At 38.7% G+C, this 268862-nt stretch overlaps 11 protein-coding genes and 1 pseudogene across 17 annotated transcripts; 3 read left to right on the top strand and 9 right to left on the bottom strand.

Moving 5' to 3' along the window:
* Nucleotides 1-75449: 75449 nt before the first annotated feature.
* On the bottom strand, nt 75450-85164 carry LOC127425266 (thyrotroph embryonic factor-like). Its single transcript, XM_051671013.1, has 4 exons — nt 84142-85164; nt 81402-81833; nt 79452-79696; nt 75450-78595 (listed from the first exon to the last, which is right to left on the bottom strand). The coding sequence occupies exons 1-4, from the start codon at nt 84329-84331 to the stop codon at nt 78380-78382; spliced, it is 1083 nt and encodes a 360-aa protein (XP_051526973.1). The 5' UTR covers nt 84332-85164; the 3' UTR covers nt 75450-78379.
* A 2457-nt stretch (nt 85165-87621) lies between these two features.
* LOC127425079 (uncharacterized) lies at nt 87622-100060 on the bottom strand. The gene is made up of 3 exons (XM_051670717.1): nt 99657-100060; nt 99243-99359; nt 87622-94269 (listed from the first exon to the last, which is right to left on the bottom strand). Exon 3 carries the CDS (start codon nt 93466-93468, stop codon nt 88933-88935), a length of 4536 nt encoding a protein of 1511 aa, XP_051526677.1. The 5' UTR covers nt 93469-94269; nt 99243-99359; nt 99657-100060; the 3' UTR covers nt 87622-88932.
* Nucleotides 100061-101398: 1338 nt separating this feature from the next.
* Nucleotides 101399-122438, bottom strand: LOC127425559 (protein shisa-6-like). Of its 2 annotated transcripts, XM_051671673.1 has the most exons (6): nt 121677-122438; nt 112551-115825; nt 111673-111830; nt 109234-109290; nt 106638-106823; nt 101399-104835 (listed from the first exon to the last, which is right to left on the bottom strand). In XM_051671673.1, exons 2-6 carry the CDS (start codon nt 113234-113236, stop codon nt 104006-104008), a joined length of 1917 nt encoding a protein of 638 aa, XP_051527633.1. In that variant the 5' UTR covers nt 113237-115825; nt 121677-122438; the 3' UTR covers nt 101399-104005. The 2 variants fall into 2 exon arrangements, with proteins under 2 accessions (XP_051527633.1, XP_051527634.1); XM_051671674.1 differs by lacking the exon at nt 109234-109290.
* A 9266-nt stretch (nt 122439-131704) lies between these two features.
* Nucleotides 131705-158970, bottom strand: cnot3b (CCR4-NOT transcription complex, subunit 3b). Its single transcript, XM_051671147.1, has 18 exons — nt 158827-158970; nt 151879-151939; nt 151580-151647; nt 150466-150540; nt 150038-150127; nt 148371-148499; nt 148114-148209; nt 147599-147818; nt 147394-147518; nt 143279-143332; nt 142310-143201; nt 141495-141600; nt 140592-140727; nt 139730-139826; nt 139326-139524; nt 137006-137138; nt 136639-136764; nt 131705-133110 (listed from the first exon to the last, which is right to left on the bottom strand). Exons 2-18 carry the CDS (start codon nt 151901-151903, stop codon nt 133012-133014), a joined length of 2670 nt encoding a protein of 889 aa, XP_051527107.1. The 5' UTR covers nt 151904-151939; nt 158827-158970; the 3' UTR covers nt 131705-133011.
* A 1033-nt stretch (nt 158971-160003) lies between these two features.
* Nucleotides 160004-172777, bottom strand: u2af2b (U2 small nuclear RNA auxiliary factor 2b). The gene is made up of 13 exons (XM_051671047.1): nt 172309-172777; nt 170388-170408; nt 169933-170065; nt 169694-169723; nt 168990-169093; nt 168639-168790; nt 166883-166999; nt 166074-166212; nt 165007-165086; nt 164545-164667; nt 164367-164453; nt 161436-161687; nt 160004-161230 (listed from the first exon to the last, which is right to left on the bottom strand). Exons 1-13 carry the CDS (start codon nt 172355-172357, stop codon nt 161096-161098), a joined length of 1422 nt encoding a protein of 473 aa, XP_051527007.1. The 5' UTR covers nt 172358-172777; the 3' UTR covers nt 160004-161095.
* A 1309-nt stretch (nt 172778-174086) lies between these two features.
* On the bottom strand, nt 174087-183121 carry LOC127425532 (coiled-coil domain-containing protein 106-like). Of its 3 annotated transcripts, XM_051671627.1 has the most exons (8): nt 181910-182099; nt 181625-181791; nt 179432-179508; nt 179172-179270; nt 178839-179033; nt 178555-178701; nt 178164-178373; nt 174087-176049 (listed from the first exon to the last, which is right to left on the bottom strand). In XM_051671627.1, exons 2-8 carry the CDS (start codon nt 181633-181635, stop codon nt 175733-175735), a joined length of 1056 nt encoding a protein of 351 aa, XP_051527587.1. In that variant the 5' UTR covers nt 181636-181791; nt 181910-182099; the 3' UTR covers nt 174087-175732. The 3 variants fall into 3 exon arrangements, with proteins under 3 accessions (XP_051527587.1, XP_051527589.1, XP_051527588.1); XM_051671629.1 differs by lacking the exons at nt 181625-181791; nt 181910-182099 and adding an exon at nt 182980-183121; XM_051671628.1 differs by lacking the exon at nt 181910-182099 and having other exon boundaries at nt 181625-181816.
* A 2030-nt stretch (nt 183122-185151) lies between these two features.
* On the top strand, nt 185152-186752 carry tmem238a (transmembrane protein 238a). The gene is made up of 2 exons (XM_051671630.1): nt 185152-185201; nt 185654-186752. The coding sequence occupies exons 1-2, from the start codon at nt 185168-185170 to the stop codon at nt 185977-185979; spliced, it is 360 nt and encodes a 119-aa protein (XP_051527590.1). The 5' UTR covers nt 185152-185167; the 3' UTR covers nt 185980-186752.
* Nucleotides 186753-197401: 10649 nt separating this feature from the next.
* LOC127425085 (visinin-like) lies at nt 197402-220743 on the top strand. Its single transcript, XM_051670726.1, has 4 exons — nt 197402-197462; nt 201408-201790; nt 218479-218590; nt 220014-220743. Exons 1-4 carry the CDS (start codon nt 197423-197425, stop codon nt 220163-220165), a joined length of 687 nt encoding a protein of 228 aa, XP_051526686.1. The 5' UTR covers nt 197402-197422; the 3' UTR covers nt 220166-220743.
* Nucleotides 220744-222247: 1504 nt separating this feature from the next.
* On the bottom strand, nt 222248-234820 carry si:ch211-232m10.6 (uncharacterized protein LOC572203 homolog). 2 transcript variants are annotated; one of them, XM_051670725.1, is made up of 7 exons: nt 234735-234820; nt 231764-231986; nt 230627-230827; nt 229331-229378; nt 229074-229232; nt 228873-228984; nt 222248-223308 (listed from the first exon to the last, which is right to left on the bottom strand). In XM_051670725.1, the coding sequence occupies exons 2-7, from the start codon at nt 231957-231959 to the stop codon at nt 222900-222902; spliced, it is 1125 nt and encodes a 374-aa protein (XP_051526685.1). In that variant the 5' UTR covers nt 231960-231986; nt 234735-234820; the 3' UTR covers nt 222248-222899. The 2 variants fall into 2 exon arrangements, with proteins under 2 accessions (XP_051526685.1, XP_051526684.1); XM_051670724.1 differs by lacking the exon at nt 234735-234820 and adding an exon at nt 232780-232888.
* Nucleotides 234821-235706: 886 nt separating this feature from the next.
* Nucleotides 235707-254602, bottom strand: epn1b (epsin 1b). 3 transcript variants are annotated; one of them, XM_051671690.1, is made up of 10 exons: nt 254540-254602; nt 253799-253876; nt 253355-253450; nt 252855-253010; nt 248598-248726; nt 248369-248489; nt 243594-243766; nt 243043-243484; nt 240464-240601; nt 235707-239759 (listed from the first exon to the last, which is right to left on the bottom strand). In XM_051671690.1, the coding sequence occupies exons 3-10, from the start codon at nt 253421-253423 to the stop codon at nt 239587-239589; spliced, it is 1401 nt and encodes a 466-aa protein (XP_051527650.1). In that variant the 5' UTR covers nt 253424-253450; nt 253799-253876; nt 254540-254602; the 3' UTR covers nt 235707-239586. The 3 variants fall into 3 exon arrangements, with proteins under 3 accessions (XP_051527650.1, XP_051527649.1, XP_051527651.1); XM_051671689.1 differs by having other exon boundaries at nt 253799-253904; nt 254540-254590; XM_051671691.1 differs by lacking the exon at nt 253799-253876 and having other exon boundaries at nt 254540-254596.
* A 1155-nt stretch (nt 254603-255757) lies between these two features.
* LOC127425088 (adaptin ear-binding coat-associated protein 1-like) lies at nt 255758-261549 on the top strand. Its single transcript, XM_051670730.1, has 8 exons — nt 255758-256027; nt 258407-258507; nt 259463-259567; nt 259700-259781; nt 259963-260071; nt 260218-260371; nt 260579-260672; nt 260831-261549. The coding sequence occupies exons 1-8, from the start codon at nt 255933-255935 to the stop codon at nt 260889-260891; spliced, it is 801 nt and encodes a 266-aa protein (XP_051526690.1). The 5' UTR covers nt 255758-255932; the 3' UTR covers nt 260892-261549.
* Nucleotides 261550-267206: 5657 nt separating this feature from the next.
* LOC127425488 (serine/threonine-protein kinase SBK1-like) overlaps nt 267207-268862 on the bottom strand; it is a 6132-nt pseudogene continuing 4476 nt past the window's right edge.

The raw sequence follows: 268862 nt of genomic DNA, 5'->3' as shown, positions 1-268862 counted from the left end.
AGTGAGAGAGAAATCAGGAGATGGCAATAACGGCCCGCCTCAAAGTACAGCTTTCACCCACATGAACGCCTGCTGACAGAGCTCCGTCCACTGGACCAGATCTAGTGCCCCCTTTTTAGTCAGATCAGTCAGCAAGTTGGTGATGGTGAAAGGTGGTCTCAACAAGTTCTTCATGCATGAATTTACGAATCATATTCTTTAGGGTCTGATTAAATAGTTCATCCAAGCCATCCGTTTGGGGGTGGTAAACGCTGGTCTGAATCGATTTAATCCCCAATAACTCATACAGTTTGCGTAGTGTGTGTGACATAAACGTAGTGCCCTGATCAGTGAGGATTTCTTTCAGAAGAGTGCCTCTGCAACACTTTGCCCTGAAATGTTGTGCAGAGGCACTGCTTCCAGATATAGCGTTGCGTAGTCCACCAGAACCAACACAAAGTGATGCCTGCGTGCCGTCCACTCTAATGGCCCGATGAGGTCCATACCAATTCTTTCGAAGGGGACCTCGATCAACGAAGTGGGCACAATGGCGCTCTTGGAGTGGCCGGCGGATTTTCCAGCTGACATTCACGGCATGCTGCACACCACCTGCGAACATCCTCGTTAGAATAGAATTGGGCCATTAGATGGTTCAGTGTTTTTTCCTGCCCCAAGTGGCCCACCATCAGATTATAATGAGCCATCTGGAATAACATTTCCCGATGGCTCTTAAGTATTAATAATTGCGTTGTATACTCCTTTGTCTGAGTGTCCTGTGTCACTGGATACAAACGATCCTGGTTAATCTAAAAATATGGGTATGAGAGTGCAATGTCCAGCTACAGGCACTGACCATCAATCATTCTCACTTGGTCGAAGGCATGCCTAAGGGTCTCGTCTCATGTCTGCTCCAGAGGGAAATCCCCTACAGGGAATCCTCTAAGGGCTGGGGAAGCCGAGACTTCCCCCTCCCCTACGTCCCCCTGATGTGGAGCTGACGTAGATGGCCCTGGCACCACCTCCCCAGCCAGCGAATCACACACTACACACCGATACATTTTGTTGCAGGACCCATCCACACATATTCCCCTCAATAAAGTTGTAAATGCCGTCCAATTCATACCCAAGATTAGTGGATGGGAGAGGCGGGGACTAACCGCAGCCTCGACACTATGCTTTTGTCCCCAAAATTGAATGATGACCGTCACTAAGGGTAATTTTGAACATCCCCATGCACAAACCTTACCTTTACCCTCTGGCCTGTATCCAGAGCCTCGGATTGAACCAAGCTTTTGTGAATGGAGGTTTGGTTACAATCTGAATCCACCAAGGCATGGTATGTACCCCTCTTAATACTCACAGGTGTCTGGTATGCTCCTGCTCGATCGGGGGTGGCCTGTGGCACGTCCCATCTTCACCAGTGTGACGCGGGCATAGGTGGGTCCACGGTCGCAGCTGAAAACCCCTCCTGGTGTATCAAGCTCCATAGCACCTGCCGGTCCTCCGCTTGAGCACGGAAGATTGCCTGGAACCGCTGCTACTGTTCCACACGCAGCTCTAGCAGAGTCTGATGTTGGGCTTGGTGAATGCCGGCAAGGGTCTTGATTACTTCGGCCAGCGGTGAGGACTGGTGGTTTTCTTCCTCCTAATACTAGGTTTTGGCTCCACTTTCCCACAATCAATCCTTACCGCTCTTCCTCTCCCGGCCTCGCTCTCAACAGACATTGCTCGACCATGCTCCCATCACCACAAGTGGTTTCTTTTAGCTTTAGTACAATATAAAAGCCAATTATTTAATTTAGCAAACAACACGTTGTCTTTATAATATCAGGTTTACTATTTTTCTCACACCATTTTAATGGGTCTTTATACATGAAAATATATAACTGCCTTTATATTTTAGGAAGGGGGTCCATCGCAAGGGAATCATCATATTTGGGGGTCAATGGCATCAAAAAGTTTGAAAAACCCTGCTCTATAGTTTCACATGAGATCTCTACAATGTCTGCACTCAAAAGTCAAACACATTTCAATTTGAACCCAAATTTTGATCTAATTCTACCAAAACAAATTACTGTATCTGGGCTATGCTATCTACATTAATGTAATTTGTCTATATCTTCTAACTGTATGACAGCAATTTACTCATTTGTGTCTATTTTTATTTCTCCTAAGGAATTTTAGGAGAAACATCTGAGACAAAGTTGTTACTTAAAACTGAGAACTGAGAACCAAGCAATAAAATCTTCCTCTGGGAGGACAAAAAAAAAAAAAAGAGAGAGAGAAAGAGGAAAAATTACCCAGTGCAGAGGAAATTACTACATGCTGAATTTGAGAAAAGTAAGTTTTAAATTTTAAATTTTTAGGTAATGGATGTGATCAAGAGCATAATACCCATAAATGCACAACAGAAGAATTCCACAAAGGTGGTTGTAAAATTAAAAGCACAAGGCATGAAGCCTAAAGGTGATGTAATTGATTTAAGATAAGCATTTGCCACATGAGGACACATCATTGTAATCTCCGAGGCTGCAGTCAATCATGGAGAATGTGGAGAATCCGATTTTTCGGCCTATCTGACTGAAATTAATTTAGGTTTTGTAGTCTGAACAGGACAAAAACACATGAAATCTGATTTTACAAGCGTGATCATAATTGGTTTGAAATTGATTTGTTAATGCGTCTGAATGGTCAGGGGTGCGTTTCACTGCTTAAAGGAATAGTTCACACCTAAAATGAAAATTCTCTCATCATTTACTCACCCTCATGCCATCCCAGATGTGTACGACTTACTTTCTTCTGCAGAACACAAATGAAGATTTTTTAGAAGAATATCTCAGCTCTGTAGGTCCATACAATGCAAGTGAATGGGTGCCAAAATTTCGATGTTCCAAAAAGCACATAGAGGCAGCATAAATGTAATCCATAATACTCCAGTGTTTAAATCCATATCTTCAGAAGTGATATGTGGGTGAGAAACCGATCAATATTAAAGTAAATTTTTGCTAGAAATTCTCCTCCCTGCCCAGTAGGGGGTGTATGCATTAAGAATGTGAATCATCAAAAACACAAGTAGAAGAATGTGAAAGTGAAAGTTTAAGTGGATATTGACTGAGCATGTGTGATGAGGCGTGTTGGTAAAAACTCTCTGCACAAGAATGATGGCTTAGCCACAGTAGCATGTTAGTGCAAGGATGTTTATTTACAGTGTCCGTTTTTCCCAATCTGTCCACAAAAGTATTTACAAAAATACATGCACAGCTCTTGGCTGGATTTCCTTCTACACAAAGGATCACAAACACACTACTCGGAAAAATGGCACCACTCTTGCACATCTTACTCCTCTCAAAAAGAACCCCAAGGTGAGAGAGAGCCGTGCTTATAAAGCGGAGGCTCCGTCCACTGGGGACAAACCATTGTATGGTAAGTATTAGGTAAGTATCAGCAGATCAACCTTCTACAAAAAAGGTAAGTTTACCCCATCATATGCATATACATAGACATCTACATTTAAGCATATTTTATGCATATAATATGAACATACAATTTATTAATCACATTTTCCATAGTTCTATATATTAACTAAAAGGAGTTCCCCCCCAGACACATAACAATTAAGCCCGTCCAGTCGCCAGTGGGATCGCTCAGTCGTGGTGCGGGAAATCCCCGATTTAAGGACTTGCGAACCACCAGCTGTGTTTAGCCCCTCGCTCTTGCCGTACCCTTGGTGGACTGAACCCAGAAGACGCTACAAGACGGACAATCCACAACACAAAGACATAGACTAACAAATATACAGATGAGTAAATAAAGATGTTGTGATTCACTTATCTGGTGTGTGCATGTGGTTATTGGGATGGCAAATTAGCGGGGAAAAGTGATGTATAATGGGAGTGTATGCATGTATGAAAATAGAGTGGTAGCGCAGTTCCAAGTGTGCACCCGAGGGAAAGGCTAAACAACTGTAAGTGTGTGAGGAGATGATGTGTAGATAACTAGATGGGGCCGGGATTGTTAGTGCTGTCCCAGCCGGTGACAGAGGCCTCTGTCACAGCATGGAAGAGAATTTATAGTAAAAATTGACTAAAATATTGATCTGTTTCTCACCCCCACCAATCAAATTGCTTATGAAGACATTGATTTAACCACTGGAGTCATATGGATTACTTTTATGCGGACCTATGTGATTTTTGGAGCATCAAAATGTTGGCAACCTTTCACTTGCATTGTATGGAACTACAGAGCTGAGATATTCTTCAAAAAATCTTCATTTGTGTTCTGCTGAAGAAAGAAAGTCATACACATCCGGGATGACATATGGGGTGAGTAAATGATGAGAGAATTTTCATTTTTGGGTGAACTATTCCTTTAACCACCATAGTACGATGCATTGTTGGAGAAATTAACTAGCTAGTCACAACTGTTTCACAAAACCTTAGTAGCTACAGTTGCAATCAAAATTATTCAACCCCCCTGACCAGCAATACATTCTGGTGATGTGAATTAAAACACATCAACTAAAACCTCAGTAAACAGTCAAAGTAAATTTTTAATACACATTTGAGTGATTTTGAGAACAAAGAGTTCAGATTACCCAAATTTTAAAATAAAAAAATAACTAATTCTCTCCACAAATGTCATGTCAAAAATATTCAACCCCCAAAGTCAATCATTTGTGGAGCATCCTTTATCCTTAATAACAGCAAATAAATGTTTCAGGTAAGTGTTCTCAGGCTTCAGACACCTCTCTATTAGAATTTTTACACATTTCTCATGAGCAAAAGCTTCCAGCTCATTGACATTCTTTGGTTTCTGTGCTGCCACTGCTTCCTTGAAATCCCAACAATGGTTTGCAATGGGATTTTAATGATGGACTGAAAAGGCCATTTAAGGACATTCCATGACCTATCCCTGAACCAGATTTTGGACAACTTGGTGTTATTGTCTTGCTGGAAAGTCCAGTGATCACTGAGCTTCAATTTACACACTGAAGGCATCATATTTTTCATGCCAAAATGGCCTGATACCTGAAAGAATCCATGGTGTCAGTCACATAGTCAGGATAACCATTTCCTGCAGCCGCAAAACACCCCCATAACAGGACTGACCCACCTCCATGCTTGACTGTGGGGATGGTGTCGTTCTTGTCATCAACTTGTCATCTTACTCCAGACGTACTGCTGACCCATGGGTCTAAAAACTTATTTTCAGTTTAGTGTCATACATCTATAAAACCTTCTTCCGGGACTCCACAGGTCTTTCCTAATTCTTGAATATTCAAGTCAACATTTCCCTTGAAGTTTTGCTTTCTTCTACACCCCAAGAAGGTTGCTGTTGTACCATATTAAAAAAAATGTATGAATGGTGCTGCCAACTTTGTCTATTGGAAATTGAAGTGCCTTGGAAATGTACTTTTAGCCATGACCTTTCTTGTGTAATGAAATAATCTCCTCTATTAGCTTTTGAGACAGCTTATTTTTAATTGCATTTTTTGCAATTTTTCCCCCCTTCCAAAACCTTTGCAAGATGGGAGAAAGGTGTCTCGAGTTGTTCCTGGCAGGCTACTCAGCATTATTGGCTCCATTTGGTTAGAAATAGGGTGGAGGTGGGGTCATGGCACCTGCTGCCTGTCTGGAACAAGCTCAGGCACCTTTATACAATGGGCGAAATTTCACTCATGTTTTTCCCCACTTTCTTTGACTAATTGGGATATATACATTTTCAGGAGGTACACACTCGACACGACTACACATCCAAGCACAGAAACCAATTGTGTGGAGCAGTGCATGTTTCGTCACACACGACGCATGTCCAGGGCATTACAAACACGAGAGCGGATTTACTGCACGGAGAATGGAGGCTTTGCATGAACCAGACATAACGGGCAAGCTGCTGTTTCTCTTCGCATCGCCTGTAAGTGTGCAACTGCTGTCGTCTGACAAGTTTCAAAAGCGGAACCGCGAAAGAGAGACTGTGCGCATGATCATGTTGCCGTTCAGCAAGCTGCAGACCGGTATACTAGACTGAAAAGCATCCAGAGAAAATAATAATTTTGAGATTTTAAACTTCAGCAAATTAACCTTCAATGTTTTATTTCTGTATACTGTATATAGTGTCTAATATTGCATTGGCAATGAACAGTACACTTAAGTTTATCTTGCCATTAAAGCTTGATATGAAATGAATAAATGATGACTAACCAATTTCTTGCGAGTTCATTAAGACAAAGTATAAATTAAATATATTTATTAATTACAGAAAATTGTGCGATTACTTAGTTAAAAAATGTAATCATTCCCAGCCTTAAATATATATATATATATATATATATATATATATATATACAGCTCTGGAAAAAGAGACCACTGCAAAATTGTTTATAGATAAGTTTTTAAGTAAAATTAACATTTTGTTTTATTCTATAAAGTACTGACAACATTTCTCCCACATTCCAAATAAAAATATTGTCATTTAGAGCATTTATTTGCAGAAAATGACAACTGGTCAAAATAATAAAAAAGTGTTTTCAGACCTTAAATAATGCAGTTCATATTCATTTTTAAACAACACAATGCTAATGTTTTAACTTAGGAAGAGTTCAGAAATCAATATTTGGTGGAATAACCCTGATTTTTAATCAGCTTTCATGTGTCTTGGCATGCTCTCTACCAGTCTTTCACACTGCTGTTGGGTGACTTTATGCCACTCTTGGTGCAAAAATTCAAGCAGCTCAGCTTTGTTTGATGACTTGTGGCCATCCATCTTCCTCTTGATCACATTCCAGAGGTTTTCAATGTGGTTCAGGTCTGGAAACTGGGCTGGCCATGACAGGGTCTTGATCTGGTGGTCCTCCATCCACACTTTGATTGACCTGGCTGTGTGGTATGGAGCATTGTCCTGCTGGAAAAACTAATCCACAGATTTGGGGAACATTGTCAGAGCAGAAAGAAAAAGTTTTCTTCCAGGATAACCTTGAATGTGGCTTGATTTATGCATCCTTCACAAAGACGAATCTGCCTGATTCCAGCCTTGCTGAAGCACCCCCAGATCATCAACGATCCTCCACCTGGTCGTCTAATGGTTAGACAGAGACCTGGAGAGGCCTCCAAGCCACAGTGTCTGGCACCCAATGAGAGATTTGGTGGAGGATCGTGATGATCTGGGAGTGCTTCATCAAATCAAATCAAATCCCTTTATTGTCACTCAACCATATACACAAGTGCAACAGTGGGTGAAAGACTTGGGTGCGGTTCCAAGCAACATAGCAGTATGACAATTACAATAAACATCTGATTTACGTATAACACAATTTACACATCTTGTTACATAACACAATATATAATATACACCTAATAATATACAATATACAGTTTACACAAAATAAGAAGACTGCATACAATAAAAAAAAACACTGTATGAATGACGCACGAATCAAGCCACGTAAAAGGTTATCCTGGAAGAAAACTTGCTTCCTTCTGCTCTGACAATGTTCCCCAACTCTGAGGATTGGTTTGTCCAGCAGGACAATGCTCCATTCCACACAGCCAGGTCAATCAAAGTGTGGATGGAGGACCACTGGATCAAGACCCTGTCATGGCCAGCCCAATCTCCAGACCTGAACCCCATTAAAACCTCTGGAATGTGATTAAGAGGAAGATGTTAAAACATAAGATAAAGATAAGTTAAAACACTAGTAATGTGTTGTTTAAAAATTTAGATGAACTTGTTTTCTTTGCATTATTTGAGGTCTGAAAAGATATTTTTTGTTATTTTGACCAGTTGTCTTTTTCTGCAAATAAATGCTCTAAATGACAATATTTTTATTTGGAATTTGGGAGAAATTTTGTCAGTACTTTATAGAATAAAACAAAAATGTTCATTTTACTCAAACACAGCCCTATAAATAGTAAATCCAGAGAAACTGATAGTTTTGCACTGGTCTCTTAATTTTTTCCAGAGCGCTATATATATATATATATATATATATATATATATAATATGTATATATATATAATATGTATACATATACACACACATACACACACACACACTTTATTAGGAACGCTATGATCACTACTATTGTACAGAGTGGTTATCTGAGTTATTGTAGCCTTTCGGTCAGTTCGAACCAGTCTGGCCTTTCTCTGTTGACCTCTCATATATTGGAGTTTAGTTAGGCTTATTAAGGTGGTAGCTTCTTGTTTGTCAGACTTATTTTGTTTTATGTAGGTTAAACAGCAGAATACATGTTTGTGTTAGATTCCCCACTGTTGTGTTATGAACAGATCTGTTGTCATCATTTGGACTCCTAATGAGCACTGTATTAACTTTTAAATGTATCACAATATGTCACTTAAATACTATTTTAAAACTATGTCTAATCTGTTATCTATACTGCTACTGCCTTGCTCTTCACTAATAATATTAACTTATAAATGCAAAATATATGCTTTATAAATAACTATGACTGCTTCATTAATAAATTATACCCAGTGATGTGGGTTTGCAGATAGAGTACAGCTAGAGATGCCAATGCATCTAGAACAGTGCCATTAATGAGTGTAATATCTTTGTTATGTTAGGATATACCACTAAGTTTACTAACGGCCTGCCAGTATACAATCTCAGTCCACACAGGCGACCTGAAGCGATAACTTTCCCAACATCAGTGGAGCGGATCGACTCGTTCGCTGATGCTCAGACAGCTGCTCACCTAGAATCCCAACAAATTGAGATTTGCACATACTGAGAAATAACCAATCAAGATTCAGGAAGGGTAACAACATAGCAAGGGAAAAAAAAAGAGTCAAATATTGCCAAAATATATTCAGATTAACCAGAAATATCTGTAGGGTCAGCTAAAAGAGTTTCTTGACCTTATCCATTATCCATGCCTATGGGGTCACAGAGCATATGCTACACGGACATTAAAAATCAGGAAGACAGTATTCAGCACAAACAGTGTGCACCCTTGTGTCTTTACACAAAAGTGAATTTCTGGACTTTTGTGATTGATGTGCTGATTCCTCTACACCAAGCCTTGATTGACTGATGGCATTTGCGAAAGAAATACATGTCAAGTTATTAAAGCCAACATGGGTCACACTCTAAAAAAATCATCTACAGTTTCTAAAGTTTCTTCCAACTTCACTCTGGCTGTTGATCTACTATGCTTAACCTTAAATTCAACCTTCATCCTATTCACTATTTTCATCCTGCAATCACACTTGTTTCCCTGAAGTCTGCTACCGTATCTTGTCTCGACCTTTAGACCCTGACTCTAAAAATGCATATGGACAGTTTTAATGGAGATATTGTACATCTACTAAAAACAACTCAATATTCCAGGCACTCACAGTTTGTCATGATATATCTGTCCCTGCCCAGACTTTAGATAGCATTCCCAGAATCTGAGATAACATTCAGGAATTAAAAAAAAATAAATAAAAAAATGCACACAAAAGACAGGTTCCGGCCACGTCATGAACAGTGAGGTTGCATGATGCACTTAAATGAAGATGGCGAGTAATGGACTGGAACATCAGGTTGTGATGCTCTACTTTGAGAGCATTGTTCCAGCTAGGGGCATTGTTAGTGTGAAGAGGAGTAAAGTAATAAAATGAAGGATGATACATGATAAACAGAAAAGCATTGACAACACAACTGAAGGCTTATTTCATTACACAAGGACCCTACACTTTATTAGATCTAATGAGAAACAATCCCTGGGTGAGTGTTACAGTTGAACGCTTCATAGTTCCACTCGTATCATCATTTGATACTGATGTCATTGGATTTATTTGTCAAATAAATGGTTTCTTCATCTTCAAAACAATCACTTTAAGTATGGATCTGACAAGTAAATCTGACTGTTTTCTGCATGCAAGCCTGCCATTTGTTCCAAGCTATATCAGGTTTAGACAGTGAACGAAGTGAAAAATAAAATAAAAAATTAGGTGCCAGTACACCCATATTTGAATATTGGTGATTGTGTTCTTCAACTTCAGGCACTTTTACCACTGTGGACTTCTAGAAAGTAAAGTCTCATTAAACATTTTTCATTTATGGCATTTTTGGCATTTTTTTCTAAAAGTCATGAATATATATATATATATATATATATATATATATATATATATATGACACCACAACTGTGGGATATTTCACTCTTTGTTTAGATTATCCGTTTTAAAAATGTAATAATTTGTCATTTTGGATTTTGAATAATGGATTTTCATTGTATAATATTGAAAGTCTAGGTCTGGGACAAGGCTCAAACAATTAAATGTGACCTTAATTTAACCAAAAAAATTAAATCTGAAAGAAAAAAATCCCTGGGACATGAAAGTGCCAGAAGGAAACAACCATATATATCTATAACAAGTTTTACAGAATAATTTGTTGCACAGAGCAGCTCAGTACTTTCCCATATTATAAATTAGGGCTTTCAATATACAATTCCTAAATATATATATACACTACTGGTCAAAACTTTTTAAACACTTGACTGGAATGTTTCTCATGATGTTAAAAATCTTTTGATCTGAAGGCGTATGCTTAAATGTTTGAAATTAGTTTTGCAGACAAAAATATAATTGTTCCACCATATTAATTTATTTTATTACAAAACTAAAATTTAATTTTAAAAAAAGTTTTTGAAATTGATGACTTGGACCAATTAATAAAGAAAAGCAGCCAATAAGTGCCCAACATAGATGGGAACTCCTTCAATACTGATTAAAAAGCATCCCAGGGTGATACCTCAAGAAGTTGGTTAAGAAAATGTCAAGAGTACATGTCTGCAAATTCTAGGCAAAGAGTGACTACTTTGAAGATGCTAAAATATAACACAGTTTTGATTTATTTTGGATATTGTTTAGTCACAACATAATTCCCATAGTTATTCCATAGTTTTGATGACTTTACTATTATTCTAAAATGTGAAGAAAATAATTATAATAAAGAATAAGTGTTTCAAAACTTTTGACCGGTAGTGTGTATATATATATATATATATATATATATATATATATATATATATATATATATATATATATATATACACACACACACAGTTGAAGTCATAATTCCCTATCTGTCACTCACTCAACGTTGTGTCGATGTAGTGACACTAGGGGTCATTCTTGGGAGCTCCAAACACCTCTGCTTTTTGAAAAAAGGCCAATGGGAATTGGCGAGTGGAATTTGCATGCCACGCCCCTGGACATACGGGTATAAAAGGAGCTGGTATGCAACCACTCATTCAGATTTTCTCTTCGGAGCCAAGTGGTTGTGTTCAGTGAGCTCAATTACTCTGCCAATTCATTCACCTCGAAAAGCTGTTGGATTTACGGTGCACTACAGCGGCTTCTCCCCCTCTTGCACTGGTGAAGTGCAGAGAACACTCCTGGGTGCTTCAGCAGCTAAAAGAGTATATTTTTCATACTAAAAGAGTATATTTTCCCTTCTTTAAAGAGTGGCATTAACAGAGAGCGTCTTTTTAAAGATCCCTCTCCGTTTGTGTATTTCCTGGTTGTGGTCATTACCTCTCCGCTTCCGATGGCCACGATCGCGGTCTTACGTGCTTGGGCACTGCCCATGCGGAGACAGCATTCGTGGACGGGTCATGTTCTCACTGCGAGAGCGTGTCCATGGCAACCTTGCGGTCACGTTTTTTCCTTCATTAGAAGGAAAGACCACCCCAGCGGCTCACCGCCTCGGTCCTTCTACCTACGGGTTTGAGGCCGCATCGGTTAGCACTGGGGGTAATTTGGGGACCCCAACGTGTAACTCCCCACGGACCTCCCTTTCCCCAGTACGCTCGTTTGCTTGAGGACTCTACTGGGCTCCCACCTTCGGGTGTGGTCGCCCAGTCGCAGCCTGACGCGCAGCTGGCAGCCATGCTTGCCCAGGCGGCTGCGTGTGTCGGGCTGGAGTGGAACCCTCCACCCCCCCTGAACCCTCTCAGCCTGACGATTGGTTCCTGGGCCCGGAGAGCAGCTCACGGCCGCACCCCGCCCCGGTCCCTTTCTTCCTGGAGATGCATGAGGAGCTCACGAGGTCATGGCAGGCACCTTTCACTGCCTGGACCCGGTCTCTGAGCTCCTCCGCTCTCACTACCCTTGATGGTGGGGCTGCCGGGGGTACTCGGCGATCCCCCAGGTGGATAAGGCGGTTAAAGTGCACCTGTGCCCGCAAAATGCCACCACCTGGCGGGGCCCCCTGAGACCCCCGTCCAGCGCCTGTAAGGTTATGTCGTCTCTGGTGACTAAGGCCTGGGGTTCTGCTGGACAGGCCGCCTCAGCTCTGCACGCCAAGGCTCTCCTGCAAATGCACCAAGCCAAGGCGCTAAGAGAACTGCACGAGGGTAGTTCTGACCCGGGATTGATGCAGGAGCTGCGCTCGGCGACCAACCTCGCTCTCCAGGCGACGGTCACGGCGCGGTCTCTCGGGCAGGCGATGTCCACCCTGGTGGTCCAGGAGCGCCACCTATGGCTCAACCTGGTCGAGATGAGAGAGGCTGACAAGGCACGGTTCCTTGACGCCCCCATTTCCCAGATCAGCCTGTTCGGCGACACCGTCGAGGACTTTGCCCAGCAGTTCTCGGCGGTGAAGAAGCAGACGGAGGCTATACAGTACATCCTGCCGCATCCCGTCTGCTCGTCGCCAAGGGCGTCCTCCTGCAGTAACAGTACCGGCTCTACCGTCTCACGGCTGGCCGCCAAGAACCCTAGGAAGGCTTCAAAGCGCCCCTGAGATGGGTGACCCAGTGACGAGGAGATCCACTTCTATGGAGCTGATAGACTGACCACTCCATCCCCCGGTGGAGGGCCGGGAGGAGAATCTTTTGTTTAATTTTTCGCTGCATGCCCAAGAGGCTGCGGTACCCAAAACTTCAACAAAAGAGTGGTTTCCTTGTTCTCTGGGTCACATGTCAGGTGCGCACGGCCGTCATCACGACCGCCTTCCACCATCACATTTCGGCATGTTTGGCACTCAAGCGGCGGACCCCCCCGCTCCTGCGTGCCCAGCTGTGGCACAAACACGCCCACACCGGGTTGGCTCTGACGGACTGCGGGGACGATGTTCCTCCTCCCCCCTCCTCGACCAATCTTATGATGGGTATCAGGAGCCAGGTAAGTGCTTCGATGTCCCTGGACTCAGCATGGCCACGGGCTCGAGCCCCCGCGATGTGGCGCCTCAAGCTCTGCCCCGCCGCGAGGCCCCACCCGCCGGTATGTCTGACGTGATTATCCCCTTGGTCCCCTTCGCCCGGAGTTTGGACGCGTAGCTTGCGCTTTCCAACCCGTCGCGATGGCTGACCCGGACCGTCCGACTCGGCTACACGATTCAGTTCACCAGGTGCCCGCCCAGGTTCAGCAGCATCCACTTTACCTCGGTGAAGGGCGAGAGTGCCGCTACCTTGCGTGCGGAGATCACGACTCTTCTGTGCAAGGGCGCGATAGAGCCTGTCCCTCCAGCCGAGATGAAGAAAGGGTTTTACAGCCCTTAATTCATCGTACCAAAGAAAGGCGGTGGGTTGCGAGTTCTGAACCAGGCCTTGCACAGACTCCCGTTCAAGATGCTGACGCAAAAACGCATTGTAGTGAGCGTCCGGCATCAAGATTGGTTCGCGCCGGCAGACCTGAAGGACGCATACTTTCACGTCTCGGTTTTACCTCGACACAGACCCTTCCTGCGGTTTGCTTTTGAGGGCCGGGCATACCAGTACAAGGTCCTCCCCTTCAACCTGTCCTTGTCCCCTCGCGTATTCACGAAGGTCGCAGAGGCAAGGAAGTGGGCGTCCGCATACTCTACCTCGACGACTGGCTGATCCTAGCTCACTCTCGAGAGTTACTGTGCACACACAGGGACCTGGTGCTCAGGCACCTCAGCTGTCTAGGGCTTCGGGTCAACTGGGAAAAGAGCAAGCTCTCCCCGGTTCAGAGCATCTCTTTTCTCGGCTTGGAGTTGGACTCGGTCTCGATGACGGCGCGCCTCATGAACGAGCACGCACAGTCGGTGCTGAACTGTCTGAAGGCATTCAGACAGAAGACAGCGGTTCCACTGAAACTTTTTCAGAGGCTCCTGGGGCATATGGAATCCTCTGCAGTTGCCACACCGCTCGGGTTGATGCATATGAGACCGCTTCAGCACTGGCTACAGACTCGAGTCCCGAGATTGGCATGGCGCCGCGGGACACATCGCATGGTCATCACGCCGATCTGTCGCAGCCTCTTCAGCCCTTGGACCGACCTTGCATTTCTACGGGCAGGGGTTCCCCTAGAGCAGGTCTCCAGGCACGTCATGGTTACGACAGATGCCTCCAAGATGGACTGGGGCACCATATGCAATGGGCACACAACCGCAGGCTCCTGGACTGGCCTGTGGCTCCGTTGGCACATCAACTGCCTCGAGTTGCTGGCAGTACTGCTCGCCCTGCAGAGGTTCCGGCCGTTGATCCAGGACAAGCACGTGTTGGTCCGGACGGACAACATGGCGACGGTAGCGTACATCAACCATCAAGGCAGTCTACGCTCCCGCTGCATGTCACAACTCGCCTGCCGTCTCCTCCTCTGGAGTCAGCAATGCCTCGAGTTGCTACAAGCCACTCACATCCTGGGTGACCTCAAGGAGGTTGAATCCCTCCAGACCGTGTCTCATCCCCTCATGGGACCTCTCTGTAGTCCTTCGGGCTCTACGGGGAGCCCCCTAGAGCCCCTGGAGTCAGCTGAGCTTAAGGCACTCTCTTTGAAGACTGCCCTCCTGACTGTGCTCACTTCCATCAAGCGGGTAGGGGAACTGCAGGCATTCTTTGTCAGCGAAACGTGCCTGGAGTTCAGTCCGGGCTACTCTCACGTGATCCTGAGACCCCGACCGGGCTATGTGCCCAAGGTTCCCACGACCTCATTTAGGGATCAGGTGGTGAACCTACAAGCGCTGCCCCAGGAGGAGGCAGACCCAGCTTTGGAGTTGCTGTGTCTGGTGCATGCTTTACGCATCTATTTGGATCGCACGCAGTGCTTTAGAAGCTCTGAGCAGCTCTTTGTCTGCTTTGGTGGACAGCGGAAAGGAAGTGCTGTCTCCAAACAGAGGATCGCCCACTGGGTTATTGACGCCATCGTGATGGCATATCACGCTCAGGATGTGCCGCTCCCCATGGCGCTACGAGCCCACTCTACTAGGAGTGTAGCGGCCTCCTGGGCCCTGACCAGTGGTGCCTCTTTGCAGACATCTGCAGAGCAGTGGGCTGGGCGACACCCAACACCTTTGTGAGGTTCTATAATCTCCGGGTTGAGCCGGTTTCGTCCCGTGTGTTGTCAGGTCCGAACAGGTAAGTTCCGGGACAGCTGGCCGGGTGTACTGCTTGCGTATAGCGCCTTTCCCCTCCTATGAGGTGAATATGTGCGCCTTTGACTCCCAGTCGTGTTCACAAGTTGTGATCCCTGGATGACTTTCCTCCTTAGCCCTGTGGCAGACGAGTTTGTGGAGAAGCTGGTTCCCCATAGGTGACCCCATGTGATATATCTTCCGCTAAATCGTTTCCCTGTCGGTAAACTGCGTCTTCCTTGGGCAGAGGCCCCTCTGCCCCCGGTCACCATGCTTGTAGAAAAACCTCCCCCCTCGGGTAGGACCTACCATGCGACTTCTCCACATGACATACTTCCAACAAGACTCGGTAAGACCATGTGACGTATTTCCACTCAATCCCCCCCCCCCCCCACCACCCCTCTCTGGGCAGGGTGTGATCTCTGCGGTCTCTTCCCCTTAGGAGTGACACCCCCCTGACGTAGACATTTATGGCCCCCAGTTGGTTAACAAATTCCACTCTTTTTGGGCAGAAAAAAGAGGAAAAGAGGCCACGGCTGGGCTAGCCTGTCCCAATTTGTTGGGAAGTTGACTTGTTCCCGAAGGACCATTTGACACTCATAAGAGCATTGGGGGAGGTTCAGCTAGTTGTGGCGTTTTGTATAGGGACCCCTAGTGTCACTACATCGACACAACATCGAGTGAGTGACAGATAGGTAATGTCCTGGTTACTTTCGCAACCTCCGTTCCCTGATGGAGGGAACGAGATGTTGTGTCCCTCTTGCCACAACGCTGAACTACCCGCTGAAATGGCCGGGACCTTGTCTCGGCTCCTCAGCACAAAACCTGAATGAGTGGTTGCATACCAGCTCCTTTTATACCCGTATGTCCGGGGGAGTGGCATGCAAATTGCACTCGCCAATTCCCATTGGCCTTTTTTCAAAAAGAAGGGGTGTTTGGGGCTCCCAAGAGTGACCCCTAGTGTCACTACATCGACACAATGTCTCATTCCCTGCATCAGGGAACGGAGGTTACGAAAGTAACCAGGACGGTTTACATACACCTTATCCAAATACAATTTAACTCAGTTTTTCACAGTCGCTGCCATTTAATCATAGAAAACATTCCCTGTCTTAGGTCAGTTAAGATCACTACTTTATTTTAAGAATGTGAAATGTCACAATAACAGTAGAGAGAATGATTTATTTCAGCTTTTATTTCTTTCATCACATTCCCAGTGGGTCAGAAGTTTACATACACTTTGTTAGTTTTTGGTAGCATTGCCTTTAAATTGTTTAACTTGGGTCAAACATTTTTGGTAGCCTTCCACAAGATCCTCACAATAAGTTGCTGGAATTTTGGCCCATTCGTCCAGACAGAAGTGGTGTATCTGAATCAGGTTTGTAGGCCTCCTTGCTCGCACACGCTTTTTCAGTTCTGCCCACAAATTTTCTATCGGAATGAGGTCAGGGCTTTATGATGGCCACTCTAATAGCTTGACTTTGTTGTCCTTAAGCCATTTTTCCACAACTTTGGAGGTATTCTTGGGGTCACTGTCCAATTGGAAGACCCATTTGTGAAGAGCTTTAACTTCCTGGCTGATATCTTGAGATGTTGCTTAATATATCCACATAATTTTCCTTCCTCATGATGCCATCTATTTTGTGAAATGCACCAGTCCCTCCTGCAGCAAAGCACCCCCACAACATGATGCTGCCACCTCCATGCTTCACGGTTGGGATGGTGGTCTTTGGCTTGCAAGCCTCACCCTTTTTCCTTCAAAAATAACAATGGTCATTATGGCCAAACAGTTCAATTTTTGTTTCATCAGACCAGAGGACATTTCCCAAAAAGTAAGATCTTTGTCCCCATGTGCACTTACAAACTGCAGTCTGGCTTTTTTATGGCAGTTTTGGGGCAGTGGCTTCTTCCTTGCTGACAGCCTTTCAGTTTATATCGATATAGGACTTGTTTAACTGTGGAAATAGATACTTGTCTATTTCTGTTGTTCTTGGATTGATTTGCACTTTTCGCACCAAACTACATTCATCTCTAGGAGGCAGAATGTGTCTCCTTCCTGAGCATTATGATGGCTGCGTGGTCCCATGGTGTTTATACTTGTGTACTGTTGTTTGTACAGATGAACGTGGTACCTTCAGGCATTTGGAAATTGCTCCAAAGGATGAACCAGACTTGTGGTGGTTCACAATTTTTTCTGAGGTCTTGGCTGATTTCTTTTGATGTTCCCATGATGTCAAGCAAAGAGGCACTGTGTTTGAAGGTAGGCTTTAAAATACATCCACAGGTACACCTCCAATTCAGTACACCTCCTATCAGAAGCTAATTGGCTAATTGTCTAAAGGCTTGACATCATTTTATGGAATTTTCCAAGCTGCTTAAAGGCACAGTTAACTTAGTGTATGTAAACTTCTGACCCACTGGAATTGTGATATAGTCAATTAAAAGTGAAACAATCTGTCTGTAAACAAATGTTGGAAAAATTACTTGTGTCATGCACAAAGTAGATTTCCTAAATTACTTGCCAAAACTATAGTTTGCTAATATTAAATCTGTGGAGTGGTTAAAAAATTAGTTTAAATGACTTCAACCTAAGTGTATGTAAACTTCTGACTTCAACTGTATATATACAGTGTCTTGCAAAAGTATTCAGACCCCTGACCAATTATTTCATATTACTGAATTACAAATGGTGCAATGAAATTTCATTCTTTTTTATATTTTATTTTTAAACACTGGAACTCAAAATCAATTATTGTTAGGTGACATTGGTTTTATGTTGGGAAATATAAAAAACAAATTACAACTGAAATATCTTGCTTGCATAATTATTCAACCCCTGTGCTGTGGAAGCTGCCAGGTTGAACCGATGAAAGAAATTGCCCTAACGAGGACACAATTACTTTACCATTGGCATCCACCTGTGAATCATTAAAGTTGCAATCACATTTTCTGGATAAAAAAGCCCAATGTTGAAGGATCATTGGCCAGGCTGTGAATCTGAAGGAAAATGAAAACCAAAGAGCATTCCACAGAAGTTAGAGATAAAGTAATAAAAAAATGCATAGATTAGGGAAAGGGTACAAAATAATATCCAAATGTTTGGATATCCTAGTGAGCACAGTTGGATCAATAAACAGGAAGTGGAAGCTGCACCACACCACCCAGGCACTGCCAAGAAAAGACCGTCCCTCAAACTCAGTGCTCTAACAAAAAGGAGACTTGTGAGAGAAGCCACAGAGAGGCTAACAATTACTTTGAAGGATCTACAGAGTGCAGTGGCTGGGAGTGGAGTAATGGTGCACCAGTCAACCATATCAAGAGCACTGCATAACGCTGGCCTGTATGGGAGGGTGGCAAGAAAGAAGCAGTTACTCAAAAAGTACCATCTGAAAGCATGTCTGGAGTTTGCCAGAAAGCATGTGAGTGACCCAGCTGCGATGTGGGAGAAGGTTTTGTGGTCAGATGAGACCAAGATAGAGCTTTTTGGCCAAAACTCAAAGCGATATATGTGGTGCAAACTTAACACTTCCTATGCCTCAAGACACACCATCCCTACAGTGAAGTATGGTGGTGGCAGCATCATGCTGTGGGGATGCTTCTCATCAGCAGGGACTGGGCATCTTGTTGGAATTGAAGGAAGAATGTATGGAGCAAAATATAGGGAAATACTGCAAGAGAACCTCCTTCAGTCCGTTAAAAAAACTGAAGCTTGGGAGGTAATTCACCTTTCAGCATGACAATGATCCCAAGCACAAGGCCAAAGCAACATTGGAGTGGCTCAAGAACAAAAAGATAAATGTCCTACAGTGGCCCAGTGGAAGTCCTGATCTCAAGCCTATTAAGAATCTGTGGCACTATTTGAAAATTGCAGTCCACAAGCGTCACACAACGAACCTGAACAACCTGGAGGAAATCTGCCGAGAAGAATATGTACCCCAAAAGACTTAAAGCAGATATTGCAGCAAAAAGGTGGCTCGACCAAATATTAATGTGTGGGGGTTGAATACTTGATATTTCAGTTTTTTATTTTTCATAAAAAATATTTCCCAACAAAAAAACAAGGTCACCTTACAATAATTGATTTTGAGTTTTAGTTTTTTTAAATAAAATATCAATCAGATTGAAATTTCAGTGTACCATTTGTAATTCGGTAATATGAGAGAATTGGTCAGGGGTCTGAATACTTTTACAAGGCCCTGTATATATATGAACTGTATATTGAAAGCCCTAATTTATAATATGTGAATGTACTGAGGTGCTCTGGGCAACACATTATTCTGTAAAACTTCTTGCTATTTTCTGTGGCATCAAAAAGATATAATTTTGAGACAGTTTGCATGTCTTCTGAACTTTGATGCATGGCAATCTATAACTGTGGTATCATCACATTCAGATTTACCTGCCCCTAAATGTCACGAAAAAACAAGCAAACTGTGATTGGTTGTTGTACATGTTGGTCAGACTGCCCCATGTTCTTGACCAGAATAAGCTTCCTTAACCAGACTTAATGCTGAATATTAACAGTCTGGTTTGTGAGACAAACTCTTTGTCTAGTGAGAGCAAAAGGACATACTGTCTTGTCAAGCAAGGACAGCAGAGAATAACGGCAGTTTATAAGAGCTGCCGTTACATAATAATAATTCCTGTTACTGCAAACCACATAATGCAGAATTGTAGGTATAGCATAACAGTGAGTACTGGCCAACTTCGAGCACTCTTCGACTAAAAGCCTGTAAGAAACAAAAAAAAGAGCTTTCTTTAATATCTCAGTTGTTTCCCCTAGAAAGCAATGGGATTAAATGGAAAGCAAATTGAGGCTTTTGCTGAATGCGTCTCAAATTTTTCTCATGAGAAAGTGATCCCAGTAATCTCACAAACATGTCTCTTCTAGAGCTTCAGAAGACATTTGAACAATGTCACAGTCTGTGCTCAGATATGCCAAGATACCTAAGTCTGAGATTTCAATATGACCTCAAACATTCCTCATCAAATTTTTCAAAGCCAAATTACCAAATTATCAATTAACATCATACAAAGTCCAGTAAACATTAAAGGGCTAAATCAATATTTGGTGTGACCACCTTTGCCTTTGAAACAGCATAATTTCTCCTAGGTACATCTGGACGCTTTCTTGATTGTTGGGAGATAAGATGTTCCAAGCATCTTGGAGAATTCGCCATAGTTCTTCTATCTATTTAGGCTGTCACAGTTGTGGCTTTTCATGTAATCCCAGACAGGGGGGGTGGAGACATTAATTAATCCACTGGAGACGTATAGATTACTTTTTGTATCTTAAAAAATTTGCCACCCATTCACTTGCATTGTGTGAACCTAGAGAGCTGAAATATTCTTCCAAAAATCTTTGTTTGTGTTCTGCTGAAAAAAGACAGTCATACAAATCTGAGATGGCATGATAGTAATTCCACATGTTGCAGGGCTCCCTGTTCTTCTATTCTATTCTATTTTATCTGCAAAAGGAATGTTTGGGAGTCTAAAATTTATATTCCCGATTGACACACTAAACTTGAAGATCTAACATCTTAAGAATTTTGCACAGTTCAGTATCTGAGACAAACATGATACTTAAATGAAACTGAAATCTCCATTAAGTCTCATGACCTATGAAGAGCAACATCAGAACAATAAAATATTTTTGGGTGGACAAAAGAAAGAGAAAGAAAAACAATATTCCAGTCCAGAGGAAATTACTTCAGTATATGCCAAATTTGAGACAAGTGTGCATGCACAATTTTGGCTATCAACAGCTATGAAAGCTATGATTGAGCAACCTAGGAGTGTCCTTCTTTGGTTGTACCTCAGTAAACTGAAAATCCACAATAAATTAATGTCTCCTCCATGAGGTACAAAAGGAAATGAGAGAGAAAAAAAACATGTATCTCATCAAACACAGAGCCGTATCCCACTCAAGGAAAAAGTAAAAAACTCGCAAAGGTGAGGAGCTTAATTTGAATCATACCTCTAAGCCCAGTGGGAGAGAGGAGAGATAGAAGCACCAAAGAGTAAAAGTGACAGTGGCAGCAACAAGCCATATTGCCCTGCACTGAAAATTACATCTGTAGAGACCCCTGAGATTTAATTTCAGATGCTCGCAGGGAGCTGGCTTCTGTCTCTCGCCCAGAAGAAAATGAAGGAGGGAATCCCTACAAACCCCACCCCCATCCTCCCGCCCCTACAAGACTTTGTTGAATTAATTCGAACCCAGGATGAGGTTGGCGAGGTTTATTTTCAGTGCTTAGGATGTGCTTCACTGCTCAAAGTGCGAACTTCTTCAAGCCCAAGTGCGCATATGAAGCACCGGTTTACATTGCAAAGAGGGATTTACAATTAATGGCCTGAGTAAGAAAAAAAAATGCCTTTCTGATAAGCAAGCCATAATTTGTTGGGTGATTTCAAGCCCGATGTTAACAGAGTGCGAAACAGAGTTTCGCCCTTGTTCCCTTTAGATGAGCAATCAAGCCCTGCAGTCAAAAGACAAAGACATCATTCCACCACATATCACTTGAGACTGTGAAAAGCTACTTGGGCAAAAAGCAAAAAATTAGGGACAAAATCAATGGGCATCAAGTTCATACAAAGCCATTGCATACGGGTAATGCACCTACTAGAATCAAACAAAAAATTTTAGCCAGACTGATCTCATGAAAATTATGTGATTGTGGCAATATAATTGGGCAATATACAGTAAATGTCCATTCTGTGGCGCTAAAAGTGAGTTAAATGTTCTCCCAAACAGATGAGGGTTTTAAGGTTAATGCTCTATCGAGTTTTAAATAAACAAAACCGACATGGCTACCCTAAACCTTACGCCAGTTTCACATATGCTCCGTGAGTGGGGCGTGAGCAGTGCGTTTTTGTTTTTCGGTGCCCATATTAACAGAATACACCCTTCACATTGCAAGCGTAAGTCGCAATGTGAAGTGTCCCAGAAGTGTTCCAGACATGGCAATGAGCAGATAGTTTCGGTGCCGAGCCTATTTTTGCTACACGGCTCACGCTGAAATCAGCGGCTCTGGGTGCAGTAAAACTAAAATAATTAGGAGATTTTAGAAAAGACGCAAAAACAAATAAACAATATTTAAACCGAACTAACTATAAAATACATTTTATATGTCTGCATCTTGACCAACCTTTTTGGAAATTTCAGTCTTTCCCCATTCAAGTAGATAGGAGCTGTAATTTTATGTTGCTTGTTTACAAAGAAAATAGCTGCCCAGCCTGCCTGAGAGTGTTCCAAAGATGACCACAGAGTGGACTGACTTGCCTTGAAAGGCACTTTGATATATTAACCAATCACGACCAAGTATGCTGATAAACAAGTGCATGTGACTGGCCGCCGTTGCCGTAAGAACCTAGAAAAGAGACACGGCCAATGTGAAAGCCCAAACGCAATGCATTGCTCACGAATGGCCAACATTCACTTGCATTGTATGGACGTATAGAGCTGAGATATCTTTTAAAATCTTTATTTGTGTTCTGCAGAAGAAAGAAAGTCATGATGAGTAAATGATGAGAGAATTTTCATTTTTGGGTGAACTATCCCTTTAATATTTATCGCTTTACAAGTCATGTGCTAAAGTAAAAGTGTTTTGATGTCAAAAGGTAGCATAGTGTGAGAAACAGGGCAAGAAGTGTTTATGAACTGATAATCTGCCATGATAATCTGCCTCGTGATTTGTGTGACAATGAATAAAGTCATTGCCATTGTAGTGCCTCTAGTGTTTATTTTACCAGGAAACTGCCGCAATACATACAGTACAATGGCCTTTTAATTCAAATTGGCTAAAGTGTAGGTATAGTAACGTGATTCTATGAGACCAGGGCCTGGTTTCTTCAGCATTATAATACAATTTTAACTAAGGGTCTTCTTAATTTAAGGGATTTCGTGCAACTGGGCCTACTGTAGGTTGACTGTAGTAGATAAATAAACACATCTGGGGAGTCTCTGTTGGTATTAAATAAAAAGAAGTGTAGGGTTATTAATTCACAGTGATCTGAGTGCATCTGGCTTGGGTGCGATTCTTCAGCAGCGTGGGGGGAAAGACCAGTGGGTGAAAGTGTGCAGAATTATGCTGGCTGCCAGGCAGCCTAGTGCAGGGCCATTAGACAGAAAATGTCTGTTGTGTGTTGGGAGAGATTATGTTTAAATATTATATAACTTTGTCAAGGCATACAGTAGCCGGTCTCTGTGTTTTTATTTCCAAATAAAGAAAAAACAGAATATAGAAAAACTATCCTCACTTAGCACTTTATTAAGTACACCTACTTATTCATGCGATTATCTAAACAGCCAATCATGTGGCAGCAGTGCAATGCATAAAATCATTCAGATACAAGTCAGGAGCTTCAGTAAATGTTCACATCAACCACCAGAATAGTGAAAAAAATTTATCTCAGTGATTTTGACTGTGGCATGATTGTTGGTGCCAGACAGGCTGGTTTGAGTATTTCTGTAACTGCTGATCTCTTGGAATTTTCACGCACAACAGTCTCTAGAGTTTACTGAGAATGGTGCCAAAAACAAAAAACATCCAGTGAGCGGCAGTTTTGCAGACGGAAACACTTTGTTGATGAGAGAAGTCAACGTTAATGAGAATGGTCAAACAGGTTCGAGCTGACAGAAATGCTACGGTATCTCAGATAACCACTCTGTACAATAGTAATTGCAGAATAGCATCTCAGAATGCACAGCATGTCGAACCTTGAGGCGGATGGGCTACAACAGCAGGACTTTATTAGAACTAGTGTTTCAAATAGTGCACAGTGAATATATAAGAAGAACAAGTAGTCAAAGTAGAGGCTGTCATTGCTTCCTCAGAAATTTTAAAAAGGATGAAACTGTTAAAAGGTGATACATTGAAATTCTGTAATAATTTACTCTCCCTCATGTTGTTCCAAACCCATGTGAATTTCTTTCTTTGGTGGAACACAAAAGCAATTTCTGCATCACTTTCATTGCATCTTTTGTCCATACAATTAAAATTTGTGACTGAAGTTGTCATACTATCTAACATCGCCTGTTTGTTTTGTTGTTTTTCACGGAAGTATGGGTTTAGAACAACATGAATGTATGTAAATAATGACAAATTTTTCCTTTTTGCACTTTTTGTTTAAACGCAAATATGTTTAAATGCTGGCAATCAGAATGGTGTCACTGAGTGTGAAAAATAAAATGATGGGAGGCTAAAGGTATTTGGGACTGTAGCTTCACTGCACCATTGACTTCCTGTCGCATGCCTTTGAGGTCGACTTTGCAGATGAGTCTAAACCCTGCTTTGACATAAAGTTGGATCAAAAGTTGAATCCATTGTTTTCGGGAGAGTATCCTGGGAGTGTGAGCAGCACTGTAATTGTCTGGGGACAGGAGTTTATAAGCAAAAGGAGAAAAAAAAAGGTAAGGTGAAACCATGCTTAAAATTGTCATTGAGGCAATGGTTCCCATTATTTAAACCCAACACATTTAAAATCTACACAATTACTCTTTTGGAGGGCTTCCAAAAGAGTTTGGTACATCATGTTGTAGTACATAATACCTCTGACTTAACTAAATCTATTCTCTTTAGCCGCAAGTGGATGATGTCTGCTCTGCTTGATGCAAATTTTTTTCAAATCCTATACATGGACTTCACAGAGGACGAACTGCTGCCAACTCCAGCCATACAACAAGGGATACTTCACTGGCCACTACACCTTGGGATGGACTTCACCGAAAATGAACTGCCACAAGCTTCCAGCCAGACTGCGAGGCACACCTCACTGACCTCTGCTTGCATCATCTTGGTCATAGGATGGGCCACACTCTCTTAAAATGGAGTACATGGACAATATATTAATGCCAACTATAACCTTCATCAGCCAAATAAAAAAGGATACTGCATCACTTCCACAGTCAATTTGGGATGGACTTCAAAGACACTTAATCATTAATCGTACACTTCAATCCATATTCTTTCATTTTAAACTGTCCACCAACATCTACTCAGTTTACTCAATAAATACATGACTTGTATTACACATAGATAACTAATATTTGGCATTATATTCATGCTGTATAGCCAGAGGGAAACAGGCTCCTCCAGCTGAGCCTAGTTTCTCCCAAGGGTTTTTTTTTCTCCATTATAGCAATGGGTCACCCAAATATTCTCTCATCATTTACTCACTCACATGCCATCCCAGATGTGTATGACTGTCTTTCTTGAGTAGAACACAAACAAAGATTTTTAGAAGAATATCTCAGTTCTGCAAGTCCATACAATGCAAGTGAATGGGTGCCACATTTTTTAAGCTCCAAAAAGCACATATAGCCACCATAAAAGTAATCCATACGACTCCAGTGGATTAATTAATGTCTTCTGAAGCTAAACGCTAGATGTGTGTAAGAAATAGATCAATATTTAAAAAATGTTTACTAAAAAAATTTCGCTTCCGGCCAGCTTGTTGACGAGGGTTGAGTTCAAACTGCCTCTCATGTGATATAAGCGTGTAAACCTCCTCTGCATAGATATTCATACGTAGATGCCATATTAGCAGCTGTTCCTTTGGACTGCAATATTGTTTCCACACAAAAGCAGTTTATGCAGCGGTCTGAGCAAGGAGCTCGGTCTGAGGCATCTTCTCCATTCATTTGCATTCAAACAGCTCTTCTTGTTGACCGTTCCAAGATGGTGCCACAGTTGACGTATCCAACCCAGTCAAATGAGGCATCTGTTGTAAACAACACTGCGTTTCCATATTTTTAGAAAGAAAGCTTTAAATATTGATGTATTTCTGACACACACCTAGCTTTTCACTTCAGAAGACATTAATTAATCCACTGGAGACATATAGATTACTTTTTGTAGCTTAAACAATTTGCCACCCATTGACTTGCATTGTGTGAACCTAGAGAGCTGAAATATTCTTCCAAAAATCTTTGTTTGTGTTCTGCTGAAAAAAGACAGTCATACAAATCTGAGATGGCATAATAGTAAATTATTAAAGAATTTTAGTTTTTGGGTGAACTATTCCTTTAACTAACATCTTATGGAGTTTTGGGTTCCTTGCCACAGGTGTTTTTAGCTTGCTCACTGGGAGTCTAAGGACAAATACATTTTAAAGAATGATTTTCAATCACATTTTAATTTGAACTGCACAATGAGGACTTTGAGGCATTACAGACATTACAGCATAATTTCTGTTAGAGCATAATTTTCTGTAAATCTGCTTTGAAACAATGTGTGAAAAGCACTACACAAATAAAAATGATTTGACAGTGAAGGAAAGACAGATCTATTCAATTTTGCAGTGTGCCTTGATATCTAGGCAAAAATATATCACAGAAATACTACTGTCTCAGACGGTAAGTATATGCCTTTACATGCTTCAAAGCCACCAGTTTTGCTGTCTCAGCATCTTCCGCAGTAGAACACATATAGCAAAGAGTTTTTAAAAGTATACTGTTTGCTATTTTCAGATGCAACCAGCGTCTGAGACATTCCACCGAGCAGTGAGAAGACAACATCAACAGACGTACCATTGAGGAGAGGAACAGTAAAAAGCAGGATGCAGAGCTGCTGAAGATCATTAGAACTCTCGTTCTCCAAGAAGCTACACTGTCAAGATTTTAAGTCTCACTTTGCATAGTGATGTTGACAAATCCTATGCTACCCTGCGAAAGTGAAACTGGCTGCTACCATCCTCTTCATTTAGATTCAGTTCCAGTTTTCTATCCCTATGAGCTTCAGACAGCAAGAACAGAAAGCTATAGGTGTTATTTAAAGGTGTCATGGTGAAACCATGGTCTGACTATTAAATGGGACACATTCCTTGGATTTTTCAAACCCTTAAAGTTTCTGCTGATTACAATCATTTGCCAGTCTTATCTCACTGGTTTAATAAAGGATATTGAAATAACCAGAGTCTCTGTGGATTTGAGCGCCCATTTTTGGGCACCTGTTGAGGCATGCTTTGGAATATATAGAGGCTAATTGCTCCTATATCTCTTTTTGACATTTAATTAAATCTAAAGGGCAAGGTAAGTTCTTCTAGGTTTTTTGTGGTATAACTAACATCTATTGTGACCAATATTAACATACTACAGACTAGAGGCCAATACTGGTGCACTCTGACTAAGAGGCCTTGAAAAGCGTATCCATGCCCTAATTGCAAAATAGTCTCATGACTACTTGTATTCAAGTCAATTCAAGTCATTTTTATTTGTATAGCACCTTTCACAACACACATCGTTTCAAAGCAGCTTTACAGAGAATCATGCATTAACAGAAAATGAAACTGTAATATCTATAATGTCTTAGAGTCATCATTGTGTATTTTGATAAAATACGATTGTGAATTGTGTTTAAAAATAAGTAATTACAAAATAATTGTATTTAGAACCCCAGTGAGCAAGCCGAAGGCGACTGTGGTATGGTATGACTTAGAGACCAACAAATCAAAAAACAGAATTTCAAACTGATACAATAAAGGAATTAAATTTTCACTAGCCTCCTATCCAACACTTTATTTTATTTTTTTCAAACTAAATGTCTGTGAACATATTTGACTACTTAATCCATCTTTATTTTTGCAATACAAATGACTGATGTATGTAATTAATTTGTCTCATTCGTTTTAGGTTTGATTTAGGAGTTAAAGGTATAGTTCAAAGTGGAAACTTTAGAATAAAAAAGCACTCAAATATTGGTCTGTTTTTCACCCACACTTATCACTTATGAAGATATGGATTTAACCACTGGAGTCTTATGGATTACTTTTATGCTGCCTTTATGTGCTTTTTGGAGCTACAAAGGTCTGGTTACCATTCACTTGCACTGCATGGACCAACAGAGCTGAGATATTCTTCTAAAAATCTTTGTTTGTGTTCTGCAGAAGAAATAAAGTCATACACATCTGGGAAGGCATAAGGGTGAATAAATGATGAGAGAATTTTAATTTTGGGGTAAACAATCCCTTTAAAGTTGCTGTAAGCAATTTTTTTCATGAAAAGGTATGCAAACAGTTTCATACTCCCTGAAAGATATTAGTGAAATAAGTGTCGTGAGATATCTCACCTGTCTCTGTGACAGCTCTAGACTTTGCAAACAGCAAACAAATATGCTTCTGCTGGCCAGCGGTCAATTACGCTTTCTGCCAGTCAATTATTTTGCGTGTTCTCATAAGATTGTAGTTGCAGCGAATTATTGAGGCGTAATGCCATTTTTATGCCAATTTGTACATTACAGTTGTCAGTTGAGGGCGCTATTTTGCTGCTGTGGTTTTTACAACCGTTTCTGCTCGATGTTGTTCTCAATAAAGCTAATTTGGTATCTTTGGAGTGTGGGGTGTTTTTGATTGGTACATTTTCTATATGGGAGTATAGTCATATGTTTTTGTATGAACCAACTCGGACGATCTCTTACGATTTATTACGACTTGTCATGAGACCAGGTTGCCTAATTCAGCAGTGGCGTGGCAAAGCAAGTTCATTTGTTTAGTATAAAATTATTTTGAATTAACTGTTCAAAATGTCAAAATGTTTAATACTGGACTGGACCTATTTATTCCCATTTAGTACAGGCTGCATTTCAGAACTTGATATTGTTTTCGCACAAACAATTCAGTGAGTGCTACATTATGTTATATATTGTACTCAATATTCAACTGCTCTGAAGTCTTGTAAAAAATATCAGTCAGTCTCTCTGGTTTATCGGGTGATGTAACACAGCTCTGATGCATAGACATAACAGGGTTGGACGTAGGAGGTGGCTCCTCAGCTGGGGTCTGGCTAGCATCGAATCCCATGGGGAGGGGGCTTGAAAAGGCAAGGGGAAAACGGGACGCAATTTGGCTACTCTCTTCCCTTCTCCCTGGGATGCGCCTTTTCAAGACCTCTAGGCTAGCTTCCTATTGGGCTGCCATCCCAAAATGCCCTCAATCTGTGCTGCTTCAACTGTAGCAAGTGAGTTTTTCTTTTTATTTGTGTATGTGTGTGTTTGCGTGGTGGGGGGTTATGTACTCTGACTCAACAGCTGTAACCTCGGGACTTTGAAGCAGCAGCAGCAATCTGGGAGACAGCCCAAGTGCAACCCCTCCTCTGTACTGCCACCACTGCCTTCCTGCCACCTTCAAACCTGTCAGACGAGCATTTAGGTGGCTCCTGCATAAGCCGGCTTTCCCATGGGAACTTATGGGAACTCTAATGTCTCAGACAGGTCACCACTACAACTTCAACATTTGGGGAAGGGATGGGGGTGGTTTGGAGAAGCGCTGTCAGATACACTGTTTAGCCTACCCTAAATTAAACTCGAACATAGAGATCTGGGTGTTTCAGATGCAAGCACAGTGAGAGAAGCAAGTTGAATGCCGGCCACACCAAAAGTAGTTGAACCAACGACACGAATATAGCATCATGACATTCACGACATTCAAAGCATTCCGATATTTGCAGCAATGTTAAAGCCCACTGAACAATCAAAGTCAGCTCAATCCTCTTAATAAGCCTGTGACATGCAGATTCCTTGGATCTTGATTGCCCAGTAACAAGTGGCACACAAAAGGAGGCAATCTGAGCTGCAAGAAAAAAGGCACCTCAATTACTAAACTCACTGCACTAGCACTCAGACTAAAGACAATTTAAATTCATATTACTGTATATAAAATTCATAACATTTGAGCCATACATTTTTTGCTATGAAACAATATGTGACCTGTTTGAATAAGCTGTCAATACAAACTGTAGGCTAAACCTTTTAGTTTCGGCAAGAGCATAATTTTTATGTATTATATATGAACGGTTCGAAACCTGCGTATTTTTGCATTTGCTGCTACACACAACATGACGAAAACTGATTAATCATTTGTTCTCAACTCAAAAACACAATGGAGAAACGAATGACTCCATAAAAAAATGCATTGTTTCAATCTGTTTTATATATATAAATATACATATATCGCTATTTATATCAAGTCTGTCAGTGAAATTCGGGCGACCACTTGTCACACATACATGTCTCAGAATACGGAATGGCTGTACATACGTGTTCTCCCCGTGGACTGCTGCTCTCTCTCCCTGAGAAAGCATACTAGGCTCTACCCTTGTCAGTGATGTAAAGTTGAGACCCACAGAGACACTATTTGTGAGAGTCACTACTATCCTATGTGTGTTTAGGGTGTCTAGGTGGTAGCCAGGGAAGAGAGAGAGCGCGAGAGACCTTGCATTATGTGCACGCGCATCAATGACAGAGGGGTCAAACCCCTCGCGCACCGGCCGGTTGTCTCCTATTCATCAAAGTGGATATCCGCACGAGACGCACGAGTGTTCTAACTGTCGCTGACGCAGACGCGTCTCTCGCGCTTGCCTCCTTTTTCCATTTGAAGGGCAAAAATCCGTTGAGGACTTCAGCAAACACCCCATAAGAAAGACAGAAATCGTCCTACTCACTGTTTTTCAGGATCCTGATACTCTGGTTCTCCCTGCGGCACTTCGTCCCCTGTACGTGTACATCCATTCCACAGCTGCCCATTTCCACGACGTTTCCTCACGGTGTGTTTCTCTATAATACAAAATATTGTACGGACACACAGTCTGGACCTCTCTTTACTCAGCCTGCCTACATGTTGCTGACTTGCTCTCTCTCTCTCTCTCTCTCTCTCTCTCTCTCTCTCTCTCTCTCTCTCTCTCTCTCTCTCTAGTTATTTTGTTAAAATTCAGTATATACGCCCCGTCACCTAGCAACCTCTCTCTCTCTCTCTCTCTCTCTCCATCACTCGAGCGACACGTGTTGAATGCTAAACTTGTCGCTGTGGACGGTTGCTGGAATATTTTTAAAAGCGGCTGTACACTGGCCGGCTCGGTGGCGTATCACTATTCAATCAAGATAGTTATTATAACCTCGCTTCCTCAGTCACCTCCTCCCGTCCTATAACCCCAAACTGGAACGCTCCCGCATCCTATTTTCCTTACAGACCCCGGAAACATAACTTAGCATCTAGCCTCCTAAAAGAAGAAACAATATATATATATATATATATATATATATATATATATATATATATATATATATATATATATATATATATATATATAGCTATGTTGTTTCTTCTTTTAAGAGGCTATATATTCAAAAACCCGCGTTATTACGTCAAGGCATGTCTTATTTTGTTCTCTAACCTCAGCATTTCGTTGAATTTCACAGATTTGTGCTGTCCACTCCCATTCATGGACACTTTCTTTCATAAAATACTATAAAAGTCATGTTAGAAATGGTTAATTATGATCAATCCAAAATGAGGTTTTGTCCGGTGCAAAGAGAAAATGTGAGCTATTTTGAAGAATGTAGTATGTTTTGGAGGATTTTTGTCTGTTGTAGGCTTCTCCCCACCAGCTGGTCCATGTTGTCCTCTACTGGACATCAGGTGAGAACGTGAGTGCTCAGCACTGCTGTCCTATCCAAAGGTAATCATTTTCTGCTGTATATGTGCATGTGTAAGTGCGTACGTTTTAGAGGCAGAGAGACAAATGTGTGTGTGTGTGTGTGTATGTGTGTGTGTGTGTGATTGATAGAATCGGTTGATATAGTTAGAAAGTGTGTATGTGGAATAGAAATATATATAGAGAGAGAGAATAGGTGTTTCTGTGTGTGTATGTGTCTGACACTGTTCGAATGTGTGTGTGAGTTTGTGTCTACCAAAAAGCTGCATACGATCATATTTTCACCTATTTGTCCATAAATTCCCAGCAGCCTTCAGTTTCCTTCAAATATTAAAAACAGCCCTAATTAATTTAAAAGCACAGGACTCGCATTCATTTGTTTTTGGTCTAGCCGATAATTGGAGGACAGGGCAGTGACCTCTCATGGCAGTAGCGATTGAAAATATTTTTATACAGTAGAGACAGAGCCCAATCTGTGTCACCACACGGATACATAAATCAGTGAACACGGAATCTGAGCCAGTCCTATACACAGTTTTGAGAAGAAGTCCCTTGTGCAGCTGCAGAAAAAGGGACTGTGCAGAAAGAACGGTGCAAAACTAATGTGAACATTTTGGATGTAAAGCTTTTCTAAGAGTCTCCCTGCTGCAATATTTTGGTTTGAGACAAGTTAATATTTTAACAAAACATCAAGCAAGCAGGGTCTCTGAAATCGTTATGAATTGTGCCATGATCATTCTCTATAGATGACATGGCACTTGCTTTATTTTTTAGTTATACTGACTATTGAATACATGCGACCCTGCGAACACATGCGTTGGCGTTGTTTTTTGGCTTCGCTATATGAAATGCATAATTTCATTTAATTTAATCTGATTTACTGATCTCAGTTCAGGAGACCCTGGGGTTTCAGTAAAGGGTTCAACTTTCAATGTACAGAGTCATGTGACAAAACAACTTGGCGCCTATCAAAGCAGAGTTTGTCTTTGGGAGAAACACCAACAAAACTAAATCTGGTAAGAAACCTAATTACGTTTTTACACTAGAACCTGTTTGAGTCAAAAGATTAAAGTTTCTAGTTTTATCTGATATGCCATTTTTAAAATGTAAGCAGTTTATCGCTAAATGATACCCTGCTAAGCACAATGTACACTAATGTGTACAACAGCACAAGGTTGTCATTAGAAATCCTATATTTTTTGTGCATTTTCACATTGAAAAAGAAAATGTTGTTTTCAGAGGCTTTATATGGAGTTAGGGTGAAAATAAGGTGCATTTCGAACTGTTTTGAGACCAGTGCAGACAGACAGCACACTGGAGGTTAAGTTATTCACTTTATAGAAATCAAGTAAGAAAATCTTATAGCTTTCATATGAAGCCAAGTGTATTCAATCCAAACTTCCCATCAAAAGTTCAGTTTCATGCTGCAGATGGTGTTTGGAACACTCAACATGTTTGGCAGACATGGGACAATGGCAATCAGTACGTAGATTCAGAATTTATAATGTATAATTTTATTTTATCATGGTTGGCAGTGACTGGATAATGCTGGCCATTACTTGTGTCAGAATGAATTATGGTAATTTCTGATTGGTAAAATGCTTCAGCACTGGCCATCACTTGTTTGTTTGACAGTGCAAAGAGAGAACATTGAGATTCTGTTGACATAGTAGAAAACATTGGAACATAAAAGTCAAATCAAGTCAAATAATCTTTATTTGTATAGTTTTTTTAATTTGTGCTTTTCCCAACACACATTGTTCCAAAGCAGCTTTACAGAAAATCAGCTGTAATGTCTGTAACATCTCAAAAACATGAACAAACCAACACTCCTGGAAATATAATAAACAATTTCTATAGCTTGGTATTATTTAAAATTTCACAACTTAGTCCCGCTGTCCACATACTGTACAGGGTTCCCATTGATCCTTGAAAAGTTTTAAATTCAGTTTTCCAAAATTTAAGGTAATAAAAAGTCTTAAATATCTTAAATGATAAAATAAAAGTCTTAATTTTTATTTAAAGAGGTCTTAAATTTGGGGGCGGAAAGACAGGAATCGTGATATGACCTAATGTAATTATCAGATTTCAAAAGAATACGATCTAATTAAATAAATGCATGCACTGCATCCTTAAGGGTGAAAACGCGGCACTGTTGTATTTTCTCCAAGCACGCGGGGGCTTGAGTGTGTATTCAGCTGTTGTACAGCAGTTCACAGTCATTAAGCCATATCAGAAATTTATGACAAGCAATCACTAATGATCAACTGTTGATGATGATGATGTAGTGTTGATGAAATATGACAATGTTTACTTTTAATTGTTTATATTATAATATGTTGTAGATTATTGTAGGAGTGCACACTTTTTATCCCTTATTTGTCTGAATGAGCAGCTTGAAGCAGTGAAGCGCAAACATTTCAAAATAAAGAGTCCCCGGTGCCTTTAAAGTTAAAAGTTCCACGCTATGAATAAAAAATAATATAGGCTACCAATTTTAAAAAACTATTGGCAGATTAACTGGCTTTCTTTCAACACATTATCAAATCAGCACAATTTAATATCAGTCGATCTCTAATTTGTATTTATTTATATAATGGTGCATAAACCAATTTTAATGTGATATATATATATATATATATATATATATATATATATATATATATATATATATATATATATATGTGTGTGGAAAACATGTCTTGAGTATTTTAAACTTGCATATATCATACTCTGTTTTACTGATAAGCAATGTTAAGGCCATGTTGAATGTGTGTCCCTGCCTGTATAAGTAAGAATCTGTGATACATTATTTATTTTTAGATTGTGTTGGTATGGGGATACGTTATTTATTTTATTTATTCAGGTTTTGAAAAAGGTCTTAAAAAGTCTTAAATTTGATTTTAAAATCTCTGCAGCAACCCTGATGTATGTGGACATAAATTTTTAGGAAAACTATTTGCTCTAGAAATATTTTTTTGCATATTTATTGGGTGCTACTAGTTACAAATCAAAAAGGTAAATGGAAAATGCACACAGCAGTCACGCTCGTGTCTCAGGAGGTTAAAGTCATTACTTCAAGTTCGACAGCAAAATCAACAACTTTCTTAGATTACAGTGGTGAACAATCTTATCAACAGTCTCACATTATAGCGCAGACTGAGAGTGCTGTTTCTGAAGTATAATACAGTCACTATATGTGTACAGACGAAAAACACTTAATCCCAAATTAGCACTTGTCTCTTGAAACATGCAGTCTTCAGAGGATGTGCATAGGAATTAGGGAAGCCCCAAAGTGAAAATTGTTGGCCAATACTGATACCAATTTTAACAAAAAACTATAGGCAGATAACAATATTTTGGCACTTACCTTATTTTGTCAACAGATCACTGTTTTGCTTAGGAATTATACTTTAAAAATGTAAAACGAGGTACAAAAGCTGTTTTATTGTTCTAACAATAGGCTAAATAATTTCCATTGAACATAAATTGGATATGTTGCAAACATACAGTAACAGCCATGAAAGTTATACACAAGATAAAAAATAAATAAAACTATTTAAAAAAAATATTTTTTAAAAAATATGAAAACATGATCATTGATGTGGGGAAGAAAAGTTTATTTTGCACTTCTAAAACATTTTTGTACTTTTGTAGAACACACATTTTACATATTGGGAAAGAACATTACAAATTCATGTTAAGCATATCTCTCGACATGCATAATTTGTTCGGATTTCATTCATTTTTGTAGGCATTTCCCAGCAGTTTTTCACATCGTCATTTTCATGTTTATCCTCCTGAGACCCCCCCCCCACACACACACACATTTTCCATTTCCCTTTTTGATTTGTAAGTAGAGGCACCTAATAAACAAGCAAAATAATAATAATAATAGAGCAAAACATTTTCCTAAAAATTAATGTCCACATATGTGGACAGCAAGACTGCATTGTGTTTTCTGTATATAAGTAATGTCCAGCATCATCCAATCAATTCCAACCATGTTAAAATAATATTATACATGATAAATTCTGAATCTATGTATTGTTTACCATTGTCCCATGTCTGCCAAACTTTGTTGAGTTGTTCAAACATCATCTGCAGCCTGAAACTGAACGTTTTAGGATTGAATGCACTTAGCTGCATAGAAAGCTATAGGATGCTCCCTTGCTCTTTATTTAGTGAATGACTTAAGCTTCAGTGTGCTGTCTGTCTTCACTGGTTTGAAATGCACCTTATTTTCATCCTAACTCCATAAAGCCTCTGAAAGCAAAATTTTTCAGCTTTTGGATGAACCCATTAATTCTCAGTGTGAAAATACACCGAAAATGTGTAGGAATGCATAATGTTAATGAATAGAATTTTATTGCACAGTGATAACATAATTAAACATAACAAAATGTATATTACAATGAAGCAAAATGACCCACAGATGTGTTAGAGTTGAAAGTTACTCAAAATAATTAACATGTTTTTCTACTTTTGAGAAACTCTTTAAATGACAATCTAAAGTCTTGTGAACAGTATTCAGTCAGTTTTTATTCATTTAAGTTATGTGTTGCATATAGCGGAGCCAAAATATAATGTACATGCGTGTGTACACGGGGTTGCACGAGGTGAAGACCGATATGCTGATGATTTTAATTTGGTCAATAATTTGCCAATAAATATTGGTGCCAGATACAATAGTGCATCCCTAATAGGAATAGAAAAAAAATTGAGTTGTATAGTATATTAATTCAAATGTGGCATGCATAATATTTTTCCTTTTTGGATGTATGAAAAAGAGCAGCTTGGACATTCCAACCCTATCTCATGACAAGTCATAATAATTAGTACAAGATGGGGAAATTGTAAGAAGTCTTACGAGTTGGCCCGTACAAAAACACACAACTTTTACTCCCATAGAGAAAAATAAACAAACCACCAAACAATGTTATCATGATTTACAGAAAGTGTAACTCCTTCCCCAAATCTAAAATCATGATTTTAAATCAGAATAACACCACATACCATGGAAGAAAGAGAAACATCTGGGTTTTGAAGGAGCATTCTTATGATTTTTTTCCAAGTTTAACCCCAAACCTAAACCTAACCATGATTTTAATAACTTTTGTGTACCACAAAAGAAAGGGATTTGAATGAGACAAGGAAAGCGTAGTACAGGTTATTGACATATATCAGTCATTTGTATTGCATACAGTAAATAAAGATGGAATGAGTAGCCTAACATAATGTGTTTACTGACATTTATTTTATTAAAAATATATTGTTGGATAGGAGGCTTGCTACAGTTTGATGCATGTATTGTATCAATTTGAAATTCAGTTTGTTGAATGGTCGAACTGAGAATAAAAGTCATATTAGTCGTAAGATTGCGAGGCGATCGTTTGTGTTCAGCGACTGCTATCGGGTCCGTATAACATGCGAGTAAGGGCAGCCGGTAGAGTTTCTGGTGCCCCCCTAGGTTAAGCTGGTGCCCCCCTAGGGAGTTGGTGCCCTACGCAGACTGTGTAATATGCGTATAGGGAGCAGCAGCACTATGCTTATGTGTCAAAGGTGCATGTTAATACTCAATAGAAAACAGTGACATTCTCAAATGTGTATTGACATTCCTTCAGACTACTTGTACCTTAAAATTTAGCTTTATTATTTTACATGCTAAGACAGGAATTAAGTGATTGAGTTATAACCTCACAGCCCGTTTATTAGTTTTGTCATCTTTTATTAGAAGAAACAGCAGAAATATCTTTTCAAGGTAATTGATTTACACAATTACAAACAGCTAGGGGGTTTGGGGGCTTTGCACTAATATTGTGCATATTATTTAGTTTACAGCGATTATATTATTTATGAACTGTGGGATTGCGGTCACAGAAAGAGTTCCCAGAATAGGATTTCAGCTGGATATTGCAGCAGCAGCTGGCAAGTGTGTTCATATCATTGATCAAACTTTAAGTGTATTTAGAGCTCTAAGGCAATGTTCTATATTTATTGCTGTTTTTACATTCTTATGGTATTTAGAATATCTTAGTATGTTTATATAATCCTGTCATTCAGCCATAGGTTTTTTAAACACCCAGTTTCTTCAGTCTTTCTAACTATTCCTCCAGCAAACATTCTCCTCACTAACTCCCATTATTATCTGTATATTGTTTCTGAGAGGATCTCCAGATTGTCAAGTTTCATGCTCAAGTCCCTCTATTATAGACAGCAAATCAAAGCTGGCTATCCTTTTCCACATTCCACATTGCATGAATACATGAACTCATGATAAATCCTAGTGGTTAAAAGTCAAAAAGTGAAATCAGAACTGACTAAAATTGCCTATTTACTGTATTAATACACATACCTGTTCTTATTGTGCATGATTCTTCCATGCACGTTATTCCAAATAAAATAAAATGTTTGTCTTTGCAATCTTTTATCTTCCCCTGAAATTAATTTCTATTTTGAGTGATGTCACAACATCTGGGGAAAACATTCACCTCCATTCTGATATGTAACATTCATCCACGCCCTACTTTTGTCTTTTGAATATGTGTTCAACTGTTCATCTATCTGTATCAATGGCTCGATTATCTCTGAGGCTTAAAGTCATTAGTTTAAGCCCGAAAGCAAAATCAGCACCTTTCCAGGATTATAGTGGTGAATCATCTTAGCAGTAGTCTAGGAAAGCAAAGAATGAGAGTGCTGTTTCTAAATTTGTTTTCCCCCAGTATAATACAGTCACGATATAAGTTAAGAAGAAAAAACGTTCATAACAAATCAGCTTGTCTCTTGAAACATTCAGCCTTTGAGGTTGTGCATAGGAATAGACAAAAAAAGATTGAAGTTTTGAGATTTGAACATGTCCCAACTACACTCAAATAAGGATTTTTGTTGCTTGTTCAATTTACTTAATTAAAATTAACTAAAGCAACACAATTCTAGAACATTTGGTCACAACTTGATTTCATTGCATTCTATCCATTTAAATTTGTAAAATGGAAGTTTACTTTATCCATCTGAGTTGGGACTACATGAATACTTTTTATGGTGTTAATGTAGCGTTGATGAAACTTGGCAGGGGATTTTCTTTTACCAGCATGCTTTGCATGGGATTCAATAGGGAGAGTAAATGTTCAAATTAAGTCATTTTATGTGTTTTTGTGCAAGATGAATATAAAGGGTGATACTTGTTAGTGTTTAATGTTTTGAGTGGAGTGGAGTTTGAGCTAACGGTTAGGACAGGTAGCTTTTGTACATGAAATTGATTGCTCGCTTCAGTGAGCAATTGCTGTGCTAACCACAGCATAATTTTAAATTACACTCTGTAGTGCTTCCAACCAGCATGTACAGTATTTTGCATGCTAACATTCACTCTCACTTGTTAGTACATAAAGAAATAAAAGAGATTTATTTGAGATACATTGACACGTCTAATTTTGCTGGGTTAACCTAATTAAACTTTCTTTCTGCAAAAAGTGTATGTGTTGAGATTACATAGTAATTTTAAGATTCAGCCAAAGAGCTAATTTTTTTAGTGTACACAACACAAAAAACATTTGAGTTGCTTGCACATGTTCAAGCCTACCACATCATGATCTGTCAAGGGATGTGAAAACCAATAACGTTTGATGTAATTGACGTTGAATATCCCATTTCACTCAGAAGTACGTAAAATTTATGGAAGTAAAATTGGAAAAATTTACGCATAGCATTTCTTATTGACTTTAGGGTTGATATCGGAATCATAGATGACAGTAGAGCATAAGGTTCACTTAAACCAAAAATCCTTAAACCAAAGGTGTTGTGTTTCTTTATGGATTAAGGTATATTATCACACAGAAAACATCAACTGAACCCAAAGCCATATAATGGCTTCATTTACTGATAAGACTTATTTTAATATGTTCTCCATATTATGTTTCAGTTCATTTACACATACACACAAGCACAGACACTTTACACATATTTAATTGAGATAATTATCTGTGAAAGTTCTGCCTCTACATTTTTAAGTAATACAGTGTCATGGATGCATCTTTATTTGAATTACAAAATATTGCATAACACCATTCACATATTTGTTACCTCTTTTGCATGTGTGATGGATTTTACAAGTGTGTGTTTCTAAAAGAAAAGCTGTTTTTATACAGAGTTCTAGTTAAGCAAATACTAAAAATAGATATATATTTTTCTTTGCAGATCCAGACATATCCCAGGAAATACTCTGACTTGTCCCCATCCTTGTTCTAATTATCAGTCGTCACATTTGAGCTCGGAAAAGGAGCAATCAAGTGCTCTGGTGTAATGAAATTCGGCACAGCAGAAAGTGATTTGACCTGATAATTTGTTTTACGAAATCAACACCAAGCTAGGCAGCCATACTCGTCAAAGCAGCTCACAACTTTATGTATCAGAGGCAGTCCCAAAGGTCTTGAACCTGTAACTGTATGCTGTAATAGCCCTGATGGGCTTCATGATTAACCCATGGAGCTGAAGACCCGGGCTTGCTCCCTAAGGGAATACGGCTTGATCTCCCCCACCCCGTCTGTTTTCTCTCTCACTCTATCTCTCCCGCTGAGTAGGGCTCATCTTTTTAATGCTGTCTTGTGGTTTCTGTTAGGAGAGTGCTCATTTAAGTTCATGAGCGAAACCATCAGATAAATATATTCTAAAGAGAAGTTTGGCAAAGAAAACTTAAACTGAAAAATCTGACAGGTGACTTAGAGAATTTGATTCCCTTAAAAGGGGCCATATTCTAAACTTTTGTAGCATTTTTCCCCCAGAATTCCATTATGTTAGTCAATGTTTCTTGCACCCAAAATTTTGCACCCTCTCCCTGACACTTAAACATACCATTTTTGCTACTGCACATTTAAGACTTCTACATTATTTGCCCTCTGTTTTAATTGGTTAAACTCTTTGCAAGTGAAAACACCATTATTCATCAGGGTTGGCTAAGTTGCTGAATACAGAATAGGCATTAATATGTAAACATTTACAAGTACATCAAAATCTTAATTCCAAATAGCAAGAACAAGCCAGTTTTCTATTATATGTCCTCTATAAATCAGTACACCACTTAAAGGTGTGGAACTGCTGACCATACACTGTAGTAGAAAACAGTTGCACTATAAAACAGAAATTTCTGCCATTGAAATGGTGCCATTACAAGAATACTTTGCCATCAGATATCTAGTTGCCACTCCAATGTGTTTTGTCAACCCATATTCAATTCATTATATTGATTACAGTGCTTAGGGGAGTGCCAGTTAGTGCCAGAATGCCTAAATGAAATAATTCATATTCAAAGCAACACACCTTCCCTCAGCTCACCCCTTCAGTGAGAAGTCATTTTCCTCAGAGTCCATTTTAGCATCTGCCTGTGATAAAAAAAATACACGTATACAATTTCTGTGAGGCCAATCTAAAATTGGATTTTCAAATCTAATCAGCTCTCCCAGGCCTTCACCAATCACTGTTTCAGTCAAGTTCAACTCAACTTTTCACTGTGTTGCACTGTAAACTTTGGTAAGTTTCCAAGTTTTGCAGTTTTAACAGTGACAGTTTTCAAGTATTTGCTGGAATCTTTTCAGATTTGCTAAATTTGACAGTGAACGAAAATAAATGCACAAAGAAATGTGCATTTCATCCATCCACCTGATATTTGTTTCCCACATAGGTTTATCGTAAAGGAATATTCCGGGTTCAATACAAGTTAAGCTCAACCGACAGCATTTGTGGCGTAATGTTGATTACCACAAAAATTAATTTGACTTGTCCCTCCTTTTCTTTAAAACAAGCTAAAAATCTGTTACAGTAAGGCACTTAAAATGGAAGTGAGTGGGGCTAATTCATTACTGTTAAAATACTCACTGTTTCAAAAGTATAGCCAAAAGTGAACATGATTTCAGTGTGATAAAATTGCTTACTAACCTTTTCTGTGTAAAGTTATATCCACTTTTACAGCTTTGTTGTCATGACGATGTAACACCATAAACGCTGTAATCCCGCAAAAACAACCATTTAAACAATTTAACAGCTTAAATTATACACAAGTTTTAACAGAAGATTTAATGTAAATACGTTTATAAAATAATAAGCTTCAAATTTCTGCCTTTAAACCCTTCAAAAACTGGCCCATTCACTTCCATTGTAACAGCATTACTGTAACCTTGATTTTTGCTTTTTTTAAAGAAAAGGAGGGACGAGTCAAATATAATGTTGTGGTAATCAACATTATGCCACAAATGCCCTTGACTAAGCTTAACTTGTTTCACTACTTTAAACATTGCCCAGAATGGCCATATTTTAAAGCCTGGCAAACAGCTCTACAATGTCTTTTTTTTATTTTTTATTTTTACACTTATTTACAGTCAGTGTAAACTACGTACCACAACCTCCTTCTTTTAACTACGTGGTTGTTCACATGATTTTTCTATGTTGGACACTGTTTGCTCCCAGGCCTTTTCTCCTCATTATTCTTAATTAACATCAAGCTGGAACAGATTCATTAGCATCTACCTCCATGCACCTGCGATTCAAGTACGTCTCCATCTCCTCGCAGAGCCGACTGGCCATAGCTGCGTGAGGGTACTGGAACAGAGCAGAACATAATCATGCATGTGTCACCTCCATCCCTCATCTCACAGTCCCCGAGAATGTTTCCCCCCCTCCCACTCTCTCTCACTGAGTCTTCCTCTCTGACAGTTGCTGGAGGCATCCTAGCTTTGATTGATGGACCGATATCCTTTGTCATTATCAGATAACAGCACAGAAATCTTGTGAAGAGAGTACAGTGATGGTTTGATGGGGGATTCCGTCACCCTCGCAGGCATCTGTGCGCTTTTCCATGGGCTTATTGACAACATTTTACATTTTTTGTACATACTAGTGCTTATTTGCAAATATCATGCCTTGTTTATCTGTTCAGGGGCTGACTCTGTGATCAATATCTTATCTTCTCTCTATTAAAATGTAATCTTTAAAGTGGGTCAATTGGTTGAGTTTTTGTTTTTAAATAAAGCTAAGGAACACATTGTAGCAATCAGACTGCAGACTTTACGTTTTGTAGATGTAAAAAAAAGTGTCAAATGGAGCAGCTATTCAAAAAAAAACTTTTTCATGACTCACAATGCTCCATACAACCAAATCTGTGTCTCGCTTACGAGACCATTTCCCTGGAATTTCTTCTGCCGTCTGTGGGGAACTGACCTGTTCAGATGTTTAACAACCTCATACAGTTGCTTATGTATGGCTAGAGGGAATTTCACCTATGTGGCTTCATTTCCTACCATGAAATCGCAGTACTATCATATCATCAGTGAGGTAACTCATCCAGCACTGGAAAGGTGGTGCAGTATTTAGAATATATACCATCACCAATACCAGCTTTTGAATGGAGTTAAGCATAATCACACTGCAAATACCATGTAATGTCACACTAATTTAATTGCAAATAAAACACGCTCACTTAATCTATTACAGTTTTCTTTGTCAGAGCAGCACTGATTCCATTCAATTATAGTAGCTTTTGAATTATTCAAATCTACAGTGTAATCACAGAGGCTTAGTAGTTCTTTCCTCCAGTGTGATACAAATTCTTACTTCCAACGATCATAAAATATTATTGCCTTGAATTTCCCACAGAGTCCTTCCAAACTGCTAAGTATCAAATTACTGTATATTGTTGAGTTTGCACCATATAGGGCCAAACAGCTGCAATGCAGCAAATACACTGTAAACATGCTGAATGAATTGCATTAACTGAAAATCAATACATGTGGCCATCATTGGAGAGGGTCTCTGCTATTTTACGGTCTTTCTTTTAGATCACCCAGGGTGTGATTCTGAGCTGTACTAAATGCAAGTGTACCAGATTATGAAATATTATTACAAGATAGATAAACCCTGCTCTGTTCTGCCGATAACAAAGAGTTTAAATTGTAAGTGCAAAGATATTCAAAACAATACCGTGTACTGGGGGTTGTGATTGTTTAATGTGTTGTCTGACATATTATAATTTAAAAATGATCACAATAAAACAACCCTCCAACACAGATTAAACTTGCAAGAATTGCATACAATGCCCAGAGATGTTCAGTTTGTTCTTCAGTATTGCTGTTGCTCTAGAGAACATTAAGTGCTGAGTCACACCTTATCATCTAAGTATTTGCCATTTAGCACTACGTTTTGCTTATAAAGCTTGTGCTAATGTCAAAAGTAGGGCGATTATTAGTACAGACACATCTATTCTATGGCTCTTTAGCATATTTAATAAGGCATCAGTCACACCAATCTCTTTAAAAACTGCATGTTTCCTGACATGTCCTCAGCTTGTCGATGTATGTCTCTTTGAAAAATTGATTCTGCTTCCAGCGTTCAAAGAACAGCCTACAGAGAGGGGGAGAGACGGCTCTGCAGCACAGCCTGTCCTCTTTATGTACTAAGTACACCTTCCGGTGCTAAGCGTGTATGCTCTATCATTGACGCATTACTTACAGCAGGGGGCAGCACTGAACAACATACACGTTTTAGTCGCTCAGTATTAAGGCATGTTGTAATAGCTGAATTATGCAAAGAAGGGTGTTGGTTTATAACTCATTCTCTCTCTCTTTCCCTGTCTGTTTCTGTATCCCCATTAAATGCATTCTCGTCTTCTTATTTGTTTTCAGTCTGTATGTCTTGATATCCAAGCTTGATGTCTGTTCATCTACAACACAAGCACACACGGAATTCATAACTTCTGGCATTAACATTTATGACATGCACCATTCCAAAATAAATCAAAATACCCTATTCATGAACATGCATACAGCCTAGCAGACATTCCTTGCCCACATATGCACATATATGTAACACACTTCATTCACATACCAGTGCACACTCACATGCACACACTCACATGCACACACACCCCTCACTCCTCATCCTCTGTCTGACAGATGGGATAGGCCACTGCCAGCTTGCATTCCCCTGAGAATGTCCAACACTATCTGATATGAGAGAGAGAGAACAGGAAGAGAGAGTGGTGTGACTGAAGGGTTTGATGATGACACGCCGGTCTATAACAGAGAGAGATCAAGAGAAAGGGCCTTTTGTGAGAGATAGGGTGTTTTTTTGATAATACACATACAAACTGAGAAGCTTGATAATTGATCAGTCAGTCTTCACACAGCACGCAAATCAATAGCTGTATCTATGTTGCACATTAGATGTGGAGCAAATTTGCAAACATGAAAAATATAAGAACATAAAAAAGTAAAACTATAAAATCCAATTCTGGGCTTAATGTTCGCAAAAATCTTTAAGAGACGCCAGGAAAGGCATAGGGATGATCTTTTGATTCAGTATTGTCACTGAGCTGCTTTGGCAATGATTGTAAAGAGACTGGGTATATGAATGTGACATTAAGCTGCAGAATGTTGCATTTGTGCAGATGGGATTTTCAAATTGCATGACAGCTTTACAGGATAATCATAATGAGCTCCATTAAATAAATAATTCTGAATCAAATCTGATACACAAGGGCCCAAAAACAATGGCCTTTCTTGCACACCTACTGGAACAATTGTGTTTGTTCATGAGAAAGTATTCATCTATACAGTACATGCCAGTGTTGCCTGCACCATTACACAGCGGCAGGGCAAAATAAATTGTATTTTACCCAAGATGTTTGCAATCTGAATTGAATGTGATGAGGAAAAAAGACTGGGTACCGTAAAATAATACAAATGCAACTCATCTTTTAATTGCATTGTGTTTACTGGCTTCACACAAAAACCAATAGTGTAGTCGCCTTGACAAATAAATGACTTGGTTCGTTTAATGAATCGATCAAAAAGATTCAGAAGTTATCAGTTTGAATCAGCCTAATGAATTGCTCACCAAATCTGTCTGGATGACTGGATGTTTATATGACAATGTACATTTAAAAATACACCTTTACAAATAATTTGTTATAATAAATGGTACTGTAAACAAAGAAAACTGTCAAATATATTACACATTTTTTTAGGGTACAACTGGACTAAAGGCCCTCCGGAGTTAAAGGCACTTTTGGTTTTATTTTCTCCCAAAACACTAAATAGCAACATAAACTTCCACAGCACTTTCCTAAAAACCTGTTTGTCACAACAAACATTTTCATAAATTAATATGATTCATTAATGTTATCTAACATTTCATAACCCTTAAAACCTTGTAAATTTATGTAGCAAATGAGAATCCCTGAATTATCATATGTAGTTTGTACCTATTTTTACAATATACCTATTTTTATGTTCAGTGAAAAATACCTATTTTTCAAGTTCAAGGTGATTAAATCAAAAGTTTTTCAATAACTGTCCAAAAAGTGAAAGGATGTTATCTTGGGTAAAAATCCCCTTATTGCAGGGGCTAAAGGCCCTGTTTTAAAAGACCCTTTCTGAAGTGGGGTGGATAGATTTGTTAAGAAGAATGAAGAATACAAAGTGGGCTCACACTGACTGATCCAATCACAATGGAGATTAATTTGTTTATAAAATATTTGAGATGTTATGAAGTTGTTATTTTGAATAAGCATTATCTTAATTTGTTACTTAAAAAACTTCATGCTGTCTCAAAGGTATTTGCATAAGTTGACACATTTTGACCTTTAACTATTGCCCCTATGTCTACACTATATCACTATAACCCTTTGGGGGTTATAACATTTTTTTTAATGAATTTTAATCAAAACAATCTTCCAAATTATCTTGCTCCTTCAATATTCAATAAAAAGAACTGTATATTTTTCAATCATTATACAATTTGTGACCAGAAAATAAAACTAATTTTCCTTAAGGGGGCCTTTAGCTCCATTGTACTATACTGTTTTGTTTAGTTTGTACTGAGGACTAATTATGGGAGGATGAAACACTGCTTCATCCACAAACATTAGGCTATATATTATATGAAAATTGAGCACACAGACACACAATAGACTTGAATGCTCTCAAATCTATATTAGTGAGGGGTTTCACTGCAGTCCCCTGTTATGTCAAAACAATCCACCAAAAATCTCCTTGTAGAAAGAAAGATTATGAACCTCTATATGTGTGTGGGGGTGTATATATGTGTTGAACTGTAAGTGTGTGTGCTCAATAAAGCCATGTAAGAGAATAAGAATCAACACAGTGAGGGTAATGAAAGGCTAAAACACATGTCTAACACCTTGAGAGCTATGTGTTACTGTGATGAGATTGTGTTAAAGGACTCAGTGACCTTTAGCATAGGTCAGTAGTCTTTTACACTAATTCATATAAATGTTTACTTGAGGGAAACAAGCAGTGAAAGGGCCTAGAGATTCCTTTTCATAATACTGTACTTAGATGCCCATGAAATTAAAATGAGTTTTTTGGTTTTTAGTCCATGTATTTTTAGTAAAGGTTGACAAAATTTTAGCAGCTGTAAAAACAATTACAGTCTTTCTATTTTAAGAATATAAACCAAAATTGAGGACTTGTACAGCATTTTCGCATTTTGTCCAATTAGATGCTCTCTACACCGTAGATTTAATTTTGTCAGGTAACCTTAAAAATTTGTAACATTTGAATGAGCAGGTTTAAAAACAGCAACAAGAAGAAACATTTGAACACCAGATTGAGAATCATATTTATATCAAAAAAGGTGCTGACTCAACTTTACTCTAACAATAAAAGAACATGTATGTATTAATATTTCAGTTTAATATTTAAGAGAGGAGAGATACCCAGAGGAACGACGCTTAGCCAAATGAAGAAGAAGCTGTCTGTCATGTTATTAAACCAAACAGATTTTTTTCAGAGATGGGTCTTGTGAGTGTGTGCTGTTGAATAAATCTCTCAGCTGTCTTGCCGACTTTCAGGACGCTGTCTGACGGTCTGATAAGTCCACCTCGGGACTTCATGTCGATCAGTGTGTGTCCAAGTTCATCTTGGGAAGAGCTCTCGACACTGAGTGCTGATAAACAGGTAGTGCACTGAATCTGCATAGTTGTTTTAACTACAAAGCCTGCTATGTACCCCACCACAGCCTCTTTGAACATGGACAAGCTGGGAAGACCTACAGTGATATTTTTCTCTGTGTCTTCTGTTTCGGGCTGAACTTCACTTTGCCGAAATGCCAGCATATCAGAAGGTGTTGCCTCCAGTACCACTGTGCTAACCAGTGGAGAACAGTTGCTACTAGCTCTGATGGCACGTCTTGCTACCATTCTTTTGAAAGCTGACTAAAATTGCTTTGCTGTGTGATTGTGGTTAAATCCATGTCTTCACATATCTTCAAATTTTTATTGTATTGTTCAGTTTAATAGTCCATTTTTGTGTGTACTTGGAAGCTTCTGTTATTCAATAAATATATATATATGTGTATGATTTCCTTGAGTGTGCATAAATGTCAATAAACCTCTTTCTGATTATGATTTAATAGATCAGGAGATTGTTGAAATATTGATTTATTGATTGACCAATGATTAAATGCTCACAAACTGGTATGTACATATTCCAGAAATGAATGCAGATGCATGGGATAATTCCATTAAGTAAAGGTAAATTCATGTATATACTACATACTGCATATGAATTTGTGTGTATATATACTATACTACATTTTTATATTTGGCTCTTCTGGATTTATTCTGAAGAGGTACTGTCTGGTTACAATATCAACACAAAGCTAGTCGTTTTTATTAACAATCACTGATCTCAGTGATTATAACTTTTTTAAACTCTATGAAGGCAGAGAAACGTTGTATCCTGTAACAATCTGCAGATGTCGCTATTGGATACTTTTGCTTTAAAAAAGGGGTAATTTATACACTTTGATGTTGTATTTTTATTGTTGATTATTAAAGATCATGATCGTTATGCCCACTCTGCATGGGGATAACGACTCATTTGTGCTTAATAGGTACATAGTCTGTATAAATTACAACCTGTGGGCACTTCTGCCACATCCTTTAGTGAACATTGTTTCGCAGTTATGATTTACACCTTTACACAATGTTCTGTGCGCACGCAAAGCAAATTTCGCTTGCAATTTGATTTACGCTTTCATAAATCTCACTCTGCGCATGCAAATGATTTAGGCACTATTTTACCTTCATATATTGGTGTGTAAAAAAAAAAAAAAAAAGAGGCACTCAATATGTCCTGCACCAATGACCTGTTTCAATAGGAAATACATCAACACAGGAAAGAAAACTGTTCTCAACAAGCGATTTCATGTGGTCTTTAAGTCAAATGGAAACAGAAGTATGGTTAAATTTGAATAAATGTGAAACTATATAATTTGTAAAATTTATAAAAACTGTTCTGTAATCATTCAGATTTTTTTTTTTTGGGGGGGGTGGGGTATACAAACTGATAATTACAAGGGTATCATGCTGTAAAGGTGGTTTATGAGGACATTTCTAGTCCTCATAAACCAAATTGCTTAAAAAACATACTAAACAATGTTTTTTTGAAAATGTAAAAATGCAGAAAGTTTTTGTGAGGGTTAGGTTTAGGGGTAGGGTTAGGGTTAGGGGATAGAGTCTATAGTTTGTACAGTATAAAAATTATTATGTCTATGGAGAGTCCTCATAAGGATAGCCGCACCAACATGTGTGTGTGTGTGTGTGTGTGTGTGTGTGCGTGTGTGTGTGTGTGTGTGTGTGCGTGTGCGTATGTGTGCATGTGTGTGCATCTAGTAACGTGAGCAATGAACGCACATGAGTTTTCATGATATCCATAATATGTCAGCTCCTTTATGAGCACATTTCAGTGGCCTAGATTATATAGAGAGAGAGAGTGAAAGAGCTGAAGTGAGAGAATAGAGAAGGATGCAGGGTTTGTAGGAAGGCTGGAGGGACTGGCTGTCACTGAACACAATTTTGGTGCATGTTGTGTAGTCATTGATTAAGTACCCTGGCACTAGAGATCTGCCCACTACACTCTACATGTGCTCTATGAGAGCTGTTAACATCCGTCACCCTTCATAGTTTAGGGGGGATGGCGATAGGATCATGCATACACTCAGCTATGTATGTACACTCTGCATTCAAATAACTGTATACTGTAGATATGCACACACACAAACACAGACTAAAAATCGTACACAGACAAATATGTAAACCCACACAGCTACACACAAACAGACTTGTATACACCTGAACAAACATCATAAAGGTCTCTAAAGGTTCCACTGCTGAGCTAGAGAGAAACAATATATACACCGATGAGCCAAAACATTATGACCATTCACAGGTGAAGCGAATAACATTGATCATTTTCTAACAAGGCCACATGTCAAGGTCTGGTTAGATTAGATTGTAAGCGAACAATCAGTTCTTGTAGTCAATGTGTTGAATGCAGGAGAAATGGACAGGAGTAAAGACCTGAGCGACTTTGATAAGGGCCAAATTGTTATGGCCAGAGCATTTCCTGGTCAGCAGTGGTGAGTTTTTTTTTTTTTTCTTAGAGATGTGATGGGCAAGGTTAGTTGAACCAGCTCCTATCAAATTTGCATTCAGAACTGGTTTAGATCATCTGTAATTGGTGCTGTCTCCCTATTGCATGGTGATGAGTTTCTGATTAGTTTTTAAGAAGATTTAAGGAGTAGTTCAACCAAAAATGAAAATTCTGTCATTTTCTCACCCCCATGTTGTTTCAAACCCGTATACTGCTCTTTGTTACGTAGAACACAAATGGAGCAATTTTGTAGAATATCCTGGCTTCTCATTTTCCATACAATGAAACTGAATTTTGATGGATGCTGTCAAGCTCCTAAAAAGAGAAAAGAAGCACCAAGTATGAGTAAGCACCAAGTTACGCCAGGAAGCATAAAGTATGGCCAGGTTCAACATAAATGACAATCAGTCACAAGACACGGGAGAAACAGTGACGCAAATGTCACTCACCTGCTGTGACACGTCTTTGTGCGCCATATTTGAATGTAAGAGAATGCAATTACTAAATGGCTTTAGAAGTTTTGGAATATGGCACAAATCGTGTGGAGTATTTTTTTTATGGTGCTTTTTTGCACTTTCATTGTAATGAAAAGAGTGATGAAGACATTATTTAAAGTAAAGACAGTACTTTACTTTATTCAGGTTAGGAACAACATGAGGTTGGGCAAATGATAACAGAATTCACTACCAGAGTCTAACTGAAACCATGGATCAAAATGAAGTGGAAATTCTTAACAGTTCTGCTCCTTTTGAACTCAATCACGGCGTTCTGTGTTTGACCAGAGAAATAGAGAGGCTGGGGAGTTATGCCCCAGATTATATGGTGCCTGAGCAAGATAATGTAAGATCAGACACTAGGAAACTTTTCCATAGAGAGAAAGGAGACTGAAAGAAATTCCTTTAATTCCAATTTGTTGCCTCCCCATTGTCATGATGCACTGTTATTTTGCCTTGTGTTTAGCCTCTGTCTTCTGTTTTCCCTGGACTACATTTCCCATAATTCACTGCCCTCATCACTGCCAGCTGTTCCCAATTGTTCTCACCTGTTTTCCATTACCTTGTTTATCCTTGTGTATATAATGCCCTGATGTCTGCTCAGTCTTTGTCAGTTGTGTGTTTTTCTCCAGTCCATGTACTGGTTGCTATTTTGTTTGTAGTTTGTTTTGTTTCCTAGTTCCGAGTCTTGCCTCATTCCAGTGTTTATCCTGTTTTGTATTTAATTTATTTCTCATTAAACTAGCTGCATTTAGAGATGGCTCTCTTGACTTCCTGCCATTGTTAAAGAACAACTGATCAAATGGATCTAGCAGCGTATTTCATTCAGTTGAGCCAGGCGGATTTACCCATAAGGGAATACTCCTATCTTTTCAGCACCATTGCCAGCTACACAGGGTTTGCTGATTCCCACCTGAAATCTATTTACCTGATCGGACTTACAGCTCACCGGTAGAGGGAATTGCCGGAGACAGGAGACTACACTTGGGAGGAATACGTGAAGCTAACATTAGAAATTCTCACTGCAGAGGATCCTCCTCTCCCTACCCTGATCCCGGCTTCCAAGCCTTCCATGCCTGAATCTGTTCTAAGGCATGTTACAGCCAAGTCTGAGTCTGCTCCACGCCAGCTCACAGCCAAGTCTGAGTTTGCTCCACGCCAGGTCACAGCCAATTCTGAGTCTGCTCCACGCCATGTCACAGCCACGCCTGAGTCTGCTCCACGCCATGTCACAGCCACGCCTGAGTCTGCTCCACACCATGTCACAGCCACGCCTGAGTCTGCTCCACGCCATGTCACAGCCACGGCTGAGTCTGCGCCACGCCATGTCACAGCCACGCCTGAGTCTGCTCCACGCCATGTCACAGCCACGGCTGAGTCTGCGCCACGCCATGTCACAGCCACGGCTGAGTCTGCGCCACGCCATGTCACAGCCACGGCTGAGTCTGCGCCACGCCATGTCACAGCCACGGCTGAGTCTGCGCCACGCCATGTCACAGCCACGGCTGAGTCTGCGCCACGCCATGTCACAGCCACGGCTGAGTCTGCGCCACGCCATGTCACAGCCACGGCTGAGTCTGCGCCACGCCATGTCACAGCCACGGCTGAGTCTGCGCCACGCCATGTCACAGCCACGGCTGAGTCTGCTCCACGCCATGTCACAGCCACGGCTGAGTCTGCTCCACGCCATGTCACAGCCACGAGTGAGTCTGCTCCACGCCATGTCACAGCCAAGCCGCCCACGGCCCCTTGCTCCACACCTGCCGCGGCCACCGAGCCAACGCCCAGGCCTGCCACGGCCACCAAGCTTGAAGCCTCATCCGTCCCAGAGCCAGTGTTGCCAGCCTCATCCGTCCTGGAGTCAGTGTACACAGCCGTCCGGAAGTGGAGGAGGAGAAGAAGGGCTTCTGCTCCCAAGTCTCTGCCCATGTTCACGACCACGTAGGTCGTTCCCGAGTCTCTGCCCATGTTCACGACCACGGAGGTCATTCCCGAGTCTCTGCCCGTGTTCACGACCACGGAGGTCGTTCCCAAGTCTCTGCCCATGTTCACGACCACGGAGGTTGTTCCCGAGTCTCTGCCCATGTTCACGACCACGACTCCGCCTTCCAAGGTTCCGCCCCTCGAGCCTTCCATGGCTCCAGTCCCAAGTCTGCAGTCACCTCCCAGGCCTCTGGAACTAATCCCTAGTCTGTGGCCACCTCCCAGGTCTCCTGGCCATCTGCCTGATCTCCTCTGGTCTCCTGGGTCTCCTGGCCGTCCACCTGATCTGCTCTGGTCTCCTTGGTCTCCTGGCCGTCCACATGATCTGCTCTGGTCTCCTTGGTCTCCTGGCCGACCGCCTGATCTGCTCTGGTCTCCTTGGTCTCCTGGCCGTCTGCCTGATCTGCTCTGGTCTCCTGGGTCTCCTGGGTCTCCTGGTTGTCCGCCTGATCTGCTCTGGTCTCCTTGGTCTCCTGGCCGTCCGCCTGATCTGCTCTGGTATCCTTGATCTCCTGGCCGTCCACCTGATCTGCTCTGGCCTCTTTGGTCTCCAGCTCCATCTTGGCCCTGCCTCCCTTACTAGCCTTCTTTGGGCGTCAGGAGCCGCCCATTAGAGGGGGAGGTTCTGTCATGATTCACTGTTGTTTTGCCTTATGTTTAGCCTCTGTCTTCTGTTTTCCCCGGACTACATTTCCCATAATTCACTGCCCTCATCATGGCCAGCTGTTCCCAATTGTTCTCACCTGTTTTCCATTACCTCGTTTATCCTTGTGTATATAATACCCTGATGTCTGCTCAGTCTTTGTCAGTTGTTGTGTGTTTTTCTCCAGTCCATGTACTGGTTGCTATCTTGTTTGTAAACGTTTGTTTTGTTTCCTAGTTCTGAGTCTTGCCTTGTTCCAGTGTTTACCCTGTTGTGTATTTACTTTATTTTTCATTAAACTAGCTGCATTTAGATCCGGCTCTCTTGACTTCCTCCTATCGTTACACCCATAATGTTGAAGTGCAATGTCAGATATGAAACTCCTAATCCCAGTCCGTTATGTTGAGCTAGCATATGTTTCATGTAAAATGTGTTTTTGATGTGTGTGTGTGTTTTTGATGTGTGTGTGTGTGGGCAGGTTTAAATGGTTTACGAGGACTTTTTTTTAGGTTATAAACTGGTCATTACAAGGGTATTATGCTATAAATGTGGTTTATGAGGACATTTCTAATGTGCCCATAATTTAAATTGCTTAAAAAAACATACTAAATGATGTTTTATTGAAAATGTAAAAATGCAGAAAGTTTGTGAGGGTTAGGTTTAGGGGTAGGGTTAGGTTTAGGGGATATAATCTATAGTTTGTACAGTATAAAAATCATTATGTCTATGGAGAGTCCTCATAATTATAGCTGCACCAACGTGTGTGTGTGTGTGTGTGTCTTTGTGCCACAGGGCTCCAATTAAACATACTTTCAGTGAGGATAATTAGGAAAGATGTTACATCTCAATATAGCCACCAATGAACAGAAAATTATCTCTGTACAACACACTCATAACTAACAACAACATCCATCTCATATATGCCCACCGGTGTATGTTTACACATTCGTCAAGGAGAAGTCACCGTTTTTTACCTTCTTTTTTTTTTTTTTTTTTTTTTTTTTTGTCCTCAGTGCATTTGTTCTCAAGCTTTGTGTCTCACAGAGTTGTTGATTTAGTACGACACATTCCAAACAAAGTGATCTTGAGTTTTGCTATGCAGTGTTCTTTGTTGTTGTTATTTAAAGTTTTGAAAGAGTTATATGGAAATCTGCTTCATATGAATGTAAAGGGTTTATTTTAAAATTATGTTACATTTACATATTACAACAAGAGTACAATTATTTGCTTTAAAACTAAATTAATGCATGGAAAACTACACAAGGGACTTGTGATGTTGTGCTGCCCAAAACTGATTTGTATACTGTGGAACTCCAAATAAGCAACATGTTCAAATGGGAATTACAAGAACTAGAACTTAAAATTAATTCACCATCTGGCAGCCACAAAATCAAATCCCAGTCTCCAAGCTGTTTTCCTGTGGCTGAGAAATGGCTAGTCTATTTGTCAAAGTAAGGTGATGATAAACAAAACCTTAACAAATACTGCTGCATTAAATGCCACTATTGTAAGATAGTCAATAGTTCTTTTTCTTGAGGCACAACACACTTTTACTCTCCCTTTTTTTTCCTCGAGAAAAAACTGACTCACCAGCTGCAATCCATCCATTCGTAACTCCAAATTAGAATCACAAGAATGACTGAGTGAAAAACTGAGTATACTTTTTATAGCGTTGCTTGCAGCAACGTTAAACCAATTTGCCTTTCATGCTTGATACTTCCAACTTTCTTTTCACTGACCTCTTGCCTGTTTTTCTTTTTTAAAAGATATTGTGGATGCACACTCCCTGAAGCCAGCTATTTTTACTGTCTGCCCTCCTCTCCATTGTATACAGTTAGAACCCTGCTCTCATTAAGTAATAATGTATATTAAGGAGCATAAATAACTGCTGGGAAGAATTCTCTTCATATTTGAAAGCCACTCTCCACTGATAATCTTGTGAAGAGAAATCCTTGCTTACCCTGTTGCAATAAAAAATAACTAGATAAATAGTACTAACGACTCCTATTAACATAAATTAAAATGTCTGCAGCATCATCCTGTTTATAGCTGACCACATAATTACAGTCATAATCATGTTTTGATTTGATTGCATGAAGTAAATTTTGCTGTTAGCTTAATAGAGTCAGAAATTAAAGGAAATGTCAGAAAATCAATATAAAAGTGTTGTGGCTTTAAGTCCATGTCTATTGATTTTGAGGCCATATAACTGCTAGACTAACTTTTAGTTAAGGTTGACTAACTTTTAGCAGATGGTACACATTTAAAATATATAGTTTTTCTCTAATGGAAAAATGGACCAAAAATGTTGATGACCTATGCAATTGTTTTGTCCAATAAATTGCTTGCCACGGACTAGCAATAGAAAGTACACTGTAAAACAAATTCTGTAATTTTCACTTTAAAATAATTTTAAAATGCTAAAGTTTTTTTAAAAGTAAAAAGCATTATTTACCTTAAAGTTAACAGTGAAAATGTATGTTATTTTTTAACAAGACAATACATGTACTTTTATTGTAAACCGTTGTTAAAATTTTGGTCAAATACAATAATTGGGCGTTGCCAGACGTCCCTGCATGACCCATTACATTTGATTATATTTTATTGAAACATTTATGTTCCCCTTCTGTCACTCACTTGATGTTGTGTCGATGTAGTGACAATAGGGGTCACTCTTGAGAGCCCCGAACACCTCAGATCTTTAAGAAAAGGCCAATGAGAATTGGCGAGTGGAATTTGCATGCCACGCCCCCGGACATATGGGTATAAAAGGAGCTGGTTCGCAACCACTCATTCAGATTTTTACTTCGGAGCCGATCGGTTGTACTATCAGCGAGCTGAATACTAAAGCTGTTCCATTCACCTCTTAAGAAGCGTATGCTGTTGGATATACAGCGCATTTCCAGCGGCTTTCTCTCCTTTTGCACTAGTGCAAATTTCGCCCCTGGGTGCTTCGACAGCGCTAAAAGAGTGTATATTCCTGCTAAAGAGTATATTTTCTCTATTAGAGCACACACATTGACGTTGAACGTCTTTTTAAAGATGCGTTTTTATAAAGATGCCTTTCCGTCTTTGTGTGATTCCTGGATGCGGTCGCTATCTCTCCGCTTCCGACGGCCACGGGCGCTGCCTCATGTCTGGGCAGCGATCACACTGAGGCAGCATTCATGGATGGTTCATGTTCTCATTGCGGGAATATGACCATGGCAACATTGCGGTCGCGGCTTTCCTTCTTCCAGGGGAAAGCCATTCTAGCCGCGCCTCACCTTTTACCTCCGGGTACAAGGCCGGCCCGGCCGGCCCGGCTGGCGCTGGAGGCGATTTGGGGGCTTCAATAGGCGCAACTCCGCCGGGTAAATCCCCACGGACCTCCCATTACCCAGCACGCTCGTTTGCCCCCAGCGAGTTCCGAGAGGAGACCAGCTCGCCCCAGGGCCGGCTTTGTGTCACTTTTGGAGCTCCAGAGTGGTATTAGTGGTCAATCGCTGCATCGGAGAGCGTACTGACTATGTTAGATGCCGAGGACTCGACTGGGCTGCCACCTTTGGGCCCAGTCTGAGGCTGACGGCGAGATGACCGCCATGCTTGCCCAGGCTGCCACGTGTGTTGGGTTGGAGTGGAACCTTCCATCCTCCCCTGAGCCCTCGCGTCTAGATGATTGGTTCATGGGTTCGGGGCGCCGCTCACAGCCACGAACGCCACCCGCCCCCCCACCCCCCCGTCCCTTTCTTTCAAGAAGTGCACGATGAGCTGACGAGGTCGTGGAGGGCACCTTTAGCTTCAGACGCTCTGAGCAGCTCTTTGTCTGCTTTGGCGGACAGCGGAAAGGGAACACTGTCTTCAAATAGAGGCTTTCCCACTGGATCGTGGATGCCATCGCTATGGCATACCAGGCCGTGCCTGCCCCTTCGGGATTACGCGCACACTCCACAAGGAGTCTGGCATCCTCGTGGGCACTGGCCCATTGCACCTCTCTAGCAGACATCTGTAGGGCAGCGGGCTGGGCGACACCCAATACCTTCACAAGATTTTACAATCTCCGGGTTGAGCCGGTTTCGTCCCGTGTTCTGTCAGGTACGAACAGGTAAGTTTGGGAATAAGGACAGCTGGCCGGGTGTATCGCTTGCTTATAGCACCTTTACCCTCCAAAGAGGTGAAGATGTGCGCTTCTTTTCCCATGCGAGTTCACGAACCCGTGAACCCTGGATGTCCATCCTCCCTAGCCCTGTGGCTTGCAAATTCAGCGGAGGAATTCACAGCCGGAACCAGTACGTGTGCTAATATGCTCTTACTGAGGTAGGTGCTCCACAAGTGCCGGTTACTCCGGTAACCCCCTGTGATGTATTTTCTGCAGTATGGTCTCCCTGTTGGCAGACCTGCGTCTCCCTTCGACAGAGCCCTCTCTGTCCTAGTCGCCGTGTTTGTAGAGCTCCTCCCCTTTCAGGCAGTGTGTGGCTCTGAGCCCACATGACGTGCTTGCCACATGTTACCTCCCCTCCAGGCAGGATGTGGTCTCCGTGGGGTCTTTTCCCCCTGAAAGAATAGGATAGGAAAAGAACACCTTCCCCGGTGCATATATTGAGCGTTAAAATGGCCCCAGCCGAATAACTGAATACTCTGTGGAGAGAAAACATAGAGAGAAAAGGCTGGCGTGGCCTGCTTCCAAACTAGATACGTCTCTTCCCCCATCTAGGGATGTGGGGAACTATATGACGTTTTTTGGGGCATTGGGGGAGGCTACATGCAGACCGGTGCACCTGCTACTACGCACGCAGCAGCTTGCTTGCACCTGCACCGGCAGTCCACATAACACGGTTCAGCTAGTTGTGGCGTTTCGTATAGGGAACCCTAGTGTCACTACATTGACACAATGTCAAGTGAGTGACAGAAGGGGAACGTTTCGGTTACTGTCATAACCTCTGTTCCCTGATGGAGGGAACGAGACGTTGTGTCCCCGTTGTCACAACGCTGTACTACCCATTGAAATGGCTAGGACCCTGTCTCGGCTCCTCACCACAAAACCTAAATGAGTGGTTGTGAGCCAGCTCTTTTTATACCCGTATGTCCGGAGGAGTGGCATGCAAATTCCACTCGCTAATTCTCATTGGCCTTTTCTCAAAGATCTGAGGTGTTCGGGGCTCTCAAGAGCAACACCTAGTGTCACTACATCGACACAACGTCTCGTTCCCTCCATCAGGGAATGGAGGTTACGACAGTAACCTAGACGTTTCTTTATATTTTTGATATCAGTTATGTACATTGGAGTGTTTGTTAATTTTACACTCACTGCACACTTTATTAGGAACACTATGGTCTTAATAAAGTGCCCGACATGGTCTTCTGCTGATGTAGCCCATCCGCCTCAAGGTTCAACGTTTTGTGCATTCTGAGATGCTATTCTGCTCACTACAATTGTGCAGAGAGTTGTTATCTGAGTTACTGTAGCCTTTATATCAGCTTGAATCAGTCTGGCCATTTTCTGTTGACCTCTCTCATCAACAAAGCATTTTCATCTGCAGAACTGCCGCTCACTGGATGTTTTTTGTTTTGGGCACCATTCTTTTTACACTCTAGACACTGTTGTGTGTGAAAATCCCAGGAGATCAGCAGTTACAGAAATACTCAAACCAGCACATCTGGCACCAACAATCATGCCACGGTCGAAATCACTGAGATAAAAAATATTCCCCATTCTGATGGTTGATGTAAACATTAACTGAAGCTCCTGACCCATATCTGAATGATTTTATACATTATACTGCTGCCACAAGATTGGCTGATTAGATAATCGCATGAATAAGTTGGGGTACTGGTGTTCCTAATAAAGTGCTCAGTGTATGTTGTTTAGTTAATATGTATTGCATTATTTTAGTGTCACGTGTGTTAACCTTATGGTGTTTTGTGTTTGTGTGAGTGACACTGTGCAGTGTCTATTAATATTGTCCATTGCTCCTGGAAGGGCCACTCTTGATTAAATTTAAGTCATCATGTGGCCTTTTGATTTACCATGTGTTACTATAGTGATTAATAGTACATTTTAAAGAACATAGCAGATTTTTGTAGTTCCAGTAGGTTGGTATATAAACATTATATTATTTATTAACATATAAGGTAGTGAAACGTAAAATATACAGGCAACACAATGACATCACGAATGCCTAAAACATGGTCACTGTACTTTTTTTCTGTAAATTTCTGGCATCCACAGCTAACAATTTGTAACTGTAAACTTAAAGGAATAGTTCACCCAAAAATGAAAATTTGCTGATAATTTACTCACCCTCAGGCCATCCAAGATGTATCTGAGTTTCTTTCTTCATCAAAACAGAATTTAAGACTTTTAGGATTTCATTTCAGGCCTCCTCCTCTAAACAATGCAAGTGAATGTCCTCCATTTTTTGATGGTCCAAAACGCATATTTAGGGTGCATCAAAATAATCCACACTCTCATGAGCGCCCGTCACAGAGATGTACGGAGTCGTGTGGATTATTTTGATGCACCCTAAATATGCATTTTGGACCATCAAAAAATGGAGGACATTCACTTGCATTGTTTAGAGGAGGAGGCCTGAAATGAAATCCTAAAAGTCTTAAATTCTGTTTTGATGAAGAATTTGGCCTGAGGGTGAGTAAATTATCAGCAAATTTTCATTTTTGGGTGAACTATTCCTTTAACAGGATTTTTTAGCAAGTGTAGCAAATAATGGTCTTGCTGGGCTGTGATGTAAACGAATGGGTATTGGCTGGAGGGTTTCCGTTAGCCGGTAATTTCTGGTTTTTGACCGTTAAAACGTCCCAATGTCCAGTGAAAATATTAACCCAAAGCATCAACAACTCCTTTAGTTGATGCCACAAGTATACGGCATGACACCATCCCAATGATGACAATGCTTTGCTGCCGGAGGTATAAACTTTTTATGTTCTAATTCTAATTAAGTTCTAATTCACAACTAAAGTGGGTTGTATCCTGCACACTGACAAAAGTAGGCTGCGTTATTCCTGTCTTGCATACCCACCGTATGAACCTCTCACTTCAGAATCTAATTAAAACAGCCTTGCATTGCCGTCTTCTGGAGGAGAACACCAGGCTGATGTACATCTCAAGTTGTAGAGAAACGCTGCACACATTTGACTTCACGTCAGCAGGAAAACACTTCTGTGCTATGAGGAAAATAGACAAAAAAAGAAAAAAAAAGAAAGAGACTTTAGCCAAGGTGAGAAATTATATGATTGGCTGTAAAGTCCTTCAAAATGTACCATCCTGGCTTCCTGTTTTGATAGGACATTTTTTAAAGCAGCAAAGAAAACTGTGTCAGTCAAAGCATTTCTTGGGGTCTTTAGTTTGAGCATTTGTTGCTTCGGTTATATCATTTGATACATGATAAACTGTATACTGTAATTAAAACACAATCATTGACATATTTTCATGGCCAAGACCACAATATTTCATGATACTGCAGACATTAAATAGAATTCTCAAAATACTTAGTTCTTTTAGCCAATGGAACCGCTCTGGGGTCCAAGAGGGATATTATTTTGCAAGAGGACAGGATTTGGATTCAAACCTGTATTTCCCGCATCTAGATGCACATGTGCTAATCACTAGACCACTGTTCCAACTAGGGCTGTGTTTCTATTGGCACTTATCCTGCCTTGTTTTGGGTGAGCAGGTGGAGTAGATCCGTATGCTGACAGCACTCTAGCATTGCCAATTGCTGGCAGCACTACAGTGGTGAAGATGTGCACGAGAGACAGCAAAAAAAAATAATAATTCTGGGATGGTGTGTTGTGTCTTTCCATATCTGCTGAGTGCCAAAATGAAGGACATCATAATTATCATAGGTTAACCATAAGACTTTTTGACAAGCCCATGATTAATTAATTAAATGCATTACCTTCCTGAGAGACGGCAGGAAGAGAACTGATGTGCTGTGGTACTTATCTTGTCAGTCTGTGCTGGGTTGGGTTGATTGGAGAGAGTGTATGTAGTGTTTGGGTGAGAGAATCTGAGATAGAGCTTTAAATGAGCAATCAGGCAGCTAGCCTTTCTCAGCTGCAGCTGCCACCCACACACGTACAAAAACACTCATGCATTTCTTACACAGGAAAACCTCTCGTTTAGGTCTCATGAGGTGTAAGTATATTCTCTTCAAACATTTAGAGCATGCTCAATTAAAATTCAAGCTGAAGTCTTAAAGGGAAAGTTCACCCAACAATAAAAATTCTGTCATCATTTACTCAGCCTCATGTTGCTTTCTTCAATGGAACACAAAAGGAGAAATTAAGCAGAATGTTAGGGACTGAAAACCTCAGTCACCATTCAGTTTCTTTGTATGGAAAGAATAGAAAAATTAACATCATACAGGTTTGGAATGACGAGGGTGAATAAATGATGACAGAATTCATATTTTGGGGTGAACTATCCAACACGGCAAACAATGACACCACTGACCACATTTCAAGGCAGACCAACATACACACACTCTCACCATTGCACTTTCACACATACTCTGTTGAGCAACAGCAATCAGCAGACAAACACAGCCTCTCTCACTCTGTTTCACTTTTATTCTCTCAATATCTCTCTCTCTCTCTCACACACACACATACACACACACACACATACTACAGCACACATTCACACCCAAGGTTCTTCACTTCATCCACCTAGGCAGAGGGAAACAGGCCCTCCCTACTACCACTCTGGTCTCCATGGCAACAGCCAATCAAGTGATCTGGCTGAACAGGCCTGCCAGTAGAAAACCAGGAGATGAGAACGCAGCATGAGACATTTGAGAAAGAGACTTATAAGCAAGAAACTGTTTAGGAATGAAAGAGCAAAGCTTGAGTTCAAAGGGAAAAGGTTAGTTTTGTAGAATGTGAATGTATATTCCTGAGCTATTAATGCAATTAGTTATGATGTTAATGACACTTCAGATAAAAATGTCATAGTCTATATTCTATATTCATTTAATGGCCGACTGACGTTAGTTTTTCAATGGCAGATGATGTTATCTAGAAAGCATGGTGGCAGCTGGCCAAAATAATGCCAATATATACAAAATATAGATTAATAGTAAGTTGCTACTTTGTATACAGCAAGTGAGATGTGCACCAAATTTTTGATTGGTGCATGCGCAAAAGTCACAATCACAATGCAAGGTTTTTAACTACTACTACACCTATCACCGCACATAAACACGCTGTAATAGCTGGATCTTCTTTTCTTTATTTACGGACATGATGTAAACACGCATGGAAGAATGACGGAAGTATTCAAAATATACAATATAAATCATTATTATAGGCTCACCATAGTGAATTGGGGTAAGGCAAAAACATGGTTTGGAAGACGGATTGTTGCTGTACTTGCTCATTAATGAAATTTTGTTCATTTAAAAAAAAAATCTTATATAGTGTAGCTTTATTTATTTTATTTTTTATTTATTTTTTTCGTTATTTGAAGGTCACATCATAACTGACTTCAAAACTTTTGATCAGGACTTTATCATTTATTTCCAAATGCCTTTATATATATATATATATTGTTTTGTTTTATTTTATTTTTTTTATTTGTATTATTGATTTTATTGTTTAATCTTGTCCCAGGCCCAGATGTTCAATATTAAACTCTGAAAATCCATTATAAAAATACACATTATTACATGTGTCATTTCCAATTACAATTATGCCAAAAGTGTGAAAATATTATTTCATTGTGTGTATTTAGGATACAAAATGTTAACGATGAAATTAGCCTTAACAAGACAAATTGGGTGTCTCAATCAGCTCCTTATTTCCCTGTGTTGTGAATCAGTATATCGAGACCACGAATTTAGGCACTATTATTAAACAACACCTGAATCATTTATTGACTATATCCAAAAAAATTAGGCAAAGGAATGTGTGATGGAGAGGCTTGCTTCAGAATCAATCATGCTGAACAATTAAGCCACTTCTTTATTTAATTTATTTTTCTGTTTGGATGAAATATAACGATGCAGATAATATTAAATTAATAAATTGTTTTTATAACTAAACAGTTTCCTTGCTATGTACATGACTGTTTGTATACAAATTCTAAATTAAATTGTAAATATATGTTGACATCACATAAAGTTTTTATCTTATTCATTTATTTTCATTGTGTTCTGAATTGTAATATGTAAAATTTTGAAGTAGTTTGAAAAGTGTTGAGTTATTAATGGCTCCGTTCTAGGTGTCAAATTTTTTTGCCACCTTCACATGACTATTTTTTCTAAAGTTAGAAGGGCTCCAAAGGCCACATAATTTGCATTTTTTTTTGTTGTTGTTGTTGTTTTTTTTGGGCTTTTTATTTGTCGTGTGTGTGTGTGTGGGTGGGGGATGCCAACATTGATGTTGCATACCCCTCAACAAATGTGTACTTGCACCCCAGGGTGGCATGACATAAATCTCCTGTGATGCATGTACATACACTGTTGGATATTGTCAGTAGACAAATTTTAAAAAGTAGCGAGCATGTGAAAGTTGTTTTAATGGGACTTTGTTTTCTAGAATTTCACAGGGCTAAAAGTGCCCGAAGTTGAAGAAACACTCATCACTGTGATTTTTATTTATTTATTTTTTACATATTTTATTATCCGTCAGGCGAAAATCACAAACCAAATTGCTTGGAAAAGTATAGCACATCTCTTCTTCAAATTCCTCACCCTACATATGAGCAATAATAATGGCCTTAGCAGGCAACACTAAACAACAATATCAACTGACAAGGCTGTTAATAATCTCAAAATGTCCAAATATTGACTGATTTATCACTAATTTGCTCAGATACAGCAGAAAGTCTTACCCCTCTAAAAGTTGGTGTGACTCTATCTCTGTCCTTGACCCGTGGCTACCTTTTGAGTTGAGAAATTCATCTCAGGTGTGTGTCTTTTTCTCTAGGTTATTTGAAGGCGAATCGCTTCAGCATTGACTTGTGGGTGCTTATACTGTCTACTGCAGACACTCAGGAGACGCTTACTGAATAAATGCAGAGGAAGTGGACAATTCTCTGCTTCTTTTTCTTCTGTTTGCCATGCGATGTGTTTGAGTGACAAGCCAGAGGTCTTGTTGTTTAGCCACAGCTGTCTTCAGATGAGTGACAACCAACATTCGGATCAGTGGTGAGACTCTTGAGAGAGGCTTTTATTAAATAAAAACAAATAAATAGGGAGATGAAAGGGAGAAAAATGTCAAGGCAGGAGTTGTGAAATCTATGGGGCATGAAACAATATAAAGGTGTAATATCCTCGTCAGTTAGGGGGATACGGAGGTCAGATCTGAGGTCATCTGGACCTCAAGGACACCTGGTGCATGCAAGAAGAGCAGAGAAATAGAAATGTGATGCAAGATTAATGACTGCGGTATAAAAAACAAATAAACTAGACAAATAAAAAACATCACATGCGTTCAATCACATGATGCAAATAGTGTAGCATTATCACACCCACTCTTGCCTGGAACTGGTCGGGTGATAGAATTTGGTGATAAGCCATCTTTTTAGTGGAAGAGGCTATAAGGTCACATTACATTTGTCCTAACAGCATGTGTTTAAAATTGTTCAAATTGTTTAAAATTGTTAAAACATTGTCTCTGTTATATAAAATATTATATAACAGAGTGTTCTGACTGTAAATTCTAATTGGATAAGCCATGTTTGAAGGCATTATAAAATTACTATAAATGAACACCTGTGACTGCACATACATATATTAATGTGCCTTGTTGCTAAGCCAGTGCCTACAGTTCAGATTTGAACTACACTGCCTGGCCAAAAAAAAAGTTGCATACTCTTATGTTTTGTTGGACCTCTTTTAGCTTTGATTACGGCGTGCATTCGTCATGGCATTGTTTCGACAACCTTATGCAATGTCACAACATTTATTTCCATCCAGAGTTGCATTTATTTTTGGCCGAGATCTTATGTGACTTCACCAAGCGTTTTAGTGATCTTCGATCAAGATCATTCAAGATTCTTTTCCGACCACATTTCTTCCGCGAAGCTCATGGTTCACCACTATCTTTCCAGGTTTTAATAATATGTTGGACAGTTCTTAACCCAAATCCAGTGATTTCAGCAATCTCCTTAGTTGTTTTATTTGCTTGATGCAGGCCAATAATTTGCCCCTTCTGAAACACAGTAACATCTTTTCCACGACACTGAGTACGTCTTCCGACATGGTTCATTAAGAAATGAGAAGCTACACACTGCATCAGTTAGGGTTAACAGAATTGTTGCCAGCTGAAACATATTAATCACTGCAATAATGATCCAGTCATAGGCTCTTAAGTATCTGCTTATTTAAATTCAAACAACTTTATTTTATTTTTTATTTTTTTTGTCCAGGCAGTGTATCTTCCATATGTAGGCAAAATGGACAATATACCTGAAATATACACAAATGAATCAAATTCTAATCAAATAGTAATCAAATCGAGGGCTTGTGAATTGAAATTGAATCAAATCCCTTGTAATTTTACCATGGTTAAAAGGATAATAATCATTACAACATATGGACTCTTGTGGCTAATTGCTTTAACATCAAATTGTGGCCATAAACATGACAATTACCAAGTTATGATTAAAGATAATCTTTTTACCAGCTATTTTTTTTGGGGGAAAAAAAGAGATGTTGCTATTGAAATCAGGCATTGTATAAGTTATATGAGATATATTTCTTTGGAAAATTCCAAATTACCCACTAATGCCAGTCTTCTAAATACCGTATCTCATTTTGTATAAGAACTCAAGCTCCCAGATAACTTAATCATTCATCGCTGCACATGCTTGAAGTTCTGTGAGGACAACAATTTAGTTATAGGGGCTTAGCCTGCTTTCTTCCGTGTGACTTAATGGGATAGTTCATCCAAAAATGAAAATTCTGTCATCATATACTCACCCTCATTTTTTTTCTTTTTTTTTTTTCAAATGCATATGACTTTTTCTCTTCTGTGGTACACAAAATAAGATGTTAGGCAAAATGTTAGCTTTAGTCAATATTCACTTTCATTGCATCTTCTTTCCATACAATAAAAGTGAATACTGACTGAGGCTAATATTCTGCCTAAAGTCTTCTTTTGTGTTCCACAGAATTAGTCATATGAGGGTGAGTAAATGATAACCGAAGTTTCATTTTTGGGTACACTATCCCTTTAAGAGATTATCTACTCTTATCTTTGTGTTGAAAATCAAAATCATGTGATGTGCCGAACAGTCAAATCTCTGACAGAGCAGATGGTATCAAGCAGTGAACGAATGAATATGACACAAGCAAATGCTCTGCTGACCTCTTAGCCACGTTGTGATCAAAAGGAACTTTAAAGGCAAGAATTTTCAGCGTTGTGTTCCCCCCGCCCAAGCTCTCTTGGAATGACCATAGGGTCCTAACAGCCCAGTGTTACCAACCAGTTGCTAAGGAGACAGGAATTTGAGGCAGAGGACTAGGATGAGGTGTGAAATGGAAAGAGAGATGAAGTAACAAGTGAAGAGAAAAGGAGCGGGAGCCAGGGTGTAAATAAATAACCGGACTGCTAGAATGGATTCCAGGAAGGGTATAGGAAGGTCGCACATACAGTTTCCATTGAGGCATGGCACATAAGACAGTTCTAATGAATAGGTCCTCTCACCCATTTCTGTCTCTGAAGAACCTGTACACACAAATTCTCCCCTTAAATACGCACATATATTAAGTTACACTCCCATAACTCTCTATATTAAACCAGAATCCTTTGGCCATAATAAAAATATTCATCCTGTTTTGATGGACTTCTGTATAAACTTATATTTCTTTAGAATTGAGAGTTGTTTAGTACACACTCACATAAACCTTATTCTATAACTTAAAGTCTATAGCTAGCATAATCTAAAGCAGGGCTTATCAAAATATAAAACCTAGGGACACCCAAATATAAAAAAGTTATATTTTCTTGGCAACACTTTATAATAACTTCCATTAAGAACATTACTGTAACAAACTTTATTACATTACTTGTGTGCTAAACAGACCATTAGTTATGCAAGAGTTGTTCATTTAAATAGTTAGAAGAATTGTCTATATTGATAGAAATGTCCTTTTTTTTTCATATAAAATTATTTTATATATCTTCTCCACGAACCCTCTACATTACCTTCATGGACTTCCTCCACGGATCCCTGGTGGATCAGTTCATGTCCTCTTAAACGTTACTTGAAATGTAACTTTAAATCCTCTTATTTGATGAGACCACTGTCAAAACAAATGTCCTGGTCATATTTAACCACAAGTCAATACAAATAAAATTGACATTATGTCAGGAATTGAGAGTCTCATAACCCAAACGCAGAGTGAAAAATAAAGGTTTATTTAATACAAAAATAAAATACAAAAAACAAACTGCCCCGTAGGAGAAAACGTAAAATAATTAATCCAGGCTGGGGCAGAGGTAGGGATGGGAATAAAAAACAGGACCAACAGACTAACAAGACCTGACCAACTGAAACATTAAAGACCGACTGGATACAACAGCACACAAGACTGGAAACAAGACGAACTGGCACTGGACAGCAAACATGAGGAGACTAATATAGGGAGAGAAATCAAATGGGTTAAAAGGGGACAGGTGAGGCAAATTAAGTAATAATAAGCAAACAAGGAGATGGGGTATGACGTAAGACAGAGAGACACGTGGCGATACAGAAACAAAACAAAGCCACGTGCTCTCACAAGACAAAACACCCAAATGGCATGAGTGCACATCGCCAAGACAATAAGGCAATATACGCCCATGCCAACCGACAAACAAAACGAGAGAATGCGGGACAGCTCGTGACCCGGGCACCTAGCGCAATGTGAGCACGATGCGAGGCGCACCCGTGTTCGCGAGAGACAGACATAAACTATTGACGTGAGTGTATGCTGCCAAGATGTCATAAGCGCAATGCATCCACGTCAATAACAGACAGACATGGAGCATGAGTGTCCAGATCCCGACACAGACCGAAACCAAACCAGACAGGAAGTCAGGACCCATACTTCAGATATAAAACAAGACAGTCCGAAGAGCGCACAGCAGGGAATACAACTGAAACCTTGCGCTCACACAAAGACAGACAACGAAACACAAGACAGACATGGGGTGATGATGTCACGGTCCTGTCAGACAAAAACCCAGCAGGGGGTCAGGAGGGAACGGTTCAGGGGATGAGCCGTGGAAGTCTCGGACACTGGCCAAGGCAGGGGAATGGCCTCCGTGGCCATGAACGCTGGCAAAGTCTGGGGAACGGTCTCCTTGGTCATGAGCACTGGCAGGGACAGGGAAACAGTCTCAGTGGCTGTGAGCGCAGGCAGTGACAGGGGAATGACCTCCATGGTCATGGACACTGGTAGGGGAACAGCCTTCATGGCTGTAAGCACATGCAGTGATAGGGGAACGACCTCCGTGATCGTGAGTGCTGGCAGTGACTGGGGAACAGCCTCCTTGGCCGGGAGCACTGGCAGCGACTGGGGGACAGGAGTCCTCCTCCTCCTCTTTTGGGCGGCCGGGAGCACTGCTGTGGGAGCGGCTGTCATGACCGAGGACGCTGGCACTGGGACGGCCGAGGCTTCAGGTGCTGGCTTTGAGATGGACTAGGCTTCAGATGCTGGCTCTGGGATGGACGAGGCTTCAGATACCGGATCTGGGATAGATGAGGCTTCAGACGCCGACTCTGGGATGGACAAAGCTTCAGATGCCAGCTCTGTGACGGACGATGCTTCAGGAACTGGCTCGTTGGCTGTGGCAGGTGTGGGTGCTGGCTCAATGGCCGTGGCAGGCATGGGTGCTGGCTCGTTGGCCGTGGCAGGCATGGGCGCTGGCTCGTTGGCTGTGGCAGACGTGGGCACTGACTCGTTGGCCGTGGCAGGCGTGGGCGCTGGCTCACTGGCCCAGTCAGGCATGGGCACTGGCAGCAGCAGGGGGACGACTTCTGTGGGCACGGGCAGCTGCAGGGGAACGGCCTCCGTGGCCGTGGGCACTGACAGCAGCAGGGGTACGGCCTCCATGGCCGTGGGTGCTGACAGCAACAGGGGAATGGCCTCCGTGCCCATGGGCACTGGCAGTGGCAGGGGAACGGCCTCCGTGGCCGTGGGTGCTGTCAGCGACTGAGGATTGGGCACCCTCCTCCTCCTCCTCTTCCAGGCCAAGGGAAGTACTGCTGCTGTAGCAGCCTCTGCCTCCTGGCGGTCAGCAGCAATGGGCTCAGCTGAGGCATCCACTTCTGTGTGTGGGGTGCCCTCGTCCTCGGGTTGGGATGAGGATTGGAAGTCCCCTGAGGCACAGGTCGTGATGTTCTCCTCCCATTTAAGGGAAAGCCTGACTGCTTTGGGAAACTCCACATCCTCACCCCGTTCTGGGACAATGGATCTAATGGGCTCGTTCAGATCTGCCCAAAAGATATCGATTAGGCAGGTCTAATCATATCCCAGACCCGAGGGCAATGATAAAATTTCAAGGGCATACCCCCACATGGACTTATCATCCTGCCGTAGCCCGTAAAGTTGCTTATCCAGCACTGGTGGCCATTTGAAGAAAAGAAATCTCCACTGGGTCCATCTTGGCCAGTTCATAATGTCAGGAATAGAGAGGCTCAGGACCCAAATGCAGAGTGAAAAATAAAGGTTTATTTAATACAAAAATAAAACACAAAAATCCAACATAAAACTCCCACAAGGGGGAAAAAACACACACATACTTCCCAGTAGGGGAAAACGTAAAGTAATTAATCCAGGCCTATTCAACAGGGAGCCTGAGGTTAACTGTATATCTTGCTTTTCTTATGGTAAAAATGTCATTTTATGCACTATTATTTGCACTGCACTGTGGAGAATGTGCATCTCAGCTGTCAATTCATTTCATGTGACGTTGCATCTTTCAGAGGTTGTGCTTCAAATAATCATTGACTAAACTGGAAGATTAATAAACTGAAATCATGGACGCCAAGCATGAGTATGTAGAACTAGATACTGTAAGTTCTATTTATCAATTTGGTCACAAAAATTAGATTCGTAAAAGGCAAAAACTTAAGTCATTGCATCTACTACAAACTCGTGTCTCTCTCCCATCCTGGATTCACGGGTGTGATTTAAAACGTAACTTCTCACATTTGATCCCTTCTAATCCCTAATAACAACATTTACTGTGCAAATTTTTCAAGGGAACTGAAACACAGTCGACCAGATAAATTATATTTCTAGCCGTCAAAATGACGAAAGGCATTTTGAATTATCCACCTGTGTTTTTGAAATTATGTAAATGGAAGAAACTGTTCGACTATGATGAAAAACAAAACATTTCCAACAAGAAAACAGTTTCTGAACCTACAGTATGTGTGTTTGGTAACACTTTACAATAAACATAAGGTTGTATTCATTATCATTAGTTAACATAGGCCTACTAACAATGAACAGCACTTAATAATCTTAATTTATGTTAATTTCAACATATACTAAAGCATTTTTGTAATTAAAAGCTCTATATGCTAAAATTAGTTTGTGCATTACGAACCATCATGAACTTTCAATGAACTTACAACTTTCATTAATGCATTTTTCCAATTATACAAGAATAAAATTAACTAAGATTAATCAATGCAGTTAAAACATTGTTCATTGTTAGTTAATGATACCTAAATGCATTCACTAATGTTAACAAATACAACCTTAGTGTAAAGTGTTACCATGTGTTTTATGCAGTAATACTGTAACAATCATCAAAAAAACTATGTGAAGAGGCACTATTTGTCAGGGCAGTTCTCTTGCATTTACATGTCATCACCACCGTGCAGTAGCAAGCATTGCAACAGAGAAAAGAAGCTAAAGGGAAATCAAGGTAAATCAAGGTGTGCATTTGAAGAGGGCCCTATTCCTGCACTTTGCCTAGGGCCCCCAAATCACTAAATCCACACCTGGCTGTACTCTTTTACTCCTGTGTGTGAATTGGCGACTTTAGCTGGACAAGTAATGAATGGAAAAGACTGATTATAAACTCTGCTTTTCTTTAAATACAAAGCATTTAGAAAAAAAAAATGTAGTTAATCAAAATGAATCGTTATCTAGCCATAAATTAGGCTATATTAATTTTATGTAACTAACTGAAAAGGCATTCAAAAATAAACTGTGATAAGAAAATATTAGTAGTAGATGCACAGCCAGCCAAATACAAAACATAAGCTTGCACATTAAATTTTTTTAAAAGCTTTTAGTTACCCAGTTATGTCAGATAATAGTTTAACACTGCACATATCATTTTATCATCTTTGTTTTGTTTCCAGTATTAAATATTTATCTTCTCTATAAACATCCTTAAAACGATTTAAAACATTTTGTGAGAAGCAAAATTGAATAGATTTATGCTTGCAACAATAAAAAAAATTGTCCAGGGAAAAGATATATTCTCTGTAAACAAGTTAATATCTCCCGTGTTCATAGTTTCTTGTATCATTAAACTCGGTAATCACGTGTCTGGTTGGCGATATGCATATTGTAATTGTATGTAAAGGAGGTTACGCATAGTAAAAACATTGTACACTCAATATATGGTTATTTCAGGGAGGAGACAGGGTGGGAAATAAATCACGTGCATATACGAACAATCTTCCGCTAGCTGGGATTTGTAAAGTGAACTTTGTGCATGTTATGGTGTATGTACGCTTTTATACAATCTGACTTTTGTGCATACGCACACTTTTAGGATGAAATATTCGCAGAGTTTTATACATGAGGCCCCTGGTGTGCAGCTAATAATCTCTTAATGTCAACAAGACAGTCATGGATTTCCCTCAGCATATCAATTGCACAGAGGTGGAAATGGTTAACAGCTTCAAATTCATGAGTAATCACATCATAGGACCTCTCTTGGCATTTAAACGACTCCTCATTAGTGGAGAAGAACCATTCAAAATGTCAGCATCCAATGCCCGATCCTCACCAGCTTCTACAGGGAGAAATTTGCTGGGGACAACCTGTCTTGCACCATCACTATCTAGGATGGAAACAGAACAGTGTTCCAACTAAAACAGAAAATCCTTTTGGCATGTTGTAAAGTCTGTATATGGCCAGGGCTGAACTGTTGACCAGCCAGAGCCCTGAGGCCTTGGACTGCCAGGAGCTTCCAAAGCCTCAGGCTGAGACTGCTAAAGAAAACTGAATATCAGTGCTCTTAGCACATTCCATGTGAACTGACCACTGCAGCCCACAGCCTTCTTGGTGAAAACAGTGAAAGCTGACCAATACAGCCCCCGGGTCACTCGGCATATATAGTGTAAGCCGACCAAAAGGCTGCCTGGCACATACAACACAAGCTGACCAGTAGGGTCCCCAGGCCCCATATGTTCAATTGTCTAGTCAAAAGCCAAATTATCCTTGTTGCTTAAAGGGATAGTTCCCCAAAAAATAAAAATTCTGTTATATTTACCCACCAAACCTGTATGAATTTCTTTTTATTTCTGTGGGCCTCTCTGGCTCATGATCCATCCCTGTGTATGGCACATCACCCCATCACTGCCAAAAATGTCCATCAGCAACAGGAAGGACTACTCCCATGGACATTTTCCCCATTGCCTTTCAGGAGAAGGCCCATGAGCTTTCACACTACAACCACTAGATACAACAAAACCTTCATTCTTCAAACCACAACAGCACTGATGCATTGCCTCCCCCACCACCCACCTGAGATGTCTACTAGGTGCTAAAAAGAATGTATGTGTATTATATTACAGTACCTACCTCAGTATGTGTTGCACGGTATACGAGTACTAAAGTACTAAGCTTTAAAATATTGGTGGTACCACAGTGTTTTTCTAACGGTCATGCCGTATTACCGTTGTGTGTATAGTAGTAATATTTCCAGATGGTAGTGGCATTCGACTGAACTCAGTTGTGAAGCGGCATTAGCGGCTAGACTCTGCCATACCATGGTTACGGCATTCAAACAGGATGCTAGAAAGAGTGTGCAACAGCATGGGTGGCACTGGTGGTGGGCTACTAGGCATTACGCCCCGAATGTTTTCATAATCTTGTAATGATGTCAAAAGTACCAGTGCTTTATTATCAAGTTGATACTAAATATAAATATGGTTTTAAATTTTAAGTAATATATATTTAAATTAATGATAATTTCACAGTATCAATAATACTAAATACAGACTCAGTTCCGTACCCACATGCTGTGATATTGGGTGGCTGCTTTCCAGCATTTATGCGTATGTGCTTGCATGCAAGAAGAGCACTCACAATTGCGTCTGTGTCAATAGTCTGTTTTGATGGTATATGGTGATATTTGGTGATATATTAGAAAATGTGTTGAGAGTTTTTTTTTTTTTTTTTTGCAAGTTTTTTCTAAATTCTTTTATTAAAGGAATGTTGCAGGTTCAATACAAGTTAAGCTCAATCGACAGCATTTGTGGCATAATGTTGATTACCACAAATATTAGTTTGGACTTGTCCCTCCTTTTCTTTAGAAAATGCAAAAATCTGGGTTTCAATGGAAGTGAATTAGGTCAATGAAAGTGAATGGAGCCAATTTTTGGAGGGTTTAAACAGAAATGTGAAGCTTATCATTTTATAAAAGCCCTTGAAGTAATTCTTCTGTTAAAACTTGTGTATTATTTGAGATGTAAAGTTGTTTAAATTGCCATTTTTACAGTCGTTTTAGGGTTTGTTGACATTACATCATTGTAATATAATAATTCTGATAATTCAAAGTCTTTACATTATTGTGGCAGAGATTAGACAATACAAAACGAGGCTTTAGAAGTCAATATATTTTGGTTTATGTCCATATCATTGAACATAAGCCTATTACTGGCCTACAGTCCACAGCCATTTTTACAATTGAATTCATCAATCAGTCTGATGTAAACAATGTTTTCACAAGACACATTTTTGTGTTCTGTCTGCACAAATGCATCATGCTGGTGCATTTAACTGTAGTTGTGTCGCATTTCACTGCTTTTTAGCGTCTTTAGCCATAAACATTGCATTTTTAGGACGCTACGTCAAGTTAAAAAACACATCTCGAGACCCCTCAGAAGTGTCTTTGATCAGCTATCAGTTTGTTGTGTGTACAGCTGGAGCTGTGCTTACTAACCCCTGCTGACTTAGACTCGCAAAAAAAGTTCCTTATTAGTATGGCATGATTAATTGAGTAAATTCTTTTAACGCATAATTTCTTTCATTATTAATCACACTGATTTAACGTATGTACTGTACGGCAAAGAGCAGTTTGGAGTAAATTATGGCAAAATTGTAATTTATAAGTTAACTATTCTTTAAGGTCCTATATCTGCTAATTAAAGTTTGTTTTCAACCATCATTAACCAAAAATTATTCACAGCACAAGGTATTCTTTGTCTGTGAATAGGGGTAATCATTTATTGGTATTTTAGGGAAAAAATCAGACCACATATCCCAGCATCCCCATAGGCAGGAACAGTAGACATTACCAAGTAAAGTTTGGTAGTGGTGCACTCATGGGATTTATAGTTCATAACAGTCACAAACAGGGAGCTGTTCATAATCCACATGTGGACAGGGATAAAATGATGAATACAATACCCGCAATAACATTTAGCAGCGCGCCATCACCGTGAAGTGACGACGGGCTACTAAAGCCCATGAAAGAGTATGTGCACACAGTTACATAGAAAAATAGCACTGTCAAATGTTTTTAAGCTCTTTAAGGTTTAAACCTTCATGTTTTTAAAATTTGCTTTAAGCTTCTTTTAAACAGTTCTAAGATAACAAAAAACAGTACTTTTTTGACATGGCATCAAAAGTAACACCAAGTCAAAGGTGGTAGAAGAAGTTCAGTCAAGAAAGGAACAGTCATTCAACTATTGTTTGTTTCAGGTTATATCAAATTCATCCACACAAGAACTAGATTACGGGCTCCCCATTGCACCTGAGGCCTTGCACAGTCTTGGTGAATGGTTCCAACAGTGAATGGGCTCAAATGAGTAATTCAAGATGGTTTGCAGATAAAAGGGAAGTAAGAGAGCGATACATTGCCTTAAAAAGTTGTTGCAAGAAAATGTTGGAAAGAAACATGAGAATTATAATCATAATTACAACAACAATGATAATGCAAGCAATCATAATAATAGAGCAACAAGGTTATAAAGGAAAAGACATTTAATTCCTACACAAAAGGTAATAAAGTTATATATCCAGCACTGTTTTTTTTTTCTTTCTTTTTTCTTCTTTTAACCAGAATATTCCTCCAAAAATAGTTGGTAGTGCACTATTCATTTCATTGTGAAATTCTCTGGAACTATACAGCCACTGTTAGCTGGCTTCAAAAATGTGGAGAACAATCAACCAAAAAGCCACAATTTTTCTGATCAGCGTGGTGACGCCTGAGAAAACTGATCAATCAGGTCTTTTTTCGGAAATATACTACATTTATATATTCAAGTTATGCAAATTACATCTATAGTCACATATTCAAGCATATACTCATGTACACACATATATCTAGTGAGAGAATAGTTTAATATTTAATATAATATTGTACTTTGTATGGTACAGTAGTATTAGGGTACATGTCTTTTTTGGGGATGTGAGGTTAATTTCGAGGAGATGTATAGATATACTTGTGTAGGTCTATATATACGATTCCTCATACAATGATCAATAATAAGAAACTAAAGAAAGAAAGTTTATAGGCAAACAGGTTATAACTGCATTGGGTTATGTGAGTTTGGATCGAGAGACTGGGTGAGCACCATATAAAAGGACACAAGTGTTTTCCTGCGTCAAAATAAACGCAAGTATGCGCCAGCATGCAACCCACACGCTACAGCCTTAACCTTGGTGAGAAATGCCATACCAACCCCAATGCAGTTCACAACATCAAAAGCTCGAGGAAGGGCGAAAGAGAGAGATGTAGACACAGAAAAAGAATATTGCTGTCACTATTAACAGTTCATACTTGTTGAATTCTTACGAGTTTCTTCTGTGCATGTATGTGACTGGCCATGAAAACCCAGATCCAGTTTGTTTTAAAAACTGTGTCTGTGTGTGTATGAACATATTTGCTTGAACATTAAAATATATACATTGAAAAATCGTGTGCACATTTGAAAGAAACTACCCACAATTGGCTTTGTTCAGGTAGGCTGCAAAAAATCCGATTTTTTGGCGTATCCGACTCAAATGCATTCAGTTGTTTTTCCAAAAGATTTTTAAAACCTGATCCAAACCCAGACTGGTATCACTGTGAATTTGGTGGCAGTATGTCAAAAGTTCTTTAGATGAAATTGGTCTGTGCTTAAAGAAATTCGAACCACTGCCCCTAGTGGCCAAATCTGGAAGTGCTTTTGAACATATGGGCATGTGTTAGCTCCAGTTTCCGGGTGAAATGTCCACAGAGTGGTGCCAAAAGCGACTTGTAAATGACAGCATGAATGCATATTTTATGAACCATATGCCGTAACCCAAACCCCAACCCTACACCTAACGCTCAGTAGAGTAAAAAAGTAATCTTAGAGGGTAACGGTAACGCGTTTATCATTGATTATGTGAACGCAATTAATTCATGGTTCCCCAAGACCAAAACCTGTGACTCTGAGTCTGCTTGCGCAACATGCAATCAGTAGTGCCACATGAAAAGGTGATGGGAGCGCAGTAACTTGGCAGAATGGGGTCGATGTTAGGTTACTGGAACATTCGATAGCAACATTACGAGTTCCAGTGTGATAATGTTGCCAAAACACATTCAAATGTGGTTAATAATTTTAAATAATGATTACAATTTGAATTTTGGAAATGCATTTCAATCTGAAAACTCACATGTGGCATTCACTATGTTTTTGATATTTATGTTGATATTTATTGATGATGTGCATGATCACGGTGATGACGGAGATCTTACGTCTCTTAGTGTCGTGTTGACGCTTAGTCATTACTATGGCAACTGATTTACTGTAGCATATATACTGGATATTGACTAAACTGTCTTAGCAAGCGGATGAGATTTCATTACTTGCAAAATGGCAAACAGTCCTAAATACTGGATTTGAAAAACCAAATCGGATGTATGTGCAGTGTGAACAAAGCCTTTCCAAAGAAAAGCTCTTTCAGTGTTTTTCTTGCTCTCTTTCTCTCTTCCCCGTCTCACCACAGGATAAAAAAAACACACAATGAATTTTAAGAAAAGGAATCAAAGAGAAGATACCAAAAACAAGTGCTTGAACAAACCCAAGATTAAAAATTTTAAACTATACAGTTTTCATGTTTACTATTTTTCTCTGTCCCATTTTACCTCTCAGCTCTCCGTTCCTTTTCTTTACTCTTATAGACATTCGTCCCTTTTGGTCATGATGTTCCTGACCTGCCTAACTGCTCCTGATGTCAAAAATATATCATTAACAAACTTCTTCATATAGCCCTCTTTTAGAACAGCTCCCCATAGCCCCTCCCACCCATATATAAAATATACAAAAAGATTATTTCCAAAATCTCATCACCTGCCTGCCTCTGCGAATATAAAAATATACAGTTTTCCTATGTCAAAATCTCTTTACTCTCACGTTACTGTCCACATTTCCTCCTTTTCTTCTATTCAATGATAGCTGATTATAACAGTTAAAAAATATACAATGTTTTTGTCATAGAAAAAATTACATCTCTACCACCTTCTATATAATTCTCTCTTTGAGAAAATCATCCTATATAGGAAAAGGATGTTCACAAGGGCTACATGCCATTATAAATCATCTGCGTTTATGATCCGTGAGTATTTATGAGAGATTGCACATCCACAGTCAGGATTCGGGGTTATGAAATACGCTTGTGCTTACATGTAGACCTTGTGGACATCCATACACCATATGGCTTTTCAACTTTAACCCAGAATTTTGAAGTATTTGATTCAACCAAGCACCACACCACCTAATTCAACCGATCCCTGCACTTATAAAGAAATGTAAATTTGTGAATAGAGTATCCTAGTGCTTATTTGAAACAAATGCTAAGAGAAAATGCCATTCCTGATGAGCCGAACAACGTTATTTCAAAATCGTTTTTCTGTTCTCCTTCTATCCTTTTCATAAGTCTTCATGGCGACTCTCGTATTTGTTGATGATGTTGCGACAGCGGCCCAGTTCTTTTCGCATATCGGCAACTTCCTGTCGGAGGGCGGCGTTCTCCCGTTCCAGGAAAGCAGCTCGGACAGAAATCTGGTTCTCTTTCAGCCGCCGGGCGTCGCGAGAACGCTTCGCTGCTTCGTTGTTCTTATAGCGCCGGCTCCAGTATTTATCGTCCTTTGGTGGGTTGGAGGAGGGGAACAGATTGGGGGAAAGAGTAAAGGAACAGGAAAAAAAAGGATCAGATCATTTTTGTTAGAACATTAATAAAGAAAAATATAACATAAATTATGTGTGCAGACTGCAGACAAGTAGGCAACAAATGGTGGTGAAAAATTATTGAAGACCCCATTATAAGGCTTGGCGAATGCAGTTTTCTTTCTCATGTTGACATTTCCTATTTAATTATTTTTAAGTTGGGAATACTGAAGAGCACATCTCTATTTTTTACAAAGCCAGTTTATATCACACAGGGTTCCCACGGTCATGGAAACCTGCCATTATCAGGGCATTTTTATATTGTGATTTCCAGGCCTGGAAAAGTAATGAAAAAGAATAAAATCATAAAAAGTAATGGAAAAGTCGTTGAAATTTCCAAAGTTATGCTCAGCTCTAAAATATTTATCAAAAAAAAAAAATACACATCGGATAGAAATTACTCTTTGTCAGTGCAATTTCTATAAAATTATTTTTAAAATCTTTATCTGTGCAGATGGTATTTATAATAGGGTGAGGGAACATCCTCGTTTTAGAGAGCATTATATTAGACACTTATTTGTACACGACCCTTCAGAAAAGATGTCAAATGTAAAAAATTTTTTTTTTTTTACATATTTTGGTCCATTTTCCCAAAAGAGAAAGAGTGTAAATTTGAAATAAGTATATTTACAAAAAGTTTTTTTATTTTGTCAACTTACAAGAGTACACTAGGCTAACCTAGATGACCTTGTGAGGTCTTTAAGATTTGTTGTCTGTGTATAAGATGGGCTCTAGAATTGGATTCTGAGGTTTTAAATAAAATGCAAGGTAGTACCTTCTGTTCATTGGGCACCAGCATCTTGCGGGCCTTCTTGATCATGGGCTGAGGCTTCAGCTCATCCTCTGAGAAGCGATGCCTGCGTGGGTCAAATGCCTCTTGACCTGGCACACTAGACAAGGCGAGGTCAGCTGGGTCAGGATCAAAGTTCACCATGACATCAGCAGCGTTGTTGGGCGGCACCACAGGCAGAGGTGGGCAGGAGGGGCTTGGAGAAGGATCAGGTGGTACAGTTTGAGCTCCTGTTGAGAGAAGGGGAAAGTGTCAAGAAAAAATGTCGCAGGCCACATGTTACCAGACAGAATAAAACATCACACATCTGAGCTTAAGGCAGAGGGGATTATGAACAATGATGTGTACTGTATGTTCCTTGACTGGTTGCAGTGGATCCTTTTGGCCACCAGGGTGCAGCAAAAGCCAACATGGATATTTGCCCCTTTAAATATCGCCTGTGAATGCTGGAATAACATAATTCTGTTTATTTCAACAACAGCGCAATCTGCCTTCAGACTTAAAACAGCTCTTAATAGCCCAATTTTCACATGTAAACATAATCAAATTCTTTGTAATTTAATAATGATCTTCTAAGCCCAAACACTCAGGAGGCCTGCCAAAGATTTGTTTGTCATTCATTAAGAAAACACACAAAGAACAACACAAAGTGATATAGGAAGAATGTTATGTAAAACAATCTCTCCTCTCACCAAACCCCAACATATTGTCCAGTTCCTATCCTAAATCCTCGTCTATCAAAAACTACCAGAGAAAAAAAATATAAAGTGTTTCTTCCCATGGCCATGCACAAGACCAGCTGTCTTTTGGGCCTCTTCCTCTCTATGCGGGAGGAGACATAAACAAGAGACAGCTGTATGCACAATTCTCATAGCACAAGCTATACAAACACACACACAATGACACACAATGTTTGTACAGTCATTCAAAGGTGAACTAAAAAAATCTATCTATCTACATATCTGTCTCTCTGTCTGTCTATCTGACACTCATCTGTCTTACACTACACATGTACATGCACTAGTTAATGTACTTTAAATGTACAATTATAAGCATCCCTGCAGCCACACATACCCATACACAACACAACCACTTGATCTGTCTCAGATGTCCAATCACATCTTGTTTTGCCAAGTTATCATTTTGAAAAGACAGACAATTAGATATCTATACTGCTATAAAGCTTATAACTATCATTTTAGCTTTCTTTTTTCATTTCCCTCTCTCGCCTCTCTTTCTCCTCCCGTCTGTTCTTTCCCCTCAGTCTCTCTCTCCATTGCTCTCTGCATCAGCACGTGACAAGTCGACTGCACATGGCCCCAACGTGTGAGGAAGCGGGAGGGAGGGGGACAGAGAGAGATTTCAAAACATGCAACAGAAATGCACCCACCATCTCCAGCAGTCCCCTCTCTGTGCAGCAATTTGAAAATCCAAGTGAATCTTTCAGTTAATATAGTGCAGAATCCTACATATTAGTCTACAAAAATCATAATTTGACACCATCCCTAATAAGTGGTGACATACTGGAAGTCTTGCAGACCACTGTATTACTAACAACGTCATCATAAAATTAGTTAGGATTTTGCGTTTCTTTTCTTTCTTTTTTTTCTTTTTATAGCAAATCTATACTTGGTATTTCCTCAAATGTTACATTATATTATTATCTGCTCTGATGATTATGCTAGAGACACACACACATACAGCTGTACCCTCTTAAAGCTTCAAAGCCTGCAGTGCTGTGTGCATCAGAGGCCAACAGTTTTAGACATCCCATCATGCATCAGTGAAGTCCACACGAGTCGCTGACACTATCCTGCTCATGTTCACACCGATGCACACACATACATGCATTAAAGGGACACTTCACACAAAAATTTTAATTCTCTCATCATTCACTTACACTTCTTTTTTTCCAAACCCATATGACTTTCTTACCATGCTGACACTCCGGACCTCCCAGCAGTCCAGGGGCCTGCGGCACATCCAAACCCAGCAAAGAGGATGATGAAGATGAAGAAGAAAGGGACGAGATGGAAGAGGCGGAGGAAGAGCATGGCGGAGAGGAAGATGGGGGGCACTGAGAGCTCTGGCTGGGAACGGCCGACTGCGTGCTCTGGGAAGGGACCTGAGCGGCAGTACTGCAAGTGTTTCCTGAAGGCATGCACCCCATTCCGTTCTCCGTCAAGAACTCCTCCAGGTCCATATACTGTAGCTGGAACAGGCCACCGTCACACGGCAATGAGCGCTCCCATAGCAATGGTCCAAGGAAGGCGGACTGGTTGGTGGAACGCATGGAGCCGTTGCCGCCATTCATGCCTCCTACTCCACCCAACGAATCCTCTTCAGAATCCAGAGGTTTTTCTTTATCTGAGAGTGGATAAAAGAACAATCATATGTCAATCATCTTTCCACAGTGTTCAGCACCATTAGCGTCACCAAATGGAATCGCAAAAATAATGACTAATAATGTCTCAAACGAGTTTCCGAACAATCCCCCATCTTCCATTGGTCAGCCAAACAGAAAGCCCCACCCCAAACACTAATCAATGAGTGCATTTCAATACACACCAATATGCTGATAACTACCAAAAATCAGCTAATTCAAAAAATCGACAATTTAAGAAAACTGTTTACATGAGAATTATGAGGATTATTCTCTGCTTTTGACGCCAAAACGTAAACAGTCATAGCGCATAACTTGCGCACAGTGGCTAAGTCGGTAAGAATGTCATTAAAGGTGTTTTACCATGCAAAGCGAAATTGGAGTAATGGGCAAAAATCTATGTGTGCTGATCGGTTTATGCTTACACCATATATAATCTTTCCCTGATAAAGCCGGTTACATTAACTTACACTTTGTCAGCATATGAAGCATAATAAGTAGGTACACATGCATGTAAACGTGCTCATTTGTTGAGCTAATATTGCTATGTCAGACTAGTCGGTATGCTCAAACAAACAGAGCAATGTTTTGAAAGTGCCACAGAGTCACAGTGTTTACACTTTTCTGGGGAATCAACCTACGAATAGCTATAAGTTGTCTCTGAATGTTAAGCGAGTACAGATGAAAGTATTTAAACAGAAAATAATTACATGATAAGATATATAAAAGAAAGATATATCCACATTTTTTTATGTGCTCTATGCTCTGAAATTCACAAAATTCTGACTTTGGGCCCCTAAACCACAACCAAAAAGCAGCATTACTATAAAAAAAATAATAATAATTTTAGCCTGTCTCATTGAGAAAGCTCATATTTTGCCCAAATGAATTCAAACGTACATATTACGCACAAACATGCCGCCCATGCATAAGAGTGTTCAGTGTGTGTAATGAATAAACAAAGCTCATGTGAGAAAATGAACCTTGAACCGTCACTCGGTGCATGAAGCCTGCGCCATCACAGCTGCTGTAAACTTGGGAAACACACAATGCCATGCACTGGACTAGAATTCCAGGGGCCAAGATGGCAGTCTCTCAGATGGAGAAAAGAGAGATGGAGGGAGGGGGAGAGTAGCTGGCAAATGAAAGGGCTGCATAAGTGCTTCTGAGAGAAGAGCTCAAAGCAGGCAGCTGAGCTGTCATCTTCAGCACAGGGGCATTTGAAGATGGAGCTTGGGAATCTGCACTGCATAGTGAAAGCTGGGAAAAGCCATGTTTTACCCAACAACAGCAGTATACTGAAATGTACATTTATACATTTAGCAGATACTTCTATCCAAAACGACTTACGGTGCATTCAAGGTATATACATTTGATCAGTTTTTTTCCCTGGGAGAAAAAAAAAAAAAAACCCTGACAAAAGGGAAGTGGAATCCTTATCAAGAGACAGATATATGGTGCGACAAACAGACTGTGAGAATGCGATAGAATAAAAGAGGCAAAAGGATATCTTACCGAGAGAAGAACATACAAAAAAGAAACACCGAGATTTACATTAGAATTAGAGTTTTTAACATTTCCAAACAAAATAAGACACTACAAAATGGAGCACAGGCCATAATCATACAAGATAATTTACATATAAACTATACAAAAAGATATCCGGTAAACGAATAAATAATTTTTGATCTAGTAAAAGCTTTGCCACATAATCCATCCTCTTCTTGATGTCTTGATTTACAAGAGGAACTTACAGATCTGTAGTGACACAGATCCTCCACACGATGTCGCAATTGAGCGAATAGTTAGTGTGCATCCGAACTGAACATACAAAACCTCTGTGCATTTTAGGATGGCATCCCTTTAAAGGCAGCCATGGTAGCTTTAGAAATCCCTTTAAGACAGAGGAGAGGCTTTAATGACTTTAATTTGTTATGGTTCTTTAACATCAGATTATCTGTCAACAATGTATCCATCAAATTGAAGAAACAGACTGAAAGAGTGAGAAAAGAGATCTGAGCTGAGGCAGTTCAGCCCAAAGAAGTGATGCAGAACTCCAAGTTATCTTGGTGCTTCCTATTTTTCATTTGACTAGACTTTGTAAAAACATACCAGCAGAATTATTTCTGAGCAAAAACAAAACATTGTTGGTAACCCTGGGAGCTGAGCTAAACAGAGATACTATTTAAGAGGAAGGGAAGGACTGTAATAGCAATAACAATGGTGGATTAGTGGAAGAGAGAGAGAGAGAGAGAGAGAGAGAGAGAGAGAGAGAGAGAGAGAGAGAGTCACCTTTCATCTCACAGCAGTCTTTTCCTCTCTGGTCCGCTTTAATGGGCAACTGAAGAAGGGATTTTAGACTGGCCATGGAATTATTCAGGTGGCCATTGGTTGTGGTACCTGCAGGGTTTGCAGGTCCGAGTTGGGGGCTGGTCCCTGCTGGAAGGTCGGGTGGCAATAGCTGAGAAATTGGCCTGGACATACCTTGGTTGTAACACCTAGCCCAGGTTCGACCAGTTAATAACTTTTGAGACCACTAGACAGTTCAGCTGCTTGCTTGACTGTCAAAATGTTCCAATCAGAGGCAGAAATGCACAAAAAACTGAGTTTGGCAGTTGACTGAATGCCTCGCACCGTGAATAAGGATGTATATCGAAGTTTATGAGCATTTAAAATTCGTCTTAAAGGCGCCTCTCCTAATCCGTTCCCATTAGTGAAGTGAATTGACGTCCTGTATGGTCCACTGACGGAAGTGAGAAGCTGCTGGGAGTTTTACTTCATCCTCTTGATAGAATTATTGCTATAATTGCGCGTTCTGTAAAAAAAAGCCGCGGCTTTGATCTTCTGTGGAATCACCGCTTATTTATTGACGTATGTCATTGCGCTTATCTGGTGCTCCTCACGGCCAGGACAGAAATATTCCCCGAAAAAGCGAATGAGCTGATTAAGACGGGCGTCCATGGAGGCAGAAATAAAATTCAGTCTTTCACAGTCTGCAGGAAACTGTGAGTGAAGTATAAAATCCGACTAAATCGAATCGATAGACCTCGAAAATAACTCCGTATCAAATACCGATGACTTTAAAAAAAAAAAATGTATGTAAATAATAATAATAATAATAATAAAAAAGTTCCTCTTTCAAAATATTATAAATAAATGTGAGCTATCGCGGTTAAGACTGATGGCTGTTATTGTTCCGCTGCCCTCTTTGTTGCTTTCTCTTTCTCGTTATTTTTGTAGCTAACCTCCACAACCTCTCTCTCTCTTTCTTTCTTTCTCCGGGCACTCGGTAAAGCGAGCGCTCGGTATCGTAGCAAGAGTCAGCTGGAACGTACACGGGCAGCGCTCGTGACGTCACCTCTCACGAGTTGGGGGGAGGGGGCGGTCCTGAGGGGGCGGGTATATTCATTATTCATGATACACACCTCCCTCAGTTACCGCCCACAATATGATAAACACGCCGCTCAGGCCAATTATCTGCTTCCTGTTGTGCATATCAATGTAAGACCACCCCTGTTTTTCTGTAACCTCTTCTGTGCTGTTGTATTTTCATAGCTCGAACGCGAATGTAGGGACAGAAAGCTACACACACTCAGGCAAAAAGACAAAGGACAAAGCTCAAGATATTACAATGTTGTTAAGGAAGATGTCTAGTATATATTAACAACCAACAAAATCGGCTGGAATGAAAAAATGTAAACATGACAAATATCAAAGGATGCATAGGATTTAATTATTAGACTTGTCTATTCTAACCCAAACTGTGACTCCTAGTACGACTGCTATTCCAAACAAAAACAGTAATCATCACATTCATTAATTCTATCCAATTGTCGCGAGCCGTCACTGGCCACAATAAGCCGAAAACGTGAGTATTTCGGTTTGGCCGACACAAATGCATGTCCACAGTACCTTAAGGCCAGCACTAGACCTAGTAGCGAGCACATGGCCCAGGCACGCGCGCTCGCTGTCTACCGGCAGCCTCTCTTTCACGCGATTGGCCTAAAGTAGGTCAGTGTCTGCCCTTCGCGCGCTCCCATTGGACAAAACTAGGTCAGTCGCTCCTCCCAGAGTTCTCCCCATGCTAGTGCCGCGTGAGACGGGAGTAAAACAACATGCAAAGGCGGCTCGGTGAGATCTTTGTGGATTAGTGCCGGCAACTCTTGTCAGATGCAGAGAGAGCAAAAGGAATCTGCCTTTGCGTGTTTAAAAATGAAAACAAATAAGAAGAAAGCGCCATCCACGCGGGTTGTTATTCATATTGATATAAGCACAGTGCATTTTTGTCTACATGACCTTTTAAAGTTTGTGAAATGATATCTTAAGGGAGTGAAGGTGCCAGTTGAATTGACATTTGAAATAATATTCAAATATCTGACTATCTAGTTGTAAACAGAGGAAGGCAAGGAGCAATGCACTATAAATAAACAAAAAACGTGATGCAAAACCGAAATAACCTCTATTGAAACAATTACATGCAACTATTTTAATAATATTTAATTATTTACCTAATTTCTAACAGCATGTAAAGCACCTTCTAACTTCAATGGCATTTGCAGGGTTCCCACATCTTTGATTAATGAATTTGCATGACTTTTCAATGACCTTTCCAGTAATTTATGAGTACTGGATAATGATTTTTTAAAAAGCATTTTATAGAGGTTGGAAGGGTGGGTTTTTACATGTGTACATTTGCCAGGTACCAATTTTTGAATGAGTGGATTTAATCTATTATACAGAGTACAGATGTCTCCAATAAGACCCACAGCAGAGACTTATGTTTCACGCTGGTTTGTGAGCAAGTTTTACTCTTCCCAAGCACTCACAAAGAACAATATCTAGCCAAGAAGCTATTTTAGAAGCAGAAAACAAGAAACAAGTACACTGTAGACATTTTCAAGGCTTTTGACTAATTTCCATGACATTTCCAGGCCTGGAAATCTTCAATTTAAATATTATCACATCTTTTAAATTCTCTATTATTTCTAGATTTTCCATGACTGTGGGAAACCTGTATATGGCTAATTTCTTCTTTTTTTTTTTTTTCAATCTGATTGTGAAAGAGAAATTTGCTAAGAAAAACTAAACCTGAAAGTGTACAGTTGGCTACTGTAACTTTAAATCTGAAAATCCCTTACATAATACTGATACAAAATAAGTGACCAAAAAAAAAAAAAAAAAAAAAAGGTTGAGACAAATTTGTATAGAAAATATGTATGCTTCTGATAAATACATAAAAAATAAAAAAAATAGTAGGACAGAATCACTAGAATTATCTGTATGGTTAATCTTTTAAGTTTGTGCACTGTACAAGCCTTGCAAGACAAATCAAGTCGATTTAATGTCCTAGCCACTGCCAACTACAGGACATCACCGCCATCTACAGGACATTTTTTTTGCTGTTTCATGTTAATTACAATTAAGATTATGGGAGATGATGTCCTGTATTAAACTCTTGCTTGGAGACACTGAAGAGAAACTAAGCAAACTGACAGTTGTGTCCAAAACCAATGCACCCTTAAAGGCATTTTCCCCTCCACCTTTAATAGTGTGTGGCACTGAAGAGGGCACGTGCCTATCCAACAGAACATGGCACCATGGCATCAGGTGTGTAACACCTGGCCATATCCTCTCATTTGAAGTTTATGAATAATTTAACCTACATGCCATAAATAACTAATGAACCCAACCTGCTCATCATCAAGAGGCTAAGCTCCGCTTCTTATAAACATTCAGAAAAAACATTCATCCTTTAAAAAATACTCAAAACTGTTTAACATTTTCTATCTTTTTTATTTGTTTTCTGAGAAACTCAACATTTCTGTTGGCTCAGAAAAAGAAAACAGTTGTTTAGTATTTATATTTTGTATTTTAGTTTACTGAGAGGAAAGCATTGGGACAGTAGAGCTAAGTAAATTATTGAGAATGAATACAATAGTGTTGGGAAAGCTGGGCTAAACTGTGGTTTGGGTTTAACAGATCAAAAGGGGCAGGGAACAAAAATCACACTGATACATATATTCCCCACATCTTACAATGACAGACCCTGCCACATACCCACCCATCCCTAAAATGGTAAAAATTATAAAAAAAAAAAAAAAAAAAAAAAGAACTTATACTTTGAATAATAATAATAATAAAAACAACCGTTACATAATAAAAATATAATACGCATTGTACAGTACAGACTGGCTGTTCCTCTACCTCTTGCCAATCTCGCAACCGAAGACATTAACATTTGCCATAGAAACACCTGCAAAGATTTTTTTTTTTTTTTTTTTACATATTTCTTAAAAAAAAACAGGTGACATTAAACACATAAACATGGCATTATCAACACCATTCTGTCCCCTCTGCATCAGTGCTGCAGAATATTTAGCACATTTTTGACAGTTTTACTGCAGAGATTCCTAATGAATTTATCTTTGAGACACAGTTAAATTGAACATTGAGTGTCTTGATAAAAGTTGTTTTTAGGGAATACAAACACTGCACTTTATATGCATCCCAACCAGTAACTTTCAATTTCAGGTCAAACATTTGCATCTTAACATGGAGACAGCAAAAGGGGGAAAACAAAACAACACCACAAGGAACAAAAAGCTATGTATAACTGAAAGTAAACAAAGGCTATACCATTAAACTCTGAGTACTGGGGGGAAACTAGTTTAGAGAATAGATTGTTACTGTTCAGATTAGTTCACTTTCACTGGTATGCATCCATTATTGCAGCACAAATTAAGTTACGAAAATACATAATGAATGCATTTTTGGAGGATAGAGATGCTACCATTACAACAAAGGTGCTACCAAAAAACAGTTTCATATTCTACAATATTCTTCCCCTTTGGAGAAACCGTGTTAGAGATCCATGTCTAATGGACAGTTCTTTAGGTACAGGCTTTTTTCATGTCAACTAAGTCTGTTATTTTAAGAGGCACTCCCATGATTAAAGTCAGACCACAGATTTAAGGTGTTGTATGTGTGGTACTTTCTATTACAGTCCTCTTTGCCTTCTTTCACGTTAACATGGCCTCCAAAACATCTGTTTTAGGCATTTTATTCTTTTAGATGTCAATTTATTTAGTGCCTGTACCCTGTCACAACTGTTGATCTTTCAATCTGGTCCTCTGCCTTCTGAATATTAGTCCCCTTTATTGAAATTTTGCTTCCTCTACTGACACACCAACAAGCAAATCTGTGACGCTGCAGGAGGGTGCCATTCCAAAAGCGTGAGGGACATTGAGAGCAAGAGAAATCCCCTTGAGAGAGGTGGTATGCCCGATGACGCAGAGCTGACAGTAGCCTCCTACAACGCTTTCCACAGACTATGCAGCGCAGGCGAGCCTGATGGCCATGTTTTCTTGGTGGATGCCTGGTTACGCGGTGAACTGAAAGAGTTATGTGGCTTGTAAATGTGCTGAATGGACAGATGGGACAAGAGTATGACTTTAAGGGGACTATGAGAGACCTCAGGCCTCTAAACCTTAAGCGCCCCACACGCCATGTTCCTCCACCTACAGTTATACCAAGCCCTCCTCCAGTAAACTTGGCCCACTTTAGCTGAGGTAGCCACTTCTTCCTTATTCGTTGCTGCTGAAGCCTGCATTTCTTCCTTTTTAAATATATATGCCTCTTGGCAATTTCATGAGCACTGAATCCACTGATCGACTGCGCACCACTGGCCAATTTATATTTTTTCTTTTTTTTTTTCTTCTTCCGCTGGGTGGCATCTCCTGGGGCCTGAAGGCTTTGTTGTAGAAGTTGAGACTGCATGGAGAAAGGGTGTGGTTGCTGGTGGTGTTGAGAGTGCTGGGGTGGTGAAATGTGGATATGAGGTGGAGTGGAATGAAGGGTGTTACTTAAACTCCCTGAATAAATTAACTGCCCCTTTCCGCTTGTTGGCTGTTGAAGCTGCAGGGGACCCATAGAGGGGTTTGAGTAGTGCAGAGGTTGGGGGTGTGAAGAGACATTTGAACTGTGATGTCCTGACTCCGGAGTGTAGAAGAGTGGGGAATAACCAGAAGGCTGAGGATGCTGAGTGTGAACAATGGTTGAGTGGGGCTGTTGTACTCCATGGCTTCCACTTTCAGGGGTTATATGAAGTAGAGCATTGGCTGCAGCCTCGCTCTCTGAGACAGATGGGGCAGTTCCAATCGACTCACTTCCTGTTGGTTGCGTTGTTGGTCCAGCGCGCGCCAAACCATGTTGAGATAATCTATGTCTGGTCAGGCTGTTGGAGTAAGAAAAAGCCTTACCGCAGACTTCACATGAGAAAAGTTTCTCCCCACCATGTTCATGAATGGCTTGGTGATGGGCAGTCAGGTGGAAATGATGGCGGAATGATTTCCAACAAATCTCACATGTGTATAGCTTAGGAGGGGGTTGGTTGCTTGTACTAGCATTAGACTCTTCAACTTTATCCTCAGGATATGAGTAATAAGCGCCAGGGTTTGATTGATTGCCATCTTGATTAGTGGGTGCCCCTTGATTTGCAGCAGATTTGCTTTTACTTCGCCTCGGCTTGAAATCTCCTCTTAGGTGCAGCTTTTCATGCCGTTTCAGACTCTGTGCATATCCAAAATCTTTTCCACAGAGGGTGCATTTGTAGTTCTTCTCCCCAGAGTGAACAGTCTGATGTTTGGTAAGGTGAAAAGGTTCTCGAAAGTCTTTTCCACAGATGTCACAATGAAATGGTTTTTCCCCTGTATGCACACGTTCATGACGACGTAGGGTCTCACGCCTGCTAAATCCCCGTCCACAAACAGTGCATAAATAAGGCTTTTCTGAGCCATCTCCACCAACCCCACTCTGATTATTTCTCCGACGTTTCACTCCTTCCCCTGGAGCCCCACCAGGTCTGGGCTCTCTTTTTTGTCTAGGCTTCCGTGGCCGCTTGGGTTTGGCATTAGGATTGGCATTTTGTGTATTAGGCTGCTGTTGGGTGGGGTGAGATAAAGGTATCATTGATCCACTTAAGCATTCTTCATTCCCTCCATTTCCTGCAGATGTAGATGAAGAGGCACCCATAGACCCAAATCCAAGCCCTCCTAACAGACCCCCAATGATATCCGTTCTTTCCTCTCGTCCTCCATTATTGTTCATCTCAGCAGGCAAGACAGAGGCAGCAGCAGCTGCAGCAATAGCAGACATGGCACTACTGGTGACTTCATCTTCAGAGTCATCCAAAAGAGAGGAGAGAGGAAGATGAGCTTGCTGTTGGTGATGGTGCTGCTGATTTTGAGGGTGTGGATGAAGTGTTGGGGCTAAAGGAGCTTTTCTGAGGGCTGGGCTTGACAAGCTGTTGCTACAGGAGTCTCCCGAGTAGGATGATGGGTTACCTTGTTGGCGACGGTAGTCATCAACCCTGTATGATGTTTGGTAAGGATCTCTTGAATAATCAGGATTATACTTCTCAGGATTATACTTCTCTTCAGTTTTGCACACGGGATTTTGAGTACCACTTCTTGCTTGTGAATACAGATTGTTACAGGACATCCCTGCTGTGCTATCCTCATTTTTGCAAAATACCAGTTCTTTTCCATCACTCATTTGTCCACTTGGGAAATCACTTTCAACCTTGCCCTCTACTGAACTTATTGAGCTACCATCACTGCTTCTAGATCTCCTCCCTGGCTTGCCACAGTTACCAGAGGCAGCATGGTTAAGCAAAGAAGTGCTCTCTCTAAAGCAACGGCCACATGCTGGGCAGCGGTAGGGCTTTTCTTCATGAATTTTTTCATGTCGTGTTAAAGACTCTCTGCGGTTGAATGAACGCTCACAGATGGAGCAGGCATATGGGCGAGCTCCAGAGTGAATGATTCCGTGCTGGAGTAGGTGTCCTCTTTTCTTGAACCCCTTTCCACATTCATTACAGCAGTAAGATTTATCTGGACTTGAACAAGTGGAAGACATTGGGTCTGGATTCTGCTCATGCTGGTGGTGAGCATTTTGAGAAATTCCATCCTGTGTTGAGTGGGGGAGATCTGACGAATGCTGATGGCTTGGGTTTGTACTGCTTCTACCATTACCATCTTCTTCGTGGCAGCGTATGTGTCGACGAAGGCTTGGGAGATGGGAAAAAGACTTGCCACACTCTCCACAATGAAAGAGAGCTTCTTGCTCAGACTGTGTGATATTAGGAGTCATTGATTGCTGGCTTTCAGGTTTGGGGTTCTGAGAGATATTTGATACCAGCACAGAGGCAGAGTTTGAGGATGGGGCAGAGGAAGAGGAGGAGGAGACAGTTGAAGAAGAGGAGGATGGTGTTGATGATGAGAGGATGGAGGAGGGGTCACCACCAAGACCCCTCATACCAACCCCTCCACCTCCTCCCACAAGACCAGAGGACCCATCATGACCATGTGCCCCAGAGCTGCCATGGCAGTTAGCACTGCTAGTACTGCTGCTACTGCTACCATCTGTCTTCCTCTGGGGCAGGTAGCCAGCCATGGCTTTCTTTCTCCTGCTGCCACTACCTCCACTTCCTCCAGCCCCAGATCCGCTATCTCCTTTCCCCTCATCCTTTGGTACAGAGAGATGAAGTGGAAGTGGCAAAGGCAGGCCTGCTTCTTGTTGCATTAGGGAAGCAAGCTGATTAGAAGAAAGAACAGGGATGCCTTGAAAATCAAAACCACCAAGAGGTGATGGTTGGGGGGCAGGGTGAAGAGGGTGGTGTGGATGTGCATGGCTGTGAGGGTGAGACAATGCATGAGGTGGCAGCTGCTGCTGTTGCTGCTGGGGCTGGGGGCCTGGATGGCCATGGGTGTGAGATGGATGAAGAGCAGGTGGTGGAGCAAGACCTGTATTTGAATCTGCAAGACCAAGATGATTATGGGGACCCTGCTGTACTAGAAACTGTTCCAAACTGGCATTTGTGGGCACTCCAGAAAAAAGATATTGGTTTGCAGCAAGCATGCAACTGAACTGCTGGTGTAAACTTCTTGCATCGGACTGAGCTCCAACTAATCCAGCCACTGAACTGCTACTGCTGGGGGGATTATTAGAAGTGGTGGTTGAACTCGAAGGGGAGGGTGAGGAGGAGGATGGTCCAGGAGATGGCTGAGGAACAGAGAGGCCAGGGTGCAAGGGTGGGGGAGGTGGAGCAGATGTTACAACTCCTCCAATTACTCCAGAGCCTCCTCCAGTACTGCCCCCTGAAAAATCAAACCGCCCCATTCCTGAGTGTAGCTGCTCCTGGGCTAGAGCGGCCTCTGCAGGATGAAATGTGCGTAAGAACTGTGGATAGCCAGAGGCAGAACTGCCACTCCCACTGCTGCTGCTCATTTTGCTAGATTTACGTGTGCTTTGTGAGGAAGAGGACTGAGTTTGTTGTGGAAGAGGTGGAGGGGGTGCACTCATTTTGGCAAATATGGATGATGAATCAGCAAATGCATTACTTCTAGATCCTTGAAGGGAGCCAAGGCCAAGCCCAGACAGGAGGCCACCAGAGGCCTCGCTCTGTTGTTGCTGCTGCTGTTGAAGCTGCTGCTGGTGCTGAAGTTGGACCTGTTGTTGGTGCTGCAGTTGTCTTTCCAGCCCCAGTCCTTTGAACTGGTGAGCCTGGTGTCCACTGAGCATTTCTAAAATGTCCATAGGGTACTTTCCAAACTGGAACATCTCACTCTCACTGTTGAGGGGTGTTTCTAGGATTTCTTCCCTGCTCCCTTGTTACTGCAGCAAAGTGGACAATGCTACCTAACAATCAAGATAAAGCTTTAAAGTAATCTGCTAGCAGCTCCAGTTATTAAAAGAAATGCCTGTGTGGGAGTAATTTGTCTGATGTTGTGACTGTCCATCCCAGATAAACAGAGTTTTGGCTACAGTTGTGAGCCACTATATGTGTTAAAACTCTGGAAGTTTTGGATTAAATAATTATCTATAAATAAGTGACATAAAAAAAGCAAAACGTGGTTCACAATGTCATGCAATAAACATGGGTCTGTGTTAGTAAATCTACAGTTAAAACAGTAAAAATGTGTCTAATAATAGCATATCAAATTTGCTTCACAAAATGTGTCTATCGCTAAAAAGCTAATTATTTAGTGTTGAAAGCCACTTAAAATTTAAGTGATGAGGGAATGTCTTTGTTTCTTGATATTCATGTATTTCTTTGACAAGTTCTGTTAGAAATGGTCCCAATTTGTGATTTCTTCAGAAATGTCTTCATTTAAAGCGAACCAACTTTTTTTTTTTTTTTTTTTTGATGGTCAACCGATTTGTTTTCAATCATTCGAATCAGAGTGAAACAGGGGAACGGCCAGATTGTCCACAGGGTGTATCCAACCTCTTTCTTTAACTCATAAGCTGGAAGACCAGAAACACAGCACAGTGGTATGACCAAGTAATTTTTTCTTCCTTCTGTCGGTTGTCATCCAGTTGGTCGTCTTCTTCCTCCTTTCTGTCGTCGTCAGCCCTAATCTTTAAAAAAGTGGGAGGTGGAAAATAATATGCTTTTAAATCAAAGCATGAATATTTCAAAACAATATCAAAACATGTTACTATCAAGTCATGAGATGCAATTACTATCACTTGCAACTGAAAAACTAAATCTAAATTTAGCAAATGCATAGCATAGTTTACCATTCTATCATAACCCTAAAGATGAACAATCCCTTTTAAGCATATTATAATCCTAAAATGCATATAAGAGAGACTCAATAAAAAAAATTAACCAGTCCAGCCATTATCCAAACCATAAATTCTTTATTAATGAGTAGCCGCCTAAGATGAACTATGAACTATGTTAGGGCTCAACAAAAATGATGGCCAGTTGACTGAATGGTCACTTGCCCTTTTGGGCCAGTGCTGCGTTATCCCTGAATTTTACGTTTGTCGATCATGTGTCTTTAAGCCTTGCAAATATGGCTGCATGAATTGGACAAAAAGTTATATTGCTATTATTTTTTTAAATATTGTGATTTGAACTGAGATATGATAAACAAAATTAGTCAATTTTGACAAAAAACTAGTAAATAAATTATTCTTTTTGACCAAAATGTAATGTTTTCCCCAAGTTCTACTGAGGGTTAACACGTCAGTCCTCTTTAAAAGAAAGAAACTTTAACCTTTTTCTTTTCAGCCACAAACAAACAACCCAATAAATAAATAAAAAGTCTTATTCGTATTCACATTGTACCGGTCAACTGTGTAATTGTTTTTGTCCACTTTTTGATAAGAGTCTCAGCACACTATTCATCATCATTTTTGGAACACAGTCAACTTGAAGATTATGTTTTTGTAATATTACATTGATTAATATTATTATACAATAGCAATATATTTCTGTAATATTACGTAGTATTACTGGAAAAAAAAATCATAACTTTCATGGGGCATTGCTATGCAATTCACCGTAAACTTTTATTTTGACGACAACTGCATTAAGAGTTTATGTGTAGCTGAGTTCACATTTACAACAGCTGTATAATGTTTTCTTCATTTTCACATCTCTTCCTCTGTCCACAAATACCCGGTGCCATGGGGTGTATTATTTGTATATTAAAGCTGAAGAATGTATTTTCTGTGACACTAGCGCCACAGAGCGGAATTGCAAATTAAACAATGTTTTCAAAACAGCTTTCTAAATACACCCCTAGGCTGCAGTTCTTCAAACAGTCAAGATAGTCCCACCTCCGCTTAGACCTGCACCAACAACGTTACTCAACCAATGCCGTGAGTAACGTTGTTGGTGCGGGTCTAAGCGGATCGCTCAAAACAAACACAAGAATATTTATAGTGCCACAGAGACACAGTGTTCATGGTTTTAGAGAAAATTTTACTATGAATGGCTTACTTAAGGCCTCAATATACTTCCGGAGAAGTTCTTATTCATTCTTCTTAAAGGAGTAAAAAGAAGTTCTAAACAGCCAAGCAATGGTATACTGTTTGAGAACATTCAAACACCCGCCACACCGCTGTGGGAGGCATTTAGAAGCACATTTAAATATGAGGATGCTACATGTAAAACCTAAACTAATGTGACATTAAAATGTGTTATCAATGACTTAATAAATATAAAAGAATGATGATAGAGGCATATCTTACTATGGTCAGAGGCTTTCACTGCAGATGGCACATGAGTGAATGCGCACTTGAGAGTATTTGAGTAAATTTGATTCCTTTTGTAGACTAATTAATAAAAAATAAAAAATAATAAATAAAAAAACAAATCGCATGACATGGTCTTTGAAAATTTCTCTATATGAACGATCGTAAAGATGTAGGTAAATTTGCACCAGCTTGCTAATAACTCTACATGCCGGTGTGTCCATGTTGACTGATTTTGACTGACTGAACAACAAACAGAATGAGCAGTCGGCATCATGGTAGATGGAGCTCCACGTCACGCCTACCGATGACATGGACCAATGGCAGTAAGGTGTTTAGCAGTCGGTTAGACGTTTTCCTAAATGTTCACCCAGGCGAGCTGTTACGAACCACCGAATCAACGCAAATCACTGTGGTTTTGGCCAGATTTTGTTCTAAATGACATCACAACTGTTTGTTCTTCGTTTTTGGATGAAGTATTTTTGGGCCTTTATTCACCTTATTCAGCCCCACCCCTTTTCAGCGCTCTGCACTTCCATGTTTTGTCTCTTACCTTCCAGATCGCATTGAAGCTACTGCGAGGAGTTGATCAAAATGGATTACGTGTGGGAGCACAGTGTTTGTTAAAATGTGTAGTTGACAAAAAATTTTAAACAGTGACAGCTCCTATTATTACACATGCAAGATCAATATTAAAAGATATTACATTTGTACTTTTTAAAATGTATTTGTCAACCCACATTTACTCCAACATTAAAAGGCTAAAATGTGATTAAAATGATTGTAAACAGAATATAAAATAAAACATACACTTTCACACGTCTATGTGAGTGGACGTGTGTGTATGAATATAGTGGCACCCCTTCTCCCATCCCAGTTTAACACTAAAAATATCTGCTCTAAACACACATATTTTATATATTTATATTTATCATAAAATGTTTCCTATACAAAATAAATAAATAGGCTTTTAATTTGTAATAACAACTGGGAATTAAGGGGCGGTCACACGCATCAGACGCAAGCTCATGTGAAGAAATTTTGCACCACGCTGCGGAGGAAAGTTCAAGTTTGGTGAACTCTGAAATCTGGATGATGAGAAGACGTGTGACCAATAGAAGATAAAAACATCACACACTGACCTCTTGTGACCTCCAGGAAAGCGAGTAGATGGTATATTATTGCATTATAAATATCATATTATTTTAGATTTACTATTTATTAAATCCAGAAGTATCACATCATATCCTGCTCCATTGCGATGTCCGAAGTAATTTAGCATGCTCAAAGCCTAGTATGAAAAGAGAGCTATAACTCCATGGGGGATTTATTTATACACATTTTTACTGAAAAATGATGGCATACAATGCAAAACATCACTGATTAGAATACTCCTAAGACTATCACAAGTCATTCTTGCAAATTCAACAAAATCTATATGTTAAGCAGCTCAATAACTTTACCTTGGTGAAAGTTTAAATCAGCAGAAATCACTACAATGTTTAAAGGTGCTATATGTAATATTGAAAACAAGCGTTTGAAATGGGTACTGCAGTCCAAATTTAAAATACTGGAGAGTTGTCTGCCCCGCCCCAGACTCAAAGCTCATGGAGGTTGCCAGAATGAGAACACGCAACAGGATCCGTTTTAAAGGATTTCTGGGCTTTAAGCTGTCTCCATCTTCCAAAGGCATCTCCAATATTTATCCTTGCTTTACTATGCCTCTGGTCACGGTGGTTTTTAGATGGATGGCGAGGCTTTTTAGGTCAGGTGGAATCTGTTATCTCTGATCCAGTTCATTTGCTGGCTTTCATGGCTGCAGCACGCAGTGTTGTTTGCCTGCAAACTTGTTCAAATCTGGCAACCCGGTGGTGTCGAAATACTATTGGTGAGTGGGCAGTGGGCGGGATCACACAGGCCAAAACATAAACAGAAATTCGGCCCGGAATGGAAACTTCAAAGCAGAATATACTGGCTGTAGCATTGTTATCAGAGAAGCAAGTATTTCAACTTAGCATGTTTCCTAATTCTCTAATGACATATTATAGTCATTTTATGATTTAGTACAGTAAATATATTACATAAAGCACCTTTAATACAACTCAAAAAATAAAAAGTTTGCAAGGCATAAAAACACATGTACAAGATCAACAAATGTAGGATGTAGTGAATACACAGCACTGGCTGACCGGCCGAGTGGTGGTTCTGTCAGCTGACCCGAAACTCTCTCACACTGGTCCTGGGCCATTCTTATTGTGGAGCCCTGCCCTGTTTGTTATCCCAGCATGATTACAAGCATTTTGTGTGCAAAGAAATCTGACCTTTTGTACAAAAGAGTTAACATGGTCACTGATCAAATATGTAAATCTGAAAAAATAGTGCTAAATATTACAAAATATACTCTTTATTCTTATTTTTATATCTTAATTTTTATTTGTTTTCAAAATACGCTATTACAAGGTCACTAATTAAATAAGCAAATTTGTGACACTGACCATTTTAAATCATGTTTTGTTCATAAGGTCAGATAAATGTATTTGATTTATTTGCTTCCAGTGGAACTGGAATGATCCACGATCCATGTTATCTGAGATAACATGGATTATCAGGTTTTGAACAACTTTTGGAGCTTATGCCAGCTCAAGTGCATGTTGTCATTAGCACGAAAGTGGGACACTGGCCTAATAAATACTTTTTTCAGAATGTTATGCTGGTAATATAACTTGGAATAAAAATAATAATAATAAAAACAGTATTAAAAAATAAAAACGTGCAAAATAGATGCATTTCCACAACTGGACTTCAGCACCCCATTGTGCAGCTGACCTTCATTACAATAAACAAATTATTTAATTAACTAATAAAATCAAAAAAGGTGAATTCATGTAACTGGGACCACTTTTTGACATTGAGAAAACTGTCAAAAAATGGTTCTGAATTCAAACTATATAAATAAATAAATATTGAGCAAATACCATACTTAGTTGAAACAGAGGAGACATTCATACACGCATTCCAATCCAAATCTGTCTTAACATTATACCTGTCATGAGTAACTGAGTTGCAACTACAAACCCATTGGTTATTTTACTCATGTAAAAACCCTCAATGAGTCTTTTACGAGATCATGCATGACTTCAAAAAATGTTTTTAACAAATATAGTGAATATTCACATATTGTGAGGGGAAAAAAAACTATAAAAACCAGAGCTGAGCAAAGAAAATGAAATGACAACAGCATGAGATCATGTAATTATTTAATGGGTGCAAACGTCTGCAATACATACACATGACATTCATGCAGGCGCTATTAACTTCTATTTCATCATTGCAGTTACACTTACCAATTACTTCACAGCTTGCAGGAAAAGAGTCGATGGCTCTCCGAGATGATTTTGTTGACTGCGAAAGGGGATGAGGGAGAGGGGAAGAGCCGGAATGCCTTTTTCAATCACATCCCTCTATGGGAGACCAACAAGTTTTACAATAAAAATTAGAGCAAAATGAGACCTGTTTAATGTACAAACAACTTTGCGACAGTATTGACTATTTTAGTTTTAATGCATGCATGTTACTTGCTGCGTAGGGGCCAACGAAATGTCAAAAAGACAAAAACATAAACAAGAAAGTGACTGTGAGTGCAGACGGTCCGTCAGATGAATTTAGGCTATAAACTCACTAGCCTCCTAGCTAGCTAAATAAAGACGTCGTGCCCTTTTACACCACAACAGTATGCATTCAAAATAATGCCATCACACCTGCTCGTGAACGAAGAAAGTCCTCTTGGAGAGTAAAGCGTGAAAATAACTTATGCGAAAAGGGCGCCGAAAGCGTAGATGTGCACAAAGGCGGTTTCCGATTTCAGGTTAGCAGGTCATTTTTCCTCATCCCGTGGAAAAACACTCTCGCAGGCCTCTCCATCGCTCTCGATCCGTTCAACAAACCCCGATTTCCGCTGACTGCGCGAGCTAACGTTCAGGCTTGCGCGATGTCGTTCTCGTCATAGGATTTCGACCAAAACGGTCCTTACAGTCCGTTTTCCTCGTATTTTTGAAAGGATTATGGTCGGCAAAATATTTTCCGCCCCGTGTCAATTTTTAGTGCCCCCGTCTTCCTTCGGGTACTTCTTGTTCGCCTCACAGTGGTCGTTTCCGGGCAGCGATACAAGTTCCGGGTGGTGTTGCACCGTAAAGCGTCCGGCGTTGTTGTGCTAATCCCACTGAAATCAGTGTGTGATAAAGTGAGAGCACAGAAAATATTTATTTTTCATTCAAGACCATATTCCATTCTTGCTTTGGAGTTTACTGAGGTAGGATGGCAGGAAAATAACATGCAAGATTTGTAAAACACCCTGAGACTTTCTATCTGGCTTATTCGTAGCCTATATTGTTTTGGTTAGCTCTTGCAAAAAAAGAAAAACAAACGGCGCGTGGGGATTGTGAATATTACATTGCTTTATGACGTGGTAATAGCGCATTGTCAACGCACACACTTCACAACGCGCCCGCGCGAGACTCAAACTCATCACATTTGAGCAGTTTCACGATGAGGACTGTTACAAAATAACCGTTTAGAACAGCTGTTCCGCACGTATGCTAGGCCGAGTAATTAGAACAATGAATTTTCCTTGCGAGGAAACGACAGAGGGAGAGAGCATGCCAGTATAAACATTTACTTTGGAGAGTATATGGTACAGAACCTCTCTGAAGCCATTTTGCCAACAATCCGGCGTCTCGACCCCACCCCTACCCGAACATAAGGTCCTCGCCCACCCTGCCCTTTAAAATGGCGAGTACCGGTGATGCCTCGTCCATCTCCCACAGGAACCCTGAAGAGCATGAGAGGGACTTAATGCAAATTTCCTATATTAAATGACGTAAACCATTTGAAACAATAAATCCATTAATAAAACAGTAAATATAATTTGTGATCAAATAAAAGTATTCTTTGACGTTTAAACCAAATAAGGAGAAAAACGCTAGGACATAAACTAAATTAAATGGGAAGATAATGAATAGTTGAGTCCTGCCATTTGTAACGCAAACAACTTTTCACCTCAATATATCAACCATTATTCATTCTCTCTCTCTCTCTCTTTCTCTCTCTCTCTCTCTCTCTCTCTCTCTCTCTCTCTCTCTCCGTTTCGGCCATACCATATAAGCAACATAAGCGGCTGCAAAAGGGCCCCGTGCCCACCAGGGGGCCCCAACCACGAGTTCAGTATAGCCAAATAATTATTTGCAATAACAATAAATAGCACTGGCCACACAGCCCGTCTATATTCACGCCACTAGTCCAATGGAACCTTTTTTTTTTTTTTTTTTTACATAAGCATTGAAGATAATGCATGTAGACATAAGTATGTGAATTTAAGGAGTACCTCCTGTACTCTCTAGAGCCGCATTTGGCAATTAAAGGCAGCAGTAATGAGGCAATATTACACAACAAAATGCAACAAAAATATTTTATGCAGTTGTTATTTTCCCCAGAAAATGTACAAGTTATATGTACTTAATGGCATAGCACATGTTTATGTCTTCACAAAAATACTGAGAAAAATATTAAATGCTTTAGTATGTTTTATTCTCTTTTCCATACCTTTGGTGAATGCAGCAATGAAAATTGAAAACTTTTTTTATTTTGTTTATTTTTTGCATTCAAAGAGACACACTTAAAAAATAAAATCATATTTTTGATTTTAATATCCCTTAGGTTTTCTGAAATCCACATTCTCAGACAAAGTCAGGTAAAATGTGAGATAAAGCATTCCAAAATAGACACTGAAATACACACAAGCACACAAATACAGACACACAAACTGGACACATACACACCTTGACATCAGTAGTCAGCAATATGACATCATCAACACTGGCTTTGACATCTTCATGCGTTTCGTCTTTTCACTATGATTGCATATGCTTTTTTATGTTGAGTTACAAAGGTTAGAATCCACTAGAAAGACCAATATAAACAGAAAACAGAAATAAAAACAATTTTTAAAGTCACAGAGAAAAAAAAATAAAAATAAAATGATAATAATCAAGAATATTAATAATATCGATGACTATATATATGCACATAAATTGGCATGTGTACATATTTGAACATTCAGGATTCACTTAAAAATTTTTTTAGTTTTTTTCAACTGATTTAATTTCAGTGTTAATAAAAGCTAAACACTGCAGAGTAATCTAAAGTACTATATTATGGCCCAATAATCTTCCTCAGCCAGGTCGTTCTCAGACATTCCACCACAACACTGTCCATTTGATTTGTAGACAGCAGCAAAACACACAGAAATCGCTAACAAAAAAATACATTTTACTAGAATATAATATAGATAAACGTGACAGGTTTTCACTCCTAAATCCTAACTCATCAGTTAGATAATAACACATCCTAGTGTGACACAAAGTGTAAATTAGCTTTGCAGAATTTGTTCTATTTTGCTCTGTTTTGTTCACTCATTGGCATATAGCCTCAATGTTCCACACAACCGTGTCTCCAACATTGACGCAGTAAAATATAAAAAGCCATCAGAACACGGAAGCACAGACACACATGAATAAGTTTCAGAATAGCCCTTGGATTAAATTGTCCATTGTATAACCAACCCCTTTCCCCTTTCCCCCTCTAATACAACCTTAAATAGTGAACAGCTTGAGTTGCAAATTAAGTGTTTAAGTCTTAATATTTGACATTAGTGCATGCCTATAATTACTGTATATTTCTGCTCTTATACACATGTAAATAACAGAACAACCATAATGACTCCAGAATCATGTCGTCATACTAAGCTGTCCTTTGACTGGTCAAACATGCAAGAAAGAGGCATGAGTTTCATCAGTTTTGAACTATCAAATATGAATGGCTGAGACTGCGTTTAATAAAATGTGTTAATTACAGTTTTCTCTGGTTGCTCATACATTTTTAGTTCAGACAGTATTACCTGATTTACCCCTCAATCAATTATTTAATCTGTCAGCCTGTCAAAGATATTATAAAACAGCCAAAAGGTTATCCACAATGCAAAAAATCAACAACAAATTGACAATTATTCGTCAACTTTAAGAATTCACAGTCTCATTATAAGAGGCTAAAAATCTTTGATTATTAGTTCAATATATTATCTCCCAGTGAAAATGTTTCCCTCCATTGTATTCCATATGAATAAGCTCTAATATGGCTGATGACATTTGAACTTATATTAACAGTGCAGACTTATAAGTCAGGTCACAAAATGAGTGACAATTTCGATGTCCTTTTCTGTTCTCTGCTTTCTTTTGTTTGACAGATCACAAGCATTTGTCTGTCAACAGTTTCACTGGATGGCAAACACCGCAATGCGCACAGTATTCCTCAAGTCACAATTCAGTCCCAAGTCATGTTTTGAGATTGTTAAAATCATAGTCTCCATGAGGTAATTCAGTGCAATTTGACACCTTCTCAGTTTCATCCAGAATATGTCATTGTTCCCTTATTTGACTGACAAAATACACCTCCATGAGAATGACTCTTTGTGTGATGTCCTACTGTTGAATATGACTTTCAGCAAACTCTGAGGCAAGGTTCTATCGGTCAGTTGCTGTCATCTAATCCAACAGAATTAAATGGAATTAAACCCTAAACCAATTGAAGATAATGAGCTGGAATTTCTCACTACAGAAAACTTGCCCTATTCTAATAATGATCTACTTTTACCTGTGTATTTGGTTCTTTTCTGAACATTTCTGAATAGTGCCATGAAAATACTAACTATATGCTACACACATTCAGAGGAGATCTGGATCCCCTCTTCATGTTTCTATTTATTGAGAATTTAGCAGTTTAGGGATCCACAGAATAACTTATGGTATAGTTTCATTTCCCTCTTTCTCTCATTCAAGGCTTTGCGATACATTGTGTATACCCTTGCCATGGCCTTTTTCTGTACACCCCTCTCATCTCAAAGCCTTTTCTATGTTCCCCTTCCTCTTTTTCCTCCTTCATTTCTGTCTTAAGTCATAGCCTTCTTTAAACTCCACTGTCTTCCCTCTCCTCGGCTTGTGCAATCACACCTCATTTGTCCATCATCTCCTTAGCCATCTTTTCTCTTTCTTTTCTCTTACACGGTCACTTCATTCTTGCTCCCTGTCCTAAGTGCCTGACCAACACTCCCTCCCCCACCTCCTCCGGGGAGGAAGTGCAGCTGTTCAATTGTGTTCTGGCGTTTTGTTGCAAAGGCCATCCGCCGAGCGCTATGGCCCATCGTGCCAGGTCCTCCTCCGGAACCATGAACCTCCCCCCAACCCAAAGTCCCGCCCCCATGACCAGACGACATGGTCGGGACCATGTGGTCTTGCTCACGGCCGGAGGTAGGGTGCGAATTCATTTTGATCATGTGATGGCGGTCGAGCGAGGGCGTCACACATACGTTCTGCTGGGACTGCGCTTTATGGTGGTGGGTTAGTCGAGGCATGGTGGGCACCATTCCACCGTAATCACCCATTCCCCCACCCATCATTCTCTCCTCCAGGCGGTCTGGTGACACCAGGAGGCGCTCGTGAGACTTGCGTAAAGTCTGGTTGGAGCTCTTGCTGGTGGTCATGGGTTTGTAATACTGATGCTGCTGGTTCTTGGAGAGGTGTGAGAGAGTGTTACCCTCCCCCAGCGCCAGAAGCTGATCTTGGGACATCACCCGGCGAGGTGGCTTACTCATTGAGTGGAATGTGGGGTTATACTGTGTCGTGGGTAAAGGGTAGGGGTTGGGGGTGGACGTGGAATTGGGCACATGGATTCGCGTGCGGGATGCGTGAAGAGGTAGAGTACCTCTGGCACCCAGTGTAAAGTCACCGCCCCAGTGCAGGTGGTGCTGGGAGGAGTGGAAGCTGGGTGGAGCGTTGGTTGGCCTTCGCTTGGAGGTGTAGTATCCAGTATAGTCATCCAGGTTTTTTTCTGTGTTTAGAAAAATTCAAGATTAGAATACCCTTAAAAAGCTAGTTTGACTGCAAATCAAGTTTGTGGTGTAGACCTAAAGGCCCGGTCACATTTACCTTTAGGGGGCTAAAATTTAAATTTAGGGGGCTAAATACAGTCATCTCAATGGGAATCTGCGCGATCATTAATTTTGCACGATGGACTGCAGGTGGCGAAGGATTTCTCCTCGTGGATTTTGCGTGGAGTTCAAGTTTGGTGAACTTTGACAGATGAATTCACCGCGTTGACTAATAGGAAGTTGCTTGGTCTGGCAGTGACCTTTGTGTGGGCTGTACTTCATACACAGCTACACTGAATATTCACAATAGAAAAGAATATCGCTTTATCGGTGAGTTTGTTTTTAACTTCACCCTCCCAGAGTATAAAGTGCAGAATAAGAGGCTGCTTGGCAATTTGTTTTTTTGTACATGCACTCAACATCCACCCACACCTTCTTCGCTCATGGAGTTTCACTGTGCAAAGGTAAATGTGACCGCACCTTAAGAATTGAAATGTCCTGTACAATTTAAGCTTCACTTAAAAATACATGAATGTTACTGTATTAGATAACAAAATATCAAACCAGGTAGCAGTTATTTTAAAAGTTTTTAAAAGAAAACAAAATGTTTCACAAAATGATTGTTAGGTTTAAATCAAAGGCATAATTTATGGGTGGGACATGTCCTCACCACTTATCCCCATGGCCAATTTTGTCCCTACAACTTTTTGAAATAGATTTCATCAGGAATGTGTCTAATACAGAGAAAACATCTTCAGTTTTTGAGCAGTTTGCATTTAGTTTGTGTGTTTTATAATGACTCACAATCCGATGCTGGAATTTGTTATTTTAAATGTTATGATGAGTGCTCGATGCGGCTGTTATCAGTGGTGTTGAGTGACAGAGGCAATGTTCTCTTGTGCACACAGATGCACACTTAAAGGAATGTTCCAGGTTCCAATCAACAGCATTTGTGGCATAATGTTGATTACCACAAAAATTAATTTTGACTCGTTCCTCTTTTTCTTAAAAAAAAAGCAAAAATCGAGGTTACAGTGAGGCACTTGCAATGGAAGTGAATGGAGACAATAAAAGTGAACGTGGCCAATTTTTGGAGGGTTTAAACAGAAATATGAAGCTTATAATTTTATAAAAGCACTTGCGTTATTTCTTCTGTTAAAACTTGTGTATTATTTTAGCAGTAAAGTTGTTTAAATTGTCATTTTTACAGTCGTTTTAGGGTTTTGGGGTTTGTTGACAATGCATCATCATAGCAACGAAGTTGTAAACTTTAACTTTGAACAGAAAAGATTTGTAAGTGATTTTTTTCACAATAAAATCATGTTTACACATATATCCTTTATGTCGTGTGGTTAAAGTGAGTATTTTAACGTTAAGAATTGGCCCCCATTCACTTCCACTGTAAGTGCCTCACTAGAACCTTGATTTATTTTTTTTTTTAAAGAAAAGGAGGAACGAGTTGAAATTAATTTTTGTGGTAAATAACATTACACCACAAATGCTTTCGATTGAGCTTAACTTATATTGAACACGGAACATTCCTTTAAGACACTCACTTCGCTGTTCTGCAGCTCGCTCTTGCTCACAAAACAAAATGCAAACAAATTTGTCCCCATTCATGATATACATCCCCTGTTTACAGAATGCAATTTTGTTTTATTTAAGTTATTTAGGGTGGATGTGGATTTAAATCCGGAACCCCTTGTGCTTGAGGTGAAAATGTTAAAATACATGCTACTCTCTTTTTTAAACATGCATTCACCTAGTCTCTTGAGGGAGCTATAGCGGTTGATCTCTGGTTTCGTGACAGTCTCATATGATGGAGGTAGCTGGGCAAGGTTGTGGAAGGAATGAGAGAGAGAGGGGTGAAAGCCAGAATTATTGTGCTTGCTGGAAAGCAGCGTTCCTGTGGAGACCAGCTGGGTGTTGTTCATGCGTGGAACTCGCTCTAAGAGAGGACAAGAAAGGAGAATAAGACAAATACCAACAAATCTTGTGTTTATTTTCTAGTTTTAAGCATAGATATATGCTTAAAAAACAAGACAAAAAAAAGTTTTTAAAAAAATCTAAGTTTTAATATCTTATATGATTTTGCTTCTCAAGTAAATTGATCTTGTTTTAAGGATGTTCAGATATTTTTAACAGAAAACAAGGCAAAATACTGATTAGGAAAAGTATGTTTTCTGTGCTTTAGATGCACTTACATACATTACATTACACAAAAAAAAGACCTATCTGAGAGACAAGGGCAGATTTCCAGTGGCGTCTCTACATAAGGGGCAGACGGGGCACAGATGTGGCACTGTTGTGCAAAATGCGTGGCATAATCATACATTTACAAGAAATATATTTTCCACATCTTAAACTTGCTTTATGTGCATTATACAAGACAACAGTAGATATTATTTTTGAGAAATTCTATAATTTTTAAGATCTGTTGCGTTAAAGCCATTAAATCATTCCCATTTGATATGTGTGGGGCTAGCCCGTCGTACTCAGTGTTAATCAATTGAGATCTGGAGAATGTAATGCGCATGTGCAACGAGTGTTCAATGATAGCCTGAGGGGCAAAAAAGTTGGTCCTCAAAAGTTACAGCTGTTGAGTACAGACCCTTCTTTGATAAGTTTTAAAAGCTGATTTTATTCTAATGTGTTTTGCTGGTTGGATTAGTTAAAGCGCACCGCTCATCATTTCAGTTAGTTGTATGCCATAGCTTTGAGGTGTTGCTGATGCATTGGTTTGTGTTAGATTACAATAAGTGCAAAATATTGAGATACTTTCGTTTTGATTAATTTTGTAATGCTTTCATGCGAGTTAGTGAGATAATATGCACAGCCTTTGACGATTTGCCTATATTTGGTTTTCTTTCACGTTTACCTCACGTTTACATTTGGCATGAATGTGCATGTTTTAGTGGTGTTTTGTGCTGAGATGAAAGTTTATGCGTGGCATCATGTTCAAAGTTTGCACTAGAAAAATATCTTTATTTGCACCTCTGATGGACTGAGTTGTCAAATATCTATTTTTAGCCGTCATACTTGTTTTCATTTTATAAGTAATAGGGCTAGATTCAGGGCGTAGCATCCATTATTAATGGCATATACATTACAGTGGATAGACCTATATGATATATTTTTTGACTCCCCATGCTTGAGTCTGGTGAAACCTAAGAGTTCTAGGGTGAAATATCTACCTGCCAATCATCCGCTGCGCTAAAACAAATGTTCTTTTTTATTTGCGGTTTAAAGCGCATACATACATGCACAAGTTCACAGAACTTTTTAAGTATGCCTGATATCAACATAAATTGTCATAGATGAGAAGCACTCACATCTCTGAAACTCAGTTAATACATTTACTCCACTAAAATAAATGAGAATTCTGCTCTAAACGTAATGTTTGCGCTTATATTAAATGCAAGTATAATTGGCAGAAACGATGTGCCTTTTTATATATATATATATCTTTTTTTTTTTTATCATATTTTTTGTGCTTTATTATCATACATTAACACACTGACGTAATGATTTATGTATGCAGTCATGAAATCAGGGATAATTATAATAATTATATTAAAAAAATAAAAATATATGTTTAATAAATTAAATAATTCAGAGAGGCCTCTCTGAATTATTTAATTTATTAAACATATTTTTAATTTTTTTAATATAATTTTTTATTATTATTTAATCATTATATTATTGATTTGTTTTTTTATTTGGGGGCCTTTCTCAGCAAATATTGACATATGCAATTACAGTAATTGTGATTAATTCCATTAATTAATCGGCATATCATGTAATTAATTCAATTAAATTTCTCTCTCTTTCTCTCTCTCTCTCTCTCTCTCTCTCTATATATATATATATATATATTCGTAATCTGCATTAAATACATATTTTAAATTTACATTTTTTATAAAACTTTAATTGATGATACATTTGCAATTTTGCCACTGTGAAAACTTGGAGCCAAATAGTCCAGTCTACAACCCAGAAATAATTTTCTTATAATCACTACATATCATATTCATATAATTGCATTTTATATGAATATAATAGTAAACATAAACATACAGAATGATTTTTCCATTCTGTAAATATGAATGCCAGCACATTTATTGACGCTTTGGTGACTGCAAACAGGACAAACAACAAGAAAATAGATCAGGGTAGCGACAAAGTGGGAGTGCACAAGCAAACACTCAAATCAACGTGACCAAGCTAAAGCAAAGGCAGTGACAGACATCCAAGAGACATAGCTGAAGCACACAGTGAATACTTCTCTCTTACTGGCATTCACACAGACCTGCTGTTTCAAGCGATACTTTTGCACACTCTTAAGCTCCTTGGCTTACCGATAGTAGCTGTGTGTTTAGGACTGGACCCAGTCTGGACAAAATTGGGTTTCCCAACTGCAAGAGAGCAGAGTGAACACTGACCGACTCCCAGTTCATAAAATACATGCCAGGCCTCTTTGCATGTAGCCTATAAGATTATATTATTTGGTAATACCAAGCAGATGACCTTTAAAGACCCAATGAAATTAGCTCTGAAGCCATCTATATGCTCGTGAAGTCATAAAAGTTAACAAAATTCTCTTTTAGCCAATATACACATTTAAGATCATATACACATCAAATAAATAGGCCCTTTTCCCACCTACAGTCCTGGTACTTTTCCTTTAGTAACTTTTTAGATGAGAACTCATACGAGGAACTGAACACCCGAGGAGACTTTTCCCCTGTTGCATTCGCATTCACATAGTTACCACTGTAGTACGTAATTTAATATCGACCAGTTTTCTTCTGACATGGTTGGAACGCGCGACTCAATATCAACACCGAAATCAACAACACCAATGGAGGGCTGTTTTACACGAGCTTTGGCTGAATCCGAAAACGTAGGCACTGCCTAATCAGTTTATGGTTTAAACGAAAGCGTTTTTGGATGAATGGAACTCTAAAGGAAACTGGTCTCTGAACAGTTTAAAAAGCACTTTATTTCATCCTACCTCCTTATACAGCCCCCTGAAGGCAGCATTTTCCCGTTTTCGGACGCAGTCTGTGTCTTTAGGTTACAGTTTTAACTGGGCGCGAGAGCTGTGCGTGCGGAGCTCCATGCTGCTGCAGCCGCAGTGAGAGATGAGACGAGCGGTCAGACTACCACGCAGCATGCGCTGAATTTAGTGGACAACATGTTGAAAGCACTATAAACCTATTTATCAACATGATCTTTTACGAAATACTCATTTACTTAAAAAATACATCTTGATGCAAGTTACCACACAGTAAAAGGCACAAAATACTTCCCTCGTGTAAACTAGATTTCATGACGGTTTAGTGTACAATAGAGTTGTAATTGACCCACTCTCGATAGACATCTGATTATTTATATTCCAGGAAAAATTTTATATAGTAATCCAGAAATCACTTTATTTTCTGTATAGTCACACAGTACAAACATTACAGATGCGATAAAAACCCAAAGCGTGTCTCCCGATTAAGTCACACACACACACACACACACACACATATGTGTGAAACGGGTGATCCTCTTTGCATACTTTGTTGTTTTTATTTTATTTCTGTTAAGGGAATTGTAGCTGCATGCTAGCAGCTAGTTGTTTACAAATTGCGGCTGTGGACTTCTCTCCTTTCTCAATGCTTTGTGCGTCATGGGTTTTTGACCAATTACAGGCTGCAGCACCTCCCACAGTCTCCCACAGTCCCTATATGCTCTCAAAGTACCTACTCCTGAGTAGGAGCTAAAAATCCCCCAAAAACGGCTCAGAGGAACTATAATTCCTTAGGTGCGAAAGCGCCGAAAAGTACTAGTCCCGGGGGAAAGTACCTAAAACGGGCTTTAGTTCTGCCAGTGGGAAAGGGCCTAATCATGCCTCCAGACTTTTTTTCACTTTTTTTCTGTGCTGTTGATTTTCAACATTTTGATCTCTGAATATAAACCCCACTGATTCTACAATTTAAATCACCAGGGCTGTCACAAATATGACATTTTTGTTGACTATTGATTGTCACACAAATAAAAGTGATTAACAATTTAATGTAATTTTTTTTTCATGTCAGTTAAAGTGTAAACTTAATACACACACACCATACTGTAAGTAGTCATTTATTTACACTGAACTTGGAATATAATAAAATGTATGCTTTCCTTTAAGTTAACAAATATGGCAGGTAGAATGCCATAAAAAAATATGTATTTTGATTATTAAAATATTAACAAATGTCTGAAATACATTCCTGCATTTATATTACAGTCATATAATAATGATGATGATGATAATGATGATTATAATCACATTGAATATAAGATTATTTTATTATTATTATTATTATTATTAAACTGAATATTATTATTATTCATGTATGCTATAAGCAAACAAAATTTATGTTATTTCTATATTTACTTTACTATTTGGATGTGATTGCAACAAAAAGTGATTGCAGTTGTTTCAAACTGGTTGTCGGAACACAATGATCAAGGGTATCTAAATTTAATATTATGTAATATGTTATAATTGTTACAGGAAATCACACTTGCCTGTGTGTGCCGCAACTTTCTATTGCCAAACCTCTCTATCCAAATGTCCACTAATTCTTTCCATGCAACTTGTTTTTCCAGTTCTACTGCTGTGTTCTACATCTGCAACTAAATTTTACAAATGTACTTCTTGGCTACATCCATTATTTCTTTCTCATTATCATACACCATTATCTATTTAGCTTTTATTTGCTCTATGAGTAACTGTGTGAGTATGGGTGAGATAGACTCACTTCGGTTATCTTTGCTCTGGAGGACAGGAGGGTAGAAGTTTTTAGATGGCCGCCCCCGTGTGCCCTCACTGGAGGTGGCTGTTGTAAGGACCATACTGTTGTTTCTCTCTCCTTGCTGGACAGGGCTGGACTGGTGACGCAGAATGTCCACCAGTGCTCTGAAGAGAGGGAGTGAGAATACAGGATGAGTATATGACAGATTCAAAAGGCACAAGTTTGAAAAAGTCTTACATTTCAATCACTACCAATCTTTTCAGACTGCAGTCACCAATGCAGACTGCAGATAAAGTCATTGTTTCGTTCCCCATTGTGACAGGCTCCCTTCCTGATTATAATCAAAGTCCCTTAAAGGCAAGTCAGGTCACTCGGCAGCCATATTTGTAACACCTCCAGGCACCTATTTTCTAGGCATACAAGTACAGCTCCTTTCTACTTGAATGGGGAAAGTCTAAAATCTCCAAAGCTGTTGGTCAAGATTATGTTAAAATAACATATTTCAAATCAGCAATAAAATCTGACAACATTGGGGTCCACAAATTGCACTTCTTTAGTTCAAATCACACAAATTGTAAAATTTTTTCAAGCTGGTCCAGCTAACACACATGCGCATTCTCGAGTACACAAACAGGCAATGTCTGTATCAAAAATGCAATTGGCTGTTTTAACTGCAATATGGGACTTTCATTCCTACAGCTGACACATTTACCATTCCAATGTCTACATCAAAAAAGTGATTGGCTGTTTTAACTGTAAGGTGGGACTTTTACAGGCACCACATTTACCATTCCAATGCCTCTATCAAAAAGGCAATTGGCTGTTTTAACTGTAAGACAGGACTTCCATTCCTACAGCTGCTGTATTGCACATTGCAAACTCACCTAGGCATGTTGATGTCTCTGTTCCTTGGTCGACGAGACAGTTTATGGAAGGCCACTTTTACCCCAATGGCCATAACCATCGTAAAAGAGATGACTCCCCCAATGACATATGCTGTGTTGTTGCTTTGTTGCTGCAGTGGGTCAAAATCTGGGTTGTGGCGGACTGGGGGATGGGTGATGGGTCCTGGCGTGATGGCCCATTCAGGTGAGCGGTAGTTAGTGCAAGAGTCTTGATCTAGACGGTTACGTTGGTGCTCGCAGCAAAAGCGATAATGGCAGGTGCCACAGCAGTAGATGTAGGTGCCCTTGGTGCAGCTGAAAGTGTTGTCAAACTGTCCCATCACATCGAAGTAACCTCGACAGACATCTACGTACACCAGCCGACGTGGAGGCGGCACCACCTGGGCGGCGCCCAGTGGGGGCTTCAGGGCATCGGCTGTCACATTGCGGGGTAGCATAATCTGTGGGAGGGGTTTTGGAGGGATCTCGGCCGCCTCTGGCTCTGCTGCCATGGCAGCAGCTTCCTTTCCCTGCATATCCGGCTGGGAAGGAGCAACCTTGCGGTTGCGTCCTCGTAACAGAAACAGCACTGGCCCCTCATTCACTGAGGAGTGTTCCGAGGTCATAGTTACAGTGGAGAGCACAGGGCCAAAAAGGAGGAAAAACAAGATGACAGCAGGTGGCATCTTGGTAGAGGGGGCTTTTTTTTAATCAAAGATGAAAAAATGTGAAGCCTTTATACAAAAGACTCCTCAGCCTACAAAAAGCTGATGTATTGAAGAGACGTGTATCAAAAGTTGCAAGTCAGTGTGTGGGAATAAATAAGACGTAAAGTTATTTTCTCTTTCACTTGTGCATACACTAGTATGCAAATTATTCAATATGCAAAATGCACATCCAAGTGCTGGAGTTCAGGTTAAAGATAAAAAGCATGGCATGAGACTCTCAGTAAGGGTGTAAACATAATTCTGTGGATTATTCGCAACAATGAGGTAAATCTATGTACAAGTTTTATGCTTGTTTAAATTTAATGAGTGTGAGCTGGAATGTTTTAAAACTTTGATTTGGCACAAAACTAAATGTTTGGATTAAAATCTTCTCTATGGAAAATTCTATAAACAACAGTTTAGAAAAATATGGAAATTATTTAAATACAAACAGAAAGAAAAAAGATTTGATTCTTTGTTTGAGCAATTTAGTCCTGTAAACCATGTAAACTTTTTAAAGTGTCACAAAAGTCAAAGGTACAGCTTCTTCTTAAAGGTGTGTATATAACTGATCTATGGCACTAACAATTCATTCAAAACTCAATCGGTGTTCATCTTATCGGAAACATGTAAACATTTCTGTTTGAGTGTAAACTATTTCTCAAAGTCTACTTGTTTTCACAAATGTTCTCTGTTCGGGTTGGCACTTCAGTTGTCTTACACAACGACCCACTAAACAACTCTATAGAAATAAATAATGTATTACCCTTAGGGAAACAGTAAATACTACTTAGCTATTCCTTGTGACTTGTAAACAATTGTCATCGTCAGCTCCAAGAACTGATGTTGTCTTGTAAACAAATCTCAGTTGTTTGACGCTTTAGGCTTTCAAGTCAATAAGAATGACTGCGAGACTACATTTCAATACGCCAACGTCATTGAGGTTCTGCTATGCAACAGTGTCAGTTCTCAAGAAATGTCCACGGAAAAATACTAAGTACTTCACTTAAGTTTCAGAAGGAAGTCATTGAGGCTTGAGATTAAGGTAGGACTAAGCAATGAAAGTACAACTTTAAAGAGTACAGAAATTAATCCTCAGAACTTTACAACGGGGAAGAGCTGATCTTTTTCTAAAGGCGACACAGCCAGACAAAGGCTCATTACAAAGGCTTTGGAAGAGTGTAGTCAGTTATAGGACACTCACAAAGTGTAATAAGCAGCAGGTATATTAGTTTCTGGTTTGACAACACAAGTCCGACCAGAAAGGAAGAAGAGTTCAGAATAAGAGAGGAAATGGAAGAATAGACTGAGTCAAGGTGAAGGCTGTCTACTTGAGAGTCTATGTGCGTTGGACCCTCTTGCGTGAGTGTCTTTGCTCTGGATTTAGCTCAACCCAACAGAATAAAACAAACGGGGGCTTGGGCCCAGTTCTGGCAGGACAGCATGGTTGAGCCCACTGAACAGACATGAACAAGTCGGGATTCATCCGTCAATGTGGGACACGTGGGGACCAACAAGCAAACTCGATAATTTTTCCACCCAAAAGTCCTATTCTAAGTGTTAATGAGTACGGTGAAGTAGCATAACAATTTTAAACGTGGTCCCACTGACAACACAGTAAATGCGTCAGTGGTTCGCTGGTGAATATGGCCGAATGTCATGCAGACCTCTTAAATTATTCCTGAATACACCCATCCACCTTTTTCTTTAAAATGATGACAGGGATCTTAACGTTACTATGGCTATGAGAAGTATGGCTTCCGTATTTAACCCTTTAGAGACACAAGACTGTTAAGGATTTTGCTGCATGTTCTAAACATGCAAATTCTGTAGAAGCAAAAGAAAAGAAAGAGGAGAGAGGAGCAAAAAAATAAAGGATTTTGTGATTGATGACTAAAGAGATTTGATGGAGAGGGAGAGTTAAATGGGCTTTTGTTAGAGGAACGGACGACTAATCAACAAAATTAGCAGCGGCTAACTTTGGAAAGTTTAATGAGGCTAGTGCCAGCCATCCATAAGCCTGTCCATCCATCGATCAATCAGTCAGGAGCCGATCTATCTCAGGCTAATGCATTACTAACATCCACTCTTACATAAAGCATGTTTAACCAATAAAGCACTATTTTCCCTAGTTCGGGGAGCAAAAACTGCTTTTTGTTTTAGAACGAAACGAAACTTTTAAATTTGGTAACTGTTACATGATATCATACTAAAAATTATTGTTGAAAATAATGTCAAAATTAAAATCAGTGTTGGCGTTGACTGTGGATAAAAGCTGTCTTGGCTTAAATGGATTAAGAAAAATGCAAAAATACAGGTGAAATAATTTCTTCTGGTTGGCACAGTTAATGGCACTGGTTTTGGTAGCAGTTGATAAAAAAAGACAAATACAAAATCTTCAATATGTGCAAATCAATATTACTTCAAAAATCCCTTGGCTCACAAAAACAATTATAGTTCATCTAGTTTAGAAAACTTGTATTTCTTGCTGGGACTCTGATCAGTTTCATCCAGGTAGATGGCTCTTTGTCTTGGCTTCTGTTTTCCTTTGTTAGTGTTGAATTTTCACTGAAAGACAGAAAGAAGTAGGAAATTAATCAAAACACTAAATGGCACCAGGCTCATATGTGACAATTTTCCATCATAATATTTTAGAAACAGCATTTAGATCAGTTATTCTCAACTGGTGGGCCAGCATGGAAAAACTGTGCTAAATGCAAAAAATAAAATGCTACTAACCATAAAATAGAAACAATTTCTAAAAGGGAGGAGACAACACTCTCCATATCTTTTGTTGTTGGCATCACTTCAAGCCACTTAATGTCAACTGTAATATTTCCATGGGTGTAGATCTGGCTTGAACATTGGCATGTTTACCTATGTTTCCATTGATCATGGTCTAAATAATGTGCCCCTGAATATTTCTGTCCTGAAGCAAAACCAATTTAAGAATCTCTGCTATAGATAATTAAACACATATGCAAATTATTTGATGTGTAGCATATTAAAATATTAATTTGCCCAAAAATATATATATATATTTTTTAGCTGGACCAATTATTCACTTTCAGGTCATTCCAAACCTGTATGACTTTCATTCTTTTTTGGAACACAGAATCTCTGATATGTTCTTTTCCATACAGTCAAAGTGAAAGGGGACGGATGTTGTTAAGCTCCAAAAATGACAAAAAAAAAAGGCCATAAAAATATAATAAAAGTAGTCAATATGACTAATGCAGTATTTTCCAAGTCTTCTGAAGCTATTCAATAGCTATGGAAAAGAGAAGCTTGGAAAGTCACCATTCACTTTCATTGTATTTTCCATACAATGAAAGTGAATTGCGACTGATACTAACATACTGCCTCACATCTCCTTTTGTATTCTACTGAAGAAAGTCATACGGAGCAACATGAAATTGAGTAAATTATGACAGAATTTTCATTTTTGGATAAACTATCCCTTTAAGAAATCTGTTTTTTTTCCTAATGATAAAAACAATGGGGGATGTAAGGTGTAAAATCAATTTTGTTTTTAAAATCATCCTAAATCATATGCTTGAGAATTGCATCATCCTTCACGATCAACAAGGTGCAAATCATATGCAATATGCACAGCATATTTCATGCATATAATAGTGCGACCTCAGCTTTCTCACATACTGAGTCACACATCAAAGCCACAGCAGTGAGTAATACACTGTATTTCTGCCATCACATAAGCCTTTCATAAACCGCACATGCTAGCGCCACTGATGCAACACAGTGAATCTTAAACAGCAGTTTTACCTCCCTGGCAGCACTTTGAATAAATAAGATAATAACAGTATAAATGTCTCAGGTTCAAAAAGGCCTGGATGTTGGGGATAGAGTGAAGGCTTAAAGCATTCACAGAGATAGAGCTTTGGAGGAAAGCATGGATGGATGGAGAGAGAGAGGAAGCAGGGGGTGACACAGCCACAGATGTGGTGAGAGTGGAGGGTTGGCAGGCTGTTGAGAAGAGAGGGTAAGAGAGAAAGGATTTTTTTGGGGGGGTCTTTGGGACCTTGTGGCAGAAGGATGATGAGATGAGGTGGAAAAAATCAAAACACACAAGACTACGCACCTTTTAATGGCCCCTGATTACAACCGAGTGCATCTCATGCCCTTTTCATTTTACAGTGTTTTTAACTGACTGTCTGTGCTCACTGAGTCGCCTTTTCCAGAGTTGCCATCGGCAACGCCTTGTGTGGCTAATGATGCGAGGCGTCAGGGTCCTGGAAGCATGAGGTTGTGAAAGCAGTGCTACATCTGAGCATTCATGGATGTGCGCTACAGCACCTGCAGATACTCACTCTAACTCTCTCGCACTCTTGTTGTGTCTTAAAGGGATAGATCACCCAAAAAAATAAAAATGTTGGCATCAATTTCAAACACTCATATTGTTACAAAACCGGATGACTTTCTGCCTAACAAAAGATGGTAGGCAGGATGTTAGGGACTGAAAGCCTCAGTCACCTTTAGGGCTGATTATTGATACAGATTAAATTCTGATTCACAAACTCTTGATTCAATTCAATTCTGATACATATGGGTATATTCCAGTTATACTATCTATTTTGCTTACCTATAAAATAAATTCTCTCTCAGCTAATGCTGGAAATTATACAGGGGACCTTCCAAATTGGTAAATTAAAAAAATATTATTTTACACATTTAATTGTTATTGTAATTGAAAATTCGTTTTTCATTATTTTGGTCACAGTTTTGCTTTTTAAAAATGCAAATAGCATGTTTTTCATCAATAAATAAGATGTATATGTTAGGGATGTTGATTTAACTGTCGATTAATTAAAAAAAAGAAAAAAGAATGGGTTAAAAAAATGCACACAATTAATCATGTCCCCGGACCATAATTTAGAATATTCCTACGTAAGTGTTTGCAGCAGGGGGCAGTAAGCGAAATGCCAGCTGTATAGGTAACATGCAGCTGTACAAACAATAAACCACACTCAGGCTTGCTTGACACTAGCGATACCACAAGATGAGAATGCGTTCAGCAATATAATGCAGCTGGACGGAGCGCAATTCTGAATGCAGGGGTCTCGAGATGAGTTTTTCTGTGTTTCAGTTTCATTTTTAGGTTGCTGTGTATATGACGCAAGGCAAACAAAGTCCTTAGAAAAGCCCTCATAATAAATCTATCTTGAAAGATTAAAGAATGAAATTGCAAAATGGATTGCAGTGGACTGTAGGCCAATGATAGGCTTATGCTTATAATAATATGGAAATTAACAATATATTGCCATTTAAAGCCACTTTTTGTATTGTTTTATCAATGCTTTACTCGTCTGCCACAATAATGTAATGCATTTTAATTGTCTGAATTATTATATGTATAATATATATTATACTTATTTAAATATTATTTTTTATAATTATTTATTCATTATACATTGAATTATTATTGTTAACTAGTATACTGGATAATGTAGCAGCAAAATTAACAGTAATTCCAGTATAAGTCATCAGTAGAAAGAAGTTGTTTTTTTTGGCAAATTTTTTTCAACTTGTATCTGAACTTTAAAGGATTCAGATCTCTTTTTTGTTCAATTTAGTTGTAAGATATCAGCTCACTTTTCATTCACACAGTTATTTTTTGGAACCCATTCAAATTAAATATTATTATAATTTGTAAACAAATGATAATAATAATAATATAATATAATAGTAATATATAGTAATAAATCTCAATCGTGCACCTTTAACATTTAAACCCTCACACTTTTATTATGACATTCTGAACTCTCCAGGAAGTCCTGTAAGTGTGTCTGTTTGTAGGCAAGTTCACAGTAGTTTAATTTCGCTTCTTATTCAAATTCTGGTAAAAAAAAAAAAAAAAAAAAGCACCTCCAGTGCCATTATAAATGCATATTTTAAGTGAACCGAACTATTGAGCATCTACATCTGAGATGATGTTCGTGAGTACCGCTCAAATATTGCGCACCGCGTGAAGGCAAAAATAGCCGCGAGTGTGTGTGTAAACAGAGCAGCGCCATTCAATAACGCGCTGGAGCTGCGCGTACATTTTATATATTTACTTATAAAACAGAGCCTTTTGTGATTCACAGAGCTACTGCATGTCTTCAAGTGGCTTTGAATAAAAAGCACGAGTCATATGAACTGCTTTAATGGTGTTTTTATGTTTCTTTTATATAATTTTTGGAGCTTGACAGTAACGAATATGACTATCACACAGTATCGGATTTGGATCGGGCTCGTCGGACCGATACATCTAAAACCTTCAGTATCGGAGCCGATACCGATCCAGGTATCGGATCGGTGCATCCCTAATTTATATATGTGATTAATTGTGATTAATTGATTAGCATATCATAATTTAAAAAAAATGTTGACAGCCCTAGTATATACTGTATATATTGTTTAATTATTGTTTACATGCATAATTTGTACTATTTACAAGTATTTGCATTGATACGTAGAACAAACATTAAAACAGTACTGTCTTTTTAAGACGAGCAGCAGTTCAGTGAACCTCTCACAACATTGTTTTAGTTGAGGGCAAATTAACGAGTAAAGGCAAATGGCTTCTTTAACGCAGCTGTGCTATGTGTGATAAGAAATAAATGTTTATTTTTTTGTTGTTCTTGATCAACAACTGACTGTAAAGAACAGAAAGAAGACATTATTCAATGATAAGTGGATTGCATGGATCTCGTCTTTGGACAAACATTACACAAAATGAGTCAAATCAAACTTTAAATGTAAAAGAATATCGGTGCTGAACTTTTTCACTACTACTCAATCACTGGTTAGGGGAACCTGAAAATTTACCATCCAGTGGCTATCACATTCATTGTATGGAAACAAAAGATGCAATGAAAATGGATGGTGACTGAGGATAACATTCTGCCTAACATCTCCTTTTGTGTTCCATGTAAAAAAAAAAAAAAAAGTCAAACAGCTTGGGGATGACATGAGGATGAGTAAATGATGACAACATTTTCATTTTTGCTGAACTATCTCTTAAAGGACACAGAGGTCTTGTCAATGGCCCAAGTGTGATACACAACACACTACTCTTCCCTCTCCTTGCCTTTTTTTCCAAACACTCTTTCTTTTTCTCTATCTATTTGTCAGTGCGTGGGTCGAATGTGTTCTCTCAGAATAGCTCTACTGCAGTGAGTGAGATAGAGAAAGGGATGTGACACAGAGATTGGTATAGATTACCTCGGTTCGTTTGCTTGTTTCATCCCTGCTTTCAGTAAAAATCTTTTATATTTGCTCTTAAAGGGATAGTTTACGCAAAAATAAAAATGTTGTCATTTACCCACCCTCAGGTTGTTCCAAACTCATTAGACTTTCTTTCTTCTGTGGAACACAAAGGGGCGGGAGGTGAATGGTGATGACTGAGGCTAACATTGTGCCAAACATCTCCATTTATGTTCCACAGAAAAAAGAAAGTCACACAGGTTTGGAACAACATGAGGGTGAGTAAATGATGATAGAATTTTCATTTTTGGTGAACTATCCCTTTAAGCAAGGCACATTAGGTAGCCCGCAGTACACATCTCTGCCTCTTCCTCTCCTCTCTTATCTGTTCCCTCCATCCTCCATCCCCCACCCCCTTCTCATCATCATCTTTCCTGTTTCTCTGACTCAGGAGGATGGGTTCAGGGACAGCAGCATCAGTCCCATCCACAAACAGGTGCACATGACAGATGTCACGCCAGTATGCAACCCATTACCATTATACGATCAAGCACCACCAAAAAAAGATGGAAGATGGAGGGATGAAGAGTAGAGAGGAGATTAAGATTGGGCCTTAGAAGATAAAATTAACATGTTAACTCAGTGAGGTTAGGGTTTTAAGTGTGTTAGTCAGCAACAAGTTTGTAGTAGCCTACACAAATGGGTCATTTACGCATGAAAAAGAACAATGAAATGGATATTGACATTGATTTGATACGTGAAAAATTAAGATATTTGCTTAATTATGGGCATTTTGGGGAAAATGGCTTTGACGATGCGCCATACTTATAAATGCCATACAAGTCGTACACACACACACACACACACACACACACACACACACACACACAAACACACACTATAGCCAACCATACAGCAGCATCGTTTCAGATCTCAAGGCGAAAAATAAAAATTCCAGTGGCGGACACACGCTGTGCGACACCAAGCCTAATACATGTAGTCACCCCAAGTCTTACATTCGCATTTCCAATTCTCTGTTTAGATGGTATCAAATTTCACCATAAACGATCATTAACAACATAATAAATATAAACATCACGCTGCATAGAAAGGCTGTAATCGAGCGCGCGACCCATGTGTTTGCGATCCTCGCGCACTTTGCAGCCGCAGCATCAGTATCAGACGGGAACAAAATGAAGGCACGTCTTACCTGCGCGTGTCAACAGCTGCCTGCTTCAGATCTGCGGAGGTCTTGAAGCTAATATTTAGAAGAAGAAAAAAATCACACAGTAACCTTAACCGTTTAAAGTTATCGTTGCCCCTCTCTTCTGGCTGACAAAAAATTGAATGAGATCATGCAGCACGCGCTAGAAGGCGATGCAATATTCACGGAGGTGGGGTCTCGCGCTTCTGTACAGCTCTCGATTCGTAGAAAAAGACGCAGTTTTGTTGCATTGGTGATGGAAGAATATCTCACTGGAAAGTGACTAAAAACAACCGCTGATTTATGTAATCTTTTTTTTCCTTTATCTCCGCTTGCTCTGGTATACAAAAATTAATAGCACTTTCAAAATATAGTTTTCATTCAGTCACAAGTCATAAAAAGGTGAAAGGAATGAATGGACGTGTCGTTGTAGTTCCAAAATAATTGCATGCGTAATTTACTGTCCAGCAAGGGGAAAAACGCATATAACTCCGTGCTTCCAGCCAGGTAAAAAATATGTTTTTATTTGTATCTTTTTATTTTGATAAAACGCTATTGACAATGCACAGTCCAATCCGTGTGTCGCAAAATAAGCGTAAAACGGCTGATTAATTAGACGTGCCGGGTGATATCCGTTTCCCTGCTATTTAAATGACCGTATCTGCTCTATTATTCCGCTTCCAATACAAATTCAATGGGCTCCACACATCTACCTCCGCTCCATTGAAACGCAAGGAAAACCAATTGCTCCCACAAAGGTCCGCTTCGCTCAGTTTACATCAATTGATTGGAGCGAACAGATTCTTGCACGTGGTTTAATTTCCTACTGTTGGAAATTATCTACCAATCGCTGGCACGCTTTATTGGCTGAAGACGTCTTTTCTGCGCGTGCTGGACCTATTGGGATTTGTAGGGGAAAATAAAATGACGCTCGTGCGCAGGCAGGCACGCGAGATGCAAGCGCGCGAGAATTCACGAACCTATTATATTCTAATTTAATGTATTATTTTCCGACGATTTCAGACTACATTTGCAGGGTTAATATATATGAAGGTTTGCCCTTCCGTTTGATGTGCGTCAAAAATATATATAGGCTATTTACAAAAAGCTGTACCGTTGGTTGCTCTGGCAACTGTAGGGCCCTATGACAATCAATAATGGATTTAACCAGAGATTATTTAGCAGAGATTGTCCACTTCTATTAAAATAAATGGGAGACATTGGAACGCTCAACCAAGGAGCTCTGAGCGCCCAACGGTCAACGTATGTAGAAAAGAAGTCCTGCCTTACAGTTAATAGAGCCAATCACCTTTTAGATACAGACATCACCTGTCAATCAACTCTAGAATGCGCATGCGCATCAGCTATACAAACCGGGAAAATTGCGTTTTTTAGCCTAATATGAGGTAAAGAATCACAATTTATGATGCCAGTATTGTCAGATTTTATTGCTGATTTGAAATATTTTCTTTGATCGTAATCTTGACCAACCGTTTTTGAGATGTTGGTCTTTCTCCATTCAAGTTGATAGGAGCTGCTCTGGCATGACTGGAAATAGCTTGTAACTGGACTGACATGCTAGAAAGACTTTGGTTTAACTCAGCTTCACTGAATGATGACTCTTTCTCTTTTAGGCTGACAGATGTTTGCAGATTTTAGACCTCTGTGTGGCCAGACCCTCTGGACACTTAATCCACACTCAAAAATGTCATTGCATTAGATGACAATATCAAACCAAATTGCATTTGTTTTAAAGAAATATTTTTTAGGCAAAACGTTTCACAAAAAAAAAAAAAAAAAAGAGTTTATTAGGGTTTAAATGGTCAAACAACATGTACTGTTCATAATTTAGACAATTTTGACACTTTCTGGTTGTCAAAGCTATAGTGAAATATGTTTGCTTATTGTGATAACTGTCAAAAATAGCTAAGAAAAGTAAAGTTAGTTCTGAGCAGGGCCGTGCAGAGACATTTTGAGGGGCAGTGGCTCAAACTGGAAAAAATTGTACCCCCCCCCCCCCCCCCCTTTTCAAAATACTTTTCAAATACATTTTGTTAATAATTAGGCTTCATGCTAATACTAATACTGTTGTTGCTGTTAGAACTTGTTTTCCATTATAAGATTCCCATGTCTATCTTTCTCTTATCAAACTCTTAGTATTATGTCCCTTTACAGTATGTCACTAAAGTTTTCCATTTGTTCATAAGAGGTGTCAAGCTTTACCCCACCCTGCCTACACACACACACATATTTATGAATGTAACAACATTATGGACCACTACTGAGACTACCTCCACAGGCTTTTGCACATGACCATCTCATGTTTACAATGCACATATACACTTTCTCTTGTACACTATTTATGTTTCTAATGTTTACACTTATATGTATGTGTATACACTTTTATTTGTGCACTATTAGTCATTTATGTCTCTCTCCTCCTTATGTCCTGTTTAAAGTATGTCTGAGGTTGCTGGGAGTATTCACTGAGTAAGAATTTAATTGTACTGTTTAACACTGTTTCTTGCACATATGACAATAAACTCTTAACTTAACTTTACTTAAAATCCTCTCCCCATGATCCCTGATGCTCAGAACACTTTCACTCACTCTCTGACATGCCGCCTTGTGATTGTACCTCATCTTAAATGGAAGATTTACACTTTTCACTTATTGTTATATAGAATAGTAATGTCTACATACAGTATATATTATTATGCTAAATATATAACTCATGTAGAATAATGTATATATCTGTAGGCTACTTATTTACTTATTCTGTACACTAACATTAATATTAGTTTAATTAAAATATGCTTTACTTTCAAACACAAAGTTATACATGACTTCCTCCCATGGCAAATTATTTAGAGCAGAGATGCCCAAACTTTGATGTGTTTGAAATGTGAAAAAAAAAAAAAAAAAAAAAAATCCTTTTGACGCAGCGTTTAATTTAGCTTTTTTTTTTTTTTTTTTTGTATAATTAAACTATAAAGGAGGGGAACCAGGGCAACTTTCATTTAATAATAATTAATTTAATATAAAACAGTTTGCAGAGCCTGATTGCGCGGGATTTTAATAATTCCCGCAATTCCCACGCTAATAATGTGGGAAATTCCCGCACACTTTTATTCACTTTACTGTGCAGCTGCAAATTAGTCTCTATATTAGTAAACCAATAGATACAGATGAACAAATCAAATCAATAAACTTGTGTTTGTATCAAACTGTAAATCTGTGCGAGTAAATCTGCCCTGTCTCTCACCAGTGTCAGAAATGTGAGCGCGGGAAGTGAAAAAGTGCTTTGTCGCATAGTTACTGAACTTAAGATGTTATAGATGTATAAACTTTTCTAAACCTGTTAATTCGACATGCAAATGGCGTTATACCACGTCTCCGTAAGCAAGCAACGCGATAAAACTATATCGTTCCTATATAAACAACAAAGCTGTTAACATTGCAAGCACGTGCGCCTTTCATATATTTTGGCGCTCCCTCATTATTCATAATGCAGCACATTTGCAAGAAAGGCAGAATTATCAAAAATACTTTGTGTAATGTACCAGCTGCATGATGAAGAGACACCTGTTACATCTCTCATCTCCATCTCTAGTTCCATCCAGGGTCGGAAATTAACGCAGGCTCAGGGCAAAAAAATCCCCCTGCAATCTGATATAGTTCCAAATTAATATATCGATCGCGTTCTTCATTTTAATTTTCACTGAACATTATTTGTTTCGTGCCCTCTGTTGCTGTGAGTGGATGATGCTTGCACCATAAACGCGCACAGAGGGGCACTCCTTTTCTCACACTTTACATCAGTTTGGTGTCATGGTCACGCGCTAAAATTATCAAATGCTATAAAGTAGTTAATAACAATATTAATAAAAATAATATCTGGATGTGTTAAATAGCATTGAAGTTAAATAAAACGTTATTAATGATACGATAATAATGTTACAGAACATGAACCACTTCATATCTCTGACTAATGTTCATTGTTTTATTAAATAAAGTTTTTTTTTTTTTTTATAAGCTCCTCATTCCAAATCCGGAGAAATGCTGTCATCTACATCTATGGTGTCTGTGCATTTGTTTTGTAGGCTGTTAATTTAATAGCCCAAATATGTGAATGAAAAAAAAAAAAAAAAAAAAAAAAAAATCACGACTTGACTTAGTTTATTATTTTGTTAATGCAATGAAATTCATACATTTTTAAGTGCAGTGTGGCTTAAAAAAAATCTAAATATTTTTTGGGGCCACTATTAATAATTCAGTAAACTATTACTATAAACTGTCAAATAAAATATTTAATTTATTTATACAAAGAAATAAATAAAAAAATATATTTAAATTATTATAATATTTCTAAATGTGTGCTGATTAGGATAAGTGTTTATATGTTGCTGTTGTAAAGGCAAAATAAGTTATGCTACAAAAAAATACTCAAGATCTGCATGTTTCTAGATCGTTTCCTCTTGTGTGAATAAATAAATATATTTTAAATTATTAATGAATTAATGTTAAATTATGATTTCTTTTAATACCAACGTGGCCGTAGTAATTTCTTGGTTTATAGTGCTCAGAATTATAGCCATTAAAAATGCCCCAAATATTTTGGGATTGAGAATGATTTGTTTTCAGCTTCTTTATTTTTTTTTTTTTCTTCTTCTTTTTTTTCATTCTTAAAAAGATAGTTCACCCAAAAATAAAAATCTATCATTATTTACTCACCCTCATGCCATGCCCGCTGTGTATGGCTTATTTTCTTCTGCAGAACACAAACAAAGATTTTTAGAAGAATTTCTCAGCTCTGTTGTTCCTTACAATGCAAGTGAATGGTGACAAGACCTTTGAATCTCCAAAAATCACATAAAGGCAGCATTAAAGTAATCTATAAGACTCCAGTGGTTAAATCGATATCTTCAGAAGCGATATGATAGGTGTGGGTGAGAAACAGATCAATATGTTTTTACCATAAATCTCCACTTTCACTTTCAAAATGTTTAAGAATGTGAAAGTGGAAATTTATAGTAAAAAGGACTTAAATATTGATCTGTTTCTCGCCCACACCTATCATATCTCTTCTGAAGACATGGATTTAACTACTGGAGTCTTATGGAGTCTTTATGTGGCCTTTATGTCCCATGGCATCATGGGACGAATATGCTCACAGATGCATGAATGTGATAAAAACATATTCAGGTATGTTGTGATGGTATTTTTGCAGTGCGGCCCAATATGAACCTGTCAGTCCACACAAACATGAATAAATATCAGGGAAAATGTACTGGCCAATCCTGTGACCTCAAAAAATAAATACAAATAAAATAAAAATATGTTCTCCTTTGCATACTGCCTTGTCTGAGGTGCAGGTTTTACACTATGAATAATATTAATATACATCTAAAAGTGTATGAATGCAATGTGCATGATTTCAGAAATATACAGAGCATTGATGCTAAAATGGAAATGACTTCTACATTAAACTGCAATCTACCACCAAATCAGCATGAAAATCCTGTTTTTGTTTTAATATTAGGTCCTGTTATGTTAAAACCTAAAACTAACCAAAAGAAAAACCTAGTTCCCTAAACTACCTAACTAAGCCGCTGGTCTCCTAGTTTCCCAGCCTGTTGCAACTTCCACTGATAGGTTGGCAGCATCCTACCCATAGTCGATACTCAATCAGTCCAGAAAATCTTGTATCCTGTCACAATCTTGCTAGCACTTATACCATTCATTTATCCTATCTAAACTTATGCTGCAGCATAATAACTCAACCCAGACTCCAGTTTCTCTTTGTCTCATTTATTAGTATACAGCCAGAGAGATCTCTTCACAGTAGATACTCTGCTGAACAAAAGAATTCAGAGGCTTTTATACATTATTGCATACATAACTCCCATAATACTTGTTTACTTCATTCTGATTGGTTCAAAGCCTATTGCAAAAGTAAAAAAATCACTATCTAATCAGATAACAAAGTAGACAGTTCCTGTCTTTGTTAGTCAAATGTCAATGTATAAAAACAGCTACAAATCCAGCCGTGGCTGCTTGCAGTTCCTCATAATTTCCAGACATACAAAATGTGTAAGAATGTGAAAGTGGAGATTTATAGTACAAAGGACATAAATATTGATCTGTCTCTCGCCCACACCTATCATATCTCTTCTGAAGACATGGATTTAACTACTAGAGTCTTATAGATTACTTTAATGATGCCTTTATGTGATTTTTGGAGCTTCATAGGTCTGGTCACTATTCACTTGCATTGTAAGGACCAACAGAGCTGAGATTTTCTTCTAAAAGTCTTTGTTCGTGTTCAGCAGAAAAAAGTCATACACATCTGGAATGGCATGAAGCTGAGTAAATGAGAGAATTTTCAATTTTGGGTGAACTATAAGCCAGTGGTTCTTTCAGTAGCTTGAGATGCCATGCATAGACATAAACTCGTTGGGAGCTGGCATTGACTTTCTCATATTGTGGAAAGGCAAGATGGTTTTAGGAGGCAGTCTGTAGGAGACAGCATTGTTCTCAAGTATCACCCTGCAGTAGGAAGGCAACACACTTAAGGACATTGGGGTATGAGCATTCCAATCTGCAGTGATGTTTGAGAGAGAATGTTTGTATGTGGGGCATGACATGACTCCCTGTGTTTCTGGAGGCAATGGTGAGGTTAGGCTTCTCGCTGTGGGAGCTTCATAGTAGTGAACCTGCCAGAAGTGCTCGTGGCCTTCGCACACACATACGTACAAACACACAGCCAGATGACTCAAACAGTCCTGCAGCCGCTGGCCCAAACCAAATGCGTCACAGAGCCACACACTGAAATAATCAGACACAAAAACATGGCATCATGGGACGAATATGCTCACAGATGCATGAATGTGATAAAAACATATTCAGGTATGTTGTGATGGTATTTTTGCAGTGCGGCCCAATATGAACCTGTCAGTCCACACAAACATGAATAAATATCAGGGAAAAGTTTCTGTGCCAATCCTGTGACTGCAAAAAAACAAATAAAACAAAAAAAGAATTCTCATTAGCATACTGCCTTGTCTGAGGTGCAGGTTTTACACTATGAATAATATTAACATATATCTAAAAGTGTATGAATGCAATGTGCATGATTTCAGTAATACACAGAGCATTGATGCTAAAATGGAAATTACTTCTACATTAAACCGCAATCTACCACCAAATCAGCATGAAAATCCTGTTTTTATTTTAATATTGGTTTATACTGGCTACGTGAGACTACCCACATGATGCTTTATTTGTAAGAGTTAAGACCACACTCTTCGAGATCCAGACTGTTCCCGGACGAAGACAAGACCCCTTGAGGCCTAATTGAGACCACTTTATGTGGTCTCAATTGGGGATTAAAGGGATAGTTCACCCAAAAATGAAAATTCTCTCATCATTTATTCACCCCCATGCCATCCCAGTTGTGTATAACTTTCTTCTGCTGAACACAAACCAAGATTTTTAGAAGAATATCTCAGCTCTATAGGTCCTGTAATGTTAATACCTAAAACTGACCCAAGAAAAACCTAGTTCCCTAAATTACCTAACTAACCCGCTGGTCTCCTAGTTTCCCAGCCTGTTGCAACTTCCACTGATAGGTTGGCAGCGTCCTGCCCATAGTCGATACTCAATCAGTCCAGAAAATCTTGTATCCTGTCACAATCTAGCTAGCACTTATACCATTCACTTATCCTATCTAAACTTATGCTGCAGCATAATAACTCAACCCGGACTCCAGTTTCTCTTTGTCTCGTTTATTAGTATACGGCCGGAGAGACTCTATACCGAACAAAAGAATTCAGAGGCTTTTGTACATTATTGCATACATAACTCCCATAATACTTGTTTACTTCATTCTGATTGGTTCAAAGCCTATTGCAAAAGTTAAAAAAAAAAATCACTGTCTACTCAGATAATAAAGTAGACAGTTCCTGTCTTTGTTAGTCAAATGTCAATGTATAAAAACAGCTACAAATCCAGCCTTAGCTGCTTGCAATCCTCATAATTTCCAGACATGCATCATGTCCCAGACATTCTTGCATTACAGATTTAAACACATCTTTGATAGAAACCTCTCTCTCTTTCTTCTTTCAAATGCTTGAAACACAAAAACCTATAACAGTCAGTCCATACAATGCAAGTGAATGGTGATCAGGCCTTTGAAGCTATATAAAAAAAAATTAAAAAAAAAGTAATTCATACGATTCCAGTGGTTTAATCAATGTCTTTGGGAGCGATCCAGTTGGTTTTGGTTGAGAACTGTAAATCTTGCCATTGCAGTCTCTAGGCGCGATCATGATTTCAAGCCCAATTACACTTCCTAGTGTTTGACGCATCTGCAGAGCGCTAAATGGCGCTATTGGCAGTGTAATCGAGCTTGAAATCATGATCGCCCAAGGAGTTACATTTTCATCTGTCTCACCCAAAATGAACTTGATCGCTTCAGAAGACATTGATTAAACCACGGAAGTCTGATGGATTATGTTTATGCTGATTTTATCTCCTTTTTGGAGCTTCAAAGGCCTGATCACCATTCACTTGCATTGTATGGATCTACAGAGCTGAGATATTCTTCTAAAAATCTTCGTTTGTGTTCTGCAGAAGAAAGAAAGTCATACACAACTTAGATGTCATGAGGGTGAGTAAATGATGAGAGAATTTTTATTTTTGGGTGAACTAGCCCTTTAAGACCAAGACCACGTGATCAAGAATGTAACTCTGCTTTGTAACAAATAAACTGACTAACTATTTCGACACAAAGTAGTCAATAAATTACATTACTACAGATATTCCGTGAACAATGAAGTCATTTTCAGTTCACAATAAGTGTGTTTACATGCACAATACACTGCCAACTATAAAAATCAGCTTATTTAAAAAAAGAAATCTGGCAACGAAAGAAACTTTTTTAACATGAGATTTGAAATCATCTGGGTTTTCTCTGGATTTGATGTCACAACGTAAACAGACATGCGCATAACAAATGCACACATAGGATAAGCCGCCCCGGAGGGCCAGAACACCAGTAAAGGTGTTTACATGCAGAGTGAAATCGGGATATTGGGGAAAAAAAAATCCACGTGTTGATCGTTCCCCCTGCCCTCAGCAAAGGCCACATCCACACTATTCGGTTTACTTAAATCATTGTTTTCCAAAGTAGACAGTAATCGAGTGTTTTTTAAATGTTCAGTTTTCGGTGGAGGACAACACCATTCTAGGCTACGTCCACACTAATACGTTTTCATTGGAAAACACTTTAAATTTTAATAAATAAATTACAAATAACAAATAATAGTATATTAAAAATGCTAAAATATACTGTCTACACACTTGTCTGCAACAAAGAAAGCAAACAGCTTTGAAATATACTTTCTTTGTTTTGAGCCAAGAGGTCAGTGTGACATTTCGATCTTCTATTGGCCACACATCTCATCATACGAATGAATAGAGTTCACCAAATTGCAACTCAATTTGGCACGTAAATGCAAATTTTTACATGAGCTTGCGTCTCCAGTGTTCATACTTGTTTGAATGAGAGTGAATTGGAGTCCAAAAGAAACCCTACAACTAAACCTAACCCTAGTAAAAACAAATGCAACCCTTGTGACCTTTAGTGGTCCTAAAGCACATTTACATGACCTTTCACATTGTTGGGTTATTATTAAGCATAATCAGTGTAAAACTGTGCATGTAAACACAATCATTCTAAAAATGATGAAAACCCAGTTTTTTTTTTTTTTTTTTTTTTTTTTTGAAAAGTAATTCTTTTATTTATATTTTACAGTCTTTACTTTCATTGCACTGTTTTAATTAATCCAGTACACTTTGCAAGTTAAATTTCCATGCTGTTTAAATGAAAATTGGGGGTTGGGGAATCAACAGAAGGAGAACAAATGTTCCGTACAACACTTTTCCAGTTAGAACCCCCCCCCAAAATGTATGTATGTATGTATGTATGTATGTGTGTGTGTGTGTATATATATATATATATATCACACACATACACACACACACACACATACACACACACACACATATATAATCACATTTCTGCTCTCTTCCATACGCTCGTCACACAAAAGATAAACATTAAGATAAAAACATGGACAGTCAATTTGTAGGTCTAGTATTTCACAATACATTCTTGATGAATTTTAAAGAAACTTAAAAATGACTTAACCACATCCCCCTCAACAGCATTTTTTCTTATTAAATTATTCCTGTGGTTGCACAATTACCCAGCACAAACAAATAGGGGGGACCAAAACTGTAGCATAAAACATCAGAAAACTGTCATTGTGAAAAAAAATGTGAACAGTTAGTGATGTCTACAAACCTCTGGAAAGCATTTCAATATTGTTTCACTTTCAAAAATGTCCAAATAATTTAGCTGCATTGTACATTTACCGTATTAATGGGCAAACACACGAATTCCCTTTCTGAGCCTCAATAAAAGCTCTGTATATTAAACAAACAGACCACAGAGGCAAAAAAAAATACTGTCTAGCAACTTGGTCTCTTCTTATGTTAATGCCTATAAACACACCTTTAAAATAGTATGCTTTTAATAATAGCTGGTGCTGTAGACTCACTCATTAATCTCTCTGTTATTCAGTGCCACAGTGATAGCATAGCTATAAATATCACTATTAAGTGTATGGGGGCATGTACTTGAAAGCTAATATGTATGAATTATGAATTAAGACCTGGGCATTGATCAGAGCCTGCAAGACTGGGGTGTAACTTAGCAAGAAACCAAAAAGGTTCCTAGGTCAAAATTTAGTTATATGCTAGAATATGGTTGTGCTAAATCATTGCTGATGTTCACTATAACTTTAAAAGGTATAATTTACTGCACAAAACAACTATAGCTCAGAAAACTCTTGTTTTAGTTTTACGCCATCAATATCATAGTGAAACTTCATTTAGCCATTGCTAAAAAAAAAACCCACATCTATTTTTGTTTTTGCTGTAATTTTGCCGATAAGGGTGAATGCTTTGCATGACCACATTCAACATCTTCTTTGGCACAATGATGCTCCATAAAGTTTCATGATCTAGTTTGGAAGTTTAATGCTGTTAAGCTTGATTTAATGAGAGGGCAGAGTCACAAGGGGAGGGAGTGGCTTGCGGGTGGGGAGGATTGAAAAGAGTGGGAGGGGCTCCAGATGCATTGTGCACCAGCAAGACATAAAACAGCCTCGCATATACATCTGGATCTTCACCTCAGTGAATGAAAGAGTGTACATGTGTGTGTTGATTCAGTCCGGAACGTTGTCAGTAGTCCTCCATTCTTGTTGTCCATCCGTCACTGAAGGTCTCGGTCCTCAAGATACCTGTACTCAAATGTAAATCCTTCCTTTTTCCTCTGGCCCCATTTCTCATAGTCAAAGTAAATGTATGTCCCCTGTAGAAAGGCAGAAATAAATGACTCTTTCAAAAATATGCAGTTAAAAATAAATAAAAATAAAAGCATTTTCTTGTAAATTTCATTCACATTTACCATAACATGGCTCATACTCCAGAAACCAGAATTAAGATCTGACAAAATTGTTTGAAGAGTCATTTGAAGTTGCTGGTACTTGATATCAAACTTTTTTTGTATAGTAGTTTCTAAAAACTGCTGCAGTTTATGAAGCGGAATCATTTTTTTTCCATCCTGGTCTACTAATGTGATCTCATCAATTTCAGATTTCCCCAACCCTAAATGTTATGTAAAAAACAAATTGTGATTGGTCGCAGTGGACCAGACCTAATGGCGGTAGTCATAGTTAGAGGTGGACTGATACTGGATTTTGCAGATACCGATAACTATGGTGGTAGAAAAGGCAGATAACCGATTATTCAGCCAATAGTTTTTACAATCAATTTATAGAATGTAAAAAAAATCCATAGTCTTTTCTTTGTCTTTCTTAATTATAAACATGTTTTCTCTATATTTAAGTATTTACCACATTAATTGCCTATATATTCACCAGATGAAGGATTTTGTGTGTGTATGTGTATAATATATATATTATACACACACACACACACACACACACACACACACACACACACACACACACACACACACACCATGAACATCTTGTAAATGACAATAAAAAAAAAAACCTCATCAAGTGAAAAAAAAAACAACTATGTATTATATATATAGTATATAATATATTGTAGAATATGAAATGTCAGGACCTGGGTAGCTCAGTGGTAAAATACGCTGGCTTCCACCCCTAGAGTTCGCTAGCTCGCTAGCTCGCTAGTTCGAATCCCAGGGCGTGCTGAGTGACTCCAGCCAGGTCTCCTAAGCTACCAAATTGGCCCAGTTGCTAGGGAGGGTAGAGTCACATGGGGTAAACTCCTCGTGGTCGCTATAATGTGGTTCGTTCTCGGTGGGGCGCGTGGTGAGTTGAGCATGGTTGCCGCGGTGGGTGGCGTGAAGCCTTCAACAAGCCACATGATAAGATGCGCGGGTTGACGGTCTCAGACGCGGAGGCAACTGGGATTCGTCCTCCGCCACCCGGACTGAGGCAAATCACTACGTGACCACGAGGACTTTCCAAATTGGGAGAAAAATGGGAAAAAATCCCCCCCCCCAAAAAAAGAATATTAAATGTCGGGCCTGGGAGGCAACTGAGATTCGTCCTCCGCCACTCAGATTGAGGCAAGACACTACACCACCATGAGGATTTAGAGTGCATTCCAACTTGGGGAGAAAAAGAGGAGAAAATAAAAAAATAAAAATAAAAAAGATAATCTTTCATCACATTCCCGGAAACAATCTGTCTGTAAACAAGTTTTGGAAAAATTACTCATGTCATGCACAAAGTAGATGTCCTAAACAACTTGCCAAAACTATAGTTTGCTAATATAAAATCTGTGGAGTGGTTAAAAAATTAGTTTTAATGACTTCAACCTAAGTGTATGTAAACTTCTGACTTCTCAACTGTATATACAGTTAAAGTCAGAAGTTTACATACACCATAGCCAAATACATTTAAACTCAGTTTTTCACAATTTCTGACATTTAATCATAGAAAACATTCCCTATCTTAGGTCAGTTAGGATCACTGCTTTATTTTAAGAATGTGAAATGTCAGAATAATAGTTTAGAGAATGATTTATTTCAGCTTTGATTTCTTTCATCACATTCCCAGTGGGTCAGAAGTTTACATACACTTTGTTAGTATTTGGTAGCATTGCCTTTAAATTGTTCAACTTGGGTCAAACTTTTTGGGTAGCCTTCCACAAGCTTCTCACAACAAGTTGCTGGAATTTTGGCCCATTCCTCCAGACAGAACTGGTGTAACTAAGTCAGGTTTGTAGGCCTCCTTGCTGGCACACGCTTTTTCAGTTCTGCCCACAAATTTTCTATCGGATCAAAATCCCAGGAGATCAGCAGTTACAGAAATACTCAAACCAGCCCGTCTGGCACCAACAATCATTCATGCAATTATCTAATCAGCCAATTGTGTGGCAGCAGTGCAGTGCATACAATCATGCAGATATGGGTCAGGAGCTTCAGTTAATGTTCACATCAACCATCAGAATGGGGAAAAAATGCTATTCTGAGATGCGGGTTGGCACTGTTTTGGTGGCACGAGGGGGACCTACACAATATTAGGTAGGTGGTTTTAATGTCGTGGCAGAATGGTGTATATACACATTTCCATTCAAAAGTTTGGGGTCACTTGCCTGAAATGTTTCTCATGATCTTAAAAACCTTTTGATCTGAAGGAATATACTTAAATGTTTGAAATTAGTTTTGTAGACAAAAATATAATTGTGCCAACATATTAATTTAATTACAAAACTAAACTTTTATTTAAAAACTTTTGAAATGTATGATTTGGATCAAATAATTAAGAAAAGCAGCCAATAAGTGGCCAGCATATAGATGGGAATACCTCAAGAAGTTGGTTAAGAAAATGTCAAGAGTACATGTCTGCAAATTCTAGGCAAAGGGTGACTACTTTGAAGATGCTAAAATATACACAATTTTGATTTATTTTGCATTTTTTTAGTCACAACATAATTCCCATTTCTATTATTCCATAGTTTTGATGACTTTACTATTATTCTAAAATGTGAAAAAAATAAATAAAAATGAGTAAGTGACCCTAAACTTTTGAATGGTAGTGTATCTATCCATCTAATATATACATAAATACACACACACACACACACAGTACATATGCACTGAAGTGAAGATAAAAATATGGAGGAATATTGTCAACGATAAAAGATTTAAACACAGCAAATCCCAAAGTGACGTCAGTGAGGCGGCTGTTATGCTGTAGAATTAAGCCGTTGTAACTGTAGAACAACAGAGTAAAAAAAAAACAAAAAAAAAAAAAAAAAAACATCGGCAACTATTGGCAGTGGCGGATTTAGGCATGGGCGACATGGGCAGTGGCGGCATCTTTTTGCACAACCCCCCCCCCGCCAACAAATTTGGGGGCGTGTTGAAATGGGTTTCACACAAGGCGCCATACAATACCACCACCCCCACCCACGTCAACAACTTTGGGGGCGTGTTGAAGCAGGTTTCGCCTGGGCGCCATACAAGCTAGAACCGCTACTGACTATTTGCATAGATATTTGCAGATAACCAATAGTTTCAAAAAGCAACTATCGGCACGGATTAATCAGTAAAAACGATATATCAGTCAACCTCTAGTCATAAAGTCTGGCTTTATGAGACTAACAACAAAAATGTATATTCAATAAAGAAATATCCTTGACTTTTAAAGATTTTACTAAATTCCATGTGATTGCCGGGCATGGAACATGTAAAATTTCCTGATATTTCCAAGTTTTCCGAGACCATAGGAATGTTTGTTTTTAAGGATTGTGAGACTCAAATTAGTCTAAAAACTGACTGGTGATTGTTCATATGACATGAAGTAAAAGTTATGCAAGTTAAAGTGTGACTCACTTGCTCAAACTCATCAGTGATGGTCTTGGGCTCCTCATGCCTCTGGAACCACATCATGTATTTTGTGTGGAATCTCCACGACTGCTTTTTCAAGGCCTTGGCTGCTAGATACTGCGCTTTTGTACCCTAGGGAGAGAAAGGGAATAATTAGTCATTCACAAGTAATACGCCAATAAAAGGGACTATAATCTCACTGTAATCCTGAAAACTCCCACAGAGATCAATAAACTACCTCGATCTATCCATCAAATGCAAAGCATTTGTGCTTACTGAAGGACAAAAACTTGTTTGCAAATAATGTGGCTTCAGGGAGGATGTTAACTGTACAAGCAACTCTAAATGTCCTTAAAAAGACAGAAACACGCACCTCTAAGTAGTAAAAAATGAAGAAGAGGGTCTCTGTGGACAGTCTCTGGTAGAACTCCACAGTGTCAGAGTGGGGAGGTGGCACCTGGTGGTGAAAAGGCAGTGTTGGGCATGGGTTCCTCATCAGGTACTGCCTGTGTGTGGAATAAAAATAATTAAACTCTTATTTCAGGATGATCGAAGTGTAAAATAAAACAGAAGTTTGCAAGTCAAACATCCCAGATCAACGGAAATGGGAAATTTTTTGTGTGTGGATGTTTCTAAAACGAGGTTAGGAGGATCAAAGTACTCAAAATCAAAAATGTATTTATTATTTACAGTAAGTACTTTAAAAAAAATACTTTAATCAATAATAATTAAATAAAATATGCCTATTACTTTAAATAAATGAAACAAACATTTTAATTTACATATTTATTTTGTAACATTCCATGAAAACAAATATTGTTTAAAACATATAATGAAATCCACTTAAAAAAATCCAGAGCTAGTTTTGTTTTCATCCGCTAGTCTAAGCCCCCTTTTTTGTTTATAAATTTGTGAAAAATCTTTCAATATTATAGAAATGGGCTTTCCTTTGGTGAAATCAGGGTTCGAAATATAATTTTATTCAATAGGTGTCATTTGGAAATGAAACCTATTGTTATTAAAAGCAACTTTTGGAAGTACGAAATTTTAGCATGAAAAAAAAAAAAAGCACCACTAGTTTGTTTTAAAATATACACGCAGCTCTTTATTAGGAACACCTGTACACCCATTTATTCATGCCTTTATCTATTCAGCCAATCATGCAAAAACAAAACAAAAAACATCCAGTGAACGGCAGTTCTGTGGGCGGAAAGACTTTGTTGATGAGAAGGTCAACGGAAATGGCCACTCTGGTTCGAACTGGTTTGTGCTGACAGAATGGCTACGGTAACTCAGATAATCACTCTGTACAATTGTAGTGACCAGAATAGCATCTCAGAATGCACAACATGTCGAACCTTGAGGTGGATAGGCTACAACTGCAGGAGACCACGTCTGGAGCTTTATTAGGAGGCCAAGTCAACACCTTGAACTCTTTGTCATGTTCCTCAAATCATTCCTGAACAATTTTTGCAGGGCGCATTATCCTGCTGAAAGAGGCCATTGCCATCAGGGAATACCATTGCCATGAAGGGGTGTACGTGATCTGCAACAATCTTTAGTTAAGTGGTACGTCTCAAAGTAACATCCACATGAATGCCAGGACCCAAGGTTTCCCAGCAGAACATTGCCCAGAGCATCACACTGCCTCCACTGATCTGAATTCTTCCCATGGTCCATCCTGCTGCCATCTCTTCCATAGGTAAACAATGCACACGTACCCAGCTGTCCACATGATCTAAAAGAAAATGTGATTCATCAGACCAGGCCACCTTCTTCCACTGCTCCATTCAGACACTCATGTGCCCATTGTAGGCACTTTTGGCGGTGGACAGGGGTCAGCATGGGGCACTCTGACCGGTCTGCGGCTACGCAGCACCATACGCAACAAGCGGCGATGCACTGTGTTCTGACACCTTTCTATCATGGCCAGCATTACGTTTTTCAGCAATTTGTGCTACAGTAGCTCTTCAGATGGGCTAACCTTCGCTCCCCACACATCAATGAGCCTTGGGCGCCCATGACCCTGTCGCCAGTTCACCGGTTGTTCTTCCATGGACCACTTTTGTCAAGTACTAACCACTACATACCGAGAACACCCCACAAGCCCTGCCGTTTTGGAAATGTTGACCCAGTCGTCTAGCCATCACAATTTGGCCCTTGTCGAAGTCGCTTGGATCAGCTTGCCCATTTTTCCTGCTTCCAACAGATGACATTCAAGAACTGACTGTTCACTTGCTGCCTCACCTGTCAGTGGTTTTAATGTTGTTGCTGATCAGTGTATAATACACACACACACACACATATATATATATATATATATATATATATATATATATATATATATATATATATATATATCCCCACCCCCATGGATTACCATATAATTTGATACATTGAATAACTGATTTACTTATTTCATTTTGAGTACTTTGGTCCTCTATACTCTAAAAGGGGTAAATTTGTTTTTTTCTGTAAAAGAACACACACACAAAAAGTCTATTTATTTTTCAATGCCCAAAAGCATCATAAAGCTGAATTAGATGTTGTGTGTAGAAAGGAAAAAAAAAACAACAGATGACAAACTGATGCAAAATATGGGCAAATCCCCAGAGCTGAAGGCATGTGTGTACTCACCTGTCAAAAGCATTAAGATCTAAGGAATTTTTTACTGTATGTGTGTATGTGTGTACCTGATTCTCTCAGAGTCGGACGGGTGAGGCATGTGTGTCCAGGCGGACTCCTGCATGGCTTGCTGGTAGAGCTGCTCTTTGGAGAGAGGGGCGGGCCCCAGCGGACACACACCTAATGATGGGGGGATGTTCACCTCTGACTGTGCTGGCTGAGGAGCTGCTGGAGGGCCTGAAGGAGCCGTGGAGCTGGGGAATATATCTGTGAAAAAGAGGATATAAGAAATAAATGTATGATATAATGAGTTAGATTACAACATATGTTTAATGGAAAAATTACTCAAACTACTTTAATGTTGTACATATCAAAAGGACATATCATAGCACAAAGGGGGGTGGATATTCAAATAGTTTATCGCCAACCCCTAGTCTGTGATATAACGGAAAAAATGTCTGTTGATAGTTACCAGTAGTGATATGTAGTGCAGACAGCTCTCCTTCTAAACCTGACCCCTGGGCAACCCGCTCTGCCATCGATTTGAGAGAACTCAGAGGCTCCTGAGGCTAGAGAGAGTAAGAACATCCAACAGAAATACACTTTAGCAATGTATGCCTTTTTAATGAATGATACAATGATCAATTAAGTGTGTACCTCTAGAGTTCTAGCCTGTAGTGGAATTGGGGGGGGGGTCTTAAACAATACCACTGAAAACCAAAGAATGCAGCATAAGGGGTCGTTCACAAAGGAGGCAGTTACAGCAGCTACAGGCAGCGTAACGGAATGGAACAAAATGCAAGGGTCTCAAGGCATGTTTTTAAATGTTGAACTTCTTAACAGGTTAAATGGATATTTCACACAAAAATGAAAATTCTGTTATATAGGTTTGGAATAACATGAGTGTAAGCATTTTCTTTTTTGGGTGAACTGTCCCTTGAATTCGACACTGCCTCAACAATTTGGCATTGTTGGCATGAGACGTTAAAAGAAAACTACCAAGATGCATCTAAACAAAGATTTCCATTTAGCAAATGTTAACACAGAACATTTATTAAACAGTGCAGACAGATCCAAAAACACATCCTATTTTTATAGTCCCTTATTCATAGAAACAGTAACATTGTGGAGAAAAAAGCTCAAATCGTGAAAGTAATAAAACACTGGCCTATTTTGTACAGCAAACAGTTTTCCCAAAATGCACTCTCAGAATGCTTAATTAAAAAATATTCATCACTTCAAATGCCACACACACACACACACCTCAGATAGGTGGTGTAGTGTGATGTAATAAAGAATAATGTGCTGAGTGTTTATGTGAAGGTGTGACTGACCTTGATGGTGTCGGCAGCCTGTGTGTAGGAGTGAGGACCATTCAGCAGGCTGCCAGCACCCGGTTTACTCTCACTGTACGACGGCAAGCTGGGCGGCAGTGTCATTGACCCCAGAAGGCTGGAACCACTGTCCTTACTGTTTTGTCAAGAGGAAGAGCATTTAGATAAAATTTTAATTAGGTATTAAACACATTTTCCGTTTAGCCATTTTTAAGGGAAAACCGTGATTTCTAGCTTCTTTTTTTTTTAATTTTTTTTTTTTATGTAGTCTTTACCACTTTATTCTCCAACTAGATTTTTACATTTTCTGAAGAAAATGTGAGTGTTGTCTGCATGTACAAAACTTGCTGTCATAAGGTATTTATTATAACTGCTGCTCTTCTGGGATTTTCACACACAACAGTCTCTAGAATTTACTCTGAATGGTGGCAAAAAAAAAAAAAAACATCCAATGAGCAGCAGTTCTGTGTATGGAAAAGCCTTGTTGATGAGAGATCAACAAAGAATGGCCAGACTGGTTCAAACTGACAAAGTCTACAGTAACTCAGATAAAGGCTCTGTACAATTGTGGTGAGAAGAATAGCATCACAGAATGCTATTCTGAGACGCTGGTTGGCGCTGCTTTGGCGGCACGAGGGGGACCTACACAATATTAGGCAGGTGGTTTTAATGTTATGGCTGATCAGTGTAGCTTGGGTTCCCTTCAAGTAATAGTGATGTTTTCCTTAGCAAGAACTACTAATAAATAAACACTATGTTACTAGTTTTGAAAAAAGTGATGAAATCAGATTTTGGCATTGCATGGTCAAAAACTCATAATATAACCCTACTATTGTACTGTATTTGTGCTGTACCCATTGTACCCAATAGTGTTTGTGTACAACGAAGTTAACTAATACTCACAGCTGATTTGTTATGGAATTTAAGGATGAGGATTGGCTGTTCTGTGATTGGCTGGCACTGTTGAGGGCGGAGTCTGACATGCTGTCTGCTACCACAGCACTATAACCTGGAAGGAGGGTGGTGTAAACAAATGTAAAAAAAAATATTAATCTAAAAATTTCACACCAACTTTGCCATTGTAAAATGACTACCAACGCACACCTGTGATCGCACATTCTATATAAATGCATGAAGTTGCTACATTGCAAACCATTATTTCAACTTAAAACCAGATTAAAAATATATAAATAAGCCATTACGTTTATATACACTTTAAATGTTTGATTTCAGTCAGACAAAAACAATCAAAAAAATTAACAACGCTTTAGTCCGACTGAAATCGGCCAACAGTCCAATGTTTTGCGAATTTGATAGTCCCTGTGTCCGAATATGCATACTTCCCCACTATATAGTATGCCAAAAACAGTATGCCAATGGAGTAGTGTGTCTGAATCCTCAGTATTCATAAGAGAGCAAGCGAGAAATACCGGGATAACCTACTATTTACGGCAAGTTTCTGAAGTGCGCAACCACTGGACACTGTATATCCCTTAATAGACCTTATTTATAGGAGCACCATATTTGATTTTTGACAGGAACGAAAACAAGGCTGTGAGGGATAGACTTACAGACTCTTCAGTGGAATGAAATGTATCTGTATAAAGCATCTACATCTACTTTTCAGTTTATTGTCTACTGATATATTTTGTCAGCGGAATGATCCAAAACACTTTAATTTACAATTTCTGAATGTAGGGTTACTCTTCAGCACTCACTTGTACCACCATTTTGTTTCGGTGCACTAGGCGGTCGTGGTAACACAGCACTTCCCACAGCTGTTGCACTTCCTGTCCCAGAAGTCCCTGCATTGCTTCCAATAACTCCCACACTGCTACCTGAGGACAGTCCTCCTCCCACAGGGCTGGGAGCCACCAGGGGCAAAGGCTCCACTGCGGACTGCATCGACCCAAGACCCAAAACACCAGACCCTGAGCCCAAGAGGCTTGTGGAGTCCAAGAGGCTTGTGGAGCCCAAGCTTCCATTAGTCCCCACTGAGGTTACAACTCCACTGGAGTTAGTACTACTAACATTTGTTCCAATGGTCGCTGAGAGTCCACTGCCCACAGCTCCTGCGGCAGCCGCTTGCGCATAAGGTGCTGGGTTAGATCCGCTCAAAAACCCGGTCATACTGCTCAAGGATGCCGGCATCCCTGATAGGACCAAGCCTGGGATCTGATTTGCGGCACTTGACGACGTTGTACCCTTCCCGATGCCCATACCGGAGGCAGAACCTGTCCCCGACAAAGGCTGGCTTTGAGAGTTGGACGTAAGTGAGCCAAGTGTGCTGGTGTTGGGTGGCGAAGTGGAGGTGAGTGTTGGAAATAAGATACTGTTGCTGGAGGAGGCAGAGTTGACATTGGACTGGGATGAAATGGAGTTTTTGGATTGGTGTGGTTGTTGGGATTGCTGCGTTTGTTGCTGGGTGGCTGAACTGTAGCTGCCAGAGCCGCCCAGGCTGCCTAAGAGGCTGCTGCCCCCTGATGTCGAGCTTCCACTGCTGGCGATATTTGCCATGGAGATCAAAGAGTTTGAAGAGGCTCCCGAAGATGAGGACAATGAAGAGGAGGAGGATAGGGATGAAGATGGATTTCCGTTCTTATTAGGTGACTGCGACAAGAAGACAGGATTGGTAAACGAAATGTCCATCAAAAAAATACTTTTAGATTTTATTGTTTTTTTCTCACCTGACTGATTTCACTGTCTGTCGAACGACCTCTTTTCTTTTCATCTTCCGAATTCTCAACAGAACAAATAAAGAAAACAGAAAAAAAAGAAAAAAAAAAAGAAAAATTATTTCACAAATTAGCCGTTTAAGTTTTTTGTTTTTTTTTTAATATAATTTCCCTTTTGCACTCTAAGTCCTCGTGGTGGCATAGTGACTCGCCTCAATCCGGGTGGCGGAGGACGAATCTCAGTTGCCTCCGCGTCTGAGACCGTCAACCCGCGCATCTTATCACGTGGCTTGTTGAGTGCGTTACCACAGAGACATAGCACATGGAGGCTTCATACCATCCACCACGGCATCCCATACACACAACTCACCACGCACCCCACCGAGAGCGAACCACATTATAGCGACAACGAGGAGGTTACCCCATGTGATTCTACACTCCCTAGCAACTGGGCCAATTTGGTTGCTTAGGAGACCTAGCTGGAGTCACTAGGCACACCCTGGGATTCGAACTCATGAATGCCAGGGGTGGTAGTCAGCATCTTTACTCACTGAGCTACCCAGGCCCCCAAGTTTTTAGTGTTTTAAAGAATGTTCTGGGTTCAACGAACTTTGCCATCCTATCATTTGCCATTTGCCTATTATTTTGACTCATCCCCAGTTTGTAAAAACAAACAAAACTCATGTTTACAGTAATATATTCACAATGGATAAAAATGGGGCAAGGCACTGCAATGGAAAAATTATTAAAATTTCAAAATCAAGTTTCAAAAATATGGCCACAAGACTTAAATATGAAATGTGTTAATATGAGATTAGAGTAATAATATCACTTTCTTACCATGTCTGTGAAAGGTTATACCCAAATATTTCAACTCATGTCATGACCATGTAAAGTCAGTAAATCCAGTAACTTTCATGGTATATATGAAAGAATACCAGAAAGTGTTGTTTACATGGAGCAAACTCCACCCACAGGTAGGACTGGGTAAAAATACAGATTTTCCGATGCATTGCGATAGCATCGATAGCATCCGTAAATCCCAAGATTGATCTTTTACTCTATATGCAACTCTCTACAATGTGAGTAAATCACTCACATATGCGACCAAATTTTGCGCTATGCGACTAAAAATGTCTGTGATTAGCCACTGGCTGGTAAATGTTCAGATTTTACTCACCGGTGTTCGAGTAGTATAGTGGAGAATTTTACCACCGAGATCCTTTCACTGTTGAAAGTACAAGTTTGATTTGACCTGTTCCTTGTAATGCTTGTCCAAAGACGTGATCCACGCTATCCATTTGTCAATCAATAATGTCTCTTGTAATATCCTTTGTTTTTTAACAGTTAATTGTTGATCAAAAACAACACAAAATAGACATTTACTTCCAATCATACACAGCACGGATGCGATAAAGCCGCGCACACTCGTTATGTTCAGTCAACCAAAAACAAACACTCCTGTGAGACATTGCCGTCATTCTTAAAGAGACAGTACCGATTTAGCACTTGTTTTACATATCAATGTAACTACTTGTAAATTGTCAAATTATGCATATAAACAACAAACATGTTACCAAATGTATATGGCACAAATACAAACAAACTATCTGCACAAATGCTATTTGTACTCCTAATTAAATACTAACATACAGTATAGGGGCATCACTGCACTGTTTATTATGTTTATTTAGAGTCCCATAGACACCCTACACCAACCCCTACCCCTAACCTTACCTTATATTAACCATGCTTTTACTACAGTAACCATAGTATCACCATGGTATTTTGTAGTAAAATCATAGTAACCACAAAATTAAAGATGGTTACTATACCATATATTACTGTAGTAACACCATGCTTAATTGTATTAAAATATAGCCAAAAAACATGGTTACTACAATATTACTACAGTAAAAATATGGTTAATTTTACCAACAACTTCCAACCATGTCCAAAAAAATAAAATCAACCTTTATATTAATTTTTATTTATTATTATATTTAGTATTAAAGTAAATATTAAGAGTGGAGAATTGAGACAGGATGGGAAAAAGTGGGACAAAGGAGGGAATAGAACCCGGTATGTCCACTTAATAAAAACTCATCCACATCATCTTTACACACTACACTATTGCAGCGACACTTGAGGGCACAGTTTGACTTTAACCCACTCTGTGGCAGGTGCTATTTACACCTAGTACAAATAGTCACTCAGAATATATTTATACACTGCCTGGCCAAAAGCAAAGAAGTCAATGTTTGGATTTAAATAAGCAGATACTTAAGAGCCTATGATTGGATCATTATTGCAGTGATTAACATGTTTCAGCTGGCAACAATTCTTTTAACCCTAACTGATGCAGTGTGTAGCTTTTCATTTCTTAAACAACCATGTCGGAAGACATATCACGTGTCGTGGAAAAGATGTTACTGCGTTTCAAATTATTGGCCTGCATCAAGCAAAGGAAACAACTAAGGAGATTGCTGAAATCACTGGAATTGGGTTAAGAACTGTCCACGCATTATTAAAACTTGGAAGGATAGTGTCGAACCATCAGCTTCGTGGAAGAAATGTGGTCGGAAAACAATCTTGAATGATTGTATTCGGAGATGACTAAAACGCTTGAAGTCACATCGTAAAAAATCGACAGTAGAGCTCACGGCTTTGTTTAAAAGTGAAAGTAAAGGCATTTCCACAAGCACAATGCGACAAGAACTTACAGGATTGGGACTAAACAGCTGTGTCCACAAGAAAGCCACATGTAAGTTAGGCTAATCGGAAAGAATGACTTCAATTTGCTAGGGAGCATAAATATTGGACTGTGGAGCAATGGAAAAAGGTCATGTGGTCTGATGAGTCCAGATTTACCCTATTCCAAAACGATGGTTGCATCAGGTTAAGAGGGGACGCGCATGAAGCGATGCACCCGTCATGCATAGTGCCCACTGTACAAGCCTCTGAAGGCAGTGTTATGATCTGGGGTTGCTTCAATTGGTAAGGTCTAGGCTCAGCAACGTTACGCAGCAATAAAATGAAATCAGCTGACTACCTGAATGTACTGAATGAGCAGGTTAACCCATCAATGGATTTTTTCTTCCCTGACGGCACGTGCATATTCCAGGATGACAATGCCAAGATTCATCGGGCTCAAATTGTGAAAGAGTGGTTCAGGGAGCATGAGGAATCATTTTCACACATGAATTGGCCACCACAGATTCCTGACCTTAACCCCATTGAAAGTCTTTGGGATGTGCTGGAGAAGACTTTGAGTGGTTTGACTCTCCCGTCATCAATACAAGATCTCGGCCAAAAATTAATGCAACTCTGGACAGAAATAAATGTTGTGACGTTGCATAAGGTTGTCGAAACAAGGCCACGACAATGCGCGCCGTAATCAAAGCTAAAGGCGTCCAACGAAATATTAGCGTATTAGAGTACTGGCCAGGCAGTGTATATGCAATATAATTTATGCAATTTCAAGACATCGTATTTATTGATGGAATAAATGGATTTGTACATTTTTAAAAAGCTAAAATGTGACCAATATGATGAAAAACTAATGATAAAATATAATTTGTAAAATGAATATTTTCATAACGTACCTAGTTAGAAAGTCCCCTATATAATTAACAGAATTAGCTCAGAGATAATTTAATATTTAAGCAAAATGGACATTATAACTGAAATCTACCCATATGAATTGATATCGAATCAAATGAAAATCAGAATCGAATTGGGAAATCTGTATCAATACCCAGCCCAACCCACAGGTATTATGTCAGAAATGCATAACCAATGATGTTAATTTGCATAGAACAGTAGTTCCACCACTAAACAACAACGTATACATTTTTACATCTTAAATGATCAACCGTTTTTGATTGAATAAATCTAGAAAATACGTTAACAAAAATACAAACTTCACATTTCTGCTTTTAAACTCTCTGGAATGCCTTGCTCCATAGACTTGCGTTGTAAGTGTATTACTGTAAATGCAATTTTTGTTTGTTTTTACAAACTGAAGAACAAGTCTAAATGTTTTTCTTTGGTAAATAATTTCAGATGCTGCCAAAACTTCTATGTTGTTTTGAATAAAAGTGCCACTGCGAGGGGCAGATACTCACCGTAGTGCAAGTAGCCGGGGAGGGAGGTATGGGCGAAGATGACGTTGTTGAGGTCGGCGTGGAACTGGAATGCTGGAACATTTCGTCCTCTCCGTGACCTGGAGACGTGGCCACCAGTGGCTGGGCTACAAGAGCGAAAAGTTAAAGAGTTATGAATGAGAACAGAACACTCAAAAGAATCCTTACATATTACACAGATACTAACGGAGCTCCTCCAAATCAAGGTCGTCATAAAGGAACTCGTTCTCCTCAAAGTCAGGATCCTGAGAAGAATCAAGGTAGTATTCTACGTCGTCTTTGATCTTGCGGATGCTGTCCACCTGTAACGATTCATTGTCCAGCATTCTGAGGATGGTCTCCAGCATGAGGATGTGATACCGGTGCCTCTCTATCAATCGTTTCAGTTCCTCTATTCGATCCTGCTTCTGAGGTCACAGCATGAAAAAAAATATCATGCAAATGAATGTGGGCACAAACAAAAAAGTTAAATGGTAATCCTATGTTTTATGCTCAGGTAGCACGGTAATACTATGCAGTTCCCACACGTTTTGACCAATACATAACCATGACCTTTCATTTGCGATTACAGGATTAGGATTTTTGAAAATCATTTTAATTCAGATAGATTTTCTAAAGAATAATTTAAACCAATCAATAGATCACATAGTGAGTAAAATATGTAAAGGAAGCACAGAGAATGGTTGCTAAAATGTAACTGACCTCTTTTTCTCCTTTCTTTTTTTTAGTCAGGACAGAAAGTGATTCTACTTCACTCTCAAACTGGTCCACTTGCATGTTCAAAGTGTCTATCGTGTTCTGAAAGTACAAAGCAGAAGTAGAAAGGTTAGATTAGTAAATGATGCAAACTTTTAAAGGAAAAACAAAGGGTTATTATGCTCAAGACACCGATCCTCCCAAGAATGACAGGATGTTTTTGAGAATTCTGTGAATGCTCTAAATTTCTGGTCCACTCTTACCGCTAGCCACTGCCCGACCTCTTCTTTTTCTTTTTGTGCAGGATCGACTTTCTGAGCAAGGCCGAGTCCCTCTTTAGAGTACGCTTTTGTTTTGGTCTCCCGTTCCACAATCTTAAACCGCTCCATTTGCTGTAAGCACAAAGAAAGCTCATAACTAATTTTCAAAATACATAAAACCCTTGTTTGCATAAGTGTGTCAAAGCGGAGAACTTTTCGGCTTAAAAAAGAAAAATTAAAAAAAAAATGTTTTACTTACCCAATGTAAATAAAAGGGCTAAGCATTTTTAATGGGGATAATTGGCTATTTCTAGATTATAAGTGTCATAACCTTTGTGACCTAGACATATATCCTCAAAGCTTGGAAAAAGGCTTCACAGTAAATATATACTGTAGGTTTAACAAAATTGTTTTTTTAGTGTGTGGTTTTTACTACATGTCTATTAGCTCTGAGACCATCTATATGCTAGTGTACTCCTAAAAGTTGACACAAATAAGACATATGCAGATATATGCATTTAAAATTCAAAATGTCAAAGTCTTCTAAAAACTTTGATAACTCATCTTGCACTCAGAGGCATGCACTTATTTTTGTCCAATATAATGCTGTCTTTCATGAAAATGTCCTTAAAACTACATTTGGATTTTCAAAAGTGTCAACAGAATAATACAGGTTCCTCAAGTGTGTAGAAGCATTACAGTCCAGTAAGACATGTTTAATGGATAGTGGGCTCTGCCATGATGGGCACTTTGGTGAATTTTCTCCAGAGAGTAAAAATTGGTGTGCGAACCTTGCGTGTCCTATCCAGCATCGAGTGTAAGTGACCTGATCCCAATGATTATTAAAAGGGAATACGCGTCTTATCCCAACAACAGGATTTATTTCCCGTAATTTGTTGGTTAAACATTGATCCCATTCTGACTGCCATTTGTTTTTAGTGTATACGTTTAATGTTGGTTTTAGGTCTGTGAATGGAATAGAGCATTTTATTGGTTCTGAGGATATTGCTTCTTTGGCAGCTCTATCTGCTTGTTCATTTCCAGAGATTCCTGAGTGGCCAGGTACCCAGCAGAAAATAATACTAAAATTCTTTGATTCCAGAGATGACACCGTTTAAAATCTTCACGATTGTTGGGTGATCAGTTCTTAAAGACTCCAATGCTTCCAGACATGATTTAGAATCAGTTATCATTAAAAAGGATTTCTGTGGAAGTCACCAGCCAGTGGATAATCAGACATTTTTTGTAGCATCTGGGAAGTATTTACACACATTTGATTGTAGGGGATTGCAGATAGAAAGAAAGAGCGATCTTGGCATTTTAAGAATCGACATTGGGATCGTACAAATGAAGATTAAGTAGAAAATCTATATTTTTGCACGGCTCTAGATCCAAACGCGTGAGAAAGGTCCAGCATATCTGTGAAACCGGGAATCCTTCAGGAGCAGTTTGTCTCTTTTTTGCCTCATAGAAGCGTCTCAGACTGTATTGAAAATATCACAATACATGGATTTAAGTATCGATACATACAGTCAGAAAAGGTATCGCGATATATCAATATTTGATTGTATCAACACAGCCCCATTAAATATGGCATTATTTATTAGTTTTAGGTCTTTTTGTTACAATAAAACAGTGCTAGGCTTCGACCTTCGAGTGCAATTACTCACCGTCTCTATGAGTTTGCGGTTTTCTACTAGCTGCCTTTTGTCTTTAATCTCATTGGAGGCGACCCACGTCTTAATCTGGTCTCGAAGACGCTGCAGAACCAATGCAGGCACAAACAGAAAGAACATGGAGAAAGAACAAAGACAGAATGAAAGAGAAAATTTAGTGTCAGAAATCAAGCATGTATGGACTCGAACTGCGCTTCCAAGCTCAGTGGACACACGAACACATGACCCATGGCGTGGGTAGCACTTGTCCTTATGGTTACCAATACAGAAAACACACACCGAGTTGAGAAATATGCCAATATATTAATATCAATTTAAAGCAGTTGGCTAAAGGGTCAAAACCTGTAGAAAACAACACACTTGATTGAATTGGCTCACTTCTAGCCAAATTCAATCAGTATGTGATCAAAGGAAATTCTCACCTGTAATTTTTTTATCTCTTTCTTGAGGTCAGACTCATATTTCTCTTTTTGGTTGGCGTTGGCTGCATTGTGGAGCTGATTGACAAAAGCACAGACATAGAGCTGACTAGAATATAAGCATCTCTACATAAACATCATTATTTTAATGGGGACAAATAACAGCCTCAAAACATGGAAGATTTAGTCTACATTGACAGGGGTGGGCAACATGGTCAAATATATGGTACATATAAATGTAATTTGTTACGTAAAAAAATAAAAATATGTTTGAAAATAATACGTTTAAAAGGACTTTAAAAGGGGTTGTTTGGACCAAATGTATAGTTTTTCTATGTGAACATGCACTTGATGGACGCCTTTGACAATTCCACAATGTTTTTTCAGCGTCTAATGCTGGAGAGTCAAATTTTTTGATGTTGTGTCAATTTAAATGAACCTAAACTTATAAAACGCATCTTGAGAGACCTGTGTTCTGGTATATTCATTGTGTATTTATATTCTAACTCTTTTAGCATAAGAACGCATTTGGTGTGAATTGCCCCGAAGAAGATAGGAGTATAAATTTCAATGGTTCAAATATTCGAGTACAATTTTAGCATGGGTCATATGTTTGTTACCATTTTCAATTTTCCAAAAAGCATGCAAACCTTTATTCTTTTGTGTATTATGTAATTTAGGCCTCATTTATGAAACATGAAAATAAACATTTCTATGTAAATTATTCATAAAACCATTCTCATGTAAATTTAATTACATTCCATCCTTGCATTCAATTAAATCAGACAATTAACTAGAAAAGTACTCCTGTGCTAATACAATCATACATCGATATCCAGTATCACGGCTCTTTTTCTCTGTATTGATACTTGGATCAATACTTTTTTTTATTGATATATGTCCATTTATATAATTTCCTACAGATCATTAAGAGCTTTGTAAGTAAGAACTGTGTGCTGAACAAAAGTGAAAGTGTACGTCCAAGATGACAACGCAACACAAACAAAATTTTTTTTTTTGTCTGATTATTTTTATTTTATTTTTTTTACTGAGTACACCTTTAAAACAGCAAAACATTATTGTGAATTCCTTATATATAAATGTACTAATCTCTTACCTTTTTCCAAATGTCCTCAAACTGCTCTACTCCTTCCGCAACTTTTTTCAAACATCTGTCTATTTCACCTAAGGGGAGAGAAGCAGTGCTTGTGGATTAACTACATCAGGATACAGCTGATAATTATGAATAATGTAAGCTGCTCATGTACCACTCTCCTCAAACCAAGCTGCATTTAGACATTTTCCAAGAAGGCCATTAAACATATATGATAAAAGGGCCAGGAAAGATCAGAAACATTAGAACTCAAACAAAATGGCCATCATTTTTGCATTTCTCCCGCTATCATATTTGATTACCTTGAAGTTTTCTTTTATCAGCCATGACTTTGACTATGATGTTTTCTTCATGCCTTATTTTCTGAAAAAGACAGAAGAGAAAATTATCACCATTTAGGCCATTCGTACATTGGCTTGTTGCGTAGAGGGATAGTTCACCCAACAATGAAAATTCGGTTATCATTTACTTACCCTTTAAACACAAAAGGAAATGGTAGGCAGAATGACAGCCTCAGTCACCACTTACTTTCACTGCATCTTTTTTTTTTTTTTTTTCTCACACAATACAAGTGAATGATGACAGAGGCTAATAGTCTGCCTAACATCCCCTTTTGTATTCTGTGGAAGTAACACAATTACAAATTACTGGATATTCTGTACTATGAAGAAGATACGTTAAACATTGTAATAGTAATGTGCTTCAAGTCATATGTCAAAAAAGAACAAGCCATTTAGATGGACAGTTGTCCATTTCAAAATTATGAGATGTTTTTATGGCTTTCTTAAGTATGTGTCATTACTGTAATTGCAGCATGCAGCACTGTAGTGTGATGATATCATTACAAACACTGTGGGATTGTAGGACTCCCAATGGGGCATTAATGAAGAGCAATTAACATTTTTAACATTTGACATAAGCTCCAAAGGAAATGGAATAAAGATTCCAAAAGATTTCATTGTGTTGCTTTATACAGATTATCTAATACCAAACCTATAATGTGAGACCAAATACTCCTAAGTTACTATTTACATTAACCACTGTCAATTTGAAAGCAATTAGCTTACATACAAGTTCCAACAATGTTTAGACACTTTATTTTTCTTGTCAACAGCCAGATGCTGTCCACCCACAGTAATGTACAGTATACTAATTGCAGTAAGAGCCCCCCTGCATACACCTGGTGTTCAGTAGCCTGTAAAAGGCACAATGCTGCTAGAGCAGGATTGCACGTACCACCTTGTGTAGTTTATCCAAACTAGCTAGTTCAAGGATGTAACATACAATACGTGAACACAGACACTTCTGGCTACAAAATAAGCCTATCAAATTAAATTCGAATATTTGTCGAATTTAAGATAAAAATGCACATTCAAATGCCAAAATGAGCATTAAAATTTTGGATGCGTGCCAAGCACTGATGATGACTTACATTCTTGGGCTAAAGCAGGAGCAGTGCAACAAATAAAACAGAACACAAGTGTCTCGTTAAAGTTGAATTTACTTTTAAATTGACACAGCATTTAGAAAAAAAAACAATTCCTAAAAAAAAAAAAAAAAAAAAAAAAAAAAAAAAAAACAGCAAGACATGACACAACATGCAAAGTGCATGCTTACATAGAAAAAGGTGAGTGAATGGCCCCCAGGTGGAAATCATTGGCGGTTGTGTCTTGACTAGTGTTGTCACGGTACCAAAATTTCAGTAGTCGGTACCGATACCAGTGAAATTTCATGTTTTTCGATACCAATTTCGATACCACAGCAAAAATATGCTAATATTATAATGAGCTATTTAACACACAATATTAGTTATTAATTATTTAATTATATTTTTTAATTATTATTTTCCTGAACATTTGTTTTTATTAATTTCATTCATTTAATTTCATCATCAAAATGGTGCCTAATCAATAAATTCTTGAATTTTAACAAGTGAAAATAGACCTTTTCAACATGTCATAGCATTTTTTGCCAAACTTTAATTCAACAGCTGTCTTTCTTGATATTTTGATTATTATTATTACAGTGAATATTACATTTTACTATACAGTTATAATATATTTGTATTCAATCTCTTCAATTTCAGGCATCTAGGTTTTATTTTGAATCGTGCTTTTATTATGACAAGTGTTTTTTGCCAGATGCTTCTCTTTTCCGGATAAACAGTTTGCGACACGGCCCAGTGTGATCGTTGAAGACTTTTAAGTCACGTCTGAAATCTCATCTCGTTACACTGGCCTTTGAGTCTGACAAATGAAATGTAGGACACAGTTTTGAAGTGTTTGTATTTTAGATTACTGGTGTTTGTGTATGTGGTAATTTTTAAATGTTATGTTTTAAATTTTATTACTGTGAAGCACTTTGGTCAACTTTTAAATGTGATATAAGTAAAGCTGATCTGAGATTAAAGTGAAAATGCTGTGATTTTAATCATATAAATATATATTTTACATGTGCTGCGTAGTTCACAATGGATAAGTGCTCTGCTCTGTCATCTGATACAACGTGAATGATTCTCAATGTCTGTGGAGTTTCTAGTGCAGGGGTCGGCAACCTATGGCATGCGTGCCAGCATTGGCACACGGAGGGGTAATCACTGGCACACCAGCAATATCGAGAGAGTAGACTATTTTATTTATATAAATTCCGCACGTGAATTCCAATCTACATCTTGATGTAATTCTTATGATCACACAGCGTGTTTTCATGAGCTGAATGGAACGCTAAACAAAAAGTTAAAATGTGACAAGACTGCAGCATACCCAATAGACTATTCGCGCATCACGAGCAAGCAGCGCTTCACTTAATCGCACAAGTAAACGCGCCTGCTTTGCTTCGGTCAGTTTGCGCGGTTCCATTCGTTTCTTTTTGCTTTCAGAACAACACGATGTCATGAGGAAAACACCACTATTAATCCTTGAGATTTCCAAACCAGCATACAGGTACACCCTCCTTAAACCACAGTCACACTCAATATTACATTAAATGATTTAAAGAGAAAACATAAACCCACATTGTGGGGTTAAAAAATATTCAAAATATAAATTAAACCTGGAAATAGCTACATTTTTAGGATTCTGCAGGTGCGATTCACCGAAAAGGGTTGATCGGCTTGTGATGCGCAAATGGCTTGCATGCGCAGCGCGAGTCTCGTCACACTTTAGTACTGTTTAGTCTCCCATTCACCTGAAGAAACACACTGCGTGATCATGAGGAAGGATTACATCAAGATGTAGATTGGAATGCATGTGCGAAAAACGTCATATAAATAAAATAGCCTGCTCCTCTCTCGCTGTTGCTTGCGTGCTAGTGATTACAATTACATAATATAAGAAATATTTAAGATTCCACACAATTTCGTGATCAGTAATCAAATAAGCAAATTTGTGACATAAACTGTGTTAACTCATTTTGTACAAAAGGACAGGTTTTCTTTCATTAAAACACTTTCACAAGATGCTCTGTGAAAATTCACATGCAGGATCGTGATTATGTCATAAACGATTTTAAATTGATTAATTGTCCATTTCAGTGTAAAGGGAGTCACAGAACATAAATAAGTGTGTGAGCATTTTAAAGCTGTTGTGTGTCAGTCATTCTGCACGCTGGTACCGGATTGAGTCGGTACTACTGCAGAAACACTGTGTCGTTATATATTTTTTATTTTAGTATCAACTTGGTACCGAAGTACCGGTACTTTTGACAACACTAGTCTTGACTATGCCTTGCTCTCTCGCTGCATAAGCATTAGGTACGTACATACAACTTTATTTAATGAGAAAGTAACATGACTTTGAGTGTTGGGTTTTCATCCTTATCTTCTGTTTTTCAACACGCCGTCGAGTTATCCTGTCCATTATCAGATGTACGGAGTAGACGCGATGGAAAATGTGCTTCTAAATAAACAGCTGCTTCATGTCTGGAGCCCTAAAGTGGCAGAACTGTGGCAAACAAACATGCTCTCTCTCCAGTCCAGTTATGGACTGCGGTTCGTTCTGAGAGTGATTTTGATCTCACCACAGTGTTAAGTGCAAAAGTTCACTCTCAGGTCAGTTCCGTGAGTGCTGTTGAACTTGGACTTGAAACGCTGTCACATCCATGAGGGATTTTGAATTCTCCGCTGTAATGTGATCTCATTCATAAGGCAGCACAGTGATTGGATGGAAGCGTTCCTTTTCATGAATAATGAGAAACACTCTGAATCTAACGAGGAAGACACATACTCTAACCAATAACATCTGAGACTTTATGCATATACCTAACATTCTGTGATGTTGCTTCAACTTTCGTTTTTAAACCGAAAGGACAAAAATGAAAATTAACCAATTTCCCCTTAGTATTTACAATTTAACATAATGAGTGCTATCATTGTTTTCAGTGATGTGCAATGGGTACATAACTGTTACCATCATAAAAAAATAAAAAAAAATAATAAAAAAAAAGTATTTTGGGGTGTCATGACCCTTTAAAAACTTTATAACAGGGGTTCTCAATGGGGGCGTTCAAAGGATGCCAGGGGGCACTGAGAGCAAATTAGTAGAGAGGGGGGCATTAGTTTACAAATGGGCAGCATTTATCAGTCATAATAATCAAATTTATCATCAAGTTCATCTTTGCATTAAAACATTTATCTAGACTTGGAGTATTTCAGTTGGTTCTCAATTATACGGGTTGGTACGCATTTGTACCACAGTTCATCTGATTTTGAAATTTAGTGACGCATCTGAAGTATCTGGTTTAGCTGCAGCAAATACACAGGCGGAGGCACAACCTCGGCTAATGCACCTGTATGGCTCTGTAGATGGATACAGCTCAATGGATAGAGTAGTGCGAGCGCAAAGCTCTTAAAGCTCGAGCTCTTAAACTCACAGCTTTGTGGGAATCAGTGAGAAGCAAGGCGTGAGAAGTGGAAACCACTTGAATTCGGCACAGAATTCTACATCACCACCCTTGAATTTACTATAGTAACACTAACTGTATTTTAGGGAGAAATAGATTGATAATAAATATTATCATATCACTACTTCAGCTATTAAATTTGTCATAGGCTACATTAGGGGAGTGAGGGAATATAATTAATTTGTTACAACTTATAAATATTTATATTTTGTATTTATTGTTTTTACATGTGTTTAGAGTAAGTCTACTGTTTATAATTACAAAAATGCCATAGTTTGTTTTATGGTTACTTTCTGTCCATGCAGCCATTTTCATTTTATAGGCTCCAGATATAGCCCTCCACCTGCTTTAATTCAAGAAACGCAAGGTTTGATCTCGCATTCATGATTCGTAAGCCTGCTGCAATGCATCGAAGTTGCATTAAGCAAATAACACAAATATTGAGTATTGAGGAAATATTGAGGGAATGAAGTAGGGGGCATTCATCAAAAAAAGGTTAAGAACCACTACTTTATAATGTATTTATATTAACATATTAATTTATATTTTATGTATTTTTAATGTATGTATATTAAAGTTGTGTTTTGTGATGTGATGGTTAATCCCGGCTCTGAGACTCATGAAACTTGCTACCAGGGGCGGTTCTAGGGTCAGTGGATATTCGGGGCTTAGCCCAGACCTCTGTAAATACACTGCCTGGCCAAAAAAAGTCGCCTTTTGGATTTAAATAAGCACATGCTTACCATCCTGTTATTTGACACTTTCACTCATTGATTAAAGTAATCATGGCTGCATGTGTATACTACATTTCTACAATGGCATCTGAAACTGAAAACTATTGATTTTAAATTATGCTGCATCCAAGCTGCTAGGTGTCAGTGTAAGACCAAGATGACACAAAGACTAAAGTTACAGAGTGCACCTTTATAGAAAAATAAAAGAGGCAGTCTCCAAATAGAGCTCTGTAAAACTCACAAATAAATACCAAAGTTCTTGCATAGTGAGCCCTTAAGCCAAATGGGGTGTCATCGGTGGCTTCAGTAAACAGAAAAATCTCTTGATGTAAAGGCATGGGCTCATGACAGCATACTTTGAAGCCCTAGATGTAAAAATGATTAAATAAGTCCTTTATTCTGTTTTAAAAGACCAACAGTGTTCACACACAAACCTCTCTGGTACTGCACTTGAGAGGCTGCACAGAAAATCTAATTTTCACGAAGGCCATGACTAGTTACACGGCATACAGACCCTGTCTGCATGAAGCTGTGGTCAGAAAAAATATTTTTGGACGAAATATCATTCCTAATTGCCTTTTGACTTGGCTTGTTCCCTGGCACTGAAAGCATGCAATTCACAAGTCAAATAGTGATGCTTGAGCGGGTGTAAAACAGCACAAATAATTACAAATAATTAGACAATCTGTTACATTTAATTGCCATTGGAAAATATTAGAGACTCTATTCTCTATTTTTATCTCAAGCAGATGTTGTCAAACTTCTTAATCAGCTTGATCTCCAAGCACCTGACCAGATTTCTAACCACAGCAATATACATCTCAGCCTTTTCATAAATCTTGTTCTTTTAAACCAGGAGAAAGAGATATCAGCTTAACTGACACAATATGAAGACAGACATTCTGTCATGCATCAACGCACTTCAATAGTCAATAGTGACTAGTTAGTACATGTGTGGCTGAATTAGAAAGCAAACAGTGTATGAGGAATGTGCCCTTCATTCCAATAGCACAACAGAGGAGTAAAACTATAAAATATATGCAGATACGCCGTACTTCCATGTCAAAGTTCTCTGACACATACAGTCGCGCGCATCCATCAAGTCCTCGCAACAATGTAGCGCGTGTAAGAACAACTGGTAGTTCAAAAGCGCGAGTTGATGTAAAGGTAGACTCTCCATCGCATCTGCTAAATCCATGCAATGCAAGTTTAGTGTAAGGCAAACCTTAAACCCCCAGATCTAACGGCCCTGATGATACCAGCTCATTTAAAGTAAGCTGGATTTTTAAAATGGTCCTGAATCAAATGAAACTACAGAGCCAGCCACTGTCTTTGCATGCATGTGGCTACTCTTATTTTGATCTGATGTGATACTTACATCAGATGCAGACTACTTTTTCAGCCTGCTGAGACACTTACGCGTTAATATTAACACTTTAGAGGAGTCAGAAAGCTTGCGGCTCTTTCCGTAAGCACCTCACGAGCCTGTAGTGAACGCGACCGGCTAGAGCTTTTTTTTTTTTTTTTTTTTTTGCCTGGGATACAAATCGGAAAGGAAAAGGAAAAAGAAGAGGCAGGTAATTGGAGTGAGACTCCCGCGATGTGAGGATGTTTTACCTGGTTTTCCTGAGTTCCCCTCTTAATATACCCTTCAGTTCCAGCGCAATTTCCAACTTTTCACGCTATATTCTTATTTCCTGTTATTTCTATTCGCCAAACAATCACCTCGCGCATCCAAGATGGCCACCAGGAACACCTCCTTCGCTGGATGCTCGTGGCTCCGCCTCCTGACACGCCATTGGCTGGTGGCCTTCTATGCTCGTGTCTCATTGGATAGGAGGAGCTGTCGCTCTAGTAGCACCGCTTGACAGCTTCCGTGCGTTGCGAGATATGGTTGGTGTGTTTGGAGAGGTTGAAGGTGTACCGGGATGTCTTGAAATTTTCCGATTTTACTATATGGCCTCAGGTCAATGATTTTATATTGTACTTTGATTATTTTAATCACAAAGCTTTGAAATGAAATTAAGACGCCTGTCAATCAATTTGCCCTGGGAATGGCAACTGACCCAAACCACTTTTAATCGTCTTTTATCTTTTAATGAATTACAAAAAGGATGAGGCACAGGTTATACAGTTATAAACCTGTGCCTGTTTTGACTAAATCTAAATTTAGAAATCATTAACGATGTACATAACTCCTTAATTGGATGCTGCTTGGTGCTTCTAGTTCATGAAATCTGCATCATGGAAGTGTTTCTAAAACTATTCAATTAAAGACTATATTGTTGTAAAAACATTTTTACTACTATTTGCATACTGCTATAAGAAGAACACACGTTACCAAAATTATTTAATGAACAGAGAGAATAAGATGGAAACAAACATGTCAACACATCACTAAAATAATTGGCCTCTTTAGTTTCCTACTGCTGATGTTGAAACCACATGGAACACATACAATATGTGAAGTAGACAAAAAAAAAAAAAAAAAAAACATTTTTTTTTTTTTTTAAACAATAGACATGTTTGTTAGCAGCACGTTGCTGCACGACGTTGCTGTACATAGAGAGATTCACTTTGGTTCCAGTTCACACAGGACTACATGACATGATATACACAACTATCATGCTCCTTCCAAAGCATCTGAATACTTCTCAGTTGAGCCTGATCATCTGTATCAGTTGCAGTTTAAAAGGGAGCAATTTTACAGACATGTGCTAACTGATTTAAACCAAATAAACACTAATCCCATATTTCAATTAGTCATTAAATGAGAAACATTCAAAAATCTGTCTGATTATAGACACTTGTGGCATGCCAGTGTTTTATTTTTATCAACTGCACTAAAGATGATCCTTAGATGTTTATATAGCTTCTTAATAAATCAACAGATGTACACGCCTGATAGTTGTGCTGGAATATTTAAAAAACAATATGCAGCATAAAAGACAGGAAGATGACAGTGGTCAGTATGTACAGTGTTATAGAGGGGAAAATCATGTATATTCAGCCCTGTCTTTGCAAAAGTGAGCAGCCTGATGTACTGGTCTAGTTTAAAGGAGTATACCACAAAACAAATCGCATAAAAAAATGCTACATATTCCATGCAATGTTATGGTGTATCAGAAGCCACTGAAAATCAGACAGAACTGATCATACTTCCAATAGTTTTATTATCAAAAGTGGCCTATTATACTGAAATTCACACACAGAAAAGGTGCCACACTGGACAAACATCATCACCATCTAATGAGTAGGTGATATGTATGGAAGAGACCAAATAAGTGGACAAAACCAACAACTTTAAACCAAAAACAAGATCCGGGACAGTCTAATACATATGAACTGCAAAAAGCTACAAAATGGGAGGGAGACGTGGTGAACTGGCCACCAGAGAAGACAAATGACTGCCAAAAAGAATCTGTGGGTTACAATTCAAACGAGCAATAAAAAGGGATAAAAACTTAGTGAGGGACCAAATGATGACATCTTCATTTGAATTATCTGTCTGATTACTTTTGGAACTTTTCGCACTCTGCAGGACTCTTTTGCTTGGGTAACTTATGTTCGTCTTCTCTGTTGGGCAGCAGTCACAATTTTACATCATCTTTTGTTTCAGTATACAATTAAAAAATAGTAACAATTTTATTAACATAATAAGCTATCTCCCGCTAATATCCTTAAAATACAAACAAAAGCAAAAACCCTCCCATAATTGCTCACAAATCAGCTTTTAGTTTAACCCTCAACAAAAGAAAGAATAAAAGAACATTCAGCTTTTGGCTTTTAAAGAGTACAAAAATGTTCCCCCTTTCATCATCTCTGCCTAGTTTACGATTACATAGATGTTTTTCCATCCCATTTCTCTTGCTCTCTTCCCCCGCTTCTACCAGAAGTCTCGGCGGTGGTAGGCATCTGGATCGCAGTACTTTGTCACCACCACCCTGTTTGCAAACTTTCTTCCTGTCAAGCCCTGCATGGCTTTCTGGGAGTCAAACACAGACTGGAACTCCACAAAGATCTGTATAATAACACAAAATGCAAGATGGTTTGTGAGAAGCAGTGTGAACATGTTTATTTAACACTACCATATGTTCATTGCTGGAGAGTTTAAAATCACAGTGATTTAATCAGTACCTACATGAAGTTGGAATAACAGCCACGTTTTGGCCCAAGACTATGGCCTAATCCATCACTAGTGGTTGTGCTGATTGGCATTCTCTTACCTTGCCGGTTCCAGGGACCTCCAGGCCGTCGACAGGCCGAGGAATCTCAATGCTCTTGACCTGGCCGTATTTGGAACACTCCTCCCTGACGTCCTCCACAATCTCCTCATACTCCTCATCATCCAGCAGCTCCTCTGGAGCCACCATGTTCATCAGACACAGGACTTCAGTGGGGATACCGCCCATCTGCATCATGGTGTTGCTCATCATTCCTGGCACTTGCAACGTCACCGGAGTCTCGTTTATGCTTGTCTAAAAAGAGTCATTGAAGGAATAGAAGAAAATTTCTGATTGCTTGAGAATACATTTAAGACATTTATCCCAAGACTAATGAACTTTTGCATTAAGGAAAACTCCAAAGTTACTTGTAAAGTCAACATGAAACAGCATTACAAATTTCCATAAGGTGCCGTTTTTCACAGGACAGGGTGGAAATTCATTTTTCTGAAATAGTTTAGCATTCCCTTGCAATAAGTTTTACGTGCCCTAGCAATAGTTTGTGTCCCCTCACAACACATTTACCATGGTTTTACTATAGTAACCATATTTTAACCTTGATACTCATAATAAAACCATATTAATAGTACAAGAAATTGAAAACTATGGTAATAAAAATCATCATTTTGTGGTTACTATGAAGAAGTAGTTTTATTTATATAGCGCCTTTCCCAAAGCTCAAGGTCACTTTACAATAAGTACATTTCAGAAATACATTTCATAACATGATAAATGATATAAGAAAATTACTGAAAGTGTACTGCAAATAGATATGTTTTCAGCTGGGTCTTAAATGTGGATGGAGAAAAAATATATTATGAAGAGTAAGTGGTAATGCGCTCCATAGTTTAGGAGCAACAACACAGAATGACCTTCCACCTACAGTGGACAATCGAGATTTAGGAACAGACAATAGGCCTAGTTCAGAAGATCTAAGAGACAGAGTAAGCAAATAAAGGTGAAGTAGATCAGACAAATAAACCAGAGCAAGTCTGTTTATGGTGTTACTAACCATAGTAACCACATTAATTACCATGGTTAATCTATAGTAAAAACATGGTTACTATATGGATACAGTATACTGAATTAAAACCATGGTTTCCACCGAAAAACATGGTTACTTAACTTACTTTTCATAGATACTACAAGTTTACTATAGTAAAACCATGGTTTCCACCAAAAAACAAAATGAAAACATGGTTAGCCTACAAGAGTCATGGTTACTACAATATTACTATAGTAAAACCATAGTTAAACTATGGCATTTGTATAGTAAAACCATAATAACCACAGAATTATTATATGGAATATTATCACTATGGTTTCACCATGAAAATCATGGTTACTGTAGTAAAACTATGGTAAATTTATTGTGAAGGAACAAAACTATTTCAGAAAAAATTCCTGCCAGTCCTCTAAGGGGTTCCGTATTCTTCTGAGTGAAATAGGATAATTTTTTTCCCCATCTGGAATGGATTGGACTGTGAAAAGCTCTCTATATGGCTGTTGGTTAGAGGGGAGGGGTTGAAAAATAAGTGCACTCACAGACAAAAAGTTGTTTCAGGGGAGGAGCAAGTTATTGCATTTCGATGAAAGGTTACGAAGACTAGGGCTGGGTACTGATACAGATTTCCATATTCGATTCCGATTCACAAGCTCTCGATTCGATTCCGATCTTGATTTGATTGGATATCGATTTGTATGGGTACATTTGTTACAATGTCCATTTTGCTTACATATGAAAGAAATTCTTTCTCAGCTAATGCTCTCAATTATAAATTAAACTTCTAGGTACAATTCGAAAATATAAATGTTACAAATTATATCATTAGTTTTATCAAATTGGTCACATTTTATATTTAATTATTTTTCCAATTCAGTCTATTACATCAATTCATGTCTTTAAATTGCATATACATTTGATACATTTGTATTGTTTATTTGCACTATTTACAAGTATTTACATTGACATGTAGAACACGTTTAATCGGTACTGTCTCTTTAAGACTACCACATATTACGAGAGAAGACGAGCATAATTTCTTTAGCACATCCATGTGTGATTACAATGAAATGTTTCCTTTTTTGCTGCTTTTAATCAACAACTGGCTGTAAAAAACAGAAAGGGTATTAAAAGAGACATTATTTAATGATGTATGGATCTTTGGATCTTGTCTTTGGACACACAGTTCGAGTTTAACCAAACTTTTACTCTTAACACACAGTGAAAGGACCTCTGTGCTAATAACTTCTTTTCCACTATACTACTCAATCACTGGTGAGTAAAATCTGAACATTTACTAGCTAGCCAGTGGCTAATCATAGACATTTTTAGTCTAGCACAGTGTGAGATTTGGTCACACATACGAGAGGTTCACTTGCATTATATAAAATAAATAAATAAAAAAATTCTTGCTGCGCTTTAATCTGTTTTGAATATTATTATGATGCTAGTGAAACTTTGTAATATGGCACTTTTTCATACCACTGTCTCCTTAAGATGATTCGCTTATGTTTTCCTCTTTTGTAAGTCGCTTTGGATAAAAGCGTCTGCCAAATGAATAAATGTAAATGTAAATTATATAACGTTGTCACAGAGTGAAAAATCGATCTTGGGATTTAAGAATTGATATCGAGATTGTTCAAACGAAGATCACGATGCATTGGAAAAATCGATATTTTGATCCAGCCCTAATGAAGACAAACTTTTTTTTACCTTTGAAATATCGTGCACAGATGAATCGTTCACAATAAGGCTAGGAATATGTATTAAAGTAAATAGGGTCAATTTTTATTTCAAGTCGACTTAAAGAACAATATATAATACTTACACCACTAGTTTTTTTTCGTTTTCAAAAAAAGTCTTGTGCACATTACGCTAATGCTAATTTACTTAAGATTAGTGAAATTCTCTCAGGTGAATTTAATTCTTACCATTGTGGCGTTCTTGGCCCCTACACTTGCCCTCTGAACCAGCAGCTTCTTATCTGCCAACTGCATACCGTTCAGTCCTGCAATTGCCTGCAAAAAATATTCATAGATTAATTTTAAAGTCAGCCACAGAACTGTAAAATCCATGGATACGGAGGAAAAACTAGCCATGCCAACTCACCTGATCGTTGATGTTAACATCCACATATTCACAGAAGGCATAGCCCTTTGAGAGGCCTGTTGCTGTATCCTTCACCAAATTGAAGGCTTTTAGAGGTCCAAAAGAGGTTAACAACTCTTTAACCTGAGGAGAGAAAGTTAGATTTCTTGTGCTTAATATTGCTCTCACACTGAAAATGAAAGGAAATTGAAAAGCACCAACATCTGCTAAAACTTTAAAATCCCTTATTTTAGATGCAAATTTCCAACCCAGTTTACATGCACCTTTCTATGAAATTTAAGTGGTTTTTATAGTAAGCCATTTCTATAGTTACATCCTTAATCGGACAGTTCACCCAAAAATGAAAATTCCATCATCATTTACTGAACAAGAGCCTGAGTAAATGATTGATTAAAAATGAATTATCCCTTTGATAATGAGATATAGACACAGATGTTATGACTGAATACATTTGTAACCAACCTGGTCGTCGTTCAGATAGTTTGGCAAACCTCCAATGAAAAGCTTGTGAATAGAATCTGGTACAACGGTGGACACCACACCTGGAGAACATTGATAGACAACGGAAGCGAGAGAATAACAGACCAATTGACTGAAATTAGCCAATTCAAATGAACAAGGAAAAGAACAGTGTGGTAACAGGTTAAAGGGATAGTACACCCAAAAATGCAAATTCTTTCATCATTTACTCACACTCATGCCATCCCAGTTGTGTATGCCTTTCTTTCTTCAGCTGAACACAAACAAAGATTTTTAGAAGAATATCTCAGCTCTGTAGGTCCATATAATGCTAGTGAATGGGGACTAAAACTTTGAAGTTCAAAAGTAATCCATACGAATCCAGTGGTCTAATCAATGTCTTCTGAAGCAATCTAATCGGTTTTGGGTGAAAACGTAACTCCTTTTTTTATTGTGCATCTTGCCATTGCAGTCTCTAGGCACTATCATGATTTCAAGTTTGTTTACATTTCCTAGTGCTTGACATATGCACAGAGCGCTAGATGGTGCTAGGAAGTGTAATCGAGCTTGAAATCATGATCGCCAAGGAGAATGCAGATGTCAAGATTTGTTATATTTTGGTCTGTTCTCATCCAAAACCACCTGAATCGCTTCAGAAGACATTGATTACATCACTGGAGTGATATAGATTATTTGTATGATGACTTTGTGCTTTTTGTAGCTTCAAAATTGTTATCACCATTCACTCGCATTGTATGGACCTACAGAGCTGAAATATTCTTCTAAAAATCTTCATTTGTGTTCTGCTGAAGAAAGTCATACACATCTGGAATGGCATGAGGGTGAGTAAATGATGAGAGAATTTTCATTTTTGGGTGAACTATCCCTTTAATATACTTAGGGTTGAGTTTAATCCAAATGCATTCATTTGGAAATGTGACAAATTCATGCTTAAACCCTTCATTTGTAATCAAGTAACAAACGGAACATCCCTCTACATTGTTTTGTATGTCATGTTTTTTTATAGTCTGAGATTTCAGAACTTAAAGGGAATTATAAAGTAGGCGTACCTGGCACATATACACTGGGGTTCTCACTCATGCCAGGTAAAGGTTGATAGTCGTGCGGTCGGCGAATCTTTAAACTCTGCCCCTGGAAGATGATGCCATCAAACGCCATGGCTTGTGTTGTCTCATCCACTGATCGGAACTGAAAAGAGAATTGGAGAAAAAAGTAAAGTAGTTTACATTTTTGTGGAAAGTCATGACAGTAGAAAAAAGAAAAAGGATAGCATAAGCCATATATACACTCACTTTATTAGGAACACCAGTACACCTACTTATTCTTGCAATTATCCTATCGGCCAATCACGTGACAGCAGCGCAATGCATAAAATCATTCAGATACGGGTCAGGACCTTTAATTAATATTTACATCAACCATCCAAATGGGGAAAATTTTTTATCTCAATGATTTCGACCGAGGCATGATTGTTGGTGCCGTGGTTGGTTCGAGTATTTCTGTAACTGCTGATCTCCTGGGATTTTCACGCACAACAGTCTCTAGAATTTACTCTGAATTGTGCCAAAAACAAAAAACATCCAGTGAGCAGCAGTTCTGCGGATGGAAACGCCTTGTTGATGAGAGAGGTCAACAGAGAATGGTCAGACAGGTTCGAGCTGACAGAAAGGCTACGGTAACTCAGATAACCACTCTGTACAATTGTAGAGAGCAGAATAGCTTCTCAGAATGCACAACACATCTAACCTTGAGACAGATGGGCTACAACAGCAGAAGACCACATCGGGCACTTTATAAGGACCATAGTGTTCCTAATAAAATGCTCAGTGAGTGTAAAATGTATACAGGTATGACCCACCTCAAGAAAAGCAAAGTTCTTGTCTTGGTTAATCTGGACAGCGAGGATGGGGTTTCCTGGAGCCTGAGTCAGACCACCAAGCCTCATTTGAGCATTAAAGAAGTCCATCATGGATTCCTAAGGAAGAAAAGCGTTAAGTAAGCTGGTTTATAATTTAAAAGAATAAAACTGTGAAACTTCCAGGAGGTAAGGGTTTAGGTAAGGGCTGCGTTTCAAAATCTAGTGAATTGCCAATCTAAATGGCATTTCAGGGCACTTTTTAAATGTGCCTATGATGTCCAAAACACAAAACTAAGTTTTAAAACACAGACAAAGTTTGGAGGTGTACAATAAGATGTTGAACACAGAGGCAAAAATATACACTACCAGTGGACACACTTGACAATGAACACTGGCAGCCAAAAGTTTGGTATAATGTACAGATTTTGCTGTTTCGGAAGGAAACTGGTATTTTAATTCATGAAAGTGGCATTCAACTGATCACAAAGTATAGTGAGGACATTACTGATGTAAAAAACTATTTTTGATCAAATCTAGACAGGCCCCATTTCCAGCAGCCATTACTCCAACACCTTATCCTTGAGTAATCATGCTAAATTGCTAATTTGGTACTAGAAAATCACTTGCCATTATATCAAACACAGCTGAAAGTTATTTGGTTCATTAAATTAAGTTTAACATTGTCTTTTTCTTTTTTTTTTAGTTGCCACAGTATGCAATAGACTGGCATGTCTTAAGGTCAATATTAGGTCAAAAATGGCAAAAAAGAAACAGCTTTCTCTAGAAACTCATCAGTCAATCATTGTTTTGAGGGATGAAGGCTATACAATGCTTGAAATTGCCAAAAAACTGAAGATTTCATTCAAAAGTGTACACTACAGTCTTCAAAGACAAAGGACAACTGGCTCTAACAAGGACAGAAAGAGATATGGAAAGCCAGATGTACAACTAAACAAGAGGATAAGTACATCAGTTTCTAGTTTGAGAAATAGATGCCTCACATGTCCTCAGCTGACAGCTTCATTGAATTCTACCCGTTCAACACCAGTTTCATGTACAACAGTAAAGAGAAGACTCGGGTGCAGGCCTTATGGGAAGGACTGCAAAGAAAAAGCCACTTTTGAAACAGAAAAACAAAAAGAAAAGGTTAGAGTGGGCAAAGAAACAGACATCGGACAACAGATAATTGGAAAAGTGTGTTATCGATTTTAACCCAACTGAGCTTTTGTGGGATCAGCTAGACTGTAAGGTGCGTGAGAAGTGCCCGACAAGACTGTCACATCTATGGCAAGTGCTACAGGAAGCGTGGAGTGAAATGTCACCTGAGTATCTGGACAAACTGACAGCTAGAATGCCAAGGATCTGCAAAGCTATTCTTGCTGCACATGGAGGATTTTTTGATGAGAAAACTTTGTAGTAGTTTAAGACGTTCTGAAAATTTATTTCAAATTGTAATAGTAATTTTTCACATTATTTATGTCCCGCCTATACATTGTGATCAGCTGAATGCCACTTTGGTGTATAAAAGTACCAATTTCTTTCCATGAGAGCAAAATCTGTACATTATTCCAAACTTTTGGCCGCCAGTGTATATTTGTTATGATCTTTTGATCAAATGGCAATTTAAATTTGTATTTAAAATATAAAACTTACAACAGTGCTTCTGTCTAATAAACCTAGCTTTGCCAATGTTCTCTACTTGAAACTATTCTCCAAAGCCCTGCACAATAATTTGTAAATAGCGATCATTCAACACCTCTGTGATGCCAAATGGGATGTTGCCAACGTAAAGTCTGCGAGCCTGGCGAGTCATCTGACTGCCCACTACGGGCACCGGGGTTGGCGTCACTGCGAGACCATCAGGCGTCATGGTGGGCAGCAAAGCGGTAGCAGGGATTTGACCAGCAGCTGAAAGAGAAACAGAATTATTGTATGAACAACTGAACTAACACAAGTGATTCATAAACTAATTATCAGGGGACATCAGTAAAAGCCAAAATAAAAATAAAAAAAAAGAGACAGAGAAACAAAGCGAGAGAGAGGATAAACTATGCTTAGATGAGTAAATAAATGGACACAGTGACATCTTGAACGTTGTGTTCCTCACCCTGCATGGCCTTGTACTGCATGGGTGTAATATGCTCAAAGCCTGGAGGCGGCACATCCCAGTACTTTTTAATTTTCTTCTTTTTCTCACGGTGAGGTGAACGGCTGGTTTACAGACAGGAGGAGAGATGGGAAAAAATGATGTCAAAGTGCCATAAGTAGGATGGAAATTAATTTAACTGTATGGAAAGACATCAAATCCAACTGCTACATCTTCATGTCTGGCATCATTACTCATTCTTCATCTGTCAAGGCTAATATTCATTTTATTCTATTTTCAAAAGGACTTATAAGGGAGTAAACAAAAATAACTAGCAAAAAAGAGAACTAAACATTGCAGAAGTAGAAATTAGGGTCAAAAGAGTACTAAAATTATAATTTACTGTTTCAATCATCTAACTGATACAAATAAACTAATGGGGCTTGTCTTGAAGTGGAGGAAAAAAAGGCAATTTTCTGTTGTAATGAATATGGGAAAGACTAATACACTGACAAGACTGTTCAAAAAGCCAATTTTCATTATGTGCAAGGTTTTTGTGGCAAAATAAAACTGCTAATAATATTGAAGATTGTGGAATTCACTTCATCTGTGGGGAAACATTATCATTTGCTATATGAGGTGAAAAACAGTCATTTAACGGATTTGTGGAGCAAGAAATCAGTCACTCATGAAGTCAAAGGATGGCAATACTTTTGCTGAATTACCTGACATTTTCTTGGGGTTGGTGCTGTTCACTGAAATGACATTTAAGAACAGGGTTTGATATGCAGCTACTACACAGTAGCTTAAACCATATTACACAAACCAACAGCTGAACAAAAAGAGCTGAAATTAGGGTTTTGCTGCTTGCATAAGTGTAATGCCAAAGAAATATAGACATCCCTACATCTTTTTATCATAATTTCAATCATACAAATCAAGATTCCCATCGACTCTTTCTAACCTGCGTCTGTGTCGGCGGTCCTTGCTGTCGCTGCGGCGTTCCCTGCTTCTCCTCTCCCTGCTCCTCCTCTTCCTCTCCCTACTGCGGCTGCGTGACGGGCTGCGCCGCCGGTGCCGGTTCTCTTTGTCCCGCTCTGATACAGAAAGAATGTATGTTAAAAAATAAAAATAAATAAAAAAACCTATCTAAACATTTTAAGAGGAAGGGGCATGGCTGCAGGTACCCAAAGCCAAAGACAAGAAAGAAGATTTATGCTGTGTAGTTTAGAAAAGAGAAGGATTTAAGCCAATTTAACCTGCAGAATGAAAAACAATCTGAATACTAAAGAGATTTGGTACAGGTGTTTATGCAGTGTACGATTTTCACTGTGAGACTCTGACAGGGAAAAAAGAAAGATTAGAAGGAAGGAGACAGGGGATGTGTGTGTTTTTTGCAGATCATTCTGGGATACCCACCATGACCATTTAGACTGTCACCTGTGTGGAAGAGAATGAGAGGGGTTAAAATCCATAAGCATAAAGGGCTGCATAGGAAGTAATTGGAACTCACTTGCTCACACACATAAACAGTCAGATTACAGCGCATCTACCAATTTTGGTAGGTAATGGACAACTATGTTGTTGTAATGTGATCCTAAATTAAAGGGAGCTGTTGGCATTAAACCTCTTCAACTCGGGTCCAAAAGGGGGTGCTATGTCACGAAAAAGTTTATGCTTAAAATGTTCAAATCTCCGAATACATAAGTCAGGCATATGAACTTTTCATAAATAACCATCACTTCTGCATTTATGCTCAGTAAAATAACAAAATAAGGCCTGAAAACATTTGCATCAAAATCAGCACCACCTAGAGGTCATGCGGTAGAAATATTAATATGAATAAGTGTATAAGTCTTTCAAATAACATGTAAATAGACAAATATATCAAATGAAAGCTCTCATTCTCAGCAATGCGACTATAAATTTGTAATTGCGATTAATCACAGATTTTGAAAATGCTGAAATTTGACACCATATATACACTTATTTTCCAATCAAAATGCATTTATTTCCATCTTAGGAAATAAAACAAAATGTAATAATATAATGCTTTATTAATATTTTACAAACAAAGCCTTCCACAGTATAAAGACAGGAATGCACTAAAATAAATTTAAAATCTAAATGTAAACTTTTCCCAAAATCTAATTGGGAGGTTGACTTATTGAAATAATTAGTCCCCATAGGTTGAGTATTCATTCATATTTTTATTAATTTCATATTTCTGTATTCTCTATATATCTCATAATTTTACATTTAAAATATTAATCTCATAACATTATTTATGCATTTGCAAATGCTGTGTAAACTCATTATTTCTGCTCTGTGAGAATACATCTAATTGCCCCTTCAGATTCAGCTTCTGTGCCACCTTTACTGTGTAAAATAGCTTTAATCCCCATAGGTTTAGTATTCATTGCAATGAGCATTAAATCTCTTAAAACTGTCATCCTCCACAAAATTAATCTACCGGTAGACTGTGGCTATCCGCTTTCCTACAGTAATTTTTTAATTAATTGCATGCAATTAACACGTTAATTCAGACAGCACTAGTTCAGATATGTTGATATAAAATGTTATCTCAGCAGGATCTCAGCTTTCTAATGACACCTAGATTGTGCTCCTAGTCCACTCAGAGGCCGAGATATTTGATGAAACAATGGGGGTGGTGCATAAACCGTAAACTAGACTGAATGTCTATGGACGAGCACATCTGCTAAAATGCATTAAGAGCCACCTACATTTCAGATCGGCATTTTGTGACGGAAGGTGATAAAGTATTTTTTTCTAGTACTTGCTGCCATCTAGTGGAATAAAATAAAATCTTTTTGAGGGAGATGGAGTGAAGGGAATCAGAATTACATTATTACAAACGACAACAAATAAAAAAAATATATTCACCAGAAGACTGTAAACACACAATATTTATTTATTTTGTTATGAATAATTTGAATCTTTTTTAAATTGTGTGTGTGGGGGTCAGCCCACAGTTGAAGAGGTAAAAAAACACTGGATTATATGGGTATGGTATGACTGTAGAGGAAAGATCTTTTTGGATTACTGATAGTATTACACAAAAAGGATCTTTTGCTAACATATTTTTACTCAACTAAAAGCAGTTGCATCTACACCAAAAGCAGAACAATTGTCTATAAATTAAGCTTCATAACACTTATTCTACCATAAAAGGGGCTGTGTGCGTTTTCATACACCAATGTAACCATTACCAAAAACATGTGACAGTTATACTGACAACAGACGGATACTTCTAGCATTCATGGTGTTGTTAATAAGTGGTTCTAGAGCAAGGCTTTCACTGATGCGCTTTTATACTCACCTTGTTTGTTTTCGGACAGCTGTCTCTCAAATTCATCAAAATCAGACATCCTGGTGTTGTGAACTGACCCAGGCTCAGTTACTTCAGCTAATAAGCTCGTTTGCGCTTAAATAGCCCTCTCTGTCTCATGCAAATTTAAGGGCTGGGCTAAAAAGTAGATTAAAATATAACATCAAAATAAAAAGTTTCGCGGAAAAACACGTCAGATCGTGCATATACATAAAAATAAACGCTTTCTTCACAGTGTTGTTAGCTGCTAATGCTAACTAGAACCGGCGCAGCGTAAGAAAGGGAGGCTTTAGTCGATAATATATGTGGTTAAATTCTTTAGGTATAATACTTTGTTGCTTAAGTATATTCCTTTACAGTTAAATGTTGCAAACTGTCATTCTTGAGGGTGTTCAAGTTCAGAACGTTTTGGCTAAACAAGCTAACCGCTCACTCCGCGTTGGCGGATGCGCTGATCGTTTCGTCAACGCCCCCAAACATCACTCTGAACAAGAGCTGTGGTGATGTACGCCACCTACAGGCCCGGAGGGAAATTTAGAATTTATATTTGCAAGTTCTATGAACATTAATTGGCATGAAGATTGATATATATTAATTATTTATGTATAGTATATAATGTGTGTGTGTGTGTGTGTGTGTATGTACGTGTGCTCTGTGGTCACTAAGCTCTTTTAAATATGAAATTTAAAATTACAGAGTTGAACATGTTCAAGTAAATGTTCCTTATTTCATTCACTTCTCTCTCTCACTCCGTCTTTCTCTCTCTCAGGAGTCGGTGAAGACTAGAGTTCTGTCCATGTGGCAGCTGATGAACAAATCGGGTTTTGTGTGTGTGTGTTCAATTGTTATTATTTATTATTTTATAAAATATACACAATCTTGAATCTGCCCCCAGAGTCATCCTTGTGTCTTGCCTCTGTACTTTAAAATATGTGGTTGAGATCTAGTGACTGAAAAGGCCATAGCATATGATTCCTTTTTTATTTTACTTGATGAGCTAATTATGCTAATTAGTCACACGAATTTCTCAACATGCAGCTCTTAGCAACCAAGTTGAACTGCAAGAAAGATAGTATTTGGGTGTAATAAACCTTTAAAGCTATAAGTAGTTAGTATTTGGCGGAAATACTGCCTTGGTTGCACTTTTTTCGGTCCTCCAAAACTTAGGTCGTAGAAATGCGGTCCTAGGATTGCGGTCCTCTACTCGGTAGGTGGCGCTGTCACAAAAAACTAGGGTCCTACAAATGCGGTCCTAGGACTGTGGTCCTGAAACTACAGCCTCCGGTATTGCAGGAACATACTATTGGGTTCGCGTAATATCTAGCAAGTCAGTCCACTGGCGACCATCTTTTGAACGGTCTCAGGAAGCCATTTCCAGGCATGAAAGTGCAGCTCAGATCTACTTGAATGGGGAACACCGAAATCTCAAAAACGGTTGGTCAATATTACGATAAAATAATATATTTCAAATCAGCAGTAAAATCTGACAACACTGGAATCATAAATTGTGCTTCTTTACCTCAGATTGCACACAAAAAACGCAATTTTCCCGGCTTGTATAGCTAAAGCGCATGCGTGTTCTCTAGTTGATTGACAAGCTAAGTCTGAATCTAAAAGGTGATTGGCTCTTTTACCTGTAAGGCGGGACTTCCTGTCTACATCCGTAGACCGTTGCAATTTCTCCCATTCATTTTGACAGAAGTGGCCCGTCTCTGCTAAATTTCATGCTATGAATCAATAAAAACTGCACTATTCCACACTATGTTGGAAACGTGTTTAATAATACAGCAGGGTACAATTAGGACATGTGCACAGTCTCAGGATAATACAAAAGGAAAAAACAATAGGAATTCACAATTACAAAAGAAAAAACTACATCAAAACTGCTGCTTTGCAACCAAGCAACCAAACTGATGCTGCAATATATAAACACTACTTTAGCATTATATTATCTCTTAAACCGTTATACTAAGAGAGGAATATGAGAGAAAAACAAAACAAACAAAAAAACTAGTGGAAACAAAGACATTGAGAGTTTTGATGTTGTACAAGGCACTCTATCATAAATATTTTAGATCAAACACATCTCAGTAAGCATATCTCAGATATCTGAGGTTTGCGTTGCAACCTCCTGAGTATTCGCAAGAACTGGTACCCAAAGTGTACAAAATTACACAAAAAGTAAACAGTGTCTCTGATATCAATATCATTTACCCTTTGTCAAGAAGAACACAAATCTGTGCTGTAGAAATACCAATATTACTGGAAAGGGGTGGGATGTGTTCCATTTAAATAGGTTTAATTTGATGAACTCAAGATCACTGACTTCAGTAGTATAAAGTGTATGAGGACTACAGTCATGTAATAAGGCAGCAATACACTGGAACCCCAGAAATTGAAATGATTGGTAGATAAATATTTTACCTCATCCCTGAGGATTCTGGTATAGTTACTACTCTTTGGTCTTTGGGTTTCCCTACACAAACGTTTGCACAGAAGAGAATTGCAGCAGGTGCTTCTTTTTAAGCCCCCTTTCTTCTCATTAAAAACGTATTACAATTAACAACATCCAACACAGATGATAAAGATTAGAAAAACTGAAAATGATTTAGGAAGACAAAGTTTTCATTGCCATTCTTTCATTTAAATAATAGCAAGCTGAGAACTTTATTTTATCCCTGGAAAATCTTTATTCTGATTTGTGTCTTCAATATAAGAGGTAAGCTACCTCAAAAGATTCCCAACCTAATAACTCAAACAAGAAAAATTAATATGATTTCATCAACCAATAATAATAATAATAATAATGTGATAACAGTGAGAAAATTCCTTGACAATTAATTGAAATTTGAGGACGCAGGAACTTTTTTTGTTCCAAACTTACAACAACAAACTTAAGGATATACCAAAAAAAATAAAGGACAGGTAACTTTTTTTTTTTAATACAGTGACTGACCAAACATCTCACAGATTCTTGGATTCACTCAGCCCGTATCTCCCTTTATATATTTAATTGCCCAAAGTTTTTCTCTCTGAACTTCAGAAATTTTTACAACATTTTACCAAGTTTTGTTATGGTCAACATGCAATTCTTTTTAACCAACACATTATGGCATACCTCCAATCAAGCTGAGAAATGTGATAAACCAGGACTGAATTCACAGGCACTCCATTTACAGTTATAGAAGAAATTTTTCTTAAATCACTTGATCTGGAGAATTACTATCATCAGAAACTGCAAAAAAAAGATGAACAGTTTTCCACTCCAAATGATGAGTAGCTCTACAGTTGAGGTAGAGAGAAAAAAAAAAAAAACATCCATAATGTTCCTTGGATTGACCTTGAAGAATCCAAACCACTACCTCAATACTACTGGCTCTGCCCACCACAAATAGAGGAATACATTTTTGGAAATTCAGTGCCTGAACCTGTATGAAATGGGCAGCAAGAGGTTGTTCTTCTTCAAGGCCTGCACCTTAGCATGAGCAGCTTCGTCGAGAGCTTTATAGCAGCGCCTCGCATAATCCAGAAGCTTCTCCTTGGAGGAATCAAACTCGCCAACCTCTGCTACCTTCTCAGGGGCAACCAGCAGCAGCTCAGCGATAGGTGTAGAAGAGGCCACAGTGTTACGGTCAACACCATGAACCTGGAATGCTCTAGACATGCTCTTCAACTTCTGATAAGTCACAAGGATCTTCTTGTAGCGAAGCAGAACACCTGCAGGGTCTTTAACTGGAATCAAAATTGTAAGACCAAAATTAATTGCCATAATTTTTTCTTATTCAAACTGGATATTTTTTTTTTCATATTGTTCGATATTTATCAATATATACATTACATAGTATTAATGGTAGAGGAAAAGCATTCCAGTTTGATAAACCTCAAGAATGAACGTAAACATAACTTGTTTGTTTACAAATAAACCCCAGAGGGCAAGCTACCTTAAAGTATACTCAGTTTGGGATTTAATCCTACAAAAAGGTGTGTGTGGCTTCTTTTCGATGAAATTTCACCAATTTCATCATCTTCAGCAGATGTCTGACTCCACTTAAGACTTTCTTGTGACACTCCACAGCTCAGTAAGTGTTGGTAATGCACCAAAAGCTGGATTACCAACCGCCAATAAACATCACAAGAAGAAGAAACACTTTCTTGCCTGTGACAGCGCTATCGATCATGAAAAAACGTTTAAATAGTACATACATAAACAGCAATGGTGTTAATGACGGAGTTGCTGTTGCGTTCAATCGATAGCTGTATTGCATTGCCAGTGCTGTTTTGTTCGGTACACAACGATATCATACTAGCCGGATAGCTAGCTAGCAGTAACCGAGACTCAATACCAGTTTCCATGACAGTAGGGCTATGTAGCCGCTAGCTAGCTAACACTTCCTAACAGGCTGATTTCATGACTGTTATTCAGTTAGCTAGTTGTGTGTATAACTTTTCCGGACTGCTTACGTTTTTAGATAGACGTACCTGATCCTATCTTCTAGAGGTAAAACATACGCTAAATATCGAAAATTTATTAATATCGAAAATGTATAGTTATCATCTATATTGAAATATCAATATATTTTTATCGGCCAGTACCAGTAATTAGTAGGGATGCACCGATTTATTGGATGCTGATAGTTATCGGCCAATTATTGACAAAATTAAAACCATCAGCACAACCAAATGCGCAATCCAGAAATAATAATAGCCACAATATGCAGAAGGGCTGGCACTCTTAAGAACAGATAATATTTCATTTTTATTCTCTTATGTTCTCAGGTTAATGCGGAAAAACGGACATAAACGGACCTAACGGTTGACTTTTTGTATCTTTTTTTGTCTGCTATTTATCTTTAATTGTGGCTCTCTTTAAAATTTTAGTATGTTTTCTGGCAAAAAATATCGGTATTGGCCTATAATTCTTTTTAAAAAATCTGTATCGTTATTGCTCAAAATGTTCATATTGGTGCATCCCTAGTTATCAATTACTTTAATCGAATGCCTTTAGTCAAAAGTAGTGTACATCACATTTTATACTTACAATTCTTATAATCAGATTACAGTTACCGACTTTTAATTAAGGCAATTACTTTTAAATACATTACTAGGGTTATTATTTATGTATAATGGACCCTTTTCACAGACATGTTATGAAGCTACGTAAACGTAGCGAACTTTTTTATATTTCCGATTTTAAAAATATTTTTTGTAAATTTATTACATTGTACTTTTTATTATATTATCCTGGAATATGTTTTAAATAACGAGTTACCACAGATGCGATGAAGCTTCTAATAGCTGCTGAGGAAGTGACAGAAATTTTGGTCTCTCTCTCTCTTCTTACTGCTATTATCCAGCGCTCTATATTTTTATCTTCTTTTGCAAAGCTGTGAGAGCATAATCGTTGATTTTTTTCTTTTGCTGTTGAAGCAAATGGGTAGCCAAAGATTTTATTTGCTGTGGTCCCCCATTCACCACCATTTAAAATTTCCCAACTATGATGACTTCCGCTCTGTGAACATGGACGTGTGAAAAGGGTCCATACATTTAAAATATAAATTCATATGTACGTCTGTTTCCATTTCTGTGACAGCTGAAATGTGTGTGAGACAATGAACAAGGAGGAAACATAGACATTTTGAATTCATTGAGTGGTAAAAGGAAAAACATTTGTGAAGTGTCTTAGAAAGTAACAGAAGTAAAGTAATTAGTAATGTAACTACTTTTCCGATGAAGTAATCGTCAGAGTTATCTGATTACATTTTAGAGATATAATTTGTAGTTGATTACTTTTTGAGTAACTTACCCAACACTGTTCAGCACATATAACGACTCAATACTTTTCTCACCTCTCTGTCTCTCCATGCCTCGGGCAATACGGAAAACACGCCGTCTTTTCACCCTTGTCTGGCCATTCATCCTGCTTGAACGGCTCTTCCGTGAACGTTTACTGTCGGAATCGTCACCATCCTCATCTGTATCAATCTGCTCCTCTTCTAAGTAGCCTTCCTCCTCAATATACTCCTCCTCCTCAATCACCTCCTCCTCCTCATCTTCATCTAAGGTGAATAAACAGAGAGAAAAAATCTTTAAAATCGTCAGATTTTACTAAAATACCAGTACAGCTGCAGAAAGAAGAGGGGTGCAACTGGGGACGAAAATAAAAAAACAGTTCATTGGTCTCTCTCAAAAAAAAAAAAAGAAAAAGAAATAAAAATAGAAAAGTAACACTGCACAAACCTTGTGTGCTGCTTTTTCTACTACGCTTCTGATTGCGTGTTGGAATTTGCCCAGAGCGGGTCGTCATAGGTGTTGGAGAAGGAGTGGACGCCTTCCGGGTGAGGGGTTTCTGATTGGTGGGCTGCTGCACAGAGTCCACTTGAGGCTCTAATATCAAAACACACAGATAACACTTCATGAATGTAAATGTGCAACAATACACCTGTCAAACCTAAGAATAAGCAGACAGAAAAAAAAAATCAATCACACAAAAGACTACACAATTGTACAAGTCCCTGTCGTACCGTTCCTCTCCTGACTCTTGGAGGTGAAAATGAATCTGTCGAGTTGGCAGCGTAGAAAGTCCCTCTCCTCCTCCAGGTCTTCGATGCGCTTCTGGAGCCAGGAGTTCTTTTCCAGAGAAATCTGCAGCTGGGCTCGGAGACTGGAGATCAAAAAGTACGGACTGCAAGGAGGAACCTGACCTGAGGCCGACTCAACTGAAAATCAAGAACAGAAGCATGCAAGCAGCTCTAAAACTACCTTCTTCATGTGTAGAACACACTGCAGAGTTGTTATATGGAAAGTCAGGTGGAAGAGACTGAATCCACAACAACATGCCAGAGTTATGTAATTACCATCGAAAGCCTGATCATTTTGATTATAGAAGCCAGACTCGTCCGGGTTGCTATTGTCAAAGGGGATGGAGATTTCATACCCTCCTTCATTCTTCAAATCTGTAACCAGTGGGGCAAAGAGAGAATGTGGCCTCTTTAATCTAATAAGATTCAAATACTGATAACATTGCAACTGTGCTGTGAATTTGGAATTTATCTTGTAATATATAAGTGGCAGAATTCAATGTTTAAAACATTTTAAAACTCAAATCAAGTCTCACCACTGGAGCTCCTCGTGTTTCTCTGCGCATCAGTCATAATGAATCGGCTGACATGGATCCTGTCGATATTCACAGACCTGCAGACAAAGATAAACTCTATTTAAACAAACTAAACTCATACTACTATATAAGCTTATAACAAATTATCGAAAAAAACGCGCATAAAAGGGGCAGATGCATGAAACGGTGCAGGTCTTGTTGCAATTACCAGGCGACTAAGTAGTTAATTAGGCATTACAATTAACAAGCAGTCAATTAAACATTAAATAATTTGCTTGTATCTCTCTTCTCATACATCTAAGATGGCAGCTCTGATGGCCGCCTTGGTATGAAGCTCTCCACTTCTTTAGCTGTTTTTGTTTGTTTGTCCTGTGTTTAGTAATTTATTTCCAATCAGTTTTACCAGAGACAAGCTGCTGAATATTCAGCAGCACACGCCAGACAATCTTTTACCGGTTTTTGATTATTCGAACGTTCTATTGGACATTTTAGTCGGAGGAGCTGCAGTGCTGTACAAGCGCGCTAAAAGATGCAAACAAGGGAAGTGAGCCGGCACACTGGTAAAGCTCCAACAGCGTGGCCTTCGAACTGCGCTGCCAAGCATCCATCTAGCGAATCTCCACTCTCTACCTAACAAAATGGACAAATTACTTCTCCTCACCCGCAAAAATAAGGACTTTGCAAATTCTGCTGCATTGTGCTTCACAGAAACTGGCTGAGCGAAGCCATTCCGGACAGCGCATTACATCTACCGGACTTCCAGCTGTTCAGAGTGGATCGCACCGCGGAGTTAACTGGGAAAACGAGAGGCGGTGGAACGTGTTTTTATGTCAACGAATGTTGGTGTACAGATGTAACAACGCTGAAGAAGATGTGCTGTCCTAATTTAGAGGCGCTCTTCATCAACTGAAAGCCTTTCTACTCACCGCAGGAGTTTTTCTCGTGTATTCTTGTGAGTGTTTATATTCCTCCATACGAGTGTGTAAGCGCAACGCTGCAACAGCTGGCTGATTAGATCACAGACACGGAGCAACAACACCCAGACTCACTTATTATTATTCTTGGAGATTTTAACAAGGCAAATCTCACACGTGAACTGCCCAAATACAGACAGCACATTAATGATGCATATCGCCCTGTTCCACATGCAGCTTTAGGATCTCTGATCACTGTCTGGTTAATCTTCTTCTGACCTACAGGCAGAAACTAAAATCAGCTAAACCTGTAGTAAAAACTGTAAAAAGATGGACCAATGAAGCAGAGCTGGAACTACAAGCCTGCTTTGACTGCACTGATTGGAGTGTTTTTGAAGCTGCAGCCACAGACGTGGATGAGCTCACAGATACTGTGACATCATATTTCAGTTTCTGTGAGGACATGTGCATTCCTAATAGGACTTATTTAACATAAAACAACAACAAACCATGGTTTACAGATAAAAAGCTTTGTCAGGCCAAAGAGGATGCTTACAGAAGTGGGGATGAAATATTGTACAATCAGGCCAAATACAGAATGACAAAGGAGATTAGAGTGGCTAAAAGAAGCTACAAGTTTTCAGCTAATGACCCTGCATCAGTGTCACAAGACACCATCCCCCAACACTGTAGGGAATCAACAACTGGCTGACGATTTGAATGTGTTTTTCTGTCGATTTGAAAAACCCAGTCACACATCCCACAAACGCTCCGATATTCACAGCACACAAACATTTACACCTCCTGCCACCACCCTCCTCCCCTCTCCTGCTAATCAACATGCACTTAAGATTTGTGAAGATGATGTGTGCCAGGTCTTCCAGAAAAAGAAGACAAGAAAATCACAGGGCCCAGGTGGTGTTTCACTCACTTGTCTAAAATCCTGTGCTGACCAGCTGGCCACCATCTTCACACAGATCGTCAACAGATCACTGGAGCAGTGTGAAGTTCCCTCCACAATCATCCCCATCCCAAAGAAACCCAAGATCAAAGGACTCAATAACTACAGACCATCGCTCTGACGTCTGTGGTCATGAAGTCATTTGAAAGACTTATGCAAGGGTATTATTTGTTGACTTCAGTTTGGCTTTTACACCATCAACCCCACTCTCCTATGGACTAAATTAACCCAGCTCTCTGTTCTCAACTCTATCTGTCAGTGGCTTTCTGTAAGCTTTCTGACAGACAGACAGCAGCTAGTGAGAATGGGGAAATTCACCTCCAGCACATGTACAATTAGTTCTGGTGCCCCCCAAGGATGTGTGCTCTCCCCACTACTCTTCTCCATGTACACAAATGACTGCACCACCAAGGAACCCTCTGTCAAGCTCCTGAAGTTCGCAGATGACACTACAGTCATTGGCCTCATCCAAGATGACGATGAGTCTGCATACAGAAGGGAGGTTGAACAGTTGGCCATCTAGTGCAATTAAAACAACCTGGAGCTGAACATTCTTAAAACAGTGGAGATGATAGTGGACACCCCAACATTAACCCCACTCACCATTGTCATTCAGGTTCCTGTGCACTACCATCTCACAGGACCTGAAGTGGGAGATCCACATAGACTCCATTTTGAAAAAGGCCCAGCAGAAGTTTTACTTCCTTTGCCAGTTGAGGAAGTTCAACCTGCCACAGGCACTGCTGATACAGTTCTACTCAGCTGTCATTGAGTCTGTCCTCTGCACTTCAATAACTGTCTGGTTTGGTTCAGCTACGAAATCAGATATCAGAAGACTTCAAAGGATGGTTCAGACTGCTGACAGGACTACTGGCACTCCCCTACCCACCCTGCTAGAACTGTACACATCCAGAGTAATGAAAAGGGCTGGTAAAATCACTCTTGACCCCATTCACCCAGCACACTTCATTTTCGAACTGTTGCCCTCTGGCCGGCGCTACAGAGCACTGAGCACCAGAACAGCCAGGCACAGGAACGTTTTTTTCCCTCAAGCCATCCACCTCATGTACAGTTAAAACTGCCCCCAAATACTTTCCTTTGGTCAATACAACCATGTGCAATATTCAATCCATCCATTTTTACTTATATCCATATATCATTTATATTCTTTAACATATCCTACCTCTTTTTCAATATATCACCTGCACATAACCGTGTATTTGTATATAAAATATTCTAACAACATTATTGCGCTATTGTATATTTCTCTTTTTTTATCTGTTATATTTTATTTATTTTTTATGTCACTATATATATATATATATATATATATATATATATATATATATATATATGTTTAAATGTATATGTATGTATGTATGTATGTATGTATATCCATTGCATTCTCCTGCACTGGAAGCTCCTTGCGTGTGTAAGCATACTTGGTAATACAGCTCATTCTGATTCTTATTCTTCCTGTCAAACAGGTAACAGATGACTGTTTCATACATTACAGCATGTTTCTGCTAACGAGGCAAAAGTGCAAGTACATTTTAAGTCGGTTTGAACGCATTAATTTGTATGAAACAATAAAAAAAGTTCTACCAAACTGCATTACTTACTCGATATATGAATACAGAGAGGTTACTGAACTTTTATACTTTTATACTCACGAATGCAACTTCGACCAGCGCGTTGGCTAAAGCCCAGACTGGATTGAAGCCTCCGCGTGTTGATTGGCTCTGGGTGTTTGTTGTTGTACGTAAGCGCTGATCGCTATACACAAGGATCGACCAACTGACCGCCAGTCTACAGGGTACTTTTGAGATCATGCGTTATGTGCCGCGCGCTGCAGATTAGAGAATACATAAAGACACGCCCATTGCACATCCTTTTCCGGTGAAAGAAAGAAAGAAAGAAAATAATTTTTATGGATTTTAGAATGTTTATGCATTCATACAGCTAGAATAATCTGGCAATTTCAATAGCATCACAAAACATACACTCATTAAGCAATTTTTTAGGAACATGTACACCTACTTATTCATGCGATTATCTAATCAGCCAATCGTGTGGCAGCAGTGCAATGCATAAAATCATGCAGATACGGGCCAGGAGCTTCAGTTAATGTTCACATCAACCAACAGAATAGGGGAAAATTTGTATCTCAGTGATTTCAACTGTATCATGATTGTTGGTGCCAGATGGGATGGTTTGAGTATTTCTGTAACTGCTGATCTCCTGGGATTTTCACGCACAACAGTCTCTAGAGTTTACTCAGTATGGTGCCAAAAACAAAACACAACCAGTGAGCAGCAGTTCTGCGGACGGATACGCCTTGATGATGATGAGAGAGGTCAATGGAGAATGGCCAGACTGGTTCGAGCTGACAGAAAGGCTACGGTAACTCAGATAACCACTCTGTACAATAGTAGTTGCAGAATAGCATCTCAGGATGCACAACATGTCGAACCTTGAGGCAGATGGGCTACAACAGCAGAAGACCACGTTGGGCACTTTATTAGGACCATAGTGTTCCTAATAAAGTGCTCAGTGAGTGCATATCACTGTTTAGACTCAAATCAATAAATCATACCATTAAAGGTGCACTCAGTAACTTTTGTCTTTGTGTCATCTTGGACTTATACTGACACATAGCGGCTTGGATGCAGCATTATTTAAAATTAATAGTTTTCAGTTTCAGATGCCATTGAAGAAATTTTGTATTCACAGTTCAGCCATGATTACTTTAATCAATGAGTGAAAGTGTCAAATAACAGGACGATTACTGAGATTAAGCGAGTAGTATTCGACTGGTCATGTGACTCTAACATGGCAGCCCCCATGTGCGGACCCTCTCCTTGTAGAATAAAACAGCTTTTATAAGGTTACTGATATGACTGGAGTCTTCATTTTAATGTGAGTGGTCATGATTAAAATTACAATTCATGTCTTTAGGAGTTAAACTTTTTTAACAAGTAAAAAATGACTGTGCACCTTTAAATCTGAGTTTTTTTATTTTATTTTGAAAATCTTCACATGAACATTAAACAATATAACACCAATGTATATTTAAATGAACCATGTGGAAAAAATTACAGTCAAAATTTAAAATAATAACTTTTTTCAACATGGAGGGAAAATCGCTATATGCATATTTGAGCAGCCTCTTCTTCTTTTGAACTTTGACCTCGGAAGTTTTTTTTCTCACAACTTTTTGTATTTTAGGTTACTGATAACACCAATGACATGAAATCAAGGGACAAGCATTATTTTTTATTTATTTAAATGATTACTTATTTTGTTTGGCTTTTTTGCACAGTTGTTTGGCCTTGTACTTGACCTAAGAAACAAAAATAAGCCATAAATAAACACATACATAACTGATAATGTCATAGAATTGGTGATCCAGATGAAAGGGACAAGGGTTTTTTTTTTCCAGACAGTTCACAAATGTAAATATATTTTCTAAAAAAAAAAAATTAAAAAAAAATATGTAAAACGATATAGAGTCAAACCATTTAATCTTATTTAATAAACTGTTAGGTAATAGAATGATGCCTTTTAAATGGGGTTTCTGGACTGTTTAAAATCGTTTTCATGACTGAATAATACATTTTTGGGAAAAGGGACATTTGTTACACCATATTTTCTGTAAAACCATGAATACTGATCTCCTTCAATCAGTGTAAGGGGCCGTGATGCCGAACACGTTATTGCGATTAAAACACAAAAACGTTTTTTAACCGCTAAAGTTCTTTTAAACTTGATACGACGTCTAAAAAACGCGGCGCTCCCGCACGAGACGGTACCATGGTAACTTTTTTGAAAAGGGCGATTCCATTGGTGTCAAATATCAAAATGCCTGGGTGGGTCCGGAAGCAGCTACAGACAGGTAGCTACACTTCCCTGCATACCTTACTCAACCTTTAAACCTATAAAACAATGAAGTATTTAATATTCTTGGAGTGAATATACCGAAAATCAAGGTCAGTTTTGTAAATAATGCATCTGGAATGGTCTCCTGGTTTTGTTTTATGTTTGTGTTGTGTGTAGATTGTCTGTTTATGACTTGACGTTCTCACATGGTCTTTCTGGACAAGGAAGTACAAAAGTTTGCATATTTTTGTTCCTTTGTTACTAAAGAGAATAGTTTATAGCAGCTTATATGTTGGTTTGTAGTTCAAGGTCTCTCATTTTTAATATTTATTGCTTTTTTTAAGGGCAATATTTGAAAGTAAAGTCTCTTTATATTGGTTTATATTGTAAAACTGATTAGCACCTCAAACTCAAATTCACTGTTTAATGTATACATTACAAAATGTTTATTATGCTTGTTTCCAACAGTTACCATGTCATCCTGTACTGGACTTAAACACTGCAAAGTGGCCCTGGCCTTTGCTGTTATTTTTGACATTTTTGGCTTTACGGCTCTGTTTATGGGGCTCTTCGTGCCACTTGAAGTCAAAGGGAGAGATTTCGGAGACCTGCTTGTCTACACTGGTGCTCTCTTGGTACTGATATCACTAGGCGGTTGGGTGATGTGGTACAGCGGCAACATTGAGGGCATGCCAACACAAAAGGAGTTGGGCCGAATAGGCACTGTTGTGGATCGTTTGGCCCGCAACCTCAGCAGGAAAATACACACACACAACGTCTACAGAGGGCCCTGAATTTGTTGTACAGCACTGGGTCATGATTGACTGTGACATTGTTTGGTGTCTGTTTTATTCTTATTTCTTTTAGTTCTTTTATTTCTCTGTTATCTCTCTTTTTTTTTCTTTTTCTTCATACAAAACTTGATAAAACAAACAATTGAGTTGATGGCACTGACAATGAAAAAGAGTCCCTCATGTTTTGTGCCCAACAGATTTTGACATGGAGATTCAAAGCAAAAACATGTCTTTATAAAGATTTGATAAATTAGTATACAATAGTAGCCTACTAATATTTTATTGTGTTTCTTGCATTGCTGTAAACCTTCAAGAGAATATATATATATATATATATATATAAGTCACCCTGGGAAAGAACTGTACTACAAGAATTGTTACAAGAAGTGCCACTGAGTGTTAAACATTTACATGTATGTATATATATATAAACATTGATTTGTTCTCTGTAAAGACTGTTTGAGAGTGATTGCAAATTTTGTAATGAATTTATTGAACATTTTATTTATAAAATGTATATGATGAACCTTGTTTGATATTTGGAAAATATGCCTAATTTTCAGTATTGTATTTTATATCAATTTAATGAGCCTGCTCTTGTTTCAATGGCCTAGTACCTGGGGGGGAAAAAGTGAATCTAAGTACAACCATAAGCAGTACTTCATATGATCTTTAGGTGGAGACAAACACTTTGTCATGGCAAGAGTTACTAGTCAAATTGCCCTGAAGTAAAGTGACATGTTTTACAAATTAAATGGCATTAAAGGAATAGTTCACCCAAAAATTAAAATTCTCTCATCATTTATGTCACCCTCATGCCATCCCAGGTGTGTATGACTTACTTTCTTCTGCTGAACACAAACAAAGATTTTCAGAAAAATATCTCCGCTCTGTAGGTCCATACAATGCAAGTGAATGGTGGCCAGAACTTTGAAGGTCCAAATAGCATATATAGGCAATATAAATAGTAATCCATATGGCTCAAGTGGTTAAATCCGTATCTTCAGAAGTGATATGATACTGTAGGTGTGGCTGAGAAGCAAATCAATATTTAAGTACTTTTTACAACAAATTCTCCTCCCTGCCCAGTAGGAGGTGATATGCACAAAGAATGCAAACCTCCAAAAACAAAAGAAGAATATGAAAGTGGAGATTTATAGTAAAAAAAAAAAAAAAGGACTTAAATATTGATCTGTTTCTCACCACACCTATCATGTCGCTTCAGAAGACATGTATTAAAACACTGTATTAAAACATAATAACTTTTTATGCTGCTTTATGTGCTTTTTAGACCTTCAAATTTCTGGCCACCATTCACTTGCATTGTATGGATCCAAAGAGCTGAGATTTTCCTTTTCAAAATCTTCATTTGTGTTCAGCAGAAGAAAGAAAGGGATAGCATGAGGGTGAGTAAATGATGAGAGAATTTCCTTTTACAGTATATTGTTGTTTGCTGTAGATATAAATGGTATTATACAGCTTTCTATCATAAAAAAAAAAAAAAAAAAGTGAATCTTGAAGTAGATTCAAGCAAAAGGTTAAGGCACAGTTTTTATCAACATATTTTTGACTGCATTATTATTATCGCAATATCTTAAATCCTGTATACTGTGTTTTTCTAGGCAGGTCAATGCTCTTTTCTTTTTAAAGAATGTAAAAAAAAAGAATAAGCTTACAGTCAACCGAAGAAATAAAAGCACTAGGCTTTATTTAGCTCTAGGGTCTTTTCCTGTTTTACACTTTATCTCAGAGGGCTTTTCCTTTTTTAAGCCTTCTAATTGGATTGGGCCACAGCTTATTAGTGTAGCGAGGACACCGAGGCAGGTGTGTTAAGATCCATGTGCAGTTTTAATAACAGAATAAATAGTAAAACAAAGTAGCAAAATTAAGGAAAAACAAAAAGGCAAGCAATAGTTCGATACACAGGTGAACAGTCCAGAAAGGCAAACGAAGTAAATCCGATAGGCAGAGGGGTAATCCAGTAAACAGGCAATACATCCACAAAACTCACAAGCAGGCTGGGGAATATGAGGAACAGGCAGGAGTCAAAACACAGGGAAAACAGGATAGGTAAATAATGCTCAGAAATGTTGACAAGGCAAACAAGACTTTGCACTGAATGCGAGAAAACACAGGGAACATAAATAACCAGAGTTAATGTGAAACAGATGTGAGAGTAATCAGTCTGAGTGGATGATTATGGGAAATTGTGGTGGAATTCAGCGATGAGAGCCGGGTCTAGGATGTCCTCAGAATTAGTCCAGGAACGTTCCTCAGGGCTGTAGCCCTCCCAGTCCACCAAGTATTGAAGCATCCGACCCTGGCGTCAAGAATCCAGGAGCTTGTGTAGCCGAAAGTCTTCCTCTCAATCAATGAGGAATGGAAGGGGTCTCTGGGGTTCTTGAGGGCCCTCATCTCTCAGAGGCGCCGCAGGTTTAAGCAAGGAAACATGAAAGGTGGGGGAAATATGGTAATTAGCAGGGAGCTGAAGTTTGAATGATACAGGATTGATTTGACGAAGAATTTTGAAAGGGCCAGCATACCTGGGACTTAATTTCTTTCTTACATGGGAGTCACAGACGAAGATCTCGGGTGGATAGCTAAACCCATTGTCCAGGAGCATAGTTGGGGCCAGGGCGCCGATGGAGATTGGCCTGTTCACTCTGTTGGCGAATGGCAGTCTTTAAGTGGACGTGAGCTTGATCCCAGATAGCCTCACTGCGCTGCATCCAGTCGTCAACTGCAGGTACATCGGACGGTTCCCCGGACCAGGGAAAGAGTGGGGGTTGAAAACCTAGGATGCACTTTGGTTTGAACAATGAGTTTTGAGCATATTCAGCCCATGGCAGGAAACGGCTCCAGTCATGCTGGTTGACTTGGCAGTAGGCCCGGAGGAATTTACCAAGGTCCTGGTTTAGGTGTTCAGCTTGACCATTAGATTGAGGATGGTAACCAGAAGTTAGACTCACATTAACGTTGAGCAGTTTGAAGAATGCAGACCAGACTCAGGAGGTGAACTGGGGGCCACAGTCAGAGATAATGTCTTCGGGTATGCCATAAAAGCGGAAGTACTGAAACAGGTTCTCAGCACATTCCATGGATGAGGGGAGTTTGGGCAGGGGATGAATCTGCAGGCCTTAGAGAAGCGGTCCACCACTGTTAAGATGGTAGTGAAACCCTGAGAATTTGGTAGATCCGTGACGAAGTCCACTGCGATATGGGACCAAGGATGTCGAGGGGCAAGTAGAGGCTGAAGGAGACAAGACGGAAACTGTCGAATAGACTTAGAGGTGGCACACACATTGCAGTTTTTTACATAATCAGTGACCTCAGTAGCTAGATTCTCCCACCAAAACTGGTTTTGCACTAACCTGCAAGTAGCTTGAGTGCCTGGATGTCCCGAGCAAGCCGAGTCATGAACCCACTGAAGAACTCTCTTGCGTAAGGTGCTGGGAACAAAGACCTTATCTGGCGGCAGTCAACGGGAATGGGTTCTTGGTTCTGAACTTGGGTGGTCTGCCATTATGTCCCATTGTACAGGAGCAACAATGAGAGTAGGTGGGATAATGGAAGTTACAGGGTTGTTGCCAGTAGTGGACCCATAAATACGGGACAGGGCGTCGGCTTTGGTGTTCTTGGAGCCAGGTCGAAAAGTAATTGAAAAGTCGAACCTGGAGAAGAATAGGAACCATCAAGCCTGACGAAGATTTAAGCACTTAGCAGACTGAATGTATTTTAGGTTGCGATGATCCATGATTACCAGAAATGGATGATGAGCTCCCTCAAGCCAATGTCTCCACTCCTCGAAAGCCACCTTCATGGCTAAGAGTTCTCGGTTGCCGACATCGTAGTTTCTCTCAGTATGAGATCCTTGTCGTTGGGAGAGTATCGCACCAACTCCTGAATTAGAGGCATCCACTTCCAGAACGAAGGGTTGAGTGGGGTCTGGATGATGAAGAATGGGGGCTGTAGTGAAGTGACGTTTGAGGTCATTGAAAGCTTGAGGGCATGAGGTGTCCAGTTAAGTTTCTGGGTTTTACCACTGCGCAGTGAGGTGAGTGGGGCAGCCACCGAGCTGAAACCTCGGATGAACCGTCTGTAGAAATTAGCAAAACCAAGAAGCGCTGTAGTTCTTTGACAGACACTGGTAGTGGCCACTGCAGCACGGTTTGCACCTTGGAAGAGTCCATGGTGACCCCCTCAGGGGAGATGACATACCCCAGGAAAGAAATGGTTGACTGGTGTAACTCGCATTTCTCCATCTTGGCATATAGTTGATGTAGAATGAAGCAGTTGAGCACCACTCTGACGTGTTGAACATGCTCATCAAGGGAAGAAGAGTATATCAGAATGTCATTGATGTAGACTATAACCCATTTACCAATAATATCGTGAAATATGTCATTCACAAAGGCTTGGAAGACAGATGGACTGTTGGAAAGTCAGAAAGGCATTACCTGGTATTCATAGTGGCCAGTGTGTGTAGAAAAGGCTGTCTTCCATTTATCCCCCTCCTGGATGCAGATTAAATTGTAGGCGTTACGAAGATCCAGTTTGGTGTAGATCTTGGCATCTCGTAACTGCTCTAACACTGCGGGTACCAGAGGGATGGGATAGCGATACTTGATGGTGACTGTGTTCAGGCCTCGGTAGACAATGCATGGATGAAGACCCCCGTCCTTCTTACCTACGAAGAAGAAAACAGCAGAGGCAGGAGAAGTGGATGGTCAAATGAATCATTTTTCCAGGGATTCCGAAATGTACTCCTCCATAGCTTTAGTCTCTGGCTCAGATAAGGGGTATATCCATCCATGTGGAGGAGAGGAGCCTGGCAGGACATCAATGGCACAATCACAGGAACGGTGAGGATGAAGCTGTGTAGTCTTGGCTTTGCTGAATGCCTCCTGGAGATCCGAGTAACAATGTGGTAGGATCGAAATCTCCTTTTCAGGGAGGATAGTCGTGGTGCTTACAGGAGGGAGAGAGACAGGTTCAGGAAGGTTGAGGCAAGACTGGAAACAGGAAGCACTCCAACGAGTGATTTGTCCATCTCTCCAGGAGATCTTGGGTTGTGAAGTCTTCAGGCCAAGGCAGGCCAAGAACAATCTGGTTCTTAAGAGAGTGAGTAACTAGAAACTGAATTTCCTCATGATGAAAGAGTCCAACTTGAAGGCGAATGGGTTGGGTGATTTGCTGAATCTTGCCAGAGCCCAGGGGTCGTCCGACTAGTGCTGAGACATGTAAAAGAGGGACACAAGGGACAAAAGACATATTTAGATTCATGGTGAGAGCCAGGTCAATGAAGTTACCTGCAGCCCCTGAATCTAAAATGGCAGACAATTGATGTTCACAGTTTTGAACATGCAACGTGACAGAAAGTTCAAATTGATCAATATGAATTATATTGGAAAGTTCTAAACTCACCACCGTGAGTTGGACAGGCAGCCAGTAAATGTCCCGACTGTCCGCAGAAGATACATAGTCTCTCTCGGAGACGGCGTCGTCGTTCATCGCCGGAGAGAGAGGAACGACCCACTTGCATGGGCTCATGATGACTGGTTGAAGCGATGTCAAAGTGAGGTGACTGTAGAGAACTGACTGGATGACGGGCTTTGATCAGGTTATTCAGGCGAATGGCAAGTTTGGTGAATTCATCAAGAGATCTCCCCTCATCACGACATACTAGTTCCGTTTGAAGGTCAGGATTTAACCCCTGACGGAACAACAGCTTCAAAGTGTCCTTAACCCATACAGTTTGCGCTGCTATTGTGTGGAAGGATAAGGCGAATTCAGCAGCAGACTTCTTACCCTGTTTTAAACTCAATAGAAGTTCTCCCGGGTCTTTCCCACCCTCAGAATTCTCAAAAACCTCCCGTAAACGAGCTAGAAAGTGAGACAAGGAACCCTTTAATATGTTTTCATGACTCCAAACTGCCGTAGCCCAGTCTAGTGCTTTTCCTGACAGCAGTGAAAAAATGAAGGAAACACAAGCTTCATCATTGGGATACATTAGAGGTAGTTGAGACAGGAAAAGCTCACATTGTAATAGAAATCCTCAACACTTACTGGGTGATCCGTCAAACTTCTCTGGAAGCGAGATTTGAGGATTAACAATGGCTGTAGAGTGTGTAATGCTGCAGGCTGATTTGTTAGTGGAAACACCCTTCGGAGATACTTGCGGGTTTGACTGCACGGATTTATAGATTTCTTCCATGATAGAGGTGAGCTTGCACAGCTGCTGATGGTGACTGGTAAGCATGGCTGCTTGCGCTGAAACAAGCTTGTGTAATTGTTGGAAAGCTGCTGGATCTAAGTTTGGCGAAGTCTTCTGTAGCGAGGACGCCAAGGCAGGTGTGTTAAGATCCATGTGCAGTTTTAATAACAGAATAAATAGTAAAACAAAGTAGCAAAATAAGGAAAAACAAAAAGGCAGGCAATAGTAAACAAAAAGGCAGGCAAGGGTTCGGTACACAGGCAGACAGTCCAGAAAGGCAAACTAAGTAAATCTGACAGGCAGAGGAGTAAACAAAAAGGCAGGCAATAGTTCGGTACACAGGTGAACAGTCCAGAAAGGCAAACAAAGTAAATCCGATAGGCAGAGGGGTAATCCAATAAACAGGCTATACATCCACAAAACTCACAAGCAGGCTGGGGAATATGAGGAACAGGCAGGAGTCAAAACACAGGGAAAACAGGATAGGTAAATAACGCTCAGAAATGTTGACAAGGCAAACAAGACTTCGCACTGAATGCGAGAAAACAGGAACTTAACCAGAGTTAATGTGAAACAGATGTGAGAGTAATCAGTCTGAGCGGAGGATTATGGCAAATGTAGTTTGTGAGATGTTAATACTCAGGGGATGGTGACCTCTGGCAGCATACAGGTAGCAGGCGTCGCAGGTGTAACAATTAGCACATGCGGTCTATAACTGGCATATTCTGGGTGGTACAGACTGAAGTGTGTAAGGAAGATTTGCACTTGATGTGACAAAAGTACTGTGTGGGAAAAGAACATAATACAACTATCTACAGTTGTGCTCAAAAGTTTGCATACCCTTGGAGAATTGGTAATATATGTACCAGTTTTAAAGAAAACATGAGTGAACAGGCAAAACACATTTCTTTTATTTCTTATGGGATTCATATTCAACTGTATGTTATTACAGAATGGCACAATCATAAAACAAAACATGGTAACAAAGAAAAAAATGAAATGACCCCTGTTCAAAAGTCTGCATACCTTAGTTCTTAATACTGTGTGTTGCCCCCTTTAGCATCAATGACAGCATGCAGTCTTTTGTAATAGTTGTCTATAAGGCCCCAAATTCTTGCAGGTGGTATAGCTGCCTATTCGTCTTGGCAAAATGCCAAGCATCCCATGAGCATCTTTCATGTAGAAGAATGCAAATTGTCTGACAGTATTTTCTGATAACATGCTGCATTCATCTTGCCATCAATTTTCACAAGATTCCCCATGCCTTTAGAGCTCACACACCCCCAAAACATCAGTGAGCCACCACCATGCTTAACAGTGGGGATGGTATTCTTTTCACTATAGGCCTTGTTGATCCCTCTCCAAACATAGTGCTTATGGTTGCGACCATAAAGGTCTATTTTGGTCTCATCACTCCAAATTACAGTGTGCCAGAATCTGTGAGGTGTGTCAAGCATATTGTAACTGGGCTTTTTTGTGGCATTTGTGCAGTAAAGGCTTCTTTCTGGCAACTTGACCATGCAGCTAATTTTTGTTCAGGTATCATCATATTGTGCTCCTTGAAACAACCACACCGTCTTTTTCCAGAGCAGCCTGTATTTCTCCTGAGGTTACCTGTGGGTTTTTATTTGTATCCCGAACAATTCTTACATTTATGCACTTGGCAGACACTTTTATCCAAAGCAACTTACAGTGCCCTTATTACAGGGACAATCCCCCTGGAGCAACCTGGAGTTAAGTGCCTTGCTCAAGGACACAGTGGTGGTGGCAGTGGGGATCAAACCAGTTCAGTGCTTTAGTCCACTACACCACCACCACACCAATTCTTCTGGCAGTTGTGGCTGAAATCTTTCTTGGTCTACCTGACCTTGGCTTGGTATCAAGAGATCCCCGAATTTTCCACTTCTTAATAAGTGATTGAACAGTACTGACTGGCATTTTCAAGGCTTTGGATATCTTTTTATATCCTTTCCATCTTTATAAAGTTCCATTACCTTGTTACGCATGTCTTTTGACAGTTCTTTTCTGCTCCCCATGGCTCAGTATCTAGCCTGCTCAGTGCATCCTCGTGAGAGCTAACAAACTCATTGACTATTTATACACAGACACTAATTGCAATTTAAAAAGCCACAGGTGTGGGAAATTAACCTTTAATTGCCATTTAAACCTGTGTGTGTCACCTTGTGTGTCTGTAACAAGGCCAAACATTCAAGCATATGTAAACTTTTGATCAGGACCATTTGGGTGATTTCTGTTATCATTATGATTTAAAAAGGAGCCAAACAAATATGTGATAATAAATGGCTTCATATGATCACTATCCTTAAATAAAAGACCTTAAATAAAAGATGCATGATCAGTCATATTTTCAAAATCAATGCCAAAATTTCACAATTTCTGCCAGGGTATGCAAACTTTTGAGCACAACTGTATTTGGAGGTATATGGGTATACACAACAGAGTATAAGTGGAATGCTCAAAGTCTTGATAATAATTTTAAGGATTAGTTTACCCAGTAATGAAAATTCTGTCACTATTTACTCAACATCATGCTGTTCAGAACCTGTATGACATTCTTTCTTTCTTTCTTTCATGGAACACAAAAAAGGATGTTTTGCTAAATGTTATCCTCAATCACCATTCATTGCATTGTATGCAAAGATGCAATCAAAGTGAATGGGAACTGGCATTTACATTCTGCCTAATATCTGCTTTTGTATTACATGGAAGAAATAAAATCATACGGGTTTGGAAGAACATGACAGAGAGTGATTTTTGGTTGAACTATCCCTTAAGCATAGCCTTTTGTGGACCATATGTGTTTTGTTTTAGTACATATAATACTATATAAGTTGTATTTACCTTAGTCATCCATAAACATAATGCAAAAGCTTTGTGCTGACAGGCAATCCCTTTAGATTAGGCACTACAGATATATTAGCATATTCACTTTCTTAATACAGTAAACTGGCATATGCTTGGGTTTGCACTTAATCGAGAGTGGGAAGAAGTAATTAACTGGATAGGAGTCATTAAATCACATGGACATCGAAGCTTCGCTTTCCTCTTAATGTCACATGGCCTTCTTTCTTACCCTGCCCCCCCTCCTTAAACCACTTCCTCCAGCCATGTCTATTAATGTCTTACCTCTCTCAATATAGAGCAAGAGTGAGGGTTTGGAGGGATTGCTGTCTGGTATCGGCTATGGGTAGACAGCATTGTGGGCTAAGGGAGGTAGAGGGACAGTAAGCTGATCAGATGTGGCCTGTCAGGATGTATTTGAGACCCAGGGAAAATTCAGCTCTTAAAAAGGAGGATAGGTGAATAGAGTTCATGCTATGGCAGGATATACATGTATGGACATCTTGCACAGAATGTAATGTAAAGACAGCTTGCATGGTATGTCAACAAGAAAAATTTAAAACTTGACTTTGGGCTCACAGCAGAGAAAAAACATGGAAATCTGTGTATGACAGACACTGGTTTTGGCTTAATGGGCCACAGTTGTGGGGTAAATGGCGGGCCAGGGGTGGATTTGGGCATAATAGCAGCTAATGACACTCAGAATGACAAGGTGTAAAATCTCCCAGTACCAAGTAATAGCTCACAATACAATAAAGCCGATGATTAGTAAAGTCCAAAGCATTGTAATTAAAACAGTCTGTTATTGTATCAGTTGCAGCGCAGGTTGTGGAAACATAGTTTGCAGGTCAGAGGTCACTTAAATACATTAAGACGCTGTCAATCTGATCAGCATGCCTTGTGGAGACCATTACCACTTAACTTAATGAGATTTATGAAGACCTGAAGAAAATCCCTGTGTTTCTGACACTGACAGTTGACATCTACTCCTTAGAGTATTATTAAAGATATTATTAAAGGAATATTCCGGGTCTAATACAAGCATTTGTGGCATAATGTTGATTACCACAAAAATGTATTACGATCTGTATCTACTTTTCTTTAAAAAAAAAAAAAAGCAAAAATTTGGGTTACAGTGAGGCACTTACAATGGAAGTGAATGGGGCCAATCTGTAAATGTTAAAATACTCACTGTTTCAAAAGTATAGCCACAAGACATAAATAATATGCATGTTAACATGATTGTAGTGTGATAAAATCACTTGCTAACCTTTTCTGCGTAAAGTTACTCTATATCCAATTTTACAACTTTGTGACCATGACAACATAACATCATAAAGCCTAAAACTCTAAAATGATGATATAAACAACTTTACAGCTCAAATAATACACAAGTTTTAACAGAATAATTAATGTAACTGCTTTTATAAAATTATGAGCATCACATTTCTGCCTTTTAACCCTCCAAAAATAGTCCCCATTCACTTCCATTGTATGTGCCACACTGTAACCTTGATTTTTGCTTTATTTAAAGAAGAAAAAGGATGGGCCAATTTCTTTTTATTTTTTTGGTAATCAACATTATGCCACAAATGCTGTCAGTTGAGCTTAACTTAAATTGAACCTGGAATATTCCTTTAAGTTTTACCAGAATTACTTTTTGACTTTAAAGATGGATAGCTTTGGCAAATAGCTTTAAAATAAAATGACTAAAACCACAAACAACTTGCTCCTTAAATTGCTCATAATTTGCTATAATTTGACTAATAAAACAAATATACAAAAACATTTAGAAATCTGTTAGTGTGGACAAACAGTTGGCTTTTTTATATATCTTGTGACATCCAAGAATTTGTACTTTTTAAATATTTTATATGTGCCATTTATTTTAAAAAGGGTTAAAGTGACTACAAGGAAGAGGGGTTAAAACACACACACACACACACACACACACACAAAAAAAAAAAAAAAAAAAACACAAAACTGATCCGATAAAAAAAAAATCTTGTGTAATTGACTTAACCCAGTATGTTGAGGTAGCCACCTCTTTCAACACTAGCTCATCACGGGGTCCTGGGTAGCTCAGTGGTAAAGACGCTGACTACCACACCTGGAGTCGCAAGTTTGTATCCAGGGCGTGCTGAGTGTCTCCAGTCAGGCTTCCTAATCAACCAATTGGCCCAGTTGCTAGGGTGGGTAGTTGGTTTAACCTCCTCGTGGCTGCTATAATGTGATTCTTGCTCTCGGAGGCAACTGAGATTCATCCTCCACCACCCTGTTTGAGGCAAGTCACTATACCACCACAAGGACTTAGAGTGCTTTGGGAATTGGGCATGTGAGAAAAGGGGAGAGAGAGATCACTCTACCATGATTACTTGCCCCTTGCTACTTTGGGAAACGACTATAGGTAAGAATGTTTTTGCTATTTATACACACATATGTATTTTTGGTCATGTGGTTTCAAACATCTAATTTATGTACTTTGCATATTTGTGCTGGGTTGCATTTATTTACATTCATTTATCAAAGAGTACCAGTCAATGGCCAGTCAAAAGCATCTAGTCAAAAGTGTGCTTTTTTGAATTTCTTATATTTGTTACTTTTATTTATATTTATGAGCTCTGTCCAAATCTGATAATGGTTTGAAAAAAAGTTACAGTTACAGACTAAATCTCTGATAAAGTTTGGCAAAAGCTCTTGGATTTAAATACTTTATTTTTCCCTGTAGTTCATTATGTAATCATAACCACAAACATTTAAAGTCACAGAAATTTAGTAGTTTAAGGAATAGATCATTAAAAAAAGATAATTTTGTCGTAATTTACTCACTCTCAAGCAGTGTTGGATAACGTTATTTTTAAAAGTAATTCATTATAATATTGCGTTACTCCTTAAAAAAGTAACTTAATTAATTAAAAAGTACATAGTACAACATAGTAAACAAACACATATTTAGAAAGTAGGTCTTCACACATCATATTTATAATAAAGAATCAATAACATGAATATGCATGATTAGTTTTTCCATCAACATGGCAGCCAGTATGAATAATGAAGAATATCCACTGTCTTACCTAAAGCAGCAAAGTCCAACACTTGAACCTGCATCATATATGTCATCATGTGCTGTGCCCATCGACAATGCCAGAGTCAACTTAAGATGTTTTTCAAAAGTCCGTACAAAATTCAGTGGGGAATGCCAGCCTAACATGTTCAAGGAATGTGTATGTTAATAAAATAATATTTTTCACTTAAGTCATCTCAGTGCACACTTGTTTTGAGTTGATCCATGGTGCGTACAGATGCCACTGGTTGATCGCATACAACTTCAAAGGCGCATGTTGATACAACTTGAATGGAATCGTTTCTTGGTGTTTTATTCTCATAGTTTTCAGAATTCCCAAATGTTCTTAAATGCTGACCATGTATTTAAAAGATCTTTTTTTGTATCTTGTGTCAGCAGGTGGGAGTGGTCATTTATTTATTTTGCAGTTCTGCACGTTTCTCTCCTATTTAGCTCTTTACAGTCTATATTTGCACTTTGAATCTTCAAGTAGTAACCAGTACATGGTGCAAGTTATGGTACAAGTAGACCATAACTTATGTTGTTATACAACAATAAAAATGGTTTTGTGTAAAAGACAAAAACTGCTGCTCTATCTCAATCATTTTCTGCCATTTTGCCTATTACTTGGGTGTGTCACAGAGACAAAGGTGATGAAACCTTGAAGAAAATCTAGGCTCTTGCCATGTGTAACATACAGTAAAAGTAGAAATTTTGTTTTAACCTGTTTTTGCATTTGGGTACTTGGATTCTCCAAAATGACACTTGGAGACACTAAAAAAAAGACCCTTTGCCTCTCTTTAGTTGCAGTTTAGTAGCTTCTGTTTAGAAAGTTATAGAGGAAAAATGATATTTTTCTAGTATTTGCTGCCCCCTGATGGAATCAACCAAAACTTTCAGAACTGAGCTACACCAAGTAGGTCCTGAATAACATCCTTTATTTACAGTATGCAAAAAAGAAAATCCAAAAAGTGCCTATTTATTGTGAGATTTTTTATAATATTTTGAACATCTACAATAATATTTATTGAATGTTTAACATATACATTTTTTATTTGAGGGGTTGTCTTTACAAAGAGACCAATATTTTGCATTTACTCCATTGTATGTGTGTAAGGTGAGCGTTTAAACTTGGGTAGGACAGATTTAGGTGGAAATCCAAAAAATGGGGCAAAGTTTAAGAGGTTAATGCTACCAAAATGTCATAAATTTTGTTTCATGAATCAAACTACTTGTTTAATATAAAACAAAAATGTAGAATCTTTTTAGAAACTAAGACATTTTCTCTGTGTACACAATCAATGTAGAACGTTGCTCGGAGCGAATGATCCAGGGTCAGCTTTTCTCATCCCATTTTTCTAGTTATGGGAAGCTGTAACACGGAGTAGTTCGGCAGAATAAGTCCGTGAATTGAGCGAGTATTTCACCCTGTGTATCATGTCGTGGCCAGTGGAAGACTAGTCTTATAATCCCTCTGCCTAAACGCGTTTACTAATTTACTAATGTGTATTAACACATGAATCAATTGTGTTTCACTCAACCGAATGATGACCTCATATTACGCTAAAACACGCTTGTATAGCTAAAGTGTTAGCGAATTGATTGACAGGTGATGTCTGTATCTAAAACGTGATTGGCTCTTTTACCTACAAGGCAGGACGTTCTTTCTACATCCATTGACTGTTGGGTGATAAAGCTTCTTGGTTGGGCGTTCCAATTTCTCCCATTCATTTAAATAGAAGTTACTCATCTCTGCTAAATAGTCTCTGGCCTCACAACTACAATGCCCATCATGCACTACGTCTCCTCCCTGAAGTTTGCACACATTTACTCCTGATTTCTCACAATACAGGGAAAGTAGGTGTACAAAAGCAACACATTACTTTATTTAAAAATTAACTCCGATATTATGGTCTAAAATGAAAATAATATTGCATTACTTTTCTCGTTACTCGAAAAAGTAATCTGATTACAAAACACGCGTTACTTGTAACGTGTTACCCCCAACACTGCCCTCAAGTTGTTTCAAATCAGTATGACTTTCTTTCTTCAATGGAAAACATGGAAGAAAGAAAGTCATACAGGTTTGGAACAACATGAGGGTGAATACATTATGGCAGAATATTCATTTTTTTGGGTGAAAAAAAAAAATGGAATGTGAGCTACAGGTACGCACACCAAAATCTGATTAACTATGTATAGTAATAATTGCCATTTCAATGTTGTTTCCAGGTAAAAATGTAGGAAGAATATTTCAAATTGCCATCTTTTTTCCTTTCTACTACACAGGTAGGAGAGGTGTGATTTTATTTAGTCACAGTTCTTCTCTTCCCAGTGACATTCTTTCATTATTTTCTTAATTTTTTTAGAAACACAAACAATAATTTCTCAGTAGAGGTTATCAGAGAGAAACTGATTGCCACACTAAATTGTGCAAAATTTGAAGCATTTTATACTACTGAAAACAATCTGCCATTAACATGACTAATATTCAAACTGTGAAGATTTAACTTTCAAGCTAAATGGAATCCAACTAGTCCTTCATAAATAAATCAAGATGAGATCTTTTAATTAGATATTAGAATGGACAAATTTCACCCCAAAATAATAATATTAATAATAATAATATTTTTAATTTTTTTTAATGAAATTAGATTATGCATTAAGAAAATTATTTAATTTTAATATTTCTATTGTAATGTTAATTTCATGACTATAATTTTTTTTAGGAAAAATTATCATTTTTGGGGTAAAATATGACCTTGACAGGTCTTGTGAGATTCTCCATTTGTTGGCCAACTCATGCATTATTAAATTGCAGTGATTTCTTGAATACAAATGGCTCTTGAACTTTTAATGGCAATTTAGATTTTTTTTAATCTTATTTCATCTGCCATCTGTGAATGGATTGTGCATTCGCTCACATTTTTTTGAAAATCTTTAGTGCCATACATTCATTCATTCATTCAGGGGCGTAGATTCCAGGAGGGATTGGGGGGGGGAGGTAATTCCCCCAATAATCAAAACAAGCAAGGATTATTTATACCATGATCAATGGAAACGTAAATACTTCATGTTGAAATCTCCACAATATTCAAGACAGATCTACACCCTTGCATTCATTCATTCATTTGTTCATTTGTCTTAGCAAGTTTGCTGTGCTATTTTACAGTTTTGTCTTGACACCCTGAGCTTGGGACACCCTATGAGACTAAAAACCCACCTGATCCTTACCAAGGACAAACTTCAAACTTATTGGTGAAGAAATTTATTTTTGTTCCCTCAAAGGCCATGGAAACTCACAGAGTGGAGTGGTCTCCAGAGAGATCCTTGATGATCTTAAAGTGAGTACCAAGTTCACTGAAGCCGAGATCACACAGTGGTATGAGAACTTCCAGAAGCAGTGTCCTTCAGGTCGTATCACACTAGCGCAGTTTGAGGAGATCTACAGTCGATTTTTTCCTGACAGCGATGCCAAGACTTATGCCCAACATGTTTTCCACTCCTTCGACATCAATGGTGATGGAACATTAGACTTTAAGGAGTACATTGTTGCTATGCACATGACCTCCTCGGGGAAGATGGCTCTGAAGCTGGAGTGGGCCTTCTCTCTGTTTGATGTAGACAAGAACGGCTACATAACAAAATCTGAAGTGTGCGAAATCTGCCAGGTAAGACAATGATAAAAGAGAATACATACAAGAACAGCTGCTGAAGGAACACAGAAAATATAAAAATATCTTTAAAACAAAATACATTTACTAAAAGCTGAAGTATGTAACTTTTTCTGTGTTAAAATACTTTCTTCTATCCCAGCTTAATATGCAGAGAAAACTACAGTATTAGTAAGCCATTCATAGATTAATTTACTCAAAAACTATCAACCTTTTTCCTGGGGGTCTTACTGGGGAAACTAAAGATGGGTGGAACTTCCACCGGAAGTTGTTCTACAGCATTCTCTAGCTCTGGCTGCAGTCATTGTAGACCCTGTTTACAGCTGGTAATAAGATGCGTTTCGGATGATCCAATCGCAGATGGTCAGCGTTAAATATAGTTGTAAACGAGGTGCAAAATGTTTTGTGATTGGATCACAAAAAACACATACAGAGGCTGTCAAAAACCACATCGCATTTGAGGTTTAAAATGGTGTCCTGATGCGTCCCGGACAGCAGCAAAGCACCACCTCTCACCAGTCAATCACCTTCCGAACAAATGTTTAAACTTACGTGCGGATTTAAAAGGAAATAACCATCCGATTGGAAAACTTGAAAAAACGATTACATACCCAAGTATGAGAACTTCACGGCTCTTCCTTGGTGTGTCTGTCTGATTTGTACATGCAGGGTGACAAGATGACAAGCACATACATCTGAAGCTGAACTAACACAGGTACTCTACTTAAACAACCAATAAGTTGGGGGCGGGCCTATATCTTTGTTTGAACAATGGCAGATGGGGAGGCGTATTCATAAAACTGTTGAAAACAAAGTTTATTTTTGCAGTTCCATTTGATGGCACTAGTGGCGCAGCAAAATCGCTAGTTTGAACATCCTGACTGGAGCAACACAGCAACATTGGCTCAACCAATGGTGTGAGATTGGGGCGGGACTACTGTTTGAGAGTTTTTGGTAAACCTGCTTAAAAAAGGTTTTTAATAAATATAAATACATGAGAGGTTCTGTCAAAGTAGTATCATACAAAAGATTGCATTGGATTTATCCTGCCAAACATGTCTTGGAAAGATTTAAACTGAACATTTCATATACTTGTGAATTCCAAACACAAGTATATGAAAACAAACAAATAATTCATTTGTTTTACCATTGTATTTATGCAAGATTATTTTTGGAAACTTGTGTGATGATAATGTTTTATTTTATTTTAAAGATGATATTTTGAGGGAGCCGCGTGACGCCATGCGAAGGGCAGACGTGTGAGAGACAGCTCTGCGCACTTTGCTAATTTTTGTAATTATTTTCATGATATAATCTGGTGAAATTCGATACACCCAGTTACACATTTGCTGTTTGAGGTAAACATGGCAAAGAAGTCAAAATCATCGGGCTCTGGAGACATTAAAAGACACTTACGAGTTCAAGATGAAAGCCCAGACAGGACTGTAGACCGGGGACTCGATTTGGATGGCGCGGCGGGAGAAGGAATCCAGCGTCAGTTGTCCAACATGTCGGTGATGTTGACGAAGGTACTTGCGGACTTGGAGGATTTCGCTGTAATACGTCGATCGATTATGGCGATGGAGAAAAAATGATCTGAGTTAGTCACAAGAGTGACAGATGTTGAAAGACGAATCGATTACTTGGATTCATCAGAGAGGGAATTAACCGCTAATCTGCCCGCGACCAAAGTTGATTTGGAACGTGTTCTTGAAAAGCTTGAAGATCTTGAGAATATAAGCCGCAGGAATAACATTCGAATTGTTGGAATGCCTGAGCATGAGGAGGGCAGAGATATGGTGAAATTTCTAGACAAGCTTTTTCCGAGTCTGCTCGACATAACAGGCCACAAGATGGAAATTGAGCGAGCTCACAGAGTCCCAGCTCACAGATCTGCAGAGGGAGAAAGGCCCCGATCGATTCTGGCCCCGATCGATAAAGATCTCATGTTGCGCCAGGCGAGGAGCAAAGGAAAGCTTTCTTGGAAGAATTACAATATTTTCTTGTTCCCGGACTTTGCGAACTCGACAAGAGAGAAACGCATGTCCCAATCAGGCAATGTCTTTTATTGAAACAACGGGTGAGTAACCATTGGGTGTTTTTCTTGTGAGTGGATTGACTCACTGTACATACTCTGGCTTTCGGAGGAAGCTGGGAACCATTTTTATTTCTTTTTGCGTTGGCTCTGCCGAGCGGCGGGAGTTTGTTTTGTTTTGTGGATTAACACTTAAAGAAACTTTTGCATTGACGGAAGATCACATTTACAGTGAAGTTCCCGGGCAGATTGAGAATAGACACTATGGATGACCGCAAAATATCTACATGCTCACACAAATGATGTCTTTTATAAAGTTGGCAGACTGTGTAAATCATGTGATATACTTTTTATGTGGCCTCCGAGTGAATTGACTCTTGACCATCCGAGGAACCGGGATGCGAGTTTCGTTTCCTTTTGTGCTGGTTCCGCCAAGCAGTTGGAGCTTGTTTTGTTAAATAACACTACTTCGGGACAGTTATGGATGAATCTGTCAGTTCCTTGTGCTTATGCCTCCTGTTGGCTGGAGTATGATTTGTGGAGTGTTTTCGTGGGACATTGGAATGATTACGTCATCTGCTGCATTCATCAGCTGGCTCACTGAAGATTTGTTTGTCTGTCCGAGGAAAATGAACGGCTTTATATTGGCTGGAATTTGTTTTGTGAAGGAACACACCTTCGAGACATTTCTGTGAATGAGTCTACACGTTCTTTGTGTTTATTCTGCCTATTGGCTGGGGTTTGTTTTACAAAATATTTGATGTTATGTAATTTTGCCTTACAAATTTGTGAGGCAAAATTTAGCAATCTGATGGCAAAGTTGTCACGGGGGCTCACGTAGGTGTACACGGACTCTTTGAGTTTAAAGGGATTGATGCTAGTTGGCGCTTTCGTGCGCGGGGTTAATGCACACGTTTTTCTTTTTTCTGTTTGTTTTGTTCGGGGGGAAGTTCGGGGATTTATTGTTGCATTAATGTTGAAATGTGGTCTTCATAATTTTGGCACACAATTTATAATTTCTATTATATCAAAATGTAAAATGTTAATATGAGTGTACTATCTCTCTCCACATAGAATGTGAATGGGTTGGGGCACCCCATAAAAAGAAGGAAGGTTATTTATTTTCTTAAGCATAAGAAATATGATATAGTGTTTCTTCAAGAAACGCATCTTTCTCTGCAGGAAGCTGAAAAATTTGGGAAGATATGGGGTGGACATGTTTTCTTTAGTGTTGGCTCAGGTAAGAGCAAGGGAGTCATTATATTGGTAAATAAACATCTACAATTCAAATGTCTCAAACAGTTTAATGATAAATTAGGAAGAGTCATTATTGTTTTAGCAGAAATTCAGGGGCAACGTCTGATTTTGGCTAATATTTACGCACCTAACACTGATGATCAGGGCTATTTTATAGATCTTGAAGGGATGTTGCAAGCCGCTGGCACCCCCCATTATATAATATTGGGAGGAGACTTTAATCTTTTGATGGACTCAGTCCTTGATCATAGTGAAGCAAAAGTGTGTAAGCCCCCTAGAGCAACATTGATGCTTCACAGGATGTGTAAAAATCTTGGTCTTACAGATATTTGGAGATTTTGAACCCATCTGGTAGAGACTATAAATTTTTTTCATCAGTCCATAAGATTTATTCTAGAAAAGATTTTTTTTTTTTTATATCCAAATCCCTCATTTCATCTGTTGTTGATTGCTCAACTGGAAACATTTTAGTCTTGGATCAAGCCCTGGTGGGTTTAGAGGTGTTGCCACATATAGAGAAAAATAAATCATATAGTTGGCGCCTTAATGTACCCCTTTTGCAAAATCCTGATTTCCAACAAATGTTAAAGGCTGAAATCAGTGTTTATATGTAGACCAACTGGTCCTCGGTATCCTATGTGGGCATGGCTTGGGAGGCACTTAAGGAGGTTCTTAGGGGTCGGATCATACAGAATGGCTCATTCATCAAAAAATCCAAAGCACGAGAACTCGTGGAGTTGGAAGGAAATATTAAAAGTGCCGAGGCAGAGCTGAAGCGCCGTATGTCATCTGATGGCCTCAGAGAATTGACCCGATTGAAATATAGATATAATACTATTTTGTCGCAGAAAGTGGAGTTTTGGTTATTCAGGGCAAGACAGTCATACTTTGAGCCAGGGGACAAAGCATGGAAGCTTTTGGCTAGATATATAAAGAGAGAGAATCTCTTTCTATCATTCCCTCAGTGAAATCTGCTGGTGGTGAAATGTTTACCTCAGCCATTGATATTAATAATGCCTTTAAAGAGTTCTATCTTGATCTTTATAGTTCCATGTCTTTGTCTACTGATGAAGATATTATAAACTTTGTGGAACCATTAGATCTTCCTAAACTGAAGACTGAGCAAAAAACTCTCTTGATTCTGAGATAACCTTGGAGGAGCTTGACGAGGTAATTAAGTCCCTACCTACTGGCAAGGCTCCGGGGCCAGATGGTTTTGCTGCAGAATTTTTTAGATCCTATGCTACAGAACTGGCTCCACTTTTGTTAGAAGTTTATACTGAATCACTAAATAATGGAAAGCTTCCTCCAACCATGACACAAGCCCGGATCAGTCTGATTCTTAAAAAGGACAAAGATCCAAGCGAGTGTAAAAGTTACCGTCCAATCTCCCTGATCCAACTAGATGTAAAAATTTTGTCAAACATTTTGGCTAACCGATTAAGTAAGGTTATGACATCTCTTATACATATAGATCAGGTGGGGTTTATTCGGGGCTGCAGCTCTTCTGATAACACCAGGCGTCTCATCAATATCATGTGGTCAGTAGCGAATGATCAGTCTCCGGTCGCTGCCATCTCACTTGAGGCCGAAAAGGCATTTGATATGGTAGAATAGGATTATCTTTTTAAGATTTTGGAAATATATGGGTTCGGGAGTACATTTATTGGTTTGATTATGTTACTTTATAGACACCCTGTAGCAGCGGTACAAACAAATGGATTAATTTCAGATTATTTTACTCTGGATAGGGGCTCTCGGCAGGGTTGACCTCTTTCCTCATTATTGTTCTGTCTTGCCCTGGAACCATTAGCAGCCACGATAAGAAAGGAGGATGATTTTCCAGGGGTGGTTGCGGGAGGTGTGGCGCATAAGCTTCTGCTTTTCGCAGATGATATTTTATTATTTGTCTCTGAACCTACCAGATCTATGCCTTGCCTCCACAGAATTATTAATTCCTTTTCCAAGTTACACATGACCAATTGACTTTGTCAGGATACAAAGTCAATTGGTCTAAATCCGAAGCTTTGGCTCTGACAGCGTAAGTGTTAATTTTGACCCTTTAATAAAAAGTTTTTCGAGCGATGTGGGCAGGTGGGCTTCATTACATTTATCGATGATTGGGAAGTTTAATGTTATTAAAATGAACTGTATTCCAAAATTACCTACCTGCTACAATCTCTCCTTGTAGATGTCCCCCTCTCTTATTTCAAGCAATTTGATAGCATAGCAAAGTCCTTCTTTTGGAATGGTAAACATCCCAGGTTGCATTTTAATAAGTTACATAGGCCAATAGACAAAGGTGGGCTAGGCCTACCCAAGATTTTGTTTTATTACTATGCGTTCAGTCTAAGACATTTGGCTCATTGGTCACTTCCACCTGAGAGAGCCCCTCCCTGGTTTGTTATTGAACAGGCAGTTCTTGCCCCTATTTCGCCATTACAAAGCATCTCTATCAAATTAATCGGAAAAGTTACACCCATTATTTCGCATTTACACTCGGTATGGACTAAAGTGTCCAGATTGTTTAAATTGGACACTTATTTAAATGTTGCCTCGAGCATATGGCAGAACTCAAGATTGTGTATTGGCAAGTCCCCTTTCTGCTGGCCAGAGTGGATTGTGAGGGGACTTGCTACACTCGGTGACCTATATGAAAGTGGAGTGTTGAGATCTTTTGAAAACTTGGTCCAACATTTAGGGATCCCCAGACCTCAGTTTTTTAGGTATTTACAACTGCGCCACCTGCTTTGTACTATTTTTGGGAGTAGCACACACCCCCCTAAAGAGGCAAATGCTTTGGGAGAGGTGATTGTGGCTTTTGGAAAAGGTCATGAGACATCAGTGTATTACTCCCTGTTAATTCAGGGTCTGGGGGACGGAGCCATAACTTCTCTCAAGAGAGTATGAGAGAAAGATTTCAACTTGGCATTGGAGGAAGGAGTGTGGGCTAAGATTCTTAAAAACGTTAAGTCTGCATCTAGACTCAAGATGGCGCCGAGTATGGCTGCTGCGTTCTGAGCTCCAACACAACACTGCAGTTTTTTGTTTGTTTTGTTCACAATTCTATGTTTTTTTTGTCTTGGATTATGTCTGACTTATTGTCTATGACAGACAAACACTTTTGGACATTGGTTCTGCAATAGCACACCGAAAACCAGACTTTAAATTCCTTCAGCCATCGAACCCGCAGGGATCTCCGTGCACCGAGCGGACAGAGCGAAAGACCTCTCAGGTAAAAGCAGAGGTGGTGGTGTATGTTTTATGGTCAACAAATCCTGGTGTGATCAGAGGAACGTACATTCTATCAAGTCTTTCTGGTCTCCTGATCTGGAATTTCTCATGCTTCTGTGTTCACCTGAGAGAGCTCTCGCGGCCGAAGCTACAGAGGTTAATTCACTCTCCGTCTCTGTAGCGGATGTAACCCGATCCTTCCGACAGGTGAATATCTGTAAAGCCGTGGGTCCAGACGGCATTCCGGGCCGCATCATCAGAGCGTGCGCAAACCAACTGGCTGGTGTTTTTACGGACATTTTCAACCTTTCCCTCTCCTTGTCTGTGGTCCCCACATGCTTTAAAATGTCCACCATTGTGCCTGTACCAAAGCAATCCAAAATCACTTGCTTAAATGACTGGTGTCCTGTTGCTCTGACCCCCATCATCAGCAAATGCTTTGAGAGACTAATCAGAGATTACATCTGCTCTGTGCTGCCTCCATCACTGGACCCATTGCAGTTTGCTTACCATAACAACCGCTCCACTGATGATGCCATTGCATCTACAATACACACCGCTCTCTCCCACCTGGAAAAAAGGAACACATATGTGAGAATGCTGTTTGTAGACTACAGCTCAGCATTCAACACCATAGTGCCCTCCAAGCTTTATGTGAAACTCTGGGCTTAAACAGCTTGCTGTGCAGCTGGATCCTGGACTTCCTGTCAAGCAGACGCCAGGTGGTTAGAATGGGCAGCAACGTCTCCTCATCACTGACCCTCAACACTGGAGCCCAGCAGGGCTGTGTTCTTAGCCCACTCCTGTATTCCCTGTACACACATGACTGTGTGGCAACACATAGCTCCAGTGCCATCATTAAGTTTGCTGATGATACGACGGTGGTAGGTCTGATCACTGACAATGATGAAACGGCCTACAGAGAGGAGGTGCTCACTCTGACACGCTGGTGTCAGGAGCACAACCTCTCCCTCTACGTCAGCAAGACAAAGGAACTTGTAGTGGACTTCAGGAGAAAACACAGAGAACACAGTCCCATCACCATCAATGGAGCATCAGTGGAGAGAGTCAGCAGCTTCAAGTTCCTCGGTGTCCACATCACTGAGGAACTCACATGGTCCGTCCACACTGAGGCCGTTGTGAAGGCTCATCAGCACTTCTTCTTCCTGAGATGGCTGAGGAAGTTTGGAATGAACCACCACATCCTCACACGGTTCTACACTAGCACTGTAGAGAGCATCCTGACTGGCTGCATCACTGCCTGGTACGGCAATATCACCGCCCACAACTGCAAAGCCCTGCAAAGGGTGGTGCGAACTGCCAGACACATCATCGGAGGTGAGCTTCCCTCCCTCCAGGACATATATACCAGGCGGTGTGTGAAAAAGCTCGGAGGATCATCAGAGACTCCAGCCGCCCAAGCCATGGGCTGCTCTCACTGCTACCATCAGGCAGGCGGTATCGCAGCATCAGGACCCGCACCAGCCGACTTCATGACAGCTTCTTCCCCCAAGCAATCAGACTTCTGAACTCTTGATCTCTCACGATCAATATACATCAGCACTGCACTTTATTAATCTTATTATCTCACACTGGACTGTCTTAAATTATATTCTCTTTTAAATAACACACTGGCAACCGACTATCAACCGACAGCCTGAATGTCAATACAGTACAATACAACCTACTGTATATTTTATATATACTATATATACTATTTTTATTGTATAATGTGTATTCTATATTGTGTGTGTATTCTATATTGTGTGTATTGTATACTGTACAATATTCTATATTGTGTGTACTGTATACTGTATATTATTATTTGTATATTGTGTTGTAATTATGTGTATATTAGATATGTAAATTGTGATGTGTAAATCTGTTTATTGTAAATTGGTATATGTCTCATCTATGTCTCATCACTGTCATGACTGCTATGTTGCTCGGAACTGCACCCAAGACTTTCACCCACTATTGCACTTGTGTATATGGTTGTGTGACAATAAAAGTGAAGTGAAGTAGAGATGCAAGGGTGCGTCTTATATAATTAAAATTTTGCATAGATTTTATTGGACCCCATCTAGACTGTATAGGCTTGGTCTTAAAGACACACCCACCTGCTGGAGATGCCAATTGGAGGATGGAGACATGGCCCATGTTTTTTGGTGGTTTGTCGAGATCCAGAAATTCTGGTCGAAGGTTCAGAATTTTGTGTGCAACGTGGTGGGCACTTGGGTTTCGTTTTGCCCCAGAATTTGTGTTCTGGGCGATGGGGCGGTCATCGGTGTGGGGGATGGCCATATAGAGAACTGGATTCTGACCTGTGTGATGATCGCCAGGCAGGTTATTTTGAGGGGTTGGAGGTCAGCTGGTGCGCCCCCATATCCGGAGTGGTGCACGGAGGTGGGGAGGGTGGCAGCTTATGAGGAGGTGTCATTGGGAAGATGGAGTGGCTTGGATATGTTTATATGGAAATGGGGCAGGTATTTGGAGTTTTTGGAGGGCTCTCGGGTGGGGTGTGTAATATGGTTAGTATGATTATTATGTGTGTGTATGTATGTATGCATGTGTATATATATGTGTATGTATGTATGTTTGTATATGTATGTATGTATATATATATATATATATATATATATATATATATATATATTTTTTTATATATATATATATATATATATATATATATATATATATATATTTGATTTTTATTTCTATATATTTACTTATGTTTGACCACAGGGTTGCTTTTTGGGGGGGTAGGGTTGGGGAGGGGGAGGGGGGATGTATCAATATACATTGATTTTATGTATATATATGTTTTGCATTTCATTGTTATTGTATGATTTAATAAAAAAATTTTAATTACAAAAAAGATGATATTTTGAAATGTAAAGAAGTATATATTGTATATTTATTAAATTAATGTTTCGGGTTTAATACGGGTTGGGCTCGATTTACAGCATTTGTGGCATACAATTATTTCGACTCATCCCAAAGGGCGGGGATCGGGGTTGCAGTGGGGCGCTTGCAGTGGAGGTGAATGGAGCCAATTTTTTGAGGGTTTAAAGGCAGAAATGTGAATCACCATTTTTAAGGTCATTTTAGGGATCACAGCATTATGGTGTCATGGCAATGAAATTGTAAAATTGGATATAACTTTTCACAGAAACGGTAAGCAATTTTATCACACTAAAATCATGTTAACACGCATTTACGGATTGTCCCCGTTCCCTTCCACTGTGGGTGCCTCTCTGTGGCCCAGATTTATGCTTTTTTTCTTTTCTTTTTTTTTTTTTTAAAGAAAAGGAGGAAAAAAATTATGCCACGGATGCTGTAGATTGAACTTGGTTTGTATTGAACCCGGAATATTCCTTTGATTTCACTAGGCATATACAATATATACATAAGAAAAAATGACTGTAAACCAAATTTCTCCCATTTTTTAAAAGACAAATCATATGTGAATCATATTTAAACTTTTGGGGGGAAAAAAGCACTGAAAACATGTAAAATCATGAAGGAACTCTGGCAATGTTAAAGATGTTATTATTGTAACTATGTGCAAATAACGATTTTCTAGGTTCTAATGACATTGGAAAAAAATGGGGGGGGGGGGGGGTCTTTCTTTCTGTCTTTCTTTCCCTCTCTCAGCCATTCTCAAAGCACTTGCCAATTTCCCTATACAGAATTGTATTAATCAATAAATCAGTGATTTACAATAAAAAAAAATAAAAAAAATAAAATACATTTCATGCCGCAAAAATTTACCTTTAAAGGAGTAGTTCACCCAAAAATAAAAATTCTGACATTTACTAATTTATTTACCCTATCTCGTGTTGTTCCAAACTCATGACTTTCTTTCTTCCGTGAAACATGAAAGGGGGAAAAATGCAGTGAAAATGAATGGTGACTGAGGCTAACATTTTTGGGTGAACTATCCCTTTAACTAACAATTTCACATATATACTAGCAACACTTTTTTGTACATTTTAGTTTATTTGAGAAGTGAGATAAAGCTATTCCATTCAAATTCATCAATGCACACATCAACAATTTATTAATGATAAGCTCACTTGAGTGCTGGAAATTAAAAGGAAAGTTGAGAAATTGTGAATTGCTATTATGAAGTTCCTGGAAGAAAAAAAAAATCCTTTAAAGATCCTCCAAAGGGCCAGTTAAAATGTCCTGAAACCCTTTGCAAATTAATTAAGATAAATAATTTGAATGTGTCTCAGACTCAGAGTCAAGTCCTTTTTGGCAGTGATGATAAACTGAAAAGAGCATTTGACATCAAACCTGACCTAAGATCAATGATAAGAAGCATAGTGTGACATCACACTTAAGCCCATACCCTATAAGGAGGTATTGCAGAGAGAGGGAGAAAGATGGGTGGTGGTGGGTACTGTGAGAGAGATAAGCTTCTCAATGTGCAATCAGGATTTAAGACCATGGCTGCAGGGGGATTCGATGACATCCCAATTGTTAAGCCTTCTTCTCAGAAATGGACGATCAAGGTTCTGATATTGTATAGAGCTGTTGCAATTCAGATGAATAAACAGCTAAATAAAATCCCTTATATATGTTACACCATCTGAAAACAAATCAAACTTTAAAGAATAAACTACAGTGTGACTATCTTGGCCAATGCATTGCAAGTGTTTGGTCCCTATACTGAGGCATACAATGCAGTTACCTTTAATGGCTGTGCCATTAAAATTGACGTTTTTATAATTCAGGTATATGTTGACAGTTTAAAGGGTTAATTCACCCAAAAATAAAAATTCTCTCATCATTTACTCACCCTCATGCCAACCTAGATTTGTATGACTTTCTTTCTTCTGCTGAACACAAATTCATATTTTTAGAAGAATATCTCAGCTCTGTAGGTGAATGGGTACATTTTGTAGTCCCAAAAAGCATTTAAAGGCAGCATAAAAGTAATCCATATGACTCCAGTGGTTAAATCTATATCTTCAGAAGCAATATGATAGGTGTGGGTAAGAAACAGGTCAGTATTTAATCATTTTTTACTATCAATCTCCACTTTCACTTTCACATTCTTCTTCTTGTTTTTGGCAACTCACATTCTTTGTTCATATCGTCACATACTGAGCAGGAAGAATTTATAGTAAAAAAGGACCTGAATATTGATCTGTCTCTCACCCACACCTTTCAAATCGCCTCTGAAGGATTTAAGGATTTAACCACTGGAGTCGAATGGACTTTTATGCTGCCTTTATGTGCTTTTTGGAGCTTCATAATTTTGGTACTCAGATATTGTTCTAAAAATCTTTGTTTGTGTTGGCAGAAGAAAGTAAGTAACATATCTGGGATGGCATGAGGGTGAGTAAATGGTGAGAGAATTTTCATTTTTGGGTGAACTATCCCTTTAACTTACTTATAGTTCACTGTTGTGCTTCTTGCGGCAATGATGAGAATGCAACGTGTACTTGCGTTGTGTTATGAATTGTGTTTAGACACATTTCGGAATGCAACAACGAATCAAATTGAATGGTCTTGTGTTCAGTTTTAGGCCTAAGTCTTGCATGACGTATGAAAAAAAAAAAAATGGAGAGTTAACATCAATTTGTGGTATTAGTTCAAATGTTGTCCCAGTCCCCATGAAATCAAGTGACATTCCCATGTCAAAACCTTCTTTGGGCAGTTTTAGTAGTATAAAAAATGGTCTAAAATTAAAAGTTGAGAGTTAGTAAACAATCAGTACGCTTACACGCACAGTAACGCTGTCAGAGTTTTTTTGCTTTAATGTTATATTTTGGCCACTAGAGGCCCTCATTGTGTTTCATTTCAGTTTCCCGCCATTGTATCATGTTATTGTTTTCACATGTGCCTCGTTCTGGGCTGTGTATTTAAGCTGATCACTTCCTTTTATTTCTTTGCTTGGTTATTGATGTTCCTAGCCAGTTGCTGCCGTAAGTCTGCTCTAGTTCTAAGTCCTAAACTTTGAAAGCCTTTTGGATGGTTTTTTTCCTCTGTGTTTATGTTTGCCGTTTTTTTCCTGAGTTCTTGGAAGATTATTTTTTCCTCAGTGGTGGAAATTAAGACTCTTGCGCCAGAGACCCATATTCGAATCCCGGCTCTGACAAATGCAAATATTTAAACAACTTTATAGCTCAAATAACACTTGTTTAAACAGAAATTATTGTAAGGGCTTTTATAGAATCATAAGCTTCACATTTCTACCTTTTTGAAACACTCCAAAAATTGGCCCCATTCACTTCCATTGTAAGTGCTTCACTGTTACCTCATTTTGTGTTGTGTGGGGTTTTATTTTATTTTTTTTTTGTCTTCTGTGTTTGGAGACTCGAATTGGTGTAAAGCCTGGAGAACAGTGGATACATTTTACATCAATAACAAAATAATGGAAGTTTCTTTTAAAAGAATGCATAGAATATATTCAGTAAATCATGTGCTGGCGTGTTTTAAACCGGATATTGATAGACTTCTGCGACTCCTGTAAAAATGACAAACCATTTATTGTTTCATTTGTGTGTATACAAAAATATTATGGGTTGATGTGGAACGTTTAATTATGCAAAAATTGAACGTTGCTTTACAGCTGAGTGGAGCTGACATAATGGTATACTTCAAAGACCATGGAATTGATAAAGAAAAAGCATATCTTATACAATTGTTAATTCTAATGGGTTTCACATTCATAAAATGAAATGGCCTGACTTCAAACCTATTTTTTTTTCACTTTGAAAATTATTTCAAACAATATTGTAGTGTTCTGTACAAATGTAAAGGTAAAAAAGGCAAGTAGAGCCTGCAGTATTGTAAGCAAGTATGATATTGTTACATAAGTGGCACTCAGTGACGTGCACTTTTTTTTTTATTTTTAAATACTAATTTGAGTATTTAACCATTTTCTTGTATATACTGTACATTTTTCCTTTATCACAAATAATAGTCTATTCTGTTATATTTCTCACAAAAAGCACCATGGTAATACACTTGTTTATTTTCAGACATGGCCTGTGATAACCCCATGTTTATGACATGTGTCATAGTAAAACCATGGTTGTTTTTTTTTTTTTTTTTTTTTTTTTTTGGGAGTACCATGATAGTATCATGAAATATGAACATGATCAATCATTCAGTACCCTGGATTACCCTGGTAACGTGGTGCACCGTGCGAAGGCGCGATGAGGGTGCAAGCGTGAGGCGATCGACTGTGTTCTGCGAATGCTACAGGGTCCTTGAATGACGAATAACATGCAAGTAAGGGCAGCCGGTGGAGTTTCTGGTGCCCCCCTAGGGAGTTGGTGCCCTACGCAGACCGCGTAATATGCGTATAGGGAGCGGCGGTACTATGGTAGCCTAATGGTATTTTTCTAAAAGCGATTAGTCTAATGGCTTATTAATTTCAACAAACCCAAACTGGCTTTGGCTGAACCTGACCGCTTCTTCAGTTTGTCAATATTCTACAAAAGATTAATTTATATCACTGAAAGCGACGCAACCACTCCCATTATGATTAATAAATGTGTCTACAGTAGTGGTACGTGATGTTGGAAATGCAGTAGCAATTGAGTATTATTCTTTTGATGAACTTACAACACAATACATCAAGTGGACTTTTTATCTGACCTGTTACTCGTCTGAAGTAACGGCACTTCGATGTTCCGGGGTGAATTCAAAACTGCATTTTTTGCTTACTTGAAGGGCACTCCTGCAGGAGGGGACGCCACTCGAATGCTCGTTCAAAATGAAAGTGAGAAAATGAATCTTTTCTCGGGAGGGCCCTTACACAAGACTGTTAGCGAAGGGTGCTAAGCCATGTTTCCTTCAGAGTACCCACTTCAAGGTCTCTGCAGTTCGTAGAGGGTATAGGGCATAGGGAGGATTGCGACTGGAATCCACATCTGCTTTAGCGCGCGCTCTTAAAGGCACCTCCGCTTAATTTTCTTTAATACGCCCACGATTTACAAAGAAATCTCTTAACACATTATTACTGTTATTGTGAGATTTATGAGATTTTAATTTAGTTATTAAAATTTCTCCCCTTTTTCTGGATGACCAAAAGGGCTACCTTTTAGATTTGTGAATGAAAGGGGCATGGCCTTGCGTCCCTGCTGCCCCCATTCTGTGCACGTCAGTGGTGGCACCCCCTTCCTCTTTGTTTTAATTTATTGTACTCTGGCACCTGTTTAGTATTTGTGTTTTTGTTTTGCTTTTTCAAACATTTGAATGTACAGTTCTCATTGTTCTTGATTATAGCAATTAAACAACAACAACAACAACAACAACAAACAAACAAACATGTGTAGCCCGATTTTTCTAACCTCGCGTTGCTGGAATTATTTGCACGAATTAGTGGGCCCACAAGGTGGCAAAACTCACATTTGAGCCTCTGCTGTCACGAAGAAACACTAGAAGAAAACATAATCGCTGGTAAAAAACAGGAGATGAAGCTAAAAACAACAAGTAGATATGCACGTCAACAGTGCATGTGTGAGGAGGTCAGGAGATACCTGCATTTGTATAACTTGAGTCTTAAGGAATATAAAGACATCTTTATGGGTCTAAACCATGGAGCAATAAAATAGGTCTAAACTCCTGATGAGAAATTGTCCAGCGTCTCATAGCAGTCATAGCACGCATGCGCCAAACGCTCACACCGTCAAATGGAGTAAACTTTGACAGGCTGGCGTTCTACTGTACGCAGATGCTGAGTGTTCGTGTCAAAATCGAAGTATACTTCGGTTATAAACTTAGTTATATTGAGGTGATACGAATCAACAAATTTGTCTGAGTAAACAAATTTCCTTGGGCAAGCAAGTTAAACTTTAAGAGAGGAGTAAGACATAGTATATAGCACTTAGGCTGTACAGAAAGGGAACATGAAGGGATGTGAGGTCAGATAAATTTAGCACATAGCCCAAACAGAATGCTTTAAAACTGAACTCAGCATGGATTACAGATGAAAACAACAGATTTAGAAATGTGTCTTTGTGCATCATGGGATGTTATCCCAAGAGTGGGCCCATGTAATGGGGAAAAACAATGTCACCACAATAAATATAAAATATGTAATAAGTAGTACAGCAACCATGTCCCTGAATGAACTTACACAAAATGCCATGATATTGTATGTTAAAGGAATAGTTGTATTTATGTATTCACCCTCATGTTGCTCCAAACCCATATGAATTTATCACTTTAGTGGAACACAAAAATCTTAGGCTAACATTCTTCCTAACATTGCCTAAGTCACCATTCACTTTCACTGCATAGAAAAAAGATGCAATGAAAGTGAATGGAGATTGAGGCTAAAATTCTGCTTGACATCTCTTATTGTGTTCCACAGAAGAAAGAAAGTCATAGGGGTTTGGAAAAAACAAGAGGGCGAGTAAATTATAACATTTCATTTTTGTGTGAACCACTCCGCACAAGTTCTGCAGTCTTCAGCATGGCTTTTGATAGCGCAGTTTTTGGTAAATTCACACTGGAAATGCATGCAATGTGCAATGATGTGAGAGGATACCTGGGTGTGAGTGGGTGAAAAAAAAAAGAGAACTGAGTATCATCTGCATAAGAATACTAGAAAAAGATATGAAAGGTGATAACTTTACTAAGTGATTTAGTATAAGAGCAGAATAGAAGTCCTAGTACACATCCCTGAGGAATGCCATTGGAATATTTAATGTACAGCTGGATGCATTTTTATGTCAGCAATGACATTTCTGTATTCTGGATCAGGCCATGTCTTCTCTCAGATTCCTTGCTAATCCTTACCATTATGAAATGACATTACCATACAAATAAATTATATTGTTGTAACCCAGAATAATCTCTATAACAAAATGTATTTAAGATTTATTATAAATAATATGCAATGCAGCTGTCAGTAATGTTGTAATGCATATGTCATATTGTTTTAGTGCATAGAAAGTTAGATTCTTTACATTTTATGGTTTTTATGTGTATGGTATTAATGAAAACTCAAAGGTTCAGATTTATTTATCAGGTTCCTAGTTTCTCAGCATGCCATTTGATGACACCAGTTTGACACAACACCCTTTCACTTTATTCAAGCAATCATTAAAGCTTTATAACCATAAATATATACATTTATATGCATTAAATGGATATGCATTTGAGCCAGCTCTCTCTCATTTACCATCAGGCCATTTTCAAACTCATACCCAAAGAGAAACATGCAGAGCTGCCCAGTGATGAGAACACACCAGAGAAGAGAGCAGAGAAGCTCTGGGCCATCTTTGGCAAAAAGGACAATGGTAAGAGAACATAGTTGGGTAAAGAAATTATTTATCATTATTTTTATCTTGCTTTCCAGGAAAATATCTAAACATCTTTGAAACAAGATAAATGGACTTGACATAATTGTATAAGATGAGACTGGAACCAACTTATATATATTTATTGGTAAACCTCACTGAATTATGCTTAAAACAAGAAACATGAGGTAATTGCCAATGTAATAAGAAAAATGGCAACACTTTAAAGTAAGGTACCATTTGTTGACATTAGTGAATAATACTTTTACAACATTTACTAATCTTTTTTAATGTTACTTTCAACATAAAAAGTAATACATTTTTAAAACCAAAAGTTGTATATGGTAAGTAAGGGATAATGTACAATCAGCCAGTTGTTATCACACAACAAACCCTGACAGGGTTAATGGGTTTATTGTGCGATAACAACCGGTTGACTTTACATTATCCCACTTATTACACGGCTACTAACCAAATAAATAAATGCATGGAAATAAAATATTGATTTGCGTTGAAATTATGGAATTTGAGAAGAAATGGCTGAACCCCTAAAATCCACCTCCGGTTTGCGTCAGAGTTCTTTTGGTACTTATTTTGTGAAAATGACTGTCTGACTTCTCATTAGTCAGCCTATTACAAGACTATACTTGCCAAATAAACAAATAGATGGGCATGGAACATTTATTTGCATTGCAATTATGTAATTATGTGAGAAGTGAAATAAATCGCTGAACAGCTGAAATTCCACCTCCGGTTTGCAGTGGAGTTCAGTTGTTTATTTTTTAATTAATGAACATCTGACTGCTCAGTATGCATCTTATTACAAGACAAATTGCCAAATAAAGCAAAATAATTGCACATGAAACATTGATTTGTTTAAATTATTTTATTAGCTTACTTGTAGAGATCGTGGAGTGATACGGATAGCAGGAGAGATGGCTCGCAGCAGACGCAGACCCCGGATGAGTGGTCTGATATGTGGAGCCACGGTTGTTACAGAGTAATAACAGACTTCTAGATGGCGCCATTGACCAATCAGAATAGAGTATTCCAGGCCGCCGTGTAATAACATTAGTTAATGCACTATGAACAAACATGAACTAACAATGAACAATTGTAATTTTATTAACTAACATTAACAAAGATTAATAAATGCTGTAAGAAATGTATTGCTGTTAGTTCATGATACCTAATAATGGAAACTTATTGTAAAGTGTTACCAGAAAAATAAACTTAATTCAAGAAATAAGTCTTAATATCTTATGCAATGTTGCTTCTCACGTAAATGTATCTTGTTTTAAGCATGTTTAGATATTTTACTGGAAAACAAGACAAAAAAATAAAAACAATAAGAGAATTATTTTTGGATCTTATTATCATACAGACTACATGAACAAAGTCATTTTTTTTCTCACACATGCAGGACGAATCGCAGAGGGGGAGTTCATCGAAGGCATATCATCAAACGAGGCTGCATTACAGCTTATTCAGTATAACAAAATCATGATGATTAAAATGACAATTCCACCATGCCTGATTTCATGGATGTGTACATTAATTGTAAATGAACTGTGAAAGTTAATTAAAGATTCACCATTCTTAATGTGTAACCATTGTGTTGCAAGGCTGGATAATAGATGTGTACTGCAATTTCAACAGTAGAGTAATGTAATAATAGATCCCCATTTTAAAAAAATAGACAGTCGTAGTAATATATAGCAATTGTGACTGTAACTTCTTAGTTAAGGGATTTAATCTGAGTAACTTTCACATAACTTGAAGTGATAGGAAAAAGATGATGTTATGTAAGTCATTGTTTTAATGTGCTGTTAAAAAAGCACAACTTGTACACTAAGGTGCAAGTCTGTATGTTATTCGCCCAGAGTGCACCCTTAAAAGTGAGACTTAAAACTTGAAGCACTGGTTCCATACCTAAATGCTTGACTTTATTGAACTGTTTTCACCCATAGACCTACTCGACCCTATAAGATAGTGTAAATTCAGTTTGTGTACACACCTCATTATTCCAGTCTATTGTAATATTTGTAAGACTTGCTGTTGTGTGTCCAGTAGGACACTGAAAGGCATTATAACTGAAATCATTAACATTAAGCTCCCATTCTCTATTTTTGTTTCAATTGTCTGATTAACCTCTCATTCATTCATGTTTATTTAATTTAGAACTTTTGATTGTTGTGTAATATAAATGTTTCACATTAAGAAATTGTGTCATGTCATGGTGTGTTAATGTCATCCAAAAACACACAATATTGCATATTGTACTATATTGCTTCATGTTCACATTGCATAACAGTTGGGTAAAGATGTCCTATCACAAGGATATTTTCAAAACAGATTATTTTTTGTTAGTTACTGGTTTGAATATTCATTTTTCAGGAAGGGTTTGAATCTGTTCCATTTCCAAATGGAAAAAAATGACAAATCTACTTTTATTATGACAAATTAATGTGTTTTTAGTTCTTATATGATGTGTTATGGCTACCTGACCATGCATCAGTCACATTAAGAGAGCTTTCACAGTACTAAGAAGAAAAGTATCTATCCTCTCTTGTTTGTAATTTTGATTTTCTTTCTTACTGTTTTTCACTCTCTCCATCTCTCATTTGATCTGTCTCTCTTACTTAGGAGATTATTCACATAATCTTCTGTCCATTTTTTGAAGCATCTGTCTAGAGCTGCTGAAATTCCTCTGTTTGTTGTAATCACTCCTTCTTGATATACTTTGATTTTATCATATTTTATGCTCTGTGCTCTTATTGAAAAAACTAAATATAATGAAGTGAAGAATGAGGGTATAGACTGACGTAACCTACAGAGCCAGATGTCATCCAATTGTGCCACCCTGACAAACTCAATGTACAAAAGTTCTCAGAATTCCTTGCGCTAACTCTCTTCCCCTGTCTATCACTTTGTTTCCCTTAATTAAAAGAATGGGACCCACTTTATATTAGGTGGCCTTAACTACTACTTAATCATTTGATACAATGTACTAATTATGTACATTCATGTTGTTGCATTGTAATTACATTTAAAGTACTTGCATTTAATTACATTTGTAGTTACAGTTAACTTTACCCCTAACCCAACCCTTACCCCAAAACCTAACTCTAACCCCTAATCCTAACCCTAACCCTACTCCTAAACCTACCCATACCTCAACCTCAGTAGCAGCAAATGTGGGAATTTTGTAGAACAACATGTAGTTACACAGTAAATACATAGTCTTGTATGTATTTAATGTTAGTACATAGTAGTTAAGGCCACCTAATATAAAGTGTGACCAAAGAATGTTTGATGGAACATTTACAGGACACAAGAATAATAAACCAGACTTCTAGTAAATGGCACTAGAGTACTAGAATTTGTTGAATAATAAGATGATCTTAACAGTAAAGATGTAACAGTAAAAAAAAAAAAAAAAAAAAAAATTGATGAAGCAATTTAGTCTCTTAAGTTTTTATCTTTTTATTTATTCATTCATTTATTTTCTCAACTTTTCGTAAAATTATGTTGAGAGAACAAGATGCCTAATGAATTACAATCATTTTCAAAAATGTTTAAGTTACATTTATAGCATTTGCTATTTATTTTATTATTTATTTAATTAAGGGAAAACAATAATACTGTATTTGACCATGCAGATTTAAGATTATAAAAAGATTTTACCACGGAATCTACCATAAAAAAGACTTGGCAGACTTAACCATATTTTAGAGGCTAAATAACCTAATAACCTGTCTTATTTCTAATATCCCTGCTGAAAAGGCCATATTAGACCATCTTGAATTTTCATGACGGTTTATACTGGTTTGGTTCTGGTTTAGCTGGTGGACTAACAATAGCAATGCTTCTCCAGGCTCCACAACCAGTCTTCCATGTGAAGCTGGTTGACCAAGGAAGTTTTCAAGTTAAGAAGCCTGGTGGGAATATCAGCATATCAGCATTTCCTTAGGAATAGATGTCAAATAGGATATATCAGCATTTTACTTGTGGCATCAAAGAATCAGTTCACACCAAAGTGTATAAATTTGCAGAATTGAAATTTCAAGAATTGAAACTTCTGAAGCATGCATTGGATAAAAAACATCTCCCAAATGCATAAATGTAAATGTTTTTTCTCTCCAATACTGATAGCAGAGTCTACCGCAGTCTTCTAGGTGCTTTGAGTGTAGTGTCAGAAAAGTGCTATATAAATGTAATGTTCATTCATTAATTCATTCATTATATCATCATTTGGTGGGCCTTCTCTTTTGTCCTCTTAGATGCAGTTCTTTCTTTCCACTGCTTTTCAGCACATTTCATCCTCTCCCTCCCTCTCGTCCCTCTCCAATGCCTCTTCCATTTCATCCATTTCTCTCTCGCAGTCCTCACACCCCTCCGTCCCGCACCCCCCCACGAGTACCAATCCATGTGGATTCATCATCCCCACCAAAGACCCACCAGGTATGTTCTCTCTGGGGGGCCATGTGGTATTCATGAGTGTCCCTTTCTGGCAGTTCTGAACCAGTCGGCTGACGGAGTAGAGGCTCCCGCCACTAGCTGTGATGACCTCATCGTAGGGTGGAGCATGGCTGGCGGCGCGGGCCTCCTCAAGACGGATTCGGGCACGGTGCTTCATCTCGATCAGAGTTTTAGTGTAAGAGTTCAGCGTGAATACGGCTGCTGCCATGCAACAACTAAAGGAGATCCATGCCATACTGTGGAAGGAGCACCAATGGTGATTAAGCCTGAAATTAGGGGTCTAATGATACATTTTTACACTGATTTGATATAACTTCCATGCAATTTATCCAAACAACCATTTCAGTATATACAGGGTTGGGGAGTAACAGAATACATGTAAAGGGATTATGTATTTAAAATACAAAATATAAGTAACTGTATTCAAATACAGTTACAATTTAAATCATTGGTAATTAGAATAGTTACATTCAAAAAGTATTTTGATTACTGAAGAGATTACTTTGCACTTTATTGTCATTTGTTTCATTTAATATTTAGTCCTTTCAGATGGAAACATTTATACATATAAATGATGCGATCCAAAGTGCATTTGAACTACGGTGAAGCATTTTCTTATGATTTGTTACATTCATACGAGCAGACAGAGAAGTAAGTCTGAAGTAAGTTTGGAGCAGAAGAAATAGAAATAAACCTTGTGTAAATTGTCAGCTTTACGCTAAGCTAAAATGCTATTTCTATCCATTTTACATACACGTTACCAGGCATGATCATATTTTTTAATCAAGAAAATGAATGCTGGATCATAATTTCTAGTAAGACCTTTGATATTAGGGCAAAAATCGTATTCTTGATAATAATTTTTGTATTGTTTTCCTGTAAAAATATCTAAAAATCCTTAAAACAAGATCAGTTTGATATATCTTATTTTAGAAACAACACTGCATAAGATATTTAGGTTTTTCAGAGAATGTATTTTTAACATGTGTATTTTGTCTTACTGTACTGGCAGAGTTTTTATAATCAAAACAAATGAAAAAATCTACCAGTGCTGAATAAGTAATCCAAAGTATTTAGAATACATTACTGACCTTGAGTAATCTAATGGAATATGTTACAAATTACATTTTACAGCATGTATTCTGTAATCTGTAGTGGAATACATTTCAAAAGTAACCCTCCCAACCCTGAGTAAATACAATAGCCAAAGTATTTGGACACTAAAGCCACACTAAAAAATGAATGAATTTTATTGAATTAGATACAAACATATCAAAACAAGTGGCAAAAAATTTATTTTACACCTTTTCTAAGAACTAACTTCACTACTCTTTCTTTGTTTGCAATTGCTTCTTACCAACTGGTCCCATTTTTAGTGAATATATGAAGTTCACACATCCTAACAGAGCTACCACAGTTGAAGTTCATCACATTAACTATGGAAATGTTCCACTGAGTTTGACAGCCAGAAAGCGTTCAAATGAAGTTCCAAACATAAGTATTAACTCTTCTTTCCTCACTTGTACCTTTCCCACTACATTTAAGCAGGCTCGAGTATCCCCACTGCCTGAGAAATCCACACAAAACCCTGCACTCTTAGAAAATTGCAGACCAGTCTCTCTCCTCCCCTTCATAGCAAAAAAACAGAACTTCAATGAGTCGTGTTCAACCAGGTCTTTTCTTTTCTCTCCCAGAACAACCTGCTAGACAGCAACCAGTCTGGCTTCAAAACTGGACACTCAAATGAGAATGCCTTGCTGTCTGTCACCTAAGCTCAGCAGCAGGGGAGGGCAGCATCCAAATTGCCTGTTCTCATTCTGCTGGATAAGTCTGCTGCTTTCAATGCAGTTAACCACAAGAGCCTCCTTTCCACCCTCTCGACAATGGGTATCACAAGAACCACACTCCACTGGTTTGAGTCTTACCTCACAGGTAGGTCCTTCTGAGTGTCTTGGAGGGGAGTGGTGTCTAAGTCACACAGACTAGCTGTCGGGGTACCTCAGGGTTCAGTGCTTGGGCCCCTCCTCTTCTCCATATACATGACATAACTGGGATCTGTCATTCAGGCACATGGCTTTTCCTATCATTACTATGACTATAAAACACAACTCTACCTCTCATTCCACAGGTTATAGCTGCACAAGTCTCAGCATGCCTGCTAGACATCTCGTGCTGGATGGAAAAACACCACCTCCAACTCAACTTAGCAAAGACAGAACTTCTCATTGTTCCAGCAAGCCCAGCTATACAACATAACTTCACCATTCAGCTAGAACCTTCAATGACCACTGCATCCAGGACATCCAGGACATCTTGGGGTTGTGTTTGATGATCAGTTGAACTTCATGGACAACATCGCAAAGACAGCCTGATCATGCAGATTTTCACTGTACAACTGGGAAGATTAGACCTTTTCCAGACTTCTTGTCTGAGCTCTTGTCATATCTAGACTGGACTAATGCAATGCTCTTCTGGCAGGACTTTCTGCATGTACATTCAAACCACTGCTGAATTAATCCAGAACGTGGTGGCACGTCTGGTTTTCAATGAGCCCAAGAGAGTGCATGTCACACCTCTCTTCATCAAACTGCATTGGCTGCCAAGCATTGGTTGCTCGCATCAAGTTCAAGGTATTGATGCTCGCTTACATAACAGCCACTGGTTCCATGCCCCCCATATACACACACTACTTCAAGTCTATGTGACCTCCAGAAGCCACAAAATCGCTTTCTCAGAATTTCACTTCCACCGTTCCTCGCCTGTGGAATGACCTTCCAAACTCCACCAGAGCAGCTAATTCTCTAACTATTTTCTAGAAACATCTAAAATCTCTTTTGTGAGTACTTGACCCAATTCTAGTAATGCACTGTCTTCTTTCTTCATAAAAAATATATTCTCACTCCATTCTCTCACCACTGTTCCTCCCTACTTGTACTTCTCTGAGCTATGTGAAGCTTTGTATTGCAGCACCTCTCATGTTATTTCCTCCTTATGATGAATCACTTTTGCTATATTCCTCATTTGTAATTCGCTTTGGATAAAAGTAAAATGTAAATATGCATCTGCTTCCCTCACACCAGTGAAGATTCTTCTGACATCCCTCCACCTCCCATCTCCGCCTTTATATTTTATGTGGGGGAGGGGTGTGTGTGCAAAAGCCCCTCCATTATAGACAGCACACCAAATCTGTTTATCTTAATGTGCTCCAGGACGACATGAACCAGTGAACTTGTGGAAAAACCATTTGTCTTGATTTTGAATTGTATATACAGTATTTTGTTTTATGATTTTAAACTTAACAAACGTAATTTTAAGAAATGTTTTTCTTGAAAACTGTACTTCTGATATGTTACGTAAGGAATAATTGATGAAGGACCATTGAATTATTGAAAAATAATGCACACCCGAGGTGGTAATGCGGTCACGACTTGCAGCAGAGTGACCGTTGCACCTCGGGTGTGCATTATTTTTCAATAATTAAATGGGCCGAAGTCAATTATTCCACTTATACCATGGTTACTACACTTTAAGACATCGTTTAGGGTTTTATCTCTAGACATATTCTTGTTTTCATCCCTAAAATGATCTTGTGAGTGGAACTACTTTCACCACAGATTCAGCGTCTTGCTCTGATACAGCTCATGCCTTCGTTGCGAGTTCGAAAACGTTACTTCAGAACTATCAATGGAGGATTCAGGCTTGCGCTGGTTTACTGGAGCACTTACTGGAGCAACAAGGTAGTGCGTTTGTGCGTGTGTGAGAGTTTGTTTTTGAGGGATCGAAAGAGAGAAGCTCAGAAACTGAGAGAGATTGCCTGTGGGATTACCTTTATTTGTTGCAGCTCTCATCAGATGTAACATTGCTTCAAAATCGCCAAGATGTAAGTTTAAACACTTCTCAGCAGCAGCGAGTGTCGCCATATTTCCGATGTAAACCTTAACAACTGTTTTCAACCCTACTGAGATGCCGGTGACTGATATGACAGCTCTGTTTTTCACTCGTGAGTGTGCGTAATGCGTATATGTATGTGTGTCCACGTGTGTGTGAGAGAGCTTAAGGGAGGGGGAGGGGGAGCACGAGGGTGTTTCCCACAGATATTTCAGATCTGTTGTACTGTTGTATTGATCAAGTGTATCTAACTTTGATACAGTTCAAGCCTTCGTTGCTAAAATGTCACTTTAGAACTAGCAACGGAGGATGTGCTGCTTTTCGGTTTGGAGTAACAAGGTAGTGTGTGTGTTTGTGTGTGTGGGTGGGTTTGGGTTGTTTACGAGGACATTTTTTAGGTTACAAACTGGTAATTACAAGGGTATTATGCTATAAATGTGGTTTATGAGGACATTTCTAGTGTCCCCATAATTCAAATCGCTTAAAAAAACACACTAAACTATGTTTTTTTGAAAATGTAAAAATACAGAAATTTTTTGTGAGGGTTAGGTTTAGGGGTGGGGTTATGTCATGTTTATGTGTTTTGTTCTTGTTTTCATGTCTTATTTTCAAGTTTAGTTCCTGTTCCTGTCATGTCATGTGATTTCCTGTTCCCTCATGTGTCTTGTTTTCATTGGTTCATTGTTTGATTACTTTGTTATTAGTCTTGTCTTTTCATTGGTTTTAGTTCATTTAGTCTTGTTATCTTGTTTATAGTTTAGTCTTGTGATTGGTTGTCTTGTTTACCTGTTACCCATGTCCTTGTATTTAAGCCCTCATGTTTGCCATTGTCTAGTGTCAGATATTGTGTATGTAACTTTGTTGTATCTTGAAGTCAAGCCAAGTCAAGTTTTAGTCAAGTTATGTTTTGTTTATGTCAAGTCTATAGTCAAGTCAAGTCGATTCAAGTCTAGTCTAGTCGTTCATGTTTATGTTTTGTTTTGTTCACGTTAGTAGTCAGGGTTTATGGATCTCACGTTTGGAAATAAACTGCATTTGTGTTCATCACTTCACTATCGTCTCTTCGTCTGCCTGTTTCCAGCATCGTTACAGGTTAGGGGATAGTATCTATAGATCGTAGAGTATAAAAATCATTATGTCTATGGAGAGATGGTCATAGGTATAGTCGTACCAACGTGTGTGTGTGTGTGTGCGTGTGCATATATATGTGTATGAGCGTGTATAAGTGCGGGCGAGATGAGGGAGCTTTTCAACCGAAATTTAAATAAATGTAGGATATTATAGACATTGTTTGACGTTGTTAACCGATTTTCTTTAACCAATGTCTTTGTTTATATGGTTATTTTGCTGTGATAGAATGTACAGTGTGTGTGTGTGTGTGTGTGTGTGTGTGTGTGTGTGTGTGTGCGGGACGAGAGAGAGAAAGAGACGGAGCCCAAGGACGCTTTTCAATCGAAATTGAAATAAATTTAGGATATTATAGACATTGTTTGTCATTCTTATCCGATGTACTTAACCATTGTCTTTGTTTTAATTGGTTATTTTGTTGTGGTATCCTGTAGGTCTCTTTGAAATAATTTGTGATATGGAACCATTGTGCGGTCAAGACCTGGATATACAGTACTTCATTGCTGTGCGTTTACTTGAAAAATAATTGCACAAATTTGAATGTCCATCATCCAATCAGAATCAAGCATTCAACAGACCCGTGGTATAATTTAAAAGAAAGGCCATCTCAATAATTTATATGCATATATTTCTCAGTGTGGCTTAGGTATTCAAATATTATTTTTGGGGGTCACAGTAGTTGCAATTATGGTATTAAGTTCAAACATAAGAGCACATAAATAGAGTAGGGGACAACAGAGGAGAAGTAGAACAAAAAGATGATAAAAGTCAAAGAAAAACTCACGCAAATGACCAGCCGTAGTCCCAAGTCTGAGGTCTCCAGTCTTTGGGCCCAATGCTGACAGTCATCTGGAATACTGTTGTATACATCATATGTGCCACCATTCCCATCATACCTTGAAAAGAAGCAAAAAAGATTGTGATCCCTGTTTGTCAAAACCCGATTATTTAAGATTTACTCACAAAACAGCTCTTAAAGACTCACCAGACAGGACGGTGCAGATGGCAGCAAAAGCATTGATCTTGAGTGCGTACATTTCCTTATTTAGACACAGCAGCAACAATTCCACCCACATGAGTAGGAAACCCATCGCCAGCAGACTGATGTACGCAAACTCAGATATCACTGAAAGCCACAGAACTCCTATAGGATTTCAAAAAGCGAGGCACACAAATAAGGCACAAAATGTAATATTTAAGGGGTAAATTTTGATGTATAGCTAAAAAGAAAAATCATCTCACCTTGTGTTTCTCCAGGGGTCAGCTCAATGAAGCTTCGACATTTCTCTCCTGGAAAATGATGAGAGAGGAATAATCACAAACTAGGTACATTTTCAAAAGAAAAATCAATCAACCAATCAACCAATCAATAAATCAGTCAGTCTGTCTGTCTGTCTATCACATTTAAAAACGGTGAGGAGAATTGTATAACTAAGGCAACTTTTAGCTGTGTCCTCTGAGTTGCGTAAGACTCTCTTGTACTAGCAGATGTTAGAAGTGAGGTGACACCATAGTGGATAAATGAGAAAAGAGAAAGGCCACTGCAGGAAACAGATGTTCAAAGGGACTGGATGAGGATATTTGTTGGCCATATGACAGTAATTGTATACATGAAGTGGTGGTGGCATAGTGGACTAAAACACTGAACTGGTAAGCAGAAGGTTGTTGGTTTGATCCCCACAGCCACCACCATTGTGTCCTTGAGCAAGGCACTTAACTCCAGGTTGCTCCAGGGGGATTGTCCCTGTAATAAGGGCACTGTAAGTTGCTTTGGATAAAAGTATCTGCCAGATGTAGTTGTTTCGTTTATATTCATTGTGTTTTTTTACCCATTACTCTGTACTGTAATGCAATTCCATTCACTGGAATTGTATATGAAAAGAACAACATTAAAAGCTTCTAGTCAAAAGAGCTAAATAATTTTGTTGGTAAAAGAGGATTTGGACATGTTTTGCAAGCCATGTGATTGTTATAGCATCACATTTTTTCTTGACCTCACTTAACATTGCTTGATATAAATGGATCATCACTAAAATGGATCATTTTTAAGATATCAGCAATTGGTATGCAATTGCCGTTTTGTTGTTGTTGTTTACAAATTTGTATTTCATTTTTAATTCTACTTTATTTTTCAGTTTGTCCTTACAATTTAATTTACAATTAACCCTAACCCTAATCACTAACCTAAACCTAACCCCCTTTTTTCCCCATTAGTTTTCACTCTATGATTGTTAGTTTTAGTTCAGTTTTCTCAGACTGATTTTCTAGATACAGTCTATTTTTTTTATTTTTATTAAATATAAAGGTAGGTTGTAAACGTGTCAAATTTAATAATGTGTATCAAAAAATAAAAATAAAATTAATTTGTGGTCATTTTTATTTTATTTTAGCCATTTTTAAGTCATGAAAATGTATTTTAGTTTAGTTTCAGTTTTTGCAAATGTTATTTTTATTTCAGTTAATGAAAATCTTTTCATTCGTTGTTCGTTTTAGTTTCCGTTAAGCATAACAGCACTGTGCAGAACTTTTGGCCCTTACCGGTTCCATCACTGTGTTTCTCACAGGACAGCCAGAATCCAGTGTGAAAGTAGCGCTGCATGTATTTGTCCTCTCCTGTCTCCCAGATGTAGTGGACAGCATTTGCCAGCTTCTTGGCTCTCATACGGGCCAGTTCCTCCTTCTGCTTTGGGGACATTGTCACATTGGAGTCTGGTTTCTTAGGGTCCGGTGTTGGGCCCTCTGAAAGGGATGGAATTTTACAAAGAGATTAAGTGCTCTAAACCTATTCTGTGTTGTAAAGTGCAAAGCAGTTTAAATGCACATGCCATCATCTTTCCTTTCAAGTAGAATTATGCTATGAGTATGAGGGGGAAATTCACAAAGAATAAATTGTGCCCGCTGTTTTATGGTATTATGCAGATCAGGTAATGCTCTGTCTGTCATGTTGTTTAAGATCAAAGTTTCCTTTGTAAATAATTTGGTGTTCGCCTAATCTGATGGAAAACCTCTCATTTGGAATCCTACATAACCTTGACATCAGTCTATTTGAAGATCTATAGATTAAGTGATAAGCTCTCTCATCTTAGAAAGAGGGGTTTAAATGGTATGTTAGATTTGCAGTGGTTTGACCTGGAAGATTATGCTACTGCAAGGACTGGCCTGTAATATCTGATATTTATAGTTTAAAAGTGCAATATGTTACAGTATTTCCAGCAGCATATGGCAGTTTTTACTATGATTATGAGATAGCGTTTTATGGAACCACACATTACCATCTGTTTATTATCTGTGCGAACACAAGAGACCTCACTCTTTCACACAGTTATTAAGTGTGGTATGCATAGACCCACATGGTGCAAATTTCAGATGGATTGTGGTGAAATGTATAGGTTAGTGTGCAATTTAACCAGGTCATCAATGATATAACAGTGTGATTTGACATGTTTCAGATAAAGTCCTTGGGAGAAGATATGCTTGAAATCTACACTAGTCAAAGTCTGGTCTTTCATCATAAGTAATTACATTTAAAGTGGTTGAAAAAGTGCAATGATTTTGATTTTACTTAAAATTTTAAAACATACTCATTCCAATCCTGAATGACATGAAACGACATGAGGGTAATTTCATGTAAACCCCTTGAAGTTTTAACTATCCCCAATGTAGCCACACTCCTACCGGTTGTGTAAGGCTGACTGTTGTTCTGTCCACAGTTCTTCATTTTGACAGGCGACATACAGAGAGGTTTGACCACTTTGTGTGTGCCCTCGCACCAGTACGAGGTGCAGAAGGCCAGCACAGAGAGCGCCAGGGCCAGAGAGGTTAGTGAGAGAGACAGCAAGGAGCGTTTTTTCCGAGACAAGCTCTCCAACATGGTGAAAAGATACTGTAAAACCAGAAACTGCAGAGAAGAGAGAAAAGGACAACTCAGACACAACAATAAACAAAACAACTCTGTGTATGGTTGAGGTGGGCAAAGATGAGGAGAGGGAATGAGAGATCGAGATGTGGGCAGTTGTGCATGGGAAAGTCAGATTACTAAACTAGAATAAATTATTGAAATGGTGGGCAGATGTCAAAAGTCGGAGAGGAGGAGTTTATATGAGCGGAGGAAACAAATAGAAACTGAAGATGCAAACAGGCAAAGGTCAGTGGGACTGCTGGAGATGAACAGAGGATTTAAAGATAGAGAGAAAAGGAAGAAAATGAGACAGATGTGAGGGTCTGAAAAAACACAAGTCAATGTTTTTAGTGTCTATGGGAAAGACACTGTAAAATTGTTTTCGTTTTTCAATGTTGTTATAGGCCTATCAATATCCATTTAGCTTTTCTTGCAAATTCAACTCGATTTTCTTCACTGTAACTGAAATTATAGTGGTCTAAACGTCCAATGAGCTTATTTAAGGCAGCAATTAAACATCTCAGTTTTAGTAAAAAAAAAATTCCAGTGTATAGAAAAGGTATAGAAAATGTTAAAGAGGTCGCTTTGGTCCACAACTGACGAATGTGCCAAATAACTTCTCAAAGTGCCCAGAAAGTCAACAGAGATGAAACTGAAAATCAACAAAGATCTTCATGCTGTACGTTCAGGGTTCAGACATTTGTTTTTATTCTTCAGCACAGCACAGAGATGAAATCTTAAGTTGTGCAATCAAAAAATGACTTTGTTCTTCTTTATTTTTGACATCTCTCACCTGGTCTTGCTTCTTGGTAAGATTAAAATTTTCTCAGAATTTTGTACTTATTCCATGTCTTAATCACCATCGTCCATTTCTTTGTAATCCTTCATGATCTCAGTTAATCTCTAAGACAAATGTACATCTGTCTCTCCTGGTCTGTTGTTGTCCTCCAGACACCTATAGCAGACCATAATATTAAGACAGCTTATGCTTTATTAAGTCAGTAATTAGAAATATCACTAAGCTTAATCTATACATTAAATATTACATTAATGTTATTATAAAATATTTATATCTATTTATATTGTGTGTTATGTATTATATAACCACTTATTTAATATGTATTAGATATTTATTATAGCGTTAACTAGATTATTAATTAAACATCTACTAAGACACATGTGATTCTCATGATTTCTTCTAATACAATTTGTAATGAAAGTGGGCCATGCATATATGTTTCTAAATACTTATGATAACATGAGGAATAGGTAGCATTATGTTATTATAACATATAATCATGATACAGATGCTGTGAAATGCTTCAGTTGAGTTGTTTTTGCAAGAATATTAACAATCAATTTCATGCAGGAAAGGAATAAATTGTTTGACAAAGGAAAAGCAAAATTCCCAAATTTAGGTAACATTTTACAATAAGGTTCCATTTTTTAACATTAGTTTACTACATTAGTTAACATGAACTAACAATGAACAATACTTTATTACAGCATTTATTAATCTTGGCATATAGTAATACATTGTTAAAATTAAGGTTGCATATGTTAACATTAGTTAATGCACTATGAACTTACAATAACATGTTATATTTTTATTAACATTACCAAAGAATAATAAATGCTGTAAAATATATATATTGTTCATTGTTAGTTAATGATAACTAATGCACCTAATGCATTAACTAATGTTTAGGAATGGAACCTTATTGTAAAGTGTTACCCACATTTGTACAAAATTAATTGATATTAAAGAGTATCATGCATTATCATTCATGAATCAAGCTAAGAACGGCCATATAAAAACATAAAGAGTATATATTTTTATGTCAGTTTTGAACTAAAAACACACCAATGTTGATCAGAATTATAAAGACAGAAAGGTAACCCACCTTTTCAGCTGTAATGATGGTAATAACACTGTACCTCTGTCTCTTCACTTTTATTATCTCAATGTCTGTCTTTTCTTTTATTCATTCTCTCTCTTGAGTGAATGTTCATCACAAACCCACCCAGATTTTCCTTAATCCGTCCAAGTCCATCTGTTCCTTCGATTCTGTATCTTTCTATAGTTTCCATTTAAATCTCTCTCTCTCTCTCTCTCTCTCTCTCTCTCTCTCGCTCTCTCTCTCATGACAAATATTCACACTCGTATTGCCAAAGCATTTACAGCTGAGGCAAATACAAGTAAAACAGTGCAAAACAACGTACAAAATCGCATAGGTTAACTATAGGGCGCCATCAACTGGGGGTGTAATCTCAGATGTCTGTTTTAGATCTTTTCATCTGGAAAGCATCACAATGTAATTAACATCTGCTAAACATCTTAAAAAGATCAGATTTACAAACATTCTAAACCATAAACGTCTCAAAGACATCTACTGAATGTCTTATTGAGACATACGTCTTATAGCTGAGTAAGCAACGTAAAAAATACGTCTTCCAGATGTAAACACAGAACACACACACACACATCAAAAAGACGTCTGAGTGATGTACGTGAGCTATCAGGGATCTTTAGGTGCTCTTCAGATATTTTGTTGTATCGTCCTGGACTAAAGATAAAACCAACCCATTTAACTAAAGCAGTGCTTGCAGTTCATTATGGGTTGTGGCAATCTAATTGTTATGGCTGTATATTGTTTTGTCGCTAACTGCATGGACAGGGGCCTTGCTTTGAGTAAAAAGCATCTCGTAAATAAATAAAGTTAATAATAATGTGCCAAACCTTCTCACCTATTAGAACAGCAAACATCAATTCCATTGAGTGGAATTATTCCAAATGTCTGAGGAGAAAGTTCCTATCTTCCTTTCATGTCCTGATCCCCCTTGTGGTTAAAACACTGTAGTGCACTGGCATACAGTGTTGAAAGTCCCACTAGAGGGAACTATTCTCTGTAAAGCTGATTTTTAAATGTATTGTGAAAAGCACTGTACAAACAAATTCAGTTAAATTGAATAATAATAAAAAAATCTTAATTAAATTTGTGTCTAAATGAATTAAGTTTTGTCATGTTAACATAACATTAAAAACAGATCACAGCTTAAAGGAATATTTCGAGTTCAACAAATTTGTGGCAAAATGTTGATTACCACAAAAATAAAAAAATAAATAAAAATAAATAAATAATAAAAGCAAAAAGCAAAAATGTAGGTAACAGTGTGAGGCACTTAAAATGGAAGTGAATGGGGCCAATATTTGGAGGGTTTAAATGCAGAAATGTGAAGCTTATAATTTTATAAAAGCACTTAACATGAATTCTTCTGTAAAAAATCATGCATTATTTAAGCTGTTAAATTGTTTAAATCACCATTTTTACAGTTGTTGTAGGGTTTGTTGACATTACATCGTCATGGCAACGCAGTTGTAAAATTGGATATAACTTCAAACAGATAAGGTTAGTAAGTTAGTGATTTTATCACAGTAAAATCATGTTAACACGCATATTGTTACATATTGTGGCAAAAGAATTTTGAAACAGTGAGCATTTTAAAGTTTACGGATTGGCCCCATTTACTTCTATTGTAAGTGCCTCACTGTAACTCAGATTTTTGCTTTATTTTAAAGGAGGGGCAAGTCAAAATTAATTTTTGTGGTAATCAATATTTTGCCACAAATGCTGCTGATTGACCTTAACTTGTACTGAACCCGGAACATTCCTTTAAGGTAAATAATACATCTACTGGAATGCAGGATATACTTTTCCAATATCTTGTCACTTTATTCTTAAATTATCACTTTCACAGATAACACCACAGCTTTACCATAGCTTTTAAAATAAATATATTCATTTTCAATACAAAATAAAACTGTAACTGAACATGAAATTGCAGTAACAGCGAATATGAAAATAAAACCAATATCCTGTGAATAAAGAATGATGTGTAGAATGTGTCATCAACATAAAGAATAAAGAGTATGTTCTTTTTTTAATATTGTGCATGTTCCATAAATCTCTTTCTATAAATAAATGACAGAATAAATATAAAGAACAATTGAAAAGATTGAATAAAATTAGGATAAATAAATAACAAATTTGCAACAATGATCAGACAGCCAAAAGTGATACAGAAGATACATCTTAATTATTCATCTCAGAGAAAGAACAAAAATTTTCTTTATATCAATATTCAGACATATCATACACTGCCTGGCCAAAAAAAATAAATAAATAAATAAATAAAAAAAAAAAGTCACATACTGTAATATTTTGTTGGACTGCCTTTAGCTTTAATGTCTGAGTGTTTCTATGTGTCTGCATGTCTTTGGTGAAACTTGAGAGTTCTTTCTAAGTCTCAATGTGTACAATGAGAAGATGTTTCATGTGCAGGTTGTTAAAGCAGTGAAATATGATTTAACCATGTAAAATGGTGCCCAAAAATAAAATATTACTGTATAATCATACAGTGAACTAAAAGATAAACACCTTTCCAAACAAACAAAAACATTGTGCATGATCGTCACTTAAGAGTGACTGCAGTGTCATTTGGATTTAAATGGAATTTGACCACAGAAAACCTAACTATACTCAAAAATGTAAATAAATAAAATAAAATGTGATGTGATCAAGAAATAAGATCCTCTGAGTTTTGATAGACAATCATCTACACCTCTTCCATTATATCACAGCAACATAAGCATTAAAACTTTTATGATTGAAAATTCTCTCATCATAATAGGAGCCCCATTTTGACATTATATACTGATGTGCATCACTCTGAATGTTGTAAACAATACTACTTTTGTGAATTTATAACAATATTCAACGCTGGTTACACAAAACTGGGCCCACTCTTTAGATGTGGTTTACTTGGTTATCCGGATACCTTTCAGGATAAAAATGGGGGTTTTCAATCTTTGAAGCAATATTAAGGTTTATCCAGCTGTTATCAGTTACCTGAGCAACACTTTTCAAGGCTTTTCAAATCTGCTTGCTGGCAGGCAAATTGTATCAGGTTTATGGCAAGTTTTCCTGAATCTTCAACATATGGGACCTTGATGGATTCTATAATAACATATTAGATAAAGAGCTAATAAACAAAACACCTGCACAATTCTCGCAGTCCATCTTGTTAGAAAGGCCCGCATGCTTTTCTCCCCAGAATGAAAAGACCTACGGTTCATCAATGTGCATTTAAATTTAAATATTTGCACACACTTATACACACAATAAATTAGGTTCAATAAAAGGGGTGGGGACAAGGAAAGGGTTGGGATGAATGGATGATGTTTGGAGAACTCAGCTGTCCAAGTTCCAGGACCCCAAACCATGTGCAGATTGCTGTGGAACTCCAGCTCGTGGGGTAACCACTCCTGTGAAAGACATAGGCGATAGCTCACTAGACCTGCCACGGTATCATAATTTTCGCACGGGTGTGGCGTTTATGTTCAAACCGTTATTACCGCTGGTTGGACGCTAGGTGGTACTATTGGGTAATTTTCGTTAAGCAATAGCCTACACAATAATGCAAGGCAGCTTGATTTCCAACTTTGAACTTTATTTTTTATTTTAACAAAAATTTCAAATGAAACTGAAAAAAACTGAAGTGCAATTAAAATGTGTGTTGTTCAACTTTTTAAAAGATGGCTTTTCAACATTTGTGAAGGGCAACATCTCTTTGGCAACGAACCAACTTCATCTGTGCATTCTCTCCATCATGGGCTACTGGTCGGGTATTTCGTTGTCCGAGCAAATACATCACTTATTGTGGGTTTTTGCGGGTTTAATGTTGGTATTTTATTACCTTTCATCTCAGGACCCAGTTTAGTTGCTTCAGAAGGGTAATGACTTTGAATGTGTGAATACATTTGTTTTGTTTCCTCCTAGGGCTGGGCGATATGCAAGAAATATTTTCACAATATTTGTATAAAAAAAATAAAAATTAATAATAATAATAATAATAATAATAATAATAATATTATATATATATATATATTATACTAAGCAACCAATTGGCCCAGTTGCTAGGGTGGTTAGAGTCACATTGGTTTAACCTCCTCTGGTCACTATAATGTGGTTCTCACTCTCAGTGGGGCGCGTGGTGAGTTGTGCGTGAATGCCGAGGTGAATAGTGAAAAACTTAAACCAAAGACATTTCTAAATTCAAATTGCACTTCAAACTAAACGGTAAGTGGTAAAACAAACCAAAAAAAAAACAAAAAAACAAAAAAAACGTATATAATCACCTTTCCATTTACCGTCAGGCAAGTATCCGTCTATGACAACGGTGGAAAATTACTAATACAGGTTCGAGGTGAATGTGTTTTTGTATTATTTTATTATTTAATCACAGATGTATAGGATATATATATATATATATATACACACAAGTGACCCTGCAGAGTTGCGCTCACAACAAACTGCTCTGTGGAAATAAAGCAAACTGAACTCAAAACACCTCCTGAGCAAAGATGTCTGAGGTCATTTACAGCATTCTTTTAGACGATACTATTCTTGCAAAAAAAATTCAGAAGACTGAAACAAAGAAAGGGTGAGAACCTTTTACATACGCGTGTTCCACGAGACTGCACGCCTTCGAACACACAGCGTGTCATACATGCGCATAGACGGCTTTTCTGTCATCTGTTCTTAAAAATATAATAAAGTGCGTTTCTTCAAGCGCGTGTCTGTGTGTCAAACAGCATTTGTTGTGTCATTCCGAATCCGAGACGTCTTACAGTTACCCACCATGCACATTATATTTGCTACCTGCAATTAAACGTCTTCTGTCAGTGCACTTTGCTGCCTGTGTAATTTGATACATTGGTAAAGAACATCTGGCTTTCAATGCGTTATTTAGGTTCATTTATCATGGGTTGAAACTCTTCATTAGGCAGCTATTCTTTATTTAAGGTTATTTTATTCATTAGGCTATTGTATTTATATTGGAAGTTCCATTCATAATGTTTCCACCGGTATAAATTTTCACTTGTGTTGTCCCTTGTACAGAGTAAAACCAGTAACACTGTACACCGTGGCAACCCTATACCTCACCAATAAAAGTCTCAGCAGTGCCAGGTCATACCATTCTTGGTGCATTGTGCGGATTTACCAAGGGAAAACCTATATTGGGCATTGTCAATGTTGAAAGGCTTTTATTCTGGTTTGGAGATGCAATGTAGGCGACAGGCACCCAAAGGCTTGTATTTAGAGGGGCACTGAAACCAGGAATAATGGAGTTAAAACCAAAAATTATTTGGATTTGATGGAAGTGTAGCAGAACTAGCCACATTGGACATGTTGCTGCTCAATGGCCTGGTCATGCCTGTAGCCGGCAAAAAACCTGGGAAGGATGAAAGTTGAAATCGTGCAAACAAAAAGGATGATGGGTAATGGGGGACAGGGAACAAAGGAAGTAGATAGCATACAGAGGTGGGGACAAAGAAGGTTGTGTTTTTATAAACCAACGGAGATGAAATCTACATCAACTACATAAAGGTTATGTTCCACATGACTATATGAACTCTAGGCTTGAAAAACACTGGATCACAAACACTCAGAAATAAACAGATTTTATACAGTGGTTCTCTCTTTCTCAGTTGCTTTTATTGTCAAGGTTTCTCTCTCTCTCTCTCTCTCTCTTTCTCTCAGCCTTCCTTACCCTGGGTTTTTTGGGTAGAGGAGGAGATGGCATTGAGAGGAGGCAGTTTAGGTTTGGGCTTGACTGACATAAGACAGTCAAAATCCACCAATGAAGCACCTTCACCAAGGAAGGACGCTGGCTTTTTGGTCTCATCAGCAGGTTTAGTGGCATTGTCACCTGTGGAGAAAAAGAGGACTTAGCTCAAATGATCAAGCGTGATCTTTGCCCTCTTGAAATAAAATAAAAAAAACATTGCCTAGGGTTCACACAACTATCTTGAGGTCTCATAAGCTTCCACTTTGTATGCTATACTTCTTTGCTTTGATCTGACTGAACTGGTAATCTGAACACTTTTAACAAAAGCAAATGCTGATTTTGACAGTTATATTAACAATATTGTAGTTTATAGTATATATTTTATTATATCATTAATTATTCTTCTGATTAAATTACATTTTATTATATAGTATTTATATACACATTTATTGTATATATATATATATATATATATATATATATATATATATATATATATATATATATATATATATATATATAATTTTTTTTAATATAGTTTAGAAGTCTAAGCTTTTTTTTTTTTTGCATAAAATGTATATATAAAATGATAAAAACTAATAGAAGCCAAAAATAGAAACACTAACGAATGAATAAAATTACATGAAAGTCAGACATTAGAAAATGTAGCCAGACTTTTAAATATTGGCAAAAAATCTAGTCCACTTTCATCTCATTCTGGCCAAGAACTGCAACTATAGACAGGAAGAGAAGCTCTGACCAACATTTAAAGTGACCAACCACAGTTTTTTTTTTTAATGATGTTTTAGGACAGGTAAATCTAAGAAACAAACAGAAAAAGAAACCTGTTCTGTTGCTGTTCTCAGAAGTCCCTCCCCATGGATCTGATTTTCCTCCATCTCCAAAAGGGTAATCGGTTGTCATTGTATCAGTTGGAGCAGATGAGGCACCCCAGGGGTCATTGGCAGTGGGCGGTGAAGAAGCTGAGAGTAAGGGAGGAATAAAATGCATATATTAAAATATATAAAATATATATATATATATATACACACACACTTTTTCACACAGGGCCATGTAGGTTTGGATTTTGTTTTCCCTTAATAATAACAACCTTCATTTAAAAACTGCATTTTGTGTTTACTTGTGTTATCTTTGACTAATATTTAAACTTGTTTGATGATCTGAAACATTTAAGTGTGACAAACATGCAAAAAAATAATATTAGAATGGTCAAAATTAACGCGTTAACGAACAGGATTCATTTAAGAAGTTTAACGCGTTCGTTTTTTTTTTTTAATCGTGATTAACGCATTTACCGCTAATTAGTGTTGTCACGGTACCAAAATGTCAGTAGTCGGTACCGATACCAGTGAAATCTCATGGTTCTCGATACCAATTTTGATACCACAGCAAAAATATGCTAATATTATAATGTGCTATTGAACACACCAGTTTAGTTATTTTTAATTATCTAATAATTATTTTCCAGAACTTTCCAGAACATTTTTTAAAGTTTAATTTAATTTCATCATCAAAATGCTGTCTAATCAATACATTTTTAAAACTTTTAACAAGTGAAAATAGACCTTTTCAACATGTCATTGCATTTTTTTGGCCAAACTTTTATTCAACAGCTGTCTTTCTTGAATTAATTATTATTATTATTACAGTGAATATTACATTTTACTATACAGCTGCAATATATTTGTATTCAATTTCTTCAATTTCAGGCATCTAGATTTTATTTTGAATCGTGCTTTTATTATGACAAGTGTTTTTTGCCAGATGCTTCTCTTTTCCGGATAAACAGTTTGCGACACGGCCCAGTGTGATCACTGAAGACTTTTAAGTCACATCTGAAATCTCATCTCGTTACACTGGCCTTTGAGTCTGACAAATGAAATGTAGGACACAGTTTTGAAGTGTTTGTATTTTAGATTACTGGTGTTTGTGTATGTGGTAATTTTTAAATGTTATGTTTTAAATTTTATTACTGTGAAGCACTTTGGTCAACTTTTAAATGTGATATAAGTAAAGCTGATCTGAGATTAAAGTGAAAATGCTGTGATTTTAATCATATAAATATATATTTTAAATGTGCTGTGTGGTTCACAATGGATAAGTGCTCTGCTCTGTCATCTGATACAACGTGAATGATTCTCAATGTCTGTGGAGTTTATAGTGGATGAGCGGTGGGATTTATTTCAAGTACGCAGCTCATCTACAGTAAGATTGCAGCCTTTAGCGGTTTAATAGATCACACTAGAACATGACACGATTTTAATTAGATTAATTGTCCATTTCAGTGTAAGGAATAACAGAGCATGTGCTCAAAATGAGCATTTTAAAACTGTCGTGTGTCAGTCATACTGCACACTGGTACTGGATTGAGTCGGTACTACCGGTACTGCAGAAACACTGGTATCGTTACATCTTTCTTATTTTAGTATCGACTTGGTACCAAAGTACCAGTACTTTTGACAACACTACCGCTAATAAAACATAAACCAGCACTGGTTGGAAGGGCGAAACCTTTGTGATATGTCCGCCCGGACTCATTAAACTGACGCACACACCTCAACACACACAACAGTGATGGAAAAGGACCTCTTAATGCAATTTGTATGTACAAAACAAGATGGGACTTGTGACAGAAAGCAAGTACTTTGCAGTCTCTGTAAGATGCAATTTAATTACCACTGAAGCACGTCAATCCTTAACCATCACAAAAACGCAGAATGAGATGTTGCCTGCAAGCGCTTTTCATGTGGAGTTCAAAGCAGCACTTGATGCTTGCATTGACACCCTGACTCAAATCTTGAACGCAGCTTCACGATTGCTGTAGTAAAGTGTATAGCCACAGTCTGCCTGCTGATTAATATTGTAGAGGATGACAGTTTAAGAGATTTAATGTGCATTGCAATGAAAATGCAGCCTATGTGGAGACTAGTTCTTTCAATTAGTCAACCTCCCACTTAGACTATGGGAAATTTTGAATGTTAATTAAACTGGTGCCATTTTAGTGCATTTCTAGCTTTATACTATGGAAGGCTTTGTTTGAACAATGTTAATAAAGAATTATTGTTATATATTGTTTCCTAAAAAGGAAATAAATGCATTTCGACAAGAAAATAATTTCAGCACTTTCAAAATCTGTGATTAATCGCGAATAACTATGAAATCTTATGCAATTAATCGCAATAATAAAACAAAATTATCAACTGACAGCACTAATATACACACAGTTGATTGAATCCAGTTGCATATTAAATAAATCTGACATGCAACAAAAACAACGTATACTACTGTTCATGCTGTAATCGACGTTTTCATTAACTAAATTTGAATGTAATTGTCAGTTTGCAATAAAGAAAACTGGGAAAACCCATTACTGCTGGACCTCTACATAATAAGCTGCTCTTACCTGCTGTGCCCCAAGGGTCATTGTCTGCTTTTGAATTATCACCAAATGGATCAGCGGATGGATCAGACTTGGCTGATGGTGCTTCCAATGGCGCCCCCCAGGGGTCAGAGGTTGCAGATGCTGAATCCTGCACAGTATCTGTCGATGCCCCCCAGGGATCCGACTTTGCAGGCTCAGAGTCTTTTGGCGCTTTGGCTGGAGCCCCCCATGGATCATTCGATGCCGGGGGTTTTTCTTCTGAAATTCCTGAAGAGTTGCCCCATGGATCACTGGCGGGTGGAGAATCACTTTTACCATCAGCAGATCCACCCCATGGGTCATTAGAAGAAGGGGCGGATTCAATGGATGCATCAGATGGGGCTCCCCAGGGATCGGAGTTTGATGTAGGTGCTGCTGTTGCTGCTTGTTCCCAAAGATCTGGCTCTGTGTCACCCTCCTTTGCCTATGGGTGAAACTCAGAACTCAGAAAGTCTGATAACAATCAGATAATGAGATCTCGCCTAATAATGCTCAAATTAAGTTTCTTTGAGTAATTGGTCAATCTGCCTCACCCGTCTCTCTGCCTCCTTCCTCTCTGCCTCAAGACGTTTCTGCTCTTCCTTCTTCCTAGCCATAGCGGCAGTAAGGTCAGCCACTGAAGGGATGTTGTCCAGGGAGGGCAGCCCTGTATATGGGGGAATCTCTGGCTTTTCCTTTTCTGGGCCTGTAGCTGAGGACACTGAGACTGGAAGAGTTCAACCAGTTGAGGAATAAAAAAAAAATGGAGGTACAAAAATATATTTGGAGGTTAACTAAATACTTTAGTAGGCCCCTAGTGGTTTGTGCTAGAACTGCAGGTTTTGTTTTAAGATTCTGTAAGAAATATAATAATAATTTAAATAACTATAATGATTTTTGGCTTTTTGGAGCATTTCACATGCCAAGCTGATATTTTCTTCAACTTCTTTATATGGACAACAGTAACATGGACCTTCTTCAAAACATCTTCTTTTGTGTTCCATAGAAATAAGTAAATCATAAGGGTTTGGAACAACATGAGAGTCATTTTCCATTTTGTGTGGACCATCCCTTTAATTCTATTTAACATGTAAAAAATCTGACATGTATACTGAAATGTAAAGTGTTACCAAACTTTAAAGACATGCATTTTATTTTAATATGTTTCTTGAGTTTAACTTATAATATTAGTAAAGTTTTTTGCACAAAAAACAATCATGAATTTGTAAAACATGACACTTGTCCACTCTCATTCTGACCCCCTTTCAGAAAAACTCAGTTTTGTTGTTGCTTCTCCTATAAGACTTGACAGTAAAAGCCCACTGTTATGATTGGCTCACTGCCCTTGACTGACCTGCCCTCTCCTTGCCATCTAACCACTCACTGGGTGGGGCTACGGAAGTGATTAAAGGTAAAGTAGGCGTTGATGTGTTGTTGTGGAGATGGTCAGATGCATATGTCTACCACAGTGTGGCATCACAATGTGGAGGAAGTAGAGACTGAGTTGTTTTGGCAGCTTGGTTTCAACAAATGCTCTTTTTGCAGTAAGGAGGAAATTTTGAGTTCTGAAACGTACAGATTATATTCATAGTACGATGACCTCTTATATGTGAAAAGATCAAGGAAAATTTGATTCCTCATGCCCTTTAAAATGACATGAACTCTCAAAGTGAGTGTTTTAAAGCTCATTTATGTAAGTCATACACTGCCTGGGCAAAAAAAAAGAAAAAAAGTCAGCATTTGGATTTAAATAAGCAGATACTTAAGAGCCTATGATTGGATCATTATTGCAGTTATTAATATGTTTCAGCTGGCAACAATTCTTTAACCCTAACTGATGCAGTGTGTAGCTTCTCATTTCTTAAACAACCATGTCAGAAGACATATCCTGTGGTCGTGGAAAAGATGTTACTGTGTTTCAGAAGGGGCAAATTGTTGGCCTGCATCAAGCAAAGAAAACAACTAAAGACCCGTACACAAATGCAGCGACTTTATCGCTAGATATCGCTAGTCTCTGTACTATGAAGTCGCTAGTGGGCGTTCTTACCTCTGTCTCTCTTACGTTATTGGTGGACTGCACGTCTGGCCATGTCTTTCGAAAATATGATCACAGATGAAGCATTTTGCTAATAAAACTACAATTTCATGCTAATTTAACAAGGAATCTGTTTTCTTGTCCCTAAAAATGCACATTCTGCAGGGGAGAGTGTTTTTATATGAACTGCAGCAGTGCTCACTGCATCATAACATTAATAAGACGAATGAATTATCAAAGTACGAATCAAACTCACTTACACTGCCGACAATTTCTTTTCCACGCATCATTTATATCCATATACAGGTGCATCTCAATAAATTAGAATGTCGTGGAAAAGTTCATTTATTTCAGTAATTCAACTCAAATTGTGAAACTCGTGTATTAAATAAATTCAATGCACACAGACTGAAGTAGTTTAAGTCTTTGGTTCTTTTAATTGTGATGATTTTGGCTCACATTTAACAAAAACCCACCAATTCACTATCTCAAAAAATTAGAATATGGTGACATGCCAATCAGCTAATCAACTCAAAACACCTGCAAAGGTTTCCTGAGCCTTCAAAATGGTCTCTCAGTTTGGTTCACTAGGCTACACAATCATGGGGAAGACTGCTGATCTGACAGTTGTCCAGAAGACAATCACTGACACCCTTCACAAGGAGGGTAAGCCACAAACATTCATTGCCAAAGAAGCTGGCTGTTCACAGAGTGCTGTATCCAAGCATGTTAACAGAAAGTTGAGTGGAAGGAAAAAGTGTGGAAGAAAAAGATGCACAACCAACCGAGAGAACCGCAGCCTTATGATTGTCAAGCAAAATCGATTCAAGAATTTGGGTGAACTTCACAAGGAATGGACTGAGGCTGGGGTCAAGGCATCAAGAGCCACCACACACAGACATGTCAAGGAATTTAGCTACAGTTGTCGTATTCCTCTTGTTAAGCCACTCCTGAACCACAGACAATGTCAGAGGCATCTTACCTGGGCTAAGGAGAAGAAGAACTGGACTGTTGCCCAGTGGTCCAAAGTCCTCTTTTCAGATGAGAGCAAGTTTTGTATTTAATTTGGAAACAAAGGTCCTAGAGTCTGGAGGAAGGGTGGAGAAGCTCATAGCCCAAGTTGCTTGAAGTCCAGTGTTAAGTTTCCACAGTCTGTGATGATCTGGGGTGCAATGTCATCTGCTGGTGCTGGTCCATTGTGTTTTTTGAAAACCAAAGTCACTGCACCCGTTTACCAAGAAATTTTGGAGCACTTCATGCTTCCTTCTGCTGACCAGCTTTTTAAAGATGCTGATTTCATTTTCCAGCAGGATTTGGCACCTGCCCACACTGCCAAAAGCACCAAAAGTTGGTTAAATGACCATGGTGTTGGTGTGCTTGACTGGCCAGCAAACTCACCAGACCTGAACCCCATAGAGAATCTATGGGGTATTGTCAAGAGGAAAATGAGAAACAAGAGACCAAAAAATGCAGATGAGCTGAAGGCCACTGTCAAAGAAACCTGGGCTTCCATACCACCTCAGCAGTGCCACAAACTGATCACCTCCATGCCACGCTGAATTGAGGCAGTAATTAAAGCAAAAGGAGCCCCTACCAAGTATTGAGTACATATACAGTAAATGAACATACTTTCCAGAAGGCCAACAATTCACTAAAAATGTTTTTTTTATTGGTCTTATGATGTATTCTAATTTTTTGAGATAGTGAATTGGTGGGTTTTTGTTAAATGTGAGCCAAAATCATCACAATTAAAAGAACCAAAGACTTAAACTACTTCAGTCTGTGTGCATTGAATTTATTTAATACACGAGTTTCACAATTTGAGTTGAATTACTGAAATAAATGAACTTTTCCACGACATTCTAATTTATTGAGATGCACCTGTATGTGGTTACAGGCGAATCATATAGAACAGTGAAATCGCTCACAGGAACTTTAACTTCTCCTCTGTCTTGCCTGCACTCTACTCCATTATCTCAAAGGAGATGGATGACGTGAGCTCCAATGACACTGACCTCACTCCTATTGGTTGTTGCTCCCGAAAGTCGCTCCTCATTTGCATCAAGTTAAAATTTTCTAAACTTTATCGTGTCACTCGCCATGCCCACATCTAGTCGCCAGAGGTCGCTTGTGTCGCCAGAAGTCACCAGCTCTCATTGACAATGAATGAGATGAGGTCTCTTTGTTGCTGGAAGTCGCTGCATTGTGTATGGGGCCTCAGCAGATTGCTGAAATCACTGAAATTGGAAAACTGTCCAACGCATTATTAAAACCTGGAAGGATAGTGGTGAACCGTCAGATTCGCAGAAGAAATGTGGTCGGAAAAAAATTCTTGAATGATCGTGATCGGAGATTACTAAAAACCTTCGTGAAGTCACATCATAAAAAAAACTCATGGCTACTGTATTATTAATAGTGAAAGTAAGAGCATTTCCACATGCACAATGCAACGAGAACTTACAGGATTGGGACTAAACAGCTGTGTGGCCATAAGAAGCCACTTGTTAGTGAGGCTAATCACAAAAAAAGAACTTCAATTTGCTAGGGAGCATAAAGATTGGACTGTGGAGCAATGGAAAAAGGTCATATGGTCTGATGAGTCCAGATTTACCCTATTCCAAAGCTATGGGTGCGTCAGGGTAAGAAGGGAAGCATATAAAGCAATGCACCCATCATGCATAGTGCCCACTGTACAAGCCTCATGAGGCAGTGTTATGATCTGGGTTGCTTCAATTGGCCAGGTCTAGGCTCAGCAATGTTATGCGGCAATAAAATGAAGTCAGCTGACTACCTGATTGTACTGAATGACCAGGTTATCCCATCAATGGATTTTTTCTTCCCTGACAGCACGGGCATATTCCAGGACGACAATGCCGAGATTCATCGGGCTCAAATTGTTAAAGAGTGGTTCAGGGAGCATGAGGAATCATTTTCAACACAGAGTCCTGACCTTAACCCCATTGAAAGTCTTTCGGATGTGCTGGAAAAGACTTTACAGAGTGGTTTGACTTTCCTCAATACAATATCTCGGCCAAAAGTTAATGCAACTCTGGATGGAAATAAATGTTGTGATGTTGCATAAGGTTGTCGAAACAATGCCATGACAAATGCACACCGTAATCAAAGCTAAAGGCAGCCCAACGAAATTTTAGACTATGTAACTTTTTTTTTGGCCAGGCAGTGTATAATGACCATAAAAGCAAAGGTTTAACAAGGGTCAAGTTGTAAAAGACTGCTCCATGCCTTCTTTGTGCAGGTTTGCCAGAAGCATTCACAGTTTCACAATAGTCTTACCATTGGGAGCCTTTGTCAGCTTGTCTTTCGTCTTCATAGCAAATTCTCTCTCTTCTTTCCGCTTGTCCTCATCTTCAATGAGCATGAGCACACTCTTTGCCTTTTCTCTCACGTTAACCCCCTACAAAGGACGAATCCATTTAAGGTTTTATCAGACCTTCAACCTTTTTTAAGGTTTAATTTTTATTAATGCAATAAGTGTAGAAGACAATCTAATATTTGCCAGTACCTGGTCCTTTCCATCCTTGTCAGTGAAGCAGTATTCTGTTAGGGCTTTAATAATGTGCATGTTCTCCATACTCTGCTGAGGGATGCGGTCAGAGCCCGTTTTCAACAGATATTCAAGAAGAGTTAAAGCCTGTTGAAGAGGAAGAGTGAGAATCTTGATCTGGAATGTGTTTGGACAATACTTGTAGGCCTATTCCTTACAGTATAATAAATGCTGTCATACTTTTTGCAACTGAATTCCTCAATCTGTCCAAGGTAGACTTATTATAAGCTCTTTTCTAAGAACACGTACACACTTTGTTCAGCTTGAGTTGCGCTTACTGCAATCTGCTGACTGGGACTTGCAAAACCATAAAGGTGGTTCTTCAAGCTTGAATTGCTCCGGTAGGAAAATTCCTTATTATGTATTGGGGTCATGATTAGTTGCAAGACATTTTTTCATATAATGAATTGCACTGAATTAACGCCTTGAAGGAATATTCCGGGTTCAATACAAGTTAAGCTAGGTTAAGCCATTGCGCACCATCTCCAGGATGTGAGCGAGGTCTGAGTTGGGGTGGCAAAGCTTATTTTTAGGGTGGCAGCTGCCACCCCCTGCCACCCTTCTGGCCCCACCTCTGCACATGTAGACTATACAGGTATATATTTATATAATTAAATCACAGCCTTTTGTAGTTTAACAAGCAAATTAGCTCATTTAGCCAGTGGTGTAGTAGTGTCTGAAGAGGTGGGCATACTGTGAATTTATGAAGGACACCCCCCTCCCCCAATATATATATATATATATATATATATATATATATATATATATATATATATATATTTTTTTTTTAATATAAAATAAAATTAATATATTTACATTTATGTACAGCATATATGTAAAATGTGTAAGAAATATATTTTTTCCATAAAAAATAATAATATTGGCTGTTGTAATTATAGTCCCATATGAACATGAAAATGTATATGGGTAAGTTTCTTACTGGCATGGTGTACAGTACACTACTAAGAACCGTGGTATGGTAACTTGATGTTAAATATGTATTTAAATTAATATGTGTCATTAATGTTCATTTCATTAGGCTACTATGAAAACTGTTAATACTTAATTACTCTTAAGTACTTCTACTCTTACAATTAAGCTTTGTATAGCTAATATGAGTGTGGTAATGTTCACGTTAACACGTTATCTAGTATTACCATATATAGCGTACATAAGAATTAATGATTATTTGTTTTATTTGTGTACTGTAATTTGCTTTTCTGTGTATAGTGAAATAGATTTCCTACTTAAAAATATAAACTGAAATGATTTGATATCACGAGAAAAAGGCAACACCGACAGCAGTAAAATGTCCATACCGTGAGACGCCTAAGACAGCACTACAGGGAGACAGGAAGGACAACTGATCATCCTTGCAGTGGCAGACCACGTGTAACAACACCTGCACAGGATCGGTACATCCGAATATCACACCTGCGGGACAGGTACAGGATGGCAACAACAACTGCCCGAGTTACACCAGGAACGCACAATCCCTCCATCAGTGCTCAGACTGTCCGCAATAGGCTGAAAGAGGCTGGACTGAGGGCTTGTAGACCTGTTGTAAGGCAGGTCCTTACCAGACATCATCAGCAACAATGTCGCCTATGGGCACAAACCCACCTTTGCTGGACCAGACAGGACTGGCAAAAAGAGCTCTTAGCTGACGAGTCACGGTTTTGTCTCACCAGGGGTGATGGTCGGACTCACGTTTATCGTTGGAGGAATGAGCATTACACCGAGGCCTGTACTCTGGAGCGGGATTGATTTGGAGGTGGAGGGTCCGTCATGGTCTGGGGCGGAGTGTCACAGCATCATCAGACTGAGCTTGTTGTCACTGCAGGCAATCTCAGTGCTGTGTGTTACAGGGAAGACATCCTCCTCCCTCATGTGGTACCCTTCCTGCAAGCTCATCCTGACATGACCCTCCAACATGAAAATACCACCAGCCATACTGCTTGTTCTGTGCATGATTTCCTGCAAGACAGGAATGTCAGTGTTCTGCCATGGCCAGCGAAGAGCCCGGATCTCAATCCCACTGAGCACATCTGGGACCTGGTGGATCGGAGAGTGAGGGCTAGGGCCATTCCCCCATGAAATGTCCAGGAACTTGCAAGTGCCTTGGTGGAAGTGTGGGGTAACGTCTCACAGCAAGAACTGGCAAATCCGGTGCAGTCCCTGAGGAGGAGATGCACTGCAGTACTTAATGCAGCTGGAGGCCACAACAGATACTGACTGTTACTTTTGATTTTGACCCCCCCCCCCCCCCCCTTTGTTCAGGGACACATTATTCCATTTCTGTTAGTCACATGTCTGTGAAACTTGTTCAGTTTATGTCTTAGTTGTTGAATCTTTTTAGGTTCATACAAATATTTACATTTGCTGAAAAAAAAGCAGTTGAAAGTGAGAGGACATTTCTTTTTTTGCTGAGATTATTTACGTTTAGCAAGGAAATAAAAATTATGGTGCATTAGACACTGGAAATGTCCCGCCCCTTACTGAAATGGAAAATATGATTGGTTAGCAAATATCCAATCATGCCTGAAATTACATTCTGATTAGTGGATCACCTTAGTCGGACTGTCTATCTTGCCAGTGCCATCAGTGGCGCTCCGTGCGCATTTAGAGAGAATCTCTGTATCATCACTTATTTTCGGTGGGCATACGCAAAATCCTAAGAAATATAGGTAGACATACAGGGTATGCCTGCATATGCCCTAGACTACACTACTGCATTTAGCTAACTGCTTTTCAGAGGTGAGAAGTGAAGCCGTCAAAAACATCCGGTTTTCCGCCAAAATAAAAGCTCCATTTAACTAGATGCATAAAATTGAAAAAATGTGACAGAAATATTTTACTTCTGTATAGTAAAATGTAATATTCAGTGTAGTTGTAGTAGAAGTAATAATAATGATGATAACAATAATATATCATTAATAATTACATTTATATTTAAGCAAGTTTCATCACTGCTTTCATTAATACTGTGATGCTCTACTGTGCAGCACTGTATTTGACCATACTAATAAAATAAAATAAAATTAAAACAAAACAAAAAACTCAAATTTTGGGCTTTGAATTGTGCTGTGAATATCAGTATAGACGCTCTTCATCTGATTAAAAATAATACAATGGTATGTTAAAAATTAATTGTTCTGTTTTCATTTTATTAAAATACTACTAATTAATTTAATTAGACAGTTTTTTTAATGATAAAATTTAATTCAACTTTAAAACCTGAAATCCAGAGAAACAAAACAGAAAACATAGAATATGGGAAAAAATTAAACGGATTTCATAGGGCCCTATTAAGCTCAATCGACAGCATTTGTGGCATAATATTGATTACCACAAAAAAAATATTTTGACTTGCCCCTCCTTTTCTTAAAAAAGAAAAGAAAAAAAAAAAAAAGAAGCAAAAATCTGGGTTACAGCAAGCAGGGGCATACGGTAACCGCCCCAATAATCAAAACAAGCAAGTACAACCCCCCACCCCCATACATTTATACCATGATGAATGGAAACAAATAAATGCTTCACACTGCTAACCCTCCAAAACTTGTCCCCATTCACTTCCATTGTAAGCGTCTCACTGTAACCTCAAATTTTGCTTTTTTAAAGAAAAGGAGGGACGAATCGAAATTATTTTTTGTGGTAATCAACATTATGCTACAAATGCTGTCGATTGAGCTTAACTTGTACTGAACCAGGAATATTTTCTTTAAATCGACAGCCATACTTATAATATTTTTTACAATATTAGTACAGGAAATAACATTTTTAATTTTACATTAGCTACAGTCTCTATGGATCCAGGTCTGGGAAGTCTTTAGCATATGACTCTATAACACAAAAAATTATATAGGAGAGTGTAACTCAATCTGTCATTCTCTAACTCTGTCTATATAATAAAACAAAGATACTGCAAATGCAAAAGCCATAAGTAAACAAGAGAGAAAGAAATATATCATCAAAAGCTGAATGGCATCACATAATCAAACACTGCAGAGACAGCAGCAATGGTCCAGCTGACAAGGAAAAATCTAGCCACTGAACGGGGTAACATGATCAGGTGTGCAATAGTCACAAAAAAACGATCGCTTGCTATAACTATTCTATCAGTCTGTGCTGCCAAGCAAGCAAGAGGTGTGTAGACTGCATTTCCTGTTAAAACTAAAAACAGATTTTTTTGCTACCTCATTCTCCTTCACTCACCTTGTACACATGCCTCCAATTTTTGTCATCATTGAGGCGCTTCCAGAGCATGGCCAAAATCTCGTTACATGCCACCACATTGTAGGTGAGATCTGAGATGTCAGCCATCTGGGAGCTTGATGGCCCCCAGGGGTCATTAGAGGTCGCTTCTCGAACCTATGCAACAGATCCAACAGGAACAAATGGTGAAACACTCATCATTACCTCATTGTTTTGTTTGTGAGAATTAATTGTTTTTTACATTTTGGACAGTTTTCATGTCACAACAAAATGATTGTTTAGTCTTTGCATTCTGCATTTGATAATAAGAACGACATAAAATAAATGCAATAAATATTGTTACTGTATGTTGATATTGGTACTGTATTTATGAAACATATCTGGAGAGATAGAGGATTAATTGGATTTAACATATGGGGATAACAAAGGAGTGTGAGGGCACTGTGTGATTAAAAACAAAACAAACAAAAAAACAGTGCAAATAAAACAGAAAAACGTACTTTGACTTCTGCCTCAGAAAAGTTCTGAACAAGGTTCTTCAGTTGTCGCCTCAGCATTGAATGAGTCATGATGGTGGTTTTGTCTGTGACCTTTCCCTAGAAGGTAAGAAATCAGTATGTTTTTTGAAAAACACAAAAGTTTTTCAAAATGTTTTTTTTTTTTTTTTTTAACAAAATTCTGATTCTGTTATCCAACAAATATGATTTCAGTATGCAAATCATCATTAATCATGGCAAATACAATGAAAAGTCAAAATAACGTGTTCTTTAATACAGTATATTTCCAAAACACACACACACACACACACGCACACAGGGCTGCTAGCATGGCATGAGGCCCTATTTAAGCTCTGATATACATGTGTGATTGTGAATAAGCAACAATACTACTCACACTAATTAGTAAGAACACACAAGCAAATAAACCATGTAACCTCCATTTACCTGCTAAAAAAAAGAATGTAGGCACCCAGATAGGCACTTCAGTCCATGTGCCTTTCTCTCCCTATGTTGACTTATGGCCTATACACCAGAAATATGAGGACAAACGCTGCAACATTTAAGGTACTCTTTAAATGCAGGCTCTGTTACTTCAAAAGATGTTCAGATATATTAATACACGTTTAAGCAGTTATATCATGCTGATAAAAGGGTTATATGATATATGATTTGAAAAACAGAAAAGCACAAGGCCCCCTTTAGAATTAAAATAATTATATATTTGTATGCTACACCTTGGTATGTTATATAGAAGGACAATATTTATTTGTAAGAGCTATATTTATTTATAAATATATTTGTAATAACAGTATAGCATGTACACATCGTACCATCCCAATGATGCAAACAGCAAGTACCTCTCAGGTAATGTGTGCTTAACATCATCATCTAATGACGATCAACAGACCTGAAATGAACTTGCGCGCTGCCATACTATAAATTAAGCGATACATGTGAGATTGTCGCATTATTGAGGTCCGATCGTGCCCTGACTTCAATCTGACACCTACAGCAGCTGATATTGGTTTTCTAAATGGAGAGCCATCGCATCAACAGGAGGATGATAATGCATGACCATACACTGCGCATTAGCTAAAGAATTACATAGAACATCGCTTCTTATGTCTGCTCGGTGACAGAATTTGAGATCAATAAATGCAATATATATATTTTTAATATACCAACCTTTGGGGGGAATGGACGGGAGAGAAGATGAGAGGCTTTTCCAGAGCCTAGCGGAAATTTCCGCTTCCGTTTAGGACTACCTGTCAAAAAACAAATTCGGAACAAGCCCCCCCCATCACTAAATATTCATAAGATGGGAGTGGCTTTTGTGGTACTCGCTACACGCGCTAATCTGCTGGATACTGCATATTCATTTTATTTATTTATTTATTTTGTATTGAGAACAATTCAGATTGTACAAACAAGAGTACATATAACAATACACGTCAGGGGTACAAGGAAAAAATGTGTCATACACAGTAAAGTTGCATAGTTCGTATTGCTTTCAGATTTTTACTTTTAGATATATCATTTCCAAATATGTTTTCATTTCAGTTTTAAGTGGTTAAAATACAGGTATTTTTTCAGTCCATTTAACTTTATGTATATAATAACGAGCCATAATAATAATGAAATCACATATAAATACCAAATTCGTATCCTTATCAATTGAGATATACTTCAACATTACATCAGTTTCTTCAAAATTAACAGCAATCTTGGCTTCTTTCTGGAAATAGTTTTTTAATTCGTTCCAAAAGATTTGTACTTTTGGACATTCCCAAAATATATGATTAACAGTCTCAGGAGCACTCTTACAAAAAACACAGTTATCTTCCATACTAACTTTAAAACGCTGCACCACGAGTGTCTTAACAGGTTACTGGATTGTCAGTCTTATATAAAACCTCCTTCACTTTATTCGTAATGCAATACTTGTCAGGTGACATTCATATTTTACACAAATCAAACAGTTTTTTTAACAGAGAGTTCTATTTAGCTGTAACGGCAAGAATACTGCATATTCATGACGTTGAAAAGCTAAATGTTACGCCCCCAATACTGAATATTCATTAAATGGGAGTGGCGAGCTGTATCAGGCTCTAATTCGCTGGATACTGAATATTCATGACGCAGGAGTGTCTGTGCGGTTTACGTTGAAAACCGAAATGATAAACAAAGCCACAGGACATTTTTCCCACTGCTGACTCCGCATGAATGCCCTCTGTCGTTAAATAAGAGGGATACACAGAGTACTTTACCATATAATTTAAAACTATAACTTTTTAAATCTGCCAAAAGGACTGTTGAAACACCAAAGGGATGCGAATGAGCGATGACACATCCGCTAATCCCAACATCATGGTTGCAGATGCTCTGAGCCCGATGTCCATGACTGTGAGTCGGTCCATTTATCCTCAGATCTGATGACGCGTGCTGCGTGATTCTCAAACTCGTGCCTGAGGCATCACTGACGTCACTGACGCTCCAATGCCTGTAGATGCGGCTGGCCCGCAATAACAAATTGGATGAAGACAGAAATATTATTCACATCGACTGAAATTAGTTCAAGATGGCGTCCGAGGGGGAATACGAGTCAATTTTGTGCGTAAAACCAGATGTCAACGTTTACCGCATCCCGCCGCGGGCGTCGAATCGCGGATACAGGTGAATTAAAGGATGTGCGGGCCTGAGCCCACAGTAGGTGCCTGTGCCTGTGATGTAAATTATGTCTAAATGCTCTGACCTTGTTTTTTCCTGGTCTGTATCAGTCTCCCACCGCTATTACGAATGAGAGTTGGTCAAAAATAATGCATTGCTCGCGAATGTTTATTATTCTGGAGGGATAGTGTTTTGTCATTGGCTCATAGTTTAATAATGCTGATATTAGGGAAAATATCCCGTGACTTAAGATGCGTGGCTTGTTTGATTGCAATCTCACGATTTGTGTTTAAAATTAGTAAAGAGAACTGAAAATGGATCGCACAACCATTTATTGGTTCCAGGTCATTTTCATGCCATTAAATGGAGATATCTCCCAATTGTAGGCCCTGTTATTATAGAAATAGAAGTCTTTTATTCATTGATTTTGGTGTGTTTAGGAAGCAGACGTGTGGCTAAAATTATATAGTGTCAAGTCAGTCCTACACAAAGCTTGCCCACAGCAGAGAATGTGAATGTGAAGCTACTGTGACACATTTCTTCCCTAAAACCCCAGTTGTATTCCCCTATCTAAAGCTTGAGGGCATGTTGTAATAGTTCCGACTCTGAAATTTAATACAACTACAGTGTTACGGTGAAAAGGGGTTAGACGTCTTCTATTTTCACCTCCCAACAAACTAAAACTCAGACTTCAAACTAAATATGTCTGTGTCCTATTTCTTACAAAAAAAAAAAAAAAAAAAAAAAAAAATCAGAAACAGTCTTTTGCATATAGAACATGAAGCCTATTTTATGATGATTAAGGATTTTTGCAGTGTGATATTATTTTTAGAGGTGTGAATCTTCACTGGCTTCACGATTCAATTCCGATTCAAAGGGTAACAATTAGATTATAAAACGATTCTCGATGCAATTACAGAAATACTCAAACCAGCCCGTCTGGCACCAACAATCATCCATGCGATTATCTAATCAGCCAATCGTGTGGCAGCAGTGCAATGCATAAAATCATGCAGATACGGGTCAGGAGCTTCAGTTAATGTTCACATCAATCATCAGAATGGGGGAAAAATGTGATCTCAGTGATTTGGGCTGTGGCATGATTGTTGGTGCCAGATGGGCTGGTTTGAGTATTTATGTAACCGCTGATCTCGTGGGATTTTCACACACAACAGTCTCTAGAATTTAATCAGAATGGTGCCAAAAACAAAAAGCATCCAGTGATTGTTGATGAGAGAGGTCAACAGAGAATGGCCGGACTGGTTTGAACTGACAAAGTCTACAGTAACTCAGATAACCGCTCTGTACAATTGTGGTGAGAAGCATTCTGAGATGCAGGTTGGCACTGTTTTGGCGGCACGAGGGGGACCTGCACAATATTAGGCATGTGGTTTTAATGTTGTGGCTGATCGGTGTGTGTGCATGGCATGCCTATTCCTTTTAACTTTTAACCACAACTGTAAGTTGCTGGTCCAGTATGAAAGAGATATCTGCTTCTATGAGAGTGCAGCTGTCAGCTTCTCTCCTCACCTGCACAGGTGAAAGTAAAGCGGTTTAAATGGCGCAGTTGTTGCTGCAGAAATTTGTCAAGCATCTCGTATGCACTGTTCCAGCTCAGCGAGTACAGGATTGCACGACCCCGTCGCAAAAGCTAAGATGGATTTCAAACCCTTATCATCAGGTGTGCGCACTGTCCTGACAAGCGAGTGACCGGTAATAAGCAAAAGCCAATGAAACGGAGAGCACGCAACAGTAGATAAAAGGCATCGAGAAAAAAAAAAAAAAAAGAATTAAAAGAAAACATCAGCCATGTGACACGTCTCCAGAACCGCTGCCTCGTCGTTATTTTCGGCTGTTTTTCCCCCGTTCTGTGCAAATCAGTGCAATAACGGACGCGAGCTCGTCTTCCATGTTGTTTGTCGCATGTTATCACGATTAAACTCTCCCGCCGTTGCTATGTGCGTGGATTTGTGAAAGAATTTAGGGGTCGTAGTTTCATTCAGGCACACATGGCCATGTGTTTGATACGCCGAGTCTGCAAACAGTCGTGTTTGTGCGCTTCCGCGGTTTAAACTGAACTCGGAATATATTCTGATTATTTTGAGAATCGATTCAGAATCGTCTGAGAAAGAATCGCGATGCATCGCTGAAGCGATGTATAAATTATGTACAATTTCAATAATATTATTTTCTATGCCTTACAGTAATGTGAAATGGGATAAATAGAATAAAATAAGTTATTCTCACAATGACGTGTATATTCTTATATTTTTGTCAAGTTCATTCAAAAGATGCATCACCCTGAAACCCCAGCCAGAGTTTAAAAAACTTATTTTGATAGGCCCTGAGTTGCTTTATATAACATTGCTACTGTGGTAATGGCAGGGCTGCTGACTGGAAGCTGGACACACCTGACTGGACAGGCCGTATGCGCATTACTGCAAAGGGGAAGGTGGCTTATATCAAGCTGGAGGACAAAATCTCAGGTTAGAAATGTGCATACTGATTGGTACACTGAGAATTTTTTTATAAAGTAAATATAGCAGAAAAGATTTAGTACTTTCTACATTGAATAAGTTAGTTTAAGCTTGAACTTAAAAATATAAAGTAAATTCTACATTTGTACTCTAAAATAAATGCTCTAGCTTATAAGTAAATATTTTTTTTGTGATTGTCTGTACCACGTTCATCATGTATCAGTCCTTAAGTAGAAAACCTTGTCATATTTATTTGCTAATTTGAGTAAATTCCACAAGTAAATTAAATAAGTAAATTTTACTGGTGTTCCCAGCAGGCTTGAGTAATTAATGAGCTTGCATGGTTTCACCGTTTGCAAGTTGATTTACACCATTTGTATGGATTCTTTTTTATACGTGTAGTAAATTCTTGTTTTGTGAAGTCATGAGTTAATTTTCTACTCAAAATTACCTGTCATCGTGATTTGTGCACCAAGTGTTCAGGTTTGCAGGTCTGTATCTTGATTGTAATGCCATTAAAAAGGCAATTCTTTCATCATTAAAACAAGGTGATGTTGTCTAATAGAATACATAGCATCCATTAAGCTTCCCTGTGGAAAGCTTTCATGTGTTATGTGGTACATGACTAAATATGTTTTTTTTTTTAAAAAAGCATTGAAATGCTAGTACACTTTTAAAAGTATGGCTTTATTCAGTGCTACATTGATTGAGTAAAATGTGCAAACAAAGAGAGAGTAAATTTGACCTGAAACAGAGTTTTGCAAAGTAAACATTACTTAAGAATGTCTCATTAAAGCTACCAAAAATTGTGTGTAGCCTTTACTTGAAAATATGGTCTGTTACTACTGTTTCTACTAACAATTTCTGCATGGCAATTGCTTCCTAGGTTTTTTTAAGTAAACCTCACTCCATTTTTTTTTTTTTAGTGTAGAAAAAGAAGTTCTTCTTTTATCATTGTTGTTAGGTGAGCTGTTTGCTCAAGCACCTGTTCAGGAATACCCTGGCATCGCCGTGGAGACAGTCAGTGATTCCAGTCGCTATTTTGTTCTCCGGATACAGGATGACAATGGTAAGTGCATCATCTTCAAGCTGACCTCGATTTACACATCCTGTCATAAAAGGAAATGGTTGTAAATAGATTACAATTCATTTCTATAATACAGTTATATATATTGACTGCATTATCCTGCCTGTCTTTTAGGCCGGAGTGCGTTCATTGGAGTTGGATTCGGGGACAGAGGGGATTCTTTTGACTTTAATGTTACCTTGCAGGATCATTTCAAGTGAGTCTCCATCAGAAACAACATGGAAGTTTATGGAAGATACATTTTTGGAAGATATCATAGCCCATAGCCTTTTCTCCTAGTATAGAAGCTTTGTTGTATTAGATGCATTAATTTCCAGCAAGTTCCTTGTATTTGGGTAATTTGAATAATTAATCTTTCATTCTTCCTCTGTTGTAAGGTGGGTCAAACAAGAGAATGAAATCAGCAAAGGTTCTCAGGCTGCAGACTCGGGACCTAAACTGGATCTGGGCTTCAAAGAGGGACAGACCATCACACTGAATATTGGGGTAAAATACAAACTGAAACAGAACAAGATCATGAAATGACACCCTTGATAGCGCTGTAGTTTCGTAGAACATATATGTTCAGTACAATACATTTTTTAATATACACGTCTTAAATAAATAGGGTATGTGTGTTTCTTTGTTTTTAGCAAGGTAAAAAGAGGGATAAGCCCCGTCCACAGAGCTCAGGAGGCTTGGGGCTCCTCCCCCCTCCTCCAGGAGGAAAGATAGCTCCTCCTCCTTCCTCCAATCACAACCTCCAGTCCTCCAACACAGTACAGCCCATGGAAGGAGCACAGACAGGTAAATCATTAATCACTGTTGTTATTACTGCTTATATATCAAATAATTGATGCATTATCATTTGTTTGACGATTCAGTAGTTTATGTATTTAAAATATAATTTTCTAATCCCATACTCTGAATGCAGTGACAATATAGCTACAAATTTCTATTTGTATTAATAGTAAATGCAACACAATTTTAACGACAACATTCTTTTGCTCTTAGGCTGCTTATTAGAACTGGACAGCAGTAACTCTAACACGGTGGTTCAGTCTAACCCAAGCTCTGACCTTTGGGGTGACTTTTCTAGCTCTGCAAGGTAACATTATTAGTGACTTTGATTCCTTACCATGGACTAGGCTAATATGTTTTTCATAGAACTGATATCAAACCCCTGCCTGTCAGATAACACCAGTCAAAAGCTGTAATATTGTTAAAGTCCTTTCTGTAATTGTTTTCTTTATTTCTTTCTTTTAGTTCCGTTGCGCCTGCAGCACCATGCCAAGAACCCTCGTCTGGAAACTGGGTCCAGTTCTGAGACAGCTTCATCATCCTTCTTCTCATTATTGTTCCCATTCCTTCATCAGATCCACTGCAATTAAAATATACTGCATAAGAAAAACATAGACAAGCTGTATGCAAAACTTTCATTTTATCATCTGCTAATCTTAGCAGAGGCAAGGAATATGCTGTTAAGAATTTTGTTGGTATTGTAAGACAAATCAACCAAATCAAATTATTATGAAAAGATTGTATAAAAGAGAGGATCATCCCATGGACGTTATATGTGCAAACCTTAATGGTAATGTTTTTTGAAGACTAATGTTTCAGTATCTGTACAATTGCCCACAATGTGTTGAATGTGTCCCTTTGTTGTTATTACCTGTATGTGTTCATCTTAGGATTTAAAGGAGTGTATATACATGTTTGATAAGGCAGAGAAAGAGAAACTTGAAAGTGTACAATTTAATGGAGGCCTTAAATTCAGCTTGAAATATTGTATAGCATAAGAACATTTAAAAATGTACAGTATAAATTAAACAAGCAAATACTGATAAAAGGCCACAATTTAGAGGAATAATGCCCCTCAAATACAGGGGCTATATCTAGATATCCATTGCATATCCACACTGTCATTTACTTGACTAACAAATCATCAATTACGTGTTGAACAAAAATAAAATATTCCAAAAGAACTATATGGTACTGTACATTGCTTGATTTTCTTAATAACATTATCTCAGCAGAATATGGTTCTTTAAAATAGGCCTAATTAGCATTTGGCCCCCTGCAGTCTATGAGTGTGGAAATGCTACAGTAACTCTGGTAACAAAGACATGCATACAGTATTAATTTGTACTGGGGTTATGAAGTAGAGACAAGAGCACTGTTATGTACTATTTTCAAAATATGGTCAGCATGAAAAAAAATCTACATTTGTTGCTGATTGGTTTGTTGCTGACACTGTTGCAGTTGATTTTTGTATATGACATTGCATGCAGCTAGGGCTTGCATCTGTTTCCATCCTATCTCTGTGAAATAAGCATTATCCATTACGCAACAATGCTCTGCATACTTTGCTATCCTGACACTCACAGCCTGTACTTCTCACAGTGGCAACCAGAGGTCTCTGTCAACTCAGTGCTGAGTAATTCTCATAAATGCACACCTGCTCCTTGTCTGTTGTAATCAATTGCTTTTTTAAGTAGCAAGAGGGAGCCTTCAAGGTTATAAAAAAACAAAAACAAAAAAACACGTAACGCAGTGGTACACTGGTGAGGAGACTAGAGGTCAGGGCCGTAGGCTGTAGTAGTATATTGGTCTGGGCCCCTTTCATACACAGCAGGGGTGGACTGGCCATTGGGAGAACCGGGACTTTTCCCGAATGGGCCGCGATAAGCTGAAATGTGCCGCCACGTTATGCAGAATGTGCCACAAAATGGCGACGCTATATGCCGAAGGGGGAGTGATATGCAGAAAAGGACAACGACACCCCCTCCCCATGTAAAATCCTGGGCTGATTTCTCTTCCCAGTCCGCCCCGATACACAGTATATATATATATATATATATATATATATATATATATATATATATATATATATATATACAGTTTAAATTTCATTGTGGTGGGTCATTAGAATCGTTACCACCTTTCATCCCATTAGCTAGGGCCCTGCCAGTGGCTGTTTGTTTTGACCAGCCCTTGGCACAGGTGCATGCAGAACAATACCAATACGCAATACCAAAAACAAAGTTTATAGTTGCAGTAATATCAAATAATAATCAATACAATGCAGTCGATAAACTTCCAACTTCCAACTACAAACTAAACAGTAACATGATCAGATATGTTAACATGTTAATACTACATGAGAGGAGGGTAGGTGTGTGTGTGTGTGTGTGTGTGTGTGTGTGTGTGTGAATGGGTGTATGTGTGTGTGTGCGTAAGGAGAGAAGGAGTGCACAAAATGGTGGGCGTAGCTCTTGTGGAGAGTATGTCACAGGAGGTTTCCGGCCAGAGAATGTGGCCGCAAATTTGGGTGGAGAAACTTGTTAATGGCGTCTGCCCATTTAACGTGTCTCTCCGCTGGTACGATAACTTAGGGACAGAGCTGGGCTCTATCGCCAAGTTATCTGATCACCAAATGTGTGTGCGGGTATGTTTGTGAGGGGTCATGTGTGTGTGTGCGAGAGAGAGAGAGAGAACAGGCTGATGGCACCGAAGCCTGTTTAGCGATCGCGGGAGTGACAGCAACCATTACTTTTATCACTCAGAGACGCGGTGAACGGCTCGTAATCCGTCTGCCATGGCCATTGGTCCTTAAATGGATAAACTCAGTGTGCCGGTCTCACCCACGATGGCGGAAATGCACAAACAGCCCAACGTGGTTGGACGACAACACAGCAAATCTCATTCATAGTAACAGTAAGTTACAGTAATACCTTGTGTATTATTAGCAGCAATGAGCGGACTTGACGGTCTGTAAACTGTACAAGCAATAACCTTGATACACAAGAATAACACACTATAATAATCTATCTCTGCCCAGACATAAACCTCTTACTTTAGTTGCGTGAGGACGTGGGTAGAATGTGTGTTCGTCCAACGTTTGACTCCGACTCTGTTCCTCGAATCTCGGGTGATGGCTGGAGGCCGTTTACTTGCTCTGTCGGCAAGCGGTACGGCAGCTGATTCTTGATGGGTTGGTGGAGAAATCAGCAAAGTCAACTCGGTTGAAGAAGGAAATGAAATCTTCTTTCTTCACTTCTGCTAGTAAAAGGTTGAGACACGGATTGCTCGTGGTCTCCTTCGGAACTGTTAGTGTGCTCGGAGGAACACGGAGAATCTCGGCTCGTCCAGCGATATGGAGATTGTATGGCCAAAGTTCAGGTATGTACATTACTTCCTTGGGCAGCGAGGTTACACCTGGGAGCAGTAGGGCTGCAACTAGACGCGGCTTAGGAGGAATCTCCAGGGTTTTATACTCTCGATGACATCATGGTTGAGGGACACGTTTTGTCATGCGTTTCATCCAATAGGAGTTGAGATTTCGATCCTTCAGAATTTCACACCTAGGTGTAAAGTGAGCAAGGCTTGATGGGATCTGTAGTCTGTTTGTACTCCCTTTGTTTGATTTTGGGGCCGTTTGTGTTATCAGGCTTTGAGTGTTCCTACAGGCTTCAGTCAGGCTTTATGACTGTGTGTAGGCCTGCCTTTGTCTCCTATGAGGACATGAGCACATGAGGCCCAACACATGTTTGTGATCAAAATTCCATATACCTTCAATGTGCTGCGCTGTGGGATGCGGCAAAAGTTGCCGAACATTTTGTTTCGATTTGTAAATCTTGAAAAGGTGATACTGCTATTTAATTACCAGAGCCAAAATGTAATTTTGTTTAATTTCGCCAAAGTCAAGCAGCAATGAAGGGGGAGAGCAGGGATAAAAACACTTGTGGGTCTTTGCTCATTTATTCAGACATGTCAGTTATCTAGACATGTCTACTATATTTGTAACATAATCGAGTCGGAAACAGTTAAACTGGAAATGCACATAGGACGATGCTATCCATAACACCCAAAATGTATAAAAGGTATGTCATAATTGTAACACGTTGTAATAAATAAAAAGCACTATAATGTGAATATATATAGTACATATTTAATGTGTATATACTTATATCAGTCAATAAACAACACACCATAAGATTATGAAGCACAGACATTATTCATACACTAATATGACTCGTTAGTTGCTTTCTGTGTATTCTTCATGAGTTAAAAGCAGCTCTTACATTCATACAGACAGAATCATCATAGATGTTTTGAAATATTCTGACCAAATCAGAGAAGAAAACAACACAAACACGTGTAACTTCTGAATGAGAGATGTTTATGGTAATGTATGGTTAGGCGTGTGCACTCACCAGTCACACATCAGACTCGCCAGTGTACGGAGGTAAATTGTGGATAAAATATATTTAAATGTCCGTGAAAGTCAATATCAAATAAATTTGGCAATATTTGTGCTGAAGTCAAAACTGTATATAGCTTTCCTGGGACTTTGCATTGATCAAAAGTATTTTTACAGGTTTTTCTTGATATAATTTTACGGATGTTTTCCATTCACCGCCATTGTTTTGTCCCGCTGATGGTCACAAATATGGTGGAAAAAGTGACATCACTGAAACAGGTCAATAGGTCTCTGTGGAACAGTAATGGGTGTTTTCAAATCAGTGGGCGTTTCCAGACAAGATTGGCGTTTCTAAACTATCCAATTAAAGTAGGGAAACTCAGTGGTTGAAAACGCCCACTGATTGAGAAAAGGCCATTTTTGTTCTGCAGAAACATAAGTCTCATAGAAGTGGCCTGTCTCTGCTAAATAGTCTCTGCCATTACACTCTCTCCTATGGCAGAGCTGCAATGGTTGATACTCAGTATTGATCTTATTCACAGCAGCACCATCTTTGATTTTTTACAGGAATGACAACGAGGCTGTAAGGGACAGACAACAGTCTTTTCAATGGGTTGTACTACAGTTTAAAGTATTTTTGGATCTTTCAGCGGACAAAACATTGAAAAAACAGCTTTCTAAGAACATTCAGTAGACAAAAAAAAAAAAAAAAAAGAAAAAAAGAAAAACTCTAGACAACATGAGTTGTAGAAAATCATATGTGATCTAGGAGCTATCCCCCACAGCCTTGTTGTCATTCCCATTAAAAACTGGTGCTAGTGTGAATAAGGTCAAAAAATCTTCATTATTTGTGTTTAGCAGAAGAAAGTCATATACACTATATTGCCAAAAGTATTCGCTCATCTGCCTTTAGATGCATATGAACTTAAGTGACATCCCATTCTTAATCCATAGGGTTTAATATGACGTCAGCCCACCCTTTGCAGCTATAACAGCTTCAACTCTTCTGGGAAGGCTTTCCACAAGGTTAGGAGTGTGTTTATGGGAATTTTTGACCATTCTTCCAGAAACGTATTTGTGAGGTCAGACACTGATGTTGGACGAGAAGGCCTGGCTCACAGTCTTCGCTCTAATTCATCCCGAAGGTGCTCTATTGGGTTGATGTCAGGACTCTGTGCAGGCCAGTCAAGTTCTTCCACACCAAACTCGCTCATCCATGTCTTTATGGACCTTGCTTTGTGCACTGGTGCGCAGTCATGTTGGAACAGGAAGGGGCCATCCCCAAACTGTTCCCACAATGTTGGGGGCATGGAATTGTCCAAAATCTCTTGGTATGCTGAAGCATTCAGAGTTCCTTTCACTGGAACTAAGGGGCCAAGCCCAGCTCCTGAAAAACAACCCCACACCATAATCCCCACTCCACCAAACTTCACAGTTGGCACAATGCAGTCAGACAAGTACCGTTCTCCTGGCAACTGCCAAACCCAGACTCGTCCATCAGATTGCCAGATGGAGAAGTGTGATTCGTCACTCCAGAGAACGCGTCTCCACTGCTCTAGAGTCCAGTGGTGGCGTGCTTTACACCACTGCATCCGACGCTTTGCATTGCACTTGGTGATGTATGGCTTGGATGCAGCTGCTCGGCCATGGAAACCCATTCCATGAAGCTCTCTACGAACTGTTCTTGAGCTAATCTGAAGGCCACATGAACTTTGGAGGTCTGTAGCGATTGACTCTGCAGAAAGTTGGTGACCTCTGCGCACTATGCGCCTCAGCAGCCGCTGACCCCGCTCTGTCATTTTACGTGGCCTGTCATTGCTGTCATTCCCAATCGCTTCCACTTTGTTATAATACCACTGACAGTTGACTGTGGAATATTTAGTAGCAAGGAAATTTCATGACTGGACTTGTTGCACAGGTGGCATCCTATCACAGTACCACGCTGGAATTCACTGAGCTCCTGAAATGCCCCCAACATTGCAGTCTGCATGCCTAGGTGCTTCATTTTATACACCTGTGGCCATGGAAGTGATTGGAACACCTGAATTCAATTATTTGGATGGGTGAGCGAATACTTTTGGCAATATAGTGTACATCTGGGATGGTGTGAGGGTGAGTAAATGATGAGACAATTTTCATTTTTGGGTGAATTATCCCTTTAAAAATTCTAAATCTAAAATTTTAAAGTGAGACTTGAGACATTTAGTTGGTATTTTATTGTCCTCACCTGTTGTATAATTTTACTACGGTAAATGTTATGGTTCATGTAAGAAGAAGACATATTCGTACTCACTTGAAATGGACAAAGGTTGAGCTAGAAATGTTGCAGCATCTGTTTGTAAAGGACAATGGGAATTTAATAAGAGGAAACTTGATTTAGTTAAAAATTAAGATTAACATTTGTGAAATTAAACTGATGTTCATGGTTTGCCTCTCTTTATTAACCTCCTTCGTAGCGGTTGGCATTTGTTGGAAATGTACAATCTGATTCTTAACATTGTACTTGTGATTCTTCACTGCCACTTGACTCCAATACTTTCTCACTGAATGAGCCAAAGGCATTTCTGGAGTCCATGTCTGAGTTCTCTGGTTAAATGTTAAGGTGTCACTATTCAAGCCTTACTGGTCTAACATTATCATGTCTGACAATATCAGATTGGATCACCACTCTATCTTTTACTCTACTCGAACCTGGGTCCCCATGAGCCAACAGCTCGAGCACATGAGCCACTGTGCCATGGCTCTGATATTGCCACTGTGATATATCTTTACATCATTTACATTCTGACACTTTTTGTTTTATTAATAAGAATTATTAATATTTATTTATTTATTAATATGACCTACGCTCCTTTGAAACCTGGGTTACACTTTATTTTGTGTCCTTGTTACTGTGTAATTACAAAAATAATTACTGATTATTACTAATTAACAACAATGACTTACTATAGGTGATGTTTAGGGCAAGCGTTTGGTTTAGGGTTAGTTGCTTGTAATTACACATAATTGACTGTTATTACTATAGTAAATACATGTAATATGTGTAACAAGGACACATTAAAATAAAGTGTTACCAAAATCTGATATTCTCATGCTCATGATACTCAAAATATAGATTAGCACTTTCAGTTCAGTTAGCAGCTATATTAACAGAGTATGCTGCTTTTGCAATAATACATCTTGACTTCCTCAAAGGCAGTTTAGTGATGAAACTGAACACCTGCACCAGGAATGGTTTGTATAAATGCGGAAACTTGTGAATGGAATGGCAGTCAGCATTAGGAAACAACCAACAGAAGGCAGGAGCATGACAGCAGCAAAATAACATCTCCATGTGCACACATGTTCATTCAGTAAACCAATCAGTGAGGAAATATTGCCACACCTTTCATTTGTCCAAATAGATGTGGTTTATACATTCCTAGGCTGAAAGACTACACTTGACCTCTATTAACTTTTGTCAGGTATTTACATACACATATTTAGCATTTGTACTGAAATTGAGATCAACAACACATACCAATGTGTTTCATATATATTTTCTGAGATGTTAAGATCAGTTTTGAAACATTGACGGGAAATATTCTAGAGTAATAAACAGGATGCATGTTTTGGGATCAGCTGTTCACTTGTTGATGCAAGTCTAAATCTGTCCACATTCAGAAGTCTGTACTGTATGTGTGACGTGTGAACAAGTGCGTTTATTCAGAACGACCCTATCAACATATCTCAGTGTGATCGATCAGGCTGCGAGGCACACATTTACACACAAATTAACACATACAAGATGACAGCATACTTTACTGCCAGCATACTTGCTTATATAAATACATTGATGAAGAATATCAAATTAAAGATCATATACAGGCAGTGGCTGTGTCATGATAAATAGGACCCAGATGCAGGAGTAAAAATATAACAATGTTTAATAAATGAGACGTAGCACAAACAACGGATCAATCCAGAGATGAGGTGGGAGAAGATGATAGTGAAAGACTCGGACGGTGACAGCTGCAGCAGGGAGAGAGTAGAGGTAATATTCCGATGTGTATAATGGCAGCAACTGGAGCAGAGAGAAACATAGGTGAGTGATCT

Source organism: Myxocyprinus asiaticus, chromosome 34 (assembly GCF_019703515.2).
Source record: "Myxocyprinus asiaticus isolate MX2 ecotype Aquarium Trade chromosome 34, UBuf_Myxa_2, whole genome shotgun sequence".
NCBI classification, from domain to species: Eukaryota; Metazoa; Chordata; class Actinopteri; order Cypriniformes; family Catostomidae; genus Myxocyprinus; species Myxocyprinus asiaticus.
Note: the sequence above shows the minus strand (reverse complement) of the source record. Positions and strands in the feature narration are given on the sequence as shown.

Coding starts and splice junctions, on each gene's coding strand:
- si:ch211-232m10.6 (XM_051670725.1), bottom strand. CDS start 231,959: ATGTTGGAGAGCTTGTCTCGGAAAAAACGCTCCTTGCTGTCTCTCTCA. Junction 229,379..230,626: donor GAAACACAGTGATGGAACCG/GTAAGGGCCAAA, acceptor ATCATTTTCCAG/GAGAGAAATGTCGAAGCTTC. Junction 229,233..229,330: donor GACCCCTGGAGAAACACAAG/GTGAGATGATTT, acceptor GAAATCCTATAG/GAGTTCTGTGGCTTTCAGTG.
- epn1b (XM_051671690.1), bottom strand. CDS start 253,423: ATGACTCATTCAATGCTGAGGCGACAACTGAAGAACCTTGTTCAGAAC. Junction 248,490..248,597: donor ACAAGGATGGAAAGGACCAG/GTACTGGCAAAT, acceptor CGTCCTTTGTAG/GGGGTTAACGTGAGAGAAAA. Junction 239,760..240,463: donor TGAGAACAGCAACAGAACAG/GTTTCTTTTTCT, acceptor TTTTCTCCACAG/GTGACAATGCCACTAAACCT.
- LOC127425266 (XM_051671013.1), bottom strand. CDS start 84,331: ATGTCCAGGCCAATTTCTCAGCTATTGCCACCCGACCTTCCAGCAGGG. Junction 81,834..84,141: donor AGACTGCTGTGAGATGAAAG/GTGACTCTCTCT, acceptor ATCCACTCTCAG/ATAAAGAAAAACCTCTGGAT. Junction 78,596..79,451: donor TGGTGCCCAATGAACAGAAG/GTACTACCTTGC, acceptor AACCCACCAAAG/GACGATAAATACTGGAGCCG.
- LOC127425559 (XM_051671673.1), bottom strand. CDS start 113,236: ATGCCACCTGCTGTCATCTTGTTTTTCCTCCTTTTTGGCCCTGTGCTC. Junction 109,291..111,672: donor CCAGAGCAAAGATAACCGAA/GTGAGTCTATCT, acceptor GCTCTCTTGCAG/TTGGGAAACCCAATTTTGTC. Junction 106,824..109,233: donor TAAACACACAGCTACTATCG/GTAAGCCAAGGA, acceptor GTCCTCTCTTAG/AGCGAGTTCCACGCATGAAC.
- LOC127425079 (XM_051670717.1), bottom strand. CDS start 93,468: ATGTTCCAGTTTGGAAAGTACCCTATGGACATTTTAGAAATGCTCAGT.
- LOC127425085 (XM_051670726.1), top strand. CDS start 197,423: ATGATTACTTGCCCCTTGCTACTTTGGGAAACGACTATAG. Junction 197,463..201,407: donor ACTTTGGGAAACGACTATAG/GTAAGAATGTTT, acceptor GTTCCCTCAAAG/GCCATGGAAACTCACAGAGT. Junction 218,591..220,013: donor CTTTGGCAAAAAGGACAATG/GTAAGAGAACAT, acceptor TCACACATGCAG/GACGAATCGCAGAGGGGGAG.
- cnot3b (XM_051671147.1), bottom strand. CDS start 151,903: ATGGCTGATAAAAGAAAACTTCAAG. Junction 150,541..151,579: donor TTGAGGACATTTGGAAAAAG/GTAAGAGATTAG, acceptor TTTGTCAATCAG/CTCCACAATGCAGCCAACGC. Junction 133,111..136,638: donor TCACTGATGAGTTTGAGCAA/GTGAGTCACACT, acceptor GCCTTTCTACAG/GGGACATACATTTACTTTGA.
- tmem238a (XM_051671630.1), top strand. CDS start 185,168: ATGCCTGGGTGGGTCCGGAAGCAGCTACAGACAG. Junction 185,202..185,653: donor CCGGAAGCAGCTACAGACAG/GTAGCTACACTT, acceptor TGTTTCCAACAG/TTACCATGTCATCCTGTACT.
- u2af2b (XM_051671047.1), bottom strand. CDS start 172,357: ATGTCTGATTTTGATGAATTTGAGAGACAGCTGTCCGAAAACAAACAA. Junction 168,791..168,989: donor GCAGTACAAGGCCATGCAGG/GTGAGGAACACA, acceptor TTTCTCTTTCAG/CTGCTGGTCAAATCCCTGCT. Junction 164,668..165,006: donor ACTATCTGAACGACGACCAG/GTTGGTTACAAA, acceptor TTCTCTCCTCAG/GTTAAAGAGTTGTTAACCTC.
- LOC127425088 (XM_051670730.1), top strand. CDS start 255,933: ATGGCGTCCGAGGGGGAATACGAGTCAATTTTGTGCGTAAAACCAGAT. Junction 256,028..258,406: donor GCGTCGAATCGCGGATACAG/GTGAATTAAAGG, acceptor TGGTAATGGCAG/GGCTGCTGACTGGAAGCTGG. Junction 259,782..259,962: donor ACCTTGCAGGATCATTTCAA/GTGAGTCTCCAT, acceptor CTCTGTTGTAAG/GTGGGTCAAACAAGAGAATG.
- LOC127425532 (XM_051671627.1), bottom strand. Junction 179,034..179,171: donor AAATGATCAGGCTTTCGATG/GTAATTACATAA, acceptor CTTGATTTTCAG/TTGAGTCGGCCTCAGGTCAG. Junction 176,050..178,163: donor AGGCATGGAGAGACAGAGAG/GTGAGAAAAGTA, acceptor TTTTGATTCCAG/TTAAAGACCCTGCAGGTGTT.